The sequence below is a fragment of the Myzus persicae genome, unplaced genomic scaffold (genome assembly GCF_001856785.1).
Source record: "Myzus persicae strain clone G006 unplaced genomic scaffold, MPER_G0061.0, whole genome shotgun sequence".
Lineage (NCBI taxonomy): Eukaryota > Metazoa > Arthropoda > Insecta > Hemiptera > Aphididae > Myzus > Myzus persicae.
The window spans coordinates 224890-432273 of NW_019104178.1; the positions used below are offsets into that span (position 1 = coordinate 224890).

At 28.4% G+C, this 207384-nt stretch overlaps 3 protein-coding genes and 1 long non-coding RNA gene across 5 annotated transcripts in view; 3 read left to right on the plus strand and 1 right to left on the minus strand.

The window, feature by feature from the left end:
• The window catches only part of LOC111039647, a 5732-nt gene extending 4252 nt beyond the window's left edge, over positions 1-1480 (minus strand). Inside the window, exon 1 of the long non-coding RNA XR_002605116.1 lies at positions 273-1480. This is a non-coding gene — a long non-coding RNA (uncharacterized LOC111039647). The remainder of the gene's footprint in view (positions 1-272) is intronic.
• Positions 1481-2452: 972 nt separating this feature from the next.
• Positions 2453-9487, plus strand: LOC111039661 (pancreatic triacylglycerol lipase-like). Of its 2 annotated transcripts, none has more exons than XR_002605120.1 (7): positions 2453-2630; positions 4082-4211; positions 4285-4424; positions 4624-4881; positions 6417-6611; positions 7629-7793; positions 8351-9487. XR_002605120.1 is itself a non-coding variant. In XM_022323256.1 (7 exons), the coding sequence occupies exons 1-7, from the start codon at positions 2612-2614 to the stop codon at positions 8445-8447; spliced, it is 1023 nt and encodes a 340-aa protein (XP_022178948.1). In that variant the 5' UTR covers positions 2453-2611; the 3' UTR covers positions 8448-9487. The 2 variants fall into 2 exon arrangements, 1 of the variants encoding a protein (XP_022178948.1); XM_022323256.1 differs by having other exon boundaries at positions 7610-7793.
• A 15016-nt stretch (positions 9488-24503) lies between these two features.
• LOC111039658 (FMRFamide receptor) lies at positions 24504-149507 on the plus strand. The gene is made up of 4 exons (XM_022323254.1): positions 24504-24827; positions 54006-54077; positions 124857-125699; positions 146647-149507. The coding sequence occupies exons 3-4, from the start codon at positions 124923-124925 to the stop codon at positions 147355-147357; spliced, it is 1488 nt and encodes a 495-aa protein (XP_022178946.1). The 5' UTR covers positions 24504-24827; positions 54006-54077; positions 124857-124922; the 3' UTR covers positions 147358-149507.
• A 34270-nt stretch (positions 149508-183777) lies between these two features.
• LOC111039649 overlaps positions 183778-207384 on the plus strand; it is a 33737-nt gene continuing 10130 nt past the window's right edge. Inside the window, exon 1 of the mRNA XM_022323243.1 lies at positions 183778-184125. The gene's annotated coding sequence lies outside the window, so the exon portion shown is untranslated. The remainder of the gene's footprint in view (positions 184126-207384) is intronic.

The window sequence follows — 207384 nt, forward strand, 5'->3', positions numbered from 1 at the left end:
TCAAAAACGTGAAAACTGCAAATATACTTTGACGATCCAAGGTCCGTTATGAACAATGGATTGTCAAGCGGCGCCTAGTATTGGACGGGTACCTATAATAGTGACCAAATGGATCGGTTTATTAGGAATATTTTATTTGAGTCCCTACTTTTAAATATGGGAAGAGTTGTAGGACGATTTTAATTAAAGATCTCTAAGGCAGTGCAATAAATTTAAACAAGTTTCTTTTAATGGCGAAATAATGGGGAGAATAAACTAATATGAATTCATACCTGGTGTTAGAATAAACGCAATAATTTAATTTGTTTCAAGAAAGAGAAAGAAATTAAATCAAAATGAAATTCGCGTTTTCTTGAGACGAGCTGCGTGGACGTGGTGTGCCTCGTTGATTGTGATGATGCACTGCCGGGCTATTGTTTGTGCGTAGCGCTTATATAGAGAAGCGATTGTTTTATCCCCACTCAATAGTCGTCGTGTTGCCATAGACTGGTTGCGTTTGCCACGTGAATCCGGCGTTCAAATGCCTTTGCCATCGGATACTGTTGTTGATCTTTGCATTTGATACCTTATTTGCAAAGGTGTGTCTAGCTATGACATGTACTCCCATGGTGTTGTCATTTTCCTTAACTTACGTGACATTTTTTAGCAACAGTATTATCAACGGGCGTTGTAATATTGTGTGTATGTGGAGTGCGTGCCTTTATCGATGTAGAATTGAAATGACTGTCATTATGTCTTCCGTGCATGTACATAGATTCTTGTAAGTTGCCTTTTGATGAAGTTATACGTTATATACCTTGGTGAGGTACATATGTTCATTATATAATGCTTGGCCATTTGGCCTTTGACATGATATTGTATTGTTGCTCCGTATTTTGTTGCGTGTTTCTGCCTGTGTATTAACTACTATTGGATTGAACACGTATTTGATATTATTCAAGGGGCCTTTGAGTGAGCACGTGCAATGTTGGTGACGTTACTACGTGTTGTTGCTCGATATTTTGTTATTGATTAAATATGTCCATACGGAGACTGAAGGCGTTCACAGTGAACGGTAAATGATATGATTAGATAGGCCTTTGAGTGGGTCATAACGCGCTGTAGTGTGATGTTCTACTTGCTTGGGATTGTGTAGTGTATTCTTGTCTGTACAAAGATTGACATTAAATTGAATTTTTTATTCGATATGATTTGGCGGGCCTTTGAGTGAGCATGTGGAGTGTTGATTACGCAATAGCATGTTGTTTGCTCGATATCTTATTGTTGCTTAATATCGTTCAGACAAACACCGAAGTTGTTTACTAGAAACGATGATTGATATGATTTGATAGGCCTTTGAGTAGGTCCTAACGCGCTTTAGTTTGATGTGCTATTTTGTTCGGGTTTGTGTAGTATATTCTTGTTTGTACGAAGATTAACATTAAATTGAATATTCACTCGACATGATTTGGCGGGCCTTTGAGTGAGCATGTGGAACATTGATTACGCAATAACATGTTGTTGCTCGATCGTTTATGCGGGAACCGAAGGTGTTTACCAGAAAAGGTAATTAATATGATTTGATAGGCTTTTGAGTGAGTCATAACGTGTTGTTGTTGTTTGATATCTTATCAGCGATTAATTTCATTTGTGCCCAAATATGGATATATTTTTTAATGAGCGTCTGTCTGGGAATTTTAATGGCTTCCTGTTGTTTTTCGATTATATGATGATTTGTTCATTTTAAAATACCGAATAACAGTTTTAATGCGTAGTATTTTAATTGCGTTTATCTTTTTTTTTTATTTTTTTTTTTTACACCAGAATATGTTTTCACCTAGCCTTTTCGCCCCATACGTTTATTATAATATAAATTACAAATTATGAATTATAAAGCATATTATTTATATATTACAATTGAAAATACTTAAAATAACAGCCTATAATTAATTTTTAAGCGTAAAAGATATGTGAACTATGATGATTTTAGCGTTTAATATTTATTATTGATTTATTAACATTTTATAATTTGTAAAAATTGTAATAATTGCCTGAGAATAATAATTCAGAAACTTTTCATTTGAATATTGATCAAGGTGATGCATTGACATTTAAAAAGATCTGCTTAAAAATCTGCTGAAGAAGCGAGTTATGTATTTGAGAAAAATTATGTTGTACTTACTACTACACGACACACTCCTTGCGGTTTAATATGGTGAAAAAATTAAGGATGTATGTGAAAAATGTAATTTTTAATATCTTTAAAAATTCCAAAACTCTGAATTTTTAAAAAAATTAAGTATTTGAGAATTCCGCTGAGTGTGCTTGGTGTAACACTCTATACAAATGATGAACTTTTTAAACAATTGTTTTAAATCACTTAATATTATAAAAATTGTATGGTTGAGCACGTGTGAAATTTAAATAGTTTTATATTATAGATGCACCTACATACACTACGTGTTGTCGAGTATTTTCGTTATATTCATCAGTACATCACCAAACCTATCAGTAGCTATTTGTTGTACAACTTACAAGTTAATGTTAAGTCTATTTGTCTTCTGAAAGGTAAAATATTTTCACGAATATACTTCTACTATAACACTAGTACTGTTTTAGTACCCGAGAAATTATGCCGGCTTTGAAAAAAGGTAATCATGACAGTATTAATTTTAGTAGATAATATTATAATGAGTGTAATCACTAATCAGTATTAATGCTCATAAATTATTACAAGCAGTTGACTTTCGATGGTTTAATTTGGGAGGGGCTTATGTAAAACTTTGAATAACAAGATTTATGAAAAATGTGATATATTTTTAATTGACCGATTTTTTTCTTTTTTATGTATATAAAATTCCAAATAAGGTGTTTACCGAAAGAAAAATGGGAACATTTTCCAGGGAAATTGGAAAAATTGGGAAAAACTCTAATGACTTTTTCTTCGAGATTTTTGAATCTACATAGATTGCATAATATTATAAAATACTTAAAATAGCAAAGTAGTATAAATTAGTACTTATGCTTCTATGTAAATGGTTGGCACAGCTTTTTCATAATATAATAATATAAATGATCGGATATAATAGTTTTATATGATAGTTTTGATATGTTATCACTATATTTTTATCCCTCGTTGGTTTATCCAACGTTATATAACTACGCTTACTACTGGACTGTTTTAATTTCTGATGACTTAGAGGGTGTTTATAGTTTATTTTTCAATCCTTATACCCAGGTACCTAGCTAAAAGGTAGCTTTCACATGTTTCTTTTTTTTCTAGCTCACCAAAAAAGAATATTTTTTTGTTTGTTTATTTATAGGATTGTTATAATTGATTACATATTAAATTACTAGGTATTATAATATAATTATCTTAAATATGACATAATTATATACATTTTTACAACTGTACCTAGGTATTTATAAAAACAACAACACATTTTTGGGACTAGTAATTCCAAAATATTAAACTATATAAAAACGCGAGTAAAAACTATATTATAAGGAATACAGAATAGAATTACTTTTTTTGTAATCAAAAACCGTGATATTCTTTTTTAGTAAGTTAAGCTTAGTTTATCTCGGTCAATACTTTTTTGAGATTAAACAAAGCCTTAAAATCTTTGGCAAGGACCACTGGCTGAATTGAAAAGTTGCGTTATTTGTAAAATGATGAACTTCTTTCCTTCAAAGTTACTCCGAATTACTGAGTGTACTCAAATGCGTTATTTAAATTCGAATTATCATGTGATTTGCATGGGATCAAGCTTTGCTTCGAATCACTGAAAGTTTTAAATTATCAAATAATCGAATATTATTGAGAATTGACTGTATATTATATACGATGCTTATGAGTGTGTAAATGCTTGTTATATTTATTTATTTGTTTTTTTTTAACGCTGTATAAACAATTTGTAAATATTATTGTATTTTATTGTTATATCACCACTATTTTTTTTTTTTTTTAATAACATAACATTAACTTCAAGTACACTTCATCACGATATAATGGTATGTAGATTGCATAGGTATAGAGTACTAATGATTCACCGAATTTAAATAAACAAATAAAACAAAAATTTACGAAAAACAAAAACAGTTTTTTTAGGTTTAACTCTATGGTTCGTTATCGTCACATGCAGATCCACCGAAAGTAGTAAAAGAAATCTATGTATTCAAGCGACTGACAACTGCCCTAACGAGCATATTAAGTTATATTTATATACAAAGTACGTAAGTTTATCGATCATACTTAACACAAGTAAAGTTTAACATGTTATTTTAATTTTTTTATTTTCAAAGTAAAACTAAAAATGACCCTGTTGAGATTACGGAAGACTCAATCAAAAATATTGAGTTTGCGACGACTTTTGATTTAAAAATACTGATACATGGAATCAAAGGATCGAAAGACGATGATTTTAACACTATACTTAGAGACGGTGAGTTTCATGCCATGAGTCAAGTTCATCATATTACCGAAAATTGAGAATATTGTGTTCATCAATGACTAAATCACGTACACTGTTTTAAATAATCCCCGTACGACATTTAAAGTCAGTTGTATACTTTTAATTAGATAGTTGTAGTGACCGAAGAGCATTCAATGATTAATCTAAAAACATAACATAATTTTTTCAGCTTATTTCTCACAGGCAGAGTATAACATAATAACGATAGATTATTTCCCTATCGCGACATCATTGAAGTGTTATTCCGTCGCTGTTCAAAATCTTCCAATAATCGCCAAATGTATAACACAATTCCTCGTGGCGATCCTCGATGAATATGATCAATTCGTGTACGTACACGCCATTGGATTCAGCTTGGGAGGTCAAGCCGCTGGTCTCGTGGGGAAACTGTTAAAGGAGAAAGGGAAAATCCTAAACAGGGTTACAGGTAAGAGAAAATTACGCCAACCACAAAGGTTCACGATCGTTAATCATACGGTTCGAAAAAATATACACGGGGTACCTCGCCAAGTACGCTCATTCGCATTCGATCTTTTAAATTTAAATTTATTCACTCTTATTTTTGGAATTTTTAAGTGTATTTTATGTTTATATTTTCAAATACCTATACTTAGATATGTATGCCATTTAAGAAGTATTCCGTCTGCTATTGAAGAATAGTTTATGTTTATTTGAAAGATTCATTGTTTATAGTATTATCATCACTCATCTATCCAACAATTACTATAAAAACAGTTGTTTAACAAATTTAAAAATATTTTTGACGAAATATATTTATTCAATAAAAAGGGGCTGTGAAGAATTATACATTGAACCTGTGGGTTGACGGATCCTTTAATTTTGGAGGTCATGTTTCATATCGGAGTTGCCCGAATGCGGCCCGAATACAGGTAGTCGTATTTTATCCCAAATATAAGTATACCTATCCCGATTGCGGCCTGTCCAAACACACATTGGTTCACAAAATAAAATTAAGCATTTTGTATTAGACATATTTGTATATTATGCAACTCAAATACAATGTCTTGTTTATGATTATTATCATAAATATATGAATTTGGATTATTCAAATTTCTTTATTGCATCTTTTAACAACACTTTTACAATTTTTATTTGTACAACAACATTTTTATATTTCATTTGCTAGTAACTTATGAAATCGAAATTTATATTATGAATAAATTTATGATATGTTCCACCACTTGCATCTTACATTTTATCTGATTTTTTTTATCTTTAATGGACTGGAAATTACCAAGGCGAATATTGCTGATCGTGGTAATCGTGCATACGATAGTTATATATTTTTGTCAAAATAAGTATCGAACGCAATTGGGATATTTATTTAGTTTTGATAACTACTGTATAGGTAGTTTCCTACCTAATGTGTACGGACCGAAATTGGGATACGTGAAAAGGTAAAAAGGTTAGTTTGGGCCACAATCGGGCGACACCCTTTCATATTGGAGCACGATGGTGCGTTTACACTTGCTTTAATTTGGGACTGATCCTGAGTCGATAATAAGTTCTTTAATATATTTTTTTTATGGCAATTGTCTTTATTTGGTGTACATATTAAATCAGATGGTCTTATTAAAAATGTTAATGTGTCTTAATCGAAATTCAAATGAATAGTTTTCGAGTTCTTGCTTTATTCCGCTTATATCCAACTTGTAAAATCTAAGTATTTAAAAATAATACGATAAAAAGTTACGAATTCATAAAATTCAAGCTCAAATATAATATTATGTTTAACTCATCATAAAATGAAGGTGAACATGATTGGTGAACCACTCTGAGTGTAAATACCTACATAGTATGATAATATTATACATAATATATATACTAATAATATTAAGTTAATATAGTAATAATAAAAATATGTATTGGTATATACGACTCTCGATTACGAAAACTGAGTCGTTATGAAACCGATCATCTCAGGATTTATTTGACGAACAGGCCTTGATCCAGCACTACCTCATTTTGAAATGTTGTGGAACTTACTGGACGCAGAAAGTGCGACCATGGTTGACATCATACATACTAATTGCGGTGGTCTCGGACAAATGTTGCCAATTGGTACAGTTGATTTTTACGCTAATGGTGGAATCACACAGCCAGGGTGTGATAGGACTAGTGCTAACAAGTATAATAGTGAGTATTGCATGCTATTTAATGGATTCATACATGGTTTTATTCGATATAATTAGTCGATGAAAACTCATTCTTTTTTTCCGAACTGTTTCATGATTTAATTACAACTATCTGAGAGTAAAAAATTGAGTTAATTTAGCAGGCTGTGAAAACAATTGAGTGGACAAATTAGTGACCCTACAATATTATTTCGTATATAAAAATGTGTGACTGTTGATTGATAATACCCATAAAATGGTCCGATATCTCCTTATCAATACTAGAAATTAAATATTAAGATATCTAAATATAATAAAAGTACCATCGATATATTTAATACATTTCTCAAATTCCAGTTTATGAAGAGAATTATGATGCATAATATTTTGTTGTGGTTTCAAGATGTGCAGTAAAAAGGGTTATGATATATTCAAGTTACAGTAATTATTAATAACACTAGGAGGCCCGGAAACAGCAAGCTGAAGATTTATGGAAATATAATACTTTAAAGAAGAATGTGATTAGGATCTAAGTTATATAATATGCACATAGCGTCGTAAAGTATATAATATATAAACTGTACGCTGTTTGATTTAAGTGTACGTATCCATCAAACCACGATCGGGATAATGATGAGATTAAAGGAACATAATATGAGTAAAACGGGGGAAATAAAACTGTAGAAAAAAAAAACTTTAGACCAATAATTAAACTAGATCAAGTTTTGTATGTGAGTCTTACATACTAGGATAACTCTATACTCTATAGCATAAAAGTGTATTCAGTCCACAGAAAATTGATTTCATATTTTGTTTGACACGAGGAAAAAAAAACAAGGTTATAATATTTTACAGAGTTGTTCGATTAAGATAAATTTCTATACATAATATAATGGATTCTATACTTCCTTGTAAATAATTTAAACGATTTATGATTAAAAACAACATCATAATCATCATAATCACGATAATACCTAAAGTGTTAAAATATATTGTTTTGTGAAAATTTGCTTTCGTCAGAGTATTGGTACTTTTGTAGTCACGAGAGAGCATATAAATTCTACGCAGAGTCGATTTACCACGGAATGGGCATGTCTGGATTTTATGCGACGACTTCAAGCACCTTAAACCAGCTCTCATTATTGGGACAGTTTAGTAGTTTTTCGGGAACTAAAGTATTGGTTGGAGAATATCTTGACCGACGGTAAGTATTGATTTTGAACTATACGACGATAGTAGTAGTATCACACCTACTGCAACTGTTGAAATACTATGGAGCTTAAATTTCAATTAACAGATATTAAACACTTAGAATTGGTATACCAGACTATTATGGTAAAATATATTGATAATTGGCATAAACGATTAGATAATTAATAACCATTATCAAAAGCCGATTATTTCATAGTTGCATTTACTGGAGATTAAGAATGATAATAATTATATGAGTACCTTCTATTTAATAAAATACATTTTACCGGGGTATTAGAGATCACTTTTTGTATCCTATAACATTATATAATAATATTGTTACATTAATATATGTACCATTTATATTCTGAGTCTCTTCGAGTCAATTATAGTATACATATATATCAACAAATATGTCCCTTTAATTATTATCACCTTTGTACATGAAACTGGTGTTATACTAACTATTATTTTCGTGTAAATGAGTCACATATCTTTGGTAAAAACTAATTAATTATAATAACCAATTTGTATTATACAGCTTATGTTTTTATTAATTTTAATTTTTAGCACTAAAGGAATATACAACTTCTTAACCAACGATAGCCCACCTTACGCTCAAGGAAGAAATAAATTTTACTCATATATAATGAAATGGTTTTCTTAATTATAATAACTAAACAATAAGTGCATTATGGACGATGAACAAGTACCTACCTATCAAAACAGAAGTAAATTATATAATTTATTATTGAAAGTATGATGTACCTATACAATAATTACTATAAAATAATAGCTATAATCGTGTTATAATTATTAATTTTTTTTAAATCATTATTAAAATCAGTAGTTGGGAGTAGTCGGGACTAATCGAAGTGCCAAAATAATTAAAGTGTTAACATAAATAAACATTTAAATACAGTGGACAACACGAATCGATGGCATTTAATGGTTATAGTTAACAAATATAATATTTTATAGATAAGTACTTTCAATATACTTTCACAGTATTTCGAAAATATTCCACATTTTTCACTCAAAGGCCTTTATGGAAAACTACGATAGTTATTTTCTTGAGTATATAGGTAGTTGTACAATACTTGGTGTTAGAATAACCATAGTTGGATATGACTGGTGGACGGAAAAAAAAACAAGATGAAGGGATATAGAGGTTTAGGATTTAACGATGGTTTTGAGTCTGAACTTAGGGATTATATTTTAATATGAACATTTCAATTATAAAGATTATAATATTAATATTATGTAACAAAAAGTATGATTATTTGAATATAGCTTATGGATATAATCTAAACATTTTAATTAACTTATTGCTCTTGTTAAGGTAAAATCAAATGTCGAAGAAAAAAGAGTAAGCATCGAAACATACGACGGTTTTGGAGGTTTATGTAGAGGCGAATTTTAAAAAATTGCCCAAACACATTACTTTCATTATGTGGGTAAAAAGGTAATTCTTCCAAATACATGATGCCCGGCTCTTTACCACGCCAGTAGTCCCCCCCCCCCCCCAATGGTTTTACCAGTGCTTTATAGTTTATATTACCACACAAATACTGAGATAGATAATATCCTATACTTTAGATTCTCAGTGGAAACGATCAGTCAGCATATTATGGGGGTTCTTTTATAAAACACTAATTGTATTGCTCATAGCAATTTTTTTTTATTGGTACATAGGTAGTAAGTATTATAGTTTTTAATTATGTATTATTAATTATCATTAATAATTTTAACTAATTGTAACGAAAAATAAAACGTATAGAGTTTACGATAATTATTTATTTATATATAACTATTATAATATATTACTAGTTTATAATAACTTATAAGTCAATACCGCCATACCATAATATAGAACGATAATGGGCCCCGCTGAGCAAGGCCACGAAGTCTTATCTAGTATAATTAACAAACGAATTTACATAAATACATTAAAAATTACCAGTTTAGCAGGAAAACACAAATTTAAACAAATATAAATACATTATGCACAGACAAATACATAATATTACATATGAACATAAATTATAGTAAGGGGTGAGTCTAAGTGTAATAAATTATCAAATTAGAGCAATATAGGCGTATAATATTCTGCAGTTTGTTCTACGTATAAGTCGAGTAGTTACATTAATTTCAAATACATTGTAATTCAAACAACGCAGATCTATTATAGGGAGGCTATTCAAAATATTTTGACCAATGTACCCCTTGGAAATTAAATTTGAGTGGAGGATTTACTTACCTTAATATTGGTTAAAATATGGCTGGTATCGTATTCTGGTTTATTGGTTTTGTATTTTCTTTACTATAAAAGCGACGACTGCAGCAGAACATTTGTTTGATTTTTTTCTGTTTAACACTTTCAGTTATTCGTACAGGATGGTCTTAAGTCTTAACACAGTAATCTTAAAACAAAATTCTAGGTGATTTTCAAATGTTTGCGATTATTGTTTTGCTTGCATCATTTCGTGCAATTGTGCTGTATGTAAGTGAGGACTTCAATCAATGCATTGCACACTATTTTAATTCGATTTTTGTATAAAATATATCTCCGTTTCTCGAAGACCACATTGACATTTTTGTATGTTTTTCTTTTAGCAATAAATGAATGTGATCTCTCCATTGTAAATTACTATACTTAACTATTTTGTAGTCAGATTATTTTTAATTTATTATTTCATAAGCATAATATTATGTTGTTTTTGGGATAAGTAGCGACGAAATCTAAAATTGTATGTGAAGTGAAATCTAAAATTTTCATGCAACCACCAACTCACCCACCTACAGCAACTTACCAGTCATCTAAATTTAAGAAGTGCTTCACATGATATATGAGTTCGGCGCTCTTGAGTACAGCTGACTGAATGTACCTAATACAATTTTAAAGGAGTTTTTATAGTTTTTTTGAACAAATCTCCATCTTATACTTGACGTTTCACCTTAGCGTAAAAGAAAATGTTTCACTCTGAGGATCACGTATAATTGTGGTAATTTATTTTGTAAAGTCCCTCACTAGTTTGAATGCATATTTTTTCTGTGATTAAGCTTTTGCGTACAAATATCAAGCACTCTAATTTCTTAGTACTTTTTGGAAAAGTTTATCTCCAGTCTCTACTTTCTGGATTTTAGAAAGTTGACTGCAAAACAACTAATCTTTTTGAGCTGTGATATTCGAGATGGTTTTTGATAATTTTTATAATTTTTACCATCATCTGTTTTTATATTTAATTACCATCCTACAAGACGCTTAATGGTATATATTATATTTTCATTTGTAGTATCGAGAATACCACAGATAATAATTGCATTAGCTAAGAATGTCTACTTGAGATGCGTAATTTTTTATTGTAAAATATAATTCTGTTTGAAACGCTAAATAATATCAAATGTATGAGAAGAAACGCTATCATTTATACATTCAAGCAATTACTATACCGAACAGCGTGTTAAATTACCTTGGTTAGATTGGCAATCTAAATGCATGCTTTGCCTTTTGGCTTTGAAACATATTTCACAAGCACATTTAGAAGCAGCTTATGAACAAAGGAAAGAAATATATTTCGTATTTTACTATACCAGCAAGTTTTACGTGCCAGTACAGTAGACATAAGGTGCATTAAGTACAGATAAAGTGCATGCAATATTCGATGAATATTTACAAAATGCTGGCTTTTTTATCGGAAATCTGACCACTTATGATGAACAATTCAACCAGCTTGGACAAACTGTTTCTTCAAATCTCTATCATAGTCACTACGGTTAACAATATTGTACAATGTTATTCATTCCTAGCTGTTGCAAGGTAAGTACATATTATTACTATAATACTGTTATGGACTAAGTAGCTACTATATAAAGATTACCATAATTTTAGTTGTAATTGATCAAACAAGTTAACCTAATAAACCTTTTGGACGAAACCATTTAACGAGTATAACATTTTAATTACAATAAAAATAATATCTCAATCTCAGTTCTAAGAACAATTAAATTAACAAAAATAAAAACAACATGATCAATAAGTTAAACAAGAAATTTGTAAATTATTTTTACGATTTGAATTACAATATTACAATATTATGAGCAAAAGTTGTTTTGAACCTATTGAGTCTATGAATTCTGTTCTGCATTAAGTGTACAATGGTACAATATTGCAATTCAAATGAAATCATACAATTTGAGCTATTTAAAGTAGGATTAAAATTATATTGATGGCCAATCGTAAAGGGAATTCGAAAAATAGGTTTTATAATAATTATAATATGTTTAATAATCTTTACATTAATGTTGGTGAGGCGAGTTTTCGTCCTTAGTGTTAAATGATTAAATATACGGTATTATGATTCTTGCTTACAATATTGATGGGATGACGGCTAAAGTAGGATGATTTAGAATTCAAACGAAATGTCCATAACTGCATCAAAAAAGCACATTAGCTTACACGTACACCATTCGAGTCTCATATAGTTTTGCCCCCACAAGCATTATAAATTTAAGAAAAACAAATGCCAACCACGAATGGTTCCATTTCGTTTAAACATTATGGAGTTACAATCGCCCCACGAAATACCTATGCGGTCGTTTAGAATGCCATATAATATAAAACTGAACTGGTAGAAGTCATGCAATGTATCTTTGTGAACACAAAACAAGAATGGTTTTACTGATATCGCCTTTCAAATGAACGTATAAATTTGTTTCCGGTAATCGCCTTGTGATAGTCTTTATACCCTCGAAGTAATACTTTATGATTGAAATAAATTTTTTAAGTAAATAATAAAAACAAGATTCATAGACATGGGTTTTTGTTATATCTTTAAAAGTTATTTGATTTTGATTTTATGCACTTAATACGTTATTGTCATAATACTATATGATATAATATTACTATAAACTATCATTAAGATATTATAATTATTTTTTTACTCAACAAACTCAGAACTAATACGATATTAATATACCAAATTAAACGATCAATCACATCTGTATTACTGTGCAAGTTATGATTAGGTATTACTATACCACAAATGCACGTAATTGGGGTTGTTGAGGGATGAGTACTTAATATTGCTTTCCATACGATAACTTTGTATAACTTGTTATAAACTGTTTTAGTTGTTATAACTATTGTGTGTATAATATTATTTGCTTTAAATTATTATAAAATGATCTAAAAAATATAATAGAATATGATTTTATTTTCTGTAGTATACAAATATTGCTATTTTTTTTTTACTTAAGAGTTATGACCCCCCAAGTTATGACTAACATATTACATAACTAACATAACGAGTTTGAGACACCAACCAAATATTTTATGATTCATAATGTTACTCAAAATGTTTTAGGAAAAATGGATTCAACAATATTATGGCACTTAGTATGGGGTTCCTATTTCATGGATACATCTGTTGGAACTAATATTTTTACACCCCCTTAAATCTATTCCTCAAATACGCCACACTAATTATAGCTGTATTAAAAAAACATGCTATAATTTAATAGAACTTTAATGCATTAAATATCAAAAGTATTAAAGTTTTGTAGAAAAACTAAAATACAATTAGATAACTTAAAATATTATAACTGTACAAATAACTGTTTAGAGCATTATATTATTATTTTAATTAATTCAAACAAGCGTAACGAGGCTTATGTTAAACTATATATTTACGAAACGAACCAATAAAATATGATTCATGAATACAATAAAATTTGAGTACTATTCAATACCTATAACGATTGTACAGATTTTGCATATCCGTGTAAGAACATTATTTTTTATGTATAATATTTCGTTGTATTGTAATTAAAAATTAAGGTAAGTGATACGACAGAATAGATAGGGTTGAGTAGCTTTCTTTGTCACGAAATCATCAAGTTGATTATGGAATAATGATAAAAAAGTCGACTTTATGTTTTGCACTGAAAATATAAAATAAAGTATTAATTTTATTTATAAAATAAAATTATTAGAGATTGTGAATTGGTGAGATATTTGTTTATATTTATTTTGATACATCTAGCAATAATTCATTTAATTAAAACATTTTTAATCAGTGATCATTTTATCTTTTAATATTATATACATTTGTTTTTAGTATAAAACAGTTAATGTTTTAAGATAAGAATCAATAAAATTCAATACCTACTTACTGATCAAAAATATATATGAAAACACAGTAAAATGTATAAAAATGATTTGATCTTTGTATCTCAATATAAATTACCCTTTATACTACTTATATTTATTTGAACATTAAATAAGCCATTAACTAAGTTGAGGAACAGTTTTAATTATTGACATTTTAGTTTGAACAAAATAATATTTGTGAGTTAAATCTTGTAAAACAACAAATCATTTATTATTATTTTCCCATGAACTCTTTTTGTCTTTTGTATCAAATCAGATGTCAAAAATAAGCTTAATCTCAAAAGATCAATCTGATAAACAATGTTTTGAGTTAATGGTAAATCTAATGTATTTTGTACTACAGAAAGTTTTAAAAGAGCCAATAGGTCACTCGGAAGAGTTTCAATGTGGTTAATGGTTACACTTCATTATATATATATATTTAAATAGTTTTCAATTAAAAAGGTTCACTGTTTCTAAAAGTGATTTTAGATAAGTATGTACTGAAATTCAGTAATTATTTTGTATACATTGAATACTTTTTTTTTTTTTTTTTGCCTGGTCGTTACAAGGGGACCGAACTGTTGGCGCATTGCTTGGTCCAGTTATGTGGAATACTATTAAGCACTGTTGTAACTTGTAAGTATCTGTGATTACTTATTTAATTTTAATTTTCAAATATTAGAGATCTCGAAATTGTCTTAATAACTACTCGAGTGATATAACCTATAGTAGTTAATATAATTTTTATTTATACAATATAATTTATATTTTATGATCAATTGACTTTCATGTCTTATAAGTTGTTTCTTATAAATTAATTACATTTCACATGTAAATAATTACGAATATATTATGAAAACGTGTGTTTTATGGCTTGGAACAATTAAATACTGTAAAAGTCAATGAACTAATTAAAATCGAATTGTTGTGGCTTAAAGTTTTTTATGATAATATAGTAAAATAAAATCCAAAATTACAATACGCAATGTTTTACATTCAAAATGTCTTATTTAATAATTAGTAATTAGTAAGGTAATATTTACAATAACAACTTCATAAACAGTATTATCACATTCATCCTCTGAACTTAACTTTGATTGTAATATGTATACGAAAAGTTTAAAAGTTATACCTACTTAATGAATAATGAATACATTTCAAGACATTAAAATTAAATAAACGTTAATTATTGCTTTCACATTTATTTTTAATGGATTTTACTTGAAGTGTCTCAAAATAAATGAAAACAACTTTGAAATAATCAAAAAAAAAACAATTAATCGATTATATTAATTTGCTGACTATGCCGAAAGTTACTGTTATTTGTGATTGTTAACAATTCTTATATCACAAATTATTATTTATATGAATAAAAATTTAATTTAATATAATAGGTTATCATTTAGATTTGCAATAAATCGGATATCACTAAACTAACTTAAACTTATTTATTTACATTTTATAGTAAACCTGCCCACATACTTTATAGTTCTTATATTGCACAAAGTTTCTTATAATGAAATAACGACATAGGTAGTATAAAATGATATATTTACTATACAGGCAAACAATCGTATATATTATTGACAAACCTTTTATTTTTATATATCCTAAAACTTTTTTTTAATCATTGTAAATGCTTCAAAATCAATGGTTATAACTTATTTGCCTATTTACTTATGCTTAAATATATTATGTACAAGCAATAATAATTATGTATTATAGATATTAAAATGAACATCTTTAACATTCATACAGTTTTGGATTTAGTTTATTTTTTAAGAAAATGTTTGTTTTGGTACTCACCGAGTGTTTGTTTTAGTAAGGATAAATTGCTTAAGATTTTACGTGATTTAGTTGATTTAAATGTCGATGATAACTTATGTAATTAAACAAAGATATTCTTTGCGTTCGTCATAACTTCGTACTCACAAGCTTGTGCTGTTTATTTTTTAGGTTCTCCGTAGATGAGGGTGTTATATCCCCAGTCCAAATAACAATTTCGGATAACTTGAGATAAAAAAATTTAAAATTTAAAATTTTTCCTTCTTCACGAACTTTCGTTACTATAGAATCTAGATTTACATACTAGGTACCCTTTCAAAAATGTAATTGGCGAAGGTAGTATTTTTCTTTTTTTCTTTGTTATTGCAATTAACATATTATTAATCTGTTCTGGTTATTGTATCTTTTAACTTTTCTAATCTTTGATTTAGAACTGTTTATTTGAATACGTAATATATCAGTTTAAACACTTGAAATTTTTAAATCAATTTTTTTTAAATTCTATGATGATGTTTGTAGAACTGTTTGGTGAAATGTGCATTGAATGATTTGGTATCTGCATTAAATATTACTGAAATTTGATCACACTGTGGGTAGAACCATTTACCCAAAAACTATTTTTCAGAAACATAATTTTATGAATACCACAAAACAATAACATTATAAAATCAGAATTAAGTCTAGTGTACTCAAATCTCAAAATTCTCCAATTTTTAAAGAAAATGGAAACAAAAACAAAACTTTTTTTCATTCTGCTGAAAACGAAAATTCAGTTTTGCCAGAAACGATGCACGCCCTAAAAGTTAGCAACCTAATGAATTTCATTCTTAAATTGTGTATCCGCTCTTAGTGAATTATTCACCTGGACTTCATAACTTATTTGATTCAAGATTAAATACGATATCTGTCTGAATAATATAATGAGTTGGTAGTATCGTATATATTGTAAACAGTCGTTAATGTAATATGATTTAATATATATGTTAAATAGATGGGGATAGTTTAATGTTGACCCGTCAGGCGAGCCAATCTAAATTTGCTCAGCAACAATATTTTCCTTCATAACATCGTGACATGTGCAGGTACGAGGAGTGCGGGTCCTCCAGCAAGGCCCGTATGTTTGATAGAGACTCGGATTTTTGTGTGTTTGTCTTAAAATAATAAAATATATTTAAATTGTATAAATTGTTAATTGTCGTTTTCTTTTTACTATTTGAAAGTTTTGCGTACTACTACAGGTATTCTACGACGGTAACACTAATTCTTACATTGAAAAAAAATGCTGTTAATGTGTTATATACTTAACCATATAATAACCAGTAACTATAAGAAAATAAGAAAAAATGTTAATAGTATAACACGAGGAGAAAAAGGTACACATAAATTAGCAGAGAACTTGGTTTAATATATTATATTATTTCTACGGATATAATATTATCCCGACGAAAATAATGGACGTATGAGGAATCCAAAAAAGCGTCAAAGCTAACGAAACGCATCTTAAAATACCGTCGATGGAATTGTAAACGAATAGGTAACTCTAACAGCTAGATAAATAACCTTGGGGTGAAAGTCTGAAATAATGCATTATTACGAACTTCTCAAGGTTTTGGGAGTCTGTCGTATAGTATTATGGGACAACTCTGACGCATTGTGACAATTTATATTATGGCTGTTCGTTTGTTCGTCGGAATTATAATAATAATAATAATAATAATATGAGAGAAAAGAAAAAGCTCGCGGAGAAAAGCTTCTCGAGAGTAATTCATAAAATAATATATAAAGCCGCGGGCGGGCGCATAACGTTAAATCGCTTGCATATCCGAAGCCACTTATTTAGAAAATTAGCACTATAATGGTTGCTATAATACAACATACATTGTCTTATTGATTGTTAATAATGAACCCTTCCGATTTTAGTTTCACGGAATTCGCATTCCAATATGTATTATATCGTACTCTAACGTTCAATATTTTTACTAATCAATAAGCGATGATAAAAAATGGATCATCGGAATGTAATGTTATGGATCTATGAATATTAAGTTTAAGAAGGTGGAAATCGTAACGAATAATCAAATCAATATTTCGAGTAAAACAAAAGTTAGTAATTTTATTAATAATGACGTATTTGCATAATATAACGAGACGTTATATTATACAGCATATTATACTAAAAAAAAAATATATCATAATAATAATATACTGATAGTGATAATTTAAGGATAGTATTATATTACAACTCTGCAGAGCATTGTGACAATTTACGTTATTAGTTGTTCGTTCGTTTGTCGAAATTACGATAAAAGGTAACGATATTAACATGAAAGAAAAGAAAAAGATTGTGTTGGAGTATTTCACTCCACAAGATTAGCATATAGAGGGGGGGGGGTAGTTTCTGGCCTTGAGGTAGTTATGAGTTGTCAATGTGTGCCCTATTCGGGAGCAATTTATTATGTTTCAGTACTCTTTTTTTTAATCCAGGGTTTTCCCATATGTGTATATTGTTTTTAATTTAGTATTTGGTTTTATCCAGTGCTTATGCCATTTAGGTTAAGAACCTTCTGGATATGCTTTTTTATGACAGCTTATGTGATTAAGTTTGGGGATAGAGTGTCAGCAGATGAGACTGCTTTGGATGATTCTATTAAACTGTTTTTCTATTGCTATTTTCACTGTGCCCACTAGCATGATTATTTTGTTAAAAACATAAACAACTGTAGGTGTAAAGCTGCTCAAAAACGTTATACTTATATGGCATAATTATCTCTTTTGTATATCTCTTCGTTTAAGGAGAATATTTCAAACCTGATTAAAAATTAAGTTCATAAATATTAATTTGAACATTCTACCAGCCGACATAAATTTCAGTAATTGGTTTATATTGTAATATTAATCTTACCGAATGTAAGAATGTTGTTGTAATCATGAACCAAAAAATCAAGAAATTATAAACATAGTTCTATTTATAATATATATGTGTATATTGATTAATTAGTATTTGCATATAACCATGGGAAGTTTCGAAGTATGTAAAGCCACGCTGATTACAGTAGTTGTTAAAAAAACATTAACATTTATTTAATAAAAAAATGTGTAATTTCCTCAAAAACAATGTTTGCACATAATATATCACCGTGAATAATGTTCGTGCACAAAAATTGAATTAATTTCTATCGGATAAATGACGATAAACATAATCGTATATAATGACCAATGCGTGATACATTTTTTACAGTACTATAAATTGTAAGAAAAACAAATGTATACAAATTGTGGGCAAGTAGTGAAAATCACAGTTGAATAAAAAAATACATTATTATTTATGATTTTCAAAATGATTAAAAAAAACGAATCTAATAAACTAAATCTAACTTTCAATTTTGTCATACTTAAATACTTTTTAAGCGCAACTATAATAATCAATTAATATTACAATTATAATATAATATACATATTTATTATTTATAATTTAGTAGAAGTAGACGGTTTTGCGTTTGATTTGATTTCAACAAGAAAACATCAATGTATCGCTGCGTAGGTATAGGTATTAAAACCAATTTGAGGAACAAATTGTGTACAAAGTTTTACGAGAACTCACTGAAGTTTTATATCAAATATAATATATTATTACACTCGGCTATCGCATTGAAAACACGTTAAAAGGTGCGTTTCACGGGTGAAAAATCGGTACGGAAGTTATGACAGTAGATTCGAAATAATCGCTTTCCGGTTGCAGGTTCTGAACGAAAAACGCTTACCGTACAAATAAAAACGAACATAATTTTCAGCGAATGAACATGAAAGTATTATTTCCCTTTATGTGAACATATAATGCAATAATATATTATACGTTTTCCGAAAATATTGGAATGTATTTATATATTTTATACGGTTAATGCGTAGGTATATTTTGTTTTTTTTTTTTGGTCTCTCAAACTGACACGTTTTCGAAACTAGATCCTTCGACGTTACAATAATATGCGTTTTACACTGTAATATACCTACCTATTAAATCGTTTGAAATAACACGAGAGTTACTTTTTTTTCCCCGCGTTTTGTTTAAAACACACTCATTTATATATGGTAACTTGTAAGTAAACTCCCGACAGTAACATTATTCAGATAATAGTAATGTCGTTTAAATGCAAAACTCTGTGGTAAATGTATACAGAGTGTTTTATCCAGTGTTTTCTCGTTTTAGCTAAAGTTTTCGTTTTAAGTCGAATAGGATAAATGAAAAACTGGTTACGCATCCTGTATAATAATATGTACGACACCATGTGCTATTAATGTATAATTGTACTCCGGGGGGGTAAAAAAGTCACAAGACACGTTCTAGTGTATTTGCAATAAAGTAAAACACGTGAAATATTTTTATAACGCACTGCTATACCAACATAATGTTTATCCCAATAAAACACGATTTATGTTAGAATATAATTATGTAATAATATAATATTACGTACAATTAAAAATACTATTCATTTTTTCGTGTCAGTTCGGTGTCAATTGTTGATATAAAAATAAAATTGAAGGAGTAAAATATTTTGGACCAAATTCGTGGTTACAAAATATGACGATAACGCACGTTTGCACTTGTATTGGAAACGAGTTATCCAGACTATTAATCGGGTAAATATTTCATTGGTTTTTGTCGTTTTAAAAGTTATCTGAGAAAGATCATGAATTATAGGACTCGATTTTAAAATCCTCCTTTTTCAATATTTCTTAGAATTATAGCTCGTCTGTGAAATAATAATAATACTTTTTTATTGCACTGAGACAAAATAAAAATACATGTCAAACGGATTGTGATTTAATACCTACATAATTCATATTATGACCAACAAGAAAAAATCACAAGTGTACGAATCTGATTGATTGTGTAATGGTGTTAAAGTAATAAATACGATTGAAAATACTCAGAAAAGGAATTTGAATTAAATGTAATAAACTTATAATATTCGTGTAAAATAAAGAATTAAAAATAAATATCCATACAAATAAAACGATTAGAGAAATCTAAGTTTAAAATACCTACTCATATTCCAATCTTGAATTACGAATAATTAAGAAACCCATGTTTCTATACTGATACGAGCAATTTAAGTAAATCGAAATGCACAAAATTATTTAAAAATCTTTACTATTCTGACAAATGTAATTAAATAATATTAAGCTATTATAATGGATGAGTAAACAAATGCGATATTCTTCGACGTAAAAATGTAATTTTCTTATAGCTATAATAAAAACGTTCAAACAGCTTATAAATTAGAACGTTATGACTCAAAATCACGTAAAAAAATAATAAAAAAGTTTTATTTTTTTACACTAAAGTAAATAATAAGTACTGCACTATATACCCAATACACTACTGTGCAGACACGTGATGTAGAAGATATTATTTTTGAATTTACTTATCCGGTATAATATTCAAAGTATACGATTTTACTCATATAGTAGGGTTATATGTATAGATTAAATAAATATTATTTGGCATAGTGGATAGTTTATGGCAATAAAAATGAAAGACATTTTTTTTTTTTTAATAACGCTTAAGTCGATAATATGATGCCAACTTAAAATTTAAAACAAAAACAAACCTTCCAAAAAAAAAGGTTTCCACACATGTATCTTAATGAAAGATTCTCCGTTATGTATGGACTTTTTGAGTTATTGGCTTTAAATAAAATCATATAGGTAATAACATAAGTAATAACTAACAATAATAGTTTATGTAAATTTATATTTAAAAACTATTACCACCAAAAAATTTCGATGTACTCAGGTTGTAGTACTGACATTATACTGTAGTTAGTAGCAAAAGTTGTCCCACTCTCCGGCTCTTCTGTGTACAAACACAATATAATATCAAAATACTCGGTAATACTGTAATATTATCAAGCCTGAACAATTTTAATTATAATATCTAAATAATAATTAGACTTTGGTTGTAATGACGATACTGCAGATTTCATGAAATATGTATGTACAGAAGGTCATTGTACCTATGTAAAGCAAATTCAATACCCACCTACTCTGCTGTACAAAACAAATAATATCTAAAAATATCAGTTATCCGATTTCTTATTTACCTTCAAATATTGTAAATAATAGTTTTATGCGAGCATAATATTATTATTTTTTTAAATTATACAAACCCGCGGGACGGATCACGGCGGTGTGCCACTGAGGTTTTCACGTGGATCGAGCAGATAGCAAACATTTGCAATCAGTGAAAGGAAACACTCCACAAAACATAAAACGTCATGTAGCTACGTGCACAATAATATTATTATAACCTCACAGCAAACGAATAACAGAAGCACATAATAATGGTATGTAAGTCGAGTGTCAAGCACAAAGTTTAGCGGTATATTATATTACTTCGGACGGAATCGCTATGTATTATACGTGTGACTCGTTTGAACACTTCAAACACTACGATGAAAACCACCGTTGGTCACGATTTTCTCTCTATATTGGGCGACTGACGCTTTTATCGACGATAATAAACATTGGTTAAGTTTGTAATAAAATGTTATAGATACTTATTATGGGCAGTGAACCTTAAATTACACGAGAAAATTGTGAATTTCGTCATCAATTTTATCCCTCGATAGTCAGCGAATTACTTTATTCAATTAAATTAACCAGGTATCTAATCAAAAATATTACTGTGCCGTATAAAATATAACTGAGAAATATGGTTATCTCACGATGCTCAAAATGTCTCTCTCTGTAATGATAATAAGTACAGCTATCGTGGTTGACGTCTACGAATTGGTTCCTCGCTGGTTTAGGTACAAGTAACAAATGAATCGGTGAAGCATTTTGATAAACTTTCATGTAACTAATATAACTACCAAAAAATTAACTTTTTTAAGTACCTAGGTATATGTGGCACTTACCTAACAAATAATTGTTCAAATAGTTCAAAATAATTCAAACATCCTTCATGGCTAAACAGTTCAAAATAAGAGTAAACATTTTTGAAAATTTTACCATTCACAAAAAACTCTAATATTTCATGGTAAAATTTCAAATTTCTAAGGTAGGTTATTAGTTTTTAAGTAACATCAAAAAAATAAAATCGATTTCGTCAAAAATTGGTTTTGAGTAGTACAAATTCCCATTTATCTTGAATTTTATTTTGTTTTTTTCCGATACGGACCGGACCTTTCAAATACACCAAGTAGATCTTTCATATCAGAAAAGATGCTTAAGTCGTAAATCGGAGGATTTTTATCACCCTAAAATTTGATGACAGATAGAAAAAAACACATATCATTGTAAAAGTAATATATATGCTATACGCTCAGAATCTAAAATGTGTAAGTATTATGTATTTTCAAAAAAAAGTTTTTTTTAGTAACTAAAAATTTGTCTGTCATTTCATTTTTAAATTTATTTTGTTTGTAAATTATTATTATTTCCTTTACAACTGTTTATCTAGACTTAATATGCGTGTTTCTGGATATTTTTCACATTGAATCTCTTTTTGAATTACTGAATCGAAACATTATTTGGAGTATGGAATAAAATTGTCAATTCAGTTTACTACCAAGCTAGTCGCAACAGTATATTGTACAGTTAGATTAAAATTTTCCCCACATTTTCGTCAAAAAGTCACGCAGTCATCGGATTTAATTAATAATATCACCAGTTTGTATGGAAACCAATATTCTAACGGTATGAAAATAAGTAATATTTATCACGAACGTACCCTTTATTTCGACCGGGCAACCAATTCCGTACAAGTGCAGTTGGTGAAGTCTGGAACTACATTGATGACCAGTGGTGGGCCAATAGGCTCATATTTGACGCGATTGCGTCAACTTTTCAAAGGGGTCGTGGTAGTGGAGCTGAAGCCTAAGCTAAGGCTTTTCTCTTTTGGCCACAGTTTGCTTGCATTGTAACTTTTTCATAAGTCAATAATGTATATTATTATTCTAGTTTATTTTGGGGTGGTGATGGTTGTAAATACTTAAATATAAAATCGTTTCATTTAAAATGTTAATTCAGTCTTCCTGCACTGCTGATTACGGGTATACAATCGGTTAATCGGTTTTGGACAACGGTGTTATTGCATATTATTTTTATATTGTTAGTGAATCCAGTGAATGCCGCGGTGATTTAATAAAGGGTCATTGATATAGCGTGAGGGTTTGGGAAAGAAATCGCCTATGATGAGTGATAGTCGACACTGGAAAAAGTTTCGATCGCACGTGCAGGCCACCACCAAGCGCGATCCGACCCAATTGAAATTTGCATAATACAAATCGCGAGCTAGCTAGGGTGATAATAATAATAATAATAATATAAAGTTAGCGTCCGACAGATACGTACGTGCGATTTCTGAAAATATATTCTGATCGTTCGTTCAAATTTTCGAGAAATATTTCGCTGACCAGGCAGTCCGATAGCCCGTATACAATATATGATGACAATATTAGTATAGTCGTGCCCGTCCGACTAGGTGGTCCAGTTCCGGGTGCGACAAATGAGGGGTTGAGAATGCAGACGATCGCGCTAGCGGTTGCCGATGTGGTATACGACGATGATGATAATAGTAATAATAATAATAATAATATCATCGGGTGGGCGCATGCGTACGGCGTGCGGGTCCGAAATGCCGCCGTCTCCGACTTTTGAAAACGGCATTTGTACATCGTCGCGCAACGTCGCGGTCGTAATCCGCCAAGTTCGCGTTCAAAGCGTTTAAAAAAAAAAATTTTTTTGGTTTTGATTTTCCGCCGTCGTTGTCTCCGTCTCCGTTTCGTGTTTTTTTTTTTTTGTGACCAACAGATCCGACACCACCTACACGAGTTCCGGACGAAATTTTCCCCGATGAACGATTCTGGAACTCGATACACGGAATTTAATTTTTTTAAAAAATGTCAAGGTTGGACCCGCTGTGGTCTGATTTGATATTGTAATGTCAATATTTAAACGTGTCATGTTAGACAAATATTAACAATATTATTGTAAACACTCAATCAATTATTCCGCTTGACTATTTCGGGAATTTACGTGGATGCTTTTACGATTCCGATTGTTTGTTTTTTTTTCCCCGAAAAGTTAAATACAAGAGTTTTTTGAGTAAGTATATAATATAATGATAAAATACTGTAGCTAATATTCGTTACAGCTTCGTTGTAGATGAAATCGAAGTTCGATTTGAATGTTTAAAGATTAACATAAAACATTTACTTCGAGAGCTTGGAGAATATCTTATCGTAGTGTGAAAAGTAAACTTTGTTTAATAATGTTATTACTTTAAATCGTGTAGCGCTAATGACCCAGTTGTCGATGCGGAATAAACATCAATTAAAAAAAAAACTTTGTATGTAAACAAATCCCGAATAAAGAAAACACAGAGATATTATGATTCGAAGCTTGGATAATATCAAGCACTGTTACATTGCAACTTTTTACAAAGTCAGGTTTTTGAGTAAAACTTTTTAAAGAAAAGGTAAATTTACAAGAGCATAATATCTCACCACATGAATAATATTCTTTAGGAATCAAGGAAAAGTTTTTTTGTTTGTTGTTTTTTATTATTAATTATTTATGGCTTAAGAAATACACTATAAAAAACATACAGATGAAAAATTTGATAGGTACTAAGTAAAATTGTAAACTTTTGGTTATGACCAAAAATTATCAATCAGACACAATTGTTTCTCTGGAAGCGTAACTGTTGGTATTTCCTAGTAGACATTTTTACAAACTTAAAAACCTACTGAAAACACTCAAAAAATATAATAATATGTTGGAAAAATTAAAAAGAACAAAATATATTAATTCGTAATTCACAAATAAAATATAACTCGACTAAATAAAATACAAAATAAAATCATAGATTTTTCAATGGTCTTTCTGATTTTCATATTATATTGATTATATTATTACATAATATTATTTTAATAGTAAAGATTAATTAATGGGTAAGTGTTAAGTGAATGACATATTATTCTTTATTACTCTAGCTGCCAAAAATAGTGTTTTTAAATTTAAAACAACTGAAATGATGCTCATGTGAACGAGTGTGTCCATGAACGAGTGATGGATCCACGGATCGTTGTCGGGGCCTACATTTTTGCCGTTTATTGAACATTATATATATATGTCGGTTAATTTTTTTTTCATTGCAGTTTCTAGGGTAGTGTAGATCTACCATTCTTAGTTTGATTTATGCCCCCTCCCCTTTCACTATCTAATATTATGGCAATTTATTTTCGTGTAACAACTGTAAAATGATTTTGATTTTGAATTAGTTTTATCATTACCTATATTGCGTTTATGGCTAATGAATTGAATACATTTAGAAAATAGTTGGCTCATAATAAATTTAAAAAAAGTAACATTTGATAAACGTTCTATTATATTTAACCAAGTTCTACACAGGATTGTTTACCGAGTGCAATACATTGCTTTTAAATTGAAAATAATAATAGGAACAACACTCGTTTTAACCGAAGTGAGTGCAGTGATACAAACGATCAACATCCAATCACGACCGTCTCACGTCCCGACGTCCGTATGCTATTTATATAGGTATGTGAAAATAGTGACTACAATCAAACGAGACAAATTAAACAATAATGGTTTCTAAGACATTTTTACTTTAGTAGATTTTTTCCTATAAAACATCTCCCTAGTTTCAACCAAGTATCGAAATTTAGCTTTCGTGTTTTCTACATCGGAGCTCAAAAATAAAATTACATTATACCACAATATAAGCAATTACATCAAATCATAATAATAACTGCTTTACTATAATATGACGTGACCAATGGCAACCATATGAATAAACAAAAAAAAAAATATTTGATTTGCATGAGCCAAAATTAAATTAAATTCATGTGCCACAACATATATGGGTTGAAGAAATAACATATAAACACTCCCCATGGTCTTTAGGAATCTATACTGATATAATTTTTCATTGAAAACGGTCCAATAGTTACCGGGTCTATAGAGAAAGAAAGAGCCCAAGGAAATAATCAGACAAATATATTTTATTTTTATGTATTACATAGATTACATTTTTTCTGGTTCATCAAAACTACATTCGATCTAAGATGACATTCTCAATATTATTATTTAAAAATAGCACGAATCTTTTAATTAAATATTGTTCACAGACATTTTCGTTGAAGAACACCAACCTTTTATTTAACTATACTTTATTGAATCAGTTTGTCTTTAGGGTGTCACTATTAATAAATTAATGTTTTGATCATTTTTTTTTTCATTAAATTACATTTTAATGAACGACGTGCTAATATTATTTTAAGAATTATTTATAATTCCATAGTTTATCTTTCATTCAAGTTACTTTAAAATGCTGTTTTAGTTTTTGTCGTCGAGTTCTTACTAAGCTTTAGGACATATTACAACATATTTCTTCCTTTGATCTATATTTATTCAACGTATAGTGGACAGGTCTAATGATTTTCTGCAAAATCGTATTTCAACTCTAAAAAAATGTCAAACATATATTAGTATACATAATATTGTGGATAGTTAATTAGATAAAATTTTAATTCATTTTTCATAACACTACCTTCCTAAGAGTTATAATTTGTTTCCTATTTGTACACACAAGTGCCATGCTTTAAGCTAAGCAAGCTGAAACTATTGCATTGAATGCAAGTAAAATCATTTTACGATGAAATTGAAATAATCGAAAAACACGTGACTTTATCACGGGGAATGATTTTATCGTACTATGCAGGCTCTTGAACATGTACGTACTACCTAAGTCCACAAAGGCATGCAAACATTGTAGATTTAATGCAGATATTTCCTTTTGTTTAAAAATGTTGTAGCTTATATTTACATACTATTCTATATATTTCCAATGCAAATAATCCATTTATTATTTACATTTGATTGTCGAATTTTGCCGTGTATAGGTACCTACCTATAAGTAGAAATATATCGTACCGCATCCAATAGTTTTGCTATAAGTCACTCGTCGAGTACTCATCATTAATTTCGCCTATAATATTCTATTATATTTAAACCTGGAATTTGTCACGACATTTTTGTCAAAGGCTTAGAATTCTATCCCATGTATTATATTATTATTATGATCGCATCAGTTTAGGTATTATGATAAAATATATTCTGTATAAGAAAAAAATGTGTTCAGCGATACACATCATACTGCTAGGTACTCGTTATTTAGAATTAGGAAGAAGGAATGTATTCATCTGAATAAAACATAATACCTACGGGTAAATATTATAAGTGTATATTATAATATACAATACTATTATAAAAGCATTGTGCAGCTCGTTATAATAATACATTCCAAAGCCCTTTAAAGCCGTTTAATTTTCACCGGTGGCTACCGATATCGACGAAATAGCGCATAATAAGGTATAGGTACCAATATATCATTATACATAGGAAGGTAGTTATTTTGTACAGTTTCGAAGGATACTGAAACAAATATATGGTAGTTTAGTGTTTTCCAGTTTTTTGAAGTTTTAACGGCAACGGTAGGTAACAATTCGGTGATAAAACCGTCACATTGCATCGCCGCACGAATAGGTGGAGCATTAGCACTTAGGCAGTTAATAAATATATATTATTTGGTATAAAACATCATATTGGTCACAATAATAATAATAATAATAATAATAATAATAATAAGTTATGAATAATTACCAGTGGTGTATTGGTACGGATACGCGGGTATACGCCGTATACCCGTCAGCAGATTTTCGATTTTCAGCGTATACCCAATGTAAAATATCATTTTACGGGTATACGCTCTTAAAATAACTCGAAAACCAATTATTCATAGGAAAAATTGTTATTTTAATATAATAATGAATTTTAAATTAAATTTATTAATAACATTTTGAAAAATAGATGTTATTAAAATATTATGTAATATTACCAATATGGAGTATGAATGCTCAGTCCATGGTTCTCAACCTGTATTATGTCATTTATAAATTATAACGCGCGGCAAATGTGTTTCTTGCGATGTTATGTTTTTGTAACCACTGATGTTATTAAGTGTTTATCAGGCTATGGCCAATTAAATGGTTTATGGTGTTTATTTATAGATTTATTTATAAATTATTGTTACTGCAATAATGGGTATTTTCCTTCTTGAATCTTGCTATTCGAGTTTACGACTTATTGTACTTATCGTAGTATCGTTTGACAAAGAAGAATGAATACTAGTCGGTTCCATTGATGATCAGTGTTAATTTTAATATTATTATATTAGTAAAAATACTGAAAATTTAATAAAGAAATAAAATAAAAATAATATAATATAAGAGATTAAGTCACCTAATTATTGTAATGATTATTGACTACGAGCGAAGCGAGAAAATTTTTTTTTGGTAGATTATACATATTTTATTAGTGCGTATACCCATAAATATATTTACCAATACACCACTGATAATTACTGTGATCTCAATGGACAATGGAGTACGCCTGCAACGGATGCCACCGTCGCGCGTCGACTACGACATAATGTCGTCTCAACAATGTGTTAAATAATAAGAATTATAATATTAACAATATTAATATATAACTGGTATTGTCGTCGAGTGATTAATAACGAATAGTTCACAAATTTATGATACTATTATAACGTTGAAGGTTTGGTTCTTATTTTTTCGTTATTTGTATAACAAATAAAACGCAAAACATTTTCTCGAAATCTGTGTAATAAGCAATATGTATACAGTAAATTCGTTCATTAGACATATTATGTCATAATAATATTTTATACGAACAATAGCAAATGTAAATATTACAAATGGGCACATTTTATAAATAACCGCGGTAATTAATGACGATTTTAAAAACATTATGGCCACCAGTCGTCAAACAAAATTAAATGGATAATTTATTGATTTTAAATAATCTGCAGTAGAGGTACCCATTTCGATTGAAAATCCTATTTATTTTTTACATAATATGTACGAAACACACTCGTGCAGCGAAATAGAAGAAGAAAATGACGATGATCAAAGTAACTGTTCAAACAATAAATGCGGTGTCGGAATAATAAAAAAAGAACAGAAATCTAGGTGCACCTAATAAGAACGTGTGTGTACTTACCTACTATAATACGTCTGCCCTTATACTTTTTGTATTATGTGTAGCCCGTATTTAATTTAAAAAACGGATGGTGCATTCTTAAAACGATTTTCAGTGCCATGGTATTTGCTGTTAATGTTCAGAAAATAATAGAAAATTTCCAATTTCCAAACATTCAAATAATTCTAGTGTCAAATTCAGACTGCAGAGTCGTCGGAAAACTCTGGGAAAATATCTTTTAAATCATATAGGTGATAATATATCATATATTTGATAAAAAAAAAAATCACGCGAACGTTATTTCTCATAGTTCCCTCACCCCGCGTGCGCGTAGAACCTAAAACACGAAGGTATTTTCATACGACGATATAATAAACTGTACCGTTGTATTTATTTAACGTATCATTATAAATAATTTTGAATTTGAAAAACAACACTTGCGACATTTAAAAATATATAATTTTTACCATTTTTTATCATTATCATATTTTATTTTATTTTCAAGTTTTTCAAATGAAAAAGTACATTTTTAATTCCTCATTCCAAAGTAAAATATTTTTTTAGAATACATCTATGTTTCAAAATCGAAGTTCGGACGAATAGTTTATGAGCTGTAAGTACTTAGTTAGATTAATGGAGTGGTATGGTACTTACTGGGATACTCAACAAAATGTTAATCCACTATTCCACTCGTTCAAACTTGAAACACTTATAAGTTATAACTAATAAACTGCTAGTCCAAATTTTGATTTTCATAGATAAAAAGACTTTAAATAATATTCTGCTTCACAGTTATATGAAATATATTTATATATATATATATTATGTTGTCATTAAAAAGAGTTAACAACTTAAAACTGATATCGATTAAAACAGTAAAAAATTAAATATTTTGAAAAGATATTGTTTAGTTCCTTTCGATTTAAAACTATATGATAGAAATATTTTCAAAAACGTACGTGTTTTCTAAAATTAAGAAAATACCTATGTCTTACGTGAAATTTATCACCCCGTATAACAATATTACGATAAGATGATAATGTTACGCATTGTATAATGGGACGAGACATTCTCGCATCATATTCATTCGGCTAATTACTATAGTGCCGTGATATGGAAAATTTACGGACGTATTTATTATTGGAAATTGCTGAAATAACAGTTATATTATATAATATATTAGGCAATTATGGATCATAAAACTGTCACCGTAATTAAACACATGTATTATTTTGAATCAGTGATTGATATTATGTCATTTCACAATATTAATAATGATCACCTGCAATGTCGAATCATCTTTAATAATAAAAAAAATTTAATATTTCGATATGGTGCTTATATTATACCAAATATAATATATTATACATCTTATAACATGATACATGTTCGAGTATTATCAGATACTCAATAGTATCATGAATGATAATTTTGAACTGTTCTATATAATATTACACAAAAGCGTTTTTGTTTCAATTCGCACAAAAAAAGTTTTGCAGGGTGACTTGGATACAAACTCCAATATCTGAAAAGCGTTTCTCAACCAATTAAGTAGTTTATTTTACATACAAAAAAATAACCGAGGAACATAACATTATTATTGAGGCAAAATACATAATAGTTTAATGTAATATTACGCTATCCATTGAAGCTGCAACATATTAAATAATATTTTATAATATTAAGCTGAGATTCATCATTAATTTCATTAAATCTTTAACGTTACAAACAAAAAAGTGTAAGGTTTAGATTTGTAGAATAACTGGCAAAAAAAAAAAAACAGACACGTTATTGTAAACCAATGCACCGTTGAAATCTCGATCAATCTAAATGAATAATAGATTATCCGAGAAAATTTTTAAGGTACAACACTTAAGACTGTTTGAATACGATACCCACAGGCCACGATGATTACATCGTGTTCTTTAAAAACAATCAAACAATTATCCCCTTCTGAAATGAATAATTATTAATTAGGTGGGTTCTATTTTGAGCACCTAAGCGATGGTAATACCAATATAATATTATCTAATGGGATTTATAATGATTAAGCCTTAAAATTAATTGTTGTGTTCTCACAAATTGATTTAGGATTAAAAATACAAGTACTTTAGTGGATTAAAAAAATAAGATAACAGCTTAAACTGAATAATATTGCTTCTTAATAATAATTATATTTTCGATTTTGACGTTTGTCTTATTATTAATTTTTCGGTTGGTTGAAGAAAGCGATTAAAAAATTAAATTTTAATTAGAAGTTATTGACAAAAAAAAGACATTTTTTCTTAATAATTATAGTGTTTCAATATAGATGACTCTACCATAATTAAGCCATTTAAAACCCATAAATAAACTTAATAAATTGATGACCGAAATACAAATTGGTAACTTATAAAATGACTAATGGAATTAAATAAATATACATTATATTATGATTATAACAGCTAAACAATATATTTTCCTAATTTTTATTTTTTTCTATTACCTTCTGACAATTTTGATGTTATAATTTGTTCCAATAATATTACAATGTATTATTATAATGATGTTCATTTCATACTAGGACGGTTTGATCACATTATAACATTGAATATTACAACTATAATGTTATATAATTAAATAATTTAAGGTATTATTCTTCGAACAAATTGCACCATATTATTCATTCTATTATATACGAAAGCTCATTTTTTTATTGCAATTTTATAGTAAATTCGAAAACAAATAGGTTTGGCAATCGCACAAAAGTTTATTTTGCCAGAAATCGCCAAATGTTTTTTTTTTCATTTGCTATACATGTATAAATTCTCTAGAGAACATTTTTTTTCCAAACATCGAAAACAAAATCTAAAATTGTTGAAATATAACCCATTGAGTATCGTGAAAAATGTCAATATGGACTGGTAATTTGAAAAATATAATACTGGATTGCACGCGATGTCAAAATGCGTCTGAAATAATAATGGACAATAACCAATTTTAAAATATAATATAAATACATTTTTTTCGTTTTGTTTTTTTTTTAACTATTCCTTTAATAAATGGTATAAAAAAATAATAATTGTAGTTTGTATAATGTACATTATACAACCATTCAAAGTGAACCGAGATGTTATGATATTGCACGGATTTTCTTCATTACAATGTAAAGGTTTATTAGCATATATAGTAGGTAGGTGCATGTATAAAATAGGAAATAATGTATATATTATTATTATAGTTATCCAATATTATGTCAACTTTGACGTGATTTTCTTTGCGAAGCGCTTTGCTCCCATGTGATGTGATTAAATTTAAACACGGACTTAAATAATTGATATTGAATTTCGGGGTTAATTAAAAGGGCTTAAAATGTTGATTGAGGGAGGGGAAGAGTTGTTTCTTCATAAGCCTACCCGAATTCGCCTGGGGATAACTTTTAACACATCAGGCCACGCGAGCGTGTAGGACCCACCACGCTTAGGTTAGGTGATCCCTCGGCAGGACGACACGTCATACAATTTAATAACATGCTAAAGTCCACGGCATGTCCACTATCCATTATACGTTATTAATAATATATACATATATATGATGACTCGTATCGAACGATAATCATCGACACCGGACTTCCATCATCGGTCAGCCGTCAGTTTTCATTATATTATGTGGTAATATATAATAATTATTATGTCATGTCATAGTATACGTACACTTCTTGGTCGTCACCAGACTACGGTCAAAATCGTTTTAAGAAAAACAAACCATACGTGACACAACATCGCGTGTGCAATGTATACACACACTGTTGTACTGATCCGGGTTAGAGTCGTGTCGCAGACGAGGGACATGGTGACGGCGGATTTGTCTGAACGGCGTGTTTTTCTTTATTATTATTTATTTATTTCGGTTAAGTCGACTTGTTCTCACATCTAGTATTATAAGTCTGGCTTATATCGGTGGCAGGGGTGGGCACGGTATATACCAACAATCCCCGGCGATCGCATCAACCCCGACCCCGTTCCGGATCAACCACCGACGCACTGTAGTTCGGTTTAACTTTGACTCGACGTTTGGCCAGAAATCAACCTACTCGGGTGTGAACTTTGTTGTGTTTTATACCGCAGTCACGGTAAAATGAACGGCGGTATCCTAAATACGCTGCGATGTTCAACGTACAATTTAAACGATTCGCAGTAGTTCTGGTAGTCTGCGTGTCTAGTCGTCCGGCGTGGTCAACGAAACGAACACCTTTTTGAACTTATGAATAACATAATTAATTACGTACACACTTCTAGATGAACCATGTCGCTTAAGATCATCCTCAATAATTATAACTAATGTAGTACAACTACTCGTGACGCTCTTATAGACACGACGACGACGATAGGTATGATAATTATTATACCCTTGTAATTTTTAAATCTGACAACGATTAAACATAGAATATAATGTAAAATATATCATTGGGTACGACGTCTGGAAAAGCGATGTACTCTCTGAAAATGTAATTATGGTAATCATTTTAATGTAAATCATCCAATATAACTCTAACATGTATTATAATACTTACTATACATATTACGCTGTACTGCATGATTGTTTTAAAACAAAAAATCAGCACTAGTTTTGGATAAAACGTCACATATTAAAAACATAGGTATTCGTTCCAATTCCGCTATTTGTAGTGTACAATTTGAGACGATATCGGGGTTGTGATGAGTTTTTTTAGGATGTTTCGCGTACCTGACGTTTTGCCACAAATAATAATAGAACATAATAAATATACAGTCTGGCTCATTATCGCCAAAGATCAGATTACTAGTTGCGAGTCCGTTGATACATATAATATTATTATTGTAATAACTACCTATACGCGCGAATTACTCATCTGTCGACTGTCGTATTATTGAACGCCGTGACGTTTTATTTTTGAAATCGTGTCGAATAATATCATACTAGAATTCGTTCGCAGTTGCCAAATGGCTTATTTCTAACAACAGCTATATATAGAGAGGTTCGGTTCAAAAAAAAAAATAAGAAAAAGAGTCCCGTCGTCTACGTCGATCGATGGGTGTGGTGCGACGACAGTGTAAAAAAACAATCACGCATAATACTGGTGGCGGCCATGGGTCTTCAGAGACAATAATCAAGTGGCCTGCACGTGTGGCGTGGACATGTGATGGACGGAGTGATGAATGAAAACGATTCTTGCTCGACGTCGTCGGTAAAAGTTCCACCGCCACTGTCGTATGCCATCGGCAAGACCAGTGAGGGTTTGTCATAAAAGAAAGAGGGGCGGTGTGAACGATAGAAGGGGTAACGATGAGATGGAGAATGAGAGCAGGGGGAGAAGGTGGAGTTGAGAAAAATGGAGGGGTGAGAAATAGAGAGGGAAAGAGACAGAGATAGAGAGAGAGACATTCACACACACACACACACACACATATACATACGGAGACTTACTCCATATACCGGTGGAAGAGCTTCCGTTGCATCTACTACCACTATCACGTGTTTTATTTTTTTTTCATGTCGAGAAATAAATTTAGTAGACGAACGCAAAAAAATAAATAAACCACTCGTGGGTGTAGGACCGTATCGAAGGGCGGCGACGACGTCACCAAAATAGCGGTCGTTAAAACGATATTATTTAACCTCTTTGTACGCGCGTACCGCAACGGACTTATTATTAATATTATTATTATTTTTATTATACAACAGTGTTCTTTTGCTGCAGATAAACGACATCATAATAATATTACCGTTATTGCATTGCCAACGATGGGGACGGCGACGATGACGATTACTGTGATTGCGAATTTCTTTTTCTAGTGGTGTATTATAATATAATAATATAATAATATAATAATATTACATTATATTGACATAACCATCCGGATTCGGAAAAAGGAAATCTTCCTGATGGACAAAATTTCCACGCTGGTCTTCGTAAAGGCCCTAAATACATACATCCTAATTTTGGTTTCCTTTAGTTTTTTTTTTTTTCGTTGAACACAGAAGAATACAATCCTCTGCGATTAATCCAGCATCAATATGCACGTGGGACTTAAGTCACGTGTCTTATACGATTACAAATAGGTATTATACAGATAAAACAACAATTATTTAAAGCTTTACTGTAATTTATACGCCTAAAAGAACTTTTCTCAATACCAGAATAATTTCAGACTCTATATTTTGATAGTGAAGGACAAAACTAATAATAGTTACCATCGATTTTCACTATTGAATATGCAATTTTTATCAGTTTAATTTTAAATCTTATCACTTACTCTCTGAAATTCCTTGAATATATTTTAACAACTTTGTTTTACTTATTGACCATGGTTTAACAAATATGTAATGGTTGTATATTATCTTAATGCAAACTAATTTGTATGATAATAAAACATAAATTAATAGTTTTGGGTTGGATACAGCTCTTTTTTTTCTGACTCATTCTGAGTACCAAATTTTACTTACCTAACCGATTTTTTTTATTAAAAAATTTGAATATGCAACCAATAATTATCAACACCGTGCATTTGTGACACTTTTTTCATTAAAGTACATTTTTGTGTTTTTTTTTTTTGTTTCTTAGTTATAACAATACCCAAAAACTTATCAATGATTCCTCAATTTTTCTTGCAGAGGAAAAATATCAAGTAGCATGCCATATTTTTTTTTAAGTGAAATCAGTTCAAGAACATATTAATTTTTTTTAAATTTATTATTAGTTCATACATAATTGTTTAAAGCGATTGACATGAACTTTAAATATTATGTGATGACTAATTAGTGATTACTGATGAGTGATGAGCATCATAGTCAATAATATGTGAACAAACGTGTAACGAATAATTGAGCCTTACAATAATTGTATTTCAAACTCATATTTTCTCAGTGATTATTGGATTCATAATATATTACAATAAATATTATATTGTTCACCGCTGCCACCACCACCGACAAAGACAATATTATTTTGTTTTATTACAATTTTTTTTTATTTGGTCAGATAGCAGCTCGTTGATAATACAATCACCGACAACTGCTAACTATACATTCATATTCAAATTTGATTAAGTTCAAATCAATAACTTCTTCCAGCATACAATGAGTTAGTAGAGTTTCAAACTTTTGTTTTTATTTTACCACAACCATGGAATATTCCATTGTCGCTCAGCTAGTTTAAGGAAATAATTACCAAAGTTTAAATGTACTCCTTTCTTCTTCCGCTCACGAGGTCATTATTTGATAAATTTGAGTTATCTCCGATCTGTTCATTTTTCTACCCATATATTTTAACTATCAACATCAATATTTTGCGGTGTCCGTGATTTACTCTTTACTTGGTGATTTATATTGTTATCGAATTTGCTATACGAAATCATCGATACTCGATAGTCTCATTAACTCCAACAGTGGATTTATAACATTATATTGTTTGCGAAAATGTTTTGAAATTCATTTTAATCTCTGTTGATTTGTTCATAAATTACATTATATACGCACACATTAATCTTTTAGTTTTTGGCTGAATACATTAGTTTATGCCCACTGTTGGGTTTAGTTACTCGTCTATTTCAAAGTCACCTAGAAGAAAACAATCACTATTAAGTTTTACCTAACTACTAGAATATACTCAAAGCATTAATAATTTATTACTCTAAATAAAGGATATGCACATTTTAGGTTTTGAAATGTATGAGTACTCAGTATATTTTTGTGGCATTCAACATTTTTTAGACATCAATAATATGTTTTAAAGAGTTTAAACGTTAGTAATTATGTTGTACCTACTTATTTTAATTATATTATATAATTTATATTTTGATGACGTTTTTAGAATTCAAATAATGTAGAAATGTTGTAGGCAAGGCCATTTCATTAGTATCACTTTCGTATAAGAAAATACTATTAGTATAGATGACAAATGTACTATAATTGTATTATATTGTTTTTATCTTCAGTTTCAATCGAAAAAGAGTATAGTAGTATGTTAATAGTATTTTATTTTATCGTATTTTAGCTACCAACGATTAGTAAGGAAATTTTTAAATACAGCATTTCAATACAAACGATGATAACTTACTACAATTAATAACGTATTTATATTGAATATAATTAGTCTTGTATACTTAAGTACATTTGACTTACAACTTTCAAGATGTTAACTCTCATGGGTCAACGACTATATTTGTGCAATTTTTTTTTTATAACTTATTTTTTTATAATAAAGTATGCAGTTTTATTTTGATTGTTGTTGAGTATTATTTTTTAAATCTTTGAAGTACAGGATTTAATTTTTAATTTTTTAAATTTTCATTGCTGTATTGTTATTTGTTATTTGTTATTAATTTAATATTCCTTATTATGGTATATTATAAATAAAATAATAATAAAAAAAATCCAAGTTTATTACATTTAAAACAGGTGGTATATCATACTTACCTCAATGTATAAAGAGTTTCGAAGCCGACGTGTTTTTGGTAAAAACCCTAACCTAACCATCCACCTCGTGTTATAATAAATAATGTCCAACGAAAATTGTATGCAAGTGGATTCCGATTTCAAACCTCTCATTTAAGTTTTAATAATATATTATATCATACATGTTCAAGTGTTTTGAAATACATTTTTTTTGGAGTTTTTTAAAGTCGATTTGAGAGTCAGAGTTGAGTGTGACCTGAATAAAGTTTTCCTCTTTAAAATAAACTAAAAATGACCCATATCCGACATTTCTATGAGTCTTCATGATTTTTTCCTGTAAAGCCATTTTTGATTGTTAAAATGATTTTATTTTATTTTTACGTACGATTAAATCCTTTATAATAATTCCTTAGTAAATAACCTGATTCCGGTGGTAGGTACAAGTTATAATATATTTACTTATAACATTTGAAAGAAAAACAAGAAATATTCAAGTCAATGAAACTTACAAAATGAATTAAACCCTACTGGGTTTAGTTAAACTTAAACCAACAGATCCAACTATCATCATATTATTTTCTGGTTATCAAAACCTATTTAACTGAACACACAAACACACATTTGATGTGCCTATGAGACTGAATCATATCCTTCTCGATTAGCTCCCATTTAAACCTGAGTCACTCTTGAAGCAATTTTGGCTTCTCTTATTTTTATTATTATTCACTGCTTAGCCCAACCAACTCTTAATATTACCCTTGTCGCACGCTATGCAAACGATAAAGCAATATTTACTCACGCAACTATTTATAGTTATTGCTGTTGAACACTTTCTAATGGTACTCTAAATGGTGCTTTGCTGTTAATGAGCCACAATCTGTACACGTAACATTCTCCTTAAGACAAAGAATCTGCTATAATGTCACTTTTAATGACACATAAATTGCAAAATTTTACAAAAACAAAATACGATCAAATGTTTAATAAGTAATAGACTCGCGAGAGGCGATTATTGTATGTAGTATCGAAAACGCTTACTTTACAATCTACTGCCAAACCAAATATTTACAAACTTCTTCTTAGATCATTATGGTAGTCGGTAGGTATCTAAGTTCGGTGGTTCACAAAAATAAAATAATCTATCTAAAATTCAAACTTTTTAAACCAAAACTTTCGGTCATAATATTACAAAATATGTCCTTTATACTATATCATAAAACAAACTTTCCGCATGTACAAAATTCCATATACTTACAATGTAGAAGAAACTGTCACGACATCGCCGTAACCACTTTTAAATCCAAAAATCATCATAATACTCTAATTGAAATAATTGCTGCAGGAACAATGACCATTAAACTTACTCACCACACCATTTTAGAACACGTGAGGCTATGGACTTATAGAATAATTTGTAATAACCAGATACATCTCACGTCTTAACATTAAGTCAAAATCTATCATTTTACATATGCTTATCATGTTGTATAGATTATGTAAGTAAATCGTCTAAATAAAATAAAATATAATTCTATAATACAATGATTTTTTTTTAGAATAATTGAAAATATCATAATATTATGTTTTATGTTGGTTATAAGTTTTTAGCACAATATATCAAGCAATACGTATTTCTTTATGCCTGAAATTACGTATGTTTCAATTACACAATACACTTAACTATTTTATTAGAAGCAAAATATATGTATGCAGTAAAAGAAAAAAAAATAAACACATACAATTAAATATAAATGATATTGAAACCATTAATTCACTAAATAGTATTTACCCGGTAACTCAGTATCATAATAACATTATAAATAAACAATTTATTCTAAAAGTTACACATTTTGTTAATTAATTCTGTATTTTTTTTTATTAGCAGCATTCTAACCAAATAATTAATCCAACACATTAATCCCAGATTAATAGTTATTTTTTAATGATAAATCTATTCGTTAAAAAGTAATAGTGTTAAGATAATTTTTTGCTTTTATTTTACTGAATGATATTCAATTTTTCGTAATAAGTTATCTTAATATAAAAGAAATGGGTGGTGTTAACCCTGTTTAATTCGTTTAACAAAGTCGTTAAAATATAAATATTTTATTATGTAGTACAAAAAAAAAAAAAAATACAAAAAAGAAACACTAAAACTAATTATCACTAATTATTATCTTAAAAAAAAAATATTTTTTTACATCGCATAATACGTAGATTAATGCCCACTATAATAGTATCGAAAATCGGACCAAATTGCTTTATGTTCATATAATAATTATCTTAACCCAACGTATTGGCATTGGGCACTCGTGCAGCTGTTCTATTTCACTGAGACTTACATATTACAGATGGGCACCATATTGATTTGTTATTTGTAAATGTTAAATTAGGAAATTAGAATCTAACAGCCACGTGAAAGAAGTAATTTGAAGAATTTTATTAAACAGGATTTCTACTAAGCTCAGCTACATCGCCGGTATTTGGCAAACGATATCTATCCCTGTAATCGACTACAGTTTATTTTTTTAAATACTGTAATTTATTATTAATAATAATCAAATTTAGTGTAATATTCATGAAACAATTTATATTATTAATATAATGATATTTTCATGTTTGATTTCAAGTAGGTATTCATATTATGTTTGAATTCAGTGTCCTATTGTCAGTTAAACTGAATTAAAAAATAATTATTTAAAATCAATTAATTTTAGATTTTCTACCATTTATTTTTGAGTTATCATTAAGTTAAATTTTATAATAAATGCACATAACATTATGAATGACGTTACAAACGTTTTTTCAACGTATTTATGTGAGTGGATTATTATGAATGAGTCATTTAAAACAGTTGAATAGTTAAATGAAAATAAATTGGTTTTTAATGAATTGCAAAAAACTGTAATAACCGTTAGGTGATAAACTAAATCACATATTTAACACATCCTAGATGACATGTTTTCATGAGAATAATATCTTACCACTAACGTATCAACATCTTGTTTTCCCCCATATAATTGACATAATAAATTATATTATATTATAATCATAGTAAAAAAATATATATATGAAGTTATTATAATATTATTATAATATATGAGTTCATATACTAAAACACAGTAAAAAAAAAAAAAATAATAATTATTTAAATTTGAAACAAGGCCTTATTATTAGATACAATTGGATTGATTTTATATCAGAAACGTTTTGAACAAATTCAATTTTAGTAAATTGTAATTATATTTCGCTCAATAACAACAATGAATAGAATTTATTAAAGGAATCTATTAGTTGATCTAACTTATAAACAATGTAAACATATAATCTAATAATGCTATGGTATTATATCTACCTGCTGTTATTTTGTTTTAAATGTAATTTAACTATTAACACATAATATTAATATATAAACGTATAATTACAGTAAGTTGGCTCACATAGTCCCAAAAGTACTAATTATTGTATCCGAAAAATAACGTGATTAAGTCCGAATAGAGTTCAAACATTTTACAGATAAAGATAGTCAGAAGATATATGTCAAAATATTACAATCATAGTTTATCAGTTGCGAAAAATAATTCATTTTATTAGGTAGTAGGCTTATTATTGAACGGAATTCGGGCATTTGTACAATTCAAGATATGTTAGTGAACTTAACAACAACTCCTACATAAATAATGTCTCAAAACATTTTTTCTTGTAATTTTACTTTTTCCGAGTGATTACGATACAAATATAAACCATTTTTCTGTTATTTTTATAATTATCCATTTCCTTTTTTGAATACCTACAATATTAGACAGTTGTATTTTTAATATTCTAGTAAAAAAAGCTCTGCATTCTAACACTGATAATAAGATTTTCAGATAATAACATATTTCGCAATGTGTATATAACATATTCACAAAATTTATTTGGAAATGTGATTTTTAGAATACAAAACGTAATACTTGTATTTTTGTGTCCAAGTGTCTTTTGGGGTACAACATATTGTAATAGGCTCACATTTGGCAATGTTTCATTTAGGTTGCATATGTTTCAACACATTATAAAATCAGTGCATAACATTATCAATTGAAATATAACATAAAAATGTTTCAACAGATTAACAGCTTTGTTCTATTTAACTTTGACAGTCAGCCCATGGAAAAAAAAAATACAAATAATAATAATCACCGTCAAAATCTCGTGTCATCGTAAAATATTATATGTTCTACTGATTACAAAGTAAAAAGTAAATATTTTATCAAACCAGAATGTCCATTGAAATTGACAAAACCTTGATGTCAAGTATTTGACTGCGAATAAAAAACATAACCAAAATTTCAAAATTTTCATCATGCAAAACGAATGATAAATTAAATCAATTTTTATATTAAAATCAATCGACATAAAGAGTAGGTAACAATCTAATGGTTATGCGATACTTCTGTGTTTCTACCTAATAATGTATTTTTAAATATAATATAATATATCATCCTGGTTGTTTTAAACCAATTACCATTCTAATTTCCAACATTAATGGTACATTATATATATTTTTATTTTCTTAGAAATTATTTCACTTACAAGTTTATTATCATTTTGGTTTTCATAGCCCCTCGGTTAACACGAATTCGAGCCACATGTGTGAAATTATTTAAAGTTTGTTTAATAGTTTTGAATATATTATTATTATAGTTTAATTGCTTTAGATAATGTATAAACATAATCTAAGAAGAACCCAGTTGTTGTCCTTACTGTTTCAGCGTGTTAACAATTACGGCATTTTCAAAATATTAAAATTTTCTGATTTCAGTATGGGTTTAATACCAGCTTCTGTTTACATGCATTGTAGGAACCTTTGCAAAAAAAATAATGAAAAAATTCTTTCACCTAACTCGTTAATATTAAAGTGTGTAATAAAAAATGCGTTTCTTTCTGGTACAAGTTAGTGTTTAGATAAATTTCTAGATCATAATAATTAGTGATGAGTAATAAATTATGTTTCAATTGTAATCATAAATGTCTTACAAAAGTGTATTATCAAATTATTTTCTTATTTAGTTATATTGTGTTTTGAGTGTAATATTTAGAAACAAAATATACAGTTTAAAATATTTATTTGGTAAAGGAAAAAAGGTTATTAAAAAAACATAAAAAGATCGTATAATATAACCAATAATATTTTGTATCTGGATGTTTTCAATATTTAATTTAGTAATTAAAGTACTCGTAATAATAGAGAGTTGTGCGCGTCATTATTCGTCGAAAACGAAGAAAATAAAAATGGCTGTCCCAAAACATAAACTCTAAGACAAATAACAGCATGCTTTCTTCAATTCCGTTGATTCGGTTGATTTAAAATCGAAGTTCGGCGCTCGCGGCTTTTACGTTTTCGGTAAACGTAATATTTAATTGTGTTATTGATATAATAATTGGTGAGTTCAGTTGCAGCACCACCACACCAAGTGACATAAACGATTTTGGACGTGAATATTGTTTTCGTTTTCGAACTCTTTCGGTAATATTTTTACTTCCAAAATAAAAATTCGTTATTCGTGAAGGTTATACGATTAATTAATATTATTTAGCTGTCATGACTGAACGTGATAGCATTTTTAAGATGTTATATTTCGCAGTTCTATTGCATAATATATTCTATTTTTAATAGACAACGATGATTGTAGGATACTAAAATATTATTGAAACAATATAATGTTCATGTCAAGTAAAATTTTTTCAAAAGTAAATAAATAATCGTTTTAGAAATATGAATTATAATTGTTTACAATTATGTTGATTATTATAAATTTGTTTTCAAGTTGTGACAGTAATGTTCTTTTGAGCACATCACATTTAATAATTAATATTATTAAAAATAAACCAAGCAGAGAAGATAAACATAAAGAAGTGGGCAAGTAGGTACTGCTATGCTGTACTGTTGTAGGTGTCAAGTATGGCTCATAATTGAGAAGGTTACTGTAATGGGAATGTTGAATTTGAATTCAATGAAAATTATTGTAAAAGAAAAACAATTCTGGGCCGAGAAGGTCTGTCAGCCCACATTATTAAGTTTATTTTACTATACATTTAGATTGGTATAGTAGTTATTTATTTAAATGTTTGAAGGTAATGCTGTAGGTATTGAATTAATTGCTACCAAAAACATTTATTCTATAATTATTATATTGGTATAGTAATACATTGAAATAATTGATTATTGTAGTTAACTCTTGTGACATTACCGGATTTACCGTAGAACGTAGTGTGAATATGTTTGCGATAAAATAAACAATAATGTTTAGAACTAATCTAAATATTTTGAAAACGTCATTATGTATATAAAATAAAATAATATTATATATTAATATGTAAAAAGTCCCTAACAATAATCTTTTTGAATTACAACAAAACAACTATAGCTGTAATAATTAATTCTTAGTTCAAATATCTAATTTTGTCCAAGTGAATTTAAATTTTTATGTCCCTATCTATAAAAAAAATATGTAATAAAATATTTTTTTATGAATTTATCATTCAGTAAAAATAACTTATGAGGAAACTTGTATTTCATATTTTTCAAAGGTTTCCCATAAGAATTGAACAAAAAAATAATTTGTAAATTTTCCTGATTTTCATTTAAAAAATAATTTCTATTACATTTTTAAATATCTAGAAATAAAACGAAAAGACAACCAACTTATTTTGATATTGTTATGTCTAGTAAATTTTCATTCTAATATTCGGTGAATATATAATGTTCCTGGTACTTTCTAAAGTTATCAATTTTTAATTACAACAAAAATCGATTTTGTGGAGAACTGGTATTGCGTGAAAATTCCTATTTTACTTTCATTGTCCCTCAAGTTATTTTATATGATATTTGCAATTTTAACTTTTGACTCTTGCCAAAATAGGTACTAACTAGATCCAACTTGGTATTAAAAACAACTTAAAAAATTGTGAATCCAAGTATTTTTACAATCCAAAAGGCAATGACAGATACAAAAAAAAAATTTTTTTTTAAACACACTCATCATTTTAAAAGCATTAGGCGTTATTCATCGCTTCACTCAGAATCCAATATTAAGTAATAAAATAATATTTTATAAAGTGATATATTTACTATTGATTTTGGTTATATTATGATGTTTTGGTCATTCATAACTCTCACTCGAGTTGTGATAGATTATAGTCTTCTTGACATATTATATAATTTGCATATTATAATATGCACGCACAGGCAGACACAAAGTTTTTTTTTTTTCTGCCCTCTTCCTATTGACCACCAGTGTGCTTACGTATGTGTGGGTGCATTTTGCCAGCAATGCGGTACAAATAACAGACTTTAATAATGAAACGGTCACTTCAATGTTATATAATATCGTACATTATATTTTTAATATATATATATATATATATATTATATTTTTTTTTTATATTTTTTTATATACCTAATTGTTTTCAGTCCTTGAATATGGAACAAAAATTACGCACATTCGTATGAATTGAATATTGTGCTTAAAACGCGAATTCATTTCCGGCTATTATTTCATTTTTCTACCCTACTTAAGAGGTGGTCGACCATATCGTTAACTACTCGCTTGTTAAATAAAAATTGTTGCAAATAAATTAATGTCTGTAATGGGAGAACTACGTGAAAATGTTCCACGAAACGAATGCATACACACACACACACACACATACCCACCCGCATCCCCCCAAAACACGCAAGCGCGTAATACTCACAGCTGAATTAATTATGAAACTGTAATTTTCACCGTCTGTGCTTAGTGGGTAGGTTCCTACCATCTCAAAGGTCGAAACTTCAATCGCTCTTAGTTTGGCTTTTCATCGCACCGTTAATGATAATCATTTAAAATATAGTTTAACAACATTCTATCGGTATGTTTATTGATAGTACCTACAAAATAAACATTAAACATAATATTATAACTTATATAGATATGCACAACCTCAAAAACCACGATACCTACACAAAGAACCGCTATGTAATAAAAATACCTGGGTTGTGTAGGTATTTGCTATACATTCCACACACGCAATCGTGCTTTTTCGAAAGTCAAAAAGACGTTTATTTTACTTGATCTGGTAACCGCATGTTTATTTGAAAAGATCCCCGAAAGTATTCAATCTTCGTTCAATGGATAAAAAAAAAAAGGAAAGAAAAAAAATATCGAATCTAGTCGTACGTACTGCCAAAGTAGTTCTACTTTATAATATACGCTCACGCAGTCACATGGTATCCACACACACACATACACACACACACACACACACCACACACCACACACACACACACACACACATATATATATATATATATATAATATATAGAGGGTACAGAGCCAACCGATTGGTCACTTTGAATACAGCAGTTTCTCGACGTTTTAAGTGTACTTTCATTATGTTTGATTGTTTCGGTTCTACGTGAACGGATCACCTATAGTGTTTTATTATTCGTGTTTATATAGTATGTTATCAACACTTATATTTTTTCAGTGATACAAGAACAAGCGCGTCATCTCAATGTAGGTATTGGATTCCAGTAGGATAATGTAGATCTATTATCGTGCATATAAGTATAATACATTATATAATATGTATAGGTATTCATTTGTACAACTAGACAATAAATTATCATCAGCCAAACATCATAATATATGACTAAATCGTATTTTATCTGTGCCATTGATGCTCAAATCCTCGTCGTTTTAAATTTTAACCCGAAACACGATACATAATAACTACCTAGTCAGATATATTATAATAATATAACTGCGCACTAGATCTTTTTTTAACGGCCTTTAAATCACCAAGTTCCAAAATATATATCACGAGTTACGTGACACCGAGTGCGCGTGTACTTGTAACAAAATGATTTGTTTTTTCATTTTAACGGAAATGAGATTTTTAGCTGTTAACACTCGTCTACAAAACCACGTAAAGCAGATTTAAGGAGATTTCAATAAAAAAAAAAACTATGACATTTGTTTCAAAAAATGTAACCAATATAAAACAGATACTTATATTTATACGACTTTAAAATAAGTAAATTTATGTGGAAGCAAAGCAGTTCTCTCACACATTATTCTAATTGTGCAACGGGAAAAATGTCTTCATTTTAAATATACAACAGAGGAGAATTTTTGTTTACGGCCTATAGTAACAATGTTAACTACAATGTTTAATTATAAATATGAGTATGAGATAATATTATAACAAAAATATGTTATCATAATATTAGATATTGTTAGATTCTAAAAACTGTTTTACATTTTAATTCAAATTAATCCATAAGCTATTAAACTTATAATATTATACTAACGAAGGATTATATTATAATATTTAAGAAGCTTCACAAGTACTACCAAAGTAACGTGTTTTATTTAGAAAGGTTTAATATTTTTACATAATTATTAAGATTCGTATTATTATCTTTTTTTCCACAGACTTCATGGGGTCCGGGGAAATAACACTTAAATATTCCACACTTAAATTCTTATACAAAACCGATGTCAAATGAAGACATAAATAATATTACTGAAGTGGCACCTCGTAATAGTATACGCAACGATGGTTTTAAGTTAAAATAATTATAATACGATAACAATATTATGATATCTTATACATGTCATTAACTTGGATAGAGACAATAATAATTATCGTGGAGGTTAATCTTAAACCTAAATGTTAGTAAGCAACTATTATTATTATGAGTACGAAATAATCAGCTGTGATGAATAATTAATCTAAGTTTATATTAATTACCGTGACCATTTTTTTTTCTTTGAATTTCACTTTCAAGCTTAATATTCATTGTTTTTATAACGCTTTAAGTATGTGTGACAACATGTATCTTTTTGAAGTTGACAACGTGGCTGCTGTAATTGGCCATCGAGCATTGTACACATGTGATGATGTTTTTTTGCCATTTATTCACAGTCCATCAAATGAGTATTACTTTTTTATTTCATATGTTGACGTACAAATGGTTTATAAATTATCTGCTTTATTTTATAACAAATTCTAGTTCAAACAATGTACAATATATTATATTATACGCGCTTCATTTTACATTCGAAAATGCACATTTAATTTATTTGTTTTCAGTTCAACCATACATTTCATGTTTATCTTTCATGTATTCATTACAGTAAAAGATTTGATTTCTCGTAAGTTAACTCGCTGTCAAATATGGGTAGATAATGTGATAATATGAATCACACACGATTCTTTGCAATTAATACATTATTTTTGCCTTCTCAAAAGTAGTTTCATTCTTAGTTCTTACTAATTCCATATCAACTGACATGATTAAATATAGTTAATTATTCGAAACATTAGCAAAATTTATATTATTGACGTTCTTATGCAATATTATGTCGAGAGAACTAACGTCAACAAAAATAAAAAAAGGGTAGGTATACAGTTTTTGAAAAACATTTACACTTTAATTGCTTAACTAACACTAGTGGCAATATAACATATAAATTACTATTACCTTTATATTCGACAATATATTTTATAGTTAATACTTCAAAATGATCGCCAATTCAATTATTCTAAATTTAAAAAATATATTATTTTATTCCAAATAATTTCGACTAAATATAAACTGGAAACTATTTAAATTTTGAATTTCTAGTGTTTAATTTAAAACTCAAAAGCTATAAATATAGTGAGAAAATGTTTTAGAACTTATGACTAAAATAAATATAACAAATATTATTTGATTAGCAGTGAACTCAAAATAAAATGAAGTAACGAATTTAAATCTTAAATTGAACAATTGTGTTAATTAAAAGTTTTCATTTTTTTTTCACATCTCTATAATAATAATAGTGCTTTTGCAAGATATATTTTGTTGCTCGTTGTTTATTTATTTTTACGAGACTCCGTATAAATGGAATTATGTTAACACAACGTGTTTAATAAAATAAAGCACCCGCAATGAATCTGACTAGAATTTTATCTCATATTCTTTTATTGAAAAAATAAGGCAGTATGTCCGACGATGTTAATGTATTAGCTGGATTATTGTTATCGATAAAGACTACGTGAATACCGCGACTACGGTACCGTTAACAGTATGTTATAAGAATGTGTATGTGCGTGGGGCGTTATTTCTGTTGGCATAATAATAACATTTTACCTGCAAGATTCCCGAAAAATAGAAAAGAAAACCAAAAACGCCATAAGTATAATAACACGCTATGTTATACGCACCTACCGTCTTGCTGTGAGAACTTATACCCTCCGTACGAATTTCCATTTGGCAATAGTTTCCCGACCAACAAAAACGCACAGCGCCTTCCTGAAAACGGTTAGCCGATATCCGTTAGCCATTCACCGGATGTAAACGCACACCGCACGCCAAGTATGCCTTAATGAAGTAATCGATAAAGCATATAATATTATTATTGTAATATGTATGTGTGTATGATATTATACCAGCGATGGCGCTTATGTGTATAATAGCAGGTACCAACAACAACTATGACGTAGGTATCGTGCACGCGCACTAACCGAAATCCACTCGCGTAAATCTCTTTACGGTCAACAAAGGGTTTACATCAAAATTATATTATTATAAATGCAAAGAGGTGTGGAGGATTTTCGACCGAGTGTACTTAGTAATGCGCGTATCCAGGATCTCTATAATATATTTTTAATTTAAATTCGCCGACGTAATAATGAGCCTGAGAGGATTACAGCGTGTGCACTGTGCAGACGTCACCCCCACCGGCGGCCGCCGGCCCCCCCCACACTGCGACCATCCCCGCCTACCGTACGAAAAACTGCGGGCAAAACGAGCGGAATAAATAAAAAAAAAATCCACTCAATGTTATCTGTGTCACATCGTCTTCGCGTCACCCTCCCCCGTCCTACCACCACCCTTCAAATGGAGAAGAATCTGAGGAGTTTTTATTTTCCCATCGCATTACCCGCCACCGCCGCCGCCAACGCCGAGAATCCCTAAGCCAATTAGTTCTTATCCATTTGATTTGATAGCCCGCCCCGTGTGTTCAATACTAAATAGGTGTCTGAATAAAAACCAATTTGCATTGAAAAAACAGCGTATTTTTTTTTTTACCCAAAGTATAAACGTTTAAGAATTCAAAGCTGTTCCAAATATCCATTATGTTATATTGTTAGAGTACCGCTACGATGACGACGGAAATAGTTTGAAATTTTCAATTTTTCAACAGCAGTTTAAACCGCGCATTACGATATTACGTCATCAAATTACGTGTCCGTACATTTATTTGATGGTAGTAGAAATAGATTTTAAATAAACCGAAACATATGATATGGTGATGATGAGGATAATAATAATGCAAAACAATAATAATTTATTGAACAATAAACGAGCCCTTTGGAAACTTAATTACTGCATGGTTCAGTGTAGTACACTTACAACACAATGTATACATAAATCATTACAGTATGAGGCGTGTTTCTCCGCTATTCAACTAGTCAATATCGAGTGCCGATTAATTGCTTATGAGTAGTTATAATTAATCATTATAATGTTATTATAATAGCACTTTCAAAGCACTGTTTCCGGAAACGATGAAATATCTCTGTTCTCAGAGATTGAGTTTGTTTTTAAACGTTTTCTCGGACTTTTATTAAGGCAGAGGGTACGTACTTCCCTATCCCTATTGTAGTCAGCCTTTATCGGGTATAGTTTTCTGTTGTACAGTTATAATAATATTTAACTGAATTTTTCTAAACATAAGTTTGTTAGAACCCCGCTGTGTCCGTACATCCCTCTGTAAGTTACCAGCAATATACCAGCACATAGCAGTTACGACTTACAATTGTCGATATTATGTTATTTATTAATAGCCATCGTAGTCATATAATAGTCCATCACAGTGCTCCATTGTTGGGGTTCAAATTTAACAACGGTTCTATTCAAAGTACATCTATATGAGTCAGTATTAAATATAGGTAGGTACAGCAGCATATGAGCATTATTATGGATTAGTACCAGAATATATTAAGAACATTATCAATTGATAACAAAATATGAAACCAAATTTGTTTTAATTTGTACACGGAACTATAGTTTATAGCTTTGTATTAAAATGCATTTAGAAACCGGGACTTTAGCACGGCCTCAGAGTGAGCTTTTCTGACTTGTTTTGTTTACGTTACTCGATATATTGTTATTTGTTGTACTTACGCTTTTCGTAGCTTAGTAAACGTTAATAATAATTATCGTGCAACTACACAATATATTCGTTTCTAAGTTCTAAATACCCAAGTTATCACAATCTGAACAGCCAACTGTTGTTTACTCTCACAGGCAAATACTCGTGAAGACGGTTAGATAGCGGAGACTCAGTTGTACCGATATTGTTTATATTATTTGTAATATTGTATAGTAATAATTATTAACGCTTGTATGATTTTTTGCAGTTAACAAAATCAACTATACTAGCATATTCTACGAGATTGCATATATGGTGCATGTGCCCCCTCCCCCCCACCATGAACTTATTTTAATAGTCGTGATATCTAAACCAAAAAATTTCAAGGACAAATAAAAAAAATACACATTATATGTTTACTTAAAATAATAAATAAAATATATAGTATAATATGATTTGTTTGAATTTGAATTCTTTATTATACAATATATATATTTATATATTATGTTATATATTTCATATGATAATAATGATATATTTTGTAAACAAATGATATAACTGTGTCCAAATATAATATTTTAGAATTAGAAAAACAGTTTCTTTTTATCATATTAAAATCCTGTTCACTTCAAAAAAATAATCTCAAATCAGTTTTTATTATTCAAAACGCATCACTGCGTCATAATAATTGTAGAAATATGATATTAAATAAAACAGTTGGCAACCGACCACCTTAACATTTAAGGATGAGTGAATTTCATATTTTGTATTTATATACATTGTTCAATAATATAATGAACACTATTGTTATTTATAAATAAATCACAACAAATAAAAGACCCAAAAATACCAATTGTTAAGGATGTAATCTTAAGGTTGTGTAACGTAACTCACTGTGTTTTTTTTAACAACGTGGAACTAGAATATTTTTAATCACACTCACTACAATAGCCTAATTTGATTTATTATGCTTACACATTTTTCTGATCCTATTTTATATTATTTACATTGAACACAAGTCATATTACTTATTATAAGAAAATCATAAGATATATTGAATTAAGCTTAAAAAAAAAATTGGTTCTTAAATTTTGAAAAATACCTATATTTGACAAGTATTCATCATAATATTTTATTGATGCTAAATAACATCGATCTATTTTTTTTCACAAAAGGAAATGTTACAATGTACTTAATACTTGAGTGTCATATCGATGAAGACTTATGTGTTCATTGTCAATGATATAAGTAATGGCTTTTCACAATCAACCTATTTGTTAAATAAATGCAAATGTGATTTACGTTTCTGGTGCTCACTATATAGGCGTAGAATTGTAGAAGCATACTGTATACATGAACAGTAAATGGGATCTGTGAAATATGTTTAGTCAAAAATGTCAAAGGAGAATAAAATCTTGAGTGTCATTTTTTCTTATCTCCTCCCTTCCCTCCCACCAATAAGAATATGTCTCCAGGGCATGGTCTTAAATCCGACCATTCATATACTTCGTCTTCGTTCTTATTGGACATTTTCATGTTGTATGTTATGTATATAATATAAATACAAGTAAACCACTAAACAAATCTACAATCATTTTAAGCATGTTTTAAGATAATTCCATAGTTGGAATTTTTAATGCTGAAAATAAAAATATTGATTTATATGACTAATCATTTATTTAGGTACTTACTTACATGTTAAGCAACTTGTACAGAAGCTGTTTTCATCAACGACCTCCTCTTCTGTCTGGATTATTTAAAAAAAAATATGATATGAGTGGGCATTTAAATCTTAAATCGGTAACGACATTAATTAATTTAATTTAGTGGTTTTTGGTTTAAAAATAAACTAGAAATAAAACGAAAATTAGTATTAATTTAAGTTTACCAATTAACAAATATTTTAAAACTTACTGTACAACTTGTCTGCTCATTTATAACTATAAAATATTTAAAACTAAATCAATAATAAATAAATGTATTAATTGATGGGATCGATTTTATTAAAATAAGCTAATTACACGTTTTTAGCAAAATAAGAACAAATACAGTTTGTCTACAATTTTAAGGTTCTATAATATGTTTTAATACTTTTTGAGTTTAGTTTTCTGTTCTAAATTGTATTTTCCAATAAATTAAATAATTTTTACTCAGCAAGTCAATATTGTAACATTGTAATAAAAATATTCAATATGAGAAATATGCGCGTCGCATATACTATAACGTCTAATACTTTTAAAATAATAATTATTCAATGATGAAAATAATTTCATGTTATTGCGATAAGCTAATTTTGCTCACGAATATTCTAATAACTTTTTTAATATCTAGTATTCATTTTTATAGCTTAAAATATAATAGATATTTTATAAAAATTTTAAATTAAAAGACTTTTGAATAAATACATAAAGTACATTTAATAAGATATTGAATTATAAAAAAGTCGAAATTATACATGGTTTGTGCTAAACTGATAATAGGTACAATGTCTCATTAAATTATTTTTTAAATGTTGTTTAAATGATTAAATATCTGGTGGTATTGCCCATTTGTTTAATTAGTCGTTAAATAATTTATCATGCCTAATCAAATGTGTTTTTGTTTGTTTCAGCTTCGTAAAAGACCATGCTGGATATTTAGTTTAAAAATGTCAAATACTCATTCACCAAATTGTTGATATCAGGTCAGTATATTATATTTTTAGAATATTGTATGAGCTTCATGTTAAATTTTAAATTTCATTTATTCATTTCATGTTCTATAGCCTAAACTATGATTTTTATTTTTTAACGAAAATTACAATGTGGTCCCATATAATATACGTATATAAATTCAGTTGATTGGTTTTATCAATTAATTAAAATAAAATATTCATAACATCTGCTTAATAAAATACTTGCCAGCTTAGAACATAAAATATACGTCATGTATATTGTATACACATGGTGACACGATGAATGAGGCAATTCTACTGAAATTACTTCAAATATAATTTGCATGGGTATATAGTTATTTAGAGTTAAATATTAAGTATATTGCAGAACATTTTCTTCGTGATGACAAGGTGGATAATCGGGAACAATATTATAATATTGATAAATACCGAATTAGAGTGGTTTCATATGTATACTTAGAGGCAGGTACTCGAACTTTGTAATTTGTATGGGTACCTGATAGTATGGAGCCAGTGTGGATAGGGTTTGAATATTTAAGTCTTTGTGTAGCGTTCTATAGCTGACATACACTAAGGAGTTATAATTGATGGAAGTTATAGAAGTATTGATTAAGATTATTGAAACAATTTAATAATTTAGCTGAACCGAAAAGTGAATGTCCTACATCATAATTTATATCTGGAAAAATTAGTTGAAAATAATAAATAATTTTATTGGGGTGCTTGATCAGAAGAATTGACCATATATTTGGAGTCTTTAATTTTTTATTTCCTTGTTTTTTTAATACATATTTCACAAGTTGATATTTTGACAAAAAAATGTTCTTAAATTAATATGGCGTTACTGAAGTAATATAGTAATAAACAAAATTAAAGTCTTCAAAATAACATTTTTAGAAAACTCATGGTAGTTGCAGTGATCATTGGAAGCTATTAGTTTATTGTAATAGTCTACCTATTGTTAAAAAGATTACAGTGAAACTTCTTAACACCGCACTACTCTAGTCGGTAGCTGAAATTTGTCCGCTATTCAGGGGTGCCTGTTTCAGAGAGTTCAGTTAGTAGGACGTTTGTGTGTTTTACTTTTTGGATGTTATATATATTTTAGAGGTGTCCGATAGGAGACGTTTTTCTATAAATGTAAAATGCATAATAGAATAATGTATTTAACATCTTCTATGTTTGTTTAAGAATATACAAAATATTTATTGTGAATATTACAGTTTATGTGAGTATGTTATGATTTATGACCAACTGTGAGTTAGGGACATTTTTGTCTTATTTATTATTTTGTTAAATATTAAGATAAAAAATAAGAATATAATATATTTTGGTGTAGAGCTGACTATCTGAGTGTGAATATAATGTCAAAAATCAAATGATTTTTTTTCCACTAAGCCTAATTAATATGTAAACACAACATCACTGAACAATAATGATTGTCAACATTAATAACTTTTACTTTTTATAATAATATTAAAATTGTTTGAAAAAATTGGTTCCTGCAAAAGGTCCATCGTTTACGTTATCGTAAATAATAATCAACGTAGGTACTCTCGGCGAGATACCAGTGAACTTGTAATTATGCGGAGAAATAACAGCGTACAACAACTGTAAATTGGTGGTTTTTATCTCAAAAACAATTTTTTTGGTTTAGCTGAACACTACTCATAAAAGCCGTTCTCAAAATTAAGGGAATTCATTTTATCTCTTTTATGACTGTACCCGTTAATATTAATCAATTGTAATGCATCTTGGATGTTACTATATCCACACTCGTTTAATGTAATGTAAATGTGTTCGAAGACCCTATTTCTATAAAACTGGAAAGTGGAAACGGTTTTCTCATAACGTATTACGTGCTTGCATAGATGGAAAAGATAACCGCACGTGGTTGATATGAAAAACCGTCCGAAATAACATTTACCTAACGTCCTCAGTCCTCACAACTAACGAGCATCAGAACATTTATGACACTTAAAATTTAATAATATTATCACTATATTTTGTCTTAATATAACCGTGAGGACAAATTATGGCAATGCAATGCAGGTATTATGTTTCAGCGATTGTTGTCAACGATGAAATTCAGAAATTAAAATAATTACAAATTGTCTTAAGATTTCTTGATGACATAAAAAATAACCATTAAAATATTACGTAATAATTACGCACCTAAATTAATGTCGGTTCAAAATGTTTTCATTTTTTTTATGGAAATAACACGTTTCAATATAGGTACTCCAAAGTTTAATATGAGGTAAATTTACAGAGTTTGTTAGAAATAAAAATGATAACAGTATATTGTGTTGTGGATCATTTTTAAAATCAAATATATATTTTGGTTTTGATTTGATTGATAATATTATTTTAATAACTTGTGATACAGGTACTTATTTAAATGAATATTTCATGAAATATTTAAGTAACATAATAGTATTCTAATATTGTAATAACATACAATGATACAAAAATAGCATTGATGAAAATACCAATATTAGGCTTATGAATAAATTGTTTATCTGATATCACATAGAAAGAAAATAGTTTAGGATTTTGAAACTTAATATTCAAACCAAAAAAAAAAAAATTGAAAATCAAATGGATATATTTCAGTATAATTGGCTCGTTAATTTTCTGTTACGACACATACATATATCATTTTGAACATGTGATTAATTCCACACTGTTCTAAGAGCTTATTATAAATAAAATAAATTGGTCATGTATACATTGGGTTTATTTCTTTTATAAATTATCAACTTAAGTATGAATCTAAATTTGTTAAGCATACAAAAATAACAAATGTTGCCAAAAATTGTCGAAAATTGCATTAAGAAAAATCAGAAAGAGATTTCAATAACAGAAGAGTGTTTCATAGAGCATTTTGAGATCAAATAAATTTTACTTTTCATTTAATTACGGGGAGATAACTTACACGTTTATTATTCTGTTGAAAATTACTAGGTTCTAAAATTTAGTATGACAAACGTTCCTTTAGTACATAATTCTTATAGAATTCTGTTTCAAATATTAATTTGAAACGACTCCTACAAATACCATTAAATGTACAATAAATTGCACGTGGCCCGCCACATCAGATATTAACATTATACAATTATAGATTCGATCACATTGAGTTATAGTAATAGAGTTGATTAATTTTATGAAATTTATATATTTTTTTCTTAGTTCCATTTTGAGTTCATAATTATTATTAAAATAGTTTAGAAAAAAAGTTCAGTTAAACTCATAGATGCAAATATATTGTATTTTTAAATATATATATCTAAATAAAAATAACAGAAATCAAAAATTATTTGTTTAACATATTGAAAATTATATAATATTTGTGAATAATTTATTTCAAGAGTTATTAAAAATATATTATGTATGTAAATAATATTAGATTTAAATAAAAATACAAAATGTGCGAATTATCATATTTTAAACTCATTGAAACACGTCTTATTAAAAAAAAGGCAAACCATATTTTGTGCTGTGACATTTTATTTTATCTTAAGAAAATTCTATGTTTTAACTAAGAACATTCGAAACAATGGACTGCTAGATCAAAACATACGTGACTGGAATATAGATATTAGTATATTATTCTACACATCGCACACAAACCCGACTTGCAGCATCTGTCAAATTGCATCATAAATTAGTTTTCAATCATTACTTTTAATACAGTATTTTGTTTAAGACACCCTTAGATATTTGACTCATAATTAGGTTTGTTGTATTTAATATGTAGTAAATTTTGTTTTTGTTTTTGATAGTTCAATGTTTATTTTGATTTCTGTCTGTCAGGGATGTTGGTATAATTATGAACGCCTCGTGATAATGATGTACCTATGTATTTTTTAAATTATAAGATAACTTCTTTTATTTTGATTAAAATATGTTTGTTGATTTGTTTGAGCCTATGTTTATTTTAGACAACTACATCGAGAATCATTTGTAAAGTACCTACTCGAGTAAAAGTATTCAAATACTTTTTAAGCACTAAAATACATATTGGTACCTATTTTAAATACTTCCTCTAGGTATCTGTACTTAGGTCTTAGAGTAAATATTAGTTTTCAAATACGTATTCTTTTAGTTTATATATTTTCTATTTTAACATTAACAGTGTAAAAAAATAAATAAAAAATAAAATAATATAAACATTTTTTTGTTTGAATTTTTTTTTTTATTTAAAGCTTCGGCGTCATTGGCTGCAACGACTTTATAAAGGTTTACGTTATATCTTAAATTGTATTAATATTAGTATACAAGTATCAAGTCACGGAGGATTGATTGAATTGGTCTTAATTATAAAGATATTTGGGTTTTTTATGTTGTCTGGATGATAGGCTTCAGAAAGAATATTTGGTACTTACTCCTAGCTGCTTCTCGTTTATCCGTTTCAAACGAGAGGCATTCCTGTTTAATTTTGGGAGGTGCGCTACAACTGGCGCATATAAGGGGGTCATTCCTATTCAACAGAATATACTGGTGGGTTATTGGTTGTTGTCCAAATCGCATATTCTGATGATTGTGGTTTCTATTTTTCTGGAGATGTCCGGTGACTAGAGCCATACGATGATGGTGTTTATAATTTCGTTTAGCTTAGAAGAAGCTTGTGTCCAAGTTCGTAGCCATATGTTGTTTGAAATTATTTTCATTATAGATTTCGCGTCGCTTTTTATTGAGTTATGCACAACTGAAAATTCAAATACCTTGAAAAAGAAAACCGATGAGTAATTTATAGTCGCAACAAATGATCATTTGTGAAATGCTTTCTAAAATTAACAAATAAACATGAAAATCGGTTTAGGTAATTTAAAAGGCAAAATAAATATTTTATGAATAATTTGAAAGTATTCATAAAAAAAACTTCTTTTAACGATATATATTTGGTAATCAAATACTTTTTTTACTTAACAATATTCAAATATTTTTTTAAAATAAGTATCTATAAATGAATATTTTTAAAAAGTAGTTTTTGTCTCAAAGTATATATATTATATAGTCACCACTTCTCGGTAATATGAGTGCTCCACTAAAGTGTTTCGTCGTAAAGCAAAAAAAATCAACTATTTGCACAAAGTAAAAAATATACATTCACTAAATAATATTATTATCTTATTCAATGTATTTTTGTAATTAAAAAAATCACAGTCACATTGGCATTAATTGTCATTCTTTTATTGTATACATACCACTATTATAATATAATAATATGAACGTGGTTATTTCGTCATTATAATGATACAGTTCATTAAATTATTTTAACAACCAGGAAAAAATATCATTGTTTATTATAACATTTTTTTGTGTATAATACCTGAGTCAATCTCGGAAACTCGTTTATTTAATTATTACAATTATTAAAGAAACGAACTCAGCTACTCTGAGAATCGCAATAACTGCGAAGATCACATCCATTATAATAAGGTGGTACAAAATATTATAATCTCTCTTTTTTATTTCAATAAGTCTGTAGGATCACTACCGCGGTCACTCCTTATCATGACACATTCTTATCAGTCTACCATTATTCAGTACACCACCATCCAGTGCTTCTTCGTCATATTTTCGACGGGTGAGCCGTTTAGATACGTCGCATGTGACTGGCATGTCCGCTGGCTTGTCGTGTTGTCTTACCTTAGGCATCAAAGTTTTCGATAAACACAGATGACTGAGTGAATATTTTCTATCGACGTGTCATCCCCTGAGAATTCTCCCCATTCTGTTTTTAACGAACCGTTTTCGTGCTATTAACGTGTCATAAGTGTCTTATTGTTAACCAATAGCAATGAAACCGGCACCAATATTTCAATGCCGTTGTTTATTTCCTTTATGGATACCTTTTTTTAAGTAAGTAATGTGTCAAGCATTTGATATATGTTATTGCTTACCACTTTATGCTTACACAGAACGTTGCCTACCATTCAACTAAATAAATAACATTCTGGTCCGGTATATTTAAGTTCTTCGTTTTGAAAATATCGTTAAAAATCATGATATTGCTAAAACATACTTTCCATGTAATTATTTTTATATGACTAGTTATTATAATATGACATTTATAAAAAAGATTTAGGTATCATGTAACTTACCTTCATGGTAATTAAAATAATTTTAACGGTGAAATTATGATGAGAGTTTAAATAAAATATTATGGTATGACCTATACTGCGATTATAACAAATTACTGTAATTTATAGTTCGTATTTACGAAAAAGCGTTATATTTTATTATATGTATAGTATGACGGTGAATTATTTCTTTTTAGTTAATTCTGTATTTAAAGTATGATTTACAACTTGAAATAATATAACCAAGTGATCAGTGCGTGGTAGGTACCGCGTATTTAGTAAGTAAATTATTACACGACCCTTATAAACTAGCACACTGGAGGGTCGTGTAAAATAATTATAGCAGTTATTACTGACTAAAAACTCCGTGGTATCACTTGTAAACAATAACATGCATCAACACTGCTCGCGGTATACCTCTATTTAACCATGAATAGATATTATATAAAACGTTATATTATAATACCTAATGTAAAGCGTTAAATCACGAGTCAACACTGAATACGTATTAATAAGTTAACAATATATTAATATTGTTATTCCAATACAAGTATTTACGATATTTTAAAATTTGTCATACAAATATGGTGCATCCTGGACACCAATACTCGTATACTTGTTATGCACATAATTGTTTTTCATATGCAATGATTTATGATTGAATTCAAATTTAATACAGTATACATTACTGAGACCAACGCAACTGAGTAACGAGGCACAATTAAATCTATTATGTATCGCTAAGCTACTTTCCCGGTTTCGTTACTTAAATTTATAAGTTTAAAAGTAAATAATATGGTTTAAATTCGAACGTAATTTGTACGAATTCACTCAAATTGATATTTTATAAAATGTACGTAGGTAATGTATCATTTTATTCACGAGTAAATCTTTTAAGAACACAACTTCTCGTTTTAACATTTACTTAGTTACTTAAAATCCAAAAAATGTAATATCATGATGTGGTTTTAAAATATTTACTTTATTTGATAAACTTAGTCAATTATAAAGCTTATAATATTTATATATATAATATACACTTAATCCTAAGAGACACGGAGTAATAGTTATTTATAGTTAAGTACTAAAACGATTCAAGTAAACATAATTTAATATTTTAATTGAATTTTCCTGACCAGATGTATAAAGCTCTATTTATTTAAATCGAATTGAAGAAAAAAAATAACTACATCAAAGATAAATTAACTTTTAATAACACGTAACACATTATTTAAAATTTAAAGAAAATACTTGTACTAAAAAAAAAAAAAATGGAACAAGAATATACGTCATATCATTATTTTTTAAATGCACTAACAAAAAATATAAAATTAAGTAATGAAATATATAAAGTAAAACATAACTCAAATATACAATGCCATTGAATAGTAATACACTTATAACTTACTATAAATTAACCGGAAAGATGTTTTGCTTCATTTTATTTTTCTACACTGCCCATCTGATTGTGTGAAACAGAACATTTTTAGCAATAGTAAATTACACTATAAACTATTAACTGATAAACAATGTTCTGTGTTTAATATGAAAACTTATATTATATAAATGCTCTCCGTGTTGTACATATCAATCTTGATTAACAATCGATTAACCCTGAACAATAATGTAATTTTGGTTGAATTATTTTACACTGCAGGGCACTGAGAGAAAATGTAATAATACGACATGTGTTTGTGCATGTGGATGGGGAGTGAATGAGATTCAAAATAAATTATTTTCAAAACCGGCTGTTTCCACGTGGATTAAACATATTTTATTGAAACAATGTTTGTAAACAAATTGCCTGCCAACTGCAATGCTCAGGCGAAGGTTGTTGGACAATAGTGCGAGAGATGCGAATTAAAGTACAATTACTATTGCTATAGTAATATTGTTATAAATGTATAATACTTTTTTCGTAGCATTCAAATCTGGCCTAAAAGATTATTTACGTGTTAATGTATTTCATTCGATTTTAATAATTTTAACTATAAACTTTTTTGGATGCGATAGTTATTAAAATAAAAATTAGCTACAATGTTCACCGTTGACAATATTACGAATTCTTATTAAAAATTAATTGGAAATATTTTTTTTAGTACACCATAACCGTATTTGTGGTTTTCGTCTCACAAAATCGAATAATATATAAAATGAACGCCCTACATAAAACAATTCATGTTTGGTTTTGCTATATTTTGTCACATTCGAATCAAATTAGATTTACCAATAGTTCGTACCAAACATTCAAAACTATATTATCCGGAAATGTTGTAACATTTATTAAATATAAGCAGCAAACTGTGTATACACTGTTAAGAAAAAATGTTGCTAATAGCAGCATACCCTTGGGGCCTAAACGATATTGAAATAATCTGTATTTTTAAAACGATATATGTCTTATACATTATAGCTGTGTCGATCTCTAATCTCTATTATATCATAAATAAAATAAAAAGCAATATCGGTAAAGAACTAAAAGAAAAAAACAACCTGTGGCTGCCAATTTCAGAGATAACCACGAGTTTGCTTAGAATAAACTAGATTGCTATCTGTGATAATACGTGAAGCTACCATTCGCCATTTAAAAGAGGCCAATGGGATCTTATCATAACTATTTAATGTTGATAACATGATAACATGGTCGATAATAAACATGGATATTTTTTACGAAAACAAATTATTTAATGTTATCTTATAAACACGAGTGATAACGAACATTGGTTTTGATTTAAACGGGGGCCGGTAACCTCAACCAATTACACAGTTGCTGTATCGCAGTTAGCAATCTAGTTTATTCTGTATATCTGTGTAGATGTATGATCTGTATGACTGTATATCTATTAGATATTTGTACTTTTAAGTTTGATAGGTGAATACACTGTAAAATTTAAACGAAGGCTAACGATACGTACGATGGAGATATATTTTTATAGGGTGTTATTATTTCTATCATCAAACTTAAGGGGTAAGTGTTAACACCATATTTAGCGGTTTGTTGATTTTTGACTTTTAGTTCAATAATAGGTAAAATTACCCTAATATTTTAACAGCTGACTATAAATAGGCTGAATAAGAAATTATGAACTAAAATTTTTTTCGTTGCACACTTGTAAGACGGATTCATTAAGCTCGGATAAGACGTGGTCATTTTAAACGGATTCGAAACGGGCCATTTTTCATGCTAAAAAACTATATTTTTAATTTAACGTTGTGATTGGTATAACTATTATATATGGATTAAAAAAAAAAAATTGGATCCTTGTGTTATTAATGTTTCAACGCTCATCTGAGAATCTACTTCAGATGAACACAAAATGGAAACATTTGTTAGTAGGATCAAATATAAACATATTGACTATGAAGATCTTAAAATCCGTTTTCAATTTATAAATAATAAATAATTTTACAACCATATCGATTAGTATAATTTAATGAACATATATAAATTGAACAGTTAATTTTTGCCTCGGTCTTATAAAACAACCATGATAAAAAAGTTAGAGATCCTTGAAATTTAACCTTTTATTACACCAGTGGTAATTCACTTAAAAAAAAACAAAACCTTATAATTTACGAGCTGACATCAAGTTTACATCAAGTTAAATAGCATACAAAAAGATTTCTATTGCTACGCTTTAATTCTAAAAGCAAGAAAAGTAAAAACTTGAATCAAGTTGAATTCGGGCCAAAATGTAATTAGCGCTCGTTAATTTTTTTGAAATTATTCTCAAAACATTAATTACATTTAGTAAAATATGAATTTATATTTAACATTTTGTAACACTGCATCATGCTTCCGTAGTTCAGAATATTATGGTTATCAATTATCATTCATCAGTTTGATTTACGTTTCCAGATGAATTGGGCAATTCATTCATCAGTTAAATATGTCATAAATGCCACTAATATAATATTAGTAATATTGATAAAATATTGACCAAATACCTCGTTAAAGTCCGACCAGATTAATCTTATGAATTAGGTTTTGATGTATGGCTTATTAACTGGTTCTTGTAAAAAACCTTTAAACAATTGAATTAATTATTTTTTGTAACTCATACTATTCTTTAATTTTCATAATTTTTAACAAATTATTACCTACTAGAATGACGAACTAAATTATACGTACACACCATTAATTATAATATTATATTGCGTTTCTTTAGTAAACTTTATATTAATATTATTTTATTTTTAAGTCAAAGCAACCATAGAAAATAATATTTATTATTCAGTCATTCAAATATTCTTTTGTCCGAGTTATAACGTGTGTCAGTATAGAGTAATATAATTGATATGTTAAATAACAACATTTCGATTTGAAATTAATATAAAACGTCATACGGCTTTACAAAATTAAATAGTTTTAACTTGATTAAATTTTAAGTGTGCAATACTTTTGACGATGGTAAAAAATATCTTATTTATAAATTAATCATTAAACAAGTGTATTCTTATAGGAAGCTACACGTTCCTTTAAAATAATATGAATTGATTGGTAAATACTAAGAATAATAATAATTATATAAATACATTTTTTTTCTACTGGTGATTAATTATTTTTAATTTTAACAATACGAAAAATGTATAGATACATTAGACAAAATAGTATTATAGTATTTTTTTATTATTTTATCACTTTATAGTATTATTTGAAAGCTTATTTTTTTAAACTTATTTAATAATTTATATTATGTACATTATATAATATTATATCATTAATAATTTAGAAATCTTTATTTATATTAAATAGGAATAACTAAACTCAATTGAATCGCAGTTTTTTTTAAAATCAATACAATTTTTCAATTCCTAAGCTTGTATTAAAAAAGGTTGACGCGACGCTAAGAAAACAAACTCCCAAGCGATCACGTATCAGATTCAACGTAACCTACTTATCATGGGCGCATTAGACTGAAGCCGAACTTCTGAGTCGAGGATTTGGTCAATAATTCATTATATATTATGATGCATGAGCTACAACAGAGCGCAGTCGGTCGGCCAACCGAATCTTTTGCAATAGAATCCTGTAAATGTTATAGACATTTGACGCCGGCAGACGTACTGTGCCCACCCGCTGGCTGTGTACGCCGGAGTTATGTAGTCATAAAGGTCAGAAATGTCTTCCCAGCTGCCATAAGGTGTAAGCACAGCGTGTACAAACTTTTTCAATCGAATATACATCATTGTTGATAGGTCCTCATACCAACGTATCAAAATCGTCTACAGGTTCGTCCGGAAAAGTCAACAAGGATATTTTGGATTACCGATACAAACCGTGTGACTTTTAAAAAATAAAATACGCTCTTTTTATGCCACAGATAAGCATCCTGTTCAACTTGATAATTAATATCACTCATAATGGTCAAGTGATGTTAATCGCCATCAATTTATTCAGTACACTCTCAATTACATTAGAAATAAAAACTTTTAGATATTCTAACTAGATCTATAAGGAGCCATTTATCCAGGAGGCTAGCAAATCGAACCATGAGGATATTTTATAATATTATATTTATAATATAACTATAATAATTTATTTTTCAACCAGCAAAACGATTACAGTATTACGATGTGGGGTGAACAAATTTATGTCAAAGCAATTATATATATATTTATTATATAGTATCGGGTTATGAGGTAAATTATAATAAGTTAATACCAATGTAGGTTAGTTTGTACAATAACATCGATTTTAAGGTGTTGATAGTAAGTTTCTAGTCCCTATTGTTTTGAACTAAAAATGAAGTGGCACCTAAAATATATTCAAGAAAATTATTTTAGATATCCGATTTCATAAAATATGTCTACACTATGTTCAAAATATTGAACCGTACTCGGTGCCGATCAGTTTTCGTCTGGTGGTTGTCTGGTAATACTCGTTTGTCACCAACGTCTACCATGTAGATTAGGGCATGCGCACGGGTCGGCTGCCTAGAAAGATTTGTAACTTAAAAAGGGTATAGATAAAAAATGGAATATACATATTTTAAGATTCCTGCAAGAACAGCTTGTATGGAATATTTCATTAAATTTCCAAGCCGTTGCTATTAAAATTGAAAATGTTATGAATTTCTAACTAAGAAATAATTGGAAAATGATCGTGATTTTGTTGAATTTTATTAAAATAATTTAACAATATATTTTCAATACTTTTTAATTGCCGTAAAAAATACTTTTGAAGAAAGTTGTATTAAATTGTCAGCCTTAATGACATTGAAAAAGCAATTTTAAAGTACAAAATCGGAGAAAAACTATAAAAGTTGGTAAAATGTCAAATATGTTTAAATAGCACACAAGTATCTAGAATATTTTTAAAATCATATCATCTCTAGAAAACGCTATTGCCCTCTCATCTTTTTGTGAAAATTATAAATCTTCACAGCTTTTTGTGTTTTTGAATAATTATTTTCACTGCTGCATAACGTTATGATGGATACAAAAAGTATACTTTTAAATTAAAAAAAAAAAAACATCATTGTCAAACCAATATAACCATGCCCCGATCAGAGTATAAAATATACCTAACATAAATTATTAACGACTATAATAAACATACAAGCTGATTAAAACTGAATTAATTTTATTACAATCGTCTTACTTCAAACGGCGTTAAATGTTTTTAATTTTAAATTTGACAACACGTTTTAATGTATTATTTTAATTATTCATATTACCGTCATCATTTCGTAATAAAATAAAACGTGAGTACATTATAACACAAACGAAACTGCCGGTCTGTAAAATTGTTTAAACGATTTTGGTGTAAACAGTATTAAAATAACTTCTTTAACAACTACTGTTATATTTTAGTCCCTCGATATACAAAGTAATTTGATAAAATATCTACTTTAAAATCTGGGAAATTCTCTTAGAGAATAAAACTCTTGGAAAATTATATAATTCCACACAAGTCGCACATCCCTTATATACGGCAACTACGCAGATCAGTCAGAAAGAGGGAGAGAGAGAGAGAGAGAGAGAGAGAGAGAGAGAGAGTGAGAGAGAGAGAAGGGGGGAGAGAGTAGCCGTCGAATGAAAGTGCAGTGTGTCAGTTAACACTAAATAACGTTTCCATTATTCCACAGAGTTCGGTGGTAAAATAATCCACACAAACGTTCGATAGTTGCAGTATTCACTATTCAGTATATTATATTAACCACCGACTGAGGCCACATCGTAGGGGAATACAAATCAACAAACAGGGTATTGCACTTCTTTTATCACCACGCATACCTCCTTATCCTTAAAAAAAAAAAAATCCTTATAGGGTTTAGTCGTCCACCCTACGAATCTATAGAGGTCATCTATACTTGACTAACGCAGACGCAATGCACTTATTAGCAATCCAATCGTGTATAGTCCTGCTACAGTGACTCAGGCATAACTGTACTTCCACACATAATCGTTCTTCTGAGTACCTATACATATTACATATTATGTGTATATTTCCGTATTATTATATTATTGTCCTACTCAACTGTGGACATGTCAGAGTATTTAACGTTGAACTTGGCCATTGTATTTTAAACTTTACAAACGATTTCTATGACTTAAACTACACATGACCAATGTCCACGATTGACCGGTTAACGCGTGTTCGCGAAACAACTATTTACTTTTATACCTCAAAGTCGGCGTGGTACAAGTACTCCAAATATATTGTAAGTGATTGTGTACGACCACGGTGCCGGTACCAGTAGTATATCTCATATTATTATATACACGAATTCCATTGCAGTAGTTTTAAGACGGCCGGCCAATTGGAAAAGCTTAGAAAAAGTAACGAAAAGGCAGAATAATAGAAAACAAATTTAATTTACTTGCGCCTATAACATGCGGTGAAACTTTGAACAATATATAAATTAAAAACAATTGATATTATGCAGTAGGATGACCGTTTTAAAACGACGATTAATCGCTTACAATCTTGACTTGGGTATACCTAAATATAAATTGAATCTATTTGTAATATAGTATAAGTATATATATATATATATAATATATAGTTAATTGGTAAGCCAAGTAAGTATATTAATGACTTCGGTCAACATAATATTATACGCAATCGACAAACACATTTGTTTAAAATTTATTATACAATTTTTGACACTATTTAATCTATAGAAGGGGCCCAATTTATTTTTAATTTATACGGGTATTATCAGTTTAATATTTTATTATAAAAAATTAAATCAACATTTTATATAATGCTATCGACACAATATCATGTTCACATTATAATATTAATATGTAGGTACACTTGCACGCATAAAAGGATAAAAGGATAACAGATTACATATGATTCTCAGACGGATTGTCGGATGATGGAAATTGATGGTTCTAAGATCCAAAGGTTTGCTAAATGTTTTCGGACAAAAATAAGGGTATAATAATATAAGTTATGCTAAAAAAAAACTTTTCAAAAAATTTGACTCATCGCGTATTGTGTGGAGGCGAATATAGAACGTCGCTTTGTCGTGACACTATAGTACAAAACCTCAATGACCCATCTATTTCGCTGTAAAATCAGTCCCTTTTAATGTTTCTACAGATCCGCTGGCGAATGAGAACGAGGGTAAAACAAAAACAAAAACTTTGGGAGATAGCTTTATAACTGTGACTATATATAGTGGTGCTTGCACAAAAATCCGAAAAGAGCTTAAAACTCATTCATTTGTTGATTAGTTATAATTACCATTATATTGTGTACATACACGATTTCTGTGTTGAACTCTTATTTATGTTTCAAGAGGAATTATTGTGCGTCGAATGACATCGGCTTTTCACGCGCAAATTCAATAACCTCGTTAATTACTATTTACTTTACTCCCACGGCGTAACCGTTATGGTATATGAATATTACATTGTTCGAGTCGGATATGTTTTTCTTAAATGCTCTTTGAATCCAAAAGACTACACTAAAACATTTGGATGTCTACCCGGCGTGTTATCGAATGAAAATATTCAGTTAAAAGTTACGCAATAAACCAATAACAATAGTCATAATATTTATCTCGATACCCCACGAGGGTAATTTATTTATTATCATATCGACCTTTCCGCAATAATATTTTCCGTGCTTTTTGCTACTACATAGGCATTACAGTAAATTCAATTCATGATGAAATACATTTTTCCCTCATTATTCTACCTATTTTTACTGTTTTATATGTTTTTAGCATTTGAAACACATTTCGGGTGAAGCATGAAAAATGTCTCAGTGATTCAATACAATTGAATGGACCAATCATCTGAGACGAAACTATGTTTAAAGGATCATTAGTTCACTATTGATTGGTCAAATGTTTAGTGATTTCTCTGCAGCTTAGCATTAGTATACCAAGGTACCAAGTAAAACAAGAAGAATGTTTTAAGTTGATTACTCCGCGCATGGACAAAATACCTATTTGTTTTGGTATCAATAATGTCTTATAAAATATTCTCACCAACACAAAACTATACCTATAATCATGCCAAGTTGCATGAACAATCACTAAACATTTAACGAATCAATGGTGAGCTAAGGATCCCTTAAACATGGTTTAGCGGCCCATGATTGGTCCATTTAAATTTTATTTGGCCGTTAAATAATTTTTTCATGCGACCCGGCATCAGACTTGTAAAAGATACTTTAAAAAAGTATTCAAGTACAGATAGGTTCTGACATTTATTTTGAAAATTGTTTGAAATAAGTATTTGACACAATTAATAAAAATAATTTAAAAATGTATTAAATAGGCATTTTCAAATACTCATTTTTTTTTTTAAATGTATTTTTTACCATATAAATCAACTGAAACTATTGTCATGTTTTACGTTAATCTTATAGAGCATTGAGCATTTAACATTGTATCATTGGTATAACTATGAAATACTTTATCTTTGTGTGTTTTTATTAGATAATAAATAAAATTAAAATAATAAGTAGTTGAAAATTAATATTTGATTAATAATACAGATAGGTCCTTTGAGAAAGTATTTAAAATACTTTGTCCAATTACTTTTTCAAAAGTAGTTATTGTTCGTATACGAGTACTTTAAATGTATTTGAATACTTTTGCTCAAGTACCTACATTATAAGACTGCCTGTACTAGTATAATACATGCAAACTTAATGAAATAAAATACACTTTTGCATTCATATATTATTATTCTCTTATACTTTTATTAGTCATTTTATGACTGAAAAAAGAGAATAGCTTCTCAAATCCCTTTTTATTTCTAATAATGTAATAATTTATTTATGACATAACACATTTTATATAAAGTTATGAAAGTTAAAGCACTTAGAATTCTCAACGTTTTTGGTATTCATTTACTAAATACATATGCATTTTAACATGTATGTACTATGTGCATGATATATAGTAATGAATTTATGATTTATTCAATACTTATTAAGTTTTTATATTACAGTTCGTGCGTATGGTATTTAAATGTCACAAATTATGAGAATTATTTGTCACTCGATTTATGAAGCCCGGGTAATCGACCATCTAGGAACTAGTGATAAAAGCTGATGCTTGACCTCAGAACACATTTTGTGACTGAGTCATACCACCATGCTCATCAGGCCACTAAAAAGCTGGTATTATAGGTAGTTAATATAATATGTAAGACATTTATAATACATATATAACAACTTCAACAGTTTGTCTTAATTATAAATAATAGTTATAATCTATAATACATTGAATACGTTTATATAATGCCGTATTTTCCTGGACCTCCATACGAATTTTTCTCAGTGAGGCTAATTTATTTATTTTATCAAATAAAAAAAAACAAAATAAATGTAATTCTCATTAGCAATGAGCACCTAGGTGAATTTCCCTAGCACCAACACTTATTTTAAGTCGATGTTGTTATTGTTATTGTTATTTTTTTATATGCATTATTTAATTTATGTTTATTATTATTGCAGTATCTCAAGACATTTGTATTAACTTTATAATGTTGTAATGAAACAACTAACTGTAAATTTGAGTATGTGTAACACCAACTCAGGTTTATTAATATCTCTGTAAATTATATTGGTCCCTCAGCAGTCAGGTAGTAAATGAATAAGTAATAATAAATACATATTCTAGACCACTTTTTAAAAAAAAATTAATTATATTATATTATGATATTTTAAATCGTATGTTATTTCATTGCAATATTATGTTAAGTTTTTATTTTATTTTTAGCATAAAAAAAAAATAATTTAGCATGATTTGATGGAACAAAAATGGAGAAGTTTTTATAGTTAATAGGACGATATTTGTGAAAAATTTATAATTGTATAAGTCAATTTCTAGCTGAAGTATATTACACTAATTTTGTTGGCAATTTTAAACTGGATCAATTTATGGTACTGAAATTTTGCTATCTCAATCTTCATGGTACTATTAAAAGAACTCATAGGATAGACAGAACCCAAAGCAATATTATAAATTATTTATGACACTGCAGTTTTGGTTTCTACCTGTCCTATGCGTTTATGTTCTAATAACTTCTACAGCAACAACTTTACACATAATAAATTTATGTTTAAATAGTATATGTAAATATGATTATATTATGTGTATAGTACAATATAAATTATACAATACCTATTCATATATTATTTGTAATAAAGGCAAACATTCTGTTATGAAGAATTCTTTAGCAGGTCTGCTTGATAATAATTCGGCATATGTAATATAAAATACATAAATATTTATAAGATAAAAGCCCAAATAGTTTTTAAAATGATAACTTTTTCAACTGTTTAATATTCTCATAATTTATAACTTTATAAGTATTATACTATAGTGACGGAAAAATTATATTAATTCCACTACAAATTATTTTACATAAATGTATTAAGGCCGTAAACCATAGACAATATACCCATATAATGACATCCACTAAAAATTGTCTATTTTTTTTTTCTCTAGAGTTATATGTTTCTAAACCAAAATATCATAACAAATATAATTATCAACTATAATCATTTGGCTCCTGTTGTAAATCAAATGTACCTTTCTGGAATTGGTCGACTGCGCATCATTGTTATACACATTTCTGCCACGTATATTGGTAGTAAAACAAAAATAACTGTAAGTTATATGTATACATATAAAAATAATATAACATGTTCGTTGCTGTATAAACGATGGCAACTTTCATTAAAATTTATGACCTGAGTCAATAGCAGTTGATAATTTTGCCATAAATTTAGAGGTCTGTTTTTGGCTCAATGGCTGTATTATCCAATAGATAAGTGTTATTGAACATTTGTGCCACTCAGCAGGGTTTTCTAATATTGTTATTAGCTATATATTCGTAACGCAACAATTTCGATGTTGAAACATCTAACCATACGCAAATAACGATGCACATCGTTACAATATTATTACACTTTACGGTTCTCATTTCAAAGTGTACACTCAACACAACTGGATAAGATTTGTTTCGAGAAAAGTTTGCTAATAATATTGCCAGCCACTCGACGAAATAGCTCATAAGGAATTGGTTGAATCTCAGCCACTTTACATATAAAAATATATTATACACGTCTAATACCATTTTTTTGTGACCAAAAACCTCTATTTACTTTACACTGTCTCTTAATACGTATCAAGTGACAACAAACGGCTTATTTAAATACATTTCAGTTATAGCTAAATAGTTGAATCTGGACACAGGCTAGGTAGTTAGACCAGTCAACTAGTTGTTTTTTAATTCATTATAACTATACATCTGTAATCTAACTTAACGAGTTGAATGCGATTCCTAAAATAATCTAATTTAAAGCGATAAAAAAAAAAGTAGATAGAAAACTTGTTTTTTTATAAAATTTTATTTATAATGAAAAAATATCTTTTTTCTGAAAACCAAAAAACTACTGAGAGCTGACTGGATAATAATCAATAATTAACATTTAGTATTTTGTGATAGTAGCTGATACATTTCATATCGATTCTTTATATTTATTGTAATGGATGGTTTCAACCATGGACATAGTTATTAACATATAATTATGATCTAATTATTATTTGTACATAACATTTTACATATTTTGAACGAACAAGTTTTTAAATATAATATTGTATTAAAAAAAAAACTAACTTTTAACTTGTATTCTTACTCAAGTTATAATTTAAACTTACAGACTTCTTCAGTTAAAAATTTGGAAATATCCAGAAATTACCTTATATTTTAACATAATTAGTTGTTATGTTAAGGGACAACTTAACTTTAGCCACCCAGTTGAAAAACTTGATAGCTTTGTAGTTTAATATAATATTTATATAATTTGTATGGCACTAAGTCGGCGTTAAACATAAAAAGAAAAACAATATATTATAACGTCCGTGGACGTTTGAGTGATGTCACAAGGAAACAAAAAGGTGGAGCAACAGGAGATAGTTAATTGTAGACCTTAGGTAGTTACGTAATACAAAGCACGAGATTCCTTCGCGTGTCGATGACATTAAACATAACTAATAAACCTTTAATTAAACCGAACGCAGTTGTTTCTGGACTTACAAAAACCCATCGTTAAGTTTTGCACTTGCGCTCCACGGCGCGTATCGATTGCACTCAATTTAATAATGTTCTATTGTTAGGTATAGCGTTTATTAACAATTAAAATTCTCGCAAAAACGATACGTTTTTTTTCAGTGCCTAGTCAACTAACATACAATTATATAACACGGTTTGAATAAATTAACTAGATTTAATAGGGTGCATTTAACAGATGGTTGAAAAACACACGACGCCGGTCACTAACAAAAATTGTTTTCGAGTACCGAAAAATATACAAATTACGCTTGCACGCTTGAAAATATTTCGTCAGTTACGAAAAAATGTCTTGAAAAGTTGATCTTACTTCTGCACCGATAAATAATTAATTTGTTAAATTTAATTATAAGTAAAAAATTACATTTTCTATGTAATATTAGATTTAAATGATGCGTACTGGCGTCTGACATCATAACTAGTTTGACTGCACCTGCCAGAGGTGGAATTAACTCAAATTTAAAATGGTGCAATTTCAATTTTAAGTATTTACCTCCACCGCCCAACGTCATACCCACAATATTCTCTAATATACATTATTTACTTATAACAAAGTTATGATGTAGATATAATATGGCCAAAAGACGTGGATCCACGACCTGACCTTAGGATAGACTTCGGCTGCCACCACCCCATTAAAAAGTTGAAGCACCTGCGCCTAAATTCAGCATTTCTGCCCACCACTAGCTCCTGATAATCAAAGCTGATAAATAATGTGTGTCAACAAATAACTTGATTAATATTCGATGAGAATTAAATAGTACAACGCCAAATAGAATAGCTGTAGTTTAAACGGATAATAGTATGGTTTGTTTCAAAGTCCGTCAAAAGGCGCTCGTCACTTTCACCAAAATATGGTTCACAGCAAACGGAAACATTGTCGAAACAATCGATACCATAATATAATACCATACATTTTCTTGATAATATTCTTATCGATAAATATCACTGTCGATGGTAATCGTCTAAACTAAGCTCGGGCGTCTGGATAATTCTACAAAATAATCGATACAATGTACGACATTTCGGAACCAATCAAATACACTATACTATTTGATGTAAAATAGCTTATTGATGACGTGTGAGCATCAGCACAAACACCTGCAGTAGGAGTTATACATATTTCTTACATCATACTAAAACGAATCGCTTGTAGTCGATTAAATTACCGCTTATATCCACGACCAGCGCGTATGCGATACGAACTTAAACAATGCAAATTGAAAGGCTCTATAATATAGAATATACGAAATGAAACGCAGAGACAACTCAGCTTCTCTGCAGCACACATACGGACGGCCGTGTAATAATATTATTATGAACCTAGTAACCTACCCTCCGGGGTGCGCAATAAAATAACCGCTGTTCACTTGAAAAATAAAATTATGTCACGTGTGTACGTGACCGAAATAGTTGACCGCTTAACACGATATCTGATATATATTATTTTATATACAGCACACACGCGCACACACACACTCACACAACACTCTTTATTATATAGGTACTACGTGTACATTATATTATAGTCCGGACGATTCTGTCTCCTCCGAGATTCGAAAATGTTATTTGAAGTAACACTGGCGCGTATTATTGGCTCGCCAAAAATCAAACTCGATATTTCTTCACAGTCAGCAACTTACTATATCACGATGCACACTCGATAATTGTATTCCTTCTTCACAAACTTTTTCGAGCCGTTGTTCAATATATTATTATCTAGAGACGCTATTCGTCACGAGGCTCACTGGCTGAGCCGTCCGACAAAGTTTATTGATATGATATTTACGAATGTCTATTAAGAAATCAATTTTCCGTCAGGTACATTCATACCATATTATATTATTCTAATTAACCGTGGTTTTTGGTTATATTTTGTTTAAAAATTAAAATTAAATTCTAGGTATGTATTAAAAAAAATTTGGTGATATTTTTGAGCTCGTAGAATATATTATAATGGTCTGAAGTGAAATACGTTTATACATTTATAGTTTTTTACGATTGAAAATAAAAAATAGTAGCTTGTAGAATGTTTTCTGTAGATTTTACGTCATATGTCCAATGATTTGATTTTCGTCTGATCTAATAAATTTGGGTTTTTTTATATCATTTAATTTTTACAAATTAACCATAGTAGGGTCATCTATAATTTATTATTATAATACGATAAAATGTTCAATGTATTTTTTTCTTTTTTGGGTTAATTAGTTATAGTAAATATTATACAGTTCGTTACATTAAATTCTATACTTTTTTAGTTTATTTTTTATTTATGTACCTACCAATACCTATGGGCTATGATGCAATTGTTATACGAGAGTAAAAAACCTTAAAAGTGTAGTACAAGATTTCTCATAAGTTTTCTAATATCAAATTCAAATATTGATTACATAATAAAAGCATTGAATGTGTTTTTATAAACATTTTATTTTTAAAATTTTAACCAAATTTTTAGGAAATGAGGAAATTAGAAATACAGTTTTTGGTTGAAATTGCATTAAATTTTAAATTTGAATATCTGAGGTTGGAAATGTAATACTAGTGTCCATATACATTTTCATTAAAATACTTTTTAGTAAAGTCAATCAGAAACTCACTATAATGTATAATACAAATATTTTTCGATTTTTCTCTTTAATTAGTTAAGTAACTTTATTGTGATTAAAATACTATTAAAAACAAAAATCTACAGCTTCCTACTTATGTATTAAAATTTCATATTCTCTATGCATTTTCTAATTATTTAGATTAATTTTAAGGCAATATATTATAATACGAATTAAGTAAATTATGTAAAATCATTTAAAATAGGTCGGTATTGACTTAACATGTAATAACATTAATAGGTACATGATATATTATATTGATAAACATGTATATTAACTAAAAATACAAACCAAACCATTAGGCGTTTTCTCAAATTTATATCAACATAGTACATTTTTAAGTTATAACTTGATGAACCTATAAAAGAAAAACATAATGTCCTTTTAATTTTTTTGTCTGAACAACTTTAAAATATTATCCAATTATTCTTTATCACTGGTGTTTCATTATTTATTTTAAATTAGGACGAAAAAGATTGTTTTTATTATCATTCAAATAAAAATAAATAAAACTAAGTTATTATAATATTTTCTTTATCTTTATTCAGCAATTATTCGTTAACTAAAATATATTATAATTGCAGTTTACCTTTGACCAATACAGCAATACATTTAATAAATGAATTCTAATTATTCGGCATTATTTTAAAAAATAATGAAACGAATGTCGGTTGTGGGATTTTGCCTAATACAATATTATTGCAAGTATGTAGTATGTATTTATATGTTCACAAATCGTTTTTCCACGGTAAAAAATGTTGTTCAAGCAGAAATGTCCCTCTCAGAGGACACTGATTTACCGTACCACACATTACGGAGACTACACACTCATTGTTCACCTATTTGTGTCTCATACAAAGTTACACAAAAATTACCTTGTACACACCAACATTTTTTTCTCTTTCATCAAACCTTACTAAAATAATATTTTAAGTATAAAACACAAGTTATTAAACACATTTTTTTTTCTGTTATAAATTAATTCAAAATTATATTCACATCAGTGTTCTTACTTTTATAGTAGTAGGTACATTGGTTAGAGTTGGTACATTGATCATGAATTAATCTTTATATATTATTAAAACGTGAGGCGATTTCTTGTGACAGTTATATCTGAAGTTCTACCGGGCCGATTTTCACAATTTTTTTTTTAAACGAAAGTACTCGGTGTGTAGATGAGCCATCAAAAGAGAAAAGTCCAAAAAGTTAATTATTTTAATAGTAATTAGAAGTATAAAGTTTGTTGTATTATTTACACCTATATATAGGCGGCGGCCCTAGGGTTTCCATAGCTACCTGTAAGGCTGTAACCTGGCCTTTTTATATCGACTTGTAGATATGAATTGTTCCGAAAAGTTGATCAACAAAAATTATCTCGCACACATAATACAACTACAGAGCAGTGCTGTAATATTGTGTCTTCGTCCGTTTTTTTTTTGTATCTTATTTTTTCTAACCCAAGTACTCGGAGCCATCAAAAGAGTAACGCCCAAAAAAATAATTATTTAAATAGTTATTAGAAGTGTAAAGTTAACGACAAGTTTTACCAGTTGTCTCACATGGATCTAGACAGCTTACAATACAAAACTGTATAAAATATTCTCCGATTTGGCCAAATTTTAAAATTCTTAAACTCTTTAGAAATAGGCGAGTACACCAAAGTGAAATTGAATTTTACAAGTTTTTTTTTTATTGAACTTAAGCCCGGCGACTAGGTCCATTAGCTGTTGTAGGGGTCATAAACTGTGGCAGGGGGTAAGGTTGGTTGGTTGGTTTTTGTTTTTTTTTTTTACGATTGTTACGGTAGATAGCAAACACGTGTATGTATGGCAAGGTTTTTTACTACTATGAACCCGGGTGGTCACCCATCCGGGAATTAGTAGCTGTGGCCGTTGCTTACTCCCAGTCGCATTCCGCGACTGGTAGCAGCCAACTCGCCACGCCGAGCCACTTACAAGTTTTTGTTACATATTGGAAATTGCAAATACCCACTAATAAATCTTTATTCGGACGAATATTCAATTGAAATAAAACCATCGCTATTATCAAGTAATATAATAAAAGACGTTTTTGAAGATATTATTTTTAGTTTAGAAAATGTGTCTACTTTTTCACAATTTGCTATTCTTACATCTAAAAATGAACATTGTGATGAGATGAATAATGCAATTGTCACTATGTTGCCAGGGCCAGGAAAAAGGTATTTAAGTTTAAGTATAGTGTCAAAAGAATGTGACGATTTTTTGTTTCCTACAGAATTTTTAGATAGTTTACATTTAAGTGGTTTACCTACAATACAGTTTGGTACTAAAGAAAGGTGCTATTGTAATACCCTTGAGAAATTTAAATGTAATCTCCAATCTAATGAATGGCACAAGATTTATAGTACGAAATATGTACGATCATTCTTTAGACTTGGAATCTATAACTGGTCCCTTGACTGGTCAGCGTATTTTATAGCCTATAATTGATTTAACCCCGACAGTTTCTACTCTTCCCTTTTCATTTACCAGACGTCAATTTTCGAATAGCTTTTGCACAGGGTAAAACATTGGATAAAGTAGGTTTATATTTACCCCAACCTGTGTTTAGTCATGGACCATTGTCAACTTTGTGTTACCATGTCCAGAGTTAGATCTTTAGAAAAGTAAAAAATCCAAATAATACCAAACAACAAAAAAAATACAATGAATATAGTTAATAAACAAATTCCATAATAATAATAAACAAATTTGTTGAAATTCATTTGTTTATAGTGTTTATACATTTCTTTTGTTTTGGGTGAAGTATGTATAATTTTCCCATTAATAAAATAAAAATATATCTTGCGTATACCTATCTATAGTATCTATAAAAGTAATTAAAGCTTAAAAAATTAAATTATTTTCCATTTTATGTTTTTTATTAATTGCATACTATTCTAACGATGTATACATGATACATCCTTTATATTTATTTATATATACACAATTATTATTCAACTATTTGATTTTTTTTATTGTAACCCGGCAACGACGGGTATTTTAGCTAGTAAACAATAAACAGTTACACCTGTAAACGATTCAGGTGCCACAATTTCTAATTGAACATCAATTGCGGACACTGTAGCTGAATCATTCTATTTTGAATTATCGATAACTGTGATTGGGGCGTTTGACAGAAAAAGGACTATCGGGTTCCATGTTCCATATCTTTTTTTCATATTAAGATTCTTAAAAAGATGTATATAATATATCAAATAGTGAGGTGAAATTAATGAATAAAAAAAAAAAAAAAATGAAAATATGATAAATATTTATTTTTTACTTAAGTTCAAACCAAAAAAAAAAAAAAAATTTTGATATTTACACAGTAATTTTTTTATGTTAGTAGTTTATAGGTGGACAATGAGTGTGTAATCTCCGCAATGTGTGATTCGGCAAATAAGTGTTCTCTGAGCGAGACATTCCCACCTTAACAACAATTTTTAATTTTTACCGTGGAAAAACAAACTGTGAACATACAAATACGTACTACTTACGTAAGTGGAGTTTATAAAAATAAAAAACACAACTGATTTTAGATACCTTTATTTATAAATATTTTTTGGTTTTAAATATTTAAAAAATAATTGAATTTTTGATTTTCAAAAACCATCATGTGAATCACGAATTCCTTATTAATATTATATCAATTAGGTATTTTTAATAGATAATTAAATGGTTTTATTAGTATACATAATAAAATGATAAATATTATACGGCTACTATAGCAACATTCACGATATGTTCAAGAATAAGCGAAGACGACGATTTAATGTTATAAGATCACAATGATTATAGTTGTATTGTGTTTATCATACGTATGATTTACGTATATTTATGTCTATGAAAGAATGGAGAATGAGAGTATTTGTTTACTCATGAAAATACGTATTTCATTTGTGTTAGAAAAAATATGTTGTTGTCAATTTATGCAAAACTTAAATAACAGATAGGTACGCTCTGCTTGGTATAAGTTTAGATCACAAACCTTGAGATAATACGTCCAATCAAACTTTATAGTACGAATACTAAGTATAAATTAGGTATACCTGCAATATCATAAAATGTTACAATACATGCAAAACACGTATGATTTCATAAATTTCGATTGAGTTTAACTCGAACTGCATTGTAAGAACTCATGAAACATAGGTAGATAAATTAACGATACATAGATATCATCATAGATGATCATTTTCTGGTTGCTGTAGTCACGGGTAGTATGACTATGGTATTTGAGTGTAGTTAAAAGGTAGAAGGAATAAAGGATACATTTTTGGGTTAAATATATTATAAGAGCTTTTAATGCGTTTTTTTTTTATCTTAACTACGGATACAAAAATGAGCTAAAACTGTACGGAACAATGTTCCCTCTCTAAACATCCACGATACACTTGTTAATTTTAGTCCTTATTAATTATCAAGTTTAAAACCATTGAATAATCATTTTAGGTACATACACTTATTGCATTATATTATAATATTATTTTTTTTGAATTAGGTATAAATCCTATTTATACTATTGCTAAATGGATATTTTTAAAATTGCAAAAAGTAACAATGTGAAATAAACCACCACCCTGCAGAAAACTTCTAGAATTTTCATTAAAATAAGAAGAGATAAGCAAGTGTAAAAATAGTTAATTGAAATCAATTATTTATGCCTCCTTTAAAAGTTTAAAATTAAACTCATTTTTTAGCAAAAGTTCAAGGTAAGGGGCTGTAATTATTAAATTATTTCGGGAAACAAATTGTACTAATTAATTTGATTTTAATTATTTTGTTCGCACAATACATTATTACAAGTAATGTCTAAGCGCAAAGTTATTACATTATTTATTCACATAAACCTTATGGTTAATAAAATACATAAGAATTTTGATACTTAAGATGCGATTCTAATCTTCGCATAAACAGTTTTAAGAGTGATTATAAAAATGTTTTTATCCTCGAAGATTTTATGCTTGATAATTGCACTAAATGTTCACGTGACAATTATTTATCATCATTCATCTATAATATTTAATTAAATTTAAAAAAAATATGTATGACATATATGCATTAATATTTTCATTAAAAATTTCGAAATAAAAATTTAATATTTGAATTCTAAGTAAAATACCCATGGAAAAATTAATTTTCATTTCATCGTATTATTAATTGTTATTTATAAGCAAATAAACTTTTTATTTATTTCAACAACCGCAATTAAAACATGATAATGTTAAATACGGAGAAAAGTATACAAAAAACAACCTATAGTCGAAAATGTATAACTGGTAAACATTGTGTATAAAAAAAATTATTTTATTTCCAATACCAAACTACATAATATCTATTACCTATGTAGTTTCATTAATACATTTATTTTAATATTTATTTTATCAATTATTGTAACTACTGTTGTACACTAAACAAGCCATATGATATTTTAATTTAAATTAATACTATTATATGCAGAGGCTCTTCTGAAAAAAGAAGAACCAACTTTAACTATAGTTATGAGTTATGACAAACAAATAATTTTGTCTAAAAACAATAACTAACAGGTTTAAACTTCTAATGACTGGAGTGATAACAAAGTAAAAATGAAATCAATAACGTCTGCACATTTGTATATTAGCAACATAACAATACTCTTTGACCTTTTAAATGCATTTTTATAAGAATCATTTGATTTGATCCAAAGCGTTTTTTTAACGATCTACTCCATACTTGGCGGTCTTTCGAAATTATAGAATATCGAATTATTAGTTATTATTATAAGTTATTTTATTTTATATAAATTCATTTTTAGTAATCATACTTATTTTTGGTCAAAAAAAAATCATTATTGATTCATACTCAAAAGATAATTTGAAATTTTATACAATATTTATAGATTGAAATAATACACATTTTTAGTTAGCACATTCAAAAGACCCGACTTATACAAAAAAAATTACAAATCTGTTCACAAACTATCTTCCATCATGAATTGATTACAAACTGAATTATAGTGGTGTAACATACACTTCTAAAATATCAACACTGATAAGTGAAAAATGAATCGCCTCGGGAGAGTGTTGATAGTGTTTCTAAATTGTATACAGTTTTGAGATCGTGGATCTTAGGATCATTATCAAGCTCTTGCAAGTTGATTTCTTTTATTGCACTATATAATATAATACAACATTATTAATGATGTATTTCGTAAACCCAAAACTGCATTTTATTTAGCCTAATTAATTCAAGAAATACATCATTAATAATTTTTTATTATATTATATAAACTAGTATCACTATAATATGAATGAAATTAATATATTCTTTGAAAAAGAGTATTTAGTGGAGTACATATCAATAAATAAAATATTTTACCGAGAATCAAGTTTGAATCAACTATACGAATTGTAGTTTCAAATTATACATATTATTTTAATTTTAATCTAATTTAGAGGACACATTAATATTGTAATATGTGAGTAAAATTTTGTAGTAGTAATATAATACTGAGAATGAAACCAAAATTAATGCCTTCTGGTTTATGGTTGCATAATTTAATTAAAATAATAAACAAACATTTTTTTCCTTATACATATATATTGTTTTTCTGAAGGCAAAGGGTGTTTTTGTTTTATTGTGTACACTGGACATCTTAATATTAGTACAAAATCAATAAAATACACAACAGTTATAATATGGTTAGGTTATATTTTTATAGTTAATATATTTAAAATATAAAAGTTCAATAGTTAACAATTACATTAGAAATTTATTAATTTACATATTTTCAAAATTGGGTAACAAAAAAACAACTTTGAATTCTGTCATCAAGTATCTTAGGTTTTCATTTTTACATAGGTCGAATAAAATACAAATGTGTGTACAACAGTGATAATGCACAATACAAGTATTATGGTTATTAACAAAATACAATCTTGAAGTGTTGAAAATTAATCAAATAATAATATAAAGGCACATTTTTGAAAATGGCTTAAAACGCTATAACAGTGTAAAAGATTCTGTGAATTCCTCGTCGTTTAATATGTCTACACAATCTATCATGCTTTCTTATACAAGTTAATAATAATGAAAATATTTGTTACTTTCTTTCAGTTGTAAAATACTTTTGCAACACTTTAATCATAACTTACAAAATTTTCACTTAGATAATATTTCCAATTTATTTATTTTATCGATATTGATCCAATAGCAAATAAAATTCACATACGAACATAAAATATTAAAATAGCTTGTGTAGTTAAAAAGTTTTTAGTGTGAAATAAAACGCTTTCAAAAGTATATAAATAATCACCCATGCACTTTGTATCGATTCAGTGGTTTCAAAAAATCAGGAATTTTATTGTTCTTACTTATTTAAAAAAAAAAAAATAAAAAGTATCTATTTTCCTACTTAGGCACAGTAAATACTTTGAAATTGTTGACACTAAATGCAACATGATAATATTATATGGGTTTCAATTGTATTAAATAATGCATTATACTATGCCTGTATAATACATTCGTTGCTGTTTAAGTCACACGCGTGTATCAATTAATTAGCATACATCTTGAATATACAAAACAATGGTTGGCGGGGTCTCTGCTTGTAGTGTGAATTGCTTACCAAAAATCGTTATACATACACATTTGAATAAATGGCTTCCAAACGTGACAACGTATTCAGACTAATACAATAGCAATAGTTAAGTTCCGTCAACTAACTTTCGGATATAATTCCAATGGGTTTTCGCCACGTACAAATAAATGAAAATCAACCCACCTAACCGTTAGCAAACGGCTCTACTATAAATTATAACAGACGACACCCACACGTCATACGGCTGATACTTTAATTTGTAAAATCTTAGAACTGTTTATACGTTACGTAAAATAATTTTATAAATATAAATTAATCAATCAAAACCATGGTATATGCAATCTCGAGTTTGAGTTATTAATTATTTCTCATAAAATTATAATAGCCCGTTCACCCTAAACATTATATGGTTCCGTATTCAACGAAGCTATAAGAGCATAGTTTTATTATTCTATTATTATCTGGACTATATGCTCCGGATGAAATCGACTTATCGTTTACGCCATTAAATTGGTAGTTTTAGTAACTACACTCGATTCTGATCTCAACATGAATGTAGTGGTAAAATATGTAAATTGCATCATTGTTTTACATCTCATTAGATTTATACAAACACTTGACAATGTTTTCCGACTTTAATATTACTCAACATACTATTTTATAGCCATATAAATGCTACGCTATAATATTTGAAATATTACAGTCAATAATAATTTAAACATTTATTCACATTCCTATATTATGCTGTGTTGACCGAAAATAAAATATTGTAAAAATTACAATGCTTGCAGCAATTTTACTAAGATAAACATACAGATTATTACAATATTTTGGCAAATAACTATGAATTTAACTTCATAATCTTAATTAATTTTTTCAAAGAAGCAAAATAATATATTTTAATTTAATTTAACCAACAACAAATAGTAAACCTATTTTTTTCAATGTAAATAATAAATAAAAACTAATCATGTAAATATGTTTTTAAGTTGTTCTAATCAGTAAAAACCAATAGCAATAATATTCTTTTAAAGTGAATTATATTGATATAGTATAAAAAAATCTTACCTCATGTTATATATGTTTAAACTTTGTATAAAAATATGGAAAGAATAATAAATGATATCATAATTTATTAATAATAAATATATATATATATATATGTGTGTGTATAAATAACTGTAAACTAGCTTAGTGATATTTAAACTCTATTTAATTTAATTAGTGAAGTATAGTGAACCCTAAAATGTAGATAAATATGGGCTACATAAAACTAATAAAAATGTTTTAAACCAAGTAACGGGACTTTTGTAATAGGATATTTAATTTACAAAGTAATTTAAACTCAATGGTTTATTTCAAGTTATTAATTAATGCAGTAAAACAAAAATAATACATATTATACTATTAAGAAAAACAGTTTTAATGCACTTAAAGCTAGACGTTGAGTTTTTTTCTATTATATTTGTACACACTATTCAAATATTCAAATAATAGGTATTAGGTACTCATAAGTCACAATTAGTACAGTGGTATATATTATATGGAAATATTTTTTTTTATAGAATATAAAGTATAATGTGACAAAAAAATACTGATAAAGTATAATTTTATGGAAATGACCATAATGAGAGAGCACAAGAAATAAAATAAAATATTGATAAGTATATTATTCTTCATACTGGACTCGACAAAATATTAATCGTATCATTATTACTACATTTTTTTTATGAATTTCACTTACTGCTTTTGAGAAAATCATGATTAATGTTATAAGATAATTATTATTAAGAAATACCATTATATTATAATATTTAATTCATACGCGATACTCAATACAGATACATCTGAATACGTATAGCTTGTATGAATAGTTTTGTTCGAAAACAATTATTTATTTTTGAACAGATTAATGGAATTGTTTCTCTCTGTGTAATAATAGCAAAATAGACTTCACGTCACTCAAGTTTCATTTTGTTTCATTTTTCAGTCGATTAATCAATTAATTTTGAATGAGGTGGTTGTAATAGATATTATTTTACGAACTACGTTACAATATAGGCTGGATGTAATAAATAAATGAAATATACTGACTGGATGATTATTCACATTACAGTAAACACCGTCTCAAAGAGCATGAAAAACAAACACAAAATTACATAACATTATTTGAATTGTTTACAGCTTAACGTTTATTTATTAATTTGTTTCCTATTTAAGTTGTTCAAACAAGTAAAAAAAAAGCTTTTTAAGAGAATAGTGCAACGACCACCCCTTATAATGTGTATAATATACTATATACAATATATTATAATGTATATATAGGTAGAAACATAATAATTCGCGTGTATGAATAGGTAACACCATTTCTCCGCGATATATTTCAGAGACAACATAACTATAAATTGGTACCTTGCGGTATATATGAATTACGGGGGTGTAAAGTTATAAGTATCATTTTGCAACGTGGTATTTCTTAATTAAACCTATGTAAATGCTGTACTAAGAAACACAACGGAATACCATTGGCCTCCATACCACTGTTTGAATACCTTCGCTGTGTGACACTCTCACTCAACTCCCCGTGAGAAGATTTTAAGACTAAACAGTGGCAAATGTCAATCGAATATAAAACCGTTCATCTGCGTTATACATATATTATAATAATATTATTCACACACACAAATACTCATACACACTCATACTCAGTAAATATATGTAATGATAAAATGAAAAATTGCAACGAATATTGTCAATAACTGATTATATTATCATCTTCATACGAATATTTTATGATAAATACTCGATTCGTGCACATACGAACATAACACCTATCACCTGAAATCTATGTTATGTAATTATTGGTAGGTCTGGTCAACAGTAGATTTATGATATGGTAGTATGACACGCATATAAAATTTTTTAGGTGACTCGGTGTGGAGTGGTGTCTGGCTTCAGTCACTAATGTGCTCTGTCTGCCAGCACCAGCCAGTGCTACTAGTTGGCGGATGGGTTAGGTTGAGCGACACACATAAGGATTCCAAACCAACGTCACCTCGCAGTTAAAAAATTACTAAATAACCACCCAATGGCCTATGTGTTAGACTGTTGGAGGGTTAATTAATAATAAAAACAAATACAAATATTTTACATTTAGACTTAGTTATTTGCAATATCTAATAGTAGCCAAGGTGTTATCTATAATACAATAATACGCCCTAATAATATAGTAACGCATAAATTGAATTTATAACTGGAAATTAATATTATTTTTTTTGCTGTATCTATTTATAATCAGGTTTTAAATTGTACAATACTTATGTCAATAAAAGTAATTCAATTACGTCCAAACTAACGAACCTGTTTTTTTACCGCGTTCATAAATTGTTGTTTTTTTTATAAACATTTTAAATAAAAGTGTTATGGATATACGTACCGTACGTGGATTGTCTGCTAATTTCAAAATTAAATAAGGCAAAAATATACAAAGCAGATAAATAAAATATATACAACACAATTCAAACTCAAATTTTTTTTAAATAAATAATATTAGATATACCTAGTTAAATAATATATCTGAAAATACCAATTATTTTCTACATTAATTATTATTTTTAAGTATTATCTACACAAGTGAATCCGTGTAAGGTGTGAAATTGTACAAAATTACTGTTATTTTTCAATGTATTATTGTTAAATTCTGAAGTAATATACTACTAAGATATACACAAAAATACAATTTAAAAAATAAATGTTTATGTGACATGTGTGGCTTAACAAAAGTTTACCCACACACACTTCATCTACAACATCTACTTTATGAATTTTCAACTATTATAAATATCATAATTCAGAACAAGGACCACACATTTTTTATGTAGAAATAAACTGATATTTTATTTTTATCTCAGCTTACGTAGTCACAAATAAATGTCGAACAATTTTTGGTAACCAATGTTTAACTCATAATTTAAAAAAAAAAATTATTTAATATTTACATTACGGGGAGATATTGATAAGTATAGGTACGGAAAGTCTACAAGTTATAACGATAAGAAAAACAGATAAAAATGCTTAAAAAAAAAACGTAAGCCATGAAATGCTATATTATTTTATTTTCATCCAAGTTACAAAACTATAGTAGGTATTCAGTATTTAAAATTATTTATGATGATTATACTTTATAAAGTAAACTAAAAGTATATTGCACATTTTTAAATATTTTTCTTTTTCTTATGCGTGTCTAAATATTAAAATCAAATGACTCATACTGTACGTGATATTAACTAATAAGCTAAGTAAAATAATCAGTATTCAAATTTGAAGATTCTGATCAGTTAAATTAATACCTAATTTATAAAACTTAATATGCGCAATATAAATCATGATAAATAAATAAATAATGCAACACGCACTATACACGTGATACATTTAATTCATTCTTAACATTTTTAAATAAATAACAATAATATTATTAAGTATGTGGTATATTAAAGTGTGTACACAACTTATAGTTATAAACAAAATGTATTATAGACCACCATAATATGAAAAATAGAAAAAAATGAATAGTGTAATATTATTAAAATATTATTGATGTCCCTGAAAAGTATTCAGTTAGTAATTTTTAATTATTTGAAATATAATGTACCTACTAGTTTGTTTTATAAATATTTAACTGACATAATTTAAATTAAGCAGTGAAAAAAATCAAGTGTGTAAATATATCACACAGGGTTTATATGAAACGAGCAAATTAATTGTTTAGTATTTAGTTTATCGTATAAGTATGGCGTTAGAGTACATAAATAGTCTACACGATATCCTGCGAAACGTCCTTCAAACACTAGTAAAGTTCGTACTATTTCCTCTTTTAAAACATTGGACTATTTAGATTCCGCCTCAGAAACACTGATTTTTTTAACACTCCGGTAATAACGAAACACGTTGGTTGTGTATACATTTGTCTTTGCCAACATAATAATACTTAAGCAGTTTTGCAACACATCCTTCCGAGTTCCAACGGAACTTGCACACGCATCACGGTCACCGTGGTAACGCTTGCCCGAGAGAAATGCATAGAATAGAATCCTAGTAATTTGTCCATAACAATAGTGGTACACACAAAAAAAAGGAACCGTGTAAGTCGCTCTACTGTATTTGTGTTGAATAAACCTCGCCGCTGAATAGATGTAATGGATTTTGAGTAAAATATTTGAATTTAATGATAAATCGTTTAATGTGAACGAAAGACCATATGAGTAAATCAGCCCATTATATTTCTAAGATTATTGTGAACGATTTTACATTGTATTCATATTTCTATTAAACATATATTTGTGTAGGTATATTTAAAACACGGTAGATTATTATCCGATGGATATTTTTGAACGAAAACATATCATATGCGTATCACTTAAAGCCCTTCAAAGTGTAACTTTTCACTTAAATTACAATGCAATTTATGATGTTTCCTCATAAAACAAAAATTGAATGTTAGATACGTATAGACATAAATTACATAGGCATAACCTAACTTATCTAGTACCTAGATGTATCTGGTATACTAAGAACATAATTTATGTACTGAGTTAATATTGCAATGTATGTCATGATAATTTATAATGTTGTATCGTATAATTCTACTAACTAGGTTATGAACTTGTCAGAAAAATATATCGAGATACCACAGAGGCACAGAACTATGTAAATATAACTGTTGTATAAATATAGTTATATTATTTAAAAATGTTGATAAAAAAATTCGTTTTAGAATTTAAATCAGTAATCTTTTTAGATGACCCTTATTTTACCTATTTTAAAGACACTTTAATTTATATATGGATACAAATGCCATGCATTATTTTTTTAAAACAAAATTTTAACATTTAAATAGTACTTCCCAAATTAAGTTGTGTTAATGTGTCTGTATTTCTAGAACAAACTCTAATGAAATTATATTATAAACTAGGTACTTTGTTTTTTTTTTTATTATATTTTAGTACCTACTGGAATTTTTTTTAAATACAATAACTAATCTTAAATTAGATCAATACACTTAGCCCTCTATACTATAATTATAATTGTTACTATTGTATACTAACTATACTTTTGTAATTTTTTCTTTATGACATATTTGTTATTTTATTTTTGTACTCATGATGATATGTTGAAAAAAAATAATCTTAATACATAAGACTTTAGATACCTAATTAATTGTACATACGTAGAGACATATTATATTTGTTTTTGAATTTGAAATGTCAAATTGTTCTTTAAACTGACCTATTTTAATTATTATCCTCATAAGCAAAGAAAAATAACAACCGAAAAGTTTATTCATCGACGAAACATTTTTCATTTGAATAAGATGTACACCTGGATCAACAATTTTGTAGATTTGAAACAATTGAATTGTAACATTTTAATATGCTCTTGCCAAATTAACATGGAAACGCTTTTCTGTAAATATTAATTATTTATATTATGACTTACACATTTATTTATTTAAATTAGATTAATATTGTTTAGCTTTTCAACCGATCAACATCGATTCAATAAATCTAAAAAATATACCAAAAATACAATCGTTTGTTTTATTTGCATTAAAAAAAAACCACAAAGATATGATGTAAAAATAAAAGTTCTTCTTCTCAAGTAGGTACTATAAATTTTGTTTACAAGAAGAAAGTATAAAATTCAAATTTTTAAAATTTATTGAATCTGAAATAGTGAAATCTGAATCCAATAAGTTAAATGGGGATTATTTACAAAGATCATAAAAAATAACGAGCTTAAACAAAAGTCATAAAAATTATTTTAACAGAATACCAGGTGGATTTTCATGACCTATACACCTAATAAAAAAGACAGCAACCGTTAACTGTTCATCCTCCTGAGTATTGTTAGATGTTACACAATATGGTTGATAAATTGTGTTCTGTTAGAAACCGAATCTCATTGTGCTGTTAACACGAAGAGAGATAGATACATACAACTTCCATGTTGTTAAATAACATTTCTGAACATTTAGATGTACGTATATGTGTAAACTATTATCACATTAGAGATACTGTGGTTTAGTGTAGGGATTCATAACCGTACATTGCACATACTAAATGTATTCTTCACATAAATCATAATAGACACCTATACCTTATATAATAATGGATACAACATTAATAAACTATTATTTTAGAATCATTTTATGTTTTCAAAGATATGATAGATTATTGTACAAAATTTGGTAAAAATTATTTGTATTCAATCTAGAATGTCCTGTTCAAAACTTGTACAACATTTTAAACATGGATTTTTTCCTACTAATATACAGTAAAAATATCACTCGAAGAATTTGAACTTTGGAGCCAGCAAATTTGTATAAAAAACTTTTTGATTTTTACAGATGGTTCTATGTTTATAAAATATGTAACATTTGTTTTATTCAAGAAACATTTCAAAATTATCACTGTGGTTGACAACTTAGAAGCGTATAAAAAGTTTTGGCTACACTATTTTATAGACTCCATGCGCAAGACTTATATTTTTAAAATAAATCAGCAAGTATAAGTGATATTTTTAAAACACGTATACAACTTAGCATTGAAATATATTATAAAGGTCAATAAATATTATTTTAATTACTTTTTAATCATACAGAGCAATTGAAATATAAAATAGTTAGGTGTATGAAGACGTACAACATAATATTGTATTTTTTTTAAATAATTTATTTTACATAATATTATAATTTATATGATTGATTGAATGTATCAAGTTTTTTAGCGAGACAACGTGTGTATGTCTAGGCATAATATTATATCATCGATGTGTATTAAATACTATTCTTTACCTACTTTTAAAATAATGGTCTTCTCAAATTAATATAAAATTTTAAATCTTTCAAAAATAATCAAAAGATTTAGAGTAGTTTTAATCATTCGACGATGTGTGGTTTAATGCGATTAATACAACTGCAGTAGTTACAAAGTATAAGAAAAAAAGTTATTAATAATATGGTTTCGACTAACAATAACCCTCATTTATCTGATGTCCATATACGTCATCATTGGTATAGCTATGGAGGGAGTATTGTATGAAACTGTTGAATGGAGTTTGAAAATGTTGATTCACAGGCCATAAAACACGGGTGTGTTTTCGGTAAATTTGAGACACGATAGTTTTGAATTAGGTGACTAGAAATTGTGTCCACGGGGGAGGAATGAAGAAATAAACGAGGGACGTTGGTAAAGAAAGAACTAGGCCGAGTTTTTGCTTAAACCATAGGCTTATTGATGACATTTTAGCGTATAAGAAAACTTGATTCATGACTGGACAATCGCACAAAACTAAAACGCAGCACATTAAATGATTAAATGTCTACATAGCTAAATATAATATTCCCAAACACAAACTTTATTGTCCACTACAACGGCAGTATCGTTTAATATAAGCACGCGCCACAGCATTACTATTCCACTGTGTTTTTAAGAACAGCGAAATAAAACATTGTACGTCAGGATGTGATAGTTTTGAAATCATAAAATAAAATATAACAATAGCTTTTGTTAACGATGGTCACCGGAATTGTGCGTTTAAACGGTTTGATTGATGACTGCACAAGGGAAAATGAAATATACGAGTTGTACCACATTTAATTACTATATTTATCTACGAGAGAATCAAGTTATATTATTGCAAAATACAATTTATGATTTGAAAATGTTTGTTAGTATATTTTTTTGAATGTATAATGGTTTATTAAAAATATATAATATTGAGCTTATAAAAATTAAAATATAGGTATACTTATTAATTTTTATTTATTAGAGAATGAATAAATATACGAATAAAAATTCACCATTAGATTATGAAATATATACAATTAGTAATAATAACATTTTTTTGAACAACCAAATATAATATTATAAAATATGTTTCATGTAAATATTTTACCTACGATTTTCGGATTGGGGTATTGATTTATTGTGTTTACATGTCTAAACAAGTTGTATCACAGTAGTTTTCTCTAAGAATGTAAAAAGTAAAAACACAAGATTGAATTATTATTTACTTAACGTTCAAAAAGATTACCGTTGACTTACTCACAAAGTTTACTGACCTAAAAACGCGATAACGAGAGTTTTAAGGCAGTTTTACCTTCTTTCATTTGGGGGGAACATGAACAAACATTAACTAGGTAACTGAATAAGTAGAAAAAAATGAATAAGATTAAACAAAGTTTTAATACATTAAAAAAAAATACCCTTGTTGCTAATTTTTCACTGTAAGCAACGCAAACCCTTTAATTCTTCCACTCGTTTGGAAATCGATCAAAATTCACATGTGACAGAAATTTGACCAATGCTGGTTGTTTCAACATTCAACATTGTGTAATGTTAAGCATTTTATAAATTTCTTATCGATCTCATTCCAGCGACAAATTTGCAACAACATTTCTGTGTAGATGTTTCATCTAAGGAACATTATGAGGAGACTTACTAAGATTTGGTATAATTTTGTATTATGCAATGTAGCTACTATGATTAATCTCGTACTACTGAGTACTGGCTTCAAAAATTAAAAAACTCAATGCATTAGAGGAAATTGCAAATATATTTCAACAATATTTAAACTGACCGACACAAAGAGGCATCTAAAGTATTTGTCAGCAGAGATCCATGGGAAAAAAGAAGAAAAAAATAACGATGATAACGATTAAAATATTATTTTATTCTAAAAGTTAAACATTTAATTTCAACTGCTATGCAGAATTTAACTTAAAAACATTTTATTTGTGTATTAATAAATTAAGAGCCACCAAATTGTTGCGAAGAAACGAAGGAGCCATGTAATGAAAAAGTGTAAATACCTCTGCTGTTAAAAAAGACTTAAAAAACAGATTGGATGAAAATGAACAACAAATTTAAACATTACAATTTTAAATATGGTGGAAAGAGTAGTCCTGTTTAAAAAGGTTTTTTAAAAGTCACTGATTTTGACAGATTTAGAAAGTTCAGTATAAATTATACAAAAATGAATAAAAATTGTTAAGGCTTTGAACAAAATTAAATTGTGTTTTTTTTTTTTTTGGGGGGGGGGGTGCTTGAATACAGTAGCTCTATGTGTGTTTTTGTAAACACAATAGTCAAAACAAAATTAAAAAAAAAAAAACGAAGTAGGTACCTACTTGATATTTTTATTTCATTAGAGTTTATCTTTAAAAAATACTGACACATTAACAAAAACCTAATTTCGAAAGTAATATCTAGATGTTAAAATTTTAATTTAAAAAAAATATGCAGCATGACATTTTTATTACTATACCAATTAAAATGTTTTGAAAACCCGTAGATTAAAAAAACATAGTTGTCTAAAAATATATATTTTGTTTTAAGTCTCAAGCTTATTATTTTGATCTTCATTTTTATACATTACAAAGCAAAAAAAAAAGAAAAATGTTATAAAACCATTTTTGATATTGTCCTTAATGGTGATGGATAATATTGTGTTTATACCTATTATATACAACAGATTATCTAATGTTACAATACAAACTAAACATAATATATGTCAAAGATATTAAATAAATAAAATTGACCATAAATTAACATAATAATAAAAAATAATAACAGTCACTGAGAAGCTTACATAAAATATCTTACAGATACTTCACCACAACATACTATATTATAATATTTTCATATAAACAACTGTATTTAAAAATATTTTGTATTATTATAAGGTATTTATACAACGATTCTATTCACACCATGCTACGGTGTGTCTATATATTTTCCTAACATGTTAACATCTCAGTTAGTAGAATTATACTAAAAAGTATTATAAATTATCATTACATACATTACCATTTTAATTAAGTATATAATATTTGTTCTTTGTATACCTGATATACCTACTAGATAACTTATATGTCTATTCTGATCCAACATCCAATTTTTGTTTTATGAGAATGCATCAAAAATGTCATTGTAATTTAAGTGAAAAGTTACACTTTAAAAGCTATAAGTGATACTAAGGTATAAGAATTTTGAGTAAAAAGTAGTTGTGTACAATTACTAACTTCAGTTACTACAAAAAAGAGAGTGAGTTCATTTTTATAAATTGTTCACATAACACACCTTAATACATCGTGTAATGCGGAAAGAGACAAATCTGACACTCCAAACATTTAAAAATAGCACTGACTTATCACAGTTTACAGCAAGAAGGGATATGTTCTTAATATGTTTTTTGTCTCTCCGAAAAAAATTATGAAAAGTTGATTTATTGCAGTGGTGAGTGGGATTTGAGAGATTTAATGAACTTCGGATTTGTAGCATAAGTTAATGGTACAATGGTTACTTCATAAACAGGCTCAGGAAAAGCAGCCCCAGATTTTAAATGTGGAGAACACTAATCTCACATAAAAACCATAGAAATGCAATTCTAGTACCATGAGTTGAACTATTTAGGATTCTGAATTTCAAAAGTTTTACTCGGAGAGAATATTACAGAAATCGCAAATATTATCCAATACAAAGAAATATACACTATGTGAAACAATTTTTAGGATTAGTTGGATTATTCAGTCAATTTATTCATAATTTCTCATGAAACTAAGTTAAGACCAATTTCAAAATTATTATCAAAAATGTTAGCTTCTCATGGATTTCCAAGCAAGTTTTATAATTTTTTTCTCTAAACCGGCAACCGAGAAAACGACTCATGTTACTATACTGACTTTTTGAGACTTCAACATAATATGCATCTACACCGAGGCTATCACTAAAGGACTGTTGGAGATGAAGCCATCTTTAGGGTGTTTCAAATCTATCTTGGGTGTAACAACTAACAGACATCGAAAGAAATTTTCGTACTATCAAATAATAACTATAATCACATAATCTTGATTTTTGTGACGCTAGGCAAAACTAAGATGACACGATAAAATATGACTTAGACAAATTGAATATCGATAGTTCCAAAAAGGAAGACGAGACAGTCTACGAACAGCACGAAATGGCAAACATTGTAGCAGTATTTGAATTAGTTCCACTATACATGTACATGTCAAAATTACATACCCTAACTTCCTGGTGACTGACCAAGGACCAGTAAATTACGAGTCACCTGTTCCAACACAGAAATCGGCAGGGAAAATCTAAAGAGAAGCTCATCTGTACTATTTTTAAAAAAATCTATATTTTATGTGATATATCATAAGTGTTTTTATTATTTGTTTTTAGTTAAGTACAATGGAAGTTATTCTGACAAACATCAATGACCGATATCGTTAAGTGTACATTTATAGTTTCCTGTAGTTGATGACGCCTTAAAATCGCTAACAGTTTTTTTCCACATTTCACAATATTAAGTCATAATTCAAATCCATTATTTTTTATTATTTTTTTACTCGGGCGGTTTTTCGTTGTGAACAGTGTATTACTGCTTGACGGATGCACTACAAAATCATATGTGATATTTTAAGTTGCGATGATTATCCATGGGAATTCGTGTGCAAGTTTATCCAGTTATGTAGAGCTTTAATAGTGCAAGATTGTGTATGATCTCATGTTTGGTCTCTGCAGCGGCCCACCACAGACGTTATATTCGCATTAAAGACGATAACGGGATTTACCTCTCTAAATGACGCAATTATATTTCACCTGATTCATTTTTAAGATAATTCTCTGTTTATACTAGAACATAAATAATCAGATCATAAAATTATTATCGCTTTTAACGAATTCCCAGGTGTGATAAAAGGGGCCATTTGACCTAATATAATCCACTAACCTTAACCCCATTCGTTTAGTGTCCGGTCAACTAAATAATGCTATTAAAACCATGTACCTACACTTTGATGGTTATTACATTTATGATATTGTAAAAACGTCTGCATACAATTATTAAACATTATAGGTAAGTAAATGTACAGCTCGGTGAAATAACTTTTAATGCTTAATTTTTAGTTGATTTCCTATGGCCAGTAATCGTTTGCTGGTGACGGTTAACAGTTATTTTCGAAAATGTTAGTTGTATGAAGGTCATGGTTTAAACTTCTTGCTTTTCCGTGTTCACTCTGTATAATAACATAATATATATATATATTTATTTATACCGTTGGTGCCGGGAGTTGTTCAAGACAATATTTGTTTTACAATTTCAACTTTTTAAGTTGTTTTTTAAGTTAAATGGTAACCGTAATTACTAAAGCAGACATTTTCTCTTGTCTACAATTTTATTTTCATGTTAAAATTCTTTGGTCTTAATTGATAATCGTCTAAACTGACTAAATACCATTAATTTTGCGTTACATGCATAAAAATGTTAAATATAAAATTTTTTATTTTATCATTTAATATAATTGCACATAGCTTATTTGTTTTATTATTATTATTTTTTGCACAAATCAGACACTGATAGTGATATGATTTTAATAAGATTTTTAACTTTGGTAAATTAAAATTGCATAATTTTCATGTGAACAAACAGCATCACTTCCGTCATATTTCTAAATAATTTAAATTTAATGTATAATTTAATTAATTTAACTTTAATATATATATATATATATAATTTAAATAGTTCTTAATGTTTATTTCGGTAAAAAAAAAATATATTAATTTTTTTAATTTACCTTTAAAACAAGAACCAAATAATTTGAATTTCAACCCATATGACACATTTTAGTAAATATATTATAGTACTTATTTTAATCTTATTTTTCTTTGAATTACTCCCTTCGAAATTATTAATCACTAATATCGAGAGATACTGTAAAATTCTCTACGATACAAGTTTATGAATATTTACACAATAATGATGTTATCATCAATAGGTACCTATAATAACCTTAATAATTTATGATTTTTATTTTACGCTATACCATCTACATGTACAATCTCTATCATTATTGGCAACTGTGCAATGTTTTAAATATTTTTTTTTATAACAAAATTCACTGATTGAAACCCATGCCCATAAAATCGTAATCGTGGATTCAAAATTCAATCAAATGAAGTCAGGAAGATCGCTAATATTATACTTCATGCACTTGTGTAGATTATTTATTTCAAATTGACCTGATACTGAATATAAATATAAATCTGGTCAACTTGCATTTAGAACGATGGAGGTAGACATGTAATTATTGTGATAATAATTTTGATTCTGATTTCACATATCCAACACACATGAACTATTTGCAGTTCACAAATTCAACGTCTACTACAAACCTTTCTATAGCACATTAATAAAACAAATAGCAATAGAGATCTTTCGCTTATATTAAACCCTTTTACATAATGCCCTAAATCATTTTTTACACCTTAAGTAGTATATATTTGTAGGTTCGCAGCACCCTTTCATATGGAGATATTAAAAGTTCAAGCGGAAATGTTCCTATCAAAGACATTAATTTTACTGTAAAACGTTTAGAGGATAATATTTTTCCAAAATAATGAATAATAATAATAGGTAATAATATTTTGAAAAACAATTTGTTTTTTTGTTAATTGAAATAACCATTATTCTAGTTTTTCGAAAAGTTTTTAAAAAATCAAATGAATACAAAAATAAATATTGTAATGCGTATACAGTAACGATTTTGTGTGAGTGATAAATTGAGAGTTTTAGAATGTATAATCTCCCTGTAAAAAGTTGTTGTGAACATTTACATTCCACTTTTTAAGAAATACTATTAGTATGTGTTACACTGTAAAATTAATGTCTCTGAGCCGAACACCCCTCCCCCCCCTTGAAAATATCCTTGTAAAATTATGCTGGGAACATTTACATACATAATACTCTACTACCCTTAGTCGATAGTAATAATATTAAATAATTTAATTTAGTACAATGATATGATTGTTGCACCAAGTATTTTATTAATGCATATCAAACTGTATTTGTTGTACACGAACAAAAGCTACCACCTATTGTAATGCGACCAGGCATCTATCGTTGGAAGTTTTTGTTATTTAACGAAGTAACGTACATTTTGAGGACTGGGAATGTAATCTGAATCAATAGAACCAATACAATGGTTAATGATAGCTGATAATTGAATAATTCAGTTTATTACAAATTAAATATATTTAGACAAATACCTATTTTTTGCAGGAACGAAGGAAGTAAAATAGTAATTTAAGTTAGTATAATATGCATATAATTAAATTGAATAATAATTAATAGTACGTAATTTAATTTAAGCCAAAATTCAATTCAATAAAAAATATAATTATTTGACAGTTTGAATGCATCAACATTCTGTTTTTGATTCGCATTGATACTAAATACATTATTAATATGACGGTAGAAATCATACGTTTAAATATTTTAACTCTAATAACAACTAATATATTTTAACTTAAAATTTAAAATTACGTTTCAATTTTTAATAATGCTGTGAAATGAGATATTGATCGTATTTATTAACTTAAAAAATTATGTATTCACTGTATATACTCATACTGTCCATTCTTTATTCATATAGATGGACCCAATACCCAATTTCTGGTATTTCGTTCATAATTGTGTTAATATTATAGTAGGTACCTCCAAATAGTTATTAGTTGTAAGACTGTAACCATCGAACATATGCCAACTTTAATAAAAGATAATTTATGAAAAACAGAAACTATATATTTTATCACATAAATCATAATTGACAAAAACGATTTATTCAGTCTATAAATCTTAAATATTTGGATTCCATAATTATGGTATTTTTGTAAAATTATGATTACTATAAAGGTACAATATTACCTTGATTTATGAATTTCATTTTTAGTTTCAAAATGAAATAAAAGCAAATTATATTTCATAATATTATTATTAATCAGTACAATTTGCATTATTCATTTTTAGACATCATTGAAATAAGATTCTTCTTCTAAGATTTAAAAATAAATAAAACTAATCGGACGAAAACTGTTGAAAAAAAAACCTTGTCAACTATCCAGTTCAGTTCAGTAAGCAACATAGCTGTTTTTGACGAACATTAATCGTAATCGTTTTGTTAAAACATTCTAGTCGATCTTTGTTTTCAATTTTGAAAATAACTAATCATTTGAATAGTGATAACAATACTGTACATTAATCAAACACTTTTTTTTGGTTCAGATAAAAAAATATTTGAATAACTTAACGATTTTAAAGTATTGCAACGACAAACAACACAATTATTTTCAACATTGTTAAATATTTGTTTTTAAAATGAAATTGTATTTATTTCGTGTCTTTAAATTGTATTTTAGATACCTGCATTTAAGTGTTTGATAACTTAAATTATTTTGCTTGAATAACAAGAGTATAGATTAATTATAAGTGTTGGAAATATGTATTTAAATCTGATTTAATCATGAATATATTTATTCAAAATGTTAATTGTCCCAAAGTCATTATGCTTCGGTATAGAAAGTGAACTACACCCGTTTTAATAAATAGCCTGGAATAAAAATTGAATTTAAAACCTAATATTTTCAATTCATTATTTGAATCCTTACTTTGACAAAATTGTAATTGTTATTAAATGAACACAACCAAAATGAAGTTAAAAGTATGATAGAAATTCACTTTTATAATCCAAGTACATATTTGTAGGTATAAACGTATATATTAGGTATTTGAAAATAAAATACTTTTATGCAGATACTTTTCAAAATTAAAAAAGATGTTTTTATTTTATTTTTCAGTATACAATGTAGTATTTATAATACAAAGTTGTATGATATTTTAATGTAACATTACGATTTTAAATCAGTCTTGTGACTAATACAAAATTAATCTTTCTTACCGACGTGTACCTACAATTATATAAGTAAAATTAAGAAGTATTTTAAATGTATTTTAAATACTTAACTCCGGTTCTTTTCCAAATAATGAAAATCTTTTGTAATTTATTAAGAAAATGTATTTTAATGAATACATTTGTATTACAGGTTATATATGTGTAGACACCTGTATACAGGTGTGATTTACATTACTAAGAATTCAAATGTTGTACAACTTTTAAGTTTATCGTTATCTAGAATTAAGATTTCTAGATTTGTTACTGTTAACGTTTAAAGACCAATAATTGATAATTTGCATATTACGATGGAAAGGACACAAGGGAATGAAGTTAAATACATACAATAAATTATGTAACGCTAATATTAAAAATGTAACAATAAAATTTAATTCGTTTATTCTGAAATGTGCAAGAAAGAGGATAATATAATAATATGTATATGGTTGGATTGTTTGCAAAGATAAAAATAAATTACGTTGACAAATATTTCCACGAAACCAATATAAATGGAAAAAATGTGTTTTATTATAGGATGCATAAACATGAAATAATTCTAAATTATTTCATTTTCTGTTATTTTTATTTAATGACATCCTTTAACGCGTCAAGGAAGTGCCACTAATGGGTGGCTTATTATTCAAGCAATCTGTGTTTTAACTCTTATCCTACACGCTTATTGTACAAAATGTATAGATTGTGTATGTGCACTTGCAAAATAAAAAAAAGACATCCTTTATAATATTTTTTTAAACATTATGCTTGGTTTTGTGGTTTTATTTTTTTTTTCGTTTATTGTTGTCAATTTTAATATTATGTTTACAAAATATTGCAATATTTAATCGTGTAGGTACACATTGTTCGCAAGTCCATATTTGTATCTGTGTTTAAGTACAACGTAGAAAGTATTTCTTACAGGACTGTTATTTAAGAAAAACACAAGTCGTGCAAGTATGTATTACTTCTTGAAGTTGGAAATGAAAAAAAAAAGTTATTAAACCAAGTCAACCGTGTAATGCGGTTAGGCCGTAAACACTGTCAATGGATTTTATAATCCTCCGATTATGGTCTAGCAGTCCCATCACTGACGTTCGACTCCAACAACTGACCTCTGCTGAGCTATATAAATCTTTTTTTTCGCCTCGTCGGGCATTTTATCACCATTGTCCACCAGCAACAGGTGTTTTAGGATTAGTGATAAGTTCTCTAGAGAATGATCAGAGAATTTAAACATATTTCAAGCCCGGTACCTAGGTTTTTATTTGCAATACACATTTACACAACAGTATTAACCGTTTGACTAGGTAAGCTTCCATCTTAATATTCACAATCTTAAATAGGTCGTTTATTGTTTCTTTGAAATGATTAATCATTTGGATGACCTTCTAACTAGTTTATTTCTACTAGTCTAAACTTAGTTTTCAGTCACAAATACATTTCTTAGAAACACTTTTTTCAGTTTTCAAGTTGTTTTGATACATTGTCGTTCATTATATTGTAATTTAATATTTGAAAGAAAAACCTTAAATGTAGACATATTCATCCAATACACTAACCTACTATTTCAGTATTTTTAGCTGAAGTGTGTGGTTTGAAAAAATATTTTTTATTTTATTATATTATTCTGAAAGCTAATAATTATTTTGTTTTACCTTGACGGTATTATCTATTATAATTATTTGTTTTATCTGTACTTGAATTCGTATTGATGTATCATGAAGGATTGAAAATAATTTTTTGTTAATTTCAATCAATTCGGGTTATTGAATATAATATGTGTTTAATATTTATTTATAACTCTTTCTTTGGTAGCCACTTTATAAAAATAATCCTACAATAACATACAATCGTTTAGTATTTATGTTAATAAAGTGTTTCAACATTAATATATAAGTTGGACGATAAACTTATATTTTACAACAGTAGAATTACTATCTATCTAGTGTTTTTCTTATACTAATATTTTTCTTTAATGAAGTTTGAGAGTACCATTACCACCATTCTGTAAAAGTTAAGATTATTACCAATGAATTCTTAAATATTACAACTTAACAACAACTTTAAACAAAAGTACCTACGACGAGTCACCCAAATTATTTTGGTATATTAGGTCAACATTCACCGATGACTTTGAGCATTCACAAATAACTGTAGACACTATGGGTGTATATTATATTTCCAAATAAAAAATAGTCACATCGTACTTTATAAAACAAGATGTATATTGTATACCACATATCACATTCATACAATGTATTATATGGAAATGCAATCAAAATCATGATATTTTCTGTTCTTTTAATTTTTAAAATATATAAGTAGTTATTTATTATTAGATCATGAACAGCATAATATTTTATGCTATGTATTATAAATTATAGATAAACTATCCACAGCAATATTACGAAATAAGATCTGTAACTTTTATTTTATTATTCTAAGACTTCCAATTTTGAGTACTATTAGTATAGTGTTTTCAATTTTGTACATAATTAGATAACAACATGAACAATTAATAAGTAAATATAAATTATAGAAATTGTGAGTTAGATATAAGTCTAGAGCTAGATGTATGCCAGTTTTTACTTATTTCATATTAGACTCATGACTACAGCATAACTATTTTTGACCATTTTTTTTTTTATAGTTTAATAAGCTTAAAACTCGATATTTTGCTTTTAGGTATATATTTAGGAATTTGTAATTTGTACCATAGCATATAATAAAGATTTTCAACAAAGTTTGTAATTTGCACCAAAATGAGAATACGATTATTAAATATTTGATTATACACGGACTATTATAAATCCTTTTATAATAATCTCTGTAAGCTCAGATTGGGTTAGAAGAGTTAAGTTATATACATAATCGTGACTTAGATATTATATAATCTAGTGATTTTTCTTCCTGTTTTATAAATAAAAATAAGCTAAAGTAATTATGTTTTGGATTACAGACACTTTTTATCAAAATATAAAAGGTATACAAATAACTTGAGTGTTTAAATTTTATATTTTTGCCTAAAATAATGTAATATTATAATACTGTCGTTATATTGCAGCTTTTAAAATATCTATCAAACTTTGACAATTATTTTTTAGTTGAAAGATTAAATTTTATAGGTATGGTTTTTAAGTACAAAATAACGACAGTTATTTCTATTCAATACTTTTTCAAAATTGTATCAAATACGATGGCAACATTTTAATTCTGCTGATCTGCATTTTAGTTGCTTATATTGTTACACATTCATCGTGTTTTTATTGTTTTGTTTTCTATACCTCCCAGTAAATTAAATTAACAAGTGTCTTGTAGTTAAGTGACTATGAATATATAAAATTTTTATTCTATCAACAATAATATATTGGGATACAATTATTATGCACTTAAAATAACGCATGGGGGCCTATACCTAAAATCAATAAGGTATATTTTAGGGGGCTTAATTTTAGTCAGGGAGTGTAAGATTTTTCTAGCCACCCTTATTCGTATCACCACTGTGTGAGGTTAACATTTAAATGATTCAAATGTTCAGTAGTGCGTTTTTGGTCTTTTCTGAAGTTTTCGATCGTTATACATACCTTTATTATTACATAAGTCGTAGAGTTTTTTTTAACCACTTTGTACCACTATGCTTAGGCTTGTTTTATTCAATTATTTACTTATTTGAATAAACATTATTATTATTATTTCTGTAAACAATTGTGAATTGTAAAATTGTATAAAAATGGAAAGTTGAGTAATAATGACAAACGATTTTAATTGAGTGTTATATTATTCAGTACACAAAAATCAACAAACCCTGGTGTAATATTATGTTGGATAATATGAGAGTTTAAATCTGGAGTTATTTCTTTTGAAGTCCTCATTCGGTTCCTTTCCACACGGTCGAGAAGTGTGATAATCTCTAGTATATAATTGGCAGATCAAATAATTTTTGTATTCATCGGCTTTCAATCAAATCGTCCCTACTCTATACGAGTAAACTTCCGAAAGACTCTGGTACCATATTGTATACACTATTTTTTACACACGTAATACTGCAGATACCCTAACCATCAAGCATGCACGTCTGTTTTAACGATTTTATCGATTTCCAGGGCGATGCGCAAAATTGACTTTGAATAATGTAGTTATTTTGTTTTCATCACATTAACCACCGTCGAGTTGAAACTATAATATACGCTGTACTAAACCATAATACACCGTTAGCGCTGTCACGTCCAAACACAACATGTATTAATCGTTAACCGTACCTGCAATCAATCGCGGTTTTTATCAGTATGTTATTTTTACTCTTTTATAACCATTGAATACATCCTGCAGCAGCATTCGAACTATATGGGTAGGGTAATAGAAGGGCGGAAGTAGAGCACAACTATACCGCCTGCCACAATTAAAAACGGAGCTCTGTTTAATATGAAACGAACGCTATTACAGATACAATGTGATTCACCTACCAAGCTCATCCCCTTCCTCGTATACACCATTTATACATTTCATCGAATCGTGATTTTCGGAATTTTTAAGTTTACTTATAGGCTATGTTATAAAGTATTTATATTTTTATGCCATTAACAGAGGATTCTGTCACGATAGTAACAATTTTTTCCCATTTTAATGTAAATTATTAAGCAGTCAAGTAGACCTTTTTTTTTGTTTTGAAAATAGCATGCGTTCGAACTAAAATTTGAACTTGTAGTCTTTGAATTATTAAAAAGTAAACGCACTAAGGATAATTTATAGTCCATGATATTAGTGTCAACTATTTTTCACCTGAATATCATTTCTGATACACGTTAGGTTAATATAATAATATACTGTTTATTTCATAATTTTCAAATTACAAACAAATCCGATACATAACTCTTCGGTTGTCGAAACAACTAATTACAAGGCTGGACACTATAATAGGCCTAACATCCCCCCAGTGTCACCAATATAACAAATATCTAACACATTGTTTAGAAGGCATGTAGTTATGATTATTTGAATATATATTGTAATAATAAACATTAATGATCTATTAGAATAATATATAATTACAAAAATAATTTGAGTATTATAATTTTGAGTCATATCAAAGTACTTACAACTACGGTACTTATATAAATATCTATTTTTGATAACATGTATCGCCGTGTAATCCACCACGTTATATTCTAAACCTATAACTGGGTAAACTATCATCTTTGATGTTTGAAAGTAAGATCTTTTAGGCTCGGCTCACCGAAGAGTGATTAGATTGGAGTACGAAATGGGCGGCCCGGTTAGTGCAGTGGATATGTAATCGTAGGGTCATTGCAGTTTATTTCACTGCATTGGCGTGCGCCCGTGGCCTCGGTGTACTTGGAAATTCAAAAAACCAGAATTTAAATAAACGCTTTTAGGCTAGCAATAGCGGGGTATGGCGTGTACGTCCGGTTTATGGCAGGCGCCTAGGAATGAAAATAAAACTTATACACGTTATTTGTAACCGTCCGATCGGCGGGTAGTTTTAGATTGGGGCCGGAGACATACACTCTTTGCCTAGATACCGTATTTTGATTTCTTTTGTGTTTCGCACGACCGGGTCGTATGTTAAATTGAAAACCCTTCAAAACGACCGCCTCGGGACGCATCTCAACGGTCTCTGGTCCGGCAAACGGGCGTGAGATGTGTACCAAGCATGTACAAATAGAAGACACGCGATATAAGTTACGAAAATCCGATAGTCTTCTATTCGCGTTTAAGCGACAGGTGCATATAAATAGTGATATATAACGGATGGAAATGATCGCCCTATCCCGTTATTTCTTCTCCGGTGTAAATAGTTTAGATCAACAGTAATGGGTGTTCAGAGAGTAAAATCAAATATAAACATACCTACCTAAAACCACTAACTTAATTCTGATGAAAGGAATACAAAAAAAAAAAATAGCCCATTGGTCTCTGAATGTCGCGAATACTCATTAGGTTGGTTTAGTAACTATTGCGAGCATGGTAATAATATAACACTTATTAAAAAAAAAAAAGCGATATAGCAGCCAAAGGTTTTGCGAATGAAGCGAAACGGTCACCGGCCCCGGGTTGATTAATGACGTTTATTCGCCGCTGAGCCTTCTCTTCCCGGATTAGTGATATTTTATTAAAAAAAGTTTAATTATCCCGTACAGATTAAATTGGCACTTGATTGGGAGTTTGGCGTATCGGGATATTTCTTGGCAAACCTTTATTATTAAAAATAACATCCCATTATGGATTCTGTAGAAAAAAAATATTTATATATCACACACCATAAAGTATATATGTATAAAGTATATTATACGCATCAAGTGAAAAAGAAAAAGAAAAAAAACGTTGGAATTGATTATATCCAGTGAACGATGATGTTGTTCCAAGTGTAAACGGTATATATCTTGTGACGTCAACTGTGTAAAAGTTGACAGGGGACATCAGATACTATTATAAATTCTAGAACTGAAGTCAATGAAAATTGCTCATTCAATTTAACGACGGGACGATATATTATTATCAAATATTTGGATTCATTCATTATTGGTTTTTCTATGTTTTTTTTTTATTATTATCACCAATAACCTAAATTTTAAATAATCAAAAATTAATTAATTAATTTCATTTTTCAGCTATAAAATATCCATACACATCTTAAACAAAATTTTTTTTGTCATTTTTATCATAATATTATGTTTTTATCAACAAACATTATAATATTATTAATTTTGAAGTATTTAGTTCACAAAAGTTGTTCTAATGGACATTGCTACCGAGTTGTATTTCCAGATTGATAAAAAAAGCTGTTGTTTAAAATAAATCTCTCTACTGTCTAATCTATTTCTACGAAAAAAGTATTTAAGAATGGAGTTCATAGAATATTTTTTTTTAAGTAAGCAAATGTTATTATTTATTTATACTTAACAATAAACGACAATTGGCACGTTTTGTTTATTTTTATAACTAACCAGAATTATATATTTTATTTGTGATTTTTATGAAAATATGTAGTTCACAAAATTGCATTTTCATTATTACTGACAATTTAAATAAATCTACAGTTGAAATTATTTGTATAATTTTATAATTCAGTATTAAAAAATAATATTGTATTAATACGAAAAAAACATAATACCAATATCCTATTATTAATGCAAACACACGCGTTATACATAAATATTAGTTATTCATAAAAGTAGAAAGAAAAAGTTTGTAAACATTTTTATTAAAATTAATAAATTATATTTCAATTGTGTAGAAGTAGCACATTGTATTACATAACTCTAAATGTGCTTTTATACTTATAACTGAAGCTTAAATGTAGGTACTTTTATTTTTTATAGAATAATTATAATAATAACAATGTTATATAACTTGGATTACTCTGTTGGATAATTATTTTAAAACTCAATAATGTGACATTGAATAGTTTAATGTTCGATAATTCTAAACATATACAACAAAAAATAAAAAATGTAATTCGAAACCGATGTTGAAATCGGAATAATAATACTTGTTTTCAAAACCAAAATTGAAAACCGAAAAAAACATTTTTGATTTCAGTCCTCGCAATAGCACCAAAATAAATAAATAGAAAAAGCCACACTTCTAACAAATTAAAAATGAAAAATCATTCTTCTAGTAGAATTTTTATAGACGTGCATAGTAGAGCATAATATATTTGAATATCTAGGTAATATGTATGGTATTTGTTAGGATACCTAACCATACATATTACCTAGCTATTCAAATATATTATGCTCTACTATGCACGTCCATAAAAATTCTACTAGAAAAATGATTTTTCATTTTTAAAAAGTTATAATATTATATTATATATAAAAATGCATAATATACTTATTATATTTGCATTCTTTTTTCTTTTTTTTTCGTGAGCCCACACGAATTTCATATGAAATATTTAATATTCAATATCCAAAATAACATTTACACAATACGTTTCATATGGAGTCCTTAAACGGTAATTTGACGAAGACTTATTGGAATAAAAATATTTTACACCATATTTACTCTCTCTATAAACATGCTACACAGTTTTAAGGAGAATTAAAAAGGTTATTTCCGATTATTTTTTCAGCAATAACATTAGGTACCACTAATAAATACATGTGTGATGTGTGTACCTAAGTCAAAAGTATTCGGTATAATAAAAAAAATTGCGGAGAACGTAGGTTCTGATGTACGGTGTTATCGTAGATATCGAGTGTACTTAATCATTAAATAGTTCACCGTGCAAATGGATGTGTTAAATTTAAATTTGATGATAAATCATTGTATACGAATAACGATTCTGAGTGGAGAGCGTCTGTCCGTCTATTATTTGACGGTAGTAATACTAGAGTAGTACTGTATAAGCAACAGCTTTTAGGCAATGGAATAATGTTAATCTAATGTTTTGAAAATATCATTATGTAACTATTTAAAATAATATAGTAACATAAGAAAAAGTTTCAAATGCCCACTAAAAATACTGCCACCAGATAAGATCGTTATTCTTTGTTAAAATATCGAATTTCGTTCAAATGCTTATAAAATATAATATTAAGTAGATATTTATTAGATATTTCGGTTACAGTTTGAACTACTTCTGTGAAACCCTGCATTACATTATTTTCTTGTCTAATCTGTAAAATTGAACATAGTACAATTATGTATAAGTAAGAATGTTAAGCAATAAAATAATTTGAAAATATTCTTTATTTTGACGTATTCTATCAAACTTCAATTGCTTCTAAAAAAAAAAAAACTATGTGTTTTTAATATTTTTAAATATCTATAGTAAAATAACGTATAAAAAACCATGTACTAAATTTCCAAGTTTGCAATTGAGCAAAAAATGTTCTATCATGAATAAAAAATAAAAAATGATACAAAGAAAATTTTGTGATAATTGCAAGTATCTATGATTATTTGTTTTTGAGTTACCAAAATAATTAAAATTAATGTAGTAATTTTTCGGACAAATTTCTGTTTTTTTTTAAAAATATTTTTTTGTTTCTCCAGATATTTTCTTTGAAAAATACTGGACATTTTCCAATTTGATCTCTTTAATTTATATAACTAGATTTAATTTTTTTTAAATGAAATGCCCTTAAAAAAGAAAATCACATTTATACTATTCTTTGTGAATACTGACACATAAAAACCACTCATCGTTGTAAAGTCAATACATATTCATATCTCCATTCAGAATCTAAAAGTTGCGATTTCTTATGTTATGCAATTATGAACAGTATTAAATTACTTTCGGTACATATTACATTCCAAATTAATAAATCACAAACAACGTTGTAATTAATTACAAATTCGTTAAACAATCACGAAATTAATAGTTTGAGAATTAAATGCACGTTCGGCATTGTTATAGGAGAGACAATATAATATGTTTTTTTCTCGCTATCAATTACTTCCCGGTTTAATGGATGCAATGTGCATGTGTTTATTTTGTTTTTTTTTTTTTACAAGTGGTAGACCTTTATAAATTATAAAAAAAGTAACGAGTGATTTATTATGTAATATATTAAAATAATGTTTAAAATGATGGAGCAAAAGAAAATTATTTTAACTAATACCTATTTTATTTATTTCGAATAAAGTCATCGGCAGTCACTTATGTGTTTGGGAAAAGTTATTTTTTGTTGATATACCTTCCAAGGAATTTAACAATAAGTAATTTGTTGATGTGAGTTTACCATGTATTTCAGACAGTTTTTAAATGTCTTATGCGTCACACATATTGTAGAGCTTCAATAAAGGTGAGACGCATGTTCAAATTACCAGTTTGTCCACCGACTAAATACAATTCAATGAAGCAATTGCATAATTACTATCCAAGAAGACAAGTGTTAGTAAAAATTAAGCATGTTAAAAAATGTCTGAAAATAAAACGGTACAGCTTATATTTCGGATCAATTCTGTTTTAATATTCTAATCATATTATCGTTTAAAACGCTGTTACCACATAGGTATCTAAGTATATATTACATTTATCTATGTAAATATCTATATAATATATGTTTATGTTCAAAAGTTATCATGAATTACATTGTTACTTGATTGGTAATTCTTAAGTAATAAAATATTTTTTTTTCAAGGAAATGGACTTAGACATTTATGGTTAAGTAAGGCCCAACCAAATTAATAACGCTAACCCACGTTATACTTGCTTTTGGTTATAATGTTTTTAGCGTCCAAATTAAAAAAAAACGGGAGTTTTCTTTTTTATTTAATTAAAATGAATTCTGAAATGGCAATGTGAAGACATGTAATTACAAGTAGTTTTCACAATGTAACGTATAATTTTTTTTTTCCGAGCACGCAATGTCGGTATAACTTAGTGTGTTATAAATAGTCTGTGAATAGTGTAGTCAGTCATTCTAGTTGATGATACATATTGGATTTATTTTTTAAAGATTTGTAAAGTTAAAATGTTATGTTACTGCAATAAATGTAGGTATACCTAATCAATTATTTATAATTAGTTTTAAACTTTAGTTGATTTATACATGTAGACAATATTTTGTACATATGGTTTTAAAAATAATAACTACAAGACAGTATACTTATCAGTAATCTTAATAGACTTTATAATATTATGTTTAACTTGATTACTTTTATTATTTATGGTATAAAATATATATATTTTATTTTAATATCTACCTGTCGTTTTGTTAGTACAAATAGTTATATTATTAAGTACCTATATCGTATTATAAAAACGTAAGAATATTAATTTTTATTGTTAACCGAGAAACAAAATATAACATAATGAGTTGTATTTACTATTATACAGGATGACTCGCCAAGGAAAGTCACACAGATTTTTTCTTTAACAATTAAACTATTCAAATTATGATTTTTCTAACTCTCGAATTTCTTGTAGCATTTCAAGGTGTTCAGAAACGAAAGAAATTTCTGTTCTTCATATGAGAACCCTCCCCTCTGAACATAATTTGTTTACAAGATAATTTTTCTGAAAATGCGAGTTTTTGAGGTATTTAAATTTGTGTAATAAGGATAGCAGAGCCACGATAATGGATTTGGAAGAGATTGGGATTATAGTGACTTAAAAATGTTAGTGATTAATATTAATTTATCAACATTAATAAATTGTAAACATGGAGTACGTATAATAAATATTGACTAGATCCAGTATTACACTTGTTTTATACTTTTGTAAGACCAATTTTAAGAGCTATTAACTTAAACTATAAACATTTTAACAACTGAGAATCTACTCATCCAAATTTTAAACAAGGTACATCGACATTTTCAATACAAATCCACTAAATAATTTGCAGTTCAAAAGAGGAGTTATCATTTAAAAAACAGAAACTTGAATCACCACAGGGCCCTTCTAAAGTGCCTCGAAATATTTCAAGAATTTGAAAATATTGTCTTTAAGTATATTCTACGATTCCAAAAATCAGATTTTGAATAACTGGGTATTATTAAAAAAAATATGAGGTGAGTACACTTAGTAATTAACAATATATTCATACACAACATTTTTGTTGTTAAATTAAAATATTTTTTTTTATGATTAGTATATTATATCTATTTGATATCTTTATATTATAAGACTGTGTAAAATGGTTGGCTTAAATCAACAAACACATAATATTATCTATAAATCTTTTTTATTTTTTGTAAATCGCCCAAAGAACAAAAATAAAAATTTAAACATTGTGTAAAGTAATAATATGGTTTAGTTGAACACGTTTTTTACAAAACTTTATTATTTTTGTTTTCAAGAATTGTCAGTAATTGCTAATATAATGCTTAAAATTAATACATTTTTTAGTATAAACATGTATTTTTAACTATTTTTCCTTTGAAATTATTGTAGTTAACAATATATTAGTTAGAATAGTGTATATTCTTTAACTGTATGATTTTTATGTAATAAAAGTATACAGTTTGACATTTGTGTCTTTGTTTATTTTTTCAAGCAATATTATCTTTTTATAGATAACTGTAATATTACGTAATTTCTAATTCATAATATTTTATATAATCGGTTATATTGTAACTGAGATGACACAATGATAAATAAAAAAACTGTCCAATATTTCGGTTTCCGTTAAAAAAGTCCATACTTAACGATCATTACAAGAAAAAAAAACCAAAAGAATTGATATGACAACATATTTAACCGTTTTTACTCGTCCATACCAATATTATGCTTTGGACGTATAATTACGCGTCACCATTATTTTACGCGGAGGTTTAAGGGGGGAAAAAGTCATTAGAAAGCCTTTCCACAGCTCTCTCGCTCCAGGGGGTTTCCACTACTACTTATCATTTTGGCCTTGCTTGCACGGAAAGTTCAAATGAAAGCGTTGGCTTACCACGGAGACGATGAACGGGAGGAAAGCGACCGAGTGTATACAACCGAAACCGACAGTAAAAGTAAAACAACAAAATTCTTCTTCGCAATTAAGATTAACATCCGTGGCTGGGGGTTGACAAAAACAGGTGGGCGGGGGTGCCAAAGGAGTTGTTTTTTGGACGTAGGGTTAAATCTTATGTGACGATTAAACCCCGAAAACCTTCACCCCCCTTGTAGATTAAATTACTCTAATTTCCGTTTCACCCGGATACCCCCCGTAGGACTTTAATAGTGTATATATACGTCGAAACATTCTATTTTATTTACGAAGACTGAGGGGAAAAAAATAAAACCGTCACGCCAAAACAAATTAGTGTTTCACTGGCGATAATTACGCTGGCATGTGTACAATACCTACGTAGTATTTTCCTTCAAATTACTAGTTTCATTATGTTATTAATGATTTGTTTGTTTTTTTCAATTCAGATTATTTAAAATAAATGTATTACTAAATAATATATTTGGAACGTCATTTTATCGCATAGTACAAATGTCTATTTGACTCTGAACCATGCATTTCAGAAATGTAGGTAAAAAATGTATAAACACATTTGGATTTAATTCAACAACCTTCAAATAATATGTTCTCGCCAAACTTAATAGTATATTTAATAGGTAATTTACCTAGGTATGTATTCATTAATTGTTCGATTTCGAGTATCGATGTCATGATAATGGTACCTGTTTTTAAAATTCTGTAGCTATTAATTTGATCTATGAGTGTGAAAATATATATTTCATAACAAAATGATTAATAATTATAGTAAAAAAATATATCTATGATATCCTGACTTTCAACACAAACTATCAAGAGTAAAAATTCGTTTAATTTTAACCATAATATTATGTACTTTATAACACAACTGGAATTATTATGGAAGAATTTTTTAATTATTAAAACATAGCAGTGGAATTGTATCTACACGAAATTGCTATGTTAAAAAATAATATACACAAAATAATATCAAATAATTTTTAACCTGAGTCGATACTTTTTTACGCTACTCATATTTTATCGAACATAAAATCAATTTGTTTCAAGAATATTATATATTATTATCGTATTGTTATGTCAGAAAAGTTACCATGTTAAATTGTTTTCCATGCCAAATGTGAAACAAAATTATAAGTCATTCTCTTTTGAAGTGAGAGTAAAAATAATCAATTTAAATAAAACACTACATTCAAGAAAGTTTGGTTGTAATTTTTCAAAGTACAGCCAATGCACAAAATATTTGTACATTTATTATTTCACTGTAAAATATATATTTTTTTAAATTTATATATCCGAGTAAATGTTCTCCGATTATCGTGATACTTATAATGTGGTCTTAAAATGCAAATAAAATAGCTAACTGTTTACTAACAAAAATAAATGTTTTTCACGAGTTGACCTGTTGATTATTAAAATAATAAATGTTTGAAAAAAACAATATTAGCGAGAAGTGTAAGGTATTCGTTTTTTATCGATATTCAGTCAAATCACTGCTATCGATTTATGTTTGGTCGTATAAAAAAAAATCATATTCAAACTTAATGGTCAAGTCATAATATTTAACGATTCACCTACATATACCTATACATTTTTTATGTATCTTTTCGTTAAATTAACTCACATTTTTGTATTTTTTTTCATACCAAAACATTAATCGTTATACATGCTCCATAATATAGTACTAATTTGGGTACTTAATATTACCTTGAAAACTTGCAGCAACTTAGCGCTCTAAAATATATACAGTGACTCCATACAAACGGTTGGTAACTATACTGTGTATTGTATACATTGTACACGGGACACTTGACTTCAGTCGTCTGATGTCTAAGATATCGTTTGAAAATTATCTACACTCATAAGTCATAATGGATATCCGGCGGGGTCCGATACGACACATCACAATATCCATGCATAAATATTAGTATGCTACACCCCGAAAAACTTCGGAAAATAGAAAACCTTAACGATAAACTAAAATGTTTCCGATTTATAGCATTACCTACTGTAATAATATGCAAGAGTGTGCGGATGGAATATTGTACCCACGACCCGTCACTTATTCGCGGTTGACACGATTTAGCAAACTCGAATAATATTTTAACGTGTACCTGCCTCTCTTTTGTGCTCGGATAAAATATTACTCACGAAAATCGAGGTTTTTTTGTTTTTACATATTATTACTTATTATTTATATATACCTACAATGTATATAGCTGGAATATAAATTTTTTTAACAAAACAACTATTGTTATTTTTTGAACTGACCGGATATGGCGTTATTATAAATTGGTAGGTGTATGCGTTTATATTTATTGATTTTATTTTGAACAATATTATTTAGATTATACAGTATTAAAACAAAATAATTATAGGCTTAGACAAAACAGCAACGATTAGTTCGACCTGCTGTTTTCACGGTAGTCTATATAACATCTGAGTGTATACAATATTATATTTATGTTTAGAGCACAAAATCTATTTGAGTTTTCTCATTTTATTTTATGTAATTTGTTTTCATTAATTAAATGTATTTTATTTTAATTTTTTTTTTTTTGACACGTTCTTCTATTATTGAATTATAATGTACTGCTAAATTTTTATGAATTGTGATGTTTCAATTGATTTAATATGAAAACTTTGTATTTTATAATTAAAATGGTTTTTCAACACATCCTACTAATTGCATCTAAAAACTGAACCATATTTTTTAGGTAGTCTACTTGGTTAAATAATTATCTCATATTTTTGGTTTCCGTTGTATAAATTGTATTAAAATATCATCATACATCTAAATTTACATAAAAATGGAGCCAAAAATGTATAACAATTCATCAATTGAGAACGGCTGGGCCTATTTGCCTCAAATTTGTTTTTAATTGTTCGTAATTGCCGAGAGAAGGTTTTTACCAAAAAATTTTTTGGAAAAATCCTTTTTTTAACATTTTTTTAAGAACATTTTTTTGATGATTTATTTTTTGAGTTCCGGAATGTTTTTTTTCGAATTCAAAAAGCTACAGCAAGCTTTAGCTTATAAAATTGTCCATATGACATAATTAATCTTTAAAATGGGGCCACCGGCCAACACCAAACAATTAACAAATGGATCAACATGGAGAAATATGTCGTATATTGAATAAGGTATTAATATTATTTTTCACTATATAAATGTTTAAATTTTGTAAAGTGATAATTTTCGTATCGTTTTTATTCCGTTCGATTTAATTTATAGCCGTAGTATTCCCTTTACATAGAACGCAATAGTTAATAGTGAAGATAAGATTTAGGTTTTATCTGTATACAATTTTCCGTTGTTGGCGTTACCAGAAATACCCCGTGTGTACAATTTTATTTTATTTTACTAATTATCAATCATTTATTTAATACCTGCATTTCTTATAACATGAATGTTTAATTAATCTAATCATTGTTAGAAAAAGTAAATGCCATTATTGTTTACATTTTTTGTTTTCATAGTAAAAAACAAACTAAAAATTATCCATCCATGTATAATAATGCTGACATATAAATACAAAATAAAAAAATAATATTATTATAATTAAAATTTTAACGTAGGCTTACTACATGGACTAACAATCTTATTACGCTTCCATAATTCCAACAGCAGTGGTGGCCGAATGGGTTAAGGTGTCATCATTTAAGCAAATGATCAACAATTTAATTCAACAGTCAAAATCAAAATCCAAGTTTAACACAAAGTGGGATTGAGGGCAACCTAATCGATGCCAAACGAACCACATACATTTTTACAAATTTACTTTATAGGCGGCGAGGAATAGGAAAAAAATGAATATTTGGTTATTTTGTTATTTTTATAGGCCGTCATCGTTCACAGTACTCTATATCTCTTTCAATCATATGCCAGTATACTACATACCCACACACTAATAATAATTTGGTTTTTTAAGTTATTTTACAAAAATATTCATTCGAAATAATTTATACGGAAAAACAACGTTTACCGCAGGTAGTTTGCCTACCTGATAATATACTGCTCACATTATCACAATGAAGTCTCCTATGAGATGGCATTTTTAACGGGCAACAAAGTGCATCATCAGTGCTAGTTTTCTATAAAAAGGGAAGAATGCATTCTGTGATTGAGATTAAAATAATAATTTGATTCACCCTATGGTGCTTTATTATTTAATACTTGGTTAATACCTTGTTATAAATCAATGGTAGAGTAATTCTGTAACCTTTTAACTGTTGTGGACAGGTTCTTTTGTGTGTTTCGGACATGTTTCATTTATAAACATATAAAATACAAGTTCTTATCTATGTAAATTATTTGATAAATCAAAGTAAAATAAAATATTTAAAATAATATACTAAATAATCATTTAAGCTGTACATGTTTCCCGAGAAGAAAAAGTTAACAACTATCTGTGATAATGTCAATATTATGAGCATTTTAATATTTGTCAAAATTCAATGTAGTTATCCTAAATGAGTGCCTTATATCTGCCATTACATGTGTTTATTTTGAACTATAAAGGTATATAACTACAATACTATACGTACACTATATTCTTATAATAAAAACGGATAACCTAAAAGTATAAAAAGCTTGATGATTAATAATTGATTTTTTCATTTATTCATTTAATTTAATACTTTGGAAACTATAATACATAATAATTATTAACTATCCATAACTAAGCAACAACTCACATGAATAATATTGTACAATTATCAGATTATAGTGATATAAGCATGGGGAAGTTAAATATTTTTAACTAATTTTTGAAAGCAAATTATTCTAGAGAGAACTATTACAGTCACTATTGAATTCTTTGTTTAAGGGTTAAATTGCTTTTAAAGTTAATCTTACATTTTAAATATAAATATTTAGTAACGAAAAGTATTATTAAACGAGTTCGGTTAAGATTAAATCTATTTTATGAATATAAATACAAATATTTTGACTCTTCTTGTTCGAGTTTAATATAACATTTTTGACTTAATGTTTTAGGTATGAAATTAAAAACGTCGAAAATGTAGAGATTTTAATGTTATAATTTCTATAAAAAAAAAAGTAATGAATCCAAAGGTTAGATATCGACATAATGTTTTTATATTAATTGTTAATGCACTTGGTACCTATTAAATTAGTATTTGGACAAACTACTAGTTGTTCGTTCTTATTTGAACTAACTGAGTAAAAAAGTTTACATTTTGTATGTATACACAATTATATTTTTGGTCAAGTTTTAGAGTTGTAAGTAAAAAACTCAATATGTCTTACATCTCTTTTAAAGAATATGTTTCCTAAGGTTCTATTTAAAAATGAGTTAGATTCGTTCAGGACGATAAACTTAAATTATACGTCCAAAAAACCAAAAACATCAAGTTATTTTTTAACAAAAGCTCTTATTTTATGCGCGTTGATAAAACGTCACTTTACATATTCTAAATCTCCAGAAACGATTGATGTAGGCATTTCAAAACTTCTTTGAAATGTATTTTAATTCTTGAAATGATGGATATACCCGATATGAATTGACTTTATACAATAAGCATGTACCATATGTAGGGTGATAGATTACTAGTGAGGCTTTGGATAGTAATGAAATAGAAATTCACAATGGTAACTTAGTGAGCAAAGTAAGTATGTTACTTTGAGTGCAGCAAATGATATAAGAAATAAAAAACAACGCATTATTTTTTATATTTTATATACTTGTTTGATGTAAAAGCCTAATCATTGATAAGACTCGTTTGAACTTAAGAAATACATCAGCTGAAAAACAGTAACGAATCAATACGGTGTTAAAAAATGGACCTACAAGAGCGATAATATTATTATAACCAACTGTTCTATTCATTAAGTCTTGTTACTATAATCATTTTTTTATTGAAATGCATGAAAAAATATGTTTTGTGAAACACCGAGAAAATGGCCTCAGACATGGTCTAATCGAAATAGTTATAAAAGCATCGTTGAAAATATTAACATAGAATATATTATATCGAAGCAATTAGTAATCGTCAAACTAAGTAACTTAGTGTGCAAAGTTATCAAGTTTAATTTTTAATTAGGCATAGTATTTTTATTGGACCTGTTGTATGGTGAGTCAAAAAATTAAATTCTCAATGTCACAAGTAAAAACAACTATATGTTAGAAATTTTAGATCATGAATTAGGTCAACATTTTTTCCCCTAAAACATATTGGGGATTTGAAATTTATATTTTAATAAAAAAAACCATTGGTTGTGAACGTGTCTTTAAACGGTTATTTGGCCTTATTTAACAATAATGGTTGGAAATTTTTTTTAATGTACTACATTTTCCGAAATATATTTTTTTTAATTGAAAATGAACGCAGCTATAATATAGCATAATAATATTATGTGCAAATTACAACATAAAAATATATTTACATTCAATTTTTAGTATCAAATCAGTAACATAATATTATAAAAATAAAAATACAAATACAACATATGTTTAAATGGGTTGATGATACATTTTAAATGACTGATGTTGAAATTTATTTGTAATTTTTTTTACCTTAAAGTTTGTATGATCTGCGTTTAAAATGTCTGTGATACTAAAATCTCCATCGAGATATCTATGAAATGTATTAAACATTGTTAAGATCTAAAGGGAAGATACCCTAATTGTTTAGGCATATTAACTAGGTAAGTACAATTTTAATTTAAACAATAATAATTTACCAATGGTCTGCTGCTTCTGTTATACTGTACTATAGTATTATCATTGTAATTTTTTCTTTAAATTAGCATGATTAATTTTCACAATTGACTTTATTATTAGTTAGCTAACGCAATATACAACTGTTAAATAACATAATATGAATATTTTTGACATTTCACTAATATACTAATCTGTGAATGTAATGGTATGTAAAATGTAACAGTTAAAAGAATAATTGCCATAGTAGTAAAATAATAATTATTTTGACTTTATACATGGTAATACATTTTTTGGTACTATACCATACTATAGTTTAAAAAAAATATAGTATAAAAATGCATTTTTGTGGTATATTTTCATAAGTAACAAATAAATAAATAATTCTTGTTTGCCAATTTTTATAAAACATTCTAATTCACGTTTCGGCAGTATTCTTTTCAGAGAATAAGCTTTTGATAATAATTTATAATCAAAAGGTATTAATAGTTATTAATTTGTTTTAATAGTCTATTAATAATGAAACAATTTTTCTCCAACACTTAGCAAAATTAAAAAATATTAGTGTACAATGTACATAACTAAAATACCTCTCTATTGATTTATGAATGAAAAACGTTTTTTTTATATTAGTTTTTCGTTGTTATTATGTGAGCACTATTATTAATAATTATTTAAAATAATAATAAATACAAAAAATATTTAAATATTTTCACGTCTATAGTAAATTATTTTACTCGAGTACATTATTTTCATGATTTTTTTATACTTAAACAAAATTTATGTAACTAATTAATAATACTTATACTATTTCAAAATAATTAATTATAGTAATTTCAGCACATTTTGATACATTTTATTATGTACTCAAACATATTACATATTAATAAGAACCAGCACTTTTAGATTAACTAAAACGTATAAAATTTAAAATTTAAAATAGAATATATTATATCGTTGTTTTCTGAGTTTTATACTTTTTATTGTTTACCAAATGTGATTTTCCTCTAAAACCAACCAAGATGAAAATTTCTTGGAACTGCAATCATAAATCGTCCTTGCTGTATAACGCCCATTAAACCTTTATAATTTACTTCTAAATACAAATGACTGTTTTCTTTGTTTTTTTCAAATAAGTATTGGAAAGCTCCGTTATAATAATTAATGTTATAGTCGTAATTTATTTTTATTTCATTATTCGAGTTATTATCCGATTTGATGGTCTATTTTTGTTTCAAATGCATTATCTTTAAAGTTGTATTGTAGTGTAAAGAAGTATCATATTGAAATGTGATTTAATACACCTCGGTGCTGTAAGTGTTCAATTAAACCGTTGACATTATTTTGTTTCTAGTTCTAAATATATAATAAAGCTTTTTTGTATGTCAGTATTCAAATGTGTATTTAATTTTACTAAATATACAATTTTCATATAACTTATAGCTTATAAATTTAACTTAAAGTGCAAACTATATAAAATATTGTATCTTATACTTCAATCTCAAAAAAAAAAAAAACATTAAACATTAAATATTTGATAAGCTCATATACTAGTTACTACGATTCGGTTCTTAAAAGTAAATTAATTTGGTAATTAATTACTTTAATTACTTTTCGTAGATTATAATCGCCCGATTTCAGGTAGGTTTATACTAAAGACATATATATCAATGTTATCTTAGAAACAATAGGTTGTCTTTTTTCAGTTAAAATATAGTATAAACATTATTGGCAAACTTTAGAATTTTCATTATTTTGAACATATAAATGTAATGATATATTATATTTGTATGTTAACCATACAGGTAGATAATAGGTACATAAGTTAACGGCAGTACTCTTATTTAATTAACCTATTTAATATTCAGTTTAATAATTCAATTTACATAATATAATATTATATAAACGATACGCAGACAGATGAATCTGTTCCAATTATAATGATGCAAGTATATTTTTTGCTTAATACTTGACGTGTTTCATATTTTAATTAAATCATTATATGAATTTATAATAATACGTTTAAACCATATTCCAAATTAGTTACATTAACCTAATCAAAGGTGGGTAGAAGTAAACTGATTTGGATGTAGGTAGAAACTGATGTATTTGAAACCTTTGTCTTTAAATAGTACTTTAGTTTCTTTGTTAAGATAACGAGTGACAAACATTGTATATAATGAATATAATATAGTGTTGGTGTAACCATCACTTGGAGCTATTTTACTCGTAACGATCAAAGTGATTTTTAGTTAATAACAATAATATGACTCATAATTCCAGTTAGGTGTTTCCGTTCAACAGTTAGGAAATGTTGACTTCCATCGTACTTCAAACGATATATTTTCAGCCAAACACAATGGAAACGGCATCAGAAATTTCCGAAATCTCTACTATTAATTTCGACTTGTTAGACTTTAGGGACGTGCTTGTTTATTCGAACACGTGTTAAACGCAGGTGTACGGAAATGTGTTCTCTGTGTTTTCGTTATAACACAATAATATAGTCTGGGCGGATAATGGCAGCAACAATTAAATTAGAGTTCCGCACACCGCCATCCAAAGACTTGGCTGCTGATTAACGAAATAAACTCAGGAGTTATATCTTTTATGTTCCGATGACTTTTCAGTGGCCATTTATTTCAATTGTATTATTCAGTTTGGTTTAGCTTGGTATGAAACGCACTTACTTTCTAATTGTTTGCTATATAATATTATGTAAACTGAAAATCAAAGGAATACATTTTCCAGTCGTTTCTTAAATAATACATCGGAAGTAAATTACTTCAAATAAAACACAAAAAAAAAACCGACCTTTAGTTTTGAAAAATAAGTTTCTGCTTCCGAAAAAAAACGACTAGCTGCTAAAATTATATGTTACAATTATTACATAGACATGAAATATGTGTTGATACCTCTGAACAGTCTTCACATGCGTATAGGCATTGCACTAGATTTTACGTGATTTTTTTTTATAATATTGAATGAATATGTATTATGCAGAAGAAAAATGTATTAAATATTCGATGAAGCATAGTATAATGTAACATATCGTTTTCATCGTGAAACATTTTGACGATGAACGATTTCGTTTTGAGTGGCAAAAAATAGCATCCAGATACTTAAGAGATACATAATTTAAGTAGGTAACATCATCGACTAAACGTCACAATAATAAATCAAAAACAGCTAGAAAAGGGCATAAAAAGCACTTAAATTCATTGATTGTAAATGTGCATTCAATATTATAAAAGGTTATTATTGAATGACTAAATCTGATGAATTCTGAATGGAATAACTGCTGCCTCTTATGGAATGTAGAAGTCTGAAGAATGAATTGTAAATGGAAATAATCAATTCTAAACTAAGAACTAAAAAATATTTAATAATTTTCATAACAGATGTTTTTTATTCGCACATGCCTACAACACTGCACATACACGCATACATTTTATTTCTCTGAATAATTATTTTCATGTTATTTAGTCAGTTTTGTTAATTGATCTGTTAGCATGAAAAATATTATATCTATATCTCCGTAAAAGAATATTTGTATAATACATATAATATAAATACGTTTTGAAGTACTTCTATTTATAAAATTAATAATGCTTAAAACCGGGCTTATAATTCAAGTTAAAAAAAATATTTTTAAATAAATTTGGTATACATACCTAATTAAGTATATTTATGAAAAGTTTTAAACATTTTTATGATAACAAATATACAGCAATTATCATAAACAGAGTAAAATTTACTTTTTAGTTACCATAAAACAAGTTTAAAACGTATAATATTATGTTGTAATTAAGTGAATAGCAGCAGTCAAAAATAACAATGACTTATTATGAGACATATAAATTAGGTACTTCTACACAATATTTGAATATTTTTTAATTTACGCAAAAGTGTTGTTTTCTGTTTTGTAATTAAATATGATATACAATTCTGCAATTTACATTAAAATAGTTGAATAGATATTTTATGTATGCTGTTTGTGTATAAATAAAATCATTTTAAATTATGGCTTAAAAATATAATCTATTAATTTAACTGATAGTCATGAAAAAATCAGTTAATTTAATTTGAAAACAATATTTGTTAGCATAAAATATTGATATTTATTTTTGGTAGCTTATTTTTTTTTAAAAAAACAACATGATCAAATAGTAAAAACTTTCACAAATCAATCAAATTAACTTAGTGATAATTTAAAAAATGTTTTAAACTGATGCACATTATTTCTTGACTTTCTTGTCGCTGGAACACTTAGCTCTACTTATTTAACCTGTCAGTTGAGAAAGAGAGTAGAAAATTCTAAAAATAAAACAGAAAAGAAATCGGCTACCCCGTCAGATGTGTATCATGGTGAGCTACATGACTGGGTAGGTTTAACATGCAGCTAATGATTAACGGTTCATTACCTGTAGAAAAACCACGGCATTTGAGGATAAGAAAGTTAAAAGTATAATAACAATATAAAAACAAAAGAGTATGAAGTTTCTCATTCACCATTGGATCTCAAGAAGTGCGAGGGTGGAAAAATTCAGAGCTTTATTGAAGTATAGGTCTTGTGGGAGTACAGTTAATTGCTTTCGGAGAGACAAATAGTTTAAAATCTTGTTTGATCCTTTGGACCACGTCGTGGAGTTTAAACTTGCATATCACATTTCTTCGTCACTCGTGTGAGGTTTGTTGCTCAGGTTTCAAGTTTCTAAACTTAGAGAAATTGAACGTCAGTTGGAAAGCCATGACTACCATATCCACTAGTCAAGTATATGAAGCTCAATAGTGGGGACAGGTTGTATACGAAAACACCACTTAACATCAATTTACTATTTGAATTATTTTTCTTTTTCAGTAATAAAATTATTTTTTGTTTAGGATTGACGGTGATTTAATAGTCATTTTAGAAATAATTTGGATGGTTGGACCCAACTCCCGATAACCTTACCCATCAATACTCCCTCCTCCCTAAAATAAATACAATTTTGTGAACAAAACTTGATGATAAAATAATAATATTATATTAATTACAATATCTTTGTTGTTTCGTAGACATAAGACATCGATGGTGCATCTCGGCGGTGAACGGCTGGCGCCCGGACGACGGCCACGGACGTGATGAACTCGTCGGCCTCTCATCACGACGAGACGGCCGCCAATCGGTCGTCGTCGTCGTCGTCGCCATTCCCAGAGTGGAACGGCAACTGGTCCGTAGTGTTCTGTCCTGTGTTCGAGGGTGACGGGACGGACGAGGACGACTACAACCTGCTGTTCGAGTTCATCACCTACGGAGTGCTGCTGAACGTTATAGGCGTGTTCGGCATACTGGGCAACGTGATATCCATGGTGATTCTGTCCCGGCCGCAGATGAAGTCGTCCATCAACTACCTGCTGATCGGTCTGGCCAGGTGTGACACGGTGCTGATTGTTACGTCCGTGCTGCTGTTTGGATTGCCAGTGGTCTACCCGGCCACCGGACACCTGTTCAACTACTACTTCAAGGTGTACCCGCTGATCGCGCCTGTCGTCTACCCTATAGCGATGGTCTCGCAGACCGTATCAGTGTATCTGACGCTCACCGTCACACTAGAGCGGTTCGTGGCCGTCTGCCACCCTCTCCGCGCCCGGTCCCTATGCACCTACGGCCGGGCCAGGGCCTACGTGGTGGCCACCATCGCGTTCGCCGTCCTCTACAACGTCACGCGGTTCCTGGAGGTGCGTGTCCAGAAATGCATGCACACCGGTTACAACCAGTACGTGTACCAGGTATACCCCAGTGACCTGCGCAACGACCGCGACTACATATCCGTTTACATACACTGGATGTACCTGCTCATCATGTACTTTATACCATTTGGGTCGTTGGCCGTGCTCAACGCCGCCATATACCGCCAGGTAAGCCCAACGCAGCCAAGTGTGACAAATGTGAGTCACCTTAATCGGTTTCATATTTATGACTAAAGCGTCTTGAAAACAAAAAGCTGAAGCTGTAGTGGAGGGGGGTTGATCAGTGGTAAGGGGATGGGGTAGATAAGATTACTTCTCACGGGAACTTATCGGATGGCCAATAAATTAATTGAGTATCTTTTTTTACATATTTATTAATTTTATTAAAACAGATGCAAATACAACACTTTTGATTAATATAGTATTGATGACGTTTTATTATCAGTTGTCTTTCAATATGAGCAAAAAATAAAAAATAAAAACCACCTTCGTTGAAATGTATTACTTGACATGTTCGTATATAACATGTCCGAGTAGAACAAAGACTTTTGGCAAATGTGGTATGTACCTATTTTTATTTTATGCTTACCATAATATTACAGACAAAAATCACGACACATATAACTTCAAAAACATAAATTATTGTAAAATTGATGAGGGACCATACAAAATTTGATCACGATCGACTCCTACAGCTATAATAAGTATAATATTAAAATCGTTAAATAACTTGTATGTATTAAGCATATTGCTGAACCACGTATATTATATTTTATCCAATGACTGGTGAATATCATCAAAGGTAGATATTATAATCAACTAATCAGACGACTCTGTCAACCATAATATTTCACCATAAATAGGTTAACCACTGGTTCATACATTAGTGCATGTTAAATCATAACATAAATGCTTAAAACATTATAATATTACAACTGTATGACGACAATATTATGCTCCAACTTAATACAACTTTATAGAGCGAGACGTCATATAAATTATAATAATAAATAATAATATATTGACAGTTTTATCTATGTGCCTATGTAAACTGTATGAATTAACAAAATAGGCCGTTAAATAGGCATAAGTGCTTATTGTTTGGTATCTGCTGCATGCTGAACGACGGTAATAATGTAGTAAAATAATATTTGCGCTTGTAGTAGATACATAATTTTTATTTATTACAATATATTTTTAACTATATTCCAATTAGATAGAACCAACGTGGTAAGTTAGGTTATCCAGTTTGTTTAAGTTGACATTATTAAATTGGATTTCGAATAATATCAAACGGTCACTGGTGGTGATCTGGTGATTATTCGGGCTTGATGTAGGTACTATAGTGGAAAATGTATAAACAATTTAACAAAATGTCGTTCAACAAGTGTTGAGTTTGTATTGTTATTTTTTCTAATCTACTTTTAATGTACTTTTAATAATTTATAATACTATGTGTATTACATACAAATTATCATCCATGCGACAATCTATAGTTGGTATTTACAGTCGGTAAAATATGAAATTAACTAAATAATAAAAATAACCCGTGGTGGAGAATGATTAAGCTATGGAAACATTTTTTGAAAATATTTATTATAAAATACCTGCTCGAAGGTGGAATAATTGGTGTTGAAACGAAACCGTAATTATTAATATATTATAAGTATTAAATCGTTATTAATAGTGCTTAGGTTAATGTCTGGGTAAGCCATTTCATTTATTGTATGAAAATATTCTTATTTATAATATCTTCTTGACATATCGATATTAGCATTAATATTATTATATATATATGTATATATATTGATAGATAAACTAATGTTAAATATTAAAAAATACTATCAGCCTGGTTGAAAACTGAATTTTGAAGTTGAAAATAAAACTGTGAATGATTGGATGTAAAATCGTTTGCTCGGTGAATAGAAAATGTTAGGAAAATAAATTTGAAATTTAAAATTAAGAAAGCTATCAAGAGGAAGATAAAAAGTATCACATAACATTAATTCAATAATTCAATAAACAGTGGAATAAATGTAATAACTAAGTTGTATATCAATAAACAAAATAATGACAAAGAATAGAAAGAAGTTATTGTTTTAAATTAAGTTTTTATCGTTGGAACAAGGTTTAGTCAATGTAAATTATGTAATCATAGTAGCCAAGCATAAAGTTGCATAGCAGGTTCATCCAACAATTGAACATTTTATTGATGTGGCTTTTCACGCTTTTGTGGTACTTTGATATTCAGGTACTTGGGAATTATAATATAATATTATTATAAAAAATACACGCAGAATTTTAGTCCTAACAATAAAATGAAGTTCATATTATTACTTTTATTGATTAATCTCACTATATACAAATAGGTATATTATATGTTGTAATATAATTGAATTCGAGTGTATAACAATAACTTTTGAATTATTAGTGATTAATTATTAGCTTCATTTGGTGCATGCTTCGTTCAAATAAGGTCCAAAATAAAACTCAATTTTAAAGCCATCTACATTTACTTCACAACATTATTTGTAAACCGAATTCATTAAAAAATTTAAACTATATGAAAAATATTTAGATAACATTGAGTAACTAAAATACTTTGCAGGTGTTAATTAATTTACTTAAAATTTAAATTCTGTAATACTATAAAACAAGTATCAGTGGTCTGGAGATTGAAAACTCGTGACGCAGGTACACATTATGGTATTTCGAAAACCATAGAGCACATACCGTTAACTTCGGCTGAAAAAAGTATACCGTCAGTTGCCTTTTTGTTTATAAATTATGCGTTAAACAAAACAAATCGGACCTCGCACAACTGTCCCTCGTTCAACCACTACACCATTAAAAATCCAAAAATGATTGCACTCACTTTACGATTAGGTTTTTTCGGTTGTTTGAGGACAATAATAATATCATATCATGCGTTTTGCACTAAGTCTTATTAACGATACTAAAGTTTGGTCAATGGGTTAGGTCACGGTCCATGAATCATGTGATTCACCGCGTATGGCTGTGACAAGTTACTCTCCAGTGGGTTAAGCACTCTTGTGTGATTTCACGTCATCTGTATCACGGGTGCGTAGCTTTTTGTCGCATTAAATCAAGTTTATAGTACTACCCGTTTGTTCAAAAATATTATATTGTGTTAAGTAAGTTAAAAGTAAGCTTCCGTCTTCAACAAGTTGATCGAAATATTGTGCTTAATGCGCCTTGGTAAAAATGATGCGTGAGCTTCTGCCGATAAAATTGCAGACTACTACTACAAATACTATAATATTTATATATTTTTTTAGTCTTAATATTAGCTTGAAATATGTTTCGGGAACTTGTTTGATCTTAATACCATATGGTTTTATACTATTTCTGATTAAGTAAATGTACCTACGTAAAATGAATAAGATATTGGATACTATATTACTTACTAAAACCCCTCCATTCATTTATCGCTTATGATAATTATATTTACGTGACTAGATTTTTAAAGTTGAAAGTAGATTCACTCAATTGAATTTTATTATTTTCATACATTTTTGTCGAATTAAATGTTAATAATCATAACTGAATAAATTAGAATACAGAAATCAGAAACAAAAAATTCTCAATCTATTATTACGATTATTATTTTTATTTAGGTATTAAAATTTCGACACAAAAAAAACTGAAACTTGAAGTTGACCGTTTACAGTAATTAATATTTGTTGATATATTTTATTCGACTTTGTTTTATTTAATGCTTCGTTTGGACTTGAATAACGTTTTGCTGAATACTTTTCAAGATTTATGTCATAATATTCAAAATAAGTTACTTAACTTTTTAAATATTTTAAAATCTATTTAGGCAACAAGGTGTTCATTTATGTGTTTACAAATTTAAGACCCTAATGCTGAGGTAAAATTTAAAAGTTGCATAAGTGTTTTTAAATGAAAAATATTGACAAACCCATGAATACGCTTTTGTGTAAATATATTCAATAATTAATGCAAGTTATTGAATATTCAATAAGGCACTATAATAAGTCTGAGTAATTTATCATATGCCTTCGAAATGTATAAAAAAAATAACAAGCCATTTCAAAATAATTTTGAAATATAGTGAGTTTATGGTCGATAAAGTTATACCACAGATACAGGGTAGTAATAAAACGCCTTAATATACTCGAAAGGAAACACCCACTAGGAGTATAATAATATATCACACTATATATCGAAATAATATGTAATAATATTATTGTAGTTAACAAAGAGAATATTATGCTTATTTTCATTGTATGTTTTACAAGAATGTTGTGTTTAATTTTTAAACATGTCTATTGTCTACTTCTTACATTATAATATCTTCGTGGTTATGAGGAATTGAAATATTTAATAAATATTAATATTTTAAAGATAATGATGTTTTGATTAAATGCCTTTATGGGTCTGTGAAGTGGGACGGTTAGGGAGCTGAAGTGGCTAAGCCCTCCAGTGTTAATATTGTAGTAATTGGTTCAATTTTGGTTTCCATTGGTATGACATAGATTTCTAGGTAAATTCATTGAGTAGGTAACTACTCAGATGATAAAGTTATATGATAACATTTGCTAAGGGTACGTTACCACTGAGCTATTTAAGGAGTTTTCGTCTGAGATTTCAACCCGAAAGTTTAGCTATTTTGCTCGGACTGCCGAGTCCGGTAATTGAATAACTTTGAGGTACAAAGTGTTATTGGAACGCACATTAACGGTATTACGACACTATCAGAAAATTATTATATCATTGGACTACATTAGGCGCAAAAGTTTTATATTATTTTTTATCCGTTACAAATATTTACAATACACACTATAAATAATTAATTACCTAATGTTTTTGGTGTCGAAATCGTTATTTTTTATCAACGTTTTTGGTACTTTATAATATAAAAAATCAAAATTCGTATAAAATGTACTTCATCACTAATTATCATAGCAAATTAGCACTTGACAGTTGAAGACTTCACGATGCGTATTAAATATCTAATTAAATTAATATGTTCTTTTACAAAACATTTACAATAATTTTTAAGTAAAAACAATTATATCCATAGTTAATTCAATAATTATTTAATAAATATTATTGTAGATTACTATCGCTAGATTCTGTGCAATGCATATTATAAAGAAGCATCATGCACACTGCACAGAGGAAATAATATGACCTTGATATTTGGAAAAAACAAGTATGTATAAGAAACTATGGACTTACCGAATCAGCCGTATTAAAACAGTGTACTTAGAACCATTTTTTGTTTTTAATGTTATGGATTATTATTATAATTAATTATAATATGCTTGAAATCACAACACAGATGTAATCCACTCCACTCCAAAAACTACTTAATTATAAACTTGTTTTTTATTTTAATCATAAAAATCGAATAAAATGTTTTTATTAAATGTTTTTAAGTAAAAATGTCCATTCATTTTTTTTCTTTTTCTATTCTAGTAGGTACTTCGGTTTTTTTAAGATAAGTGTAATCTATCAATTTTATATTTAGTGAATATATTATATTAAATTAAAACTATTATAATATACAATAAAAGTGAAGTAAAATATTATCTAAGTAAGTATTACATTAAATGTTTGTTCCAATATGGAAAATAACATTTGATATTGGCATTCGTATTAAAATTTGAATTTATCTTACAAAAGCAACAAATATTTATCTAATAATAATTACTATGACAAATAATAAAGTTTAATATAACCATTTAACCTTGTAAAATTCATTACACATTTACCTAAAAAATAAAGTACGATATTTGTTTTCATTTTCTAAGCAACTCAATGATTTTTAATGAAAACGAAACTTAACTCATTTAAGTAATGATCGCCTTGAGGTCCAAAATAATATATATATATATAACAACATACCTATACAAATTATCTAAAATCTTAATTTTCCAAGTGGCCTATGCAATGTCTGGTAGCCTGGTACAGTTAGTTGATGGTCTTTTCAGTTTTTTTCATCAATTTTAAAAACAAATAGGTAATGCACGTAAAATCAAAAGGTTGTTTTTTAATTAGGTTTCAAAGGGTTTATTTTTTATATTTACTTACAACTGATTGTAAATGTTTCTTGAGATCTTGAGCACTGCGTTAAAATTAAAATAAACGTTTGGAAAAAATATTTAATTAATTATAATAAAATTTTTTTTTTTTCATAAAACAATACTTCATTATGTACACGCCGTTTTTTATGTTGTTGAAACTATATTCTCATGCTTCAGTTGTTTTCTATAAAATATGGATTTGTGTTATAATTATATCGTAACTACATGTACCTAATAACGTTTTTTGATTATTCTACCGATAAATATTTCTTAACATTATTGGCGTTGTTTCATACTATCAAAATACCTGGATTAATTTGAATGCTTAGCATTTTATTGTAGTATTGGATTTAAGTGATATTATATATACCTACCGGGGCTTAAAATTTTTAGGGTTTGGGTGATTATTTTAAAATGAATGACGTGTAGGTTTCCCAGTTTTAAACTTTCGTTTGCTATACCGATTTTCCGGGCAAACGGTTATGGTAGTAGCCTTTTGTCAATGGCGAAAAAAATAAACAAACCTTATATTATCTATAAAAACATTTTTCGAGTACATGTCTTTGAATACATTGAAAACAGAAAGACAAATGGATAAAAAAAAAATCGATTTCTCTCTTTTCTCTAGAGCACATCATTTTTTATCCTACTTTCAACGGCGTTTTGAATAGGCAATTTTGCTGCATAAAAGTGCCTTAATCAAGAAATATATAACTCCGTAGTGTAGAGATGCATATGATGCAAATAAGAATGTGAACACTTACCACCGATAATTGTATTATTGTCAAGCAACAAAATAATATTATTATTTTCACAGTAGTTGTAGAAGCCGAGATAACAGAGTTAAATCAATCTTGTAAACCAAGTTTATTGCATTTTCAGTAATTTTCAAGCACATACATTTGTATGTAAAAAATGTTTTTATGCGTCTATTATTGTAATATTATATTCAATTGAATTGAATTTTATTTCAGAATGTGTAATAAGATGAACATTCATTGTATATTGATAAAAATAAATAAAATTGTGATGTAGGTATAATATTATGTTTAATGGTAATATAGTTAAGGGCGTACATTATTACAATATGAAATGTGAAAATATAGAAAAATATTTATGGTTTCGGGCTGAATAATAATAATATATTTTTCGCTTCCCGTATATCTAGGTAGTGAAATCTGTGATGTTCATCAGTTCATCTAAGGATCGTGAATATTTTTTCCCACATTTCCTCGATTTTGAATATAATAAAATATTCGTATAAATTGTAATCATTTTACAACTGCTTTAGTAATCCAGACAGATCGAATGATTGCGGTTTGGATGGTTTGACAAAGAAATTATGTTTCTGAGAATAATAATAAAGACTTACGATGTGCGTCTTCTATATTATTTGACATCACAGAATAGATGCAGCACCAACGGATTGTTTACATAATATGATAATATTGTAATAATATACGGATTCTGCAGTTAGTCTACTGCATTTGCAACCTGACCTTAATAACTTACTGTATTAGCATCTGTACGTCTCAAATTCAATCGACCTAGTATTACAAATCCAAAATATAAATATTTCTCAGACTTGTAGACCATGACTTATAAATATTACATATTAAATCTATTATTTATAAAAAATATATAATATGAACTGCATGTATCAAAAATAACACTTACACGATACATTGTTTTAATAACATTGATAAGTACAAGATTCTACACACACAATTTCAAAAATATTTTATTTTGTTACGAACATTATTTTTAGATAAATCTCATTGCAAAACAACATTTTTAGAATTGTTTAATATTTTTATGTTCTTCAATTTTATGGTTGACGTCATTCGATTTTAAATAAAAATTTCAGATTTTGAAGTAGAATACATTTTTGGATTATTTCGTTACAGACAAATCAAATTTTGAAAGATTAATATTAATCAATTGGGTATTTTATAAGTGTTAAATGTTTAGATAAGCTGAATTTAATGTATAGTAGCACGTTTAGTGGACTTATATCGACTTTAATATTATAGTATATTTACAACTAATAAACATAAAAACTGCATTTAATGTACTTGGGTGATAAAAATGTTTCCCAAAAATTTCTTAATAATGAATGTAGGCTGTAGACATTTAAATGGATCATCGAATATTATAATACATTATACATATGTTGTTAAATACATGTGTAACTAAAGGTACTGATTAATTTTTTACTATTCTTTTTACCTTTATGCTTGGAATTAAAGTTCACAAACTAAAACTATTTATTTAATTAGTAAATATTTTAATTAAATTCACTTAAGCTTTGATAATTTAATTAGAAAATATAATACTAAAACTTGTATAATCATATGTAAAGAAAATACAATTGATTAATTAAATACGATCATGGTATTATTATTATAATATGAACATAGCTCTCATAGTTTACTAATGTCATTCAATAAAGTTTTCGAATTTTCTTCTTATGCTGTAATAAATTATACCAACAAGTAGAGTACTATTCATATTAAAATCAAGTTAAAATTCATTATGAAATCTAAAGTTATATTATAAACAATTTTCCTACCTGAATATAGCTTCAACAATTATTATTGTTCGATATGATATTTTTGATCTGATATAATATTGTGTTAAATATGATTAAAATCATTTCAATTCATTTCATTTTGTAGTTAGCTTCTTATTTTTATAACAAACATTGTAATGAACCAGATGGTATGAATAAAATCATTGTACATCTTCTCCATTTTGATTCAAACGTTAATTTAATTATCAGCCTAACAAAATATATTTATATCATAATTTTGGATTTTGTCACCATCGTATTCAGTTAAAATCGTATTAAGTTAAAACCATTTGTCAGTTAATATAAATAAAAAATATTATGGCATAGCGTCGTTTTGGGCGCCACAGAGGACAAAGATATGGAATCGTCATTTATTTATTTATTTATTTATTTTTTTTTTTTTCAAGTTGACTGCCAGAGTATTTTTACAGGGTTGTCCTCACACGCCATGAGTACCAATACTGGTACTCACTGGTTTCGTCACGTACGCCGTTGTATTTTTAGACAGCTTACACCATAGGCCTTGGGTTTTTTTTCATATTTATAATAATTTTCTTATCTTATAAGCTTATTGGTATACTTGTATGTTTATTTAAAGAAAAATAAACCGATTCCGTGCGAGTACCAGATATGGTACTCAATGCCTATAGTATATTATTATAGCCCATACTGTCATATCATTTTTATATTTTCATTTCACTTTGACTCGTTGACGACGCGCAACGTATAATATATAATGGAGAACAACGAAATTATTTTTATTTTATTTTTTTCACTAATTCAAAAATCTGAAATTTCTCAAATAAGTCAAGAAGAAAACCATAAGCTAGTTACTTGCAAGAGAAGAAGATGTTACGAATGCTATAATGAGATGGTGAAGCAAGGTGGAAGACAGCATGCACAAAAAGTCACTCGGAAAGTGCAAACTATGTGTATAAGTTGTTCTAAGCCTTTATGTTTAGATTGTTTTTTTACGACACATTCGTCAAAAAGAATAAAATTGTAAATAATTTATTTATATTTTTTTATTTTGTTGACAAGTATTTTAAGTACTTTTAATTAAGCAGTTTTATTTACAAGTATACTAAGAAGTATTGTTTTATTATTTTTTTCATTACTATACAATATTTTGTAAGTTAATTTACCCAAAATATAAAAAAAGATTTTTATATGAACAAATAACAATATCACGATGCTATTTACATGGAATAAATCGTCTTTATCTGTATTTTATATGCCATTAATTGATTGAGTACCAATATTGGTACTCAATGACGTAATCACGAAAAATTATGAGTACCAAAATTGACCCTCAAAGCTTGAGAGTCAAATAGTGTGAGCACCAATATTGGTACTCAAAGCGTCTAGAAGAAATATGTTAAAACTATTAGGGCCTAGGATACATACCACTTGAGTACCGAATATGGTACTCATGGCAGTCAACTTGTTAAAAACTGTATGTTCGTGCTCTAAAAGAAACATTATTTTTCACTATATTTGAAAGCATTTTTGTCAATTTTCTAATGCAATGTACCCACACAATACCACATACCCTATAGAATACCCATCCAAATATAATATAATATGTGACTTCTGACTATTCGTAACCAACTATGTGTATACATATATATGTCGACTCTTGTTGTGCGCTTAAAATAAAACTATAGAACATCATTTCAAAGAACTACAAAACACAGAAATATTTTTTGAATATTTAAGTAGGGATGAAAAATAAATTCGATTTTGTTAATTTTACTGAAAGGGCTCAAAAACAATATTGAGTGCTGAGTTGACGAACAATTAGGTAATAAAACAAAAAACTGGTAAGCTGCTCAGCAGTAAAGTAGTTTTGTATATACCTGTTCATTGAATAAGTCACCGCGTGAATGTGTACAATTTAAAAAAACGGGTTTCAGCGAACACTGTGTTCAATCTCGATTTCTGAGAATATTTTTCAATGAATTAAATTTTTTTTTTTGTACCACATATGATTATGTTAAGAATATAGTTCTGAAAATTTTTTTATACGTACTAAAATATATTAAATGTTTCAACCATCAACTTTGAGAGTGATTTTTTTAGAAAATTGAATCTAGTTGAAACTAACAGAGATCAAATGTAAATGTCTGATTATTTTTAATATCAACGTGATTAAAAAACCAAATTAAGAAAGAACTAAAATATTTTAATATTTTCTGTTGTTTGATAAAATTGATTTTATTTGTTATTGCAATACAAAAATAAATAACTTTGATGTTTGAATTTCTTATCAAATATTTATATTAGCATTTTCTAGACATGAAATAATTTTTAAAACATTTTGGGTAATTTTGTGCCGCTTATTATAATAGAAATTTGAAACACTCGACCTTCTTTTTTTTCAAATTAAGAACGATAAAATACTTGTTTGTAAATGAAAAACCTTAAAATCGAGTACAATGTTTTTCATAAGTTGTTCTTGCTCTACTTAGAAAGTATAAAAAATGCATAAACATGATTTTGCAGTCTAGCAAATTAATTTTTTAGTCGAAAATTCATACAATTTGTGTTTACAAAAATGTGAATACACATACTTGAAAATTCATCAATTTTGTATATAAAAAATAAATATACAGTCCATTGTTATTCGTAATATTTGTTTCATGTTATCCAATTAATCCAGGCAGTATTATTGTATAGTTTTGAATGAAATTATACAGAATCTAGAGAACACATTCCCCCAAACGTTTTGATTAAATTGAACATTCAACCTTGGACTTGCATCCAGTGTGGCACACAAAATCATTAAATCTAAATTAAGATATCAAGTTTCTATAATAGTGTTATGTACTGGAAGCTAATAAAAAAGGCATGTATCTGCTAGTACTTACTTAATATTTTAAAAACTTAATAACTGCCACTATTACAAAAAATGTAATTTTAAAAATTCATAAAAAAAATCTCTGTTAGTCAGAGTATAAGATCGTATTAACACGATTTAAAGCCTCGAAGGGAAAATTAAAAGGCAAATGTATCATGTCAAGTAAATACGAACGTCACTTACTATTTATTACACCTACATTTTAAACCGTATTCTTCTAGTCCGGTGAATTATTTCGGACAATTAGTTTTTGCCATCACACTTTAAGTGTATATAGTTGAAACAGTCTCCGTTCAAATAAATTGTGGTAGCTGAAAATATTATGTGCATCGCACTGTTTTGTTGCATCCGAGTAAGATAAAATGTAGCTACAACTATACGACCTTACATCAAAGCATTTAATTTTCGTGAAAATTATCTAACCTCTAGTAAAATGTGTAGATATTGTAGAATTATAAGTCAGAAACACAAATGTAGATAGGTACTGCTATGTTATAAACAAAATTTGTTTCTGTGCAAGATTGCCATGATTATTATAATATTGAGCATACGATAATGTTATAGCTCGATAATTTGTTACTTCGCTGTTATTATAATTTACAATCATGGATAACACATAATATTATTATTGTAACACTATATATTTATAATAAACGTTTAGGTAACCGTTTTGGTAGACTTGACGGAACCATATACAACCAATGCGTAATATAGAAATCAAATTTAAATCCATATGATCCGGCGAAATATTTCAACAGGACTTAGTCCTGACTTAATATCTTATAATGCGAATAAAGTTAAACAATAATATTGTGAAACATTAAAAGTGACGCGTTCAATTTCGCAGTAGTTATCGGCTGTATAATTTGTTGAAACTCTCCTAATATTTTGAGTTTTTTTGTAAGTGAATAATATTATTATATTATATTCTCGTGGTTGTAAATTACGTGGCGTTCGAGCTCGGGTCGGTGTTCTTAGAGAACTGACGTATAAAATATTGTAAACCGTAAATGTATAATACATAGTATATACAATAAGCTGCACTTGGCACATGAGTACACGACGTCTTAATGTACCGAAATCGTATGGCTGACATGTGATGCTGAAATATACACACACGTATCTCTTGGTACTATTATACTGTATTATATGTATAATAATAATATTTTATAAGTGACTCGCGCCTCGTGCCGAGTATAAGATCCTGCGCACGCACGTTTTTAATTATTCGAAAATAATCTCGTTTTACATAATAACTTAACGGCTCGGAATCCTTTACTGCTACACCCGCTCACCGCTATATAAATTTGTCATAAAATTATTATAGTCATAGATCGACGATATAGGTACATATAATATTAGGTGTACATGGTTCATAATAATATTAAAATGTCACTTGTGAATTCATAGCACCGCTGAGATCCAGTTCATTAATTATTCACATTACACGATGTTTTGTAAAGTACTTGAGGAAAATACGTATTCAAATACTATTTAAGTACTCAAATACGTATTTAAAATACTTTAAAAAAAATTACTTGTATAAAATAATCTAAATAGTATCATCAAGTGCATATATGTATTTAAGATCAAATACTTATTGTTTTTAGTTTAAATATTTTCTATTTAAATTGTATTCACGTAAAATAAGGTAAAATTTATTATTGAGAATTTATAATAGTATATTTGTTTACTGTAAATTATACTCAACTAAAATCAAAACATCGAAAAATAAAATAGATGAGTCATTTATATTGAATAATCTTGCAATGGTGTTAAACGCTCTATAATATTTACGTAAGACATGCAAAGGTTCAGTTGGTTAATGAGGTAAAAAAAAAAAAATTCAAAGTATTTGAAAGCATCTATAAAATTTTTTTTTAAGTATTTGTATTGGAACTCGAATACCTTTTGCTTCTGTGTATTCCAATGCGTATTTTAAATACTTTTCAAAATTATAGTATCTAACTGTATTATAATTATGTGTCTGTATTTGAGTAATTTTAAAAATCATATTTTACAAGACTACTCGTATGTTAACAATATAATGATCTTCATTTTTTAAGTTTTCAAACGTCTCAGTTTTTTTTTTAACCTACACTTTATTTTCTATTGTGCGTATTTTAAAAAGGCGTAGGTTTCATAATGATTTGTAGTTTTAGCTCTAGATGGTTTTGTCGTTCTTGGTGTTTTTTTTTATAAAAATAATTGAAAACAATTCAGTTCCTTCATTTTATATTTATAGCTCAGATTTTGTATTAGTTTCTATAATAACGATTTTATGAACAATATTCGATCCTAATCAAAAGACCATACATTGAGTGAAATCAATGTTATTTTGATCACACTAGTACAGTTACTTCAAAATCGTTTTACGTTCGAGTTAAATTTGAAATAAATAATAAGGGACAGTTATTTTATGAGATTAGTATTACCTAAAGTTTTAGGTGATTTGGAAAATTAAAGTGACTGGAGATTAAATTTATTGTGAATTGTACGTGCCTTAAACCCTTAAGTCTACCAAACGTGTAGTGTTATATATGATATAACTAATAAATAATAGATAGCTTATTTCCGTAGACAAAAATAATATTATAATAACCTAAAAACTTGACCTCACAATAACGGCGTACACAAAAATCCCACGGACTCCGTCAATTCACTAATTTTGTTTTGAAGTTTTTTTATGAAACCCGTTTGTATAACATTTTACCAACGGTACATTATTATGTTAAAAATGTAACAGTAGACGGTTTAATCTACAGAAAGATGATTTATCAAGACATGTTCACACCTTATTTTTAATTTAATAACTTATGAATTTATTCTTCTTTTGATTTTTGGAATTTGTGAATAAACTTAAATACCACGTTTACAAACGTTGAGATTTATATGTAGCACTACTTAAGAGGTACACAAACAACGATTTAAAACAAGGGAAACTTCCTTTTGTAATTTAAATTATTTAGTGGATATTATTTTGGAACTGTTAATGTACCTAGTTCAAAATTTGAATCTGTAGATTCTCAGTAGTTAATAAAATGTTTATACTAAGGATATTAGTCCTCAATACATTTTTTTCAAAAATTTAAAATCTATTGAATCTATTATTTATCCTATATCGACCATTGTTACTAATTATAAAAGATGATAGGTTAATATTAATTAGTAATTACTAACAACTTCAAATCTACATCTTATATCATTCGAATCTATTATCATGGAGCTAAGCATTAACTTTAGTAGGTACACAAAGTGCAATAACTCTAAACTTACACATTCGAATTTAGATTTTGATACGTTACGTTATAGTATTCTGAAAAATGATTCACTAAATGATTACGTACATATTTCTGCAATTTAAAATTGGGGTCTCATTTTAAAATCGAAAGGTTTCATATTCAAGGCAAAATCTGTCAATAATACTAAATATATAGTTTGTTATATGTTTTTGTAATTTTGTTTGAATGATAAATAAATAAAAAAAAATAAAAAAAAATAATATCAAGAATTTGAAAATATTTTCTTTAAGTGTACTTAAAAATTAAAAATAACAGATTTTTATAAATGCATGATTGAAGAAAAAAGGTTGCGCACTCTTGGTGAATCATTCTGTATAAAAAAATGAATGTCTGTCTTTTATTTTGTGTCCTTTATAGACTCAGAAACTACTGGACCATTTTCAATAAAAACTATATCAATAGATTCCTAGAGACTCAGAGGGAGTTTTTATACCTTATTTTTTTTAACCCCTATAATATATTGCCATTAGGTGGCTCACACGTGAATTTTTTTTCAGCTAAAGCAAGTGGAATATTTTTTTTGATTATTTAAATGCGAGTTCCTTTTGTAACAGGAAATAAAATAGTTCTTACAATCGGATATAATATTTTTCTTTATTGTATTATATTTTATCATTTAGGTTTATGAAGTTTTTTTTGTAATTTTGTAAAATTGAGCAACAACTATATATTGTATTATATTATAGGTGAAGAGTATAGTTGAAGTTTAGGCATATACTACAAAAAATACCTGGCCGAATTTGACAAAAAAAAAAAATAAATAAATAAAATATGAGAATATTTCAAGTGAAGGAAAATCAAAAACTATAGATTGATCGATTATAAATTAAAATAAATAGTCGGCTAATACACACTATGCTATTAGCCAGGTTATTTCTAAATAACGGATATGTAAAACTAATTTAGTACAATTCAATTTAATTTAACAGATGTTGCACACTTATTATTTGGGATCATGGGTAGGGTCGTAAAAGTATTAAAGGATAAAATCCTGCACGAGTAACAGCTATTATATATAAAAGGCAAAGCGTACGGCCGAGGCTTATAGAGTAAAAAAAAAGTCGACCTATTTTGACGATTCAAGGAAGGTTTAGATAATAGATTTAACCAGTTATTTTAGGGTGGCTTACCCTCTATGAATAATATTAAAATCATATCCTCGTCATATTCGGTTATTTTTGCATACAATTGCGGTTCACGTAAGAAAAAAAAGTTACTCATTTATATCCGCCGCAGGTGGATTTCTAATCTCAGATTCATTTGTCTCTGGGTCTCGATAGGTAATACAGCTTAAGTATATTATAATATGATAAAATTATCAAACAGAGAATCACAGATCAAAGTGGAATAAAAGTAAAGTGGACAAGTGGCAGATTTTATCACATTATTATTGCAATACGTGTAATATTCGTTGAATAAAAATAAACAATGATACAAAATATTATTTTAACTGTCATTATTTTTCGGATTCATAGAACATAGATAATACAATTATTTTTTTAAATGTATAGTTTGGTGTTTCGATTTAAATCGAAAGAATGTGCCAGTAGTTATAGGTCAGGTTAAGTTAATATATTAAATTCAACGTTACGTATCCGTTAATGGTGAATGTAATTGTATAATACTTGTGTTCAAATCACAAATCGAAACTGTATAGATGGGTTATGGGTATATGTAATGCTAATGTAATTTGAATCGCATTTTGATTTTGTTCTTTTGCAATTATCTGCGATACGAATATAAAGTCATGAACGTTTGCTTGTTCTCTGAGGCAGTAGGCTTTAGAAAATAGATTTTACGTGACAAGAAAACGGATTAGTAACAAATTTTGAGAGTATTAATAAAACTGTGTAAGCATTCAATCTTTTTGTATGAAAATTTCACTCAACGCGATTTCATTTGATTATATTTAAGCAAACGTTTTAAAATGATATAATAATATTTAATGACTATCTCATCAATTGCTATTTTGTCAACATTGTCGGCACAAATGTTTGAGGAAAAAATGATATTTATTTATTTTTTAATATATAGATAAATAAATAAACATAGATAGTTAATGTTACCCATTTCTAAGATTATTCTGTACTTGAACATAATTTTCAATGTCACCCTTTCATTACATCACGTTATTGCATAAGATCAAAAATGATAAAATACTTCATTGTAACTACCTTGATAATATTATTTTTTCTGCAGCCTATCGATTGTTACTTACTGTCGTCAATACGTTGTAACCTATACTTACAGTTTATTTCGGAAAACCCTATTAAAACACAAACACGATCATTACAGTATAGTTGTATGTTTTATGGTCGATACACATCGGTCTTGGTCAAGTGACGATAGCCGATTTTTGTACATTGAACTGTATTTTCAGTGGAAATTCATAGAGCACAGTATTAAAGCCGTGATCGGATTACTCATACGCTACGCCTAATTATGTACTTACTTAATAGTTAAACCATTTTGAAGTTATCGAAGCACGTTGCAACAATTCACTGCCGAGCGTGAATTGTGTCATACAATGGATATGGTATTTAGAGCAGACAAAGAAGAGATATCGCGTTACCTACCTACTGTGTTCGTTTACGCCGATAATATTATAGTTCTGTTAAATCATCAAATCTCTTCGTTGTTTCCGCAACGAACCCCGAATAGAAGGAATAGTCGCGTGGTTTACAGCACATTCTAACAATGCGGAAATCATGCAAGTTACTGTATATTATATAATAATAATAACGCCAGTCGGTATTAATAATTTTATTAAATATTCCTCAAACGCCGATTACTTAGACGTCGGTTTACAACTTTGATGATGTTAGCCAAAAGTTAAACATGTTTTATTTGAACTATATAAGTATTTCACTACATCTCATACCGGGCACTAGATAGTAAAAGCTTGCACTGACTATAATAATATGAAATATGAAAATAAAATAAATGAAAACGTACGATTTTTACCGATTAAAATAATATTCGATAAAAACATTATAATAGTTTCTGAATAATATTTAAGCATATTTTACTTATAAACATATTCGTGTAAAACAAACCAATAAATGTTATCTCAAAAATCAAATTTTACAAGAAATAAAATTAAGACTTCAAACTGTTTTATCATCTTCATTCAAAACGAATCATTTTTAATGATTACCGAAATAAAAACTAACAAAGTTGTAAGTTAAGCCTTGTAATTATTAGGGTTTGTTCTAAGCCAAACTTAACGTTGAAAGAAAAAAAAATTTTTCAACCATTTTTGTTAATTACTAAAAAGTTCTAAAAACCTTTTAGCTGTATCAATATTTCTTTAATAATTTAATATTTATTTCTGGAGTAGTATTATCTGAATTAAATGTATAAAATATTTTTTTCTGAAAATAAGACTTCGGCTTAACAGAAAAGGATGAGAAGTGAGGTTGAAACCAACATTATAATAATATTATGGTACATTAGTACTGTTGTTTATAGATTTTTTTTTATTTTGGCGATAAATGTGTATTATTTAGATGGAGTTGTACTAAAATGTTGTACTATCACATTTTTGAATGGTTGATAGAACGATTTTGAAATTATTGTACTTTTTGTATATCGTCACTTTATTATATCATGTTAATATGACATGAGTTTTCAATACTTTAGCTAAAATTTAAAATTTGAAAAGATCTATTTATTTCACTAGTAAGTAAAAAAATTTTAAATACTAAATATTGTGTCTGTTTTGAATTTTTTAGTTCTCGATAAAACTTTTTAAAAGATGTTCCTATATTATTGTCTCCTAATCCCCAATTATAATGCATTTATATCTCGACATAGTATGCAGTTTAAAATCAGGATTTAAAAAAATCCAGTTGGCATCTTTTGGTGCATCCCACCTGGCCTCATTTTATACCTAGAGAAATATCAACATGCTATTCATGTGATAATGTGGGAGACAAAACGTATGCAAATTGTATTGAATTATTATATCATCTACCATCGTTGTATCTTAATACATAGTTTAATCCCATACGTAAAACGTATTATATTATAAAAACAACCAAAATGGTCGTAACCGGTGTGGTTAGTCAATACGATTATACTAAAACCGTATTTCACGGTGTTTTGTATTTGCTATTGCCTATTAATAAATTCACATTAAAATAATTTACTATTTTATTAATGTAATAAACAATAAATTATTACCTACATAATATAGATGTCACTCCTAATATTTTATTAATAGTTGTTTTTTTTTTTTTATGAGAAACTTGAAAAGTATAAGTTATGAAAAAAGCTATTGAAAAAATCAATATTTTAATAATATGTACAAACACTTGACTTACTTGAAACAGTAAGGTTGTTAATGTGATGTAAATTGTGTCCTCAATTTTGTAATAATAACATCTAAATACTCATTACAAAAACAATCGATACTGAAACATAACAAGATAACAACATCAGATTCCTGGTTATATCCGATCTTGTTTGCTATAATAGCATAATATTCTGAACACGGCGTATCGTATAGGCAAACAAGAAACTCAATATTCAATATATTATAATCAAATTGTTTTTCCATGGTAAACAATCACATAAACCCACTTCACACTGAGCTACATAATATTATTACTAAACAAATTTTATCGGATGTAATACTAAACGAGGCATTTAATATTATGAAATAAATTTAATTTCAAGTTATTATAATACTATAATATAGGTAAATGGTAATATCATTTTTATAGAATTGTTTGAAACTTTGTTATACACATCTTTCATTTTGTATATTTTATTTGTAATTAATTAGGACGGACCGAAGTTTCAAGATAGTCGAAATCTAATAGTATTATGCATGTTGTTAATACTCATTGATTTTGAGTTGTATTGGTGCAGTCGCAGACTCGCAGTGACTTGTATAAAAATGTAATTATTATCGAGTGAATACGATCTAAACGAGCTGTCAGCTTTTATAACTTGAGTTTGCGAGTTCCCATATCGTTCCCGTTCAAGTAAGTTTAAATGTTTTTTTTCTCAAAATCCGTCGATTTCGACCTAAAAGGATATAAAAAGCTACAGCCTACTTAGAATAATCCACTTTAAATTGTATATATGCGGGTATACATTGTTTTTACTAAGCATAATATTATTTTTAATTAGTTGTTTGTTTTCTTTTCAAATATCGTGGTTGAAGTAGTCGCACTCGTGAATCATGACGTAAGGACTAAGAATTCGTATTTTAGATTGTATTTGATTGTCTTTCTCTTTAGATTAGGTTAGGATAGGTTGAATAAAAATTTAATATCAAAAACCGTGAAAAAAAAAACGTTTGATATTGTAGGAAAAACAACATGAAAATATTTTTTTTCATTGATATTTCTTATTGTGGTATCAAATATCATGTCAAAATGCTTGAGTCCATATTACTTTCATAAGAAAATAAACCAATAATTCGGCCTTACTAACTTATTGTTTGACATGACAAGTAGGTTTCTAGCTATGATCAATTTATAGCACAATATTATTACACCATCTTACGATTGATGCTATATTGTTGAAATATAGATAGAGATGTTATGCCATAAAAATGCAAATCAAGAATAATACTTAATAGTTAATTTCAAAGGGATTGATAATCATACATTTATATTTGTTGTTAATATTATATTATTTGTTTATAAATTTAAAAAAAAAAAATATTAAAAAAAAGTTATAATCGTGTGTTAATCTTTGACCCCCCTTGTTCCTTTATCGCCGGATACAACCAGTTTTATATCTTCTAATTAAATACCCAAACATTTAGAATGAGAAAAAATTATATTTGAGAACAAAATCAGAAAATTAGAAACACAGAATTTATTTCGTGAACAGGATGTGATAATTTAAAAATCAATCAAAAACAAATTCGCAATGTGATTATTAATAAAATAAATTTAACATTTTAAATTAAGATAATACTTGATTGATAATAAAGTAAGGAGAATTTCACAAAAAAAACACAAAAACAAATATTTGGCATGTAATCCAAGGCGTATTACCTCCTCGTTCTGCACCATGAGGAAATTTATATTAATCCAAACTGAGTCCGTTGGCTGCATCAAGACAATATTTGATTTAGGGCCAAGACCGTAGCTAGAAATATATTTAAGGGGGAAGGGGTTGAGTATAAATATGAAAATCAAGGCCTTAGCCACAAATTTCCGGGGGGGGGGGGTGTTTGACCCCCCGACACACAAGAACCTCCCGCTTATCCACTAACCGACAGACAGGCTAAAGAATATCAATCGTATAATATAATGTCTTGACCGGCGGCTGTGTGTTTCAGGTGAGGAGGGCCAACAGAGAGCGACAGCGGCTGTCACGGCTGCAGAAGAAAGAGATCGGGCTGGCCACCATGCTGCTGTGCGTGGTGGTCGTGTTCCTGCTGTGCAACGTGTGGGCTCTCATATCGAACGTGGTGGAGGCGTTCTACGGCATCACCGTCGACCAGCTGGTCAAAGTCAGCAATCTGCTGGTGACGATCAACTCGTCCGTCAACTTCGTCATCTACGTGATATTCGGCGAGAAGTTCAAGCGGCTGTTCTTCAAGCTGTTCTTCCCGAGAGGCGTGTGGATGTGTGGCTGGCACTTCGCCACCGACGGCCGGGGAGGCCCAAGTGGTGGCGGCGGCGGTGGCCACGCGGCCATTGACGACAGCGAGGCCACGTGCAACGGGGCGACGGCGTTTGAGTGCAGACAATTAGCCGCCGCTGTGGGCGGTTCCTCCTCGTCCACTGACCACTTCAAGCGGTCTCACTACAGCCGTCACCATTACCAACACCACCATCACCATCATCACCACCATCACCACCGGGACGGTAACCGTCTGGACCACCAATATGGGACGGCGACTAACGGCGGAGGTGGATGTGGTAACGGGGGTAACGGTGCATCCGACGACAGGGAACTCTGCTCGAAGACTCCTACCAACAGCGGTCTGATGTGGGAACACTCAACCACTACCACTACGACCACTGTGAACGTACATCAGATCTGAGCTTTGACAGTTTTCAAGTGTTTTTGACATTGTCATGGATACTTCACAAAACTTGTGTGTGATTTTTTTTTGTTTTTTATTAAACAAATATTATATCAAGTTACCAATTTAATGCTATGGAGGTGAAAAGGATGATGGTGAGAAAGAGGATGCCAGCTAGACGAGTATCATGGGACTTGGAAGGATAAAATATTTCATGTTAGACTCGAACAGACGGACGAACGGACATTATTATTACTGTCTGAAATCTATATATAAATTATGTTTCTCACAACGTTCAAAATTGAATTAGGAAAAAAAATTGGTCGGCTACTATAATAAATATCATATGATACATGATCGGTTGTGCTATCATCTCGATAGTCGATTACATGAAATATTGGCAACGGGTGATTCGATATAATATTTTACGTGGATAGGTATTTTTTTCTACCAACTTCGTGGTTCACTGAACGTCATCTATTTGATCGTGAAGCATTAAGATCATTATAAGCCAGCACCCTCGGGACGATCACTCGCCATTTCGGCTACATGAAAGACGGCGATTGGTATCTACATACATGATACCTACAATCAAAGTTAGGCAAGTAAACTCATTTTTTTTAACTTGTTAAATTGTGTTGATAGTGAAGAATTACATGTTTTAGTTCTTTTTAACTTGTAAAAATTGCAAGGTAAATAACAAATTAAGTAACTAAGGGAAATCATCAAATTAATTGTTTTTTAACTGGATATGTACAATTCACTCCAAAACGCAAAAAAGTAAATTTGATAAAATTATTCACATTAATTACTAAGTATTTTTTTTACGTACAAAACAATAATTCGTACGAAACAAAATATGCATTTTAAATATAATATTGAGTTAAATTATTTAAAAACAATATTTAATAAATGTGACTTTACAATCAATCAACTGATTAGTAACTGCATATCACGGAATACGTTTTTAATTTTTACTCCAGTCTAACCTAATACTTGCTAGTTACAAATAATTCAACTTTTACTTTTTAACTCGTTTATGTCCAGCCTCCCACATTATGCGTCATATTCAGGAAACGACGCGCATGCGAGTAATATATAATATGGTTTTACAATTTTAATAAATGCCCTTGATAGTATACAGAAAGTATGTAAAGGTATATGCGAGTGGAGATTCGTTGATTCAATATCGAACGTTTAAATGCAAGCAAATTATATTTCGTCTTCAGTACCTGTCAAATAAAATCAAATAGTAAAAAAATTAATCGTTCGGTTTTTTTTATCGTCACCGTTATTGTTGTTAGTAAGCGACACGTGTCGCTTTTTTGTAGTTTTATTTGTGTGCATTATAGTCAAATGTAAGATATACACATAATTCAAATAAATTGAATAATAATTATTTAATTATTTAATCGTTATAATAATATTTCCCCGTACTGACCGAAAGAATTTCTATGAAAAATGTAGTGTTTATATTATTTTATTGTCACGAGTACGCATTCTGATTACGTAACTTGTTTTGCTTACATCCCAAATGACCTCACTGTCTCCACAATAATATTGTACTTTACCGGGAAATCCGAATCTCGTGTTCGTATAAATTTAAAAACGAATACACTTTTTATTTTTTTCCGAGCAAAATTCAAAGACTTTCAGAAATTTGGAACCTTACGCGTGATTCTTACACAGAAACGCGGACGAACATCTGCTGCATACCTATACGTGGCGTATGTCAAAACGTCACTCGGATTTTAATCTCATTTCCCGCCCGCAATCTGACCCCAAAGCCAAAACGTACCAATGATACCTAACATTGGTATAATATAGGGCCTGAAGACCGAAGAAGTGGTGGTTTCGTCTTTTTATATCCAAACATAATAATTGAAATCCCCCCAAGCACGTCAGAGATCGCGAATTCATCTAATATTATCATGTACTATATATTATTATTATTATTATTATTATTATTAAGTTGTGTTTACGTGCATGTATATACCGATTCCCGTGTTTATATTCATATATATACTTTGTGTAACGTGTATGTATATAATATTATTTGTGTTCGTGTGTGTCATTGTACCTACGTTATATTGTATAACAATATTCGTGTGGGTGGTAATACTTCTTTTTCGGTACTATGTCATGGCGTTAAGGTTGAGAATATTATATCTTGGGTTTCATAAAAATCATTTTTAATTCGATATTTACTGTGAATACCTATAACACTTGTACGAAACACCTATATTGATGTTGTATTATAATATTATTAATACCGTATACGAAGTATGTTATGAAAAATGCGTGTTGTGCCCGTAGTAATACGAAATTTATAAAATATCGATAATATCATCCGAATCCATGTAAAATGTACTGTATAAATCATTTATTGTAAAAAAAAAACAGAACCGTATACCATCATCATTTTTCTGTAATTTTTTTTTACATAAAATCAAATATATATAAAATAAACATTTTTTTTTCAAATTACATACAAAAATATTATGTAAAATATACGTATTATATTGTACCTTATTCATAACATTAAAAAAAAATATATATAAATGTGTTTACAAACACTGTGTTTTTTATAATATTTATAACTAATTCAAATATATATATTAGTTTAAACCATATTATGTTAAAAAGTGAGTGGCCCAATTTATTTTGAGACAAAAGAAGAGAATTATCAGATAATGACGTATTAGAAACAAGATTGAAAGAAAGATATAGGATTAAAGTCATTGAAATTTAAATCTAAAACAAAGATGAGCCTGCAGATCACAATGTGGACTTCAAACGATCAATCTACAAATCATACTTTTATATCAGTACAAAACATATACATTTCCAATCCAACTGCATTGCGCCTAGACTCTAGACTCAAAAGGATTGTAAAAGTGAATGTGAACCTAATTTTTGGAATGAAAATTAAAACAAAACTCAGAAAGTCAAAGAATAACGTATTTAAGTCCAAATCCGATTTAAAGATATATATACCTATTATACCTTTCACAAAACAGTGAGTTTTACTTAATTAGCTACTTCTGAAATAGTAACAGCCAACAGGTATAACTCGTCAATTTTATTTTGACGATTATACCTACCGTAGCCAATTGTTTGTGCAATCATATGTGTCTCATATTTTATATTTTATTCTATATTGATGTTACTTCAAGTTTTCAAGGCTAGATATTTAAAAAAAAAATCTTATACTTTTGCAAAGTGTGATATACAAAATAAATAAATAAAGAGTAGTTTTGAATATTTTTTATGGAATTGTGTGTAGTATTCGGGTACGAATATAAGTTATGGTATACATAACGTTGGGTTGCTACAGTACCAGAAATAATAAATATGAATGATCAATATCCATCGAACGTTTGTAGATTTTAAAAATTATAATTGATTTAAGTTAATTTTTTGGAAGTTGTTATAGTACAACCTCAATGTTGAACGGCATAGTTCATAGAAGAACGAACCTGTTGTTTGTAAATTAAGATTTCTCTTTCTAGATAGGTTTTAGAATAAATAAGTTGCCTTTGTGGATTCTATAAGGATTAAGCTACATAAAAACAACAAAATCGATACATCTCCAACATATTTAGTATGGAAACCCTTGCATGACATAAATACAAGCTAAGTAGGGTTAAAATTATTTAATGACTTGTCATCTGGTAAAGTGAATTCTCTATAATTCTAATAAACTCCAAAGCCCCACGACAAATTTCAATATCCAATATTACTTTTTACATTCCTCATTTGCACATCTAATTATTTAGTGAATTAATCCATCACCAGATTAATGTATCTTGCCCATGTCAACACGTCCCTCCTATATTAATGATGTGCCTATTTAACGTATAGTGTATACATTATAAATTATATAAACTACGTAACTTGTAATCATATTTAATTTAGTAGTCTATATATATATATAGCTTTCCTCAAGGGCTAGCCCTTAAATATAAGCCGAATTAAATAAAATACATTCAATAAATACAACACTCACTATAATTCAAGATTGAAGTTCATCCAAAAATGTTCATTAAGTCTTTTTAAATTATATGTAGCTTGTAATTTATTTTTGGAGCATAAAATCAACTTAATTAAACCCGAAAATACACTAAACACATTCGTCTTTTATCTTCATTTTCACCGTCCCGTCACCATCACTGAAACAAACATACACATCCTCAAGCTACGACAATTAGGTAAGACTTATATTCTTATGTTATATTTTAAATTATGCTGTCAGTTGGCCACAGTAATAGATATTGTTGATGAATTTTTTTTTTAAATTTGTTATGCAAAATAGTTCGTAAACAAATATAATATTGTAACATGGTATACGACAAATCATACAAAAAAAAATATATATATTATATATATTTATAAAATGTTAGTGTTTGGATTTTTTTTATAGATTCAATAAAATAATATTTTATTCATCGTTTTTTATTCAAATTTACAACTAAAGGCAATGCATTTACCTTTGTAGACTCAACAAACATTCGATCTATTTCGAAGGTAATTCAGAGATATCAAAAAAGTTTAGAGGATAGTTTGAACCAAATTTTAAAAATAAACCAAGTGCTTTATCCAATACGTCACAGGTGGATTGCCCATCTTGGTCAAATTAGTTCCCAAAGCTAGGTTAACCGATAGCGATTTGACCGTAAGCTGAGGTACACTAAAACTGAGAAACATCCATTATGCAGCTCAGTATTTTATATTCGTTAATGTTTTACCCAGGTGAAGAATGGTGTTATTTATACCTAGTATATATTGTAAAATATAATCTATGTTCTTTGTTGATACTCCCAATATAGATTAAGTTTTTAGTTTTTCACATCTTTCTTTTCTAACAAAAATAACATACGACATCATTATAAGGAGCCAACTACTAATTGTCATCGAATCGTTGAAATCTAAAAAGAGATACAGTTTCAACATAATAAATTAGTGTATTGACATATAAACAAAAACATTGCAAACATTTGTAATACATATATGTTTGAACTATAACGCCTAAAATTTGAACAATACATTTTTTTCCAATTGTTAATTTCTAGGCCTAAATTGATTATATTTACCAGCTAGTTTTTTAAAATTTCTTTTTTTCCATCTCGATGATTTGTGGTATAATTAAATTTTATAAATTATGAAAAATGTTTCCTACACATAAGTAAGTCTAATTTTATACAATCGTATATTTATTATTGCATTAATTTTGAGTTTATAGTAGATTATATCTAAAAAAATGTATATATTTTCCATCATAAATATTATCCGCTCTACCTACATAATAATAAACGAATAAGTTAAGATTTAAGATAAGTAACTAGTTTTCAGATTGAAAGTTATCAATTGTTCTCACCTCTTTTGTTTTTTTATTAATATATAGTAAAATATTATAGATATATGAATATATATATGTTCAACTATCTCGACTACTGAAAAACAAGAACAGCTATGAAATCCCTTATGTCTAATTGGTGCTTAGTCGTTGTCTAACCATAAAATTAATCTGGGAAAATTCGTTGCTCATAAAATTTGTTCTGAAAAAAATTAAAGTATAATATTTCAATATTTTACTGTAACACTTAAAATTATTATAATTAGTCAAGTAAGTGTATAGCTCGGTTTTTAACACATAACCAATGTATTTGTTTACTTTCCAATATAAATTTGTATCAATGATTTCAACAATTGTTCACTGAGTATAACAGAGAACTATATACCTATTATAGTATGTTTTTGACCTGTAAGGGTCATAAAATACTGTCCACAGACTTATAATCGTACGGCATACCTACGACCGAACGTAAATAACTAAATGCACATTTATCATGCACCTTTCAGACATTTTCTATTTTGGAGGAATGAAAAAAAAAACACTCAACATTTCACGTGATTTCTTTTATTCGTATGAATTTCATTTTTATTCATAATTCGATATTTTCGTATACATTGTGTGACAATTTATTGTGAACGTGATTTATAACTATACGCAAAACTATTGACTGGATTTAAATATTTTCATATAATATTAAAATATGTATATTCTTTTTTAACATTTTTTAAATTATTACTTAATACCTCATGTGCTTATAATTACGAAATTTATAAGCTCAAATTTCTACCCACTTTTAGTGGACCTATTGTTTTAAAATATGAAACATGGGGACACTTGTGTACTAACAGAGAAGACATTAGCCAATGTTTAATAGTTTAGTATATATTATGAGAAAATAAACAAGACCAACTTCTAAAGAACATATAAATTATGTTTTTGGTCCCACGAAATTTGTTGTAACAGAAATTCCTTTAATTCATTTGAATATAATTTATCATCTCGTTACTCAACAAGAGCTTTTTGGAAACCTGAGGTATAAGTTTATAGTAAGTAGCTTCTGTAGACAGATTAGATGAAGCATTTTGGTCACAAATTCTTCAGAAAACAAATCGAATAAATCATCTGTATTGAACTGATATGTATAAGATTTTATGCGGTTGCTAGAAAGATTTGTTAGACTGATTTCTACTTATGAACCTTAAGGTGAGAATTATAAATACTTTCTGTGGTATATGTCACATAATACTTAGTTGATAAACTAGGATATATCGGATTTGATCTCGATTATATCGGAGAAAACAAATTATAAGAAAATAATTATACAACTCATACTTGTATTATTATTTTTGTTATTTGATTACAAAAATAACTAGTAAATATAGGAATTCTATAATGAAAATAAATAAATTCAAATTATTTCTTAAGTTGGCCAAAATATGACGACATTTCTTACAAGAATAAACAATAAAATATGAAAAATAAAAACTTTTCCAATTTTTCTAATGGCACGGGGAAAATATGTAGTATGTATTACTAATTTCAAAAAATGTATTTTATACAAACTCAAGTCAGTCACGTAGATATTAGAAAGTAAATTATTACATCAGTATGGTTTAAATTAATTTTAATTATTGAATAACATAATTGTATATAATATTAATATGAAATTATTATAAAATTATGATTTCGAGCACTAGCACATTTCTTGATCTTTATTCACTAGTTTTCTATTAGGTTCTATATTATTTTATATTATTTATAAATAATAAAGTATCGTTTTAAAATTCAAATCAGGGGATTTTGATTCAAAAAAATATATTTTATCCAGATGTTACACATTAAATAATCAAATTATACATTCTGGTTTTTTTTTGTAATCTGTACGTTGATCAAACAATAATTTTAATTTTGGATTAAGTTATTTAAATAAAATAATAAACACCCAGTAGAAAAAAAAACTGATTTGTCAATAGCTAATATAGAATTATGATAAGCTGAATTCAATGAAAGTACAAAATGTATTTTATTAAAAAATAAATACACTCTCATGTTGCAGTTTGGTTTTCAAAATAAATAGTATTATATTATTATTTGTGAAATTACTAAAGGGCTATAGATGAGTTTCACAGTAATTTATAAAATAATAAAAAACGTAGGTACAATATAAATATGAATATACTGAACCAACACTTTGACAACCGAAAGATATTATATTACCAACAATATAATATTTTTTTGTCAATTATGTTTAAATATTTGAGGGAATTATATTATAAATTAATGAAACCTACATGGTTTGTCACTTATCACTGACATGCGTGGTGATCAAATCACATTTATGTTTCGGAAAATGAATGAGTAGGGACTTTGGAAAATTTATATATTATTTAATAAAATGAATATCATGCTAATATTTAAATACCTAATACAATGTTATACGGAAAAAATAAATATTTTTTGTCAATCGTCGTCGCATGCCATAGTGCATTTATTATGCCGATTTCAGAGTAAAATGTTGCTCAAAGATGAATTAAATATTAAATAATGACTGTCTGTCATCTAGTTAGACTCTAACATAACGAAAAACATTTATCATAACAGCATAAACGTTAGGAAAAATATCATATCTATAGTCTAATTATTTAAGCACAATTACAATTGATTGTTAATCCTCGTGGCCATCGTTCTCTTGCTAATGTCAACCGTTGTATTTATAGTTTAAATTAATTATATATTGCCATCTATATAAATTAAATAAATACAATTCATCGAAAAATAACTCAAAACACAATTTATAATTCAAAACAACTAATACTAACTGTTTCTTCTTTTTTTTTGGACTTAATCAAATGTATGGGTAACTTATTACTAAATATTTGATATTATTTTAGTCATAGGTATCCAAAATTGATATATAAACACTAATATTAAATTAAGTCAACATTTATTTCTGACGACAAACACAATACCAATTAAGATAGACGTTAACACGGGAGATTAAGTGATTCAACCCTGCTCTTTGGGTACAAGTTTATAAATTAGTGATAAGTAAACAATAAATTAGATTTTAAGATGGCTTGGATAAAAAAAAAATCATATAATTTGGCAACAAAATTAATATGACATAATATTGTGAGCAAATAGTGAGGACTATAAATGGATGAACTGGTGTTAAATCCTTTAAATCTTTATTATAAATCACCATTGTAAATCGTCAAAAAAAATGTATTATTTTTATACCTAAGCAGCCTAGTCAGCATATTTTAGAATATTATAATCAAGTGCACTTGAAGTTTAGTTATATCTGTCAGATTGTACATATTATATTGTATTTAATTATTTTCAAAGAAGGATATATTTTAAGAGTTGTATTCATTTATTAATTTTATTTCAGTTAGGTACTGACTATGCTTAAAACGGATGCATTATTAAAACAAATTAGGTACAATATATGTACAACCTGACAGCTATGGATTAAGTTCAATTGCACTGAAATATACTGACTTGATTGCTTAAATATATAAATAGTACATATCTTTTAAATTAAATTATTTATAATTGTATAACAGTTGTAAATACTAAATACTAAACAATGATCAATTTCAAGTAACCTTACTCTTTTTAATAGTAGACAAATTTCATACCATTTTGACAAAATAATACGGTCCACGTTTTAGGTAAATTAACAGTATATATTTTAACAATATAATAAATAATAATATATGTTTTTACTAACACATAAAATTAATACTTCTGCCAATATTTCTTGTTATTACTTAAATTAACTTATTACTCCTGCCAAAAAACGATAACTGGCATGATACTTAATAGCTCGGTTTATCGAAAAATACCGCAATATCAATTTACAGAAAAAAAATTAAAACTAGGTAATACAATCTTATAATAATTATAGTACAGAAAAATCAAATTAATTTGTTGAATGTTATGTACAATATTTAAGAATAAAAGTTAATGCAAACTGATATGAGTAGGATTTGCGTCCTTTCCAAACACATCATACGATCGATGATTGAACTATTCTTACCACAATTGTAAGTTGTTATTTTCCTTGATACTTAAGTATAATTGGACGATGTAAGACAACAAACCTATAAGGCTAATTAAAGAAAAGTTCTAAAAAATAAATAAAATAGTAATATACAGGTTTGCTTAAATTTATTTCATAATAATTTGTAAATTTCAAAATTAAATTATTCAAAGTACATAAAACTTGAATCAAATATAATTTATGATCTATATGAATATTGGTTTTTATTATAAGACATCAATGAAATCCATACAGTTTTAAATTAAAATGAGACTTGGCTGCATATGTTTCATAGAAAATATTGTAATTTTTCCAAAGAACTATTTTTGATAATTTAAATGAATTCTAAAAATAGTCATATTATCTATACGTACTTTATTTCAACTAACACATGTATATGTTATATCTAAAATATTTAATATCGTTCCTTTTAACACTGAAGCTATTATTTATTTTAAAAATTTAATTAAAAAAAAACCAATATTTTTCATGTTTATGCAGTCTTGTCATAATATAGAAGTTAATAAATAATAAGTATAACAGAATTATTTAAAGAATAATATTAAAGTTAAATTATGACGTGCTTTACAAATGTAAGTGACGGTCAGCAGAATTTCAATTCTTAAAATGTGTTGTATTAAGATTGCATATACATTACGCCGTCTTAAAAATTTATATTGACATTTTTTGTTTATCTTTTTATTATATTATTAGTATTGCATATTGTATAAATCTTCAACAAAATTTGAGCACTTTATTATAATAATAGTCATAATTTTTTTTCATTTACATATTTACATGTACCTATATAATATTATAGATAATACAGAACTTTAACAACATGGATAGAAAGGAAACATCCAAGTAATCTGAGATCAAAAGCTACGGAAAAAAACCAAAAAACACAATGAAAAACGCAAGGTAACGAAATCGGAACTGAAATAAATTAAAAATCATGATAAACATAATAATTTTCTTAGAAAATTTTTTTTTTAATGTTTTGAATTACAGATGTTAAATTTTAAAATACAAATGAAGGTCATCCTTGAGTCATTATGAAGAAACGACTAGTGGAGGAATCGGGGTGCAGAGTATTTTATACGTTATACTATAATATATTTATTTTATGTGATTTTTATCTGACCTATTTTATTTAAGCTGTCTTTCGAGTTGAAAATTTCACAATTTGATATGCAAATTAATGTATACTTCGATAGGTCTATATTTTAGGGTTTGATCTCAAAAATCTTCATCTGCTTAACACTTATCATTTGAGTAAATAACTACCATAATGTCGGTAATGAAGCAATATCAACAAAAATTTAAAATTAGTCAAGTACTTAAATTTTTTTTGAATTTCCTATTATGAGGTTACAATTGTAGAATTAATATTTCATTAATCCATTATTTCATTTTTATTCTAAAATATCTTTTATTTCCATACAATTACCCGCGGATTTTTAATTTAATTGTTGCACTATCATAATTGTAAACAGAAATTAAATATATTTTTTTATTTATTAAAGTTATTGAAAATTTGAAACGATAAAATCTTTGTCTTCCGAAAAATGGACTTTTTGGACATACTATTTTTTTGTTACCGACGATAACATTAATTATTTTGTAGTATCCAAGCATCAGGTACCTCAAAATTACATTTTTCTCATGGTTGAAAATAATCGTTTAAGCGATGTTTTTTTGTAATTAACAAACATACCTAATATGTTCATAAACAATTTATAAAATGTTAAAATAATATTTTTAACATATTTTTATATCAAGAAATAATTTTTATGTTTTATAGCATTTTTAAATGTCATAAAGTGTTTCCCGAAAATGTTCTAATAATATGAAAATATCATTAAAACTGAGTATAACACATATAGTTGTATGTTTACTGATATACTTAATTTAAATTGCCATGACAATTAATTCACAAAATCAAATAATCAAGAAACTTCAATAGAAATTTCAATTATTTAACGGAATTAAAAGCAGCTGCATTAGATTATTAGTAACTGATATTGACTTTTGGTATATACTTGATACTTAAATGAGAAAAATCACTTATTCGATATATTTGTAACCTTGGAATAAAGTTCTTAAGTATTTTAATTTTCTACTAAAATTAGTTTAATCACTTGCTCAAAAGTATAATATAATATATATTGCACTAGATTATTACAATATAATTTATACAAACATATATTAACTTTAAATCAAGTTGATTTAAATGAAACTGTCTTCAAAATGTATTATACCTAACTCTAAATCCTAACCATTAAATCACATAACTATTAACCCCAATTTTTCTATTTCAGGGAGTTCCAAAAGTAGACTAAGAATACAGGCTTTATTATCAGAGCTAAAGATGTTTATCACTACTACATGTACACATAATAATATAATAATTTTGTTGCAATATTAATAAATTTGTAACTATAACTATTTTGTAATTATTAATTGTAAATATTTTTTATAATAATATTATTCAATCATGATTTTAGTTATCAGTTTTCACCCGAAAATTAATTATAATTAATCAAAACTGTTGTTAAAACATTTGTCGTAAATTATATTTCTAGAAAATCATGTTATATAATATGATTTTGTCAACGAAGAATGTTTTAGATAATTGATTAAACAAGTTACTTAGTATTTACATTCAGATAATAATTAATAATATAGAAGCACATTCACAACACATAATCGCAGCATGGCCAGAAACGGCCCTATATAAGCGTATCACGTGAAGTGGAATATTCAGTCAAACACATATTAACTGAATGCTTAATAGGTTCAACAATTTGAAAAATAAAAACCTCATATACAGTCATACCTAATCCACTAGCAGAAGCCCTACAACCGGACCTACAATCAAATATCAACATCATTAACATATAATGTAAAATATATGTGATTACCATTTAAATTAGAACAAATGGCTTAGTAACCGTTATGTTATTATGATCAATAAATATAAAACAAAAATAATAATAATTATACTCTTTAATAGTTGTGCGAAAATATTTTGTATTTTGTAATATCCGTTACATAAATTCAAATAACATAATTACCTAACATAACCATTCAAACAAAACAATGAAAATAAGAATATTACAAATGAATATTGTGAATAGAAAAAAAAGAAGATGTGTATTAACTGTTAGATTTCTCCTATATACCAAATATTGTTTAGATGAAAATCAAAAATCATAACACTCGCTTAGTGAAGAGTTACTCTAGCTTCTTAAGTAAATATAAATTCAACCAAAGTTATTATAACAATATAATATACGACACATAGATTTTTTTTTTTTTGATTAAGTCTTAAGCTGCTAAGGTCATTAGTCTGGTACTGTGTGTGTGGGGGGAGGTCGGTTGGAATACGTTTGTTCGGTGGCAAGGATGTGTTGCTAAAAACCCGGATGGTCACCCATCCGAGTGCTAGCAACGACAGCCGGTACGTACGTTCCGAGCGTTGACGCAGATTGAGCGTACGACCATGCCTCACCAAGTCACGACACGACACATAGATTTGTATGGTATTAGTTCATCATTATAGGTAAGCTAAACTTTATTTCATGATGTAGGTAGTAATAGTATGTTGATTAAACTTAGGTCAACTATATGAATTATATAATGTTATAATATTACGATGTTTTGCTCGTACCAAACAAACTTATACACATTGTTGTGTCATGGAGTTTAAATAATCATATTTTATTTTGAGCAAAATTGAAAGTATTCTCAAATTCAATTTTTCAATAAACTTTAAGTCACGCTCACTTGTGCGTACTATAACAAAAGATTAATAGTATTTACCTGTGTTTCGTGTTAAAAATAGTCCATTTATAAAATATTTCTGTAAGACGTCTATGGACCAAAACTTAGTTGATGCATTTTAGTTCCACCTAATGATGGGTTCTATGGTATTTTAGACAAATTAAAAATTCACATAATCGATTACTGTTGTAGGCGAGCCAACTGATAAAGACTATATTTATTTATAAATTATAAATGTTGTCAGTAAAATGTTTTTTTTTTTAATAAATATATTTAGACATGTGCTCTTATGTTCAGATAAATTTAGGTATAGATGTAGGCACAAGCCTTAAGTTATTTCAAAATTTGATCTTACATTACAAAACTATAAAAAATATATAACCAATATAAACTATACAAAGTAATTTATGACGTCAGTCTCATTAAAAAAATAAAATTTCAATTTTTGTAATTATACCTATGGTTTTACTCAAGTAACCCGGTTTTTATTACAATAACATCACCTTCAAGACCTCAACATACGTTGTAACTAAATTGCGTAAGTCTGGACTGCTTATGATAAAATATGAATATTATTATTTCTAAAACAAAATTATTTATTAATTGATCAAGTAAATTATTTTCGCTTCCTTGGATGTTCTTTTAACATTCTAAGTGAACACGTTTAAATCCTATTTTTAATGATTTTTTTTGGAATAAATGCAACTGCGTGATAATACTCATGTTTACAGCACTTGCTAAATATTAGAATTAAACTTTCTTATTATCAAACAAATCATTTCTCAGTGTACCTAATGCAGACGAATTTTAACAAACTCTTAAAACGATATCAATCTATTAACAGTAAAAAAAACATAAGTGAATATTAGAATATAACGTTTTAAAATTGCAAATACATTAGTAACCACATTTAATTATAGAGATTTCAAAGAGTAAAAAATGTATTACTAGGAGACATATCTATTTTTAAACTTAAATTGATCGAATCAATCGAAACAACACAAGATACCATGACGTTATAATAATAATGAACAACAAAGACATTCCTGTGCACATTTCTCTCTCTATTACAATATCTAACATTCATTTTTTATCTATTTGACAATAGTTTCATTCGGCTTGTCATAAACATTGCATCAAAATAAAAAAATTAAACGGAATCAAGCTAGCATTATACTAAGTTTATTATTTTGTATAATATGATCTAGTACCCCTGCAGTAACTTAAGCAAAAAAAAAATCAATTAAATATTTCAAATACTCTATTTCATTTTCTCGTAAATGTATTAACTTGATAATTAACATTTAATTGTGTGTATATTTTTAAACAGCACAATATCACATTTGAACATTTGATAGAAAAATTGTTTTGCAATTAATTGTATTTAATTTGTTTTTATAGTGGGAAGATAATAAAACAAAAGTTCGAATAGAAAATGCATACCTATTATTTATTCATGTATAATAAAATAATTTGTTCTGATATTGCGAATGTATTTTACAAGATAAATAATTTTCAGCCATTATTTTATAGTATTTAAGCTAATAATATTAATAAACAATGACTATAGATATCCAAAACTCCAATGAGTATAAAATAAACAAATTCCACTCAAATTTAATTTACTAGTATAATTCTTCCATTTACATTTTATAAACAAACTACGAATAACCTTTTTTTGATATAACATTTTGATTGCTAGTACATAGAGAATACAAAATACAAAAACTATAAATTAACCAAAAACAAAAACTAGAACTGATGATCCACAATATACAGGTAGTTTAAAAATGGTTAATAGTTTTTTCCCAACTGATTGAAAGTATGTAAGCCAATAGTAAAACAATCAAACCCTATTTACACAACCATAAATGGATCCTCACATTGATTATTATTATCAGTTTTATTTTTTAGTACGTGTCCAACGAGTCATGGAAAAAAGAAGAGAACATTTACATAGGTTGTTATTTGTGATTAATATTTCATCAGTTGTCACTAACAGACAATGATGGTCAAACAGTATTTTTCGGGAACATAAATATGATAGTAATTAATGCAAATAATTATTATCCATCACCTGCCTGTGTGTTACGTTATCATATTATAAATAGGTAAGTGGCAAAATTATTTTGAAATATACTTCATAACGGTTATTGTAATGTTTAGGTCTAAAAAAAAAATAGTTAATATGCAGATCATAATAAGTGCATCTGCACATTTAAGTAGTATTTCAATAATAATATTTATAAAATATTAAAAAAGTAAAATAGAATAATCAAAATTGTTGAAAAAATCCACATCCTGAAATGAACATTATTAATTGTTTTTCATTTCATTTTTAAAAATATACCTACCCTATACCACGCATCTGGGAAATATATTAATCTTAAAACATTGGTAATAGTAAATTGTGAACTCCATTAAGGCCTCTGTACTAATAATATATAATAATACACAATTTATAATAAAGCTTACGCGGTGACTATGTGATTTATTCCATTAATTTGAGCACTGGTATTTTAGTAAGATAAAAGTTTTCAAAAACTTAGAGAAAAGCTCGGGTGAGTTACCTATATCAAATGTCAAAGCGTCATCTGCCAACCGCAATACCGATCACCTAGCGACTTTATAAGTTTCTAAAGTAAACATCAAATTTTAATGTTGGAAAAGTTTGAATAAGAAAACAATTCACAACCGAAAACTTAGCGGTGTAAAAACGTCCGGTTAATTTTCATTGTTCAAGTCAATATTTATTAAATTATTGACAAATACGGGAAATTCCATTCGGTTTTTTTCATACTTATACCCAAAGTTTAGAGCGTTTTCACGTATCCGTGTGTCCACAAAAACAGGGTACTCTGTAAAACCCAATTCCTTACTATATAACTCAGGACCAAATAGGTAAGGGTGTTTGTATTGTGTTTGCTGGACATGGACTAAATTATTGGATCATAAATTCCTATGACTTACAGTTTTTTAATTATCATTCTTATTTAGCGCATGCGCTAAAACTTCACTTTTTCTGTGTACCACTGTGTTTTCGCGGACTCGCGGTATAATATATATAATACTATCACTATTTCCGGTATACGTATGTAAAAATAGCGCGTTTGCGACACGTTTTAGATTTTTAAACATTTGGCGAAGGTAGCGTTAAGTATAAAATATTCCAAAGGAAACTGTTTTATTCACTGCGTTCTTGTGGTTGATTACATTATTATTATTGTGTACATGAATAATATATTATTACGGCATGTTCATAAATCGCATAAAATGATGGCGGTAAAAATTATTCTGAATAAATAAACCTGAAAACACGGAAAAATAAGTTCCGGTAAGACGTCCAGAGGTACATGCAGCTGTAGTATATTTATCTACATCAATATTTTACATTGACGGTTATGGCTATCATTGATCACTTTTATCCCTGCAGTCTTCCCGAGTGAAGTGTATCATAGACTTCAACACCTGGTGTTTACGGTACCTAAGGCAACCGCACGGTCGAAATGTATTTTTTTGTTTTAAATTACATTCTGTGGTCACTGCACACACCACAACCACGCGGGTGCCTACATACATTTACGCAAAACATCTCGAATGGTAATGGTTTGTAAGTGCTTCAGTCGTATGTTGTTTGCCTACAAACAAACGTTTGAATTAATGAATTGACACATTTTAACACGATGGTTGTTTTTCGAACGTTGAAATATCAATTAAATTACATTTAAATTCTTGTAATAAATTAATATTCTAATAAATTCATAAAGTGATTTTATTTAATTGTATTTTAACATGAATATAAAAAAACAAAATAAAAATATCGTTACAAATAAATGTTATACTTTATGGTGTTTTTTTTTTTATATACTGACTAATACGTATTTGCTTTTAACAGCACAGCTGCTATAAAAGTATTTATTTATTCAACTTCAGTTTTAAAATTACTAACAAGATTCTTTAACATAACCCTTATTCAGTTGTATAATTTGGAGAGTGGTGTAGATAGGTGGTTGGCCTCAATTACTTCTTGTTCTGAGGCGAAGCTTAGGCGGGCATCAACAGTTCCCGGATGGGTGACCACCTGGGTTTTTATTGACGAAGCCTCACTCCACGTGCACGTGTTCCTCGACTAAACGAGACCCCCTACAAAATGATAATGGCCATAGTTACTGATGAATAAAAACAATTTGAATTCAATGATATCACAAAGTGTAATCAATAGACTGACAGACTGTCTTCGCTTAGAATCGTTTTTTAAATACAATGGTTTTATATAATTTAATTCAAATTTCACATATTTATTACAGGGAATCTCTAGACACCTAAAGTACCGAATATCGTTACCCATATATCCAGTGTAATTATTAAACATATTACCGTAGATACATGAAATGTTCGATGGATGTTTATATTAAACTTATTTGAACTGTATAAGGACATTTTTTGTATTTAAGGATTTTTTTTTTCTATTAATGTCAATAAAATTTAATTTATTCTTTGAAAAAGCATGACAGTTTAATACAAGACTTCTGATATATTGTTACAATGGAAGTTGAAAAATATTATAAAGTCATAGGCATGATTTTGTTTTATAAGCATTTAAACTTCAAATATTGACAAAATTTATCAAATTCATAATTAACAAATTATTTTGTAGTTAAATATTTACAAAGTGTTCAACTTTTATAGCTAAGGATCAAAAATTGAAAACAAAGTTGTACACAAGTAGTTAATTATCTGTAACCAAAAAATCTAAAAAATGAATAAACACAGTTTTTTTTATAGTTATTTTATGTTAAACTTTGGACGAAATTACATATTAAATAACCAAGAATAATGATTTAAGTTATTTTGTGGTAATTTAAAAATATTATTCGTGGGTACTTGAAACTTTTACAGTTTAATATCATATTTTATACACACGATGACTTTTCAAATGTAATTTTGGGTAAAAATAAATTTAACCTACTGTTGTACTAATGAAATAAATTATTCTTATCACAATAATATTATCAAATATACCAAATTATGTAATATTATAGGTTGACAGACCACTATCACTCAGAACCATTTTTCGTAAGCAATAGTTGCATATAATTGAATTCATATTTATTACCATCTATTGCAGTGGCCAGTGACCCACTTGTAACCTACTCTTTTTTTTTATAATGTGTCAAATTATTATTTAGTTTGGTATGATTTTTATTTTTACATATTTTAGAAAAATGTTGTTATATTTATATATGTAAAAATAATTTAACTGCATTAAGCATAAATGCAGTTATAAATATATTTATTTTTCTGAAAATCAATTAAATATTGGTTTATGAAAATTGAAATTTATTACTATAATATAATATCCATGTTAACTAATAGTTATTAGTTATTTATTAATTATAAGGCCAATATTACATTATGTTTAATAATAATACGAGTTTCGAGTTTAGCTACTAATTATTATAGATATTTAAACAAATTCATCGAACAGTGAAAGGTTTGGTATATAGGTACCTATACACAATAATAATATACACAATGCGTTAGTAAAGTGTTGGGTATATTATTGTTATGCCTACGGTTCAAGCCGATCGATCTCATATTTCTAGTATGGTGTAATAATTGTACATGTATAACAATATTATTATTCACACAAACGGTATAATAATATTAATTACGGTATAACTACAGTATAACATTCTATAGACAATCTATTATACAAATAAATACGGCTGTTATAATATCACTATCTACTATTGTCTACAATTATAATAGATTATATTAATGTAGTGCCCAAATTTCAACCCAAAATGACGCAGGAAACTCGTTCAGTGCCCAGTTTGAAAAAGAATAGAAATTAAATGCTCCTACGCCCGCGTGAAGCATAATTGTATACTTCATATATTATCACAATTTAAACCTCGGCCGATTCATGTAGCGACCATAACAATCCAATCACTTTCAAATTATTATTGTCAACGATTCGTTAGAAAATAATTGTCTTTGTTAACAACAACCATCTCAAAGAAATACTATACTATAGCGGGACATCGGTTTTCGCAATCGGTAATACTGCAGCAGCTCTTCATCCGCTTTAATCATACAAACTGTAGACGGACTTTTAGTTAATTACGATTTCCCATCCGAATATGTTATCGTGTCGCGGTCGTTTTTGGAGTGGTTACTTCGACTTAAAAGAGAAACGAACGTGCACACACACGCACAACACACACACACACAACACTCACACACATGTACACACACACAACACACAGGCGACGTGGCTCGGGGAGAGGAGATTATAGAGTGGCGTTTTTGGACAGAAACAGATTGTTATCCCGCTCGTTGTATGCCGCTGCTGAGCGGATATCGTCCGCGAGGGGATGAAAAAAAATATATATAAACACACCGCCCGTTATATTTAGAAACGATTAGTCTTCGGACCTTTTAGTCGCTTCCTTCATCCTCCTCCGCCGTTTACCGACCTACGGTGGAGAGGCTCGAGCGGGGCAACCGGAACAACGCACCGCAGCGCGGCACTGGCCGCTGTTATCAATCATACCGGAAACAAACCGCAATATCGAATGAGAAAAATATATACATATCCCCCGGCCGATACCCGCTTGTAACCCCCGAACGATCACCGACTAGAATATAATAATAATATAATCATAATGATAATAATAATATATTATTATTTTGAGCCTACGGGACACACGTCGCCCGTCGAGGTTTAAAAAGAAGAAAAAACAACGCACCGCCGTCGATCTATCAAAAATAATATTGTTGTATTGAATATTCGGTGGAAAGTTTTGTACACCACACCGGAAATTAAGAGTTGAACACATATTTTCTGGGGCGGTGTATCGAAGTAAATTTCAGAAACTCGCTCCCCAAGGAGATGAAGACAATCATTTATAAAATAGACAGCAAAATTGTAAAAATAAAATAAAAGCACTCAGCTTTTTTTTTCAACAAATTTTTATATAATGTCATAAAGTTCTTATAATTGAATAAAGTAAAATGTATAGGCATAAGTAAAAAATGTCAGATTATTTGCATAATGTAACAGTCAAGTGTTAAGCGTAATTTTTCATATCAGGCGAAAATGTGAAAATATTTAACAATCAATAATTGAAAAATAGTTAAACTAATTTGTATTATTTTCTTTTGTTTCTATAAATAAACCTTGTGTGATCAATAGTAACATACTATCCCGAATCGCACTTTGGTTACTCAAAAGACTATATATTTGGTAAAAAATAGGTCGTTTTTACCCGAATAAAATATATTATACGTTTACCAGTTCTACGAGGAGGACTGTGGGCGTGAGATGATGTTCACAAAATACGAGATTCTGTTCGAATACTGGTTACGGTCGTGTTATAATGAAAAAAAAAAATTTTAAATACGACCACTGAATAGCGCCTCTAATACCTGTTCATTGTTGTTGTTATTATTATTTTTATTGAGCCATTGTGATGCATGTGAAAAACTTTTCAGCAGTACACGAAGATGTAGTTTTTTAATTAAACCATTGGCAGGATTTAATTATAACCGTGATAACTCGTGAACCGTTTGTCGTCGGGCAGCCCAAAATATCGTAGTCCGTAGAATGGCATCGTCGGCTGCAATGTTTTATTTTAAACGTGAACGGAACTATAGCTTTACGTCGTACAACTGATATTACTATGATATGAAGTCTTTCAAATGCTATACTCGTCAAATCATCAAGTGTAATACATTTAGAAACATAATTAGGTTAGTTGTTTAAGGTGATCTATTTATTGCCTCTGTAGATTTTTATGGTTTATAAGAAAACAAATTTTTTGTAGTCAGTTGGTTTCATTGTTTGGTCAGTACTTTTCTCTTTCTACTTTTCTCTACTTAACATTTCTCTGTTATTGATAAACATAAATTTATTACCACAGTGATTTTATTATGATATTATTATATTCATATTAAATTACTATTATAATATACATTATTAAATTTGAATGTTATTTATTTATTAGTATTACAGAATAATACGTTAACATTTTAAATCGCTTTGAAAATATGAACACCGAGTTGTGTTTTTTTTTTGTGTTTATCGTTATGGTAGCTTAGAATATCTTTTAGGTTTTTGGTTTTGTACTTAACAAAATTATTTTTGTGGGTTATAAAAAAAATTTAGAAAATGAATATGGTAAAAAAAAATGATTAAGAGAATGAAGTTATAATAACTATCGTGATATAAGCATTAAATGGAAAATGTATCTTTTTGTGCGTAATATATTAAGTATTTTATCAAAACTGTTTAGAAGAATTTAAAAATTGTGTTTTAAATAATTAAAACAAATTGTCATTTTTATAATGCTTAAAAATTACAAGACAACAACTGATATAAAATACTACCAAAAAAGTAAATGTAACTAATTGTGATTGTTTACAAAATAATTCATTTAATATTTTTATTTACTCGTATTTCTTATTAATATATTAGTGTATTAACTTATTACTATGCATCATCATAGAAATGTATTAATTATATTAAATACATTTAAATTAACAGAATTCTTATTAATATTTGATTCATACTGAATGTAATTTGTATTAATTAATTATTAAAAAATGTGCAAAATAAATATTTAACATATTTTAATTGTCACTAAAAACAGATTAACAAGTATGGCATTTAATCCCGTAAACTATTCTTGCGCTGCAGCCTAGCTCATTGATTTATTTTTGTGCCATCACTTCTCCTGAAATAAAACCATCATATTGAAGAATTGTAAACAACACCACGCCGTTTCACATTGCACAAAAAATATAAATTCTCAAGCATGTTGAAAAATAACGCGCTAAAGATAAAGATAAATACTAATAAACTACAGCTTGGAGAATAGTATTGGCGTCCGCAGTGCAGTAAAAAATAAGACGTGTCGTCTAGCACAATGTTTCAACTCGGGGGTCACGACCCCTTTGGAGCCCGCCAACTAATTATTTAAGGTCACCAACATATTATGATTTTACATTATGATTTGAATCAATATAAACATTGGAGAATCTCTAAACAAATATAGTAACACATTAATATATTATTATCATATATAATATTATATTGCCTTAATTTAACCGCTACGAAAAATCGGTTTAACCAATTCAATTAAACCGAGGGGTAGATTAGGTACCTACAGACAAAATTATTTCAGATCATCAACAACAACAAAGCTAATAGGATATTAATTGGAGAATGATTATTAATAATTGAATATTTTTTTTCACATATTATATTTAGAATCAAAACAAAATATAAATAGTTTTAACAGTTTAAAACACTTCAATATTTGTGCATTATGGAACATAAGTATCAATTATAACGAGTAATTATTTTTAATGGTATTATAGGTGTATATAAAATATATTATCAATTATGTATAGGAGTGGCTAGAAAAAGGATAACTATTCATTTGGAGTTAAGATAGGGGTCAGCAGTGTAAAAATTGAGAAACACTGGTCAACCAAATCAATATAATATGGAACCGTCAATCTGTGGCCCAACTGAAGACACGTCCCACGTCTTATCCGAGACTGTTTGCTTTTGAAAGGACGACGTATCCTGCGAAAAACTATAACATAAATTAAAATAATACGCTCCTGTGCACCGCATAATATAGTAATATACTTGTCAGTATAAGAGTTTGATGGTAATACATAATAGATTCAAGTGGTAATTTTACGTTAATATTATTCGACGATGGGTCCGCGTAAATATGCATTGTGTTCAGGACATGTCATTTTCTACCGTTGTTTGTTTTATTTTTTATTTCGTTCAGAAAACACGATGGTTAAATGCACATGTGGCTTGAACATATTTTTTATTATATTTCAAGTGGGTAAATAGTGTTTTAAAATTATGTTAAAAGCGCGATATAGTGATGTACAAGTATTTATATACGATCACTACCTACTTTCTCATTGGGAATAAGATAAAACAAAAAATCACAAACAATGCCAACATCTGAAAACTTAAAAAACCCTAATCAAAAATGAACTTAACGACGATCCCTATTACCACGTTTCTACTAAGTCATATTTTGATATACCTATACATATTCGTAGAATTTATAAGGGAATATTATATTTTTTTTAGTCATTGTTTTAATTTTTTTAAAGTTGTTAAATGCTGACATTTAATACCCCTCGTAAATCACGAGCTTAACTGTTTTCCGACACCTTGAATTATTTTATTTCGGAAAAAACCGGGAACTAACGAATTCGAAGTATAATCGTGCGTGGATTATAAGTGGTCTACATTTTCGACCGTTTGGTAAATTATATACAGACGCACGGAGCAGACCAAATGGTTTTTATGTGTTACAACAGTGGAATGAAATACGTACAGGATTTATATCGTATAGCTTAGAAGTTCAGATCGTTTTGATTTGGCAGTTATATATACCATCGTGTAAACAATACAAATTTCAACAATTTAATTTTCATCTCAGCCGGCCAAATACCAATACAACGTTTCGGCTTTTGTAAAAAACAAGTCTGTATTTAATACTACATTTTGCTAACAAAAGACTGACAATGTGTGAAAAAGTCAGGTTTTAAAATAAGACAAAATTAACCAAACAAATCAATAACATGAAAGCATCAATACTAATAATATTAACGACCTATAAAAACATTATAAGTTGTATTATAGTTATATGATGGAAATACAGTATTGTTAATAATTATAATAATAGGAAATTATTTTTGGTAAACGTGTTGAGAGTTATTTCTACCAAATGCAATACATCATATTAATATTCAATAAATTAAATTATATAAATAAACAGTTAAAATGCATACCAATATATACTACATATTATATACATACCTATTTTTATAATACACCACAAGCAAAAGCAATTGACACAGTTGAGCGCCGAGCAATTTTTTTCATGAGCTTAATAATAATAAAAAAAAGGTACATTCATGAAGGTTGGGAACTTGTCCAACTTAACTCTCCTTAACACTAGAAGGAAGTATGCTGTAATATTAAATTTAAGAGTGATGATAAATCAAAAGATTTGAAAAATGATTCACAGCTCATTCCAACCAACACCTATTAAAATCTCTTGAGATTTCATTTTTTTTTATGCTTGCTAAAACAATTAAAGAAATATAAAAACGACTTGAAAGTTTTGACTTTATTAGATTGACTATTATCTATAACGGTTCTGAATAAGACTTACGATGAAAATTCTTTCTACCCGAAATAATTTTCACAAAAAAATACAATGGTTATAACATCAATTTAGATATAGTAAATTCTGTGAAATTTAAAATATTTAAATAATTTTATTATTTATTGATTAGATTTTTCATTCACGAATAAAATATGATACAATTCATAGATTTATTTTTACAATACTCAATTTCAAACTGATTACGATATACAAAACAAAAAAGATTCTCAATCGAACAGTTACAACTTACAACTATTTATTCAAAATTTCATTACAATATTACGATCGATTCTTACTCTTTAAACTGTATGCCTATATAGTCACTTGTTTTCTATTTTCAAAAAAATACAACAATTACAAGGAAAAAAATGGCTTTATATAATATGTCTATTGTCTATACACCAGAGTAAAACTTGGATAGTGAACAAATAAAACAGGTGTGGTAGCTTGAGCATCAGAAACTTATTATAATTTTTGCATAAAACCTTGTCATAATAAATATAATGCACTTTATATTTTATAAACGCTACACAAATATTTTCATTAGGACTTTAAAACCTCATAAAAGCATTTCGCTTTGTATAAAAGTTTTCAAGTTGGATTCCTCGTAATTTCTATAATATTTTAATTAAAAATAATCATCTAGTGTATATTAAGTATGGTGGGTTAGGTAGGTTTAAGTAAATGAAAAAAATATAAAATCATTACAGACCAAATCGTCGGGAAGAACTTTAATTCAGAGCAGATGCTGAAAGTACGGTTATAGCAGTTATATAGCTGATATAAATGCTATTATTATAACACAAATACAATTAATAATAATATTTGGAATTATGGCTATTTGTAGGTATAGGTATGCTCAATTACTATATAATGCAATAGTTTGAATGAAAATAAACTAACAGTTTGTTTGTACTAGTAAAGCAACGTAAACCCACATACATTAAAAAAACAAACAATAATGATTTCAAGTAATCATGATTGGAAAATGGTTTCATATCATGAATAATATTTTCTCGTCTTTAGGTATGTATATAAGTTTCGCTAAAATAATAATATAATATCTGCATTTCGTACCAAATGATTAAATATTTACTCGTTATGTATAGGTTAGATTTTAATTAATTTCTAAGTTGTAAATTCCAATTCACATTACTTTATATTTTGGCCAGTTTCAAACATTTCCAAACGAGATTTCTTTTCGAAACAACAACTGCAGCTAATGGAATCGCAAAGATAATAAATATAAATACGCGCATTTTAAACGTACTCTTTTGTTGTAAACATCTTGTTGTATTATTTAAACTCCCGAAAATAAACATAAACATTAAATTGATCGATTATGTCTAATTACGCGCTCCTTATTGTGAAGCTGAACAATGCATATCTATAAAATATACTATTTATGTTTATTATGTATTATAAGAATACATGTTGTCAAGATAACAATAAATTGCTTTACATTTTATCAAAGGACAATATAATGTCTGGTTTTGCCAGGCTAATATTTCATTTAGAATGTGTGATAACGAATAGCTTGTACCATTTAGGTATTTATTCTTATGTATATTTGATAACATATTATATATTATAATATATCATATATTATTTTGAAATAATAATCATATCATTTATCAACAATACTGAGTGGACTTCTTATTAATAAATGTTACCTATCTATATTATGCATATTACGCGTTTTCGTTTTTCACAGAATTTTTTTCTTTTTACATTTATTGAAATTTTTAACTGAAAAATTCAAAAAAATTACCTTTTGTGAACTACCTATCCACGATGATTAATGAGTAAATTGTTTAATATTTTTGAGCTTTGTTTTAATACTCATGTACGATTTTAACTGAAAAAATAGCACCTGTTGGCTGTTATTGAAGAAAAAAATAAAATCTATGAAGAACTTAACTTATCTCATAATAAATGTAATAAAATAAATAATTTATAATTTATCAAACAATTGAATATTGTAGATTATAACATCATAATTACGAAAAAAGGGGAATGTGAGTAGTTTTATTAAAGCACTATATAATAACTATAATATTACGCCATAGAATCTAGTTGTGTAGTTTTGGGTTCACTATTTATAATCACGGTTGAACAAGTCACTTTTTTAAATGGGAAATCAAGTTGACTAAAATCATTTTTTTTTATTTTTAAAAGTTAATAATTTAATGAAGTACAACTGTATTTAAAACTTAGGGTAGAAACCTAAAAAAAAAAAATATATTAATACAAACAATCTTTTTTCTTTGCTACAAATATAACGTTGTTTAAAATAAGTTTTATTTTCCTAAATATTATACTCATAAATTGTATTTTATAAGCTCATGGTCACCGGCCATGAAAGTCAATTATGTTTTCGATAATCAATTTATAGCAAAATCTTAGAAAATATTATTTAAAATGTTAAACATAAAAAACTGTTATTTTTTAAAATATATACTGTATTAACCGAACACTTAAAAAATTATCCTTTTAGTTAGAGTGTGATAAAATATCATTACCTAACTATTAAAATACTATGCTGAAAATGTTCTAAAAACAAACATTATTACGAGAAAATAAATTTAAACTTAAAAATCTGTCATTTATAAATGTTCGCGATTTAGCGTTGCTCTTTATGGCAAACTAGGTCGATAGAATTTCAAAATTAACACTATAAAGTATAAAGTATTAAATTCATTATTTTTGAAAATATTTAATTTTTAGAGCTTAACATAAATATATTTCACTATTTCGTTTAGATGGTCGGTCGAAATAAAATATAATAATGTAATATTCATCTAAACTGTTATGAATATTAGCATAATAATATCTTATATTAGCAGTCTAAGACACTATTTTCTTTAAACAGGATTGTGTTATAAAATAAATATATATTTTTGACTGTAGGTCAACCTATGGTTAAAATAAATTATATAAGTCAGAATTCAATCGGTGCGAGAGTCGTCTTTGTGCTACACTTTTGATTCGAATGATAGTAGTATATCGTTAAGACGTCGCACATCGCCGAATAGCGCAAACAATAAATCAAAATTAGTTTTCCAGTCGTTCGATTATACGAACAAGATAATAAATACATGTATATTATGGTAAATACTGTAGTGACACTATTTAAATATGCCCACGTGTCACATGTCATTTATATGCAATTTACTCTTACAATTAACAATTAATAGTGATATAACCGGCAAGGGAATGCGAAGTCGTATTGTTTGACGCAATAATATTACCTCATCCATGCATAATAATATATTTGCTAGCAGTTGCATACTTAAAAATAATTAATTCAACAATTTTCTACGCAATCACTCGATCCTCGAAACACAATTTCCGGGAATACTGCTGTTTCGATTAAACAGAAACGTTCGGTTCGTTTTAACTTTTTACGAATACATTCATATAAATTATACATACTATTGTGCTGTACATTTTAGCCATTATTTTTTTTTTTTTTTTAACTCAACGACGCCTTTTATCATTTGTCGTATACGATATCGCCTGCAACCCTTCACAGTAATAATATTATGTGAAACTGTTGCCTTCCCGATCGATGAGGCAATTTATGTAGCAACCTGTTCGGATTTTTTATTTACAATTTATATCCTCAAATCTAATACCACGTATATACGCATGCACGTACGGGACGTGCAAAGGGTACTGTCGTGGTAATAAATATTCGAAGACATACCATGTTTCCTTATATCTCACGTACGTACGATATTATAATGTACACAGATATACTAAAACACACACACACACATATATATATTATGATGAGTAAACAATCGTTATCCGGAATAGCTGTAGCGTATACTCTCGCAGTTTTATTTCAGTAGCTCTCAGATTTATCCGACCTGCAAACATGAATAGGTCATAATATCATAATACTAGTATAGAGAAATAAAAACAACAGCCAATATCATATTATTATGAAATAATAATGTATTGGAAACAATTCAAATAGATAGAGCATGGATTATTCACAGTAAATTATTTGAATACCTATTCTTATAATAATAATATTAATATCAATTCCAACAATTCAACACACGTCTGGGAATATAATATAATATGGGAGTGAATACAGTAGCATATATAATTTTAAACACTTCTAGTAAGAAGTGATTGCCGATCTTTCAGGCAAAAACAATGATGAACGCACACAACTTCTTCTTGCTGTATAACTGCATTACCTATCGATGTCTACAATAATATTGTAGCCCGTCCTGCAACTAAGCTCGACAAGTATCGCTAGTATATAGTCCTCGAGAGGAGTAGACAACTTCAGCAGTAAACTGGTTAGGCCGGCATGTAGGTTGACATTGATTTCCTGAACGTAAGAGACAATGTTGTAAAGAATGGTAGGAACTCTGAGGATCAAGGTGGTTTTTACTGAGACAAAAAACCCATCTTTTTTTTGGACTTAAAGCCTTAAGCCTAGTTAACGGTGCTCTTGGAAGAAAATGTAAAGATTTATAGTGAAATCTCACGTTTTACAGTTTGACATTTACTGTAGGCACATACTATTTGGAACCCAAATTTAAACAATATGATAAAACACAATATTAACTACATTATGTGTGATCATATAAAGGCGAAAACTGTTATTGTAATAAATTAATACCTATTGTGGTATTGAAATGTATAACTTTACAATCCAAATTTGAAGGATTAAGGCATAATTGTATCACATATTTACGTATGCACATGAATGTTTCTTCGGTGCAAAAAAATATTATTATTTTATCAGTTTTTTTTTTTTAATAGGTACTAAAAAATTGTTAAACGTGTGAGGACTTAAAATTTAAAATAAGATAAAATAAATATTAAAAATTGTTCATTTCATCAAAAACCCTTTCAATTAAATAAAACCGGTACAATGTTTGAGTTTAAGCAATATCGTAAAGTTCTATTTTTTTTCTTAACAATACTTTTTTTATACAATTAAGAAAAAAAGTTTTTTTTCTTTTTGGTGGTTGTGCAGTTTTAACTATTACAGATATAAATATATATACCTATTTAAATACAGGAGAAAAACTTTCACAAACTGAAAACTTTAGTTTCATAATTAGTTTAATAATTTTCAATTTTTGAATGGAACATGTCGAAAACTTCACTAGAAATGTATTGAATTGTTCACTGTCGAATAAAGTCATATTTTGTTTAATCGTGAAATCCAACTATAATGGATAAACAATAATAATATAAACCCAACACACATTACTTAATAAGGTAGCAATTGCAACCACACCATTTCTATTATGATTGCAAGTAAACAGCTACTATACGCTATATGAGTCTTATGTAAAACAATAGGGATTAATTTTTTTATTCAAACTTTTTTAATAAAAATTGGTTAAATTGTCCAAACCTTGGTTAGCAGTTTTGATATGTAATCAACTAAATAACAATTGATTAGAATAGAGATGATAATAATGAGATGGACATAATTAAGTATACTGAGCATTTCCTTAAAAATGCAATAATCATGAGAATTATTATACATATTATATTCCACCAAATTATGATGAAAAATTGACTAAGACTTATCGATCCACCGCCTACTCTCAGACTTAATTTGGCCACATGTAATTGAATTAAAAATATTATTCAAGATCCTAGATACCTGGTGATTTCACTCTAAATTACGGCCCTGAGTCATTATTCATATTAATAATGCCATATAATCAAACAATCTTTATGTTATTGCGCTCGCAGAAATACTGTAGTCTGTAGGTAGCTATATAATAACATACCTACCGAATGTTTACATTTTTTACAAGTTTTTTACACGTCACTGGAACCGCCACGGGAATGGGATGGGAAAATGTTTGAACTCATATGCATACATATTACTCGAACGGAGAGACGGCATATTATCATAAAGAAACTGTACTATTGTCGTCGACATCTCGTGTGTATGTCCTAGAGGAGAATATATTATTAAAAATACCGAAACGTCGACAAGATAACGAACGAGGAAAACGTACGTTTTTAGGATATTGTTATTCCCAAAAACGGCGGGATAGAGAAAAAAAAACAAAAGGCCCTTTCACATATTATTAATGTTTGGTGTGCCCACCGTATAGACATAATAAACCTATATATACCATCCGATTATTGTCATCACGAGTGGATAATATATGATAAAAAAAATTTGAAATGCTTTGGTGTAATAAAAAACCATCGAAATGTGTTAAAAAAATTTAGGCTGATATAACAATATAGAGAGCAGCTGTATTATTATTTTTATTATAGTATTAGAATCAATAAACTCAAATGCACGCACGTGTCTTTCGTCTATAATGTTTACACTACCTACTAACATTGCACAGATGAAGAATGTTTGATACGATTTTAAATGGGAACACAAAATAAATGCATAAAAAGGTAAGTAGTACATCACATTTGTACATTTTAAATATTGAAATAAATATTAAATCTACTTAAAACGTGTAAAACGAATGAGTTGCCCACCCAAAACCCACGGATGTCTTATAAGTGTTTAATACAAACCAAGCAGTGTACCTACAATGCATTAAATAATAATTATGATGAGCATTAATACTGGATGGTTCTTTCAACGCAGTTAACATTAATTATCTCTCGAATAGGTAGTATTAATATTATATAGAGATTGTACTGATTTTTAAACTCCACGTCCCTCATCCTGAAAATTGACCATAATCCACACGACTTCAACCGCTGACCAGCCATGCACATGCTCAATTTCGTAACCTTCAAAGAATATATAGAAGAGTATAGGCTAACTTACCTAGTATTCCTGAGTAGGCTGACGGATAGACGTATTACATTATAGATGATGCTCCTTCTTTGCGCTCGCGATGAAATTTTAAATTTCGTTCTCTTTACACACCCCCCCCGAATTCTTTGTATCCTTTCATACTACTAATTACAGTTACAAACTTACGACCACTCCGTAGACTGAATAATGCATCTGGGCACCCCCATCAATTTTTCTATACTTACATTATTTTGTTTTTGTGCTTCTTATAGTACCAACCACTTACCTAGTTAATCTTATTTCTGTAATGTATTATTACTTAATTTAACTATTACTGTGTATTTGTTTATTCTTTTAAATATCAGTTGCATTTTATTTAACTATAATATTGGCTTTAAATGATAAAATATATTATAACTGTATCAGTGTGGTAGCCAAATATTTTGAGGAATATCACTTCATACCCAACTCATCAAAATATTAATATTATATAACTAATTAACTACTCGTTTAAAATACATTTTACTACATCGACATTTAAAAGCAAATATTTTAGTAAAAAATTAAAAAAGTATTTTGTCGTTCTAAAAAGTAAAAAATAAAACATAAATTATGATGTGCGATAATAATTGTTTTAATGTATTGTTTTCTGACGAAGTTTAATAAAGGGAAACAATTGAATTGCGTTAGTTTAGTGAAGTCAACATTAAGAAGTTAAATTTAAGTTAGTAGATATCAAGTAATATTTTTACTCTATCACATCTAAAATATAAAGTTAATATCAAAAAAAAAAAATTGTTATAATTATAATCATAACCTTATAAACTTAACTCACAGTTAAAAAAAGTTTATATGAAATAAATAAATATATATATATGAGTTTAAACAAATGATTTAATATCAGCAATACATAGTTTCTTGTGCTAGGAACCTAACTACCTGCTAAATTACTATTAATTGTTATTTGTATAACGCAAGTTATTTCCAGATATATTGTGTTATAAAATTATATTTGTCCGTTTTACTCAATTGAAATATTCTGAAAACTGCATTAATTACAAACACTTTACTACGTATCAGCTGTAATAATTAATAATTACATACAAAAATACGTCAGTAGAAAATCAGATGAAATATTGCTCCAACTGTAGTATTTTATTATTGTTCGTAGTAAACTTATGAGTAGTTATAATAGGTAATATATTTCAACAAACATAATGATGACAAATGAATACCATAGAAAGATATGATAATGTTTTTTTATGATCAAAATTTAAGAAATGATTCTGTTCATAAATGTCAAATCAAAATTATTTATTATAGGTAAAAAAATCTTACTTTTTTTCTTTAGTATCTTATTGAAACTCTAAAATACAACATGCATATTCAAAATGTAAACCTACAATGCTCATGCATATTTTTTTACATAATAATATAATATTATTTATTATAAGTTGTCAAAAATAATTATTATATAATTTACCACAGTACAAGAATAGTATTTAAGTAATTGTTAACTATTAACATAAGATATTAAGTTATATTTTACTTATATTCTATCGTTGTCTAATTTGAACATTAATTGCTTGCATTTATTCAATCTTTTACCTCCATAAAAATGTATACGTATTAAGTATTTTAGTATTTTTATTATGTATCATAAGATAAGGTTAAATTTAAAATGTTCTCGGTAGATATTTAATATTTATAAATATAGTTTGAATTGCCATAATTGAATATTCAGAAATTCATCTCTTACGCAAAATACAATTATAATTCTACATCATATAATAATTGTCAATCGTGCATTCTTAATTTCTATAAACAACATAATTGTTTCAACTAAACTAATAAGGAAATTATTTTCCCTAATTGATTCAAATGTTATACCTTCACTCGTCATTTATTTTGTTGTAAAATGTTTTCAAAATTACATTTGCACAGATAAAACATTGATGAGTTATGTTTAAACTTTAAAATTAATCAAATGTATTAGTTTTCTGATCAAAAGAAAACTAAAATATTTACCTACGGTGATTTTAGCTATACGTCAGCACTCATAATTCTGTGTTTTATTTAAGTTGTGTTAACATAAATTTAAACGAAAGAACATAAATCAGAAAAATAACAGAATATTTAACCAACATTATGTGTTATACGTATGGTAACGTATATAACATAAAGGGTCATATTTAACAATTTGTTAATGTCAAATGACCAAATCCATGAGTAGTATTATAGTTTATGTGAGAAATTTAAATTTGAAACATCCAGATATTTACTTACCTCTATTACATCTATCGTTTAGTACCTAATTGGGACATAGCCCAACATAATGCTACAACAGTTTACTACTAGTATCAAATGTATTATATACAAAATAAATAAACGGTATATAATACTAAACGATGAGTGGTGATCACAATAAATTGTATTATTAATATTATATTTTTTTGAAAAATGTACTATAGTAATACAATAATAACACCTACTATACCTAAGGTTAAACATTCATCTCGTAAAATATATTTTGTATTAATTGTTTTGTGTTGGATTAAATTTCAATAACGTTTTATACCCGTCTGGCGTGCTTGACGTATTTCAAATAGTTTGGTGAAATAAAAAAATATTTCAAAAATAATTGTGGAATATTTACTGTCATCGCTCATCACTGGTTATGTAATAAATTGTTTTCCGATTATTCAAAAATTGTAAATAAACTATTGCGGTGAGGGATTACTATAAGTAATACGTTAAAGATAAGGTCATAATGACACAAAGGGAGAAGCTTGGTGAGGTTCCCTCTAAAATCACTAAAGCTGCTCTTTCCTTCCGTTACACGCCAAATATAATACTTTTATACTCAGCAAAAAATATTTATAAAACCGTGTATTTAGAGCGTATGGTTACAATTTAAAATGGATTACTGCATTTTGTTCAGAAATTTAATAAAATATCGATCCAGACAAAATCGTTCATTTCATTATGCTGTCGTAGGATTTTCTTATTTTTTTTTTGTTATTAGGTTCCACTTGAAATACGGAATAGTTTACCCTTGATAAGTTGATTCAACGGTACAACTTACATAATATTGAGATTCAAGTACAATATTTCTGGGGTGTTATATTGTTGGAATATGTGGATGGACACAAAGAGAGTACAAGAATAGAGCAGACAATGTAATATCTCCGATAACAATGTACTCATCAAATGACAGAATAAAGACGAACTGTAGGCATGTACGAGATTATTAAATAAAGATTATTAAATAGGTGAACGTGTTTTTAAACTATACTGTGTATTTTATCTGAAATCATAATAGATACCCAGAGACACATACTGAAATAGACGAATAGCAAATAATATTATACACTACACGAAATCTGACATATTTGTACTCAAGTTGAGGTTTCTTATATTGTAATAATTATTGTTGCAAGTAAAATGTAGGTAAAAGACAAACAAAAGATATTATTGTTGTGAACGGAAACATATAATTATTATGCATGGCTAGATGTAACAACGAATTAGTTTAAAATTAAAAGAAACACACGTGAATAATCGAAGTGATCAATTCAATTTACTGTTTACCCCGTTGTCCTGAAAACGACAAATTCGCAAATAAGACGTATACCTTAAAGCCATTCAAAAGATAGTTATGTCGAAAAAAATGTATGCAAATTGGGTACTTCGTACCTCTCGTCTACACATCTAAACCCCCACATTCGCATTAGAGTGCATATTCTGTCTTGTGTGAAAAAACGAGACCTTAATTAGATTTTAACAGCCGAGCATTATAAGAGACAAAAAGTGACAAACTTATTGGCTCGTCGTATAATGATAACGATGATCGATGGCTGAACGTGTACAGTTTAAACGACAAACGACCGTAAACAATCTATACCGAACGAATTTCTTGTAATACACCTTTGCCTGTAAGTTTTCTATGGTTTATTTTTACGAGCATAATATATATTTATATATTATATTATTGTGCTCCAAGTTTATTATAATAGTGCTTGGCACTTCAAGGACAAGGGCGCACGCAAATTGTTACGCGATAAAAACGCATAAATTGTTTACGCGTCACGATTGTATCGTAGATAGATCGACAGACTAAGGTAGTATTGTGTTTGGTTGACGTTTTCAAATATTTACGACTAACAAATTCCTCTGCATGGTACGTTTTGCCTGGTCAGGCAAGACCTATCATCTTAATATACGTATTGCACTTCAACAGTAATCACTCATCGTCTTGGTGGTAATGCTTTCCTTAATTTTCACAAAATAGCGGACCGATAATCGAGCAATTTTGTTTACTGACTTATTATTGGCTAACATATTATAATATTATTATGGCGATGCTTGTGAACGAAAACTATTAAAAACATTACTGAGAAAAAAACGCGTTTCAATGGAGTATAATTTTTTTTTTCAATATTTCTTGTTTCCTTTTCCCTATAAAATATTATTCTCCTAACAAAGGATCTACGTTACGACTATAAAATGTTTATTAAAAAGTTCATAAATATTAAACATACATTATAATACGAATAAAGACGGAAGGAATACCGAGGAAAAAGGTTTACTCGTTTGATAATTTTATACATTCAAAATGAATCTTCTTTTAACGTTAAAAAATGAGTTGACACATTTTCTAATTCCAATGCTGTATACGACGAAGCTTTTGTTCCGTTATATCTACCCACGTGGTTATCTAGGTACTATTCAAATTATCAACATAAAATTATATTTTAGGACAAATGATGAAAATATTAGAGCCACTTTAAATATGTTTTTAAAATCTGCCAAAAATCGGTTCACTAAATGTTAAAGAAAAATAAAACGATTTAACGAAAATCTGATTGTTAGAGGTAATTCATATACTTGGGAAGTGGCTAAAGTCTGATTCGACTGTCCCAAAGTAACGCTCGAGTAACAACCGAAATGATAACAATCGTTTTAGCCATATTGTGATCACAGCCTTCGCAAAAACGCATAAGGGTTGTGAACTCGCAACGCTCTCTCGTCCACCCTACTCACGGGCGCCGGAAGCGGATGTCGGACGTTCCGTGTCCGCCGCCACCGTCGTTTCCGGTGTAGCCATCTTCACTCGACTGTCGCGGGCCACCGGGAAACCGGACACGCGCGCTCGGCGAACGCGCCTCGCAGATGGCGCTAGACGATACAACACCGCGTGACGGCGACCGTAACCGCGTTCGTGGTCGGGCTGGTTTTCCACTCCCACCGCAACCGTAGACCGACGACTGAACGTTCGCGTTTACAAGTGACGGTGTGCTTGTGCGCGCGTACCCGTGGTAACCCGTTAGTAGACGATGTAGATCAGATGTAAAAGCACTGTTAACGCTGTTGTTGTTGTAGTCATCGATATCATACAATATAATGTTATTAGAATAGGCTCACAATCGTTTTATTTTTTTTTCTTAGTTTGGTTTTGTTGTTCTCGTTATAAAATTCGATCATCAGTGAACGCGGTCCGCGTGCATCTCCGAGTTATCGTGCTGCATTACTACCTACCACATCGCCGACCATGCTCCCGTCGAAAGTCTGACTTGCGTCGGTGTATTTATATACATACAACGGTTTTATTGTAAGTACACACGAATACGTATAATACAATTCACCTAATACACATAATATAATATGTATCTATTGTATACACACGTCATATGTAATATATACACGGCATGAGACCGAGTTTAACGATCGATACGGCGCCGGGAATCGCGGCGCCGCGCTAAAACCGAATTTGTCAATTCGGGCACAGGAAACGCACATACGCACGCGTAGGCCGACTTACGATCGAGTTAATGGTGGAAACTACGGTCAATCATCGTATAATCTTATCGTTATGTCGTGTTTTATATTTTCACGTCATAATACGAGTATATATTGTCATGTATGAAGAGAGTAGGCATATACATTCGCAGCGGTCGTACACAATAACACAATAATAATATTATTATTATTGTATCGATTTTGCATGTACCCCTCACAAATTACGCAACGTTGAACAAACAAACAAACAAACAAACAAACAACAACAACAACAACGATAAACAATAATATACTGGGGGGGCAGTATCGATTTTCGTAACCTTATGTATTATTGTTGTAATATATGCAGCATCAGCTAAGCGTGCATAATAATAATATTATGTTATCATTGTTATTCTTATTATTATTATTGTTATTATAATTATTATACTGTTGTCATTTGTTTGTGTGTGTGTGTGTTTGTGGGTGGGTGGGTGAAGCACCTGCAGCCTTTCGACATTAGTATATTATTATAGGTAACGATCGGCAGCAATAATGTACCTGTGATCTAATTTTCGAGGCCGATACGCGCGTTGTGCCTGACCGCCAATTTTCGCGCCGACGTCGATAAATAACTATTTATCACACAGCCACATACTAGGCTGACGGGCGTGTATCATCCCAAAGCCCACGTTATATAGATATCGAAATAAATGTGTTTATCGTTTTTGTCATTGTCAAAATATGTCGTATGCCGTGGACTTTCTACTTTTCGCAATCTAACTTAAAATTCGTATCGCTCAAGTTACACAATTCAACTATTTCATTTAAACATGCTTTTTGTTTCTAATTAAATTTCATAAATCGATAACCGTATATTTCCCCAATTTACAAGCAGATAAATAATAATTTTCATCCCTGTAGAACCCACACATAATATCAGCTGACAGGGATGTAATTGTTGTGGGTTCTACATAAGCTGTATGGTTGTACTATTATTGAGGTGAAAAAGTTTAACAAAATAATTGTAATCCACATAATGTTGTCATAACACTTGTCAGTGAAATATTTTGAATTTCAATTCAAATCACATTAACTTCTTTAAACATTAACTATTTGAAAATACAATTAATGAGTAGGTAGGTACCTAATGAAGTTAAACGTTTTATAATCATGGTTCTCAATATTATTCATTAATATTATCAGATCTTAAAAACTGAAAAACAAAGAATTTAAGGAAAGAGGTTTTACAATTTCTAAGAATGAGTGATTACTACATAATCATTATTACTAGTGAATTGATTGACACATCAGGTAAAGTCACGTCAGTTAGAAACTAGTACAGACTATACAAGACAGGATAGGTCATCCATTGACATAATCGTGATTTAAAATAATTATTTTTTACATCAATTAGAAATCCCATATCTGAAACAACCAATGAAAAAACGCGAGTGGAATAAAATATTTTCATCATCGTTGCCTGGAGTCTAATTTGTATTTATGATTTAAAAGAAAATATTTATCTCTATAAACATATTATCATAATATACGTAATGTTATGCTTATTCTAGCACATAACTTATTCCGTACATACATACAACATTGGGTCTTTTACAACGTTTAGAATTGCAAGACGCCTAATCCACTATCGCATATTCCAAGTTTGGTTGCAAAGGAATACTAATTATTATTGATAAAATTCAAATAAAAATAGTACATTAAAATTAGGTACTAGAGTGAGATAATATTATAATGAAATTATTAAAGATAAATAGAATACATTTAGAAGGTAAAATTATTTGGTGGTTATAAGATATTAACTGTAACACAAGCCATACGGCGTTTCATAGGGCAAATATTGTATTTATCTACCTTGGAGTAACCAAAATCTATTTTTAGGTTCATCAAACTAAATCTCCTAAAATTATTTTTGTAAAATTTGTTTCAAATTGGTGAACTAGCTTATAATATTCGAATTTAAAATGTTAGTAAAATAAATTCATCATGTACTTACCTATCACTTTAATTTTAAAACAATATTAGTTATAATAGTTAAACAACATTTTAATGCTAACATTAATAAACGGTCGTTAACAGTTTTGGTAACATAAAGGAAGTTATGACCTCGAAAATGTTTCAGTAAAAATATTGTAGATAACATCAACTTTGTCAAATATTTGAAGTGAATTACATAATTTATTGTGTATTATATTATAAATGGATATATTATCCAAATTGTATCCATTAAGATCAATTAATAAGCAACTAAAGTATTAAATTGGCATTGTTTTATAAACGACAAATTAAGCTGTTATCGTCATCCAATTATATTATAATATTATGTGCGGTACATGATGAACTAGTTTGTTTGGAGTATGCGCTTAAGTGTGTATTTCAATACTTATTTCAGGAATGCTTAGAACATTTTTGTGAAAAATTACAACAGTTTAAATTCTATGATGTACAATAAAACTCTAAATATAGTAATCACCAACTCAGTTTGACGACAATTTAATAAAGATTATTTAAACCATAAAGTTTTGTTAAAAGCATTAAAGTTCCTAAAAAGTAATTGATCCTAGAACAAATAATTGTAAATTCCATCCTTATGACTAAGTTAGTTACGATAATTTAAAGACTTCTTAAAGACTAAGAATATATAGAAACTTTTTTTTGGCTCTCCTGAAAATATAAATGTGTCACTTATAGCAAATCTTAGAATTATCGAATATTGTCATTATTATTATAATTATTTATTACTATTGAATTGCCTCAGTCCAAACTATTGATATCATATTATTGGATACAAATTTCAAATTGCGCAGACAGTGCAAATTACGAATCGTTTATTTATTAAAAGTCGTCGATTATCCATTTCTATAGTATATAATATAATAATGAATATAATATGTTTTCTCTGTACTCAATAAATCCAGGTCTCCGAAATAAAAATGAATTGAAACAATAGTAACGAAATCGTGTGAAGAGGTGGCAACAAAGAATATTACATAATAACTGATTTCTTTTCATGTATGTATACAATATTACAGTGTACCTATATAAATATTGTATTATCTTCGTACTTTATCCATCTAAGCCACTGTAAATACTCATCAAAAATATCGATCTCGATATTATATTATTCTTAATACACTCTGCGGATACTTAAAAACCAACTAAATATATGTACCTGTAACGTGGATGTCACCTACTCAAAAATATTCTTAAATTATTTACATAATATATAGGCTAATAATAAATTAATAATTAAAATATTAAGTTGCGTATCACAACAGTCGATAAATTATTTTCCCTATGTCAAGTCGAGATAAAAGTAAACAACCGTAGTTGTACCTATATATAATAAAATGTGAGGATAGGTAAAGATATGTTAGTCATTGAAAAAATCGATGGATCTTCGTTCAAAAATTAAAAATGTAGCTACACATAATCAATGACAATATGTAAGAAATTGATGGTTATTTTTTTTTTTCGTAAACCGAACGAAGTACATGTCAATAATGTCGATAGCCTTCGTTCGTGTGAAGTGTTCACTATACAGACGATTTAGGTTAATTAGCGTTTTTTTATTTTTATATTATATTATTGTCTTGTGAGTATGGGGTAATTAAACCACTGAAAATATCAAATTATGAAAAATGAATCGTATTTCTGCACAATCTAAATTATTGCGTTAGTATCATCTATTCTTTACGACGTTTTATACGCAAGTTAGTGTTGTAAGTGCCTGTCTAATATTTTAGTAAAATATTACATTATTACCTCGTTTTTTACCTACTTTGTAACCTACAGTTGCAGTTAGGATACACACATCAGAGTTTATATTATGTAGTATAAGCATACGTACAGGATATATTACTATTTAATTTATTAATAGACGAGACGTATAATAATGAGGTCACTTGTTGGATTTATGGTCAAACAATTTTTATATATTTTTGTACAAGCTACAAAAATGTTATCTAAACAATTTTTTATGTTTAAACTGTAAAAGCATAATTATGTATTTGTATCAAAAACGCGGCCAGTAGTAATATTTTATTCTGCAGCTGCTGTTTTTTAGTCGGGAAATGTTTGAGCTATTTTTCGAGGTCTAAATCGTATTAGTTAGCCGATGATAAAATGCATAAAATAATATTATATATAAATGTCTTAAAATTTGGCGTATCTAATATTTATTTTTTTATACTATTCCTATCATAAATTGGCCGTAAATAGCCGTCTCGAAATGTCGGCAGAGGTTTATGTCACATCATAGAATTCTATTTGATACTTTCTAGGAGCGTCGGAAAAATTGTTTTGTACGGGTTTTCTCAGATTAACACTCGAGCTCGTTGTTTGGTATACTACGTACTATTTACTTGTACGAAATGACAATTTGACGTTAACAACTAAAATTGTGTTTTTACGAATTATACTTCCAAAATAATAGTTACCAAAATAAAAGTTAGCATATTGACACTAGAATTGTACTGTAAACTGAATATATAAAAATAAAACTACATACCTACCAAATTAATAATTCAACTGTGTTTGTGTGTATGCGCGTTTGGGTAGGGAACTTAATAGTTTGTATACACAAAAGAAATAGGTTATGGCGCACGGCCGGACTATGATGAAACGAAATATAAATCACGATCTTGTAATTAGGTGTACTAGGTCATGTTTTGCACGAAATGAGAGTGTAAACATTGATTTTCGTTATTTCGTCCATGCGAATGAGTTTTGACTCCACGCCAGACATATATTCACAGAGACAATGCCCTATAAAATAAATAAAATCCAACTCGCACAATATTATATTCTTATATTCGTCGATTTTGTATTACATATGTGTAGTTTTCTACACGAGGCTATAATAACACAGTGGCTACATAATACCTCATTGATGTATATGAACGGTAGGTGTACCTAATAAGTAATAGTAATTTAAACTAAAACAATGTGTAGCTACGTTATGTCACACGTGTTTCGTAAAAATTGCGATAAAAATAAACTCCCAGCGATATGTGCCTATTAATAAAAATATGAAATATGTTATATAACATAAATTTGAAAAATAAAAATCCGAACAATACAATGAAAATTTAATTATCGAAAAATAAAGACGCGCACATGTGCCCTCGTCACGTATAAGTATAATATGTATAGTCGCCGACCAATCAAAATCTGTTTCATGTGGTTCGCATTATTTATGCGAGTACAATAACACGATTACATTATAATATAAAATCGGAACCCGACCTACTCAAATCATAATACTATCATAAGCAGCTAAATGTTAAGAGAATAATATAATATAAGCTAAGCTATATGACTACTAAGCAGCTACATTGCTAGACAGTATAAAATAGCAGTGAGCATTATTATATTTTTTTTCAGAGGATATCATAGTATCACACCAATATCGGAAAAGGATAATAAAAAAATATATACCTTGGTATATACACCGTCGTATTATTGTTGCGGTTTTCCATCTTATTTTTTTCCGCCCCGTGTCTTTGTTCACTATGTGTGCATATAAATATATATAATATATATATATTTATTTATGATGTCCATTATTATTGTGATGAGAGAAGAGGACGGGGAGATTCTGCAGTTAATTCATTAAATTATTATTATTATTATTATTATTATCATTATACGACGAGTATACCTACAACACGTCTCTACGCTGAATCGTTTCACGGTGTGTTGGCGTCGGACGAAAATTGCACACAATTATAATGTTATAGGTATATTCCAACGTAAATAGCTGTCGTCACGATAATTTTACACCCCAGTGACCGCGTGGAACAGACCACGTCTTGGACCTCAGATTGTATCGACTATCTTAGTGTCGTGTACAATAATCGGGGTCGGTTTCGGGGTTTATGTATATAAATACAGGGTGATTCACCAAAATGATCAACCCCTGTTTTTCATCAAAAATGTGTACCTACCTTGTAGTTCGAAATCTGATTTTTGGTACGTTTAAATATACGTAAAGGCCATATTATTTTTGAATAATTGAGATTTTTTGTACCATTTAAATAGTGTCCTGTGGCAAATCGAAATTCACGAGTACTTTTTACATGCAATTATTTACCAGATTTTTATTTATAATGATATTTTATAATGAGGGTACTAAATGATTGAACCATACTCAACTATAGGTCTGTCTAGAGTACAATTTAGTGCTTTCAAAGGGGAAGAAAAATATTATTCAATATTGAAATTTAACTTTATTTAGCTCAATTAGCTTGATTCTTGATCAAAGCAGTTGATAGGAATATATATTTTGATCGTTTCATTTTTGATATCGCCCAGACTATTATTTGAATAATCCTGACGTACCTATTATAACCACTCGTGCAACCGATACTACCTGTACCTGTAACTTATTGGAATACATACTTACACTGAAAATAAGTATCATGTATTATGCGTGTACGTTTCGAGGTCGTCGATAATAACGTCCCCGCAAATCCGGCTTAACGCATACGCACGTGTGCGTAATGTTATAGTTCAAACGAGAGTTCGAATCAAGTTTTATTATGGCAAAAAAAAAAAAAAATACGCATAGGTCAACCGCTTAAAATTTCATATCACAGAAATGGGTTGTGGATTTAAAGAAGTTGAAGAAGCCTTTTGTAAATAGAAGATTATGATTATTACGTTAAAATATGCAGAGTTACATAGGTATATTTTATTTACCTATATTGACAAAAAGAAAAGTTAATTTGAATTCATCAATAATGGGAATTAACTGTTTAAACCAGATAGAGTTGCTTAATATTCACTATTACCAATACATTTATTCTAAACCAGAAGACATCATATTATTCTAGGATTGTTTGTCAATTAGAAAACCTGAGCGTTAACAAGTTTCTCCACAGTATCAATCAAAAGTTGGCATGAGAGTAATCCGTCATAATTTAATGGCTTAATCATCATTATATAATAAACATAAACTCAATATCAGATCTCAGTAGTAGTTTTAATGTGAATGGAAACAGTTTTCATACAATATTTTTCTTGGAACAATACTAGTTGCTGTTGAAAAAGGAGTAGGCCGTAATTTCACCATTTCGGTACCTTTATCAAAGCATGTTCGCCAAACTCATACTAGGTATGGGTAACTATACTATACAATAACCAATAGGTATGTAAAATTCATACTCGGCTAATAGTTGAGGTTGAGCCGTTACATAACTTACATAAATATATTGAAAACGTTGTTGTATAGCTTATGTTGCGTACTTGCGTCCGAGATAAATGGAAGATACTATAACTATTATATTTTTGAATAAATTTCTCTATTATACGATTTTTCGGTTGTTTTTTTTTTTTGTCCACTTCCTCGGACGCGCGTGGTGACATTCGAACAAGCCGTTTAACTAGTCATCTTGTAATATTAACGGCTGATTCAATTCGTACAAACGTTCGGTGTCTTCTTTATAGTTCTTCCTGTGTCGACGAGAATAATGAATCGTTGTTATTTTTTTTTTTTGGAATCTTGACAAAACGACCACGGCATAGGCTGGATCCACCGACCACTACGATCGATGTCTTGTAACGGATATATTGTAACTACGGAATAATAAAAAAAAAAAAACGATTCCAGTCTATTGAATAACCGCTTCCGGCGGGCCTGTTACGGACGCACGCAGAATCGTAGGGCATCGCAACTACGTATAATAATATTATATTATTACTATTATCATCATCTACGAGCGGGACGATAGCGAAGCACTCGGCGGCAGTATCATGAGTCTGGTTTCTCTGCGCGCACCGCTGCTGAGACTTTCCATTATTCTTCATAATTTTTTTTTTTATTATTATTATTTATTTACGAGGAAAACAACAAAATAATAATATACTGTTATGTTCTCTTTTGCTCGTATAGAACGACTGCTGCTGACACAGCTGGTCTCGAGACCGGTTTCCTCGCGATCCGATAGAAAACAATAATATACTTGCCTATAATAGGTGTAGCGGCAGTGTATACAGGATTACATTTCCGCGCAAAACGATATGGAGAATTTTTCTGTTGCCTTCTCCTCTTCCACGCTCACGTTTGTCTTCACGTGCCGAGTTTCGGTATTTTATATTTTATTACGTCGCCATTACAACGAACTCGGGGCGACTCGATTTTGACGAGTACCCAAAAACAATGTGCACCCACCGTATAAAATAATAAATAAAAATAATATTATTCTAGTAGATAGATACCTACAATACAACACGGTCAACAGCTGCAGTATAACATGTGTTTGAGTACCTCACAAGTTGTCTATAATTACGATTTACAAAAGAGACAAATTCAATTTACTTCGTCGAAGTAGAGCTCCACGTAATTTGTTGAACATTTTTTTCTGTTATAGTATTGTGTATATTCTGAGTAACTATTTAATTTAAAAAACTCGATTTGAAATCCATAATATATTATCATAGATTGGGTGCTTCTAAATATTTATATTAATATTAACATATTACGAACTAGAAGTCATTAAATATTATTGTCAGCGTGATTCCACAGTTTTTCTTCAAATATGCATATAATTATTTTGTGTATACTGTATAATGTATATAATATGTGTATGTACATATTTTGTATAGTGTATACTGTATATCTGTATAGTATACGCACCGTACTGTAATGAAGATCATATCTAGGAATAATAATGAACTTTCAAATCGATGGAAAGGAAAAAAATCCATCCACTAGAAATATTGTATCCGCTACATTATTAATATTATTATGACGTTCAGTGACGGTGTATATAAGTTTAAAATAATATAATATACCTACAGGTGCCTATAATATATTATTACACGGTTATTAAAACAACTCTGCGTATCGGTAAACGAAATGTACTCGATTGGCGTCAAACAGAAAGTACCATAGCAAAATAATGATATAATAGAATAGAACCGAATAGTGGAACGATAAGCGATGAACAACAACAACCTTGGCATTGATAATGACGAATAATAGTACATATTTTGTGAATTAAAATAATAATCAAAATAATTGTGCCAAAAATGATAGTTTATATTTTAAATTTCTCTTCTATAGTACAGGTATAAACTATATATTAATTTTCCAAAACGACACTATAGGTAATCATATTTTATAAGTTTGGTATGGCCCAAGACATATAAGCTTAGTTTATAAATTATAGGTCTACAATGGAGCCAAGTGCGATGACCCATATAAATGTAATCAAACACCTGCCAATATGTAGTGCAGTACTAGTAAATGGCAATGGAAAACTAATTGTCTATAGTTTACTCAACAGACGATGTCATTAAACAATTGACTGTCATACAAACCAACAAAATTTGAATAACAAAATGATTTAACAAAAGTTCCGCGTTAAGATGTTTTTAAATATGTATAATAGTATAAACACATAAGTAATACAATACGAATAAATAATAACGTCCGAGTTGCATAAGCACAGAACTACAGAAGTAACTGTTTCACAAGCACACTCCTACAATATTAGTATTTATACGGAAATATCGTTGGTCATTTGAGAAATTAGGCTTTTCACTAAAATTTTAAGTAGACTGTTTTGAATCATTTTTTTTCAAGCAAAACAGTTTGCATTTGTTAAAGCCTTTTCCGTGGATACCAACGACTGTTAGGTTTTTTAGAAATACTATTTGAAAATTATGGAAAATTATTCATATATTAATTTATAAAACACAATATTTTATCATGAAAGAAAAGTTGGTAAAAATAAATGAAATATTATTTATTTTACATTTAATATACTAAATTTTAATTATTATACTAATAATTTAATATTATATCTGATAAATGATACTATAATAAAGCATAGTAAAATAAATATTTATAAATATGTGGTTTTTACAATGTGCATTCCATATTTTCATAATTTAAATAATTATTTATAAAATACCTAACTTGATCCGTTGGTCTCCATGCAGTAGGCTTTAAAAAAATGCAGGCTGTTGGCAAAAAAAAATTAAAAACGAACAGACCCTATACAATGATCCTAGAATCGACGAATAAAGACAAATTTCTCGAAAGGCCTACAATATATATATGTATATATATATATATTATTATACCTCAACAATTTTTCGTTATTAGTATATTACGTAGTCACATCGCACAGTGATTCGAAGTTTCGAAACATTAAACCGTAAATCTTGTGAATACGCAATATATTATGGAAAACATATTGTAGTAAAAATGGATGAATAGAAAAAACTATCGCTTTAAGTTTGAAATTTAAATTTCGTGGTCGAGAATTTGAAATGTCGACCATAGAATATGGGTCCGACGGATATTTCAAACGGGGCGTTATTTAAATAATAATGCATCTACATACGTACCATTATTGTTGTCCTAACTATACGTGAATACGTACAATATATTCATATATAATAATGTACAATGTACGTTTCAACAAACATGCATATGGCACACACGCTGACACCCAGCAGCAATTATAGTCTAGTGTAATAGAAAACGGAATAAGAAAATTACGCAGACACAATAGTATAAAATAATAATAATATGCAACAAGTCTGTTTTGGAAATATTGAGTGCAGGTCGTTGTTATTATCGCACTCAATGTGAGATCGCCCTAATAAAATAATATGCAAGTGCATGACGAGCCCCGAATAATTTATAATATTATATTTTTTCTTATTTGGTTCTTGGTTTTTATTATTAACAGTTACAATAGTCGTACATGATGTTACATGAAATGAGGTTTCTGGTAGAATAATATTGGTATTTAGAATAGTACCTACTATACGCAATTACCCATTCTACACAAATAAATAATATATTATCTGAGCTTGTGAAGTCGCACCAGAGGTTAAACATGATTTTTACCATCGTATAAATAGTTTATTGCATTTCCTATTTAGATTACTGTAACTGTATTATACGTGCACATTATTGTATTATTATAATTTAGATTAAATTAATCTTATAAAATTTTTTTTGGAAAATGATGTTTTCCTTTTAAACATTGAAAAATCATTGAAAACCCGCATTTGATGGACAACATGTAAAACGTAAAATCGGTGTCTCCATAATTTCTTATACATAACTAATTATTTACTAAAACAATCTATAACAAAATATCTTAAAATAAATGTTTAACACTGGTGTTTATAGTCTGAAAAATTAAATACAAACAATTTATGTTGTACAAACAATCGTGCCCAAATGTACACAATATCAAAATAATTTGAATCATACTTTTTAACCCAAAATAATTAATAATTTGCAAGGACTTCTGCACATACATTTTTGGCGCTAGTTGGAACTTATCCATTATGATTTATGAATCATTCAATTTATTATTGGGAAATAATTAAACCAGCATGTTTTCCGTCTTACAAATGTACTACATTGCAAAAACTATTTTGCAAGGGACAACTATAATACTCTTCTCTGTATTTATAGTAGAATTACTGAAAATTCCACAATGCACAGGGAAAAACTTTACATGTGTCTTAGCATTTTTATTATTTGGATAACATAAATAAAATTGAAGTTATCAGTTTGATAACATTAGGTTTTTTTGGTATTTTAAATTTAGTTATTAAAAATTATTGATTAGTGCTATCAAAAATATAAAAAAGCTATGACACAGATAATGTCCTCCCTATGTGTTCTGTTAATCATACTATAAATATGAAGGGGTTAAAGTTGTTCATTGCTAAATTATTTTTGGTATGTTGTAATTGTGTAAGACGAAGAAAATACGAAACACTAAACACTACACGCGGGTGTAGTCGTAGCATCCTCTTAACTGTTAAGAGTTAATGCACGAATTTAATTTTTACTACAAAACATTTAATATAAGCTAATAAAAATTCTGACGAAAACGCAATACATAGTAGAAAAGTATTATTATGTGGTGACAAAACATTGGTCGACAATATTGCAGCAGTTGGCGCCTTTGTGGTCATTACAATAATAATAAATATGATTTTGACTATTATTATTATTGCGTGTACTTAATATTATTATTATTGTTGTTGTTACGATATTGTGTTTAGTGGAGATAGCGGTTGAGTTCCACCATTTATTATGTGGCTCCATATTATTATTATTATATATGCGAGTTCGCCATGATTACATGATTCATTATTCGGTTATTGCGAGTGAGGAAAAGATGGCTCCAACCCTGTGGAAATAAAAACTAATTTCTCAATACTTGACCCGTTGCAATTTAACATAGCGAAGGACTCGGATTATTATTTTCAAGAGTTTTCCGAACGAGAGGATTTTGATTTTCTAATATTCGCTCTTTGCTGCACGATACAAGAATATCATATTATTAGGTAAACACAAGATATAATTATTACTTATAGTGGCGGATTCCCAACATTTTTTTAAGGTGGGGAGTCCTAAAAAATAACATTATGACATATTTAAAAGTTATTATTTGTATTTTTATTTAAAACAAGTATTGACTGTATTATTTTTAAATATATTATTAATCGGTGTCTGTGGAGTCTCCCCCCCCCAAAAAAAAAAAAAATTAAAAAAATTAAAAAATGAATACAGTACTGGGTATAAGTGATATCTAATTTACGTTCGTACCACAGCGGTGATGTCTGTCCTGCTATCCAGTCTATTATATTATCCGTCAACGAGTCGAAAGAGTGAAAATGTCACTAATCTAACACCTGTAATTATAATACATAATAATAATATATAGGTAGTCAAGTACAGTCACCGTACAAAATATATATGTATATATGTATACACTTGTCGTTCTAATAATTAGTAACAAGAGATTAATCGACCTAACGGCTATTATAAAAAAAAACTATTATTATTAAGTATTATTTATTATTATAAAGTTTTTTATAATCGTGACAGAACACGTCTGGCTACTAGTTTTTAAATACAGGTTTGTGAGTCACAAATCATACATTATCAAGAATATATTGCCATCAACTGAAACTTAGTATTTGTAACGGTCTATTTGCCCACTGAAATAAAATTGGGAAAAATAGTACTTATCGCGACGGACGGAGTCCATGATAGTATTGTTGTGATTATGAGATGATTTTCCATCGCCATCGGAAACCGTTTTATGATATATATACCAGTGCTTACAAAAAATTACGGAAATAAGAAAAAAAAAACGGAAGAAACGTATCTACTATAATACGGTACTTGAGTGTATTATTATTATTACTGTGTACTGCAGCGTAATAATAATTACAGTCGACCGGTCTCTCTCGTAAATGGTTTTAATTAAAACGCGTTAGTGCACATAATAATATTATTAATATTACTATCGTACGGTGAAATTGCAACGATTATCAATCGCGGTTTTTTCTTTTTTTTTCCTACCGTATAGGTATATATCTATAACATTATACACGCGAATTATTACTATACGCGCGTGCATATTAAGTACCCATATTTATATTTTATTTGTTATTAATAATAACTTATTATGAAAACGTCGCACGCGCGTGTACCGAGACCGCTTGTAAGTTGTACCTAATAATACTATTACTATAATACCATGTCCGCAGTCCAAACGTGGTGAAAACCTCCGCGTTGCCGCCGCCACCTCCGGAATAGTATCACATATTATAATGTAATCGACGCGATTCCCGTACACGAGACTCAGCCGATCGTAATTATTATTCAAACATCGAGTTCCGCCGGAGTTTTGTGTCGAACGTTGTTAATATTAAACGTAGGTATATAGAAAGCAGTTCGGCGGTGCAGTCGGCGGAGCTGAAAATCGTTCGATTATAGGCAAAAGAGACAAAGTTCATATAAAAATGATGTAGCTCTTTGTTGTGATGTGCACCTAAGAATATTCTCCAAGAGGAACGTATTCCCCGGAACGAGGAATATTCCGGAAATATTTCCAAAACCATAATAATTAGGAATATTTTTTCAGAAAAAAAATCAATGCAGTGCTGATACTAAATACTAGGTATAGAGAATGTCTTTATACACAACGAAAACGAAACCGATTTTAAGCAACACAGCATTAATCCTTATCCAATTAAGTACCTTGAAAACATTGTGCATTTAATATAGATCAATATGGCCCATTGGCCTTTACATCATGTAATTGAGATTAATATTTTCAAAGATATTACAGATTTAGCTGTTGATACAGATATAGCTACGTTGTATATAAAGACATTCTGTAGTATTTAGTATCAGCATTGTAACAGCGCAGAGCCGGGGAGGGTCGCTAGTAAATTATAAATTACTAATTTAATTACCTGTTAATGGAAATTGGTTATAAGAATTATATTTCTTCTGGTGGAATGGCTATAATCAAAATAGAGTTTTCTTTTAATTGGTATGGTGAGGTAAATAATAGCTTATTGAACAATAACCAACATTTAATAATAGCTGATTTTACATTGACTAATTAAAATAACTGCATATAGTTATAGGTGGATAAATCAAAAAATAATATCTACTTTAAAATAATTGTGGTTACAAATTTGTACAAATTGTGTATTTAACAATTACTGATGTATTTTTCGAGTAAAATTTCAAACATCCGGGTGCCAGCGTCACGCACCTATATTGATTAGGTACCAGTAATCATTCTCATATTATATCTTTAAATTAATTTACCATTATTTCTTCTGAACTATCTATTCTTATCTACAATATTTTTTTCCATAATGTAGCCATTCGCAAATTTGTATCTCTATAAGAAATTTCGAAGACCCTCTACGGCTCTACAACATTTACCTATTATATGTTTATATGTAATATGTGTCTAAACTAACCGATATCGTCTGGAAGACACGTGGCCAAAAAATTCAAATGTTGGGAGGCAGCATCGTCATTATATAATAACCACCCTCGGTGATATATCACTTACGACAATTTCCGTGGTTAGTAGTTTCGGTCATAATATTAGATGCACCGTATACCAACATTATGATGTTATATTGTTTAAATAATGATATCGACAACGAGATGACATGGTTTTGGGTGACCAATCGGTTAGCAAGACCGAAATATTTGTGGTCGTTCTACAGAAATCCGTGTGCAACATGAACACATAAATACGCGCACCTAATATTATAATTCAATATAATATAAGAAGGTACGAAGAAATGTCGGTTATCATGCAAGCACGATCGGACAAACCGACCATTTTTTACTGAGGTCCTTTCAATGCCGTTGGTAATAATGGGTGGAAAAAAAATCGTAAGACACGACTCCGCCACTGCAACAACTGCAGCTTTCCTACATAAATACGTCTGCAGACGAATGCAATCGCGTGAACGCAACGATTAAGTCTCTTGCACTTCTCCCGTCACTGCTGACGTTACCGCTGGCACGCCACTACAATGTACCCACTTACAGTCGCATTTTCCGTAATATTTATTAAACGTTCAACAAAACGAATAGAATATATAAACAAAGCGTGGTTTAAGACAACAATATTAAAACAATACAGCTTATTAAAAAACAACGAATCGGATTTGATGCCTTTTTTGCCAATGCAATTTTAGATAAATCAATATTCAAGTAATTTACTAAATTGATTTTTAACTGAAACCCACACAACTATAAGCAAAAACGTTTTCATACAAGTCTTGTACTCTTGTAAAAAATGTAATTATTAATTTGATCATAACAATGATATTAATAATATGTATTATACATAATATGAATAACATAATGGGATTTAATTTTTTTTTTTGTGCAAATAGAGGGTTTTAACCCTTTCAGACCCGAATTAATTGTAGTAGAGAAAAAAAAATTAGTGATTTATATATGTTATTAAAGATACTTAATTAAGGTTCTTTTCAAGTTTGAAGAGATTCTGACCATCTGGACCAAAAATACAACTATGCACATTATAATGTCCATTGGGCCAATATGGAGATACTTGAATGCACATTACAATGTACATTGGAATTTGTAGCATAAAACACTATGCACATTATAATGTGCAACGGGATTTAGGTGATAAACTTATTGTTTCAAGAACTATAAAATTTCGTTAATTTATGAAACAAAGACATGTATTGTCTTCTTGTGCACACATAGTAATAAGTTATTTAAAAAAAAAACTATATTATTGATAAAAAACATTTTATTGATAACAATATTAAAACAATTTTACCAAACTTAAAAAATGAACATAAACAAATCTTATTTGTGTAACAATAAACATTAATAATTAATAATTAAAAAAATTAAATCAACATTTTAACTAAAAAATACAAAAAAACGCCTACTTATAAAATATACGATCTACAAATATTTTAATTCGTGTTAACTGACAACAGCTAAATAAAAATTGATAAAAATTCAATGTAACATAGAGTAATATTACTCTATGCAATGCAATAACGGACATCTGATAATATAATATTGTATCAAATTCATTCGCCTAATCCATATAGTAATAATATTACTCTATGGTCTAATCCCATTGCACATTGTAATGTGCATAGTTCAGCGCCTAATATCGTGAGAACGGTTATAGATACTAATCATTTGATAAGAGGTAAACTTATTCATGTGCTATTTATTTGTATTAATATTGTGTCACGGTAATTTTGAGGTTATCAAGGAACGTTANTCTCAAGGTCTAAGGATTTCGAAAATAGGTGATCTGGTAAATTACATTATTTTCTTGTGTTTTTGTACTTGAGACGATCTGTTAGAATATGCTTGATAGTAATTTGGGTTCCACATGAGGTACATATTGAATGGGCTTCTTTGGCCATTAAGAAACAATGGGTTAGCTTTGTGTTGCATATTCTTAGTCTAAGACTAATTCGTTTTTCCTCACAATATTATTAAACGTTAAACAAAACAAATACAGAGAGTGGTTTAGAATAAAAATATTGAAAAAATAACATTACAATTGTTCTTCTATCGTTAACATAATTATTTGCTTATATTAATTAAAAATTAATAAGAATATGTGGTTAAGCTATACTGAATATTGGCGTCGATAAATATATCAAAATATGTCAACTATAGTTTACCACAATATTCTCTGGACAAATTTCAACAAATAATATTATTAAATATTACTATATTAAGTACTGTATTAGTCAATAATGATAATATTAGTATGCGTTTCATATAAATATTTAAAATTGAATATTTTACGGTTAATGAGTACCTGACGGCTACTGCTACAAGGATAAGATCAAGTACACTGTTTACATATATCTGCACGACTGCACTGATAATTAATCTCGATTCGTTCATATCGCTTGAGACCGATTTTCGTTTATTTTTTATCACTATAGTATATATACCTACTAAAAAAAAAAAACAGAATATATTATGTTGTTGGTTAGTTGACCTGCGCTTTGTTTTCTCTGTAGGTTAATAATATACGTCCATTTTATACTTGTTATACTCTAAGAACCTGCGCACGGTTGTGTGTATTTCTTAAATAAATTAGGACATTAGGTACACGCGTTTCGTCTAAATCCGTTTGACTTTCCGGTACTTTACTCCACATGGTGCTTAAACTTGTATATTTTATACATATATATTACATATATAAAGAAAACAATTTTTAAATTACAATATTATTATCATAATGATATACACACACCACTGTGTCGATTGTTTCCACGAATTTCCCTCCAAATAATATAAATCACTCACGTGGCTGCAGAGAGCACACACATAATGTAGACCTATACACTCGCTGTGTACGGACGAAACCAAAGTTTTGCATTCATATGTATAAATATTTAGTTTAAATATCATTATACTATTTTCTTCTTTGTTCGGGCCGACCTACATTCGTAACTTCGTTACACGAAATCGGTAAATAATAATTTACGAGTGAAGGGGAACGCGCTGGCTCTGTGTGTGCGCATGTGTGTGTGTGTGTGTGTGTGTGTGTGTGTGTAACGGTTCACGATTTCCAGCCAATGTTTCTGATACGGACCTTGGAAAACAACGGCCCATAAACGGTGTAAGACTTGAGTCTTTCGCGAGGTCCAAAAATAAAAATTAAAAAAACAGTCATCACTGCAGAAAATCGAGCACATATTATGGGCCATTTGAGTCAAAAGTGTTATTTTTATACTACACAACACACATAGTAATTTTACGTCAATAATGCCATTTACACAATGAATAAATGCCGATATCTGCGATTATACATTATAGTAATATGGTATAAATGAAATTTGTTGTAGTTTGATCAATTCACGTAAGACTTCAACAATAATAATAATAATAACTACACGAGTGGAACATTGCATGTCATGTGATGTTCAAAATTATCGTGTCGAAGTTCAACTACAATCCACCCCCCTTAAATGGTATTTGGGCGAGGGGGTAGTTATATATAGCTTCTTGTAAAAACAATTTAAAATAAAATGTTATCGTACTAACAATTTTAATAACAAATACTAATTAATTCATTTTCAAAAACTGTCCTAAATTAATATTTTCTTAACTACCACCCACTTAAAATATGTTTCTTGTACAATCAGCGTGCCAAGAAAATAGACATTTTAATGCATAGTTTAATATATATTTACATAAATAATATAAAAATATCTACCCGTTTACTTCGTCGATAATGGCAACTTTATTTTATTTTCAATTTTCAAAGACTTATCTTCATACAAAACCTATAATTATACATTATTATATGATTTACTCAAGTGTTAACACTGATCGGACACGATCATCTATCATACTCGACTTCTCATCATACCTATATTATTTGATTTACCAATTCCTCGTGCTCAACCAAAATCTAGGCCAAAACGTTTTTCGAGACCAATATATTTTAATATATTACTATAAAGGTACATTCATCTTCGACCATACAATTGTTGATTTGTTTGCATTTTTCAAGGGTACACTTGTAAATATTATTATTTCTGTTTGAATTTACTGAGTTTTTACAATACAAACACAACAAAATCAAATTATTTACGAAAACAAATTATTTTGTAATTTAACATTTTTTATGAATATTTTGATTTGGCGACCAAAACCTTAAATAGAAAAAATGTAATTTTATTTGTATTATTTGTGGGACGTGTAATTTTGTTATTATTTTTATTTATTTCATCTACCTTCTCATTAAGAACTTTTTTTTATGTATTTATGTGAAAATTTCTTTTCAAAACTCATTATGAAACTTTTTTTTTGTCTTGCATTGCAGTACTCATAAAAAGTTTTCTCATTGTGTTCTTACATTACCTACTGATAAGGTCTTTAAACTGTCATTTGTCGTATAGTTTCTCACGTTTGATATAAATAAATGAAATCATCATTCACCATACAAAAAAAAACTCAATCATCTAAGGCCATTGAGGCCAAGTGTTGTTTATTTAAATTTAATTATTTGATGTAACAATAATACGAATATTAATCAGGCATAAATGGAAAGAGAAATTTGGAGAAGCCCGATTGTGGTCCGAATTCAGATAGCACTACCTATTGTGTCCAAAATAAAAATATCCTAAATACTATGGAAAAATACGCATTGTTTCAAAGAATAAGGTATAAATAAAATAAAATACGAACTAAATATCACACAAATATAATAATATAGTTTTCATTTTAATTATTTTACACTTCATTAGTCATTACTCACAATATAGATTTATAAATATTAGTCAAAATTAAAACATAAAAAAATGAATTTTGATTTAGCAAATTAAATAGAAGGTACTATAAATTTATAATTCATAATACTACGTCATATATTATATCTAACAAGTCAATAAGTTATCAATTTAGTTTCAAATATTTTGTATTATAATATGATTTGTATTCAAATGGTACATAGATATATAAGAATATTATGATTTTATAGTTGTATACCTTATAATAATTCCATTATCACTTTATTTACTATACTATCCAACTACGACATAATATTTTATAATTTATACAGAGAATAATAAATTGTTGATAACATTTGTTTTTTAGGTTAATACTTTAGGAGTTCGTACCTTCATATAATTTACTGTCTTCTTGTTTGCTATATTTACAAAATTTAATCTTTCGATTTCGTAATTCAATATTCGGGTTACACAGTTAGTTTCTTAACCCAAACTATCATGAAGTTTGTTGTTCTTAAATACTTATCTGCAATATTTTGAATTTTGAACCATATTATTATTAGTTATACCCGTGTCTCGTGATTCAGTAAGAATGACATTTTAGAAAAAAATTTCACATAATATGATGTTCGATTATTTTTTCAAATGGTATATTTTTTCCTCAATTTTGTTTTTGGCACCACAATGTTTTGTATAATTTTAATTTTTTAATTATTTATAAAAATATTAATTTAATTGATTTTTCCCAAACACGATAAACCAGTACAAAAATAACAAAAGATTAAATTAAAATTTCTAAAATATTTTCTAACGCTATCGGTGCTTTTACAATTAACTGTTGCGAAATCCAGAGTTAACAATTATTATTAATATCATTGTGCTTGTACATTTAATTTGTTAAATGTTAAAACGTAATACTACTTACAAGTAAACTATACATCCACAATGGTTAAAACTTATCGTGGCGCCAGATCGAATATTACGCAATACAACGTGTGTGAAACATAATACAAATGTATTTTTTCGAATATTACGAACACGCGGCGTATTTCGCGTTTTATGCAATCCGACAATCGGACATGATAATATTATTATGTGGTGGCGTCGGCGGTGCACGCGTGTAGGCATATGGACCAGCTAGGTATACTATTACCTAATACAATATAATACGCGACATAAATCGATATATAATACACGGAATCGTATTATTATTATTATTAATCGAATGGGTTTTCAGGTCGAATGATCATTAATTTGCCGATTGTTACCACAACAACTCACTTACAACAACTGCTGCCTGCAATACATAATAATTATAATATTATTTTTATTATTATACGGGGCATTGGGACATAATAATATTATAATATAGTACAACAGGTATACGTCCTGTCCTACCTACGTGTTTTATATCGGAAGACGAAAAATCGTGTGCCCGCCGGGAGGCAAATACGAACGAAAATAATATTATATATTGCAAACCTACTACGACCGAGTTCGCGTATTCCGCTGTAGGTATCGTCGTTTTACTTCTCTCCGCAGACACGATCGTCAAATCGTAAATCATATAGACGCATTTATATTTTAAGCACCGCTATATTTGTTTATAATAATCCTACATTATAATACCTGCGTTATACATATTATATACGTATATATTATAAATGTATTTAGACACACTTGACGTCTTGATGGTCGCATCGATTTAAATGTCAAGTCGTTAATGTCCGGCCTGGCGTGTCCGTCTTGACCTAAATATATATTCTATATTCCGGCACAGTGTGTATATATATATATATACATACGTATTCCCATCCGTTTGTTGCCGCGGTGTGCATGCACGACGATAATATTATTATAATATACTTACACTGTAAGCCGACGTGGCTAAATATTCGTGATCCACGACCGCCAGTTTAGATGCAAAAGGCAAAATAGTAGAACACAGGTATGGTACCCACAGATGGGTATACTAGTATAATACGTATATTAGGTACTCGAGTCACATAACACTCTCGGGCCTGGCACACGAACTCTTCCACAGTTTGATATGTTTTTCGTCAAAAATCTTGTATTTTTGCGTTAGTCTTTCATACTATCTTATAAGGTGCATATTTTTTTTCAACTAAATAATACCTTATCTGCAGTTTTATAGTTTCAGACGATCGTTTTCATCGAGTTTAAGAAAAATAAAATGTTTTATAACAATAATATATATACGAGTATAGATAGTTACGATCATTTTCAAACAGACGTATACATTTATGAAAAATGTAATAAAATTATTTAGGACCCTTTCATACTGGACCATCAAACTTTCATTTAATACGTGAGTACGTGACCCAATATGACAGCATACGTTCACGTGCGAAATTCCTAAGTCGTAAATATTGTAATGAAATTTTTCTGTTCAATTAAAGGAGTTAAAAACGGAGATATAAACTTATTTTTTTTTCAAAGTTCAACCTCCTCCCCCTCTCATAGATTAAATTATTTAAAGGATACATTTTCTAAAAATGTTGACATATCAAAATCTAAATTCGAAAAATTAGTTGTTGAGTTATTTAACTTTGCGTACCAAGTACCTATAAGAGATCGATGATTATAATAAAATATTATTTAATTTAAAAGAATGGTACAAGTATAATAAATACTAAATCCAATATTTCATTTGCTTTTAATATTTGTAAAATCATTTTTAAAAATTATTAACATTTTTATGTAAACTAGAATTTTTGGAAACAATTCGGATTTTTAATTAGGCACCTACATTAACATTTTTGTTTTAAAACTATTCTAAAAAAATAAGTTCTTTTTGAAAAACAGAAATTTGTATCACGACAGGGCACATTAGTGCAGGCCCGGATTAACTCTACTGTAGGCCCTAGACCCATGTTATAATACGGTCCTGTAGTGTTCAGTATTTAAATGATTAAAAAACACAATGTTTGGGAGAGGTAGTGTTGAATCTCAGTGTTTTAAGCCTTCAAAAACAAAAATATTTACAACATGAAAATCAAATATCAACTTTTATAATTATAACTTTATCTGATGACAATTTTAACACATCTTAAAATACATTTTATTTTACTCAAAACATATTATTTAAAATTAAATTACCAGAAACCATAAAAAACAACTTATTTTATACCATCTTGCATTTTCTTCCTCGCCGACCGATCATGTCTCGCATGATCGCATGTAATTCTTATTCTTATTATTATTACACAATATATTGAATATTGATGAATGATGCGTGTGTGTGTGTGTGTCCGCGGTCGATAATTATTATTTATATTACATGAACGATATTATTTTTATATTATTTCCCTAAAATACTCTAAACCGTAATCGTGGTTTCATTCATCATACACAGTAGTTTACCTGTATACCGTATGCATTTTATCGGTTATTGGTTTTATCCAATCTGATTTCAATAAGTAATTATTACGAATTACGATAACGAACATTGAGTGTAAATATATGAGAAATGTTAAACACA

Coding starts and splice junctions, on each gene's coding strand:
- LOC111039661 (XM_022323256.1), top strand. Junction 4,212..4,284: donor AAGTTATATTTATATACAAA/GTACGTAAGTTT, acceptor TTATTTTCAAAG/TAAAACTAAAAATGACCCTG. Junction 4,882..6,416: donor AATCCTAAACAGGGTTACAG/GTAAGAGAAAAT, acceptor TTTGACGAACAG/GCCTTGATCCAGCACTACCT.
- LOC111039658 (XM_022323254.1), top strand. CDS start 124,923: ATGAACTCGTCGGCCTCTCATCACGACGAGACGGCCGCCAATCGGTCG. Junction 125,700..146,646: donor ACGCCGCCATATACCGCCAG/GTAAGCCCAACG, acceptor TGTGTGTTTCAG/GTGAGGAGGGCCAACAGAGA.